This window comes from Schistocerca americana, chromosome 3 (assembly GCF_021461395.2).
Source record: "Schistocerca americana isolate TAMUIC-IGC-003095 chromosome 3, iqSchAmer2.1, whole genome shotgun sequence".
Taxonomy (NCBI): Eukaryota; Metazoa; Arthropoda; class Insecta; order Orthoptera; family Acrididae; genus Schistocerca; species Schistocerca americana.
The window spans coordinates 786541686-786830043 of NC_060121.1; positions in this window are offsets into that span (position 1 = coordinate 786541686).

Here is a 288358-nt window from a genome sequence, read left to right on the forward strand (position 1 = left end):
CTCAGTTACTTCCCCGGGTGGCCTGTGCGAGGTGAGCACCGGAGGACGCGGCACACTGCGTTTTCGGTGGGGGACTGCACTTCCGCGATTACTGAGAGTGTCGTACATCAGTGGGCTTGAGCGACGGACGGGACGACTAACCGCAGTCGAGTTTAGCCTGTTGCAGGCAGGGTGAAATGACATGCGAACCGTCTGAGTGTCGCTGCAGTTTATATGTTTACCGTTCCGGCGCATCTGGACTGAAGACTCCTGGCGCCGACTGACTGCATTGTCCTCATGATTCTGAGAGTACTTGTGGACTGTGCCCTGCTGGACGCGACTGTCTGGCGCCGGATTGCCGGTGGTCTAGGCATGTTGTTTTCGTAGCCGGTCAAATGGCAAGTTCAGTGACCTCAGCTGAATATCAGAGGCATGATTGGTCAACTTAAACTGAGACCAGTTGCCGTCATAAAGCCCTGCTCGAAACTGCAGGCAACGGTCGCTATTGACACGAATAATGTTCTGAGATAGTGTGGGGGAATTTTGGAATCAGCACTGAATACTGATTCGCAGTTTTCGAGGACAGTGGGGAGTTGAGTAACGTTGGCTTCGCTCTTGCATTGCATGGGCGCAAGACATTCGGGATCTGATCTTCATAGGAGTCAGACTGTCTTGCGACTTAGTAGCACTTTTTCGGCAGAACTTAGAATTCTCGGACAGCCTTCGAAGCCAGGGGTTGAAACAGAGCTGCTGCACAGCAGATGTCGGCGCCTACATCATAAGGACGCTGCCTACCGACGACGTGCTGCAGGTTTCAGGACTGGTAAAATATTTTGCGGCTCCGGCATTGTAGGACCTATCGTTTTTATACTGAATTGCTCAGTAGCACATGCGCTCGCTTTGATACAAGTCCACCTTGCTTGTTTCTCCATGTGATCCCATTTGAGCTCTCACTACTAATCGCAATAATGCGATAGTATTATTTGATTCATTAGAACCTCCAGTCATTCCGTCAGTCTATTGCATCACAGAGAGTAGGAGCCCCTTATTCTCGAGCCAAATCTTATTCTAATAGAAGTTCAGTACTCGTATAACCTACCTTTAGCCTACTGTTCGTACTGACAATCAAGTACTGTTGTGTTCTGATTTCTAGTAAATCACATTCTAATGTTTAATCCGCATATCATTTCATTTGTAGATGCAGAATCCCATTTCCTGTCGTTTATTATGAGAAATTAACTTTTTCTTTACTGAGTAGATAATGATTTTTATTAAATTATTGTGAGTGTGCACTCCTTATTTTACCAACTAGCAGGGTCAACCATCAATTCCATTCGTTACCGTTGTGCACACAATCAATTAGGTGTTAGGTAAGGAGGGGGCCGAGTGCATGTCCAGTTCTCATGCAGAATTCGCCAGAATTAAAGAGGTACAAACTCTTCGCCAACCCGGTACCTTGCAAAATAACTTAAAGAAATGTTTGATACAGCACTGAATGCAGTATACGTTAAAGTTTTATTTACAAATGTTCGATGTGGCTAGTTTTTGTAACAGACCAAATGTCCCATCCGCAATCAGTTCCTGCCAAATCCTTGATGATGTAAGGTGGCAGTATCCATTGTGTAATCCACTGTCACAACTCGCCGACGTTTACCGGACGCGGAGTAACAAACACTCCATCTTTAATGTAACCGCATACATAGAAGTCCATTGGGGTAAAATTACGTGATCGTAGTGGCCAGGATATTGTTGCATTACGCCGCTCCAAGTCGGCACATTCCTACAGAGATAAATGACAACTTCACTATGACAGTTTGTCGACGCGCCGTCTTGCAGGAAAATTAATTATGTATCCATATCCTGCCGTAGCTGAAGCATTACATAATCCTGATTTACCTGGACCATAAGTGTAAGACTGCCGAACTTGTTCGATTGCTGCATCAGAGGCTGCTGGTCGATCTTCACCTAGCGTCCCATGTGACACAGAGCCAGTTTCGGTGAAATGATGGTATAAAATTATAACAACTTGCCTTTGAGTGGCTGCTTGCAATATTTAGTCTTGCATTATGACTGAACTGCACCCATGGTCTAGAGGTAGCATCTTTAACCAGTAATCAAATCGTCCTCGGTCCCGGGTTCGAACACCGCCACCGTTCAAATTTTGAATAAAAATCATCACCAACAGCGGCCGAATACTTCAAGCGAAAGAAGTCACTCTCACTCAGCCAACGACCCAGTCAAAGAGGGAGGAGGAACGGACAGAGGTTCAGGGCACTGTCTTGCCTTTGGGGTGGGAAACTACCCCTAAATGCGGAAGAATCAGCAATGATCAACGGCGTGAGGATGGAGAAGGCAATGGAAACAACTGCATTAAAGACACATAATGTGTATCTACAGAACATGGGACATGTAACTCAATAGGTGTCATGATGATCTCTCCATTGGCAAAAGATTCCTAATTAGTTCCTAGTCCCCCGTTCATATTTCCAGGAGGGTACTGCCAACGGAGAGGTGCAAATGAGAAAAAGGTTGAATAACAAACGAAAGGATAGCGTTCTACGAGTAGGTACGTGGAGTGCTAAATGTTTGAACGTGATAGGAAAGCTAGGAAATTTGAAAATGGAAATGCTAAGGCTCAGTCTAGATGTAGTGGGGATCAGTGAAGTGAAATGAAAAGAAGACAAGAAATTCTGGTCAGATGAGAAGTGAGTAATGTCAATAGCAACAGAAAATGGTTTAATGGGAGTAGGATTCGTTATGAATAGCAAGGTAGGGCAGACAGTGAGTCACTGTGAACAGTTCAGTGATAGCTTTGTTCTTATCAGAATCGACGGCAAACCAAAACTGACAACGATAGTTCAGACGTAAATGTCGACGTCGAAAGCTAAATATGAAGAGATAGAGAAAGTATATGAGGATATTGGAAGGGTAATACAGCATGTAAAGGGAAATGGAAATCTAATAGTCATATAGTCATGGGGCACTGAGATGCAGTTGTAGGGGAAGGAGTAGAAATAAAAGGTTATAGGAGAATGTGGGCTTGGGAGAAGGAATGAGAGGAGAAATACTGAGTTCTGCAATAAATTTCAGCTGGTAATAGCGAATACTCTGTTCAGGAACCACAAAACAAGGACTTATACTTGCAAAGGGCAGGGAGATATAGTAAGATTTTAATTAGATTATGTCATGGTCAGAGATTCCGATTGGATTGTAAGGCGTAGCCAGCAGCAGATACAGACTCAGGTCACAACTTAGTAGTGATGATGCATACGCTGACGTTCAAGAGACTTGTCAGGAAAAAATAATGCGCACATAAATGGAATTCGGCAGTATTAAGGAATGAAGAGATACGCTTGAAGTTCTCTCACTCTATAGATACTGCAATAATGAATAGCTCAGTTGGCAGTTCAATTGAAGAGGAAGATAACTCTAAAAAGGGCAGTCACAGAAGTTGGAAAGAAAATCATAGGTGCAAAGAAAGTAACAGCGAAGAAACCATGGGTAACAGAAGAAATAATTCTGTTGATTGATGAAAGAAGGAAGTACAAAAGTATTCAGGGAAATCCAGAAACATGGAAATATAAGTCACTTAAGAATGAAATAAATAAGACGTGCAGGGAAACGAGGCCATGTAGAAAAATCAAAACAACCTTTGGTGAAATTAAGTGCAAAGGTGGAAACATTAAGAGTGCAATAGGAATTCCACTGTTAAATACAGACAAGAGAGCGGGTAGCTGGAAAGAGTACATTTAATGCCTCTATGAGGAAGTGACAGAAGAAGAAACAGATTCGATAGAGTATCCAGTATTGGAACCAGAATCTGAAAGACTCAAGATCGAATAAGGCAGAAGGGATAGATAACGCCCTATCAGAATTTGTAAAATCATTGGGGGAAGTGGCAACAAAACGACTATTCACGTTGGTGTGTAGAAAATATTAGTCTGGCAAAATACCGTCTGACTTTCGGAATAACATCTTCCACACAATTCCGAAGATTCTTAGAGCCGGCAAGTGTAAGAATTACCGCACAATCAGCTTAACAGCTCATGCAATTAAGTTAAGAAAAAACATACAGAAGATTGAAAAACAAAATGGGGGAGGCGTTCGATGACGATCAGTTTAGCTTTAGGAAAGTTAAGTTCTGACGCTGCGGTTGATAATGGAAGCAAGACTTAAAAAAATCAAGATACGTTCACAGGATTTGTCGACCTAGAAAAAACGTCCGGCAGTGTAAAATGGTGAAAGATGTTCGAAATTCTAAGAAAAACAGAGGTCAGCTATAGGGAAAGACGGGTAATGTACAATAGGTATACGAGCCAAGAGGGAACAATAGGAATGGAAAACGGAGAACGAAGTGCTCGGATTAAGAAGGGTGTAAGGCACCCCTAATGTTCAATCTATACATTGAAAAAGCAATAACCGAAATAAAAGAAAGGTTGAAGAATGGAATTAAAATTAAAGGTGCAAGAACATCAGCGATAATATTCACTGATGACATTGCTACCCTCAGCGAAAGTGAAGCAAAATTATTGGATATGTTGAATGGAATGAACAGTCTAATGAACACAGAATATGAATTGAGAGTAAAGCTAAAAAAGACGAAAGTACTGAGAAGTGGTGGAAATGAGAGCAGTGACAAACTTAACATCAGGATTGATGGGCAAGAAGTAGATGAAGTTAAGGAATTCTACATCTACATCTACATCTACATTGATACTCCGCAAGCCACCCAACGGTGTGTGGCGGAGGGCACTTTACGTGCCACTGTCATTACCTCCCTTTCCTGTTCCAGTCGCGTATGGTTCGCGGGAAGAACGACTGTCTGAAAGCCTCCGTGCGCGCTCTAATCTCTCTAATTTTACATTCGTGATCTCCTCGGGAAGTATAAGTAGGGGGAAGCAATATATTCGATACCTCATCCAGAAACGCACCCTCTCGAAACCTGGCGAGCAAGCTACACCGCGATGCAGAGCGCCTCTCTTGCAGAGTCTGCCACTTGAGTTTATTAAACATCTCCGTAACGCTATCACGGTTACCAAATAACCCAGTGACGAAACGCGCCGCTCTTCTTTGGATCTTCTCTATCTCCTCCGTCAACCCAACCTGGTACGGATCCCACACTGATGAGCAATACTCAAGTATAGGTCGAACGAGTGTTTTGTAAGCCACCTCCTTTGTTGATGGACTACATTTTCTAAGCACTCTCCCAATGAATCTCAACCTGGTACCCGCCTTACCAACAATTAGTTTTATATGATCATTCCACTTCAAATCGTTCCGTACGCATACTCCCAGATATTTTACAGAAGTAACTGCTACCAGTGTTTGTTCCGCTATCATATAATCATACAATAAAGGATCCTTCTTTCTATGTATTCGCAATACATTACATTTGTCTATGTTAAGGGTCAGTTGCCACTCCCTGCACCAAGTGCCTATCCGCTGCAGATCTTCCTGTATTTCGCTACAATTTTCTAATGCAGCAACTTCTCTGTATACTACAGCATCATCCGCGAAAAGCCGCATGGAACTTCCGACACTATCTACTAAGTCATTTATATATATTGTGAAAAGCAATGGTCCCATAACACTCCCCTGTGGCACGCCAGAGGTTACTTTAACGTCTGTAGACGTCTCTCCATTGATAACAACATGCTGTGTTCTGTTTGCTAAAAACTCTTCAATCCAGCCACACAGCTGGTCTGATATTCCGTAGGCTCTTACTTTGTTTATCAGGCGACAGTGCGGAACTGTATCGAACGCCTTCCGGAAGTCAAGAAAAATAGCATCTACCTGGGAGCCTGTATCTAATATTTTCTGGGTCTCATGAACAAATAAGGCGAGTTGGGTCTCACACGATCGCTGTTTCCGGAATCCATGTTGATTCCTACATAGTAGATTCTGGGTTTCCAGAAATGACATGAAACGCGAGCAAAAAACATGTTCTAAAATTCTACAAGAGATCGACGTAAGAGATATAGGTCTATAGTTTTGCGCATCTGCTCGACGACCCTTCTTGAAGACTGGGACTATCTGTGCTCTTTTCCAATCATTTGGAACCGTCCGTTCCTCTAGAGACTTGCGGTACACGGCTGTTAGAAGGGGGGCAAGTTCTTTCGCGTACTCTGTGTAGAATCGAATTGGTATCCCGTCAGGTCCAGTGGACTTTCCTCTATTGAGTGATTCCAGTTGCTTTTCTATTCCTTGGACACTTATTTCGATGTCAGCCATTTTTTCGTTTGTGCGAGGATTTAGAGAAGGAACTGCAGTGCGGTCTTCCTCTGTGAAACAGCTTTGGAAAAAGGTGTTTAGTATTTCAGCTTTACGCGTGTCATCCTCTGTTTCAATGCCATCATCATCCCGTAGTGTCTGGATATGCTGTTTCGAGCCACTTACTGATTTAACGTAAGACCAGAACTTCCTAGGATTTTCTGTCAAGTCGGTACATAGAATTTTACTTTCGAATTCAATGAACGCTTCACGCATAGCCCTCCTTACGCTAACTTTGACATCGTTTAGCTTCAGTTTGTCTGAGAGGTTTTGGCTGCGTTTAAACTTGGAGTGGAGCTCTCTTTGCTTTCGCAGTAGTTTCCTAACTTTGTTGTTGTACCACGGTGGGTTTTTCCCGTCCCTCACAGTTTTACTCGGCACGTACCTGTCTAAAACGCATTTTACGATTGCCTTGAACTTTTTCCATAAACACTCAACATTGTCAGTGTCGGAACAGAAATTTTCGTTTTGATCTGTTAGGTAGTCTGAAATCTGCCTTCTATTACTCTTGCTAAACAGATAAACCTTCCTCCCTTTTTTTATATTCCTATTAACTTCCATATTCAGGGATGCTGCAACGGCCTTATGATCACTGATTCCCTGTTCTGTACATACAGATTCGAAAAGTTCGGGTCTGTTTGTTATCAGTAGGTCCAAGATGTTATCTCCACGAGTCGGTTCTCTGTTTAATTGCTCGAGGTAATTTTCGGATAGTGCACTCAGTATAATGTCACTCGATGCTCTGTCCCTACCACCCGTCCTAAACATCTGAGTGTCCCAGTCTATATCTGGTAAATTGAAATCTCCACCTAAGACTATAACATGCTGAGAAAATTTATGTGAAATGTATTCCAAATTTTCTCTCAGTTGTTCTGCCACTAATGCTGCTGAGTCGGGAGGTCGGTAAAAGGAGCCAATTATTAACCTAGTTCGGTTGTTTAGTGTAACCTCCACCCATAATAATTCACAGGAACTATCCACTTCTACTTCACTACAGGATAAACTACTACTAACAGCGATGAACACTCCACCACCGGTTGCATGCAATCTATCCTTTCTAAACACCGTGTGGACCTTTGTAAAAATTTCGGCAGAATTTATCTCTGGCTTAAGCCAGCTTTCTGTACCTATAACGATTTCAGCTTCGGTGCTTTCTATCAGCGCTTGAAGTTCCGGTACTTTACCAACGCAGCTTCGACAGTTGACAATTACAATACCGATTGCTGCTTGGTCCCCGCATGTCCTGACTTTGCCCCGCACCCGTTGAGGCTGTTGCCCTTTCTGTACTTGCCCAAGGCCATCTAACCTAGGCAGCAAGATAGAGCATGAAGGACATAAAAAGCAGCCTAGCACTGGCAAAAAGGGCATTCCTGGCCAAGAGATATCTAATAATATCAAACATAGGCCCTACATTGAGGAACAATTTTCTGAGAATGTACGTTTGGACCACAGCATTGTATGGTAGTGAAACATGGACTGTGGGGAAACAGGAACAGGAGAGAATCGAAACATTTGAGATGTGGTGCTACAGAAGAATGTTGAAAATTAGGTGAGCTAATAAGATAAGGAATGCTGAGGCTCTCCTCTGAATCAGAGAGGAAATGAATATATGGAAATCACTGGCAAGAAGAAGGGACAGGACGATAGGTCATCTGTTAATACATCAGGGAATAACTTCCGTGGTACTAGAGGGAACTGTAGATGGTAAAATCTGTAGAGTAAGACAGAGATTGGAATACATCCAGAAAAGGCTGCAAGTGATACTCTGAGATGGAGAAGTCGACACAGGAGAGGAATTCGCGGCGGGTTGCATCAGACCGGTCGGAAGAAAAAAAAAAATTCTGAACTGTAGTCACAGGTTTGAATTCATGAAACAACAACGCGCCCCCTCTGCACCATTATACGACTCCATGATGAATGTTGGATTACCTCGTACTGAGAATGTCGAAATTAACAGTGTTAGGCGGGAATTAAACGTGAAGATATGCTGATTCAGTGCTGTATCAAACATTTCTGTAACTTATTTACCCTTTTGACAATTAAATGTTGCTATGGTATACCTAATTTATAAGCACCCTGTATTATTACATACACATATAATATAAAAGAAGTTTTTCATCACCCCAGTACCCAGAACTTCTGAAGAGAGACGTTGACTGTGGATATTGTATCACAGACAAAGTCCCTTTGACTGTTCAGAGATGTCAGTAAACCCGCCCAAAGATATAAACAACCATGGATGAGCAGCGCCTATTAAACGAAGGGGATCAGACAGTCATTTCACCAGGAAGGAGGTACACGGCTGGTGTTATCTGTGGTTCAATCGTGCCTGGACGGTCAATACTGCGGTTCGATCGCGTCCGCATTGTTACTTTGTGCCAGGAACGGCTGTCAACAAGGGAAGTGTCCAGGCGTCTCGGAGTGAACCAAAGCGACGTTTTCCGGACGTGGAGGAGACACGGAGAGACAGTAACTATCGGTGACATGGTCGCTCAGGGCAACCAAGAGCTACTACTGCAGTGGATGACCGCTACCTACGGATTGTGGCTCGGAAGAACCCTAACAGCAACGCCACCATGTTGAATAACGCTTTTCGTGCAGCCACAGGACGTCGTGTTACGACCTAAACTGTGCGCAGTAGACTGCATGATGCGCAGCTTCACTCCTGACGTCCATGCCGAGGTCCATCACTACAACCACGACACCACGCAAAGTGGTACAGATGGGCCCAATAACATGCCGAATGGACCTCTCAGGATTGGCATCACATGCTCTTCACCGATGAGTGTCGCATATGCCTTCAAGCAATCGTCAGAGACGTGTTTGGAGGCAACCCGGTCAGGCTGAACGCCTTAAGCCCGTCTCACACGGAGCAAGATTCGCTGTAAGTTTCCTTGCTGGCTCGCGCGGCGGCTACCTTGCGGGCTCCGTCGTCTGCTAGCGGGCTACCTTGCTGGGGAACCTTGTAAGATTTCCAGGATAGGTCCAGTGCTATTTTTCTTGCAAGGTTCCCTGCGTGCTACCTGCGTTGGCCAATCATGGGGCGTTTCGTTTGTGACGGAAAGCTTGGGCGGGAAGCCTTTGTTGATAGTTGCTTTTCTGCTGTTGTGAGGTGCGGTAGGAAGTTCTTATAATTATTAAATAATGGCACCGCAGTGGTCCAAGGAAGCGATTGAAACATTGATATGTACTTATAGGGAAGAACAGTGTCTGTACGTCGTGAAAAGCGCAAACTATTATAATAAACACTTGCGTGTAGAGACACTCGATAGAGTTGCAAATACTAATACATCCATTCGTATGAAATTTGCAAAGGATGTACGATCTTCTGTCCTATAAAATAAAGTCGTATATAACAGTCATTATTGGTATATTTATAAAATCAAGCAGTAATGAAATGGTGATACTTTTCAAACAAAAGTAGGTGTTATGCGAATTAACCTCAACTCTTCATGAAGCATGAAGAGCACACCTTTTTCCAGCGTTTCTCCTCTTAATACAGTTTTTCGTCCATTCTTTCTTTCTTCTTCTCTCATTAGCATGCATTTCTCCAACGTTTAGCACCAAAACAGCTAATAACGCCAGTTTGCTCTGAACATCTGTACCTGAAGCAGCCATCTTCGTTCGATACAACATGCAGCCGATCACAACACAGCTAGCTGCCGATCTTGCACCGTGGGAGAGCTTCGGCATGGAAGATAGCCGGCTCCTTCCCTGCAAGCCGGCAGGCATGCATGCCATCTCGCCAACTTGCGGCGAACCTTGCTCCGTGTGAGACGGGCTTTAGGCACACCGAACAGCGAGTGCAGCAAGGTGGAGGTTCTCTGCTGTTCTGGGGTGGCATTATGTGAGGCCGACGTACGCCGTTGGTGGTCATAGAAGGCGCCGTAACGACTACGATACGTGAATTCCATCATCCGACCGGTAGTGGAACCATATCGGCAGTATATTGGCGAAGCATTCGTCTTCATGGACGACATTTCGCTCCCCCATCGTGCACAACTTGTGAATGACTTCCTCCAGGACAACGAAATCGCTCGACTAGAGTGGCCAGCATGTTCTCCAGACATCAACCCTATCAAACATGTCAGGGATAGATTGAAAAGGGCTGTTTATGGACGACGTGACCCGCCAACCACTGTGAGGGACCTACGCTGAATCGCCGTTGGGGAGTGGGACGATCTGGACCAACAATGCCTTGATGAACTTGTGGATAGTATTCCACGATGAATACAGGCACGTATCATTGCAAGAGGACGTGCTACTGGTTATTAGAGGTACCGGTTTGTACAGCAATCTGGACCAGTACCTCTGAAGGTCTCGCTGTATGGTGGTACAAAATGCAATGTGTGGTTTTTATGCACAATAGAAAGGGCGGAAAGATGTTTATGTTGATCTCTACTCCAATTTTCAGTACAGGTTCCGGAACTCTCGGAACTGAGGTGATGAAAACTTTTTATGATGTGTGTACCTAGAAAATCACCAACACACTAATGTTTCTCCCACGGAACCCAAATGAAAGATTCCTAAAGGATTTGCAGTAACAGATTTTACGAGCATGTCACAAAAAAATCTTACATGAATTGTGTGAAATGCCCTCTTAGTTACATTTGGTAACATTTTAATTTTAGATTGGCGCCAAGAAAAAGATACGCAGCACTTGAGTGATACATCAGTGCTTCCGGGACTGAAGATAGCAGCGTACTGCTGTTTGTATCAGTGGTTACGGTGAGAATTTTCAGTATCTCATGTAAAAAAGGTTTCATTTGGTATTCTGGTGTTTACTAAATGGGCTACTCGGAAAGTAAGGTCCGATCGGTAACGAAATGGAAACGACAGTGAAAATCCGATGAGGCTTTTCAGAGATGTGTTGAGCAGTGTCTCTTGTACGCATTTCGATAGCGTCACGTCCCTCTTTTCGGTTCTCTAGAACGATAGCGTCTCCCACCAAGTATGGATGCCCGTTGAGAGGTTTCGCATGTTTTCATGCAGTCTCACATAACACATCTGTCATGCATCTAGATCTTAATGACAAATCTCGGCCGCACACTGCACTAGCAATGAGGACGCCCCTGCTCCGTTTTAGATGGGAAGTGTTTGATCACCAACCATGCGGTCCACCTCTGATGTTCATCTCTGCTTACATGAACAGCTGGTTATGAAGACAAGATTCTGGATCAGGCAACGAACTGCAGATCAGCCGAAAGTATAAGCGGTTGCCTACTATGACGAGGGTATTGAAAAGTTGGTGCAACGCTACGACAAATGTATAAGTCGGAGCCGCGACGACGTAGAGAAGGAGCTGGAAGATGTAGCAAACAGGTGCTAATAATACATTTATGCTTTTCATTGTGGTTACCACTTCGAGATTGATCGGATACTGTTTTCCGCACTGTCCTCAGTCAGCGTAGAGAAGTTCCTCATTATTAGTGTAGAGCAGGGGTTCCCAACAAAATTTTTTCGAGGACCCCCTCATCGAGCATGATTGGTACCTTGTCATAACACAGTATCAAGTACCTAAAAAGCCACATTAAGAGTCTTTTTATACGTTTTCTATTTTTGATACTTAGAAAAAACATTGACATACTCATTATTGAAAAATCAGCTGCAAAGAGGCAGCGCGCACAGTCTAATGGCATACAGCAGAACTATTTGCCTCTATCTAATTCTAGTTTTGCGCTAGAGTGTGCTAGTGTCAGGTAGCTCTAGGAAGACACTAGACGCAGAAGTTAGCGTTCGCTAGAGCTCTGCTCATGCAGGAAGCGGCCAAAACAAAAAAGTTGTTGTCATACGAAATATATTTAAAATACTTTTTTATTCTAATAACATCTTGCGGACCCCTCTGGCATAGCTCGCGGACCCCTGGAGGCCCACGGACCAGCTGTTGAGAACCACTGGTGTAGAGAGTATGTTCATGACCGACGATCAAAACTTGGGGACAACTTTAACTTACACATCGAAACTATCGATTTACCTGAGCGCCCTGGTGCAACTCGACAACAAAAGAGGTTTTGCTGTTTTGTTTTCAACAGATGAGCCAACGGCCTTGACACAGAGGCTACACCGGTTCCCATCAGATCACCACAAGCGCTGTCGGGCTTGGCTGGCACTTGGATGGGTGATCGTCCTGTTCTAACGAGTGCCGTTGGCAAGTGGGGTGCACTCAGTCGATATGAGGCGACTTGAGGAGCTACTTGGTTGAGGAGCAGCAGCCCTGATCACGAAAACTGACAACAGCCGGGAGAGCAGTGCGATGCCCACAGCCCCTCCATGTCCACATTCACTGAGAATGACACGGTGCTCGGTCGGTACCGTTGGGCCTTGGATTTTCAATTTAAGTTTCGAAATTCAACAGGTGCAGCTCATTTACAACTCGCGGCGTGATTTTCGTCGAGAATACGGCACTGTAGGTCCTACAGCCTTAGGAAAGTACAGCTCTCACTCTGCATTGTATCCGAGGACTCCTGATCTAACAGTATGAGTCCGTTTTTTCGAGGGTTTTTGGAGGAAAACTCAGTCTACGCGCCTGCTCTTCCAAAAACTTTGGGTAAATTGTAATGCTGCGTAGAAACAACAGCGGATGCAATCATTCTAAAAGGAGAGTGCGGCACGAGTTTGGCCGTTGTTTAAAAGGTACTTGTGCTTCCGGTGGAAAGCACAAAGAATGACTGTGAAGAGTGCATGAAGTCTTATTTTACTTTTGAGAATAAAATCTTTGTACAATGATAATTATATCATTCCAGCGACATATTCAAGATTCAGAAATCTGTGATGTGCATATGCAGACTGAAGTGACTAATGAATATTTGTACGAAGGCCAGGGCCAGGGTAGAGTAGCGGTTAGAGCTTCTGCCTAGTCATCAGGAAATCCGGATTCGAATCCCAGCCTTGGTATAAATTTTCATTCACTGCTTCGGTCCGCATGTGTACGTTATACATGTTTGAGTCTTGAAATGGCCTCTGGTGCCATACAGTTACATCTGATTAAATCACCTATGCCTGAGTTTGAGGCAGGATCTCCTATTTCGTTGGATGCTGAGGTGCTATTCCGATACCGTTGGAGGGTCTCTGCACTGCTGTTCGAGTTTAGGGGAATTCCAAGTGGGTTGAGGCTTGAATGGCAATTTGGACTGATGAGGGAGACGTGCTACGGTAGTCCTTGCAGTTGTGCAAATCCACTGTGCCAGAGGGCTTAGTGATTAGCGCATCTGCGTAGTGAGCAGGAGAGCCGTCTTGTAATACCGGCCTCGGTACAAATTTTCATTTGTCGCTTCAGTTTGCATGTGTACAACATAAAAGCCTTGTAGTCTTACGCGAAAGTTGAAATTAACCCCAAGTTTCTACTTTCTCTCGGCTACAAGATATTGTGTGATCAAAAGTATACGTGCACCTCTATTTAATACGTTTAATACGAAATCGACCGCAAAATATCACCCGAGGCAAAATTCATGTATAAAAGGAGGCGGGGAGCATTATGTAATCAGCAGAGAGGCAATAACAGCACATGGGATCAGTAAAGAGAGATCAGTGACTTCGTACATAGTCACTGGATGTCACCTGAGTAACAAGTCCATCAGGAACATTTCAACCCTTCTGTAGAAGCCCAAGTCGACTGTTTTTGGTGCCATGATTGTGAAATGGAAACGCGAAGGAACAACAACAGCTAAACCGCAACCCAGCAGACCTCATGTACTGATGGACAGATATCGTCGAGCTCTGCGGAGGGTGGTTGTAAGAAATCGCTTGAGGTCACCGGAAGGAATCACTCGTGAGTTACAAAGCGGTAACAGGAGCACAGCTAACATAATGACTGTGCCTGAGAAGTTAAAAAGAATGGGCTACAGGGGGCAGCTGTTGCTCATAATCCACACTTTGTTAGTAGTTACTGCAAAACATAGCTTGAGGTGGTGTAAAGAGCGAAGTCACTGTGCAATGAACGGCAGGAACCGAGTGATCTGGAGTGATGAATCGCGCTATGGCCTCTGGAAATCCCATGGAAGCGATGCCTGGAGAGCTCACGTGTAGTACCTCCACTGACATACGGAGGAGGTGAGAGGTCTTTCTCGTGGTCAGAGTGTGGTCCTCTTACTGCAACAAAACATTAAATGCGAAAGAGTATGAGTATCATGCACTGCCTATGGTAGAGGGACAGTTCGGATATGATGACTATATTAGCAAGGCAATGGGGCTGTCATAAAGCAGCGATGGCTTGTAAACAATTTTTTTGGGGGAGGGGTGTCATGACGTCCACTAACTGGTTTAATGAGGTCCGCCACGAATTCTTCTCCTGTGCCAACCTCTTCATTTCAGAGTAGCACTTGCAACCTAAGTCCTCAGTTATTTGCTGGATGTATTCCAATGTGTGTCTTTCTCTATAGTTTTTTCCCTCTACAGTCCCTCTAGTACCATGGAAGTCATTCCCTCATGCCTTAACAGATATCCTGTCTCTTCTCCTTATCAGTGTGAACAACAACACTCCTAAAATGGACTGGCCTTGTAAGGTCGCAACTATTTGCACCACTTCAAAGGTTTGCAGTTTTATTCCGTTAGGTCAAGCTGTATTGGAGGCTGGCAATGAAGCCTCCAGCCCCGGCCGTCTTGTAGTCGGCTGCTGGCGTCATAATGCGCAGTGTGCAGACCGTGAGAACTGCTCTGTGTGGAGCGTACTAGGATCACTTATTCATCTCACCTAAGAAACTAGATAACTATGATAAATATGATCTGTTTTTTTTTTCAAATTTGGTATAGGGACTTTTATGATTTAGAAGAACAATGTGTAAAATTTTCATGCAGATAACTTTAATAGTTTTGAAAATATAAAAAAACTGTTAAAAAAGCACTTAACCGACACTTAGTAAAGTAAATTCAGATAGGAATGACGACAGTTTAAGTTTCTTTGTCATTTGAAAATACTAACAGCACTCTCAGTGCGCATAAGTTCTTTTTAAAGCATTTTAATTCTAAACTTTTAATTATTTCGCTTTCCTAAGGAAAATAATAGTTTAAAAGTTGATATTTATATTTTGTGTTAGGGTGGGAGCAGACGAGAGTGAATGTGGGTGTGTATGTGGGCACATACGTCAAATTTCAATTTTATAAAGTATTACACCATCCGTAACTAGCAAGTGTTACATAACCAGGATGTCCTGAAAATGGTGAATCCTCCTAACTGGTGGATGGCGTATGTCTAGGAGCGCTTACTTTTGTAATAAGGCAGCCAGAAAGATAGTAAGAGGATACTTAGTTCTAAAGTATATTTCAAGCATAGTTTTCTTTTGATTTTCGATTCGTTTAGTTTTGTGGAACATTTTTTGAAATTTTGCAATATGAAATGACGTAGCTGCATGTGCGAATGCTGATTAGAGTAAAGCGGTTTGCGCACGAAATTGATCGTGAAAGGTTAATCTGACTGGATGATCGTTTTGATCGACCAATGGGGAAAAGTCTTTCCAGAGTAATTAAATGAGTTATATGCCCTGTGAGCGACGGCATTCAGGCAGTCGTGGACTCGCTGTCAGACGAGGTCATGTTAAATGTGTCCGAAAAATTATCTATAAGATGAAGAAATGACGGTTAAATCGCGCTCGGTTCAAATGGCTCTGAGCACTATGGGACTTAACTTCTGAGGTCATCAGTCCCCTAGAACTTAGAACTACTTAAACCTAACGAACCTAAGGACATCACACATATCCATGCCCGAGGCAGGATTCGAACCTGCGACCGTAGCGGTCGCGCGGCTCGAGACTGTAGCGCCTAGAACCACTCGGACACACCGGCTGGCCACGCTCGGTTTTTATCACCGTGCTAGAAGATGCAATTACGGACATTTCGGTAAAGTTTTGAGAGGTTTTGGAATGTTGGTTGCAGAATAAACTGCGTGTGAAACTATCAGCCTTTGAGAATATTCTGCGTGGCGTGTTCCGTACGCAGGTACAGAACATTTTGGCGAGCATCTTCTTTTAAATAATCCACTGAAAAGGACCGAATGTGAACTCGTTTTGTAACAGTGTATTGCCTGTGTGAATCTCGTAATATTTCGGGTTGGACTTAGCACATTTCTGGCTGTCTTATGTGTAATACAAGCTGCACGAACTAGTAGTAGATGTACTACCAACGTAAATGTGGGTTTGGTGACACCATAAACGAAAAGGACCGTAATAAAATATCAGTATCTACAAACAAACATTTTCAATGAAGGGAGGAAGCACCCACTTGGCCCGTTATTAATAGAGATTTACAGGTTTATCTTGTTACTGGAGTTACGCGGACTTTTTAATCGTAAGTATGGACGGTGGTTTTCTTCAACGCTGCTTTTTCTTATCGTCTACATAGTACCTACGAATTCAGGGCAACAGGTGGTGAATGGACACTATACTGAAGTAGGTGGACATTAAATAAATCGCAAAACGAGACCCGCAACGCAGCGCACCAACCCGCCCCGCAGCAGCCTGCTCAGAGTCCCAATGCGAACTCAACACATCTGAGTTACTTAGTACGTCGAATTCGCTCCAGATGCCAGCATCCAACATAACTGCCTCTGGGGTTTTGACTCTTGAGTGTAATATGCGGGCATTCCTCTATAGACTCAGATACCTCATTGTTAATGTCCCAGCATATGTCAAGCCGTAATAAAGGTGAAGTGTGGTCACAACCTATATTGTTGTTGTTGTGGTCTTCAGTCCAGAGACTGGTTTGATGCACCTCTCCATGCTACCCTATCCTGTGCAAGCTTCTTCATCTCCCAGTACCTACTGCAAGCTACAGCCTTCTGAATCTGTTTAGTGTATTCATCTCTTGGTCTCCCTCTACGATTTTTACCCTCCACGCTAACCTCCAATACTAAACTGGTGATCCCTTGATGCCTCTTCTCTTCTCCCCAATCCTATTCAATACCTCCTCATTAGTTATGTGATCTACCCACCTAATCTTCAACATTCTTCTGTAGCACCACATTTCGAAAGCTTCTATTCTCTTCTTGCCCAAGCTATTTATCGTCCACGTTTCACTTCCATACATGGCTACACGCCATACAAATACTTTCAGAAACGACTTCCTGACACTTAAATCATTACTCGATGTTAAAAAATTCCTTTTCTTCAGCAACGCTTTCCTTGCCGTTGCCAGTCTACCTTTTATATCCTCTCTACTTCGACCATCATCAGTTATTTTGCTTCCCAAATAGCGAAGCTCCTTTACTACTTTAAGTGTCTCATTTCCTAATCTAATTCCCTCAGCATCACCCGACTTAATTCGACTACATTCCATTATCCTCGTATTGCTTTTGTTGTTGTTCATCTTATATCATCCTCTCAAGACATTGTCCACTCCGTTCAGCTGCTCTCCCAGGTCCTTTGCTGTCTCTGAAAGAAGTACAATGTCATCGGCGAACCTTAAAGTTTTTATTTCTTCTCCATGGATTTTAAATCCTACCCGGAATTTTTCTTTCGTTTCCTTTACTGCTTGCTCAATATACAGATTGAATAAGATCGGGGAGAGGCTACAACCCTGTCTCACTCTCTTCCCAACCACTGCTTCCCATTCATGTCCCTCAACTCTTATAACTGCCATCTGGTTTCTGTACAAATTGTAAATAGCCTTTCACTCCCTGTAGTTTACCCCTGCCACCTACAGAATCTGAAAGATAGTATTCCACTCAACATTGTCAAAAGCTTTCTCTAAGTTTACAAATACTAGAAACGTAGGTTTGCTTTTCCTTAATCAATTTTCTACGATAAGTCTTAGGGTCAGTATTCCCTCACTTGTTCCAACATTTCTACGGAATCCAAACTGATCTTGCCGATGTCGGCTTCTACCAGTATTTCCATTCGTCTATAAAGAATTCGTGTTATTGTTTAGCAGCTGTGGTTTATTAAACTGATAGTTCGGTAATTTTCACATCCGTCAACACGTGCTTTCATTGGGATTGGAATTATTATATTCTTCTTGAAGTCTGAGGGTATTTCACCTGTCTCATACATCTTGCTCACCAGATGGTACAGTTTTGTCAAGACTGGCTCTCCCAAGGCTGTCAGTAGTTTTAATGGAATGTTGGCTACTCCCGGGGCCATGTTTCGACTTAGGTCTTTGAGTGATCTGTCAAACTCTTCACGCAGTATCACATCTCCCATTTCATCTGCATCTACATCCTCTTCCATTTCCATAATATTGTCCTCAAGAACATCGCCCTTGTATAGACCCTCTATATACTCCTTCCACCTTTCTGCTTTCCCTTCTTTGCATAGAACTGGGTTTCCATCTGAGCTCTTGATATTCATGCAAGTGGTTCTCTTTTCTCCAAAGGTCTCTTTAATTTTCCTGTAGGCAGTATCTATCTTACCCCTAGTGTTATACGCCTCTACATCGTTACATTTGTCCTCTAGCCATCCCTGCTTAGCCATTTTTCACCTCCTGTCGATCTCATTTTTGAGACGCTTGTATTCATTTTGCCTGCTTCATTTACTGCATTTTTGTATTTTGTTCTTTCATCAATTAACTTCAGTATCTGTTCTGTTATCCTCGTCTTTTTACCTACTTGATCCTCTGCTGCCTTCACTATTTCATCTCTCAAAACTACCCATTCTTCTTCTACTGTATTTCTTTCCCCCATTCCTGTCAAATGTTCCCTTATGCTCTCCCTGAAACTCTGTACAACATCTGGTTCTGTCAGTTTATCCAGGTCCCATCTCCTTAAATTCCCACCTTTTTGCAGTTTATTTAGTTTTAATCTACAGTTCATAACCAATAGATTGTGGTCAGAGTCCACATCTGCCCCCGGAAATATCTTACAATTTAAAACCTGGTTCCTAAATCTCTGTCTTACCATTATATAATCTATCTGAAACCTGTCAGTATCTCCAGGCTTCTTCCATGTGTACAATCTTCTTAATTCTGTAAATGAAAACGTAGTATATTCTAGTAAGTTCAGCAGACGTGCACCGCTTAACTTGGCACGGAGAGGCATGAATGAAAGAGTGAGCAGGTGCGAGGCCAGCTGCTGGTTTTTAATATTGGGACGAGAGTAGGCGCGACGCCGTCTGGGCGGATACAGAGCTGGGTATTCCCAGCGTCGGTATGACGCGCGTCTCTCGCAAAACGTGCCAGCTGTATTCTCGGAGCGGCCGAAATACAACTGGCAAGCGGTGGCCCGCCACGACAGACGAGCTGGCGATGAACCCCGGGCCAAGGCTGGGCCGCTGATGCGCAGTTTCCTTCCCGAAGGTCCTGAGTTCTCGCTTTCTGCGTCCACACGCGTCACACTCGTGAGCCGTAGAACTATGACCAGCTGCAGTGCCGGACGGAGGCAGCGTTCCTGCGCATGTGGCGAATGGAATAAGAGTGGCACGGGACTGGGATGTCGTGAGGCATGCACAGCCTTCAGCGTGGCTACCAGACACAGGATGGGAAGACTGGATCAGTGTATTTGATTGCGGCCAGATGGTGGGTGTCCGCCGCCCGCTGAGTCGGAGAACGATGATTGTCAGATTTACCATCCAAACTGGGCAGTATTTCAAAATTGTAGTAAGTGAAATGGTCACGTGCCCTTGTAGTTCAAGAGTATAAAGAAAGAATTAATACCATTCTGAATGAGCATTCTGAGACGGCCGGAGCTCCACGCACCTTTGACGTCTAAGGTGGCGGATAAGGGCTAACGAACTAGCTACAAGTCGCCTACACAATTTAGTATTCAAATAAACTAGAGAACAGTGAAACTCATATCTACTCCACATTCTAGCAGAATCATGTTATGTACGGACCTCTGAAGCTCACAGATGGTGTTCATTTTATCGACAGTTCAAGAACGACCAGCAATGGCTTGATTGGTAATTGGAGATGAGCCGCCATCTCTGAAGGGTCCTCTTTTCTTGAGTCACTGTCTGGTGAGAAATGAGAGGAGAAATGTAAACATTGGTAAAAGAATGCAATGTAGGGAAAGTGTGAGCAAGAATAGAATGTTGGGAACATTTTCGTGGCATTGTCCATTAATCTGGGTACTTCCCTGTTGTGTCCCCTTACGAGGATGGGACATATAAATAGGACAATGTGCCACCCCCCCCCCCCCCCCCCCCGCACGGACAAAAATGCCTGCAATTATGTGGAGTCATGAACAACACCTCAGAGTATTTCCAGATCACTGGAATCTTCTTAAAGCTTAAAGAAACCATCACACTTCACGATACGGACTCCAAACATCGCTGGGAGCCTTTATGATCTATGAAGGTTCGATCACTGCCTCAACTTAGTGAGGCTGTTTGTGGGAACCAGATCTAAGTCATGGTTCGTGTATTTATTATAACTTGTTATGTGTTAGTTTCTGCCAAAACCGTCACGTAACCTATTGCTGTAATTAAGATCCCAGGGGACAGTATAGTCAACTCCTTAACGCTGCATGAAAACTGCAGACAATATTTGCGCTGCCAATAATTGCACTTCTTCATCTGTTTTCCTCTTTATACAGTAAGGGAGACCTGTTATTTCCGCAGCCGTTGCACCTTTGTTTAGCTGGCTCGTAACAGGGAAGTTAAATTAGGAGGATCGGAGTTGTTTGGTGCTGAAAGCCTTCTTCAAACAGGCATACAACTAGGAAATGACAGTCTCTCTTGCCCGCACGGCAGGAGTGTGGGAGGGACAGGACTGCATTCAATAAAAGCTGTATTGCGCAAGATACTAAAAGGAATCCTTTTAGCTAGATAAGTTCTGAAGACCAGGTGAAAACAAAGAGCTTCAGATCCTGGGACCAGACATTAGATGCTGCCATGCCACGCGGGAATGTTTGTTCGAATCCTAGCAAAGGGTTCTGTGATTGGCTCAAAGTAATATTTCAGTAGAAGGGGCGATTTCCCACAGGTGCATATGTGCAAGGCTTTTGGTTGGTCCTGGCTGGGAATTAGTCATATAGCAGGAGAGATTTTCTACCTTCCTTCCCGTGCCATGCCTTTTGGCAAAAGTACAAAATTGTTCTAGTTGTGTACAAAATTATTATTGCTCAAATCTCACAAGATTTACTCTGTGAGACTCCGACGCTCCCAGAACCAGTTAAGTTTCACGTCAGAAGGCATTTGCTTCAAGGAGATCGAAGAGTAGACTTGCGGTACAGAGATCGGAGAGGAGACTTGCTTCAAAGACGCCATCGAGAACGTATTACACCCTAGGCAGTCTTAGAAGATATTGACAGACAGACTGGACAGTACTGCGGCCCAGCTGACTCAGAATTTACAGCCACTGCTGCGCTCGTCTTCCACACTCGCACTCTTTAAATATGCTAAGCATGTGCTGTCGAGGCAGTCACTGAGGCGAGGAGGTTGTGAAGCAAGTTAACTGCGTCAGCATTTCATTGCACAGATCTAACGTTCACAGCCAGCTAGTTGGATCCATCATGTGCTTTAGCGAAAGTATTGGTTTTCATTCTTGCTTTTCCAGAGATCATTCTTTAAATCACTAACCCTTTTCGCAGTCACTGGCCATACCCGCGATATAGTTTCGTATTATGCCTTCATATCTCCTTACATTTGTGCCAATGCTGTGGTTGGTGTTCTCAGTCTCTTGTCACCTTATTACATGTTTGTATCCTCGACTTCTTCTTCTTTCAACGTGGTCTATGGCATAGAACTGTCTCATCATCTAAGCAATCCAGACATCTTTTTCTTGGTCTCTCTACCGATCTTTTACCAAAAGGTTTAAATTTTAAGGCTTGATTTCGTAGTCTTGAATCTGGCATTCTTTGTACAAGTTCTAGCCAGCTTTGTCGATTAATCTTCTCATTTACAGAATATATCCCAAGCTCTGCTCTTATGTCTTCATTTCCTGGTCTATCTAATCCTGTACAGCCCATTACTCATCTTAGAAATTTCATTTCTGCCCCTTGGATTCTACTTTCTTGCTTTTTAGTATTTGTCCATCTTTCAGTTCCAAATAGCAATTTGGGAGTGCTCATTACTTTATAAAACCTGACTTTTGTGTCTTTTCCCACTTTCTTCTTCAATGTTCTATTGAATGTTCCACATCTCACTTGATATTTCTACAGTTCGTAATCAATGTCGGGTATCCGCTGGTAGCTTATAATTTCCCAAGGTAAATGAAATGACTAACTTGTTCAATGGTTTTGTTCCTTATTACGTTCTTAGTTCTCAGCTGTTTTACCCCTTTGAAAGCCATCACTTTTGCTTTTGGAATCGATATTTTCATATTATATTTCTTAGAAATTTGGTTCGATCTATAGACGGATCTCTGTAGCGAAGTCTCGCTATCCTGTACAATTGCAAGCATCACATTAAAAGATACGTTATGTGATAATCTCAAGCCCAGAACGGTCTGTTGTTTCTGTGTTCCAATAATATCGTCAATGTATATATTACAAAGTATATAAAAAGAAAGGAAGTTCAATAGGGTAACACATTCGCATTTATAGACTTAGAGAAAACCTTCGAACTCTTCCAACATGTACACAGGAAAATTTTATAGAGCTTATTACGCAGGAATAGGTAACTTCAGTAAATAATACACATGGTAGAAAGCCTGAATAAAGATGCAAAAATAAGAATAGAGACTAACGATTCAATATCAGAGGATACACCGATAAACCAAGGGGATCTACATGGACATGACTGTAGCTTATCACTTGCACTTTTTGCTTTATTCAGTAAATCAGATTTTGTAAGGTCTAGGGGCAATATATCAAATTGTTATAGCGATTGATCGTTTCCATTCATAATTTGATGCATCCCTTCATTAATATATCCGCATGAGGTGTAGTACTTATACTTTCATGCTTAATAGAGCCAGCCCTAGTAGTTCTCATTTAATAAGACTTATCCATTGAGTGCATTTTTCTCTTAAATTTGCATCATCTTATGGGAAGTTTCCTCTTCCTGTAGGTCGCCGGGCATCGGATCTATAGCTTCTTGAGGGTATGCTAAACCGTTCAACTAACACCTCTCAGTGATCAAAATGAAGATCCTGAGCACTGATTCGTGCTATAAAGCGATTCCAGGCAGTCAACACTGCACGTTGAATTTTGTCTACACTTTTAGGAAGGAAAATGTTTTTCCATTACTCCTTCACCTTCTCTTCGTGTTGTCTTTTCTTCTGTGCACGTTGTTCCCGATTTCTTATTTCTCTTGATAGCGTTCTAAATTTAGAAATTTAGTGTTTTATTCTTTAAAAAAATCTGTCTGTTATTTCTGACTCTTTGATGTTATTTCTTTTAGATCTTCCCTTATTTCTGTAATCTACGCTACCATCGATTTCTTCTTCCAGAAATACAGGAATATTTCTTTCGTGAGCTGGTTCCTATTCATTCTTTAGAGGAGTCGAAAAAGATTAATCTTCTTTTAGCCATTAATCTGGTATTTTCTATTTATTTTTCTAGAGCTTCTCATTATCTCACATTTTCCAGTCATCTGTAGTTTGTATTGCACTCATTATTTTTCTAATTATCCATCTTTCACGTACCGCTGTTCTGTCCAGCTAACATTCACACCCACATAAAGAATATGGTCGTACAACTGTGGAGAACTGCTTCACTTTTACTTTTCTAGATATGCATTTCTTGCTGTTAAAATTCTTTGTCAAATCATATCCCTTTCCCATTTTATTGACTCCTGCATCTGCTGCACGTTTTTCAAGTCCATTCTGTTGTATGGTTTCTCCAGGATATTTGAATTTATTTACTCACTCTGACTTTTTATGTTTGTCATAATTTTTTTCGTCTGAAATTTTAAGACTACTTCTAGTTGCTATTTTTCCAGCAGATTTATTTGAATAACAGCATCTGACAATTTTTCTAAAAGTATTTCAAAATGATCTGCAAAAGGTAAGCAGTTCACCTTAATTCCATTTGTTTTTCTTCCGAGAATTATCAGTTCAATTTTGTGATTCCTTGCCTCCAAATTTCATAACCTTACAGTTTTTACTAGAATGCAGTTAAACAGAGAAGGTGATAAACCATCCCCTTGTCTAGCACCAGATTTCATTTCAATTGGCTGAGATAGTTCTCCCATAAATTTAACTTCGGATATCGTCTTGGGTAGAGTTTCGTGAATTACATTTGCTTATTTTGCTTTAACACCAAATTCTCTAGCGATTTTACCTGTTGTTTCACTATTTACCAAATCAAATCATTTTTTTGAAATCAATAAATGATACTATTGTTAGGTTGTTGGTTAATACTCCGTGGCGAATTACTGATTTTAAGTGAAAGGTGTGTTCTGCGCGCTATCTGTCCTTTCGAAAACCTCGCTGATGTTATTCCAATTGTCTGTCTAAATTTTCTACAACACTGCCCAGGAGAATATTTCATAACATTTTGTATGCTACTGGTAGACATCACACTCCTATAATTACTGACATTTTGTTTGTTTCCTTTTTTATGTAGATGGATTAACGCTATTTTCCACCCTTTTGGAATCTTTTAACTTTTCCAAATGTTCTCAAAAAGCAGTTGTAGATTATTTATAATCTTTGGTTCTGACTATTTTAGTAATTCTGCTGTAATGGAGTCTCAACCACTTATTTCGTTGTTTTTGAGTGATTTGATGGCTTCATGGGTTTGTTAGTCTGTTGTTGGGAAATCTTCCTGCAGATTTTGTAATATTCTTGAAAATTGCGGTTTAACTATTGGAACTGGATAGTTTAAGAGCCTGTCAAAAATGTTGCTAGTATTTCGCAATTTTCTTTGTTATTTAACCCTATTTTGCCAGTTTCATCTTTGAAACAAATGATTTGCGCTTGATACCATTTAAGTACATGTCTAAAAGTTGGTAAAATTTTCTTGTATTTCCATAAGCTCTTTATTTTTCAAAGCTATTTTGATTTTTGGGCTTGTTTTTGATGTTTCTTTACTTAGTTGTCTGAATTATTCTAAATGTTGCCCTTGTTTTTGAACATCTAATTTCTACAGTTTTGAGCTCTTTGTTCTAATGCTTCTTTACAGTCTTCGTTTCACCATGTCTTCTTTGTATCCTTGGACAGTCGTAAAGTATTCTCTGCTGCTTTAATAATTTGTATCTGAAGTTCAGGCCAATTCCCCTTGTTTCGTTTTCTCAGTTTCCTCTCTAAATTTTTCTACGTTTTCTATTGTAATATTAGCTGTAGTGGAGTTGTCTCTGACTACTTTCTTGCTTGTATTTATAGCTTTAGATAGGATAAATCGTATTTTAATCTAAGAGAGATAATGATCTGAATCAAATTCCCCACTTCTGATTACTTTAACACTCATAATTTCCATGATATTCCTTTTAGGTGAAGCTATGTGATCGTGCTTCTGGTTTTGGATTTGGAGTCATCCAACTTTTGGCTTTTCTTGGTAGTTTGCGAAAATGTGTGGACATCAGTTTTAACTAGAACATTTTATATATATTGATCAGTCTTTCACCATTTCTGTTTCTTCCTAAGTGGGCTGGATATGCGCCTACAATATTCTTAATTTTTTCTTCCTTCCTATCCCGCGCATTGCAATCGCCGAGAAGTATTTTATCGTTGTTATTAGATATATTAGAGATTTTAGATTCTAATAGATCTGAACACTGAGTTACTTTTGGCAGATCTCTTCTGTTATCATTGTTTATAGATGTATGACAATTTATAAGAGTATAGATTTTATTCTTGCACTTTATTGTTAATGTGCACGTTTCTGATTTCGACGTAAATTCTGTTATACTGTCTACGACTTTTTTACTTCCATAAAATGCTGTTCCAAATATTAGCAGTTTACCATTATTCTGTAATGTTGTGTGTCAACTATATTCTAATCTAAGAGTCTAGTTTCCTGCACTGCTGAAATTTGGATATGGTTCTTCTGTAAAAATGATTCCAGTTCTTTCTGTTTTCCAATTTTCAGAAGAGAGTTTACATTTAACTCTCCAAAGCAGTACTTCCTCCTGAACTAAAACTCTGAAGGATTTTTAATATAGTCCATCGCTTCATCATCGCAAAAGCTGGAACTTACCAGCGCCCTCGGTCCAGTTTCATTAGAAGATGTAATAGTGAATTCCTTATCAGATCTACCACCTGGGGTAGTTTGCCCATTATGTGAGCTTTCCATTTTGCGATTTGCAGCTGTATGTTGTAGAGAAATCTAGAATCATTCTTTAATTCCCAAAATAGACCGAGTTGTTAGCCTGGAATATTATTGATTCAGCAGCCGCTAACGTGTGGAACAGATGATGTCGGGGTACCACCACTAACATGTGGAACTGTCGTGCCCTCTGTCCATTTGAGCCTTGGACAAGAGGCTGCCTCTTTGGCCATCTCCATCACACGAAGTCCATCGTCGCTACCGTTGTAGGCTTCACCGTAATCCCGGGAATGGGTTCTTACATAATACTATCAGCAGGGCCAGTTGAAAAAACTTTTTTTTTAGGTATTAATTCTCCATCATTTATCCTTTATTCTGCTTGTGACAGGTAACCTTAGAACCTTTAGGACGCCGGTTGGCGGAGGTCTTCTGACTGTTATTACATTCCTTTTTCTCACGATTGTGATTTCGTGTTAAAATGCCACTTTCACTATAAAGTGCGTCAATGCAAAGCTCTTTTGAAGAGGAAGTGTTCTTATCTCACCAGTGTACAAATATTCCATGCGTATAATAAGGCAGAACTCGTCATTTATATGAAAGAACTTTTACAGGCCTACTCTTGGAATATTTAAACATGAATGGCACAAGAACATCGTCCTTTTAAAAAAGAACGACGCGTTAACGTATAGCTTGGTGGTGCTATAAACCGAAATCGTGATCGTGGCGAATGAATATTTATAAAGTTTGGGAGGAAAATGTTGTCCTTTCTGAGAAAACGCATGACTGTGGACGCAAGTAAAAAGAAAATAATAATTCGTCTAGAACCCCTGCAGCACAGGCCCGTACTCTATGGCCTTTCCTGTCGTCGGAGTAGTCGTTATCCTTTATAGACCTCTTGTTTTAGTTTTTGCTAAAGGTAAAAGTACAGATATGTTAAGCCTGTTTGCAAACTACTAATTCAACGAAGTCTAAATGTTCCATTAATAACGTTATAATTATGTTTGCGGATTGGGAAAGATATTCACCGGCGTATACATCTGCATACACATTCCGCAACCTACCATGTTTCTGTTCCACTCACAAATGGAGCCAGGAAGAAACAGCTGTCTATATGCCTTACGCAAAATATAATCGTTCTGTTGTAAGCTACAAATGCCGGTTTCGTAAATTTTCTCAGTAGTGTATCGCGAAAATTTGTGTTCATGATTCATCTTCATAATGGTCACGTGTTGATCAAATCTATCAGTAACAAATCTAGCAATAGGCTTCTGAATTGTTTCGATGTCCCTCTTTAATCCGACTTCGTGGGGATCCCAAACGCTCGAGCAGTGCTCAAGAACGTGTCGCGCGATCTACCTTATAGATGGGCTACACTTTTTCACAATTATTCCAATAAACCGATCTCGATGTCGACAGGATGTTACACCCAACCTTCCTCCCTTTCTCCCAATAAGCCGAAGTCGGCCATTCGCCTTCGCTACTACCATCCCTACGTCCTCCCTCCATTTCATATCGCTTTGCAACATTACGCCGAGATACTTAACCGACATGACAGCACAGCACAGCACCAATTCGAACACCACAGGATTGCTTTTTCTGCTCATCTGCATTAACTAACGTTTTTCAACATTTAGAACAAGATGCCGTTCATGATACGAAAAAAAATTCTATCTGAGTCGGTTTGTATCCTCCCACAATCACTCAACAACACAACATTCTCGTATACTTCGGCGTCATCAGCGAACAGTTGCAGACTGTTGTTCTTCCCTATCCGTCGGGTAATTTACGTAGAGAGAACAAGAGTAGTCCTATCGCACTTCCATGCGGCAGCCCTGGCTGTACCCTTGTCTCTGATGAACACTCGCCGTCGAGTTCAACGTATTGGGTTCTATTACTTAAGAAGTCTTCCAGCTCCTCACATTTCCGGGAACCCTATCCGTACACTCGGACATTCGTTAACAGTCTGCTGTGGGGAATCGTCTCAAACACTTTTCTGGAAATTATGAATATGGAATCTTCTAGTTTCTGATCATACATGAGAAAAGGTCTGTGTGAGTAACGCTCGAGCGCTGATTTTAAAATCCGTGTTGATCTGTGGACAGAAGCTTTTCTATCTCAAACGAATTTATTGTATTCGAATTTTGAATATGTTCAAAAATTGTGCAGCATACCGTTTTTACGATACTGGCATTTAATTTTGCGAGTTCGTTCTTTTTGTCTTCTTGTATACATGAATGACTTGCAATTTTTCCCAGTCACTAGGGACTTGGCGCTGGGCGAGAGATTCGCGATATATGCAAGCTAAGTCAATGCCTGTACTGTCTGTAGAACCAAATTGGGATCTCATCGAGACCTGGTGAGTTATTTGTTTTCATTTCTTTGAGCTGCTTCTCAACGCCAAAGATACGCAGATGTCCACACATCACGTCGGTTCCGAGAGTTCCGAAACCCGTACAGAACATTGGAACAGAGATCAACATAAGCATCATTTCCGCCCTTTTTATTGCTCATGAAAACTACACATTGCATGTTTTAACACGAAACAGCGAGACCTTCAGAGGTGCTGGTCCAGGCTGCTGTACACAGCCGGCCGCTGTGGCCCAGCGCTTCTTGGCGTTTCAGTGCGGAACCGCGCTGCTGTTGTGGTCGCAGGTTCGAATCCTGCCTCCGTCATGGATGTGTGTGATGTCCTTAGGTTAGTTAGGTTTAAGGAATTCTAAGTCTAGGGGACTGATGACTTCCGATGTTAAGTTCCATTGTGCTTAGAGCAATTTGAACCTTTTTTTTTTATTTTGCTGTACACACCGGTACCTCTAATACCCAGTAGAACGTCCTTTTGCATTGATGCATGCCTGTATTCGTCGTGGCATATTATCCACAAGTTCATCAAAACACTGTTGGTCCAGATCGTCCCACTCCTCAACGGCGATTCGGCGTAGATCCCTCAGAATGGTTGGTGGGTCACATTGTCCATAAATACCCCTTCACAATCTATCTCAGGCATGTTCGATAGGGTTCATGTCTGGAGAATATGCTGGCCACTCTAGTCGAGCGATGTCGTTATCCTGGAGGAAGTCATTCACAAGTTGTGCACGATGAGGAAGCGAATTGTCGTCCATTAAGACGAATGCCTCGACAATGCATTGCCGATATGGTTGCACTATCTGTCGGAGGATGGCATTCACGTATCGTACAGCCGTTACGGCGCCTTCCATGACCACCAGCGGCGTACGTGGGCCCCACATAATGCCACCCCAAAACATCATGGAACCTCCACCTTGCTGCACTCGCTGTACTGTGTGTCTAAGACGTTCAGCCTGACCGGGTTGCCTCCAAACACGTCTCTGACGATTGTCTGGTTGAAGGCATATGCGACACTCATGGGTGAAGAGAACGTGATGCCAATCCTGAGCGGTCCATTCGACATGTTGTTGGGCCCATTTATACCACGTTGCATGGTGTCGTGGTAGCAGTGACGTAACTCGCCATGGACGTCGGGAGTGAAGTTCCGCTTCATGCATCCTACTGCTCACAGTTTGAGTCGTAATACGACGTCATGAGGCATTGTTCAACATGGTGGCGTTGATGTCAGGGTTTCCTCGAGTCATAATCCGTAGGCAGCGGTCATCCACTGCAGTAGTAGTCCATGAGCGGCCTTAGCGAGGTATGTGATCGACAATTCCTGTCTCTCTGTGTCTCCTCCATGTCCAAACAACATCGCTTTGGTTCACTCCGAGACGCATAAACACTTCCCTAGTTGAGAGCCCTTCCTGGCACAAAGTAACAACGCGGAAGCGATGGAACCGGGATAATGACCGTCTAGGTTGAGTTGAACTACAGACAATACGAGCCGTGTACCTCCTTCCTAGTGGAATGACGAACAGATTGGCTGTCGGACCCCTCCGTCTAATAGGCGCTACTCATACATGGTTGTTTACATCTTTGGGGGGGGGGGGGGGGGTTTGGTGACATCTCTGAACAGTCAAATGGACTGTGTCTGTGATACAATATCCACAGTTAATGTCTGTCTTTAGGAGTTCTGGAACCGGGGTGATGAAAAACTTATTTAAATGTGTTTATATCCGAGATATGTAAGTCTGTGCGACGGTCAAACGATGGTACGCTTGCACTATGATTTTCTCAAACGCAAAATTTAAAACTCCTCTCTCGTTTCCTTTTGCTGTCTTCTATTGCCACAACAGACTGGTCAAGCAGTTGGTTTGTAAATGATGGTTGTTCCGCAAAACAGTACCCTGCTTAAAACTTCGCACCACAATTCAGATTTCGTAGAGACCGTTCGGAGAACTGATTCTGTCTAGATACAAGCCTTTTATCTGCTTAGTGATTTTACGTATGATCAAAATTTTCCGGACAAGATCTTCCACTTAGGTGGGACGCTGGAAGTGGTTGTATGCATCGCTCATCGATCTTTACATAACGGACGAACTTCGACTAACTTTTGCCTGTCGTCTTGTTAGTATCACATGGATTGTCTTACGTCCAATGGGATGTCTTCGATTAGCTGCGACAATATATCAAGAGTTGTAGATACTTGTGGCTGTTGTAGAATACCATAAATAAAACACCGAACAGTGATGCTATTCTCGAAAAGCACCTCATATTCACCAAAGTCTTTGTTTATCGGCTGCTCCCATTCAGCTGGTTTTTTCAACTGAACTGTAGTGTATATTGCGATTACTGATGTGCCCGTGGTTTGTAAATGATATTTGTTCTGAAAAGCCGTACCATGCATAAAACTTCGCATCAGAATGTAGATTTCGTAGAGAGCATTCGGAGAATTGTAACTGATTCTGAAAGTTAAAAGTGGGTAATTAGTTTTTTTACCTGGTAATGTACAGTTATATTTACTGATATTTGTCTGTGTGGTATTGTGAAATTGAACTTGCGATTGCAGAAACAGTTAAGCTCGTATTTTAGTTCTAAAGTGACCTCGTAATTCTTGAAAAGTGACCAGCAGTCCAAAAGCTAATCATAAATGCAACATTAAACTGTCTACTGCAAACACGTGCCGAGAGAAGTCTGTTCTGTTATATTAAAGGAAAACTGTCCTGTTAGCGATAATACAAGCAATCTGACTGCGAGAAAAATATGAAATATAAATAACTACCATAACTGCCCAGCCTGAAAAGTATGTCACTGTTGGACGTTAATTGTATCACATGTAAATTATAAATGGCCTACCTGTTTGTATAATGAATGAATGCTGTGCTGCCGCTACCTCCAAACTGCTCCGGCTGCTGCTGTTAGGCCGGTGAAAAAATAAAAATTCAAACTACTTGCAACGCGGTGTACAATGCATGCTTTAAACTATAAAGACATACACAAAACTTCTGTGCCGATAAATCTCATTCCTGCAATGATCATTGTCAATTAAGGTTCTATTACTGAAAAACTCGGAAAATCAAAATTACATATGTGAAACTGGAAGTAAAGAGCCGAATTCTGATTGACAGAAAAACAATAAAGTAACTGTATTAACAAAAGTGTACATCACTAAGACATAATATTGTAACACTTGAAATATTGAAATTCAGGTTACATTAATAGTGGAAAAAGCTGAACAAATTTTCTTTATTTTCTCGCAAACACATATGCTATCCATCTTAGAAGAAAAATCAGTAGATCACACATTGTTACGTTGTCATAAAAATGTCCAATTCTACATCCGAGACCAAATTAACTAATACGCTTGGACGTCTCGCAAATGCGCCTTCACAGTACGTTATGAAGTCTTCTGAATTAATTTACAAAATATCTCTCCATAAGGGCAACACGATGAAAGAAAATTATTGCCGGCTCACAGCACAGGCCACACACATTTTACTACATCACAAGGTACAGCTCGACTCCTCTTCCCTCTCTCCAAGACTGCACTCCACTCACAAACAAAGGTTCTACTAGCAGTGTCGCACAGAGCAACCTTTTTTGCCGAGATGTTGCCCGCTATAACTCAGATGCTATTGGAACTTTGCTTTTCCACTCGACATCCAAAATATTACCAAAATTACAATTTTCTGTATAAAACAAAACCCTTACAAAGGCATTTCAGTGAAGGAGTAGATGAAGGTGAATTAGGAAAGGATGGAATACGACGTAATTTGGTATTCGCAAAACACATTCAAGCTAGCTCGTAGTGACACGCAGTTTTGCTGCTGCTAAAATATCGGTTTCATTTCTTCCGTCATTTCCTGTTTCTGCTTGGCGCACATTTAGGTTCTTGAGTTTTTTATAATGTTTGGAAAGACGGAAAGGGTACCTTTTAGTGTACATCCGCACGACTGGCCTGCGGTGACATTCACCATAAACAAACACTGTGTCCTCATTTTTGACTGTCGTATACAAATGGTTCAAATGGCTCTGAGCACTATGGGACTTAACATCTGTGGTCATCAGTCCCCTAGAAATTAGAACTACTTAAACCTAACTAACCTAAGGACATCACACACATCCATGCCCGAGGCCGGATTCTAACCTGCGACCGTAGCGGTCGCGCGGCTCCAGACCGAAGCGCCTAGAACTGCTCGGCCACTTCGGCCGGCCCCACCTGGCTAGCCGCGCTGTCTAAGACGCTGCTTCCCGAGCGGGAAGGCGTGCCGGTACCCGGCAAGTATCCGCCCGGAGGATTAGTGTCGAGGTCCGGTGGACCGGTCAACCTGTGGATAGTTTTTAAGGCGGTTTTCCATCTGCCTCGGCGAATGCGGGCTGGCTCCCCTTATTCCGCCTCGGTTACACCATTTCGGCGATTACTGCGCAAACATTGTCTCCACCTACGCGTACACCATAATTACCAGGCAAACATTTGGGGTGACACGCGTCTGGTATGAGACGTTCCTGGGCGGTCCACTGAGGGCCGAACCCTGGGTTCGGTGTGGGGCTGCGGTGGGGTTCGTCGACTGCTGTGGCCTATTGCCGGGTCCTGAACCACTGAGGGCTACGGCGGAACAAAGCCTCTCCGTCGTTTCTAGGTCTCCGGTTCAGTACACAATATCGGTCTGCTTAGCTTTGGCACAGTAAGCCAGACGTTTGTGGGGCCTTTTCTCTTGACGACGACAGAGTGGTTAGCGGTGCTGTTATGTATTACTGTTTCTCGAAGTTTTACACATGCTATGTCGCTGATATGCTCTTCGAATGATCTTTACAACGCCCTAAAAAAAGAAATTAATGTAAGTTTTTACAATATCGTTGTCTGATTCGCTAGCTATGAAAGTTGAAAAAAGTTCGCCACACTGTCCTCTGCAACGTACTGAAAATCACACCTCGATACATTTACCCAATCTCAATTTCGTTTTCTCCCTCTCTGAGGCCGGCCGGTGTGGCCGTGCGGTTCTAAGCGCTTCAGTCTGGAATCTCGTGACCGCTACGGTGGCAGGTTCGAATCCTGCCTTGGGCATGGATGTGTGTGATGTCCTTAGGTTAATTAGGTTCAAGTAGTTCTAAGTTCTAGGGGACTGATGTCCACATATGTTAAGTCCCATAGTGCTCCGAGCCATTTGAACCTCTCTGAGGAAGATGGGCTGCAGGAGGTCAGAACCCATATAAGTCAGTTGCTGTTGTGCTTTGGTGGCACTGTTCAATTTTAAATTAGCGTACTTTTTCAATTTTGATCACAATGATGCAAGTTGATCCACGCCGGTGGGAGGAACACGTTCATATTGCGTTGCTGAATCCCGGCATTTGCCTTACGGCTGAGAAAGATCTCCCTGCAGTAAAACCCTAAGCTGGGATTGTTAACATGATGTCCTGGCATTCTGTATCTTGTTATCTTCTTGTAGTTAGCAAGAGACGACTCTGTTGTCAAGAATCTCTGTAATAATAAGTTTACATCATATATGGTGGATCCTTCTCTATTGTGGTAGATGTAGTTTGTCGAAGAAGAATGTCATAGACTTACCTGTTACAGAGTGACTGGTTAAGCAATTTCGATGTGGCTTCCAGAATGATGTGAGAAGGGTAAATGCATCTGAAGGGTGGAAAGTCAAAAATCGTCGGTTCGGCGTGCATTACTTTACTGAGTCAAAATCTGGCGCATTGTCCTTTAATTCTGTCCAGTATTTTCCTTTTGTCGAGGTATTCACGTAGTCTATGGGGAAGGAAGCCATGGGAAAGATCACCAGCTATTCGCAACATTCCGCTGTCCGTAGACATGATCTTCCTGGATCGTCCTAAGTGACGTAACCCACACATACATTTCGTATTCAAGTATAGGGCTGATGAAAATTTCGTATATGAGCAGCGATACTGATGGGCTGGCGCCACGTATTCTGTTTCACTAATAGTAATAATTTAGTCTGTTTTCAGGTTTTCTTATTTTCTTCGTTTTTTGAAATTTTTCATTTGTCAGTTTAAAGGTTCGTCAAGCAAATTCTGATGTGCTTACCATGTGATTTTTTTGTCCCCACAGCCGAATTTTTAAGTCTGTGTGGATGTTGTGTTTGCAGCAAAGTGAAATACCTCTGTCAGAACAGTATCAACTGGATTTTGTGGGATTAGGTCGTATCTGCCTCTTGCAACCAGAACTCAAGTATATTTATGTAGCCATTGGCCTGTTTGTTGATTCTGTCACAAGTTGAGGTGGGACACCAATAGGGGCTGGAACACTTGCACAGAGTGACATTTGCATGAAGTGACACATGCATGGAGCCTGGGGCTCTTGCCGGGCTAACCGGCTTTTGACAGTGACAAGCGAGATAAGCAGTTCTTCACAGTTGCTCATGCGAGCTAACTCGCGCTCACACCGCAGCTTCAGGGTGGCTCATTAATGCGTTTTGTGGCAAATTTATTTTTAAGACCGTTGTATTAATGAGAACTGACAATGAAATTTAATGTTTCTTTGTAATATCTTGATAATGAACTGAACATGGGACCGCTAGGTAACGAACATGATATTTCTTACGAGTGTTCCAGCCTTATGACTGCCACTGTAGGACGACTTTTAAATTGACAAATTTGTATTTCGTTACAATTTTATTTAAACGTTAAACATAAAAACAATTTTTTTGGTAATTTGTCGTAAGTTCCTGTGGTATCAAACTGCTGAGGTCATCGGTCCCTAAAGGGTTACACATTACTTAATGTAACGTAAAATATCTTATGCTAAGAACAGCACACACACCCTTGCCCGAGGGAGGACTCGAACCTCCGACGGAGGGAACCGCGCGAACTGTGGCAAGGCGTAAAGACCGCGGGGCTATCCCGCGCGGCCATAAAAACACAGACTGCCAATGAATATTACTTACTTTGCTTTTCACTAAAGGATCAATCGCTCTTACCACTTTTCGAGTAATGCTAATTCGAAGACAAGCTCTTAAACTGATGCCTGCCGGTGAGCCCCTCTGGGTTGACTTCGTTCTCTTCATTGCGTAAAAAAGCAGTACGTACATGCAAGTCTAAACATCGGCATAATCGTAGCTACAGATTAGTAAAGTGGTAAAAATTTACTTTGGGTAAACAGAAGGCTATGAGACTAATGTTGTATTAAAATAATCACGCAAAGGTCATACGTATAAGTTCTAGCTACAGCAGAGTTTACACGCTGACAACCCGAAAATCAGCGATGGTAGCTTGAACTAATTGTAGACTCATATCTTGATAATGAACTGAACATGGGACCGCTAGGTAACGAACATGATATTTCTTACGAGTGTTCCAGCCTTATGACTGCCACTGTAGGACGACTTTTAAATTGACAAATTTGTATTTCGTTACAATTTTATTTAAACGTTAAACATAAAAACAATTTTTTTGGTAATTTGTCGTAAGTTCCTGTGGTATCAAACTGCTGAGGTCATCGGTCCCTAAAGGGTTACACATTACTTAATGTAACGTAAAATATCTTATGCTAAGAACAGCACACACACCCTTGCCCGAGGGAGGACTCGAACCTCCGACGGAGGGAACCGCGCGAACTGTGGCAAGGCGTAAAGACCGCGGGGCTATCCCGCGCGGCCATAAAAACACAGACTGCCAATGAATATTACTTACTTTGCTTTTCACTAAAGGATCAATCGCTCTTACCACTTTTCGAGTAATGCTAATTCGAAGACAAGCTCTTAAACTGATGCCTGCCGGTGAGCCCCTCTGGGTTGACTTCGTTCTCTTCATTGCGTAAAAAAGCAGTACGTACATGCAAGTCTAAACATCGGCATAATCGTAGCTACAGATTAGTAAAGTGGTAAAAATTTACTTTGGGTAAACAGAAGGCTATGAGACTAATGTTGTATTAAAATAATCACGCAAAGGTCATACGTATAAGTTCTAGCTACAGCAGAGTTTACACGCTGACAACCCGAAAATCAGCGATGGTAGCTTGAACTAATTGTAGACTCACGCGTTGAGTGTTACTTCTGAAAACAAAAATTTATTTTTGTAGTGAAAATGTTGGAAAAATTATTGAGACGTTTGTTCCGCTGCTCCTGTGTGATGAACACTTTCTTGAGTCATGCTGCTTAAAAGTTGAGGTTTTTTTCTGCACTTCGGCTTCTCGCTGTTCGCCTTCCAAATGTCTATCATCTCATGTTTGGAAATCTGTTGTAATGTTGCTGTAAACTGAATGTTTTCGCCGTGTTTAAGGTTTTGAAGCACGTTAATAGAACACTAGGCGTATCAAAACACCATCGCCTACAATAAACTTATAGACTAAGCATCCTGCACTGATATGTAGCTGTTGATGTGTCTCACCGCCCTGAAGTTCCCAACCCGCACATCATGCTACTTTTCATTCCATTAAAAACAGCTACTCTCGATTTTAAGGGAACACCGCTCTAAAACTTCAATTTATTAAAAAAAATTAAATGCTATTTCATATCTTAGGAGTGTTTACTCTTAGATCCGAAACCGGTTCGGCTGTATTCGATTTATATGTATGTCTAAGAAATACACTCCTGGAAATTGAAATAAGAACACCGTGAATTCATTGTCCCAGGAAGGGGAAACTTTATTGACACATTCCTGGGGTCAGATACATCACATGATCACACTGACAGAACCACAGGCACATAGACACAGGCAACAGAGCATGCACAATGTCGGCACTAGTACAGTGTATATCCACCTTTCGCAGCAATGCAGGCTGCTATTCTCCCATGGAGATGATCGTCGAGATGCTGGATGTAGTCCAGTGGTACGGCTTGCCATGCCATTTCCACCTGGCGCCTCAGTTGGACCAGCGTTCGTGCTGGACGTGCAGACCGCGTGAGACGACGCTTCATCCAGTCCCAAACATGCTCAATGGGGGACAGATCCCGAGATCTTGCTGGCCAGGGTAGTTGACTTACATCTTCTAGAGCACGTTGGGTGGCACGCGATACATGCGGACGTGCATTGTCCTGTTGGAACAGCAAGTTCCCATGCCGGTCTAGGATTGGTAGAACGATGGGTTCGATGACGGTTTGGATGTACCGTGCACTATTCAGGTCCCCTAGACGATCACCAGTGGTGTACGGCCAGTGTAGGAGATCGTTCCCCACACCATGATGCCGGGTGTTGGCCCTGTGTGCCTCGGTCGTATGCAGTCCTGATTGTGGCGCTCACCTGCACGGCGCCAAACACGCATACGACCATCATTGGCACCAAGGCAGAAGCGACTCTCATCGCTGAAGACGACACGTCTCCATTCGTCCCTCCATTAACGCCTGTCGCGACACCACTGGAGGCGGGCTGCACGATGTTGGGGCGTGAGCGGAAGACGGCCTAACGGTGTGCGGGACCGTAGCCCAGCTTCATGGAGACGGTTGCGAATGGTCCTCGCCGATACCCCAGGAGCAACAGTGTCCCTAATTTGCTGGGAAGTAGCGGTGCGGTCCCCTACGGCACTGCGTAGGATCCTACGGTCTTGGCGTGCATCCGTGCGTCGCTGCGGTCCGGTCAACTGCACATACGGTTCACGTCCACGCTGTCGCGGCATGCTACCAGTGTTAAAGACCGCCATGGAGCTCCGTATGCCACGGCAAACTGGCTGACACTGACGGCGGTGGTGCACAAATGCTGCGCAGCTAGCGCCATTCGACGGCCAACACCGCGGTTCCTGGTGTGTCCGCTGTGCCGTGCGTGTGATCATTGCTTGTACAGCCCTCTCGCAGTGTCCGGAGCAAGTATGGTGGGTCTGACACATCGGTGTCAATGTGTTCTTTTTTCCATTTCCAGGAGTGTATTTGAAATACTGACAGCGTAATGGGGTGCGACAGACCAAAAGACACCAACGATAATTTATGATTTCTATCATCATCAAACAGAATCATCTTTACTCCAACCTTGGCACAATGTCAAACTAGGAATAACAAGTAGCAAGATTTCCAGGAAAACGGAAGCGAAACAATTGGCAGCCAGTCGTTGGAAGTAGATTACTTTGCCTGTTGACTGTGTAAATGCAAATTTACGGAATACCACTGATGTGCTGTTCAGTAGCTGGGGTAATTTAAAGGACACGGTTGATTTTCTCTCCCAACAACAGCCTTTTCTATGTCTCTAATAGCTTTGCTGTCGTCGGTAAGTTAAAACAGAACTTTCCTTAGCTTGTTACAAGCATAGAGTGTGAGAAGAAAATGGATGATTTTGTTTTTGGAGCACAGTTTCAGGTGCTACGACAAATTTCTCAAAGGAGGGAATAACGTCGTCTCACATTTATGAATGCGTCGAGGAGTTTGCAACACGTGAATTTCTCATAGTCAGAGAACTGTAAACAGAACACAAAATACCGTGATTTATAGCTCACAGAGTTTCATTCGGTGGTTCTGTGGGTCAGTAACGAATTGCAAAGTTTCCGTATTCAGTACTCATTACGTTCTAGAATTTTAGTGCAGCATGTATCGCACCTTTCACCTGTCACAGTGATTTTTTAATATGAAAATTCAAAGTTGCATCAAAGTCCACGTTAGGTTCAAGAAGTAAATGTAACGGCCGCATTAAGACAAGCGAATACCATTTGCTGTACAATTACGCATAGAAAGGACTGCGATGATCAAACCAGCAAAAGGTTGTGGACAGCTTCCGTTTCTTCCGTGAAGGACTAGTTAGTTGGTTTGGTCACATAATTAATCTGAATCGCTTAGGACAGACACACAACTGTCTTTTATAGTCATGGTATAGTGGAGCATATTACAGCGCCATTAGACGCTGATTATTATTCGGTTGGGGCCGTTACCCTGATTGGTCAGTAACATAGAGCCTATTATTTATGCAGTCTGGCGTGGTTTTAAGAAGTTACATGTACAAATGCAGTTGATGTTACGATGAAACTTCAATTAACCAGTGTGGTCCTATTTTTCTTTGCGGGACAATAATTATGTGATCTTCCATATCGATGCAGCATTCAGAGCTTTTATTAAGACTTCTCTGAAGTAGTAACACAACACGTATTTTGTTGATTACTTCCAGAGAACGAAAATCGTTTCTCATCTTCTTCTCTGAAAACCTCTGGTGTCGAAAAACTTCGCATATGGGTGCAAATCGTTTCGTTGAAGTAGCGACTTCTAGTTGTGCGCCCTTGCTGGAAGCCCTAACCAGCATTATGAGAATTGATGAATACTTATAACTAAAAACTTCCAGACGGAAAAAGCCTCACTTTAACTTGTGGGATTCCCTGTGAGTGAAGGACGTGTCTTGCAACGTGTGCCACATCCAACTAAACGAGATATCTGCTCTGAACGGTTAGTCAGATTGGAACGCTGTAGGTAACGGAGCTTTCAAGGCACGAATGGGACTGAGTCTGCTGTATGCTTTACTGTCTATATTAACATATAATAGCAGCGAAATCTGAGGGTGACTGTGCAGTTTAAAAACAGTCCGTTTGGTACCCTGATGTCACCTGTTACCATTATGTTTCTTACTTGCAGGAATAATCTCACCAATCTTCGCATAAATTCAGCTTATTTTTGTACCAGTTTGTTGTTGTTGTTGTTGTGGTCTTCATCCTGAGACTGGTTTGATGCAGCTCTCCATGCTACTCTATCCTGTGCAAGCTGCTACATCTCCCAGTGCGTACTGCAGCCTACATCCTTCTGAACCTGCCTAGTGTATTCATCTCTTGGTCTCCCTCTACGATTTTTATCCTCCACGCTGCCCTCCAATACTAAATTGGTGACCCCTTGATGCCTCAGAAAATGTCCTACCAACCGATCCCTTCTTCTAGTCAAGTTGTGCCACAAACTCCTCCCCAATTCTATTCAGTACCTCCTCATTAGTTATGTAATCTAGCCATCTAATCTTCAGCATTCTTCTGTCGCACCACATTTCAAAAGATTCTATTCTCTTCTTGCCCAAACTATTTATCGTCCATATTTCACTTCCACACGTGAACCATAGACCTTACCGTTGGTGGGGAGGCTTGCGTGCCTCTGCGATACAGATAGCCGTACCGTAGGTGCTACCACAACGGAGGGGTATCTGTTGGGAGGCCAGACAAACGTATGGTTCCTGAAGAGGGGCAGCAGCCTTTTCAGTAGTTGCAGGGACCACAGTTTGGATGATTGACTGATCTGGCCTTGTAACACTAACCAAATCGGCCTTGCTGTGCTGGTAATGCGAACGGCTGAAAGCAAGGGGAAGCTTCGGCCGTAATTTTTCCCAAGGGCATGCAGCTTTACTGTATGGCATGGAGAGCTGCATCAAACCAGTCTCAGGACTGAAGACCACAACAACAGCTCCATACAAATACTTTCAGAAACGACTTCCTGACACTTAAGTCTATACTCGACGTTAACAAATTCCTCTTCTTCAGAAACGCTTTCCTTGCCATTGTCAGTCTACTTTTTATATCCTCTCTACTTCGACCATCATCAGTTATTTTGCTCCCCAAATAGCAAAACTCGTTTACTACTTCAAATGTCTCATTTCCTAATCTAATTCCCTCAACATCACCCGACTTAATTCGACTACATTCCATTATCCTCGTTTTGCTTCTGTTGATGTTCATCTTATAGCCTCCTTTCAAGACACTGTTCATTCCGTTCAACTGCTCTTCCAAGTCCTTTGCTGTCTCTGACAGAATTACAATGTCATCGGCGAACCTTAAAGTTTTTATATCTTCTCCATGGATTTTAATACCTACTCCGAATTTTCCTTTTGTTACCTTTACTGCTTGCTCAATATACAGATTGAATAACATCGGGGAGAGGCTACACGTCTGTTTCACTCCCTTCTCAACCACTGCTTCTCTTTCATACCCCTCGACTCTTATAACTGCCATCTGGTTTCTGTACAAATTGAAAATAGCCTTTCGCTCCCTGTATTTTACCCCTGCCACCTTCAGAATTTGAAAGAGTATTCCAGTCAACATTGTCAAAAGCTTTCTCTAAGTCTACAAATGCTAGAAACGTAGGTTTGCCTTTCCTTAATCTTTCTTCTAAGATAAGTCGTAAGGTCAGTATTGCCCCACGTGTTCCAACATTTCTACGGAATCCACCTGATCTACCCCGAGGTCGATTTCTACCAGTTTTTCCATTCGTCTGTAAATAATTCGTGTTAGTATTTTGCAGCCGTGGCTTATTAAACTGATAGTTCGGTAATTTTCACATCTGTCAACACCTGCATTCTTTGGGATTGGAATTATTATATTCTTCTTGAAGTCTGAGGGTATTTCGCCTGTTTCATATATTTTGCACACCAGGTGGTAGAGATTTGTCAGGACTGGCTCTCCCAAGGCTGTTAGTAGTTCTAATGGAATGTTATCTACACCCGGGGCCTTGTTTCGACTTGAGTCTTTCAGTGCTCTGCCAAACTCTTCACGCAGTATCATATTCATTTCATCTTCATCCACATCCTCTTCCATTTCCATAATATATCCCTCAAGTACATCGCCCTTGTATCCATCTGAGCTCTTGATATTCATACAAGTGGTTCTCTTTTCTCCGAAGGTCTCTTTAATTTTCCTGTAGGCAGTATCTATCTTACCCCTAGTGACATAAGCCTCTACATCCTTACATTTGTCCTCTAGCCATCCCTGCTTAGCCATTTTGCACTTTCCGTTGACCTCATTTTTGAGACGTTTGCATTCCTTTTTGCCTGCTTCATTTACTGCATTTTTATATTTTCTCCTTTCATCAATTAAATTCAATATTTCTTCTGTTACCCAAGGATTTCTACTAACCCTCGTCTTTTTACCTAATTGATCCTCTGCTGCCTCCACTACTTCATCCCTCAAAGCTACCCATTCTTCTTCTACTGTATTACTTTGCCCCTTTCTTATCAATTGTTCCCTTATGCTCTCCCTGAAACTCTGTACAATCTCTGGTTTAGTCAGTTTATCCAGTTCCCATCTCCTTAAATTCCCACCTTTTTGCAGTTTGTTCAGTTTTAATCTACAGTTCATAATCAATAGAGTGTGGTCAGAGTGCACATCTGCCCCTGGAAATGTCTTACAATTTAAAACCTGGTTCCTAAATCTCTGTCTTACCATTATATAATCTATCTGACACCTGTCGGTATCTCCAGGTTTCTTCCATGTATACAACCGTCTTTTGTGATTCTTGAACCAAATGTTAGCTGTGATTCTACTAGGCGGAATGCAAAATTCTACTAGGCGGATTCTTCTTTCATTTCTTACCCCCATTCCATATTCACCTACTACGTTTCCCTCTCTTCCTTTTCCTACTCTCGAATTCCAGTCACCCATGACTATTAAATTTTCGTCTCCCTTCACTATCTGAATAATTTCTTTTATCTCATCATACATTTCTTGAATCTCGTCATCTGCAGAGCTAGTTGGCATATAAACTTGTACTACTGTAGTAGGGGTGGGCTTCGTGTCTATCTTGGCCGCAATAAGGCGTTCACTAAGCTGTTTGTAATAGCTTACCCACACTCCTATTTTTTTATTCATTATTAAACCTACTCCTGCAATACCCCTATTTGATTTTGTATTTATAACCCTGTATTCACCTGACCAGAAGTCTTGTTCCTCCTGCCACCGATCTTCGCTAATTCCCACTATATCTAACTTCAACCTATCGATTTCCCTTTTTAAATTTTCTAGGCTACCTGCCCGATTAAGGGATCTGACATTCCACGCTCCGAACCGTAGAACGCCAGGTTTCTTTCTCCTGATAACGACGTCCTCTTGAGTAGTCCCCGGCCGGAGATCCAAATGGGGGACTATTTTCCCTCTGGAATATTTTACCCAAGAGGACGCCATCATCATTTAACCATACAGTAAAGCTGCATGCTCTCGGGAAAAATTACGGCCGTAGTTTCCCCTTGCTTTTAGCCTTCCGCAGTGCCAGCACAGCAAGCCCGTTTTGGTTAGTGTTACATGGCCAGATCAGTCAATCATCCAGACTGTTACCCCTGCAACTACTGAAAAGGCTGCTGCCCCTCTTCAGGAACCACACGTTTGTCTGGCCTCTCAACAGATACCCCTCCGTTATTGTTGCACCTACGGTACGGCTATCTGTATCGCTGAGGCACGCTAGCCTCCCCACCAACGGCAAGGTCTATGCTTCATGGGGGGGTACCAGATTATAAGATGATAATTTGCGAAATTATTTATTCCACAAACTTGGGGGAGCTCAGCTTGGATCATACTGACCCTACGGCTAACTAACAAGATGGATGAAGAAAAGAAAATGTACAATAATACCATATGTACATTTAAAGAAAACTTTTGACGATTTAAACTGGAACACACACTGTGACATTCTTAAGGTAACTGGGATAAAATACAGAATGCAAAAAGTTATTTACAGCTTGCACAGGAACCAAAAGAATAATCGAAGGACACGAAAGGGAAGCAGCAGTTGAGAATGGAAGAAGACAAGATTATGGCTTATCCCTAATATTCAATCTGTGCATTGAGCAAACAGTAAACGAAACCAAGGAGAAATTTTGAAACTGGTTTCAAGCTGAGGCAGAAGACATAAAAATATTGAGTCTGGCTTATGACATTGTAATTTTGTTAGGAACAGCATAGGACTTGGAAGGTCAGTTGAACGGAATGGATATGTTATGAGATGAAAACAAAAATAAAACATGGGTAATAAAATGTAATCGAATTAAATCGGATGATTCTGATAGAATGCTACTAGGAAGCTGGACATTGAAAGCTATCTTTGAGGTTTGGTATTTGTGCAGGGAAAAAAAAAAAAAAAAAAAAAAAAAAAAACAGACGATGGCCGAAGCGGAGAGCATATAAAACGAAAACTGGCATTAGTAAGAAAAACATCATGAAAAAGAGATATTTAGTATCGGATATAAATTTATGAAATCATTTCTGAAGACATTTATATGTTGTATAATCTTGTACGGAACTAAAACGTGGAGGATCAAAAGTTATGACAAGAAGGGAATAGAAGCTTTCGAAATATGGTGCAGAGAAATGTTGAAGATTAAGTGGATAGATCGAATAACTAATCAAGTGGCACTGAAACGAACTGGAGAAAACAGAAATGTATGGCACAACCTGACTAAAAGAAGGGATCAGTTGAAATGACATATTGGGCTCGTCAGTTTGGCAAAGTAAGAAAGTGTATATGTGTGATTATGAGTGTATGTGGAGAGAGAGAGCAGAATCGAATAAAAGTTATAGAGGGAGACCACAGTTGGGTGACTATAGGCTGACTAAAATGGACGCAGGTTCCAGCAGTTACGCATTGTTGAAGAGCCTTGCACAGAGGGGACTAGTGTGAAGAGCTGCATCAAACCAGTAACGGGCTCAAGAGAACAACAACAACAAAAACAAGAAAATGAAGGAATAGCGACATACTGACGTGATGGGCGCAAGTAACAACGCTTTGAATGAGTCTTGTTTCCGGTGTGCTTATTATCTAATTATTTGTATCAGTGACCCAATCAGTGTGTGACTAGTGAGACGTTATCATGGCATCGGAAGTGGTTACAACAACAAATTTAGTAAATTTTGTTGAAGAGTAGCTTCTCAACAATCAAGTCTACTGCGACTTATCTCAGGACCCAACAAATCTTAACCAACGTCATCACATCAGTTCTTTCAACAATACGATAAACTAACCAGTTATTGCAAATTTAGCAGAATTCAGCTACCTTATCACCAGATTACATTTTGAGGACACCATGGCTATAAGGTAAGTTGTGAAACGGCAACCAGGTTAAACTGATAACATATTTAAACTATGTTTTATATTCGTTTGCCTTTAATGATCCCGAACATAACTTCCGTCATCAGCTGACTCATAATTTGTTGCATGTTTTTGGATTCCATGGTGATCTACAGCAACAACAAAGGAATAAGTTTTATATAAGGGGTGATCTAAAAGTTTCTGTTAGCTGTGTCAATCAGATAAAATCGCTCTGAGCGTTGAGGTAGCCATCCCACCGACACACAACGTAGAAGATACCTGTTTGATAAAACACCATATCCTCGTGCATGCAGAAGTCCGTAACTGCCTGTTGCACAGCCTTGTCTGACAGGAACCGTCAATCTTTCAACACACTTTTTAAGAGAACGAAGGTGTGATAGTTGCGTACCGAGAGATCATGACTTTAGGGCGGCTGCTCGAGTATCTACCACTTGAGTTGGTGTATCTTCTGTGTTAAAATGTCTGGGATATGGAGACATGCGTTATCATGGAGCAGCAACAACCCCTTGGCCCACCATTTGACAACTGTGGTTTTCAGGTCTCACCCACACATCCCTCGATATCTGATGGATGTCTATTGGTGCTTGTCCTTCGACAGCCAAGAAAAGAGTAACAGCACGTTGATCCTGTTTGGACACATTTGGTAACAACGTCGCTATTGTGTGATTCTTCAGTTTCTCCCGGCGCATTTCTTGGTCAAACAGTCCAGGGCTGTACTGTCAGTCTATAGTGTCCAACGGGCACAAGATTTCGGCGATCAGACATATCATCATCGTCAGGTGCGCTGCGAGACGTCTAACAGGGGCAGGGGATTTAAAACGGCCGCCCGCCCTCAGGAGCTCAGTTCGTCAGCGGACCTGACGATGGCAACATGTCTGGTATTGTGCCCATTGGACACTATGGACTGGCTGTACACCCATGGACTGTTTAAGCAACGTCGCTATTATTCATGCCTTCACATTGACCACATGTATGTTGGAAAGACAAACTAATCTCTTGCCTACATGTCGGTGCTTGTACACTCACGTCAGAGTCGCACTACATTAATTCTACGCTGCAGTAGCTCCCACAAACAGGAACTTTTTGATCGTCTCTTATGTACTGGAAACAGGAATTGCTGTACCGAGGCTTAACGCCTGCGACCTCATCAGCCAAGGTCACATCAGTGCTTCGAATATGCCTAACATAAAGGGGACAATTTTTCACCGGAGAGACGGCCGTGCTCCGACCGTCCAGCAGGAGGCGACCCAAGCGCCGCTGGAGGCCGCGAGCCGTGCAGATCTACTGTCTTCTGCAAGACATATGTCCGAAAATAGGCCCAACTGTTTTCTAGCGCCGACTGGTACTTAGTGCAGCGTTCGGGCCAGGCGAGAGCAGATCAGTTCACCCCAAGTGAGTTTTCCTGGGCCGGATCCGCAAGGAGTCCATCAATGTATACCGCAGAGACAGACTGGACAGTGAAGGGGGAGGCATGTTTATAGCGATAAGAAGTGCAATAGTACCGAAGGAAATTGACGGAGATCCGAAACGTGAAATAATTTGGGTGAAGGTAACGGTTAAAGCAGGCTCAGACACGGTAATTGGATGTCTCTATAGGCCCCCTGGCTCAGCAGCTGTTGTGGCAGAGCACCTGAAGGAAAATTTGGAAAATATTTCGAGTAGATTTCCCGACCATGTTATAGTTCTGGGTGGAGATTTTAATTTGCCGGATATAGACTGGGAGACTCAAACGTTTATAACGGGTGGCAGGGACAAAGAATCCAGTGAAATTTTTTTAAGTGCATAATCTGAAAACTACCTTGAGCAGTTAAACTGAGAACCGACTCGTGGCGATAACATATTACACCTTCTAGTGACAAACAGACTCGAACTATTTGAAACAGTTAACGGAGAACAGGGAGTCAGGGATCATAAAGTGGTTACTGCATCGATGATTTTAGCCGTAAATAGAAATATTAAAAAAGGTAGGAAGATTTTTCTGTTTAACAAAAGTGACAAAAAGCAGATTTCAGAATACTTGACGGCTCAACACGAAAGTTTTGTCTCAAGTACAGATAGTGTTGAGGATCAGTGGCCAAAGTTCAAAACCATCGTACAATATGCATTAGATGAGTATGTGCCAAGGAAGATAGTAAGAGATGGAAAAGAGCCACCGTGGTACAACAACCGAGTTAGAAAACTGCTGCGGAAGCAAAGGGGACTTCACAGCAACCATAAACATAGCCAAAGCCTTGCAGACAAACAAAAATTACGCGAAGCGAAATGTAGTGTGAGGAGGGCTATGCGAGAGGCGTTCAATGAATTCGAAAGTAATGTTCTATGTACTGACTTGTCAGAAAATCCTAAGAAATTTTGGTCTTATGTCAAATCGGTAGGTGGGTCAAAACAAAATGTCCGGACACTCTGTGACCAAAATGGTACTGAAACAGAGGATGACAGACTAAAGGCCGAAATACTAAATGTCTTTTTCCAAAGCTGTTTCACAGAGGAAGACGGCACTGTAGTTCCCTCTCAAGATTGTCGCACAGATGACAAAATGGTAGATATCGAAATAAACGACAGAGGGATAGAGAAACAATTAAAATCGCTCAAAAGAGGAAAGGCCGCTGGACCTGATAGGATACCAGTTCGATTTTACACAGAGTAGGCGAAGGAATTTGCCCCCCTTCTTGCCGCGGTGTACCGTAAGTGTCTAGAAGAGCGTAACGTTCCAAAGGATTGGAAAAGGGCATATGCCATCCCCGTTTTCAAGAAGGGACGTCGAACAGATGTGCAGAACTATAGACCAATATCTCTAACGTCGACCAGTTGTAGAATTTTGGAACACGTATTATGTTCGAGTATAATGACTTTTCTGGAGACTAGAAATCTACTCTGCAGGAATCAGCATGGGTTTCGAAAAAGACGATGGTGTGAAACCCAGCTTGCGCTATTCGTCCATGAGACTCAGAGGGCCATAGGCGCGGGTTCCCAGGTAGACGCCGTGTTTCTTGATTTCCGCAAAGCATTCGATACAGTTCCCCACAGTCGGTTAATGAACAAAGTAAGAGCATATGGATTATCAGACCAATTGTGTGATTGGATAGAAGAGTTCCTAGATAACAGAACGCAGCATGTCATTCTCAATGGAGAGAAGTCTTCCGAAGTAAGAGTGATTTCACGTGTGCCGCAGGGGAGTGTCGTAGGACCGTTGCTATTCACAATATACTTAAATGACCTTGTGGATAGTATCGGAAGTTCACTGAGGCTTTTTGCAGATGATGCTGTGGTATATCGAGAGGTTGTAACAATGGAAAATTGTACTGAAATGCAGGACGATCTGCAACAAATTGCCGTGCGGTTAAAGGCGCTGCAGTCTGGAACCGCAAGACCGCTACGGTCGCAGGTTCGAATCCTGCCTCGGGCATGGATGTTTGTGATGTCCTTAGGTTAGTTAGGTTTAACTAGTTCTAAGTTCTAGGGGACTAATGACCTCAGCAGTTGAGTCCCATAGTGCTCAGAGCCATTTTTTTGCAACAAATTGACGCATGGTGCAGGGAATGGCAATTGAATCTCAATGAAGACAAGTGTTTTTGATCGTCGGTAAAGCGGTTGCCAGACTGAGATTCATTGGAAGAATCCTAAGGAAATGCAATCCGAAAACAAAGGAAGTAGGTTACAGTACACTTGTTCGCCCACTTCTTGGATATTGCTCACCAGTGTGGATATCCGTACCAGATAGGGTTGATAGAAAAGATAGAGAAGATCCATCGGAGAGCAGCGCGCTTCGTTACAGGATCATTTAGTAATCGCGAAAGGGTTACGGAGATGATAGATAAACTCCAGTGGAAGACTCTACAGGAGAGACGCTCAGTAGCTCGGTACGGGCTTTTGTTGATGTTTCGAGGACATACCTTCACCGAAGAGTCAAGTAGTATATTGCTCCCTCCTACGTATATCTCGCGAAGAGACCATGAGGAAAAAATCAGAGAGATTAGAGCCCACACAGAGGCATACCGACAATCTTTCTTTACACGAACAATACGAGACTGGAATAGAAGGGAGAACCGATAGAGGTACTCAAAGTACCCTCCGCCACACACCGTCAGGTGGCTTGCGGAGTATGGATGTAGATGTAAATGTAGAATCAGGATTTTCACTCGAGAGTCCCTCCATGCCGTCGCTGCCATTCACATCTGGCTTTGCGACCCTGGGAGCTGCAAGCTGTACTTAGAGGGTTCGTGGTCTGCTCGCCAAAGAAGACAGAGATCCTGTCCTCCTAACAGACCCGAAATCTTGTAAATTTATTACTGCTTAGCTTACAAATGGCTCCATGTCGTGCAGACAATTTTGCTCCCTATGGGAATGTCTTTCGTAAACTGTATTTTTAATGAAATTAGAACTCAGGGACAATATAACCGGCCTTCGGCCGACAGACGTAGTATTCTATTTCAAGAACCGACTTATTCTATGTTTCAATCCTCGTCAGCGTAGGTTTGCTATTAATTATTGCTAAGTAAGCTTATTCAGTTATTACTGTTGGATATTTTTTGTGCCTTTGTTGACGAACATATCAGGAATTAAGACAAAAGCTAAATTTAGAATAAAAACAAGAAGGTAGATGTGTGACTAGTCGGCTGTGCACATAATCCTGAGCGCGAGAAGCCACTTGTTACAGTAACTATAGCAAAATGCGCTACAGCTTGTTCCATGTGACCATTAATTCTTTAGAATTCGACAATCTGAAGTTGATGTACAAGAGACGACATTTCGGTTGCTCTGCGCTATTAGTTTTCCAATATCGAGTCTCTAGTTCACTTTCTTGGAGAAATTAATCATTTAATATACTTTGGGGTCTTCCCCACACCTTACGCGCTCATCTGGATTCATATCACATTTCTTTCTTTTTCAGTAATCGTAGCCATCCACTCTCTGCGTTATGTAGGTGTCTGAGAAACAGCCAGTACTAATCTCCATCTATTTATCGAAGAGCCTACTTCAGGCGTGAGATATGTGATCATTAGGCATTGTCAAACGGTATTCGTACGTCCATGGAAATAACCTGTTCTTTTAGGTAGGAACGCAGATACTGGAGTTCAGTATTCTTCAAACCACACCAAAATTATAACGATTTTATCTGTAGACATACCATTGTTTTAAGAAATCGTACGTAGTGATATCGATGTATCTTTACCGTGTCGGCGACTAGAAACAGTAAATTTCTCGTCGCGTGAAACTTGTAATCCAAAAAACGACAACCGCCCTTCAGAAATATATAATGTGGTGCCAGTTCGCTTTCCTCTCCTCACTCAGCCACACCATAGATAACCACAGTAGCAACTGCCAAAATAATAGATATCGAAGAATTACTCCGATAACTGATGTCGCAACATAAGAGTTCATCCACTTTTCAACAGTCTACCGCACAATGTGCACGGACGACAGCCGATTTGGACGTGTTCGTGCTTGATAGGAGCAGTATGAAACTCCTGCTGATGAAGTAAAGCGATGTTCAGCCCTTTAATGAGTTCCTTTCAGTAATTTGAATAATTAGAAGAAGCAGTGGCCTGAGAAGTGACATAATGTATTATAGAGACCAAGAAAAGCGGGCAAGGCGATAAATTGAGACCGCAAGTAGTAACGCGCGGCACGCCTGACAAAATTAGCGCAAGGACGCTTGGAACCTATTTTACGAGCCAATACGACTTCACCTGTGCAGGCAGCCGATTAGGTTCCCGGACGGAGGTAACTTTTAGCAGGGAAAATGGGTCGCCGTTCAGTTAGAGCAAGTAGGTCGTCAGACTAGCGTCACGCCCTAGTTGAAGCTGGGACTTTGGAGTAGGAATCCGATCAGGACACGCGTACCGTACTGAGACCGCACAAAATAAGTGGAACGCCTTGCCACTGCGCTAGTAGCTTTTTCCACTCGGCTAACGACAACTCATTAGGACAACACTGTCACGGTATTTTTTAAGTCATTACGGAATGAAAATAGATAGTTTCTGTGCAATATAAGGTCATGCAAAATGAGCTCTTAACAGACAACCGTAGGGGATAGACTTCTGAAATGCCTTTTTCATCTTGCATCAAAACTGATGAAGAATTTCCAATGGAAGGAAAGGAAGGAAAGAAAGCAAGATTAGCAGTAAAGTTCTGTCAGTGACGATGTCGCTAGAGACGCAGCACAAGGCCTGATTGGGTACAGATGGAGATGGAAATCGGCCGTGTACTTTTCAAACGAAATATCCCCGGGCTCTCCTCATTTAATTTAGTGTAACCAAGGAAAGCCTGAATCAGATGTCAGGACTCTCATTTGTATCTACACTATGCGATCAAAGGTATCCGGACACCCCCAAAACATACGTATTTCATAATAGGTGCATTGTGCTACCACCTACTGCCAGGTACTCCATATCAGCGACCTCTGTAGTCATTAGACACAGTGAGAGAGTAGAATGGGGCGCTCCGCGGAACTCACGGACTTCCAACGTGGTCAAGTGACTGGGTGTCACTTGTGTCATACGTTTCCACACTCCTAAAACATCCCTAGGTCCACGGTTTTCGATGTGATAGTGAAGTGGAAACGTGAAGGGACACGTACAGAGCAAAAGCGTACAGGCCGACCTGGTCTGTTGACTGACAGAGAACGCCGACAGTTGAAGACGGTCGTAATGTGTAATAGGCAGACATCTAAACCAGACCATCACACAGGAATTCCAAACTGTATCCGGATCCACTGCAAGTACTATGACAGTTAGGCGGGAAGTGATAAAACTTGGATTTCATGTTCGAGCGGCTGCTGATAAGTCACACATCACACCGCTAAATGCCAAACGATGCCTCGCTTGGGGTAAGGAGCGCACGATTGAACAAGTGAAAAACGTAGTGTGGAGTGACGGATCACGGTACAAAATGTAGCGATCCGATGGCAGGGTGTGGGTATGGCGAATGCCCGGTGAACGTCATCTCCCAGCGTATGTAGTGCCAACAGCAAAATTCGGAGGCGGTGGTGTTATGGTGTGGTCGTGTTTTCGTGGAGGGGGCTTGCACCCCTTGTTGTTCTGTGTGGCACTATCACAGCACAGGCCTGCATTGATGTTTTTAGCACCAGCTTGCTTCCCACTGTTGAAGAGAAATTCGGGGATAGCGATTGCATCTTTCAACACGATGGAGCACCTGTTCATAACACATGGGCTGTGGCGGAGTGGTTACACGATAATAACATCCCTGTAATGCACTGGCCTGCACGGAGTCCTTACCTGAATCCTATACCTTTGGGATGTTTTTGAACGCCGACTTCGTGCCAGGCCTCGCCGACCGACATCAATACGTCTCCTCAGTGCAGCACTCCGTGAAGAATGGGCTGTCATTCCCCAAGAAACCTTCCGGCACCTGATTAAACGTATGCATGCGAGAGTGGAAGCTGTCATCCAGGCTAAGGGTGGGCCAACACCGTTCTAAGTTCCAGCATTATCGTTGGAGGGCGCCACGAAATTGTAAGTCATTTTTAGCCGGGCGTCCGGATACTTTTTATCACATAGTGTGCTTCAGAGCAAATTTTGTATTACAGGCGAAAAACTGACGTAAGACTTGTAAGTGAACCGAGAGTAAAAGAATTTCTTGCAAAGAATCATCTTGCGAGAAAAAAATCAGATTAACATTTTCTTTTTGTTTATTGAGGCTGTGGTGCATACGGAACACAGAACGCAGATACTGTCTGCCAAAGATACGTAGTAATCACCAAAGTTTCAAAAAATGACGCATTACTGGAATATTCATAAAATTCTGACTGATGGAACTGAAACTTGGACAATCACTGAAGGGAAAAAATGTCAATAGCTGCAACGAGATTTCTAAAAAAAACAAAATTAAAAACATAGAATAATTTCAACGATCAACAAATACAGGAAGCAAAGACGACTTCGAAGGACAGCAAATAATTACCTTATAATAAATCACCAGCCGGCCGCTGTGGCCCAGCGGTTCTAGCCGCTTCAGTCCGGAACCGCGTGACCGCTACGGTCGCAGGTTCAAATCCTGCCTCGGGCATGGATGTGTGTGATGTCCTTAGGTTCTAGAGCCATTTGAGCCATTTAATAAATCACTAAAAAATACTTAATAGATATTAAAACTTGGATTGCGTAATGAACTGTTGTATTTTAGACCTCGAGGAACCGTGTAATTGGAAGATGACGGCTAAAATAGACACAATAGATGGTAGTGTCTGTGATAGTGGTAATAATGATAATAACGGTGGTGGCTGTGATGGTTACTTCGAAGATAACATTTCACTCTGTGTACTGAACCTTTAGACTTCGATGAGACATTTGCTTTCGCTTATGTTCGTAGGCTTTTGTTGCCAGTGTCATTTTCATAAAGTTCTTCTGATTTGTAGACGTCATCCCTACAATCTTTAACGCATACTGATGGCAAACTATTCATTATGGCAATTATTTATGGATTTTTCTCTTCATGTTGTCTTAAACATCGACACGTTCAGTACACAGAGTGGTCAGAAATAATCTGAAAAGCTTATAAAGATGTCGAACTGTAGGCTGTGCTGAGAAATAATTGTTAAGAAAAAAATCGGTAAGTTGTGCCTTTTGCCGAGTTAATTAGCACTGCAGTTATTCAATCAGACTGCTGCGAGCAAATTCAAGCGGCCCGCAAGATACCATTATTAGTGTCAGCTGTCCTCATAGCGTAGATGATAATTCATGAGACTGGTCAGCCTTTTGCTCTGGTTCGATCCTTACTACCGTCCCATGTTCAATTTTTGTATCGCTCTCTTGTTCGGTTTTAGTAAACCAAACAAAGAACACTTCTGCCGACAACGTCTCAGACGGGACATTTGAATTAGCGCGCGCAACCACCCAACGGTCTGACTGGCTAAATCGGGAAAGTCGCAACGTATCGATATCTTTTCGTAACTAGTATTTCTCAGCACAATCTGCTGTTTCTGATCAATCTTTACAGGGTGTTTCCGTAAGAGCGTGCAAAAATGTACAGGACATAGACAACACTCCAAATGGTTCAAATAGCTCTAATCACTTTGGGACTTAACATCTGAGGTCATCAGTCCCCTAGACTTAGAACTACTTAAACCTAACTAACCTAAGGACATAACACACATCCGTGCCCAAGGCAGGATTCGAACCTGCGACTGCAGCAGCAGCTCGGTTTCGAACTGACGCACCTAGAACCGCTCGGTCACAGCGGTCGGCGAGAAAACTCCATTGAACAATTTGAGGTAGGGAACCTGGGGTCGGAGGAGCCAGCTTAAAGGGATATGGAAGTAAAATTGGGTACCGTTTCGTCTAGCACGACTGTTTTCCAGCTTATTTACAACTAACATTCGCACAGTTTTACACGTACTGTGCTGTTTATTTACATGCACATTCCTTATTTCCTGCCAACCCCTGTGACCGAGCGGTTCTAGGCGCTTCAGTCCGGAACCGTGCTGCTGCTACGATCGCAGGTTCGAATCCTGCCTCGGGCATGGATGTGTGTGATGTCCTTAGGTTAGTTAGGTTTAAGAAGTTCTAAGTCTAGGGGACTGACGACCTCAGATGTTAAGTCCTATAGTGCTTAGAGCTATTTGAACCATTTGAACTTTATTTCCTGCATGATTACTAGGAAGTCACGATGCAGGTTTTGTTTACTTTACTTGTACTGTTGTATCGTATTTACATTGTCCCATTACAGACGTGCTATGAATCAACGACAGACTCATTCATTACTCAGTGCTATTCAGAGACATACAGTACAATACGTTGGAGCAGTACTGGTGCAGTTTCGTAGAACTAACTGACATGCATCTTGTGTATGGGGAAGTACGTTGCAATGCTTTCGCTGCTGAAAGGTTGTACAGGGAACCGTTTCCTAACAAGCAGCATTCGTCACGACTACGTGTTTACTACTCTCGATCGACGAATGCGGGAGACTGGTTCGCCGGCCGGAGTGGCCGTGCGGTTCTAGGCGCTACAGTCTGGAACCGAGCGACCGCTACGGTCGCAGGTTCGAATCCTGCCTCGGGCATGGATGTGTGTGGTGTCCTTAGGTTAGTTAGGTTTAATTAGTTCTAAGTTCTAGGCAACTGATGACCTCAGAAGTTAAGTCGCATAGTGCTCAGAGCCATTTGAACCATTTGAGACTGGTTCATTGGAAATAAGAAATGAGGGATCTGTCAGCATTAGGACCGTTCCCACATCCAATTTCGAAGAGGTGCTGGAGCGTGTTGCAGCAGACCCCACTATATGTAATCGTCATACTGTACGTGAACTGGGCGCTGCACATACTGGCGAGTACCGCGCGAACAACGGTTATACCAAAATCACCCACGACGAGTCCATGCAGTACTTGTGACTGACATTGCACCAAGGATCGCATTGTGTCAGTGGTTGCTCCAGCAATGGATTGATCGACCAGATTTCCTCTAGATCGAGTTATTTACTGACGAGGCCTCATTTGATCGTTTTGGTATTTCGAACGACAGGAATAGCCATGTGAGGGACGAGGAAAACCCTCACGTTGTAGTAGAGTCACCATCAAACACGTTTTGCTGTGAATCTCTGGGACGGCGTTGTAGCTGACAATCTCATTGGATCGTATCTTCCACCTGACCGTCTGAATGGCCACTTGTACTTCATGTTCGTTCAAAGAATTCTACCCGAGTTGTTGGAGAAAGTACCCTTGGCTGTTCAAATGGCTCTGAGCACTACGGGACTTATCATCTGAGGTCATCAGTCCCCTAGAGCTTAGAAATACTTAAACCTAACCAACCTAAGGACACCACACACATCTATGCCCGAAGCAGGATTCGAACCCGCAACTGTAGCAGCAGCGCGGTTCCGGACTGAAGCGCCTAGGATCGCTCGGTCACAGCGGCCGGCCCTTGTCTGGTCATGAGAGGTTGTGGATACAACATGACGGTGCACCACCGCACTTCAGTGTGGATGCCCGCAGCCATCTCAATGTTTTACTCTCTGGTCACTCGACTGGAAGGGGAGGTCCAATTCCATGGCCTCCGAGGCCACCTGATCTGAATCCCCTTGATTATTTCCTACGGAGATACGTAAAGTCACTTTTGTATCAGACTTCAGTGGATACTAAGAATTGTAGCTGCCTGTGATGTGATTCAAAATACAACAGGGATATTTTTCAGGGTGCGTCAGAGTCTTGTTCACCGAAAAATGGTTCAAATGGCTCTGACCACTTACGGACGAATGGTTCAAATGGCTCTGAGCACTATGGGACTTAACATCTATGGTCATCAGTCCCCTAGAACTTAGAACTACTTAAACCTAACTAACCTAAGGACAGCACACAACACCCAGCCATCACGAGGCAGAGAAAATCCCTGACCCCGCCGGGAATCGAACCCGGGAACCCGGGCGTGGGAAGCGAGAACGCTACCGCACGACCACGAGATGCGGGCTCCACTTAGGGACATAACTGCTGAGGTCATCAGTCCCCTAAAACCTAGAACTACTTAAACCTAACTATCCTAAGGACAACACACGCATCCATGGCCGAGGCAGGATTCGAACCTGCGACCGTAGCGGTCGAGCAGATCCAGATATTAGCGTCTAAAACCGCTCGTTCTCTCCGGCCGGCTACTTTCTACTGTGATTGTACTTATACCAATTTCCACCATTATGGATGTGGCTCAAACAATTTTTATGTGTTTGTGTCACACCCATAAACGCTAAAAGCAGAATAACAACAAGCAGAGTAGAAAGTAAGCACACCTAAACAATAACACATCGTAAATATACAAGTCGCGAAGTGTAGTAACTAAACAAGACTCAAATATGTAGAACGCTAACTAAAAATCGGTGAAGGCTCGAAGCCGGCCGCTGTGGCCGAACGGTTCTAGGCGCTTCAGTCCGGAACCGTGCTGCTGCTGCGGTCGTAAGTTCGATTCCTACCTCGGGCGTGGCTGTGTGTGATGTCCTTAGGTTAGTTAGGTTTGAGTGGTTCTAAGTCTAGGGGACTGATGACCTCTGATGTTAAGTCCCATAGTGCTTAGAGCCACTTGAACCATATGAAGGCTCGAAATTCGTATTAGCTTAAATAAAAATACATAAGAAAGTAACCCGTTGCTATATTTATAAAATGACCCTACTTGCAACTTTAATTTTCCGTATTGAAGGAGTTCTACGTTGATTCCCTCTGGCCCTTCAGCTTTCCAGTTTTCGTCTGTATGCTGAAGTAATGTCGGTGAAAACTTTTATGGTGAGCAGTGTGTGTGGTGGCAGGGGGAAACCCCCGTGTACCGGTGCCTTGCGGCCTGGACAGCCGTGTTGTCGTGCAAGCTCGTGGCAGTGCTAATAGCAGCGACGCCAGTGGCCAACCGCCGCCGCGGCTGTCATTTTGGGTCAGGCGCCGATAATTGCCCGCCACAAAGGCCGTCACGGCGGAAACAATGCGCGCGCCATACGTCTTGAGCCGCGTGCCCCACTGGCCTACAAGACGAGACAAGATGGGCAGCGCCCTCTGTGGCAGCGGGCGGACGGCGTTCGTGACCTGCGTACGGCGCACGCGCGCCACGGCTGACGGCTCGCGAAGCCGGCACTTTGTTCCGTTGCGCCAACCGTCGTAAATAACAGCCTCTGTGCAGCTCCCCACAGCTGTCCACGTCCGCGCAAAGTATATATTTACCGTTGCGGAGCTGCGTAATGTAGCGTTACGCCCTAGACAAAAACAAATGTTTGCGCAACGAGCATCAAAGAGACCTCTCCGTTTTGCAGTCGGAGCTTAGCGAAATGGAAAAAAAAAAAAATGATAAGGTGCAGAAACAGTAAATCAACTGCTAGCAAAGCAGCAGGGAGTTGTACGAACAACGCACATAAATGAGGATGTGTCTTGATGCCGACAAACGTATCACTCTACATCCCAACAACAGTGCCCGTCAGCAACTTCCTGCTGTATCTCATATCAATTCTGTTACCGATATCCTGGACACTGGACTCGCATTCGGTACGACGACGGTTCAATCCCGCGTCCGGCCATCCTGATTTAGGTTTTCCGTGATTTCCCTCAATCGCTCTAGGCAAATGCCGGGATGGTTCCTTTCAAAGGGCACGGCCGACTTCCTTCCCCGTCCTTCCCTAATCCGATGAGACCGATGACCTCGCTGTCTGGTCTCTTTCCCCCAAAACCAACCAACCAACCAACCGATATCCTGTCACCGCGCAGTTGTTTTTCCTGTCAGCACTCTAGTGAATGTCTTGATGCACCCTGTGTGAAGTGCCGGTTGAGATGTTTAACATATCCCTAAGATGCTAATCTCTGGTGGCCTACAGACAAAGGCAGCTCTCATAAGGTCACGCAAATTAAAGAAAAAAAACGTGTCGCGTAGACGCGTAGAGGAAACTTATTGAGCAGCAGCCGCGATGCGAGTGGTCAGGACAAAGTGCAGGACTTGTGAAGAGTTTAAAGAGGTGTTCCTGCGCGAAGTTTTGTATGAAAAAGAAGCAGGATCATGTCAGACTAGGCTCTCCGATGATTAAGCCTTATGCAGGGTTGTCGTATAGTAGTCCAACGCAGAATTTTCAAGAAATGGTCAAAAGAAACAGTTTATTCGACGTACCGTTTGAGCAGAAGAAAATAATATAACTCTGCCAAACAAAATTACCTAACAGAATTGGAAAAGATACTATGTTACCCAATCACGGTAAGAACAATGCAGGTGGATTTTAGAATTCACTTGACGAGAATGGCTATGATAGTGAAGCTGATATCAGAGAATCAGTCCACTTTGTACGAACTCACAACGGGTCGCCACAACATGGACCACCTAATGCGGACAGGCGAGTGAGGCACTCGTCCTGGAGAAACGGTGACAGCTGGAGTAGAAACACTCCTTTGGGTCTTAAACATGGATGCGATTCAGCAGCCGTATAAACTTGAAGAGGCTAAAAAAATCTGCCAACCAGTTGCAATGCCTTGGGCATGGATGTGTTTGATGTCCTTAGGTTAGATTGGTTTAAGTAGTTCTAAGTTCGAGGAGACTGATGACCTCAGATGTTTAGTCCCATAGTGCTCAGAGCCATTTGAACCATTTGAACCAACCAGTTGCAAACCAAAGATTTATTTATTCCTTGACCTAGGTTTCAGTATTTATAAAAATATTTTCTTCAGGCGGAGAGGAGTTCAGTTAATGTAATTTACCATCGTGTGATATAACAAGGTTCACTCGTTCTGAAGGATATATTTTATAACAATTTTTGTACACCTTTGGTTTGTGAGTGGTTGGATGATTTTTTTTCAGCCTCTTTAATCCTTTGGGTTCTTGGACACAGCCATATCAAGCAGAAGATGGGTAAGATTATTGAGGGCACAATAACCAGAGACAACAGAGTGTGGAAATTGTAGAAGCACGTGGCTCAGATCCGTGAAGGCATCCACAAGGATATGATGAAGAAAGAAACATGTGAAGAGAGTGAGACTAGCGGCCAAGACCCCGACTTCGCCATTCGATTTAATTATACTACCAGGAGCCTCTCTTGTCAATTACGTAGTGTAAAATAAGAAATTATCGGAAGAAACCACTCAGTTCGACAGTAGAACAGAAAAATTTGCATACCTAGTGCTTGATGTGAGGGAGGTGTAATTGTACCAAGCATTTTAGATTCAGGTAAGCAAGTCTCAGTAATTTATAAGCATGTGTACGGCGTGTATAATAAGAAGTGGCCAAATTCAGCATGTAAGGCATGTGTCTGCCATAATACATTAAAAATGAGCCGACTTAGTGCAAATGTTTTGATCATATGGAGTCTGACTGTAAATGCGATTCTTGGTCTTGAACTTCTCAAGGCCTATAAGGTGGCATTGTACTTGAAGCAGAGGTATGCACTAGTGTGTTCAACAGGAAAGAATCTTAACTAACTTTCGTGGACAATCAGGGCGATTCGAGGAACAAGAACAGGGAAATGCTGGTGAAGGGAGTACATTGCCATGAAGCAGAAGTGTTAAAATGACGGAAACAGACGAAAAATAATTAGGAAATTCTGTGGCTTCTTAGAGACTGGTACCGTCTTTGAATGATCTTTCTGATGAAAGGAGTCGACTTACAGATTAACACATTATAGAACGAGTATTTATAAACAGATTGGACAATAAATGGTGGTCAGTTTGTCATTATCGACATTTTAACTACTGTCTCGTAACTGATCCTGGTAAATATTATATATTGTCTACTATCTAAATCGTACATTTGAATTTTTGGACGAGTATTTTTAGTTCCTTCAGCAAAAACTCAATTGTATTCAAATTCCTGTTAAAAATAAATGAATATATTTGACTAGTAAAAGGTTTTTCAATTCGAAATAATTAAAGGAAAAGAACACAACAAATTTTACAAAATGACCTTGTTATTTTGTTGCTGTTTCTATTAAAATAATAAATTTGAAATGAGATTATGGCAACAGTAGTAAATTAAAAGCTTAACAATTCATTTATAGCTTATAACAAAAATGGAAAGTACCTAATCTCCTCCCTGTGAGTACATAATATACCATTATCTGCTTGTAGCCATTAGAACTGGGCAAATTAATTCAACTAACTGAGTTCTCCAAACTCAGTTTTCAACTGTTAGCATTGACGACTCGTAATAGCCAAATAGTGGTATGATCCTCTATCGTGACATTATTTTTGAGCAGATTTTCAAAAACTGGAATCAGTAGAAGAATGTTGATAATTTTTTGTAGTTTCAACAGTAGTGGGACAAATTGCATTTCAGGACAATTTGTTACTGTGGGTTGCCTACACTCAGTATCAAACCTATTGTCTCTTTTGATTGACAGGTCCTTAACCTATATTTCTAAGAGGAATATGACCCCCTGGGGATAACACATCCTTTTGATTGACAAGTCCTTAACCTATTGTTTGGTTAAGTGGTTTTTCATGTCACCCTTACTCGACCCACTCTCTCAGAACCCAAGTACCACTTCTGATATCAAATTAATTGACTAATTGATTAAATTGTTTGAGCAAAATTGGCAGTAAATAGCTCAACTACACCACTTTCAGTAGTCACGAGCTGCTTCAGGTTATTCAAATAGCCCCACATAATACCACTCCATCAATTTGATTGACTAATTAATTAATGAATCAAATTGATATCCCTCAGGTTTCCTAGTCTCTCTCTCTCTCTTCTGGAAATATTGATAGATCGATCGCAGTACATGGAATATTGTGTAAACAATTTAGACAGTGTGTGGAATATTGCTTATTTAAAAAAAATTAATGGGATACAAGGTCGTGCATGGAATTAGTTTATTTAAAGAATTTGCAGGAAATCGATTGCAGTGTGTAGAATATTTAAACCACTTCGGCGTTTTTTCATACCGATCGCGTAAGGAAACCGTTATTACACCGTCGCAGAACGCTTAAACATATCTGAAAAACTTTCCCTTGTCTCGGCACCCGTGCAGGATGCCCCGGCCACACACCCCGGGGCCCGCGGCGGCTGCCGGCGGCTCCACAGCTACGTGAAATACCGTGCTAAAGCCTGAACAAAAGCGTCAAGAGGCGCCACCACTTTGATACTGATACCTGAGAAACTCCCGTCGGCATCCCACCGCCATCTCAAGTCGTCTGTATGAATGAGCCAACCTGTTGGATACCGGTGCACACGGGAGATGCTTTCCATTCAAAGCAAATACCTGACAGAGAATCGACCCGGAAATACTGCTGAAGATTTAAATAATTAGTTGCTCGACACATGATAGTGATGCAGGGGATAGAAGGCAAATGTGGTAGCTATTTGACACACACAAATTCACTATGTCACAAAACTAGTAGCAGGCTGATTCTAAATACACTTAAAAAAAAAAAGAAAAAAAAAACGTCGTTGCATACAAAGAGAGAGAGAGAGAGAGAGAGACGCATGTGCTCTCACCTGCCCCAGCTTTCCTGGCGCACTTCATTGTGGCGCATTTTACGAACTGCTTCAGGAGTTAATAAATCTGGTGTGGAATATCACATTTTTCAGCTGTCAAAAATGTTGCATCAGAAGATGTGGCATGGCAAATATTAATTAAATCGTTAATATAGCGTCTAAACAGTTTGATTCACACAGTTTAAACGACTCTAAACTAATTATGACGAGAAATTTCATCAAATAATCTAAACATATTATTATTTGACGTCAAGAATGGAAAAACGGTGATGTATGAAATGATAGGTAGACTTTCAAATTTCGACATGAATTTATACCGTCATGGTTGCAGAGTTCCCAACCACTACAGGTCTGCTAAGTGTTTTTTCTCTTTTTTAAAGTGCTATAAAATTCCTAAGTTGACTGGTTCTCTTCGATACATTCTGAAGGAGGGAGAAAAGGGTCTACCAAGTGAAGGGATAGTAGCAGCAAAAACGGCAAATACCTGCGCAAGACAGAGTCCACTGCGGTGCACTGATAAGAACCAAACATGACACACATAAACCGCGATTGAATCCTTATTAGTAGAAGTAGTTGTTATCATGGCTAGATTTCAGATATCCCTATGAATTGGGAATTTGACTTGGTGACTGTGTTTATAAAGCACTATAGAATTCGTAAATTCGTTCTCTCTCCTACATTCGGAAGAGAGGAACGGGAACAACAGCAAGTACCACTGCAAGACGGAGTCCAATGCCTTGTACCGAGAAGCACTAAAAACGCCACATTTAAACCACGATCCAGTCCGTAGCCTTAGGTGACATGGCTAGATGTCGGAGATGGCTGATACACTCACAAATCCCGCGCGCTCCTGTCCCGATGCCCACATGAAGCGAACCCGTCCCCTTGTACACTGCCAGCGCCGACGTTTAGAGGTCGGCGAATACAACCGCCGCGACTGCAGCCGGAGTCGTGGGTGCGCTTGTATGCCAGAGTGCATCGGCCCCGGCCGTGGAGGGCGTCCGGAGATGATTGGAGTGCTAGGAATTCGGTTGTTATCAATATGTCAAGCGCAAACACCCACCATTTTGAATCTTCTCTCACACAACACACACACGTCCGCTACTGTCGCACTCATCCAGCATATCTGTCTCTTCACCAGCACTCGCTGCCGTGGGTAAATCGGAGAGTCCTGCGTGTTCTTTGTACCTGTCAAAGGCTGAGCTAAGCCGTTACTTTCGTATGTCGATTCTCGTGACCGCTGCTGCACCCAGACACAGTGCACTGCGAAATAAACCGCAGTAGCTTGGACATACACAGTGGTTCTAAATAACTCCACCACGACGTAGCGCCACCAGCTTAAAAAAATCTACTTTACCTCATCCGAAGCAGCGATGTTGTTGACCATATAGCCCGAATTTCACATGTGAAGTCTGTAAGTCCGCCTTTTATACGAGTTATTTTCGAAGACAGAAGAGATCGAGGTATACACGCTGTTTCACATAGCTGAAGTGTTGTTACTTGTTGTAAAAAAAAACTTGTAACAGTGTGGCATAGGCTACAATTCCTCGAAGTATTTCATCATCGGGTACGAAAAAATTACCGGCCGGGGTGGCCGAGAGCTTCTAGGCGCTACGGTCTCGAACAGCGCTACCGCTACGGTCGCAGATTCGAATCCTGCTTCGGGCATAGATGTGTGTGATGTCCTTAGGTTAGTTAGGTTCAAGTAGTTCTAAGTTCTAGGGGACTGATGATCTCAGAAGTTAAGTCCCATAGTGCTCAGAGCCATTTGAACCATTTGAACGAAGAAACCTTAGAGGCAGATGGCTCTCTTTTCCAGGTAAGCATCACAGCACTGGAATATTAAACTCATTTTTGGCTCATGACGTACTGCTAAGATCTACTTGTATCACAAGACGCCACCCCACTATCGAACTCTCTGTTAAGGTAACCAAATGTCTCGTAGAATCGAAGTCTCTTTAGGTAATACCACAGAGAAGTTGTAAATACAAGATTTGTACTACAAATTGCTTTATAAATTCGCTAATACGTCTGATTTTATTACGATCGTCGTCTCTCTCTGTGTAGGCGGGAGTTTGAAATATCGCTAAAAGATATCACCGAAACGAATAAAAACGCGCAATTACCGCTCCCACTCCCGAATCATTTCCGTGGAGCCCTAGTCATCGCCTCCACCCGCCAGGCGGCATGTTACTGATATCAAATTGATAGGCTAATTAATTAAACTGGTCATGAGAGTCCTTTGTATGGCGGGAAAGTTTCCTTTTTGAGTAGTCGGACTGCACTCACCAAGTAGCTCAAATGGTAATCCCTGGATGTCAGCCCGCATCTCGTGGTCGTGCGGTAGCGTTCTCGCTTCCCACGCCCGGGTTCCCGGGTTCGATTCCCGGCGGGGTCAGGGATTTTCTCTGCCTCGTGATGGCTGGGTGTTGTGTGCTGTCCTTAGGTTAGTTAGGTTTAAGTAGTTCTAAGTTCTAGGGGACTGATGACCATAGCTGTTAAGTCCCATAGTGCTCAGAGCCCTCTACCCCTGGATGTAAGACGATGTTCTTTTCGAGGAACACTAATGAGAACCGCCACTGAAGCTGACCAAACAAGGAATCTACCGCCAGCAACACACAGTTCGCGTAAGAACCGCGCTATTAAAACACGATCACAACGACCATGTTACTGTCACCCTGCGAAAAGTGGTCTTGGTTCTACAGGCACACGCGAGGGTACCTGATATCGTTACGCTTTCTGGTAGAAATGTTGTCTTTAATTAAGAATCAAGTCTCCCCATTCGACCACATACTTGCTCTGGATCCTATGGAGATGTCTTTTAATGATTACAACCACCGGTGAATCATGTTCGCGCCTCCCTCATATCTCGAAACGAGTCACCTTTTTCGAAAGTATCTGCAACAAAAAAATTCCATCGTCCGCGACACATACACAGACACAGACGCATGCATAGAACAGAGCAAACGCACTGCAACGGTAGAATACGTGGCATTCGAGTACAGTGCTATACTATGCAGTCCGACCAGAGAAATAGTGCATTTGCGGTAAGTGTGCGCAGCTGTGCTACATTTACAAGCAATTTTAGGATACGGAACGAGAAGTGATGTCATGTTCGCATGGGCAGATGTGACATGAAATCTATAAAATTACAAAAAAGACGGCAAATACGTATAAACTGAGGGAAAATACGTGAAATGCAGGGAAAATGAGGGCGTTCTTGCATGTCTTCTCTTGGCGCAGGACAATTATTCTTTGGAACAGCAAGAGGAATACGAGAAAACGTTGGCATTGAAGCATCAGGAGCTTCTTTGGCAGCGATGAGACTGTTGGAATAGAATGTTTAACTTGGTTGACCACCATATGTATTGTAGTAAGTTTATATATGTCGGATCACAAGCGTTATCGACAACCCCCTTATAGATTTTTATAAAGTGTCCTTAGCTAAACAGCTTTATATTACCCTCTGGAGTGACTGCAGTATACTACTAGAGAACGAATCATATGTTTGCCCTTTGTAGGACCGTTCAGGTGTTTTAAATCCTAAGAAACAGTATTGACAGTGTGCTTCTCTGTGCTCTCCACCAATCACAACCATGCGGTGTCAGCTAACAAACAGTTGCTGTTTGTTTGGAAACATTCTACTATATGTCTATTGAGGTAATAGTGATACATGCAAGCTGACTGTTGTCTTTGATATTTACCTGGAAAAGAGAGCCATCTGCCTCTTAACTTACACGGATCCACGTTAAAGGACGATAGGAAGCAGTGAAGTGATCGGTTGAGTGGGAGAGAGATGGATGTCACTGCAGGTCATTTAACAATTTTTTTCCGTTGTTTTCTCTAGGTGCACCAGCTGTATGGCATAACCTACGATCGACTCGTATCCCTACAAGTGGGTGTTCCGTGTGTGACTTAGAGCACTATCTACGTGCGATCGTTAACAGAAAACCTCTCAGTCATCATAGGACTTCCAACCCACGTGTGATGATGATGAAACTCGTCCACTGGTGGAAGTCCTATTCCCGTACCCTCCTCTAGACGAAGGAAGATGTATGTCAAGTAGTCCATTTCTCTGACCATCTTGGAAACGACTGTTGGTATATTTTCTATGTTTGTCCTATCCTAAACGCATGAAAGTGGATCATCGGGGAGAGGGCAACTCTTAGAATTTTTAGTAGGTTGGCGTGTAAGATGTGCAAGCATTCTGGTATAAAATTAAACAGCATGTGGGTATGTCAGTAATATGACCACATACATTTGGAAAACCGTGTAAAAATACGGAAAAGACATAAAACTGGTAAAATTCGAGGAAAACCCAGTATAATCAAGAAAAATAGATGTGAAGTACGTAAAAATTGGTAAATACTGTGAAATACGTAAAATCGCGGAAATCTAGTAAAATTACGGCAATTGACGAATACATAAGAATGGAGACAAATACCATGAAAACGGTACTGAGCAAAATCAATAAAATTGTTTGTTCTAGAGGAGGAGAGTAGACTGATGCTACATATGCAATGTGGGTCACTAACTATTGCCACCTAGAATAACTCCAAAAGTATGATAGTAGATGAAAAGTTTGTGGGACAAATGCTGCATGGGACAACGGGAGCCATAATATGACGTTGGTTCTTGGTGCTAGGTGGGGTCACTTCAGAGATATGAAGGTCAACTTCGTTTTTCTACATGAGATGCTATACTTTGGTACTTATTTTCTGATAGTGACTATCGGGACGAATCCAATGATGTATATCAGTAAGGTCTTTGAAGGTCAACGAAGGTAATAAAGGTGGCAATAACGTCCATTTACAGAAAAGTTCGAAGTGATGACCAGTGGTATCAATGCAGTGCTGCAATCTTTTTATCATGGACTGAGCGGTATTCCTTATCACCTCAGCACTTATCGAAGCACATGCTCTGACAATTCTCTCTCGTATATCGTGCAAATAGTAAATATTCGCCTAATATGGTGCATCCATCTAACGTGCCATTGTCATGTAAACACCATTAGACGGTTTCGCAATACAACACTGATAGGAACGGTAAGACTAGTATCGTTGAATCAAGCGAATGTGAATGATGTGTTCCTTTGAAGAACCGGTCGATATGCTTCTCACTTATGGAGAATGCCAACGAAATTCAGTGAGAGCTAGAGACTTCCCCGCTGAAAGATATCCTCAACGTACTCACCCTACACTTCATACATTTAAATATGTGTATGACAAATTGAGAACAACTGGATCTTTAACGCATCGGAAACATATCCGACAAAGGAAAGTTACTGTCGAGGAAACGGAAATCGGTACTCTTGCCACTGTGGTTCGAGATCCTTGTGTTAGTTCGCGTCAAATATCAAGGGAATCTGGCATGAGCCAGAGTAGTGTTGTTCGTGTTCTGCATCGCCACAAATATCATCCTTACCACATCAGTCTCCACCAAAAATTGACTGGTACGGAATTTATGCGTCGCATTGAATTCTGCCGAGGGGTTCAATTTCAGCTTCAGAGGGATGACACTTTTATTAATTTGATTTTATTTACTGACGAAGCTACATTCGCGAACCTTGTAAATGTTAATCTGCATAACATTCATTATAGGGCAACTGAAAATCCGTGTTGGCTGCGGCAAGTGGCACACCAAAAACCGTGGTCCGTCAATGTATGGTGTGGGGTTCTGGAGGGCAGAATTACAGGCCTCTATTTTATCGAAGGAAATCTCAATGGTAAGAAGTACACCACATTCCTGCAAGAAACATTAGGTCTGTTATTTGAAGAAATGCCTTTAGGAACAAGGAACACAAAGAGGTATCAACACGATGGGTGTTCGGCACATTTTTCGCTGATGGGTAGAAATTAGTTGCAGAGACAGTTCCCAAATCGTTCGATTAGACGCGGAGGAGATGTGTCGTGGTCGGCTAGTTCACCAGACTTGAAGCCTCTGGATTTTTTCTTGTGGGGGTTCGTAAAAGCCATTGTTTACAAAGACGTTCCAACTACACCTAAAGATTCGCGAGAGAGAACTGACAGAGCATGTGTCGATGTGATAAGGAATACCACTCAGTCCATGATAAGAAGATTGGAGTACCGCATTGATACCAATGCTCATCACTTCGAACACCATCTGTAAATGGGCGTTCATGCCACCTTTATGATAGGCGCTCAGTCCGGAACCGCGCGACTGCTACGGTCGCAGGTTCGAATCCTGCCTAGGGCATGGATGTGTGTGTTGTCTTTAGGTTAATTAGGTTTAAGTAGTTCTAAGTTCTAGGGGACTGATGACCTCAGATGTTAAGTCCCATAGTGCTCAGAGCCATTTGAACCACCTTTATGACCTTCGTTGACCTTCAAATACCTTACTGTTACACATCATTGGATTCGTCTCGATATATCAGAATATAAGTACCAAACTGTAGCATCCCATTTAAAAAAAAAGATAAATAAAAAGTTGACCTTCATATCTCTGAAGCGACACCACATAGCTATGCAACTTTTTATCCACAAACTTTTCAGCTCCTATCATACTTTTGGAGTTATTCTAGGTGGCAATAGTTAGTAACTCACCCTGTACACATTTTAATAGTGGAGAGACGAGGCATTCTAGACAGGTGATGTCAAGGCGAAACGGAAATACTATCATGCACACGAGCAACACAGCCTAACCTCGGATCGTGACTTCTGTGTGCAAGAGGAAGTTTACCAGGGGCGACGGTAAACTGCGGTAAGACTTTTACATCTCCTCTGGCTACTGGTGATAGTGTTTATTTCCTTGTAAGGTGTCACTGTTTGTGGTATTTGATGTTTAGTAGGCCTTCCTCCTTCCGAATGTAGTGGAGAGAACAATGTGGGGATTCTACACTGCTTTAAAAACCCAACCGCTAGGTTGAATCCACGACTGCCAGCGATCTCTGACATCTAGCCATGACAACTATTGCTACTATGGATTGGATCACAATTTAAGTAAGTCGTGTGTAGTGCTTAGCAGTGGACTTCGTGTTCCATAAGTATTTGTTGTCGTTGTTGCTACTATCCCTTTTCTTCCTCTTTCAGAATGTAACTGAGAGAACCAGTCAACTCAGGAATTCTATAGCACTTAAAAAAAAAAAATTTAGCAGACTTGTAGTGGGGGTAAATCCTATAACCGTGAGCTATAAATTCACGTCGAAATTTGAAAATCCAACTGTCATTTCATACATCACCGCTTACAATCGAGACATCAAATAATAATAAGTTTGGATCATTCAACGAAATTTCTCGTCATAAACATAACACCGTTGTTTATGCACCCAAACTACTGTGCGATGTCGATCTTTCTTTTATTTCAAGTCGTTTTGAAATGTGTGAAGCAAATTCTTTCAACTCTATATTAACAATTTAATTACTATTTCTCATGGCACATTTTCTGAAGCAACATTTGGGACATCTTCAAGATGTGATATTCCGCACCAGATTTAATAACTCCTAAAGCAGTTTGTGAAATGCACCACAAGGAAGTGCGCCAAGAATGCTGGAGCAGTTTAGAGCCCATGGCGGAATGAAATATCCTAAGATAGTTCCCATGTCATCTGCGAAGCAAACTACGCCTCTCTCTCTCTTCGTATGCAACGATCTTTTTTGAAAGTGTATTTAGAATCAGCCTGCCACTAGTTTTGTGACATCGTCAATTTGTGTGTGTGAAATAGCTACCGGATTTCCCTTATATCCCCTACATCATGATCATGTGACTGTTAATTAATTGTTTAAGAACTCCAGCAGTATTTCTGGGTCAATTCCCGCGTCAGGTATTTGTTTTTGAACGAAGGCTTCTCAAACATGTGCTGGTAAGTGACAGGTTGGTTCATGTCTACAGACTACTTGAGGTGGCAGGGAGACAGTGGCAGGAATTTCTCTTCTATCAATATCAAAGGGGAGTCACTATTTGACGCTTTTGTTCAGGTATTAGCGCTATACTTCACGTAGCTGTGGAGCCGCTGACAGCAGTCGCGAGCTCTGGGGTGCGCGGCCAGGGGAGGTTGCATGGGTGGTGAGACGTGAGAAAGTTTTTCAGATATGTTTAAGTGGTCTCTCACAGTGTAAATATGTATTTCCTTACTTAACCGGAATGAAAAAGCGCCGTAATTGTTGAAACATTCCACACAGTGCAGTCGATTCCCTGGCAAATTCTTTAAATAAACAGTATTCAATATACTGCTTCATATCGCATAAATGGTTTAAATAATCTGTATTGCACACGATCCTAAATTGTTTAAATAGTATTCCATACACTGCAATTTATTTCCCACCAAATCCTTTAAGTAAATAAATAAACTATACTGTTTTAATTGTTTAAGCGTTATTCCATACACTGCAATCGAGTTTCTTTCAAATAGCCCAATCAATGGCGACTTTTTCCCGCAAATTTCTCATCGGGGGAGGGAAGAGGGAGTTATGGGGGTTTCCCAGAGTATGGGTTAATTGGTTGATCGATTTAATTAATTAGTCAATCAAACCGATATCAAAAGGGTGCTTGTAAGGTGAGGGGAGGTCCCAGAGGGATTGGGGAGGAGGAGCGGTAGGGGTAGGAGGAGGTTTAGGGGGAGAAGGGGGAGGGGGATGTGTGGAGGAACAGTAGGTTAAGGTGATGTCAGTTTAAAGGATGGTTTGTCTTATTTTTGTGTAAAAATCTCGTGAAAACAGGTCAGATTGTGGTTTTAAAAGGTGTGGAGAATGGTGTATACAGAAAGATGCACAATAGGACAAAAACGTAAGTCAGGGCGTACACAACCACTGTGCATGATACGTATTTTCAAAAACAAGCTAATTGTTTATGACTATACTTTGCAGATAACATCCTGTCAAAGTATGGAAGACATAAAAAGAAGCCGGCCTTTAGCAATCCGTTTTCGTAAGTTACATAGTTTCTGGCGAGCAATCGATGCAAATTAAATGAAATGAACATTTTATACTTTGCAGATCAAAAAAAAAGAAAAACAACCTTGAACGTTCTGTGATATGTCACAGGAATAAATAGAGACCGGAAGAAAATGACACATAGGTGTCCCTGACTACATTTTGTTTTCTTTAAGGTAGATTTTAAAATCATAAAGGCAGCATGAATGCTATTCATCCGAAAAACTCAAGCAGTTCCAGGCAGTAATTCAGTCATTTCAGGCAACTGACCAGTAACTCGACATAGCATGTGTTTTGATAAAAGCATGTAAGCTGTCTGACAGAAAATGTGTAATATTTCAACAAAGTAACGAAAACGAACTTGTGGCTGGTTGTTGCTGTACGTTATAAATATTCTGCATCCTGATATTTACTGATAAAATCTTTCATTTTGATTGCACCGTCATTGTGATAATTCAGTTCGTCCCGAAAAAATGTGATGAAACAGAAATTTATGTACACGACTATACGCATTATTTCACAATTTTCAGCAAAATGTTCATACAACTTTTCAGCTGCAAATCAAAACTAATTCGTTTTGCTAATTCCGCCTACAAAGCCTGCTTCATTTACCTATCAAACAGCTGCTTGCTGTCCACACTCTTTGAATGATAACCTCACATGCACCAGAATCGATTTTACTCGTCAGGTGCAAGAACTAACTGTCTGCTACTGGAACACGCATTTCGACTGCCAAGGTCTCTTACAACTTAAGGAACCAGTTTCCGTAATTATGCTGGCGTCAAGGTCAAATTCATTGTTAGTTTTGGAATGTTAAATATCGTGTCATTCGAAAAGAATTTTTATGGTGCAACTCACGCAACACGCAGTCTTCTGTTGCATATTTCACTGATTGGCGAAAGCCGAAGACATAACCAGAAATTAAGGAGTAACATACACTGTGCCAACTTCATTGGCAAAGTGCATGCTCGCGTAAATAAAATTTGTCAACTGTTGGGGATTCGTAATACCGACTACCGGAAAAGCTACAACTTTGTTGGCGCTAAGATGAGCAGCTTTCTTATCAAGTGAAACTAGTAATACTTTCGAAACGAACAATGTTAGTGCGTACTATTCTGTAACTGCTGTCTGTTGAACAGTTTCCTACTATACAGCAGTTTACTTCGTTTATGTCTAACTTAGTGTTTTATTTTTGTTGATAGTTATGGGGAAATTTATTAAAGCAGAACGACGTTTTGAGTATTGCTTAACACTACAGAGAATAGTAGTTGTAAATATTCTACGAACTTAGTTTTGGAACGTATAATTTCATCCCGCAGTGTAAAGTGGATTGCGACTAATTTTCGTGTCTTCGGAACACATGCGGAGAATATACCATGTGAAGTTTGCGCCACCAACATTACTATGTGGCAATTTACTCTACACAAAGAAAATGACCTGCACTTCACGATGAAGTCTAATAATTAGCGCCGATTCAGTATCATGTTACCTTCCTTTCTAGGCGTTTAAAAGTTAACATAGGCTCCCAGGTGCGCTTACAAACTGGCAACACGTTAGGTAGGTATCCTAATGGAAAACTACTGTGACTCTCAACCACAGTAAGCAATTCAAATATCAAGACTTGTTTTTAGTATAACGACAGATCTCTTAAGTACCATCAATGAAGACAGTGAACGAGGATAAACTGCTCAACAAAGTAATTTACATCCTGAGAAGCCTATGCCTAACCCATTTTCAGATGTTTCTGGCCAATGTGTCCTCCTAGAAGGATATTATAAAATAAGCATGGTGAAATACTCTAGACCCTGCACGAATATGTACACAAACTAAAATTGTGAGAGAGCTAGGAGGTGGCCATACGTCATTATAGTATCTTATAGCAAGATTTCTAAAGTTTTCTCAAGAGCAGCGGTGACAGCTGTACAAAATTTTTTACTTTTAGGTTCGTTAACGAAACAGACACTGAAGAGATCTAAATACTGAATTTTCACCTTGGAATTTCCTAAATATTGAACTCGAAAACGTAATGAAATAAATAAAGTTCAACAAACGAAAAAATTCTCCTATCGGAGCATAAAAAAGCGATAGTCTTCCGCTTTAAAGCACTCTGACAGAAAAGTTGGGAACCAGCAGCCTCAGTCCTCACTAGGCTTTCCTTACCAAAAATTTTGGCATGCGAACATATTCGCGCTCTTTTAAGACAGAACATCCTAAGTTGTTTCACCCACTCTGTCCCTGTAGTAAAGCCTCCATACTCAGCATTTCCCTCTACCTACCAGTGTCTATATATATTTACAGTATAACCCACTACCATTGTCTCCTCTCTCAATTACCCTGCCTGTTTTTGTCTTCCTTTCCTACTGTCTGCGCCGTACCTTGGCGGCTCAAGACTCCTGGTGGGATCCACCTTACATTTTCCCCTATCACCACGTGTTTAAAATTTCGGTCCAAAACGCGCCCTCCCCTATACCCACGTGTCAGAGTTTGCCGGTCTGGAAGGTCTCAGACCTCCTCACCCTCCCAAACAAATTCATGGTCTCTCCACTGTTTTGCTCCCCTGCTTTTGTCTCCATCCATCTTTCTTTCTCTTTTACTGCCATTGTCTTCTTTCTCTTAAGCTAGCACTGCTATTGTTTTCAACTATCTCTTTCCCTCTTTCAATGCCACTTTCTCTCTCCCACCAACACTGCGTCTTCTCCCTCCCTCCCTCTCTCTCTCTATCTATGAATCTATCTCTCTCCCACCGGCACTGTCTCCTGTCTTTTTCACCGACATCGTCTCTCTGCTACACTGTTTCAGAACAAAGAAGCACGAATATGTTCGCATGCCCGAATTTATCGTGAGGAAGGCGAGATGAGGATTAAAACCGCTAGTTCCCCACTTTTCTGTCAGAGTCCTTTAAAGCGGAACATTTTTTGATGTCTTCGATCTTTCCCTGCTACAGCGGGGTTGTAAGTAGAGTTTTGACACGTTACTTATAAACTTATACACTCAGATTCAAACGTATAAACAATGAATAAGTACGCATAATGTAAAGTTAACACAAAATCATTTGCCTTACATTTTTCTGGATGCTTTGAAAAGTTCAATGGAAACGTCAGGTTTATGAATTATGACGAAAGAGTAAAGCTGTTATTAGAAATATTTTCCTGAATTCACATTCTTTCCAGTTTTACATAATTTTGGAAGTAATTTTAAGTTCTGTTCAGGCCAGCTAAGAACAGTATCAGCCAATTTTTTGTTACTCAAGTAGTACTTTGGGCATATTTCTATACGCGTGAAATGTATAGATACAGCGTGCCATAAAGGTTTACTGGCGAAAAAAATGCTGACTAATAGTTTCGTGACCTCAGAATCCTTGCAGTGACCCTAGAACGCTTGCCATGCGTTCACTATGTCGTTTAGACCTACATTTATCTCTCAGCCATGCACATTTCACCTGCATTGGTACCTCTGGTTGACGGTAACGGACTACGACATCGAAAATAGTTTCAAAGTTCCCCGAGAAAGTTCCCCTAGAATATCGTCTTAAGAAAATATGGTAAAATATCAACGATCTATTACAGAAGTGATCATCCCCAAAGTTGGTAATTTTCGTACCATAAAACCATAGTTTTCGTTGTATTCTCGGGGACCAAGAATGAACAGATGGTGCTTTCATAAGCCACCTGAAGTCCAGCCTCTATCGCAAACTTATGAAAAAAATTAAATAAGTAAATAAAAACATTTGCTCAATTTGCCCGTGCCGGAGGAAGCGTTTAATTTTAAATTTTGAACCTGTACTGTTGATTAGTTACAGTGTGAGCGTTCCTCCGATAGATATACAAGTGGTCGCTAGGCCAAGGGCTATTCAACACACTTGACCCATTATGTCTGCGATCAATAGAACCCGCATTTTCGCGTGTGGCTTTTTGGAACGTGATGGTACAGTGGATCGTTGTGCACAACCTAAACTTATAGATTCGGAAGAACTCACTTTACGCCCCCGGTAGCTGAATGGTCAGCGCGACAGACTGTCAATCCTAAGGGCCCGGGTTCGATTCCCTGGGTCGGAGAATTTCTCCGTTCAGGGACTGGGTGTTGTGTTGTCCAAATCATCATCATTTCATCCTCATCGACGCGCAAGTCGCCGAAGTGGCGTCAAATCGAAAGACTTGCACCAGGTGAGCGGTCTACCCGACGGGAGGCCCTCGTCACACGACATTATTATTATTATTTTATTACTACCCATGTTATTGTAAAGATAACTATAAAATTTGCTAAACGAGACTCCAAAAGAACGTAAATTACAAAAACCAGGTAACACTTCTAAAAATAAAGGAAAACCAATTTTAATATCGCTCAACGGTATCTAGAACACCAAGTAAACTCAATCATGGCTTTGAGAATGCTGCAGTATGACGAGTTTCAGAGCGTAAACAGTAATCGTACAGTTGTCAAATTAAAAATTCCCACTGTATTTTTTTACCTTGCACCAGTGAGGAATAACCTACTTCACCGGCCGCTGTGGCCGAGCGGTTCTAGGCGCTTCAGCCCGGAACCGCGCTGCTGCTACGGTCGCAGGTTCGAATCCTGCCTCGGGCTTGGATGTGTGTGATGTCATTAGGTTAGTTAGGTTTAAGTAGTTCTAAGTCTAGGGGACTGATGACCTCAGATGTTAAGTCCCGTAGTGCTTAGAGCCATTTGAACCATTTTGAATAACCTACTTTATTGAGACTGGCCGCAGCACGGAAACAAACGGCGGCCGCCACAGAAAATCATTTCACCAAATATAACATTGAAATTCGTAAAATTACCTGACCTAATCGCTGTACACTAACACGTGCCGAAGCACTGCCCCAAAAGATAAGTATACATACAACAGCAAACAAAAACAAAAAAAGAGAGTGGGAGTTGGCAAAATATAGTAATAAAGAGATGATAATACGATGAGCAAAGAGAACATGTAAATTTGAATCCACTCACTACAACAAACTGCATTAACTCAAAGAGGGACAAGTAGAGTAAATGAAATTACATTTAAAATGGTTGGAACTGTTTTGAGAGAGAGAGCTTGTGCGTGGGAGGTGAAGCGCTACGTCGATCAGCAGCTGGGTGGTGGTGGCGGCGAAATCATAGTACGAGGGTCATTCAAGAAATATTGCAACATATTTTTTCCTGGAAGCAGGTTGACTTTATTCGGGATTACTGTATATCGTATTATTCCCCACCCTTTTGGGTACAAAGCCCTATTTTTCAAGTTAATCTCCGCTTGATGCGACGGCCTTGTGTCACCTTACTGGGAGGCCCTGTATGCCGGCATGGTACCACTCTACCGGTCGAAGTTGGAGTCATAGTCTTACTGCAGTGATAACCTCCTTATCATCCACGTACAGCTTCTCGCAAAGCGCATCATTAGTTGGATCAGACAGATGTAAGCCGGAAGGAGCAAGATCCGGGCTGTAGGGTGGATGAGGAAGAACAGTCCAATCAAGTTTTGTGAACTCCTCTAGGGTGCGAAGACTTGTGTGAGGCCTTGCGTTATCATGAAGAAGGAGACGTTTGTTTGCATCTTTGTGGCAACGAACACTCTGAAGTCGTTTCTTCAGTCTCCTGAGGGCACCATAACACATTTTAGAGTTGGTAAAGGGAGGACATCAAACAGAATAACCCAGAAGACGGTCGCCATGACTTTACGGCTGAGGGTGTGGGTTTGAACTTTTTCTTCGCAGGAGAGATGCTGTTGTGCCACTACATTGATTGCAATTTTGTTTGCGGTTCGAAGTGATGAACACAAAAATTGTCGCAATCAGTCTCGTAACGCGTAAGCAATTTTGGGCAGATGGTCTTTTGTTGTTCTCTTAGGGGGCGAGGAATGAAGCTCACTGTACCTTTGAGAACCTTAACTGGGGGACGAGAGTGTCAACAATACAAACAGAGGAGCCCAGCAGAGCGGCGAGGTGCTCGACACCTCGAATGAAAGTGTCCGTACGTTTCAACATTGCCAGAGTCACAGCTGTGTGCGGCCAGCCGGCCAGCAAGAGATCGAACATGTTGCGATGGTAACAAGGCCTCGCCCAACGACTCACATTGCTTTGGTCCAGTGTCAGGCATTCTGCAAGCGCTGGTTCCCCGTAAGAAAACAAGCTCTCTGCTTGGAACACACCTCCGTTACAGACGTCATTTTGAAGGCTTCGTATTGATTGCCACCGATGGGAACTTCATGAAACTGTAGGTGCTGAAGCGAGAATATACCACGATGTCCCACAACAAATCCCACACTTTTTCAACCCTCATTGGTACAGAAAGAAAATGTATTGCATTATTGTTGTTGATAATTCTTCCGGGTTATATGGCCGTGGTCCATGGAATTCTTCTATTCCTAACGTTTCGTCCAATACTACGTTGGACATCTTCAGAGGTATGGCTGGTCCTGCTGAGTCCTGCCATACCTCTGAAGATGTCCAACGTAGTATTGGACGAAACGTTAGGAATAGAAGAATTCCATGGACCACGGCCATATAACCCGGAAGAATTATCAACAATAGTACCATCCGGTCGTGAAAGCCTTCAAAAATGGTTCAATTGGCTCTGAGCACTATGGGACTTAACTTCTGAGGTCATCAGTCCCCTAAAACTTAGAACTACTTAAACCTAACCAACCTAAGAACATCACACACATCCATGCCCGGGGCAGGATTCGAACCTGCGACCGTAGCGGCCGCACGGTTCCAGACTGTAGCGTCTATAACCGCTCCGCCACTCCGGCCGGCGTGAAAGCCTTCATTGTATGTTGCATTATTTATTGCGTACCGCTTGTAGATCCGTCAAAGGTAAACTACAATATTCTTACATCTTCTTGTATACTGCGTGACCCACTTAGCGGTCATATCATTCCTCCTTTGGCTTTAGGCTGGTCGGAAACAACCGGTGCTACATACATTGCACAACACAATTATAGGATCACGTAAATCCTACCGACTGTGAAGCATAAGTTTGAAATTTGGTAGAAAGGTGCTTACAACCTTTCACTCTAAAGCTGCAAACGCGTAGCGCACTGTGGCGTCACTCTCGGGTTCGACGGCGCTTCAGACAGCAAGGTGTCGACACATGAGAAAAAAAAAGGCCACGGCTCAGAAGCTGATGTAAGTGCATTAGCACCGAACTTCTCCAAGATTCTGTCCAGCACCACGGTGGACGTGTCACATGATGAGGTCGTTACAGCCCGTCTCGCCCACATTTCACCCCTGCTTTCGACACCTCAGCGATGGAGATCAGAAAAGCGCTGCCCAGAGTTGAAATCATGTCGTTTTATTGTGAGTGCCTGACGAAAACATTCCAGACACACCACCGCTCAGGATCTGTACGAAAAGTTCTCAGAGGTTGACATATAGGGTGTCAATGAGACCATCCGTTCCCCTAGACATTAATTCCCAGACATGTCGCAGTCGAAAAACCCAGTTCGCAGTGTGATGAGTAACAGAGAGACGTTCTTGACAACTTTTGGCACTTCTGATATCCCCTATGTTTAATCCTTTCTCTAAGGACATCATAGGGCTAAATCCCCATGAAACGTGACCTTACCCCTTTGGAGAGCAGTGCGACCGCAGTCTGCGCTCTCATGTACATGTTGGAACCACTAGGGACGTTCAAAACCATTCGGTGAAATTTAAACGTGATCCGTGGCAGTACTGGGTACTTATGCAGTTTCATCCCTCCTTTTTCGTGCCCTCCTATGGTGTCATCTCGGGGGTTGCAACATTAAGATGTGTGTGAATAAAACGGCAACACCATGGGTACCTCCCACGCACCTGAGCTGCGCACGCTACAAATGTCTGAAACTTCGACTCACCTTAACCCTCGTGGGCGCACAAGTACCTGAGGGTTAGGCAACCCCTTCGGCACACATCAGGTGGTGTTTTCCTGACTTCAGGCGCCACTAGGCAGACTGTGTATCAATGTTCCTGACAATTTGGTCACGTGCTCAGCTAAGGTGCTTTTGGTCATCACATGACTTTACAGAACGCATAGTTACACTTTATGCTGATATCTGAACCTCCAAATGTATATATAAAGCATAAAGAAGAGAAAATAATACTACTCGAAATTAGAAATATCTTCACAGTACACATAATTTAGAATAATGTGTAAAAAGTCGTATATGTGGGCCACTTAAGCTCTGTGTCCCTCAAATCATCAAAGAAACGTTAACACATAAACATGATTCATCGTGTACAGCAGGTCAGTACCTAATTATACAGTACATTGGTACATAATAATAATAACGTCCCGGCGCTATCTATACATTGTATATTTTGAGTATGGGTTCCGGAAAAAAACGTGAATTTCGAAATGACATGAGCTGCTAGTAAACGGTACAGACTGCGAGACGAGAAATGTTCAAGAGGATTAATAATGTGCTATGTAAGCGATGAAACATCAGAGACGGATATACATACGGAAGCTTTCATCAACTGATACATCAAGTCAAGAAAATCATATTTTGCTAAAAAAGAAGTACTTGCAACCAATAATGAATGCTGTTACAGAAGCGAGAGTAACATCAATGAGTCACAAGAAGGCCCCACAAAAGCATATCAAATGATAAACTATTTGAATGAATTAGAGTATACAGGAAGTTGATATTGAAAACTCGGCTGTGAAATGGACGAGTAGGCCTAATGAAAATACAGATGAACTGAGAGTTTGTATTAGTAGTAACATTGGTAACATTGACTCAATTTGGAAAGAACTAAAATGAGCCAATGGATAAAACAAGGCCATCAAGTACTGACAGTATGGGTGTTCGGGTTACAAAGATTAACACAGACATTTCTCAATTCCATGTGCACCTGTCCAAAAGAAGAATATATATGAGAAGAATGATATTCAGTATACCTATTCAAGAAAATATTAAATCATAGGCCAACATATCTTCTTAACCCCTTTCAAAATTAAACTGACTTGATCAGTACAAGATGAGTTGCAAATTAATGTATTCTTTCTTGGTCACTAATGTTTCTTTTTGTTTTCCACTGCTTATGACGATTTACGGTATCGTTAGATCTGTGACACAAAAAAAATTAACATAAGAATAGACGGAAACAATTTTCCATACAATGACGCAACATGCAGAATGTAACAATATAGTCGGTGCCTGTAGATGACACAGTGAGGTGTTACATATATTAATGGATTTATAGTATCTAGGCACCACTGACTATTCTTCCTTAACATCAATGGCCAAGCTATCTCATGCCAGACGGCGTGTTAAAGTGTAAACCTCCTAGGCCCCGAAGCAGCGTTACGGGCAATATCAAATATTGGGTTACAAACCTCTGTAATATGAATTCTTAATTTTAAATAATTTGTAAACCTTCTTACGTATTCTAGTCATTTCAGACACAATATTAATAACATTTTTTTGCTAATGTGCATAGTTATATACGTATGAACTTATACAGTCGTGTAACTAATATTGGCCACAAAATTTAAAGATACAGTGCTTTCTCATGACACTAAAAAAGTCAGGAGTACCTGTTTTAGTACGTGAAGGAAAGGAACCGCTATCGCGACAACCAGCATTTATAACAATATTGGAAGGGACGTTGCTATCCTCAGTGAATGGGAAGAAGAATTACAGGATCTGTTGAATAGAATGGTCTAATGAGCACAGAACATCGATTGAGAGTAAATCGAAGAAAGATGAAAGTAATGAGAAGTAGCAGAAATATCACGAAGTAGATGAAATTAAGGTAATCTGCTACATATGAAGCAAAACAACCCATGATGGACGTAGGAAGGACTCAAAAAGGAGACTAACACTGGCAACTGAGATCTGGTACTACAGGAGAATGTTGAAAGTTAGGTGGACTGATAAGATAAGGAATGAGAAGGTTCTCCGCAAAAACAGCGAGGAAAGGAATCTATGAAAAATACTGACAAGAAGACGGGACAGTGTGACAAGATATCTGTTAAGAAATGAAGGAATAACCTCCAATGTACTAGAGGGGGCTGTGGAGGGTAAGAACTATAGAGGAAAGAGAGTTTGGAATTCATCCAGCAAATAATTGAGGAAGTAGGCTGCAGCTGATACTGTGAGATGAAAAGGTTGGCACAGGAGAGTAATTTGGGACGTGCTGCACCAAACCAGTCCAAAGATAGATGACTCAAAAACAAAACAAAAAAAATATCCTTTATTGCATCATCCAGCAGCTTGATGTTGGTAAACTAATGGAGGAGACAGGACAACTGGAGATCGTGAGTATCAGCATGTGTAACATGTGTAACGGATGCTGTTCAAAAATTAATGCGACACAAAATATGTCATACGGTATTATCATCCCGTTTTATCAACCATTGAAAATGCGATCGTGATCAAGACTTACTTGGTTTCCTCTAAAAAATTAATCAGAACTTTAGTACTTGGGAAACCTGGTCACGATAATGCAAAATTGTTAGGTAGGAAAAGCTTCCGATAGCCAGATTGGGATGAGATGTACAGGGAACCTGATGCTAATTTAAAATTTAACCTATTTTATGATAGCTTAGCAAGAATATTTGAAAATATTTTCCTATGAAAACAGTGAAACATAATTGTAGTAAGCTACCATTTGAAAAACCGTAGGTTACTGAAGGCATAAAAATATATTGTAAACAGAAAATAAAAACGTATCTTACAGCTAGAAGGAGTAATGATCCAGAAACAGGCAAACATTATAGAAATTGTTGCACTGGATTAAGAAAAGTTATTAAAAAGTCCATAAGTATGTTTATGTCTGAGATTATTACCTCTGATAACAAAGTTAAAACAATTTGGAATATTCTTAAAGAAGAAACAGGGCAACTGAGAGCACAGGAAGACTGTATTTCTATCAAAACAAAATGTTATGAGTAGAAAATATTTTAACAATGATCTTTTAAGTGTGGTAGAGAATATAGCATCCAGTTGTTCATTAGAAAGTGAAAGGCTGTAAATAGAAGAGGCAATGCCTATGCAATTTGATGAAACTGAAATTCAACCCCCCTGTCCTACTGAAATTAGGAAAATAATAAATTCAGTCAAAAGCAAAAGCTCGCACGGAATTGATGGCATTCCAACAGAGAACTAAAAGCATTTTGTCAACAGATAAGTAGGAGTCTCAGCCACTGGAATGGGGCATTTTTCCAGATAGACTGAAATAAGCTATTGCCAAACCATTGTATAAAAAGGGAGATAAGTCTGATGCTAAAAACTACCATCAAATCACGCTTCTAACAGCTTTATCTGAAATTCTTGAAAAAGTAATGTATTCAAGAGTATTTTCACGTATTTGTAAAAATGAAGTACTAGGAAAATGTCAGTTTGGTTTTCAGAAGAACTTTTTAACAGAAAATGCTATATATGCTTATACTAATCAAATATTAACTCTCTGAATAACTGTGTAAATGACGAAATTCTTCTAGATGCGCTTAGTATTGTGGTATACGTGGAGCAGTGCACAATTGGTTTAATTCATATTTAAATGAAAGAATGCAGAAGGCTTAAATTAACAGCACAGATTGTCTGCAGGAATCAACAGATTTCTCTAAATGAGGAGGAACCAAGAAAGGTGTCTCACAGGGTTCACTCTTGGGTCCCTTATTGTCCTCCATATATATTAATGACTTGCCACCCTATATTCATGAAGATGCGAAGCTAGTTCTTTTTGCCGATGATACAAGCATATTAATCACGCCCAACAAACAAGAATTAGCTGATGAAATTGTATGTAATGTCTTTTAGAAAATTATTTAGCGCTTCTCTGCAAATGGACTCTCACTAAATTTTGAGAAAACACAGAACACGGTTCTTTACAGTATATCGCATAACACCATTGATAAATATAGACTCTGAACAGAAGTCTGTTGCTAAGGTAGAATATTCAAAAGTTCTGGGTGTGAGCATTGATGAGAAATTGAACTGGAAGAAACATATTGATGATCTCCGAAAATGTTTGAGGTCATCTACTTACGTTTTTAGGGTTATTGCAAACTTGCGTGATAAACACAAGTGAGTAAATTATCATAATATGCCTATTTTAATTCACTGTTTTCATATGTCATCATATTGTTGGGTAATTCATAATTAAGAGAAAAAGTATTCATTGCACAAAAGCGCGTAACAATAACAGTAGCTGGAGGCCACCCAAGATCACCTTGGAGATATTTATTTAAGGAACTTGGGATATTTGTAGTACTTTCACAATACGTATACTCACTTATGAAATTTGTTATTAACAACCTGTCCCAATTAAAAAATAATAGCAAAGTGCGTAGCTGCAACACTAGAAGAAAAGATAATCATTATCCTGGATTAAATCTGACTTTGGCACAGAAAGAGGTACATTATGCTGCCAAAAACTCTTTGATCATTTAACAAATAGCATTAAAAATCTAACAGATAGCAGACCAGCATTCAAAATCAAACTAACACAATTTCTGAATGGTAATTCCTTCTACTCAACAGATGCATTTTTAGATGTGAAGTAGTAACTGTAAAAATAAAAATAAATAAATAAATTAAGAAACGTTATACTAAACTGATACGGTCCACTTCACTACGAAATGTCGTATTCATGACCTGTGGAACAAGTATTAATGTAATGTAACATAAGAAAATCTCATTCTGGAAACATAAGAAAAGTTGGTGCGCAGCCTGCACTGCAGCCCTTGGCTCAAGGGCCAACTCTGACAAATTTTCCTGTAACTACATTACAAATAAATTCTAGTTATTAACTTCAGAATGTCTCGTATGTATCCTATAATTGCGGCGGACCTGTAATCGACCCGTGTACGACACTTCACGTTACCAACACATCCCAGAAAGTCGTAAGGAAAACACAATTTTTCAGGGATCATAATCCGTGTTTCATTGCTGAGAGAGATAAGGGGCTAAGTTTTTTGCATAACTCTTGGCCCGGAGACAATATGCGTACCTATTGGAAGAACGGCCATACTGTAGTTATTCTGCCGGCCGGGGTGGCCGAGCAGTTCTAGGCGCTACAGTCTGAAACCGCGCGACCACTCCGGTCGCAGGTTCGAATCCTGCCTCGGGCATGGATGTGTGTGATGTCCTTAGGTTAGTTAGGTTTAAGTAGTTCTAAGTTCTGGGGGACTGATGACCTCAGCAGTTAAGTCCCATAGTGCTCAGAGCCATTTTTTTTGTAGCTATTCTACAGTACAGAGTCAAGATTTAAAATTACGCACTTCCTCCAGCCCAGAAAAATTAAGCAAATCGGTCGGTTCCTTCGCATTAGGCGTATAAAAGCACCATTTCTTCGTGGACAGTTCCTGAGAAAACATCGAAAAATCTTGATTTTTGGTTATGAAAACTACCACTTGTGGAACTGAACACTTCTACAATTTATATTCATAGCAGATCGTCGAAATTTTTACCACACGTTCTTAAGATGATATTCTCGAGGAATTTCAACACTTTTTTCGATATCATTTTCCGTTACCAATATCTAGAGGTTCGAAGTTACCGTTCTTATGCACGTAACATCCGTTTTGAGGCGTAAATGTAGTTTCAACTGACGTAGTGAACATATGGCAAGAGTTCTCTGGTCATCGCAAGGATAATGGGCGTCACCAAACCATGTTTTAGTCAGCATTTTTCACCAATAAAACGTTATGAAGTGATGCCCTGTAAAATGGGCAATTCACGTCTACACAAATATGCCCGAAGTGGTACTGAAGCGACAAAGATATCTCCAAAAAAGCATCTTGAGACGCATGGAATGAACATAAAATGAATGAGGAAATTATGTTAAGCTGGAAAGACTGCAAATTCAGTAAATTATTTCTAGTAACATTTTTACTCTTTGAAGATACAAATCATTCATTTCGTTGAACTGTGATAGATGAGCAGAGCATCCAGGAAAACTGTAAAGCAAACGATTTTGTGTTGACTTTATGTGATGCGTACTTGTTTGTTGTTTATATGTGTCAAATTATATAAACATGTCGAAGTATATAAATAAACTGTCAAATCTTTACTTACCTTTAGAATTCGTTTCGCTAAAACAGAACACTGTGCTGTAACAAGGAACAGAAGGGAACCAGCGGGAAAATGCTCCTGTCGGAGCGCAAAAAAGGCGAAATGTTCATCTTTAAAAAGATTGTCAGAAAAGTGAGGAACCAGCTGGCTCAGTCCTCACTGCGCCTTCCACTCCTAAACTGTTGGCATGTGAACATATTGGCTTTTTGTGCTGAAAGAGTGTAGCAGAGAGACAGTGATGGCGGAAGAGAGAGGAGGCAGAGACAAGAGAGAGGAAACAATGATGATGACGAGAAAAGTGGCAGTGAAAGAGAGACATGAATGAAGGCAAAAGCAGTGGGAGCCAAAGAGAGAGGAGATACTGATGGTCAGTCGGAAACAGTGGTAGCAGAAGAGAAGATAGAAGCAGTGGAGGCAAAAGGGAGAGGAGACTGGGAAAATAAAAAAATACAGAGTAGTGGAGACCATACAAAGGTTTGGTAGAGATGGTATGGGATGTTTCACACTAGTGAATTCTAACACTCAGGTGTAGGGGAGCGAGCATTTGGACCGAACTTTTAAACATGTGGGTATAGGGGAAAAAGTAAGTTAAACCCCACCCTGAATTTTTGAGGTGCCTAGCTGCAGTGGAAGCAGTGGCAGTGGGAAAGAAATGTTTCTCCACTTTCCTGTCAGTGTTTTTTAAAGGGGATCACATTTGCCTTTTCTCCGACAGGAGAATCTATACGATGGCTAATCGTAAACGAATGTGTGACCGGGAGTCAATGATAGGAGCTGGGAGACCGGCACTTCCTGGCTCCCGTGCTAGCCGGCACTTCTTGTGACCAGCAGCCAAAAAGAGATGACTGGCGAAATGCGTGCCGGTTAGTTGGCCGCAACTCTTTCTGCGGACGCCTTCCTGGCTGACAATGCAATTCCTTTGTGAGGTAGCCGAACGCAACGGCAGATACTCGCGAGCAGCGAAATTCGAGTAGCAAAGGGAGGATCCATTCCGTAAGACTCTTGTCTGTCAACCTCTTGTGCGCTCACAGCTCAGCATAATTAAACTGGTACACCTGCCTAATATCGTGTAGGACCCCCGCGAGCATGCAGAAGTGCCGCAACACAACGTGGCATTGACTCTACCAACGTCTGAAGTAATACTGGAGGGAATTGACACCACGAATCCTGCAGGGCTGTCCATAAATCTGTAAGAGTACGAGGTGGTGGGGATTTCCTCTCAACAGCACGTTGCAAGGCAGCACAAATATGTTCAATAATGCTCATGTCTGGGGAGTTCGGTGGCCAACGGAAGTGTTTAAACTCAGAAGAGTGTTCTTGGAGCCATTCTGTAGTAATTTTGGACGTGTGGTGTGTCACATTCTCCTGCTAGAATTGTCCAAGTCCGTTGGAATGCACGATGGATACGAATGGATGCAGGTGATCAGACAGGATGCTTACGTTCGTGTCATCTGTCAGTGTCTTATCTAGACGTATCAGGGGTCACATATCACTCCAGCTGCACACGTCCCACAACATTACAGAGCCTCCACCAACTTGAACAGTCCCCTGCTGACATGCAGCGTCTATGGATTCATGAGGTTGTCTCCATACCCGTACACGTCCATCCGCTCGATACAATTTGAAACGAGACTCGTTCGACAGGCAACGTGTTTCCAGTCATCAACAGTCCAATGCCGGTGTTGACAGGCCCAGGCGAGGCGTAAAGCTTAAAAATGTTCAAATGTCTGTGAAATCTTATGGGACTTAACTGCTAAGGTCATCAGTTCCTAAGCTTACACACTACTTAACCTAAATTATCCTAAGGACAAACACAGCACCCATGCCAGAGGGAGGACTCGAACCTCCGCCGGGACCAGCCGTACAGTCCATGACTGCAGCGCCCTAGACCGCTCGGCGTGAAGCTTAGTGTCGTGCAGTCATCAAAGGTTCACGAGTGGGCCTTCAGCTCCGAAGCCCATATCGATGATGTTTCGTTGAATGGTTCGCACGCTCACACTTGTTGACGGCCCAGCACTGAAATCTCCAGCAGTTTGAGGAAGGCCTGCGCTTCTGTCAGGTTGAATGATTCTCTTCAGTCGTTGTTGGTCTCATTATTTCAGGATGTCTAAGATTTGATGTTTTGCCGGATTCTTGATATTCACGATACTTTCGTGAAGTGGTCGTATGGGGAAATCCCCACTTCATCGCTACCTCGGAGATGCCATGTCTCTTCGCTCGTGCGCCGAGTTCAAACCTACTTAAATCTTGATAACCTGCCATTGTAGCAGCAGTAACCGATCTAACAACTGCACCAGACACTTGTTTTATGTAGACGTTGCTGACCGCAGTGCCTTATTATGCCTGTTCACATATCTCTGTATTTGAATACGCATGCCTATAACAGTTTCTTTGGAGATTCAGTGTATATGTCCTCAGCAAGGAACAGAGCAGTAACTGTCGCGATTAAAACACCTATCTGATACAAAATACGAGTATGATTCCAATGAAAACCTTTATTATTGATTGTTATATAAATTAAATAATAAAGATAAATTGCAATGTATCATTTTTTGACGTGGTCCCGAAGAGTTTCCACCACTTCTTAAGTGCATGGATACGTCATGAGGAGAATTCTTTCGGCTGTGACTGTAGCCTACATGTTTTGGGTGACGGGGAAGACGATGAACACCGTGACATTGGCTGTCGCTTGGTCTCTGGATCGTGTTGGTATCACCTGGTCTCATCTCCCGTAATACTGCGCATCGCGTGACAGCGGTACATCTGGTGATTCCACAAAAAGCGTTTGCTGATATTTTGCAACAGCTTTAATGCCGTTGTCAGAATACAGGCGTTGACTACTCTGAAGGCCAGTTAAGGTATTTTGTTTGTAACCCTTGTTGACGGTTCTTCACTTATGTAAACGGAACAATGTTCATGACAAGGCACCTCATCTCTGGTCGTAACTAGCGTGAAAACCTAAAGAGACCCTTAGTGGGGAAACTATGTACCAGTGACATTTTTGTCACGTTAAGTATTTAGGATCCCGTACCTAAATCTGTAGAAATGGAGTTCTTAAAGGATCACTTCGTTGGCTACCTGTTGAGACCCCTTTTTCTTAGAAACGTGTAGAGATATCAAGTTGAAATTTATGTGGAATAATAGGATGTAAGGTCCCATGCCTCTACGTCAATACCTCCGGAACTTACAGATACTCGCAAACACAGTCATCAAAACGTGTAGGGGGACTCCCGTTTATGTAGAATCATAAAATTTGTCAAGAAGCAAGTTTTATAGTAAAAGTGAAAAAAATCTGAAAATTGTTAGTTTGTAATTATATCAAGTGAATTTTTTTTATTTTTGTTTTATTTTATTTTTTTGCCATTTGTTGTCCGGTTGTCTGTCTGTGGGTCTGCTGCGATCCCTATTTCTCAGGAAGGGATGGGTGTATCAAACAGAGATTTGCATAAAATATTAAGCTTTTTATCGCTTGGCTGTGTAAAGAATTTAAGCTTCGAACTCTATGCAATCATAGCAAACTCACTCTTCAAGACCAGTAGATGAACTATTTATACAAGGTGAGTAGGAGGAAAGGTGCATGTTTTAAGAGGTGATAGTATCGGTGATTTGAACAAAGAACTTTAAATGAACATATGGCCTTTTCTTGACCGTATCCACCAAACAGCTGTTTGAAAATCACGGGCGTCAGTTGCATGTCCTTCACCAGAACGCACATGCGAATGCAACCAAAGCAACATTAGGTTACATAGTGTTGTGTTTACTGACCACGTGTGGTGTGGTATTATTGATGACCAACTTATCCGTCAAGTTATTTTAAATTACAAAAAAATGGTTCAAATGGCTCTGAGCACTATGGGACTCAACTGCTGTGGTCATAAGTCCCCTAGAACTACTTAAACCTAACTAACCTAAGGACAGCACACAACACCCAGCCATCACGAGGCAGAGAAAATCCCTGACCCCGCCGGGAATCGAGAACGCTACCGCACGACCACGAGATGCGGGCTTTTAAATTACACTCTTCAAGGAATACGGTATACTGACTTCTCCCAAAATGTGTTACAAGGATACCTGAAGGATATTCCTTTGGCAACACGACTTCGTATGTACTTTCAGTATGGTGGAGCTCCTACACATTCCGTACGGCTAGTGGCACACTGCGTGACAGAAACCTATCTTCGGCGTTCGGCGTCACCTGATATTAGTCCATTAGATTACTGTTTGCGGGGTTGGCTTAAGAGCGCAGTCTAGAGGCTCAGGGTGGACACAGAAGAGGAATTTGTCGCTCATATTTTACATGCATGTGCTCGAGTAAAGCACCGTACGAATGACCTCAGATCAGCAACACAGTAGCTGTCTACAAACTGTTAAGAAAAAAACACGTGTTCATATGCCTTTTTTTGTTTAGAATCACGAAAACCGTCATCCCTCAAACCATGCAGCTTTCTTCCTGACTCACCCTGTATATGTGGTTAAGTCTGTACGGGACCCCAAGAGAGCTAGTCCTATTCACATAATGGGCCACTATTTTCTCCTGAAATATTCTGCTTCGTCAGTAGCTCGTCAATCACGTCTAGCTGAGACACAGGCAAAGCATTCTGAAGCACGTGCTACAAGCCTCCTACGAGACATCTAATCTGACTATTTATGTCATACAAACGAATTTACTTTGTTGAACTAGGGTGCCGTACAAAATCGAAAGTTTGGTAAGTCACCAGCTCATTAACCGGTCAGCTTTAGCTCTTCAACGGCGCTTGGAAATAATCGTGTAAGGAATACGAGCTGTGTTTTGCATCATTAGAGTCATTTTGCTCGTGCAGTGGTTAAGGCAGCGGACCCGAATAACGGCGTCCAGCCATTCCGACTTAGACTGTCCGATGCTTGTCTAAGTAACTCTAGGCAAATGCTGGAACAGTTTTTAACCACTCTTTCTGGTATTTTCCATCTTTCTGCTACTAGAAAAGTTCTCCGTCTATAACGGTCGAGAAGTAGACGAGGTTGTAAAGACACCCTCAACTGGAGGTTTGGTTTGGATACCATAGTTATTGGTTCTATTTGAAGTGGTATGCCCATGTCTGCCTCCAACTTTTCAACTTCTTCCCCGACTCCCAAAAAAAGTCGACTAACAAATCCAAGATTAAGACAATGTTCGTCTTTTTCCACATCAACTGCTTGATCCACTACGAATCTCTTCCGAAGAGAGGCGACAAAGACGATGAACATAATGCTACTGACTGCGTCTGAGGTTCGTATTCGTAGCACCAGGTCTCGTATCCTGCAACGATGTGTGACGACGGTGTTTTGAAAGATTCCGCAAAAATCGTTTCCAATAACTTTACAACCGATGGCAGAAGTGTGTTCTGGATACATATTCCTAGATATTTTACGCTAGACACTGATTTCAGCAGTTTTTCATCAATCATGTAGTTGCACAGTAGTGGATTTTTTTCCCTGTGATGTGTACATTTATTTACGTTCAGAGTCAACTGCCAGAGCCTACATCATTCATCAGTCCTCTGCAGGTCATTCTGCAAATCGAAACTTTCTTTTGGCGTTGCGACTTTGTTATAGACTACAGCATCACCTGCGAACACTATTAAAGAGCATCTGACGCTTTCTGTTAGATCATTTACGTACATTGTCTCAGCCCTTGTGAGGCAAACTGAGGACCTACTTGATTGGGAAGTAGCGGCTCCGGTCTCGTAAACTGGCATACGGCGAGGAGAGCAGTGTGCTGATTGTCACCCACCTACATAGGGAGAAATGATCATCACGATAAAATAAGACAAATCTGGGCTCGCACAGAAAAAATTTAAATGCTCGTTTTTACCGCGTGCAGTTCGAGAGGGGAACGGTAGCGAGACAGCTTGAAGGTGGATCATTGGACCCTCTGCCAGGCACTTTATTGTGAATAGCAAAGTAATCACGTAGATGTAGATGCCCCTTCATCTCTGCATCCAGTGACGCCTGTGGGCTGAGGACGACACGGTGGTCGGTCGGTACCGTTGGGCCTTTCAAGGCCTGTTCGGACGGAGAGAGTTTATTTACGTACATTATAAACAGTAAAGGTTCTATCACATTTCCTTGGGGTACTTCGAAAATCACCTTTACATCTGTCGATTCTGTTCGTTTAAGAGCGACGTTTTGAGTTCCGCCTGTAAGAAAATCTGGTATCCAGTCGCAAATCTGGTCGGATACTCGGTAAGCTGTTTCTTTATTATTATTATTCTACTGACCGGCAGTAAGGAACACAGCATTAACCTCAGAGCTCTATGGATCTCATGGAGCCGGCCAGAGTGGCCGAGCGGTTCTAGGCGCTGCAGTCTGGAACCGCGAGACCGCTACGGTCGCAGGTTAGAAACCTGCCTCGGGCATGGATGTGTGTGATGTCCTTAGGTTAGTTAGGTTTAACTAGTTCTAAGTTCTAGGGGACTAATGACCTCAGAAGTTGAGTCCCATAGTGCTCAGAGCCATTTGAACCATTTTGATCTCATGGAGGAACATAACGAGCTGAATTTTGCGACTTCTCTATGTGGAATACATGTTGATTTGTCGTTCTATAAAAAACTTCATAATACGTGAACGCAAAACATGTTCAATAATTCTACAACAGATTGACTTCAACGATACAGGCCTATAATTATGTGCATCTGTCCTACCACTCATCTTGAAAACGGGAATTATCTGCTCTAATATCAACAGTTTTGACGATGCACCTATTTAAAACTAACAGGACGGAAACAAAACAAGTGACTATATTAACACATCATTACTTTTTGCACTGTATTGCCTGTTTGTGTTTACAATTGCCAACTACAACGCATTTTGCGGCCTTTGTAAGCAAATGCTGTGTTACTAATTGGCGTCGGAGATTACGTTGAAGAAGGTTGTAGACACCAGCTCTGTTCCGGGCATTACTATTCTGGACACAGGACAGCGAGTACCAGAGCTTCCTCGTTCTCTGGACCGTATTTCAGCGCGGCAGACGGCATCGTTTGCCTCCACGGTGCCCATACATGTTCTGGGCTCAGAAGTCAGCGACAGCGGAGTAAATCTGCGAAGGCAGCCCTGTTGCACTCTCTGACTCACCCGCATGCCGCGCGCGCCAGCCGTCTGCTCATTATCCTGTCTCCCTGAAGCTCAGCTTCCCATTGGCGCGGCGGTGTTTCAGTTGCTACCTGCTCGCTACTTGGAAGGGGAATGGAGACGACTAATTGCCTTTCACACTCACTACAGCTTGCGACACGACTGGCCGTGAAGAGAATCTTGCCGTGCCTCTGGGGCATCTAGAGAAGGGTTCGCATCTCCTTCTCTTCGTATAGCCATAGCACAAATGTACGAAAAAAAAACAAAAGAACAAAAAACAATTAGATGTCTGATGGCATCTACTGAGTGAGGCTGTACGTTGGTTCAGTCACTGAAATTACCACAGGGAGGAGCAGTGTTCAAATACAATACTACCACCAAAATTTAGGTTTTCCGTAGTTTCATGAAAAAACTGAACTCCGCCCGAACAGTCTTTGAAGGCCCAACGGTACCGACCGGCCGCCGTGTCAGCTTCAGCCCACAGGTGTCACAGGGTGCGAATACAGGGTGCATGTGGTCAGCACACTGTTCTCCCGACCGTATGTCATCTTACGAGGACGAGTTTCATGTAAAAGCTTAAATAAATTACCGAAACCTTGTACTGAAGGGGAGAGGCCAGCTTAGTTCCCCGTCCACATCCCATCCGAGATCGTCCTTTGTCAGTAACCTCGTCGACGGGACGTACTCCACTAACCCGTCATTGCTCCAGTAACAAGGAAAATATGGGTAACATTAAGTCTGAGTACCTGCGCATGGTAATAGTCGTGACAATAACGTTGTTCACAGACACATTTCATAAGAAAGTAAATATCATTTGTCTCAAAATAAATAAGGCGGTTTTTAAAGCTGTGTAGTATTCAGATTAATAATTACAAATAATAAATAAAATACCAAGTCAAAGAGCAATTCAGCCCGTTTTGTTTGAGTGCCCTATAGTTTGTAATTGTTACAAACTCTAAAGCTAGCATCCCTCGGTTTATGAGCCAACTTTTCAAACGAAATGTTGGCGCACGACGATGAAATTTTCTGCATCGTGACGTCTTCGGTGATGAATCGACATGTCACCCAAGCGGAAATGTGAACCCATATAAGCCGGCCGGTGTGGCCGAGCAGTTCTAGGCGCTTCAGTCTGGAACCGCGCGATCGCTACGCTCGCAGGTTCGAATCCTGCTTTGGGCATGGATGTGTGTGATGTTCTTAGATTAGTTAGGATTAAGTAGTTCTAAGTACTAGGGGACTGATGACCTCAGATATTAAGTCCCATAGTGCTCAAAGCCATTTGAACCATTTTTGAACCCCTATAATGTGTGCATTGTGTCACCAAATCCCCAAGAGACGGTACACTTCAACGAGATTTCACTAAACTGAATGTTTTTTGTGCCATGTCCTGGAAGAAGGTTTATGGGTATTTGTTTCTCGGTGAATCAACATCTTGATGTACTAGAACTACGGCTCATTCGTCAATATCTGGAAGCTGAATCGCAGAACTTTTATTTGCAGCGAGATGATTTGTCGCCTCTCTGGCATAACTCAGTACGCGCCTTCTTAAACGACACTCTACCTGACCGCTGGACTGGCCACAAAGGGCCGGATGACAGAGCTTGGTTCGCGTGGCCTCCACGTTCACGAGTGCAGTGCGATTTTTACCTTTGAGGGTTCATAAAAGATCATGTGCATATGCTTCCGCTACCAACTGATCTATCCAGCTTAAGAAACAGGACTGAAGAAATTGTAGCCACAGGTACTCCAGACACGCGGGACAGTGTTTAGGAAGAACTCGCCCATTGACTCCATATGTGATGTGTGATGACTCATGCTCGCATTCAGCACGGGTAAGAAAAACTTGCTGTTTCATTTGATGTATTATTTGCAACTGCAAGGTGAATGTAATAAATGTTTAAAGCCTTAAAAGTCCGATATTAATTTTGAAACTCATGGTTTAGTGGGGTATCTAAGTTACTACAAAGAAGTAACACAAAACAGGCCATAAATACATACTTGTACCTAACGATAAATACCTTTCAGGTGTGCAGCCAAAATTAACAACTTTCTTTAAATGTTCAGAAATGTAAAACTGTGCACTAAACATGCCATAAAAGTATATACATTGAAGCGCCAAAGAAACTTGTATCGGCATGTGTATTCAAATACAGAGATACGTAAACAGGCAGAATACGGCGCTGCGGTCGGCAACGCCTATGTAAGACAACAAGTGTTTGACGCAGTTATTAGATCGGCTACTGCTGCTACAATGGCAAGTTATCAAGATTTAAGCGAGTTTGAACGTGGTGTTATAGTCGGCGCATGATCGATGGCATAGCATCTCCGAGATAGCTGTGAAGTGGGGATTTTCCCGTAACACCATTTCACAAATGGACAGTGAATTTCAGGAATCCGGTAAAACATCAAATCTCTGACATTGCTGCGGCCGGAAAAAGATCCTGCAAGAACGGGATCAACAACGACTGAAGAGAATCATTCAACGTGACAGAAGTGGAATCCTTCCGCAAATTGCTGGAGATTTCAATGCTGGGCCACGAGCAAGTGTCAGCGTGCGAACCATTCAACGAAACATCATCGATATTGCCTTTCAGAGCCGAAGGCCCACTCTTGTACCCTTGATGACTGCACGACGCAAAGTTTTACACCTCGCCTAGGCCCGTCAACACAGACATTGGACTGTTGATGACTGGAAACATGTTGCCTGATCGGACGAGTCTCGTTTCAAATGGTATCGAGCGGTTGGGCGTGTAGGGGTATGGAGACAACCTCATGATTCCATGGACCCTGCATGTCGACAGGGGATTGTTCAAGTTGGTGGAGGCTCTGTAATGTTGTGGGGCGTGTCCAGTTGGAGTGATGAGACACCCCAGATACGTCTAGATACGACTCGTACGTAAGTACCCTGTCTAATCACCTGCATCCATACAGTCCACTGGGCATTTCGACAGACTTGGGCAATTCCAGTGGGGCAGTGCGACACCCCACACGTCCAGAATTGCTACAGAGCGACTCCAGGAACACTCTTCTGAGTTTAAACACTTCCTCCGGCCGCCAAACTCTCCAGACATCGACATTATTGAGCATATCTGTGATGCCTTTTAATGTGCTCCAGCCTCTTGTACTCTTACGGATTTATGGACAGCTCTGCAAGATTCATGGTGTCAATTTCGTCCAACACTACTTCATACAAAAGTCGAGACCATGCCACGTCGTGTTGCGGCACCTCTGGGTGCTCGCGTTGGTCCTACACGATATTAGGCAGGTGTGCCAGTTTATTTGGTTCTTCAGTGTAGTATCCTATGAATATAATGCCATTGACTCACAACTGGAATAGGTAAACTCGCTCAAATACCTGGGTTTAACACTTACAAGGAACATGAAATGAAACGATCATTGTGTCGCAGAGAGGTTGAAAGAAATAAAGTGATAGACTCTTGAAAGTAGACGGAAAATATCCCGAGTAAGTCTACTGATAATATTTCAGGAATCGGCTTTAAATAACTAGTATATACTCCCTCCTCCTACATGTCGCTCCCATACGGATCTTGAGGATAAGATTAAGTTAATTACAAAAATCAAAGATGCATTTAAAGAATCATTCTCCGCGCGCTCCTTATGTAAATGGAACGAGAGAAAGCCCTAATAACCAGTACAGTGGAACGTATCCTCTTCTACGCGCTTCACAGTGGTTCACAGAGAATAGATACAGCTGCAGGAGATAATATCACGTCAAATTTTACCCTTATAATGTCCCACGAGTCAGTCTACCAGATTATAGTGGAGGAACACATTTTTCGAATGTTAACGACTTCTTGTTCTACGTTGTTCCCATTTGGAGTGAGGGACAAAAAGGTTGTCAATATTGCTCGGTTCATGCTTTAATCCACTTTAATCGTGTTCTCATTATTTATATGTGATGCAGGACAACGGCTGTTGGAAAGCCTTTGGGTGCGATCATTTCTTTATCGTTTTACCTTGGCGGTATTTTCGCGAGACATACGTTGTGGAACATAACCATTTTCCAATCAATGATCGCTTCAGTTGGACCAGAGGGCAAGTCCATTCCACGGAAATGCACCCGAGGCCGTTATGGAGCCACCACCAGGTTGAAAAATGCCCCGTTGACAACTTGGATCACCTGGTTTGTGGGGTCTGCTACCATCGGCTCTTAACAACTGAGATCGGAATTCATTCAGACTAGGCCACGGTTCTACAGTCGTCTAGGGTCCAACCCATATGGTGCGAGCCCAAGAGAAATGCTGCAGGCGATGTCGTGCTGTTACCAAAGGTAACAACTGAGATCGGAATTCATTCAGACTAGGCCACGGTTTTACAGTCGTCTAGGGTCCAACCCATATGGTGCGAGCCCAAGAGAAATGCTGCAGGCGATGTCGTGCTGTTACCAAAGGTAACAACTGAGATCGGAATTCATTCAGACTAGGCCACGGTTTTACAGTCGTCTAGGGCCCAACCCATATGGTGCGAGCCCAAGAGAAATGCTGCAGGCGATGTCGTGCTGTTACCAAAGGTAACAACTGAGATCGGAATTCATTCAGACTAGGCCACGGTTTTACAGTCGTCTAGGGTCCAACCCATATGGTGCGAGCCCAAGATAAATGCTGCAGGCGATGTCGTGCTGTTACCAAAGGTGCTCGCTTTGGTCGTCTGTTGCCTTAGCCTATTAACCACAAATTTCGCCGCAATGCCCTAACGGGTACGTTCCTCGTAAGTCCCACATTCATTTCTGCGGTTATTTTATGCAATGCTGCTTTTCTGCAAGCAATGAAAACACTATTCGAACGCCGCTGCTCTCGGTTTACATTGTCCATTATGAGTGGTACTGTCGCAAATTTGGTATTCTCGGTACACTCTTGGCACTGTGGATCTGCGAATACTGAATTCCCCAACTACCAGTTCGTGTTCAAAGATGTTAAATCGCGTCGTGCGACCGTAATCATATCACATGAATCACCTGAGACAAATGACAGCTCCGCCAATGCACTGTCCTTTTATACCTCGTGTAGGCGGTAGTACCGTCAATTGTACATGTACATACCGCTATCCCATGACTTTTGTCTCCTCAGTGTACGTACTTCGCGAATGAACTTCGCATCGTGAGAATTCTTCTTCTTTTTCTTGTGCCTTTGTCATATAGTTTCGCAGGGACGCCATGGTTAAGGTCGGATTTGGTATGGTTAATTTTAAGGGGTGGCCGGATGCCCTTCCTGTCGCCACCACACGACGTGAATGATGATGATGATGACGAAATGATGAGGGCAACAGAGGCACCCAGTCCCCGGGCAGAGAAACTCCCAAACCCGGACGGGAATCGAACCCTGGACCCTGTGATGGTTCAAATGGCTCTGAGCACTATGGGACTTAGCATCTGAGATTATCAGTCCCCTAGAACTTAGAACTACTTAAACGTAACTAACCTAAGGACATCACGCACATCCACGCCCGAGGCAGGACTCGAACCTGGGACCGTAGCGGACACGCGGTTCCAGACTGAAGCGCCCAGAACAGCTCGGCCACACTGGCCGGCAGACCCCGTGATCCAGAGGCAACAATGCTAACCACTAGATCACCAGCTCGCATCGGGCGAATTCTTCCAATGAAATTTACTCTGGCATCTGGCCTTTCTATGATTAGATTTACAGGGTGTTTCAAAAATGACCGGTATATTTGAAACGGCAATAAAAACTAAACGAGCAGCGATAGAAATACACCGTTTGTTGCAATATGCTTGGGACAACAGTACATTTTCAGGCAGACAAACTTTCCAAATTACAGTAGTTACAATTTTCAACAACAGATGGCGCTGCGGTCTGGGAAACTCTATAGTACGATATTTTCCACATATCCACCATGCGTAGCAATAATATGGCGTAGTCTCTGAATGAAATTACCCGAAACCTTTGACAACGTGTCTGGCGGAATGGCTTCACATGCAGATGAGATGTACTGCTTCAGCTGTTCAATTGTTTCTGGATTCTGGCGGTACACCTGGTCTTTCAAGTGTCCCCACAGAAAGAAGTCACAGGGGTTCATGTGTGGCGAATAGGGAGGCCAATCCACGCCGCCTCCTGTATGTTTCGGATAGCCCAAAGCAATCACACGATCATCGAAATATTCATTCAGGAAATTAAAGACGTCGGCCGTGCGATGTGGCCGGGCACCATCTTGCATAAACCACGAGGTGTTCGCAGTGTCGTCTAAGGCAGTTTGTACCGCCACAAATTCACGAAGAATGTCCAGATAGCGTGATGCAGTAACCGTTTCGGATCTGAAAAGTGAGCCAATGATTCCTTTGGAAGAAATGGCGGCCCAGACCAGTACTTTTTGAGGATGCAGGGACGATGGGACTGCAACATGGGGCTTTTCGGTTCCCCATATGCGCCAGTTCTGTTTATTGACGAAGCCGTCCAGGTAAAAATAAACTTCGTCAGTAAACCAAATGCTGCCCACATGCATATCGCCGTCATCAATCCTGTGCGCTATATCGTTAGCGAATGTCTCTCGTGCAGCAATGGTAGCGGCGCTGAGGGGTTGCCGCGTTTGAATTTTGTATGGATAGAGGTGTAAACTCTGGCGCATGAGACGATACGTGGACGTTGGTGTCATTTGGACCGCAGCTGCAAGACGGCGAACGGAAACCCGAGGCCGCTGTTGGATCACCTGCTGCACTAGCTGCGCGTTGCCATCTGTGGTTGCCGTACGCGGTAGCCCTACCTTTCCAGCACGTTCATCCGTCACGTTCCCAGTCCGTTGAAATTTTTAAAACAGATCCTTTATTGTATCGCTTTTCGGTCCTTTGGTTACATTAAACCTCCGTTGAAAACTTCGTCTTGTTGCAACAACACTGTGTTCTAGGCGGTGGAATTCCAACACCAGAAAAATCCTCTGTTCTAAGGAATAAACCATGTTGTCTACAGCACACTTGCACGTTGTGAACAGCACACGCTTACAGCAGAAAGACGACGTACAGAATGGCGCACCCACAGACTGCGTTGTCTTCTACATCTTTCACATCACTTGCAGCGCCATCTGTTGTTGAAAATTGTAACTACTGTAATTTAGAAAGTTTGTCCGCCTGAAAATGTACTGTTGTCCCAAGCATATTGCAACAACCGGTGTATTTCTATCGCTGCTCGTTTAGTTTTTATTGCCGTTTCGAATATACCGGTCATTTTTGAAACACCCTGTATGTAGTCGATGCAATTTAAATCGCTCGTTACGAGTACTCCCACGTGATCCCGTAGATTTTCCTGGCGTCTTATATGTTTATGCTCTTCGCGGGTATGTTGCCGGATATGACTGTTTTCACGGAACTTCAGCTCCGGCTTGAATGTGTACTCAGCGGTTCTAGGCGCCACAGTCTGGAACCGCGCGACCGTTACGGTCGCAGGTTCGAATACTGCCTCGGGCATGGATGTGTGTGACGTCCTTAGGTTAGTTAGGTTTAAGTAGTTCTAAGTTCTAGCGGACTGATGACCTCAGAAGTTAAGTCCCATAGTGCTCAGATCCATTTTTTGTACTCAGCGATCGCACCTGAAGATGGCGACCAAGTGGATCGCCGAAATATCGTGTTGAGAAGACGATCATATCCGGCAGCACATCCGTGAAGAGCATAAACAACACTTCCACGTGTTTAATGCATATGTTTCTCCCAGTGATGTCGAGTAGGTCCTTACAGAGTAATACTGTATTCCTGTCTTACTTGGTTTGTTACCCTGGAAACCTTTGTTGTGTGATAATACCTTCGCAGTAGTGAAAAAAAACCTGTGGTAAACCAAAACGTCTGTGTCTGTACACAGTAACGCAACACCACTCAGAAAAAGCACGCGAGTTTTATCGCAATTGTTCTATCAGTGTACAATACCTAACAAATGCAGAACTATTAATAATTTGAATACAACGTATTATTGTTCCACAATAACATTTATTAGTTTGGTGTCCGCAGCTCCCGGTCGTGCGGTAGCGTTCTCTCTTCCCGCGCCCGGGTTCCCGGGTTCGATTCCCGGCGGGGTCAGGGATTTTCTCTGCCTCGTGATGACTGGGTGTTGTGTGAAGTCCTTAGGTTAGTTAGGTTTAAGTAGTTCTAAGTTCTAGGGGACTGATGACCATAGCTGTTAAGTCCCATAGTGCTCAGAGCCATTAGTTTGGTATGAACCGGCTTTCGGATTCGCCTAAGAAGCCGAAAGCCGGTTCATAACGAACCAATAAATATTACTGTGGAACATTAATATGTTGTACTCAAGTTATTAATTAATATGTCTTTGTTCTCCAAGAACCGAAGGAATATTCCATAATATTGCAGAACTCGTCCCTTGCAGGCATTATTCAAAATCTCTACCACCATGATGACAGCCGAGTGTGCAGCGACTGTTATAAGTACAATTAACACTCGCGAAAGCAGGTATTTAGTCGAGCAGTGCTGAATGTCAGCCTGGAAGTTAAGAGTCAAGTGGCCACTACTGTTGTCAACAACAGCTACCATAAGTGAATTGAAGAAGTTTGTTTCCAAGCAACACACACAGTGCATATCGGCTACATTTTCACTGTCACTCTGACGTCTTCAGTGCAACACAGGTACGAAGATAAATGGAAATAAGGTATCGTTGTATTAACTAAACGTTCAGTTAGTAAAATACACTATGTTTCACCAAAACTGAATGAGTTAAAATGGTATAGGTATCATATCAAGATAATGAGCGTGAGTGAAGTGTAGCTGAGAGTATAGAAGTAAGAGAACATAAATAAGATTCAAGAATCAATCACAATAAAAATGACATTGATATACAAGGAGGAACTAGAGTTGAAAAGTTCAATTCTAAAGCCTTTGGACATTAAATCTACTAAGCCAAACCTGTTGCTAGAGATTTGGAAATATCCAACAGAAGCTACCGAATTAAATTAATACCGTGAACTGTACAATTTGCGAATGATTAAAGGTGTCCATCTGTTCTCAAAAGTAGAATGTTTCCTTGTTCTATCAAAAGGTTGGCCTTATCAAACATTCTTCCCTGCAAGTAAGGAACTACAATAAAAGCTCCATCAAGACTTTCTGATTAGTATTGTTACAAATTCTCTCCAGTAGTAAGACCGCTTATGGCAATAAGTGATTTTCATTTGAAATTACACAACTTGAAAGGACGTTGGAAAATGTCACATAAAACTGTTTTTTGAGAACGAGTCTGATGTTGCTAAGCAAAGTTATAACTAGATCGGTATTCTACTTCACTTTATTTTGCTTCCTTACTTGTGCTTTTCACTGTGTATCTTTACTGCGATGGCAAATATTTTTCACAACACTCACGCAAAATTTATGCACAGAACAACAAAATCTGTAAAATCGTGAATATTTTCAAACAGTAGCCACCAGTAGAATTTTTATGTTGCTGGTAGTAAACGAGTTAGTATTGACTATGAAAGGTTTATCATTAACTCACAGCCAGCTTCTAAGGTATTAACAGCTTCTGTGAACCATTGCTTCTCACATTATAAACACAGCACCTTTTTTTCGACTTTTCAGTCTCTAATTCAAGGAATAGAGAGCGCTTTTTGCTCACAGACACTGGTTTTTTTTTTTATTGTACGGCATCACGATATTATATCCTAAATCAGTTACTTTTAAATGTTTCAACTCGAACTCCGACAGTCTCCGCTGACTTCCTACCATATTCCACGCCGATAATTAATTAGTAATTCCTTTAACTATAACTTCTTGTCTCTCTTGCACTTCCTTTCATCAACTATGCCAGAAAATGCTATTTCTCTCCTTCTGCTTCCTGTCCATCAACTGTTTCCGTTCCCTCTTCCTCGGCTTTTGTTTTAATGTTAATTCCTTCGGACATGCAACAACACCCAGTCGCTGCCTGACACATGCAAAAGTTCCCATTATGCAGGCGTCTTGCTTTAGAATCCGAAGCAAGGAAGTTTGAGAAATATGATCAAATTCTTAAAATAACACTGAGAAATTTAAAGAGTATTATGGTAAGAACCATGGGAAACCTAACCTTCAGAAAACGCAGGTTTGTGCTTTCCACTTTCGGGACAGAAAGGAAAATATAAAACTAAAAGTTTATTGGCAGGGCACTGGGTTGGGACACTGCTTTACATCCACATAACTGGACCTCACCCTAGACGGGTCTTTAACATACCGCAAACGCCATCGCAACACCCAGCTAGAAGTGTCAGCCTGAAACAGCATCATTCCGAAACTTACTGAGAGTAACTGGAAAACCCAACCTCAAGTCATCAGGACGTCCACAGTGGCAGTCTCTTTCTCCGGAAGGTCGTCTGCGTGCCCTGTGTAGTACAGTCCCTTCGCAAAGCAAGCGGAAGTTGTACTGAGTGAAATTGCGCCACTCATCACTGGATGTTTGAAATCGACATCTAAAGACAAGATCAGCAGACACTGCACCGCCTGATATTCGTATCAAAGTAGCTGCACACGTTGAAAGGAAAAAGGCTGATCTAAATCATAAACGGTCACTCCATGACAACCAAGTACCAAGATCTAGATTGAAATCCAAAAGAAGTTTCCTCGGACAGCACGACGTCTCGACGTGACACCAGAGAACAACTATGGGCAGCGCGATGTTACAAAATGTGGTTGAGACCTGCTGAGTGTCTACCACCTGGAGGTAATTCCGATTGGTTCAGATGGATATCTCTAAACAAGTTAAGATCAGATGTTGGTAAATCTGGAAACAATTTTGTCAAATGGAGATATTCTAAAATACTGACACAGTGTGACAGAGAAAGAAAATTGGAAATTTGTGGTAAGATCTTATGGGACCAAACTGCTTAGGTCATCGGTCCCTAAGCTTACACACTACTTAATTTAACTTAAACTAACTTACGATATGGACAACACACACACACACACCCATGCCCGAGGGAGGACCCAAACCTCCGACGGGAGTAGCCACGCAGACCGTGACAAAGCGCCCAAGACCACGTGGCTACCCCGCGCGGCTGACAGAGAAGGAAAACGGACAATGGATCACGTGTGCCACTGTCTATGCTGCCCTGAGTCATGCAGTGATGAAGAGTTGATAAGGGTTGAAGGCGGTACACTTACTTTTGCCCAATTCAGGGCGAAGACCATTTACTTGTTTTGTAAATAAAACTGCCTTTTCCTGCTGCTAGTTACTTTATTTGTCCCATACGCGTTTCGCCTTCTCCTGTTCTAAGGCATCATCAGCGGGATCTATAACGATACAGTTTTGTTAGTTTTAGATTATTAAGCAGATCACTTCGCGAATTTTTTGTAAAAAAAAGTAATTACTTACGATCTGCTGATTTGCGTTTCCTCACATCTTGCCTGGAGGTCGCACTACCACTTTCATCACAGCCATATAATCACATATTTGTGTCCTCGCCTTCCACACACTGTTCACCACGTTTCGCACTCTTTTTTGTGGTGGAGTATTGATCTTTTGTCACTCGATAGAACTATTTCGTCGTACACTGTTTTTCACAACGTAAATATTGCGACTCCATTACGTGTTTCATCTTCTTTGGTACGTTTACCTATCTGCTGCCAACCTAACGAAGTACATGTCCGAGACAAAGTTTTATTTATGATGTTTATACCGTGTTTGTGTATGAGTGAGAGAGAGGGGGGGGGGAAGAGCCGACAAGGGTTTTTTTTTGGGGGGGGGGGGGGGAGGGGGCGGATGTACTAGTTGTTAGCGAGTGGTTGAAAGGTTTGGTGACAGCTGATTTGACTTTTCGTTTCAATATTCTGTGGAGGGGTTCATGGATGAGTGAGTGTAGAGATGTTGGGTTCTATTATTATTATATTGGACGGTATTATTATATTAATACTTTTTGCGAACGTTATTCTATTATTTTATCTATTAGTGTAAATAATGAATTGTTTGACATGTGTACTTCGTCATTCAACGGGATTTTCCCCCCTGCATTGGTTTTCTGTATGTGGTAATTTTCTTGCATGTTTAGGAGGTGTTTTTGTTGTTGATTCTAATTATTTTCATGTCATCTTCTCTAGTGGTCGGTTTGTGGTCATTTTCTCTTTTTTTCTCCTGTTTTCTTCAATTATGTAAACTATGTAAATTGTTGCTTTAGCAGTATCCCAAAATACAATGGAACTGCATCTGAATCGAGTGAATGAGCGGCTTCCAAATCTCCTCCCGACCATTCATACATTCGTACTGTTTCTTAGAAATTCTTTCATTAACATCAGGAAAATAGTGAGATACTGTTTTCAGCAAAACGAAGAGCGGCTTCCTTTCTGATCTGAGAGATTGCTCCATTTCTAATAATTGAAACGACGTTGGAACGTTAAATCGCAACCCCACTTTTTTCCCCGAGGAAGTGCATCATCTTCTTGGAAGTACAGAAAGTCACCTGTATAGCGGAGAAAGACTGGGACGCATGAAACTTTGTCCTCGAACAGGTGACGTGTATCACTTCCTCCAGCTCCGGTTACCGTACCAATATAAGGAGAAAACAAAATTAATTTGTCTTTCATATCATGAACAAACCCGGTTTCTGAATCGAGGTCCAACTGACGAAATTAGGTCGTACATGTTTCATGAGGTTTTTGAGCGTCCTTTGAAGGTGGTTGATTACAGTAAAAAGAGAAGACGGTGTCAGTTAATTCACTAGTTTTCAAGCGTATCGGAAAAACTGTTGTTCTTTGAGAAGTTAACGGTAAGACACTGTGATGCTTCGATTATTTGAAGAACTTAGTAATGAAGCATTAGAAGACAACACGAATCGGAACGCAACAAATGCGTAAGTTTATAAAATATACGGTCGTCCTTTAAACGCAATGAAACTTAAGCAATAAATAGTGAATTATAAACTATTCTCTCTTCCTATCCTGTCGTTTATCCTCTCGTACGAGGACTGCTTTCTGATCTAATTACGATCATTAGGCGCTCTCTGATATCGGACCAGGATTTCACACATACAATATCTTTTTTACATCATAGTCACCTGAAGAATAACATTTTAAATATGAAAATCAGTATTAAAATTATTTGAGTGTCTAGAGAGACAGTGTGAGTAAATAATACTGACGGTGAACTGAAAAAGTTAATACTGACAGTACTTCCACTGCTGCTGCCGCTGCCACTAATAACGATAATAGTAACAATAATAAAAATAATAGCAATAATAACGACAATAATGACAATAACGCTAGTGGCAGATATAAGAAGAATTTATAGATGTACAAAATAGATGTTTTCTGACATAGTGAGTTCAGGGAAAAGGAAATTTAAGGAGACCGCATCGGCTAAGAATACTGGATAGTGTTAGTTATTATTGTTGCTTCAGAAGACATATTGTTAAGTTGTTTAATATAATGTCGGATGTTGTACCAGAGCCGGGTTGCTGCTACTGACAAGGACTTCGAGAAACTAGCTGAACAATAGAGTGGGACAGAAAGGACTTTGATCTGTCGGGATCGGGTGTTTCTGCGATGTTGTTCAGATAAGAGCGTTAAGGTCGAAGGGAGATATGAGGGGTTGTGTACACTGATAAGACAGTAGAGAAAACAGAGGGTATGAAAACCTCTACGCTTATCTGCACGCAGATAGTTGTGCATACGATGGCGAAATAGCATTCAAAGTCAGTTCCAGGCGCCGTAAGCTTTGCTGAGAAAGATTTTGCAAGATACCATCTGTGTAATCAATAACTGAAGTGTGTTTTTGTACAAGTTTCTTTTTCGGGTCAAGAGGGGAGAGCTTTTTATGTTTCGTAGGGCACATAGATCTGCTGATGCCTTCTTGCACATTGCAGTTATGTGCTCAGTCCAAATTAGAATTCCATATGTTATTAAACCTCGAATCCTTGCTTAGGGAGAGAAGTTGACACATGTCCCATTTAGGACTGAAAATGGCAGAGATTGCCGTTATTTCGGGCTAATTAGCCTGGAGTGAACAAGCAGTACCGTTTGGGTTTCGGATCGGTTAGCTTTAGCCCTACGTTCTGTGCCCATTTTGAGAGTGCATACAGGTTTGTACTGAAATTCTCGACAGTTGTCTTGAGCTTTATTACTTCTGGATTTAGATACAACTGAAGGTCATAGCATACATGTGGTATTTGCAGAAGGACAAAACTGATGTATCGTTGAAATGCAATGAAAAGAGTATAGGACATGGTACAGAACCTTGGGGGACGCCTGATACTGTCTGCCTCCATTGTGACTTTATGGTGCCAGACACTACGCATTGCTGGCGAGGCATCAGGTATGTGCGAAACGTGGCCATAGGTGAAGTCGCACATGATTGGATGATCGGCTCCAACGCCGTGTTTTGTCCACGGAAGCTGTCGATTCGTATATCCCAGTATTGTAACACTATTTTCAAGATTTTTGAAAACGACTGCAATTCTTTTGAGCTACTTTCAGACTTTTCATACACTCTACATGTATTTGCACACTGATCAGACAGCAGGTCTCCTATTTTTTTACATCGATTTTCTTCATGCTTACGGGATTTGAAAATCTGTGCCCAGACATCAGTTTCCCAAAGCAGTGCGCCTTTATAAGATTTCCATGTTCTCTGAAGTACAAAATTTGTACATATTTATTTAGATGTCCGTAGCTGAATGCATTGCGCCGAAATTTGAGAGTCTCTGGTTCGAACCTCGGTAGTAGCAACTTATTTATTTTCATTTTATCTCTATATTTATTGTCAAATGGAGATGACAGTAAATAAATATCGACTCATAATATTCTAATGAAAATAACATGTCCCTCCTATAAATCATTTAAGCAATTATTTGATCGAAATGATGTGGGATGAGTCAGTTTACGATATTTATCCATGAGTAGTGTTAATATTAACGTAAACATGATTTGTTTAGTCCTACTCATGCAACTACACTTAAAAACATGTTTATGGGATAGAAGGAGTTGGCCAGGAGAAACGATTTTAGGTTAGATTCGTTACATGTCAGTCATTTATGTTGCTGGGAAAATGTCAAAGATTTTTGTTGTTGCATATACATCAATAACACAGATGTATTTCGTATGTTCAGTTTTCCAGCGGAAACATGAAATTAGTGGGACTTTGCAGTAAACAGAGGAGATATAAAATCCCCACGAAAAAATGATTCTGAAGTTGACTAGACCTTGCTGTAGGTACTGTCCAGTTTTCTGAACCTCTTTCATAGAGAAGAATCTGTTCTAAGACACCTGTGAGCGATGCCTTTCAAATGATTGCTCCTTCATATTACTCACAGTGACTCTCAAAGTGAAGGTGAGTGTTTTAGTTTGTGCCTGGAAACGTCATTCGCTCCAGAAAATATTCGAATGTATTTGTTTTTTGATGCTCTACAGTTCTTCAAAATTTAGTGCATACAACTAGCAAGTTCTATGAAGTATCTGCCAGACTTTGCTGGTAACGTAAAGTTTTAATCTGTGTTTTATTGCGATCGCGAACATCAGGCTTTGTTTCTTTTTCGGTACTACCGCTGACTGTTGGCGGGGATAAATTACGAGCACTTTCATCGCGCATTTAGAGTTGATTGCTGTAGCACTCTTTACCACTGATAAACGTCGAACGGAAAATGTGCTGCTGAACAAATTCCCGCGACAATATTTTATGGGCTCACCATACACGTAGATTTACTCTCCAACTTAAGATAGACACAATTCTCTTGTTATACTTGTTCTTTCACTTTCTTATAGCAGTACAGTCCAGTATGGAATCTCTGAGGTGGTTGTTATTTGTAAAGCTGTCATGACAGACACTCAGCCCGAATCCGTGAATTATTCAGCAAAAATGTCGTATTATTAATTTTTGTTACGCCTTTAAACACTTTTTGACCGTAAGTGAATGGTGATTGCTGACGATTTTATCTTATTTAGTGCAATGCACGTATCACTTCTAATTTCTTGCATTCGACATGGAAAACAATTCTTACAACACCTACATATGTAATGTATGTTGTTGCCAGTTAGTGGTTTGTCACCTGCACATACTTCAAAACAGTTATTTTTTTCTGTAATCATATTTCAACTTCTCGCGTCGGTTGGGCTGTAAGCGGCACAGGCAACCCGCTCTTCGACCAACAGACAATAAAAAAGTAAGTTAGGTGAAAAAATAAGGAACAGATAGCAGAAATATCTACACCGAATTTAAAACTTTTCAAAGGCTGAAAATAGAAGGGAAGTTTTGAGATAGATGAAGATCACATTTTGCACTAATAGCTAAGAACAGTAATAATAATTTCTAACATGAAGGACAATATGTGCACCTATACAACATTTAAAATCCGTTGTCGAAACACTGAAATTTGAAAGAAGCACTTTACTATCTCTAGAAATTGGAAGGACCTGCCATGGAATGGGGAGCGAGTTTATGAAGGGGAAGAGATTGGCCGGTGAAGAGCGTAGGAATGTGGTGGTATAAGGATGGAGTTCGGGTCCACCCTTTACATGAGTGAAACAACGTCACAAGGCAGTAGTGTTGCTTCCATCTTTAATTTTTGCTATCTATTTCGGAACAACCTCTCTTTCATCAGATAGTAAAATCATTCTCTTTGTGATGGACCTTCTCACGTAATTTCATCAATTAACGTTTACACTGTAATGACTTGGTAATGCCACGGGATGATGGAGATCTCTCTCCAAAATCCATTGCGGACGTGAAATCAACGACTAGGTATATTGTTCTATGTGTAACAAGGTGGTCAGAAACAGTTTGAAAATCTTCCAAAAGTGTTGCAGTGTAGGTTTTGCTGAGAAATAATGCCTAAGAAAAATTTCCGATACGCTGCGCCGCAAATTAAAGAGGTCCGCCAGCGACTCTGTCGCTAAACGTGTCTTTGTTTGGTTTTATAAAACCGAACAAGAGAGAGATACAAAAATTGGACATGGATCGAACCCGAGTCTACGCTATGAGGAAAACTGACACCAGTTCTATCTGGCGGGCTGCTTGAATTACCGCGCGACGGCTTGACTGGTTAACTACAACGCCAACTGACTCGGAAACGTCACAACGTATGGAATTTTTCTCTTAACAATTATTTCTCATCACAGCTACCGTGCACCACTCCTACAAGTTTCTCAGACTGTTTCTGATCACCCTGTATTGATTCGTTGATTCAGATTTTCAAAATAGCAGGGATGTAACACAGGGAGCGAAAAGTTATGTAGAAATTGTACAGAAACCATATCGCAATTTTAAGAGATAAAATACATGGAAGAGAAGTAATAGTTGAAGAGGGAGTGGACTAGGGTTGTAGTGTAACTTTATCTTTGCAAGAAGCAAGTTCGTAGCAGTTTAGAAAGTAAATTACAGTTCGAGGAACAGAAATAAAAGCCTTGACATATGCCGACGACAGTGCATTTGTGTCAGACACCAAAGGTCTTAGAAGAGCAGCTGAATGGAATGGACGGTGGCTTGAAGGCAGATTGTAAGAGGAACGTCAACAAAAGTAAGACAAGGGAAATGTAATGTGTTCGATTTAACTCAAGCGATCCTGAAGGCGTCAGTTTAGGAAATGAGACTCTAAAAGATGTAGATCAATTCTGTTATTTAGGCAGTCAAGTAAGTGACGATAACCGATGTGCAGAGGATACAAATTTCAATCAGGCAACAGAAATGATGTCGAATATAAATTTCAGTGTGATGAAGCCTATTCTGAAGTAACTACCTGGAATGTAGCCTTACATTGGAGTAAATAGCTCAGACAATAATGTAACAGAAGATTCTGAAGTGTGCTACTATTGAATGCTGAAGATTAGATAAATTAATCGGATAACTAAAGAAGAGACACTGAACCTAGTTTGAGGAAAAAAAGAAACTTATGGCGCAGCTTGACAAATGGAAGGGGCCGCAGAATCGTCAGTTGGGAAGTGAGATGGATGGAGGGAGGGGGGTTGAAAATTATAGAGAGAGAACAAGGCTTGAGAACAGACGTAAGGGAATCAGGTAGGAGTAGTTATTCGGAGATGAGGAGGTTTGCACAGGGTAGACTGGCGTGGAGAGCAGCATCAAACCAGTCTTTGGATTGAAGATCCTAACAACATACGATGTTAAAATACACTTTTTGAAGTCATCAGACTTCTGACAGATTTAATGTGGCCGGCCACGAATTCCTCTCCTGTGCCGACCTCTTCATCTTAGAGTAGCACTTGCAACCTACGCCCTCAAATATTTGCTGGAAGTTTTCCAATCTCTGTCATCCTCTACAGTATTTTTACCCTCTTCTTCTGCCTCTGCTACCATGGGAGTAATTCCCTGATATCGTAACACATGTCCTACCATCCTCTCCCTTCTTCTTGTATTTTACATATATTCCTTTCCTGATCGATTCTCTGGAGAACCTCCTCGTTCCTTACCTCATCAATCCACCTGATATTCAACATTCCTCTGTTGCACAATACGTCGAATTCTATGACTGTCTTCTGTTCCGGTTTCTCACTGTCCTTGTTTCACTACCACACAATGCTGTGCTCCAAACATACATTCTCACAAATTTGTTCCTAAAATTATGTCCTGTGTTTGATACTAGTAGACTCCTCATGGCCAGGAATGCCATTTTTGCCAGAGCTAGTCTGCTTTTGATGTCCTCCTTGCTCCGTCCATCATCTCAGAATTCCTCGACTCTTTTACCTCGTGATCACCAACTATGATGTTAAGTTTTTCGCTGTTGTCATTTCTACTGCTTCTCATTACTTTCGTCTTCCTTCGATTTACTCCCAATGCATATTCTGAACTCATTAGACTGTTCATTCCGTTCAGCAGATCCTGCAGTTCTTCTTCACTTTCACTGAGGATAGCAATGACATCAGCGAATCTTATTCGTACCCTTTCATCTTAAGTTTTAGTTCCATTCTTCAGCCTTTCTTTTATTTTCGTCATGGTTTCGTCGATGTATAGATTGAACAGTAGAGGTGAAAGACTACCTCCTGTCTTATACCATTCTTAATGCGAGCACTCCGAACCTGGTCTTTCACTCTTACTGATTCCTCTTGGCTCTTTCATAAATTGCGTATTACCCGTCATTTCCTATAGCTTACCCCTATTTTTGTTGGAATTTCGAACATCTTGCACCATTTTACATTTCTGGGCGCTTTTCCAGGTCGACAAATCCTTTAAACTTGTCTTGATCTTTCTTTATTCTCGCTTCCATTATCAATCGCAACGTCAGAATTAGCTCTCTGTTGTTTTTACCTTTACTAAAGAGAAACTGATCGTCATCTAACATATCCTCAATTTTCTTTTCCACTCTTCTGTATATTATTGTTCTCAGTAACTTGGACGCATGAGTTGTTAAGTCGACTACACATTGCATGTTTTAACACGATACAGCGAGCCCTTCAGAGCTGGTGGTCCAGACTGCTGTACACAACCGGCCTGTACATCCGTGCGGTTCTAGGCGCTTCAGTCTGGAACCGCGTGACCGCTACGGCCGCAGGTTCGAATCCTGCCTCGAGCATGGATGTGTGTGATGTCCTTAGGTTAGTTAGGTTTAAGTAGTTCTAAGTTCTAGGGGACTGCTGATCACAGATGTTAAGTCCCATAGTGCTCAGAGCCATTTGAACCATTTTGTTAAGCTGATTGTATGACAATTCTCGCACTTGTCGGCTCTTGTTATCTTCGGAAATGTGTGTATGATGGTATTTCGAAAGTCAGGTGGTATATTGACAGACTCATACTTTCTACACACGAATGTGATTAGTCGTTTTGTTGCAACATCCCCCAAATGATTTTAGAAATTCTAATGGAATGTTATCTATTCCTACTGCCTTATTTGATTTTAAATGTTCCAAATTTCTTTCAAATTCCGATTCCAATACTGGATCCCCTATCTTTTCTCTATCCTCTCCTATTCCTTTTTTTATCACTTCATCAGATAAATCTTCCCCCTCACAAAGGACTTCAGCGCACTCTTTCCACCTATCCGCCCTCTCCTCTGCATTTAACAGTGGAATTCTCATTGCACTCTTAATGTTACCGCCCCTGCTTTTAATTTCACCGAAAGTTATTTTCAGTTTCCTGTAAGCTGAGTCCGTACTTCTGACAATCGTTTCTTTTTCGATTTATTAGCCTTTTTCAAGTACCCATTTCGCCTTAGCTTCCCTGAACTTCCTGTTTTGTTTAATTCCTAAGCGATATGACTTTCTGTATTAATGAATTTCCCTGTTTTATACTTCCTTCTTTCACTGCTCAGCTGAAGTAATTTTATGTTATCCATGGTGTCTTTGTATTTACCTTCTTTGTATCTACGTTTTCCTTTCCCATTTCTGTGATTGCCCTTTTTAGAGATTTCTGTTCCTCTTCAACTGAACTGACTAATGAGCTCTTTCTCATCGCGGCATCCATAGCCTCAGAAAACCTCAAGCGTATGTCTTCATTCCTTACTAGTTTGGAATCCCATAACTATGCGTGGGGTTATCCTCCTAGATATAGTTGCATGCTTGTAGAATGCGCAGTAATTTACTTTTAAGAAGTTATCATTTATGTTTGATGGGTCCCCCTAATCAGAAGACGAAGCTACGGTGTGATGAAACTGGAGGTGAAAGCGGGCGCTACACACTTGCAGTATCGGGGCTATTAGCGGGCCCTGCGGTGGCCTAGTACAGTTACTTGTGACATTCCTATCTAGTGGTGCATCTGTGCAAACAGACCTGAGTTGCTATATCTATCAGTGGAAAGTCTCGGTATTATCTTCGCACGGAAATGACATGATTCCACACTTATTCCACCGTGACTACGTCTGAATGTGAAGCTCTGTGGAGTTACAACAAGCAGATCAATATTTCGTAACGGTACTCTTAGTTTTAAAAGTCTGACGTGCAGGTGGTACGAAAATACGTTGTCTTAAACACAGAAAGTACATTACGATTCATTTGGAGCAAAGCGCTGTACGAAGTCAGAACTGACGAGTATTTGCTATGCGGAAGGGGAAAGTATGTTGGAATATGTAGTGGAGGCAGAAATAAAGCTTGAGGAGAAAGAATAATTCAAAAGTATAGTAAAAGAAAAAAAAATATAGAAAAATAAGGATCACAAACAAAAATTAAGGAACAAATGCTACAGGGCCATTGATTTATTGTTTCAGATGAATTGTGAACAGACCATAAACAGAATAAAAATATGGTAACATGACTAAAAGAAGAGAAACAGTATCCGTCTTGAATTAGCAAATGATGTAATCGTTCCTGCAGAAAGTAAGGAAGACTTACTAGCCAACAGTCAGCAAAGAATAACGGTCTAATGATTACGTACGGAGTTTGACTAAATGTAATAAGCACGAAAATTATTTAAAATAGTATGAAAGTAAAAAAAGAAATGCAAATGTCGTGTGACATAGTTGACAGAGATATTCCACAGAGTCGATTCAGCCTCCTACATCTACGTCTATATGACTACTCTGCCGTTCACAATTAAGTGCCTGGCAGAGGGTTCACTGAACCACCTGAAAACTATCTCTTTACCCTTTCACTCTCGAACAACCCACTGGGAAAGGGAATATTTAAATCTTTCCGTTCGAGCTCTGATTTCTATTTTATTATAATGATCATTTCTCGCTGTGTAGGTGGGCGCCACCAAATTAATTTAGTATTTGGTGGAGAAAGTTGGTGATTGAAATTTCATGAGAAGTGTGATATAGGCAGTCTCTGTAGTAAACCTGCTGCGTCTTCTACATGTTTTGCTAATAAAACGCTGTCTTTGGCCTGTCCTCCCCTCTACATTATCTATGTGTTCGTACCAGTTTAATTTATTTGTAGTCCTAATCCCTAAGTATGTAGTTAAATTCACAGTCTTTACATTTGTGTTATTTGTCATGTAACCGATATCTAGCGGGTCCCTTTTAGTAGTCATGTGGTTAACTTCACACTTTTCATTATTTGTAGTCAACTGCCGCTTTTCGCAACAATACAGACATCTTGTCTAAATCAGTTTGTAATTGGTTTTGATCATCTGAGGACGTTACGAGACGTCATCTGCAAACGTTCTAAGAGAATTGCTGAGATTGTCTCCTAGATCGTTTAGAAAGATAAGGAACAGCAGAGGGTCTGTAACACTCCGCTGGGGAACGCCAGATATTCCTTCTGTTTTACTCGACGACTTCCCGTTCCTTCTTACGAATCCAGTCGCACAACTGAGACAATACTTCATAAGCACGAAATCTGTTTAGAAGTCGCTTGTGAGGAAAGATATCAAAGCCTTCTGGAAATGTAAAAATGTGGAAGCAACATTTGATATCCTTTGTTGATAGCAATAACTGCTTCATGTGAATAAAGAGCTAGTTATGTTTGAAAAACACGATATTTTCTGAACCCAAGTTAACTATTTGTAAATAAACCGTTATCTTCTTGGTAATTAACAATGTTTGAACACAGTATATCTTCCAAAATCCTCCTGCAAATAGACGTTAGTAACATGGGTCTGTAATTCAGCGGATTATTCATATTTCCTTTCTTGAATACTCGTGTGAGCTGTGCGACTTTCCAGTCTTTAGGTGCGGATCTTTGCCCGAGCGAGCGGTTATACGCCGTTGCTAAATGTGGAGCTATAGTATCAACATACTGTGAAAAGAACTCAGCTGGTATACAACCTGGACCGGAGGTCTTGCCTTTATTAAGTGATTTTAACTGCTTTCCCACACCTAGGACGTCTACCTCTGCGTTACTCATGTTCTTAGTCGTTCTGTTTCAAGTTTTGGAACATTATTTCGTCTTATTTGGTGAAGCAAAGGGTGTTATACTGCACGTACGTTGGCCCCTTTCCTTGCTGATATGTGAGAGTCTACATCTACAGCTACACGGATACTCTGCAAATCACATTTAAGTGCCTAGCAGAGGGTTCATCGAACCACCATAACAATTCTCTATTATTCCAGTCTCGTATAGCACGCGGAAGAAAGGAACACCTATATCTTTCCGTACGAGCGCTGATTTCCCTTATTTTATAGTGGTGATCGTTCCTCCCTATGTAGGTCGGTATCAACAAAATATTTTCGCATTCGGAGGAGAAAGTTGGTGATTGGAATTTCATGAGAAGAATCCGTCTCAATGAACAACGCCTTTCTTCTAATGGTGTCCAGCCCAAATCCTGTATCATTTCTGTGACACTCTCTCCCATATTTCGCGATAACACAAAACGTGCTGCCTTTCTTTGAACTTTTTCGATGTACTCCGTCAGTCCTATCTGGCAACGATCCCACACCGCGCAGCAGTATTCTAAAAGAGAACGGACAAGCGGAGTGTAGACAGTCTCCTTAGTACGTCTGTTACATTTTCTAAGTGTACTGCCAATAAAATGCAGTCTTTGTTTAGCCTTCTCCACAACACTTTCTATGTGTTCCTTCCAATTTAAGTTGTTCGTGATTGTAACACCTACGTATTTAATTGAATTTACGGCTTTTAGATTAGACTGATTTATCGTGTAACCGAAGATTGAGTTCCTTTTAGTAGTCATGTGGATGACCTTACACTTTTCGTTATTTTGGGTCAATTACCAATTTTCGCATCATATAGATATCTTTTCTAAATCTTTTGCAGCTTGTTTTGATCTTCTGATGACTTTCTTAGATGATAAACGACAGCGAACATCTGCAAACAACCGAATACGGCTGCTCAGATTGTCTGCCAAATCGTTTATATAGATAAGGAACAGCAAAGGGCCTATAACACTACATGGGGGAACACCTGAAATCACGTCTGTTTTACTCGATGACTTTTCGTCAATTACTACGAATTGTGAACCCTCTGACAGGAAATCACAAATCCAGTCACATAACTGAGACGATATTCCATAAGCACGCAGTTTAACTACGAGCCGCTTGTGTGATGCAGTGTCAAAAGCCTTCCCGAAATCCAGAAATACGGAATCGATCTGAAATCCCTTGTCAATAGCACTCAACACTTCATGTGGATAAGGAGCTAGTTGTGTTTCACAGGAACGATGTTTTCTGAACCCATGTTGACTGTGCGTCAATAGACCGTCTTCTTCGAGGTCGTATCGTATGTATATTTTTAGAGTGTAGGTGAGTGTAAATGTGTATGCATAGCGTAGTTTTATGTTTTTGTTGTATGATGATGATGGTGATGATGAGAGACGGAAGACAGTGGAAGCTGGTGCGGGCACACAGCCTGCTACTCTCGAATAAAGACAATCGTGACGCTGATCCTAACATCCTCCTCAGACGGGTGGATCGCTGTCAGAAGTGCCACATGCACATGAGATACCGCAGGGAGGTTTGAATTTTATCCAGGACACTGGCGCAAAGACTGGCGATCGGGAACTTTACACGCCACCAATTCTCTCGCCCTTGCTAGACAAACACTGGTAGTGAAAATTTTATGCACCACCAGTATTCTAAGCGGCTTACCTCCCGAGTCGGGAGACACAGCAAAGACGATTGTTAGCGACCTCGGCTACGGCGGCGGGAAATATGAAAATGATAATAATAACCGGGATAGTAATTTAAAATATAGAAAGGCGGGACTATGGCTTCGCGTCAGATCTGTACCCAGCTGATTACAGACAATGCTGCTGCTCTGTTGGTCGGGCTTACCAAAATCAGTGACTCTGCTTATCCGTTAGTTGAGGTCACGAGTTCATTCAATACCTCTCCGCAAAGTAGGCGTATATAAGTCTTATGTACTGGACCATATGGGAAGAATGTGTGCGCGTCTTTAGTTGTCTTGCTGAAATTCCAGAGAGGTTGTTCTATTACGTGGTAGAGCTACTTCTGTGTCCAGGACTAAAGCCAGCAACATATGACTTTCTGCAGACACTGAACGTTTTGTTAAACCTGTTAAGACCATTAAATGAAGCAGTATTCTTCCCAACTTTACTTACTTCTTCTTCAGTCGTTTTGGCATTACAAAGAAATGCTGTATAGTACCGATTTCAGCAGTGTTCCACTGTACGATTACGAAGCTGTTCAGTGTCTTTCGGAAAACCAAAGCATGATTGTTCAAGATGATCACTGATACTGACGTCTCGTAAACTGAGTGCAGTTGTTCACTTACAATAAGTCACGTGTATTCTGTTGCTTTGTGGGCTGAACTGAGAGCCAAGGCAGTAAATATTGCAAATATGTATTTACATACACATTCATTGATTAAATATTCTTTTGTAAGATGTGCAGTAACTGAAGAATAAACGCAGTATTTCTTATCAGCTACCTTCCGCGAGGAGGAGGGCGCGGAGGGTGGGAGGAGAGGGGTGGAAAGAGAGAATAAAATACGTTTTAAATTAAAGATCACAGAGAAATGATCCATGAAATTTATGTTGGTGATCTAATTTATTCTGTGTGTGTTTAATCATCCATACTGATGTCGCCTCTTCACTAACTTATGTAGGTAACCAGGAACATGACTGCAATTATAAATAAAAATCCATAACGATAACTGTGAACATATAATATGAAAACATACTATCAAAGGTCTGTAATAGCCGTGTTTCCCTCAACGGCTTTTAGCTCACTGAAAATTGGAAAGATAGTAATTAGGAGCCCAACTTGAAGTATACGTAAACTTACTTGTAAGGTTTTGGATATTTTATATAATTTGTACACAATTCTTGTTTTGTCTTCACAAGAATATGTGAAAACCAATAATAAATCATTGTGCTTTTGAATGCATAAAATGTTTTAATATTCTAGGTTAGTGGTACTGTCCTTCTGTCTGCAGTTCAAGAACTTAATTTCAACGAGCAAATAAAATGAGAGATGAAGCATCGTTAAAACGAAATAGCAGAAACAAAATTCTCGAGGAATTCCTTACTTGAACAACGTCGTAATATCGTCCCCTATTACCATGTCATTGGACAATATTTCGATCCTCTTCCTAAAGCCGTCGGCACACGGACCGTGCTGTGGAACGTTAACACTGAGCGTGCCAAGTTCAACGTGCTGATGAACACTCAAAAATGATGCGACTTGTGCACACGGTGCGTGGGCCCCAACGTGGTATTCGCGATCACAACGCACTCCAGCGGCAGTTGCGGGACGTTCTAGTTCGTAAATCACACTGTTTACTAACCGGGCGCGCGCAAAATTCCCACGTTACCTCTATTAAAACGCACATTTTCTCCATCGTCCACTAAAAGGAAAGTACCATGTCCAATCAATAAGGACACAAGCTTATAAAAGTTCTATTACAAACAGTGTGGTAGAAATTTGGAATACTTCTCCGCATAAGATAAACATTATTTCATCATTCCCACATTTCAGTAAAACTCCAAGGTCAGTCTTACTTGATCACTGTTCCTACCCAGTAGCAGAATCTTTGCAACATGTGAATTGCGAAGCGTGAAACAAAAAGGAGCAAAACATCTTTATACAAGTAGCGCAAGCCGTCCTGTAGATTAAGCCAATCGAACAAAGTCACCCCTCAAAAACAAGTGAACTTATATTTACGTAACATCAAATATTATAGTATATACTTATATTAAACTAATAACAAAATATCAGAACCTAATAAAAAGGCGAATGTTAGGAAAAAATCTCGGAAGTGTCGAGACGCGAAACACCGCCCTAACAAGCAACCACGATACGGATCGGTGACGCTACTTTTTTTTCAGTTTGTTCGTTGATGATCGTTGTGTTTGGTCGTTGCGGACGTCACATGAGATCCGCTAAATTTCTTTGTTGATCCTTTCACTCAGTTTTTTTTATTACAGAGGCCAACCAGCTCTCCGACCGAAAACGCTGAGCTACCATGCCGGCGTATTCGTTACACTAAACCAACAACACGGCACGTGCGTCCAATCCTAGTATTTTACCACTTTCTGAAAACCTTAATCGTAGATATGTTACTAATTGAAATCTAATTATATCAAATTGTACCAAGAACAATGTGTTTTGGGTGGATTTTCAGTGTGTCGCTGCCTTCAAATAGCATACTCTCATAATACGCAAGTTACAATATTTCTTTTGTCACGACTATGATGTTTCTCATTATTTTATTGGAACGAATCAGACAATTAACAACGGATGTTCCAGTGATTCTCAGTTTGCTGGTGCTCAGAAACGGCATATATACGTATAGGCTTGAAATGAATGCCAATATGGCACAACTCTGTACTGAAGGGAGACTTAGTGGCGTTGTACCATCTCATTGGTCGACGCTCAGACGCACGCTCAGAATATCTGGCATGCTACATATTGCTCTGCACGTTCGGAAAGACTCCCGAACGTGCTATTCCACGCTATGACGTCAGAAACTAGGCACGCTCAACGCTCAACGTTCGGATGCACGGTCCGTCTGCCGACGGCTTAAGGTGCGGGCTGTGTAGGGAGTGAGTTCACCAACTGCGCTGGTAGGATCCTGTACTCCAAGGTGCTCGAAAGGTTGTCAGGGTCGAAGGTAACACATAAGTCGTCAAATACGGAACGAAGACTACGTTTAATGTGTCGGTTCCACAAAGCTTAATTCTTTGAATGACCACATGCCACTACAATACAGACAGCCTTACACGTAAAGTATAAACCATATCACTCAAGAAACGCTCTGGACCAATGCGACCTGGTAGACACGCGTCTACACAGAGACTAGCTCTCACACACACAGAGTATTGCCAACTTCCCAAAACCAAATAAGCTAAGTAGATCTACAACAAAATTACAGATAAAGCTGAAATAAAACAAAGTACACTACTGCGCAATTTTGTTTTTGCAACAGCTTTATTTATACGAAAGTCATATAAAACATCACCCTATTAAGTAAGGGATATTTTGACGTAAAAGCCTTTAAATAAACATCTGCACGTGAATCTCTTTCGCAATTTCCTTTTTCTCACAAGAAAAATATAAACTATGTGCCTGCTAGGTACTTACAGATCAGACTGCATAATATTTACACTGTAATAGTACATTATTTCTTACACTACATTGTTACGTTATTTCTTACACTGAGCAAACTACTGCACTCATAGAAGTTCACTGTTCTCCTCTTTGTTCAGTCGTGTGAATGTTGTCTATTGCAACAGTGAAGTTTTTGATTTCTGATTCATCCTGCATAAACCAAAGTCTGTTTTGCTTAGAACAGACTCCTTGATTATTGTGAAGTTGTGATACTATGCTGATGTTAGCTATGCTGTTACAGCTTTTCCAGTAACGCTTTCAACTGTTTATATTTCGTAGTTACTTTTATGGTCTTGTTTTTTGTGCATGCTGGTAACCCCAGAATGCACACCAACAAGGCTTTTGTTTACTTTTTCATGCTTTTTAATTCATCTAACAAGACATTTTCATGGGAAATCAAAGCGTGTTTTAAAATCTTAGTTCATTGCAAATAACTTTCCTTTAATGAACACGGATTTAATGCTTTCCTAGTCAAGAAATAAGGCCAGAAAAGAAGCCAAATTATTGTGAAAAAGCCATATTTCAGGAATCCAGCAAAAGCAGTCATTTGCCAGCTAAACGATAATAAGAAGAAGTCAGAATCAGCTCTAAAAATCTGATTTGGAGACAGTGCACATACGCCACTGCACAACAGTCGCAGCCCGGTGGCACACACCAATCTAGGCCCATTGTTGGGACCAGAAACAAACAACAATGCACTCCCACTTTCATACAACATATAATTTGGAAAACAAACGCAGGTACATCATTCAATAAACAGACAAAAAACTGTAACAAGTTGAACTGTCTTATTCAAATGGTTCAAATGGCTCTGAGCACTATGGGACTCAACTGCTGTGGTTATCAGTCCCCTAGAACTTAGAACCACTGAAACCTAACTAACCTAAGGACATCACACACATCCATGCCCGAGGCAGGATTCGAACCTGCGACCGTAGCAGTCGCACGGTTCCGGACTGCGCGCCTAGAACCGCGAGACCACCGCGGCCGGCTCTTATTCCAACAAATGAGGACGCTGCAGAGGATAGAAAACGGCCGAATGTCTTACACTGGAAAATGCAATAAAATTTGTTTGAGTAAATGGAACGTAGTATGTCATCATCAGACTTTAAAGGCAGCGTCTTGATGATGTAGCCATCCGTTCACGTCTGAAGCCGTCTTTAGCGTCTGAAGCCATCTTTACAATTTGGGTACAGATACGGCAATTCATTTCACTTATAACGCTTTATAATACAGATGTTATGAGCCTACCCCTTAACTTCTTCCTCAGAATATGTCGTTGTAAGGTGTTTTTTTATGAAGCTATTCAGTTGTTATGTCGGACTAGGTGTCCAGTTAATTTAGTTGTTCTTCTTAGTACAAGTTAAAATGTTTTCTCTTCCTTTGCCCAGACTGTGCTTCACATCCAAAGCTTAAAATGCTCAAAGTAAATGTCCTCATGAATTGTTTTCTTGTTTATAGATTAAAGTACCGATGGTAGTTCATTAACAAAATCACTCTCATTTCTGAATGTTTCTATAGTTATTGTAGTTCTGTTAATATCCACTATACCCCCGTTGTCATCTATTATTGTGCTTTACAAGTAGCTGAATTCACTTACTTATGATTATACTATATTTCCTATCTTAATGTTAGCTGCAACTTCTAGATTGGATTTATCCATCGCCTTAATTTTAGTTCTGTTTCCGTCTATTTTCAGTTTCTTGTTGTCCCAGGCAACAGAAATAATTTTACAAATAGTTCATGTCCTTTTGACACTCTACTAATAGTACTCCTATTACCAGCAAATGTAAAACAATGAATTATTTACACTAATTTTGATCTCTCTGACGTCGATTTTCTCTGTTTGTATTCTATGTCTATAAACATATTAAATAAATAAGGAGAGATTGACAGTGACAGCCTGCTCAGACCTCTTCTTATTCTAACCTCTTTGTTGTTAAAGTCGTTATATGTATTTCTGGACCCTGATTTTATTGTGTAGATTAAGTATCATTCTGTTATATCTCCCGTCTATATCAGTTATCATTCAGTTTCCCCAAAAGGATCAGCCGGCCGTGTGGCCGAGCGGTTTTAGACGCTTCAGTCCGAAACCGCGCGACCGCTACGGACGCAGGTTCGAATCCTGCCTCGGGCATGGTTGTGTGTGATGTCCTTAGGTGAGTTAGGTTAAATAGTTCTACGTTCTAGGGGACTGATGACCTCAGAAGTTAAGTCCCATACTGCTCAGAGCCATTTGAACCGTTTTTGAACCCAAAAGGATCATCCAGTCCATTCTGTCAACAGCCTTATGTAGACCAATGAATGCGGCATACGGTTCGCTGTTCATGTTCGTTCTTCTTTCTAAAATCTCCTTATTTTCACTATCGCTTTGTGATTCCTTTTCCTGTCTTAAATCCAAACTGCCAAAAAAAAGGAAGGTAATTAACTCTATATTGGAAGCTGTGACTTTATTTGCATCAGTATCTTTAGGAAAACTGTGTCTGTGAACTAGAAGCTATCCTGCAATTCGCAGTCTGCTGAAGTTTCTTGTCTTAAAAGTTGTTGCAGTGGGATGACTTGTGAGACATTGGCATGAGGTTTTGGAAATGGAACTGCACATCGGAGTTTTGAGCAAATTAACGCTAATAACAGGGAATAAAGTAGTTTACGAACATCATTTAAGAAAAAAAGGATTACAAATCTCCGATCCCCTACAAGAATATAAAGGTCTATTGACTGGTTCTCCCGGAATGAATAGCTTTACAAAGTAAGTTTAGTTAGCAATCAGTGGCGCCAAGTGCTCCTATTAGCGTTTAAAGAACAACAAGAACACCGCAAGAACTGGGCCTCTGTGTGTTGCACAATGCATTGAGCAATGGCGTGCGCCTACACCTGTCTGGATTAAGTGGCCACTCAGCGGATAAGCTGAGCCTTAGTGAGGGATAAGCGCGAAGCGAAAACAATCACATCGAAATGTGTTGTCAACAGATTAGCAAACACTTTGCCAACGTCGTGGCCGCATTTTTCACGGTGATAAAAATCCCAAAAAATACCCGACGCGAAGTGCAAACGTCGCTCATATGATGTCAGGGTGTCGTTTCTGATGGTGGCTCAGCAAAGCAACAGCTGGCTTTTGTTTGCGAAATGAGATCATTAAGAGTGAGGCAACATTTTCTAGAAGCACAATGTTGCGCTATTTCTAACATACTAAGCTGAAAGGTGTAACGCTTCTAGTATGCGTTGTGTAAGAAATGCACAGTGGTCTGTTATTTGGAAAAATGCCGTAAAAGTTCTACAATGCACATATATGTTTTCCTTAATATTTTATAAGCATATCATAAGTAACAGCCGATATATTTTAATTATCTTGTCCAGACATTATAATGCTGTCCCCTATAATATTTGAGCAGTTTTTAATAATTCTGTGAAAATGCATTGAAATTTGGTGTTTGAATGGCATTTAAATCATTTGATATGGTTTCTACATTTAAAAAAATCTAAAGAGGTCGTGACAGTACATATGGCAAAGACCAATCTCTTAGTGTTACAAAAATTATCGTGCAAACTGTGCGTCTTGCTCAGAGAGCATGTGGTGATTCCCTTAGAATTAAATTGATAAATTTATCAAGATTGTTCCTCTTAGTACGTTGTGCATTCGACCTTATCCCTCTTCTGAAAAAGCCGTCTCCTATTCTACTGATGGAAAACAAGCTGGTTTCAATGGCAGATGGAACTTCGCACTGTCAGTGCGCCGACAGATTGATTTTGGTCCTTTCTGTATATTGGATTGCAAACATCTCCCTTTTTATATGACTTTAAAGTTCATATAATTCAATTTTACGTTTGTTTGTCATAGTAATAAAAGCGTCAACAGATCTTCTGCATTTAAAAATTAATCCTTCACGAATTCTGCTTATATGAAATGTAACTCTATCACGTTTAACGCAAAGATAAAAGTGACAAATAGCCTGAAGTAGTATAACGTTTAACGCAAAGGCAAAATTGTCAAATAACATATCATAAGGTTATTACTACTGGTGAAACCATAATCAACATTAATAAAAACTGCGATGGAAATGATTTAAGGTATGTAGAGTCAGACTATATGTTGTGATATCTGTAGATATGAAAAAATGGTGGAATAAGCTGGCAAGACGGAAGGGTAAAATTATAGTTATGGAAGAAAGAAAAATAATAAAATGAGATGACAGAATGGAAAGGAAGAAGATGGAGCACGAAGCATCTAGGAAAAAATTAAGAGGAATTGAATTGCGAAAAAATTCATTTTTGCCCCTATAGCAAAGAAAGCTGACGATATCAGAAAGTACTTAGCTGTTTCTTTGGTGTAGTATGATCCTTCAATGTACTTAAATTACAAGTAAAGGACTGTGCGCTTACACAAGGAAATTAGTTCCCGGTGCGGTTATCAGCGGAATGTCACTATACTGATGGCGTAACACTAACTTCATCCAACTCAAGTGGTGAAAGAACGGAGTACAATTTTCCTAAGGGAAAAATCACGGAACACGTTTGGCGTAGAATGCGAAACCACAGAAAAACTGACGCGGCTGTGGATACTGAGACGCAGTTTCTTGGCTGCCGAGTGCACGTGGTATGAATTTTCTGTGTACCAGTTCGATCAGTTTCTGAGAAGTGTATTCCAACTCTCGTTCCTTATAACCCAAGACAAATAACTGTAATATCATTTACCGTCGGAACTGAAGCTGTGGACGACCTACTGTTCACTCTGGAATCATGCATTTATTTAAATCGATTAGAGCAAGGGTTATCAAACATTTCCGCTGACGGGACACTTTAAGACTCTTGGTACTACGTTGAAACACCCTGTTATTTTGAAGGTTAATAAAAAAATCATAACTAACAACAAAAAAATCATAATAAACCAAAGAAATCATAACAAACCAAAGAAATCATAATACAAATTTACTGTCGTTAAAATGTCGAGAAAACCCCACATTATTAATCATTTTCGCGGAGCACTTATTCACTTCCCGCGGAACAACAGTGTTCTACGAAACACAGTTTGGGAATCCCTGGATTAGAGCGCCAGATATGTTACGCGAAATCATCCAAACAGATGCGTTCATTGAAGTCCGGGTGAGCTCATGTTAAGTATTATCCAAAGCGTGACACCAAGTGAGAGCATTCAGAGGGGGAAAGTACTTAATTATTTACAACTTCATCGTCTCACAGACGATCTGCAGCACGGTATCCAGAACATGAGCTTGAAAGAGGACAGGCACCGCGGCTTTCGAAGTGGGAAAAAATGTAAGCGTTTGCCACCAGCCATTTGTTTACGAAGCGCGTTTAATTGTTTAAATTCGAAAGTGGTTGTAGCGTCACGCGTTTTTTTCTTTAATCAGCTGAATTCCGTCGGGATGGACAAGAAAGTGTAGCAACATTTTATTCTATGAGCACTGGTCTACTCACTAAATTAAGTTAGATGTGCTGTGCTACTGGCGTTGACGCCGAACCTTTAATTATTCGGGAAGTGCGACACTACATCCCAAGTAGAATGTAAAACAGATTGTAAAATAAGATAACACTCCCAATCATTCGCAGTAGTTTAGTATAAAAGGATAGAAATAGGACAAAAACCATTAGGAAACTATTTGATGTAAAAATGATATGACCGTGTAGCAACCAGTTAGTGTTGTTGATACGTTCAAGGCTAACGTCAGAATATGTAATTTATTATGTAAAATAAACAATCAGTCCTGAACTAAAATTATGGTATAGTCTTTGTCCCTCTCGATTAGACCTATCTAAAAAGAAAAATGCACACCGTTACGGCCACTTTTGAATTTAAATAATAAAACACATTTTATAAACAAATCGTAGGTGAGAAACACCTATGATTTATGAAGATACACTATGTTCTATTCTTCTACAGTGCTCCTCTTTTTCACACTTCGAAAGCTGTGATCCTGCTCGGAGACTCTCCAGAGTTTGACGTTTCCTTCTGTAAAAAACGAAGGAGATAGAGGACATGTAAAGTGGAAATCAGATACACTGTTGTGGAAGCTTACGGGAAACAATCTTAAAGAGTTTTCTGTGTCCTGCCGTGCGTGTTTAGCGTATGGAAGCAGTCATATTAATTCACGTGAGACATTTCAAAGAAAAAGTAGAGCTAGTCGCGAGAGGAAAAGAAAGGCAAATTTCTCCCTTCGTAGACGTCTCAGAGTCTGTAGGAATAGTACACTTGGCAGTCACTATGGACACATACTAAGCGATTTGATTTTACTGACACAGTTAGCCATCATGAAAAACTGTAACTTCTTCTTAAGCACGAAATAAGTAGAAAATTTGCTTTCGTCGCCGTTATGGAGGAGAACAGCTACAGCACATCCGCCTTTTGAAGCCGCATCTCATTGGTTGATAGATGCGCGAAATGGGCCAATAAGATACTTTACGATGCCGAATTTCCTTTTCTCTTCATACAGTTCTGCAGAGACCTAAAACAGTTTATTTTACAAGATAAACATATGAAAATGAACATGAATAAATAAGATAGGTTTATGTGGAAGAATATTTCGTTCTCGAAAATATTAGAGATACGATTCATCATGGAGGCTATTTTAAATTTTTACGATTCCATACTTCCGTGAAAATATAAACTTTTTAAGAAGGAGCATCTGGAAGACCAAGTAATACACTACAGGAATCCAATTTTTCCATAATTGCTATTTTTTTCATCGTATTCCGGCTGCAAATTGACAAAAATTCACCTTACTCGTTTTGCATCATTGGCAAAGCATTCTCAGCTGTGATAACGTTTTGCTGTTGCTTCTCTCATGTTATTGTGGCAACTGGCTGTTCCCTTCGCTGTCAACACAAGTTAAACTAGAAAATTAGTGTGACATACTATCTGTCCACTTTTACAGGTTCTTAGATTTATATTTTTTCTTTAACTGTGCTTTATTTGTTTGTATAGTTAAATTTTAATTAAAACACTTTGTGTTACGGATTACTACACGTACTGTTCCATACAGCTTAGTTTTCGTCCAGCTATTTTGTAGAAAAACGACATTTTGAGACCGTTGCTATGTACAAAATATAGGTTGATTCTTTCAGTGAAGAATTTTCGTTACTGTCGAGGTAATCCGACATGGAGTTTGCCCATTGTAAGTTACCATCTTGATTAAGATGGTCTAACTCATGTTACTAAAGTGGAGCGTTACCCATTGAAATTTTTGTCCTCAGTGCAAGAAACTAGTTAAGAAATCATTATTTTAATACGTTTTCCATTATTTCGCCTCTCAGTCTAAATCATGGCCGCCTTGAGCATCTGGAAGAAAACTCCGAGGTGTTCCTTCTGTCAGTTGAATGCTATATGATTGTTTTTGATCCACATATTTGTCGAATGTTGAGCATTAGTACGACGGAATCTTAAGAAAAGCAACGAAATATTTTTTCAGAGAGAAAGATTTTACTGTTCACTGAGACAGAGGCTATTTTAAATCTATCTAACATGTTCTATTATTTTGAATTAAAACAACAACAAAATAATTCCTGACAAAAGTTATAGGTATTTTAAAAGGGGGATTGTTTCCGCATAACACCGACCAGAGAGTGCTCACTGGGAATATACACTGCGTCTTGCACTCGGCCGGTTCTTTAACTTCACCCCTGCCTTTACTTCATGTTACAGTGAATATCAGTTCCTCAGATGCACAGCACTCACAGAAAAAGCGTACTTAGAAGCAGACAGGTTGTGTAAGGTGTCAGACAAATAGCACACCCTCCATTGAATTTCTGAAACAATTCTGGCTAAATCGATGTGTCACATGACGTAGTTACGCGAAAATGTATGAATTTCGTTGAAAAGCAAATCGAACAAACAAGCCGACACCTTGCGAATGTAAACCACTAACACCCACACTGGGAGTTGTACGCAAGTGATTTCCAAAACCCGAGCTACGAGACGCAGTTTATAGGAAAGGAGAATTTTATGACTGCAACACCTGTCGCATGTTCGGCCGAAACTTTCACAGCGGGAGATTCAGAGGATACAATGCAAAGCCACAGCCACTGTGCAGGCCTCCGGCAGAAACCGCTCTTGTCCCTGGAAGACACCCAATAAATATAGCTTTTAACGACGACCCTTTGGAACGCCTTTCTGCAGGAACACGGCTGGAGGTGGCAGAAACCCAATTCAAAACATTGGTGACTCATTTTAGCCACCTGCGTTAAAACCCACGTGGAAAAGAGCTGTTTAGCTCAGTATTACGTAGCAGAAGTTAAACTCTGCCCTACGAAAGAAACGACACGTTTGATAAGCTACAGAAACTCTAGTCGGTGGAGTTATAACAAGTACAAACACTGTGACTGACGAGAAATAAAAAGCTTAGCCAGCTTTGATATAGGGAAAAAAAACAGACAGAAAAATTCTCTCTTCTCATGCAGCAAATCGTCGAGTGTTTGAGCAAGGCGACTCACGCCACGCTGAGACTATTGCGAGAGTAATTATGTAAACACTTGTTCACAGGCTCATCTTAACTCGTAAGAAGTTAAACTGCAAAGTCCCCCAGTATGGAGAATTGCGCCGAGCGCTGAAAGTTAACGCTTGCAAGCTGTTTGAGGGCAACGACGTAGGCAGTATTCCAGCCAAATAGTGAGTACCACGCCAGGTAGCTACGGAACAACTAGGAGAGTCGGCTTCACTGAAGATGCAGGAACAGTGTCAGACTGACATTTAACAGTCGAGAAAGACTCAGAACAGATTCTCAGGTCCACAGCATGCCGATGGCAGCTACTGCAGCTGCCAACCAAAGGTAAATACGCGCGCCACGCCAGAAAGTGATATTCAGTTTCCACTGTGAACTGCGGTAGTCCCGTCTCTCCTATCTTTCCCGTACATTCAACCATGCCCTGTAGTTAAACATATTCATGACTGTCAGGCTTAATTGAAGCAGAAACGCGAGATATCAGATTTAACGAAAAGAACTGATCAGCCACTGTCGAGTACTTTATACTCTGAACTTATTGAATTGTTTTAATTCTGTACTTCTTTTTGATTGCTCTTTACCGACTCCATCCATTATATGGTTATTTTAATTGTGCCATTTATTTCAATTGATGTTTCTGGCCGCAACTGTATTTAATTTGTTTGTATTCCACCGGTCCCCAGGTATGGTTATCGCATTCGGGAGGACGACGGTTCAATCCCGTCTCCCGCCATCCTGATTTAGGCTTTCCGTGATTTCCCTAAATCGTTTCAGGCAAATGCCGGGATGGTTCCTTTGAAAGGGCACGGCCGATTTCCTTCCCAATCCTTCCCTAACCCGAGCTTGCGCTCCGTCTCTAATGACCTCGTTGTCGACGGGACGTTAAACACTAACCACCACCACCACCCAGGTATGGTTAACGACCAGCGTACCATTAAAGGATTTTGGATTTATGAGTTGATATTAACAGTTTGGCAATACCTAGCATGCAAATGTTTTACCTTTCTGTATGCATTATAATTATGAATGCTGTTGTTGTTGTGGTCTTCAGTCCTGAGACTGGTTTGATGCAGCTCTCCATGCTACTCTATCCTGTGCAAGCTTTTTCATCTCCCAGTACCTACTGCAACCTACATCCTTCTGAATCTGCTTAGTGTATTCATCTCTTGGTCTCCCTCTACGATTTTTACCCTCCACGCTGCCCTCCAATACTAAATTGGTGATCCCTTGATGCCTCAGAACATGTCCTACCAACCGATCCCTTCTTCTGGTCAAGTTGTGCCACAAACTTCTCTTCTCCCCAATCCTATTCAATACTTCCTCATTAGTTATGTGATCTACCCATCTAATCTTCAGCATTCTTCTGTAGCACCACATTTCGAAAGCTTCTATTCTCTTCTTGTCCAAACTATTTATCGTCCATGTTTCACTTCCATACATGGCTACACTCCATACGAATACTTTCAGAAATGACTTCCTGACACTTAAATCAATACTGGATGTTAACAAATTTCTCTTCTTCAGAAACGCTTTCCTTGCCATTGCCAGCCTACATTTTATATCCTCTCTACTTCGACCATCATCAGTTATTTTGCTCCCCAAATAGCAAAACTCCTTTACTACTTTAAGTGTTTCATTTCCTAATCTAATTCCCTCAGCATCACCCGACTTAATTAGACTACATTCCATTATCCTTGTTTTGCTTTTGTTGATGTTCATCTTATATCCTCCTTTCAAGACACTGTCCATTCCATTCAACTGCTCTTCCAAGTTCTTTGCTGTCTCTGACAGAATTACAATGTCATCGGCGAACCTCAAAGTTTTTATTTCTTCTCCATGAATTTTAATACCTACTCCGAATTTTTCTTTTGTTTCCTTTACTGCTTGCTCAATATACAGATTGAATAACATCGGGGAGAGGCTACAACCCTGTCTTACTCCCTTCCCAACCACTGCTTCCCTTTCATGTCCCTCGACTCTTATAACTGCCATCTGGTTTCTGTACAAATTGTAAATAGCCTTTCGCTCCCTGTATTTTACCCCTGCCACCTTTAGAATTTGAAAGAGAGTATTCCAGTCAACATTGTCAAAAGCTTTCTCTAAGTCTACAAATGCTAGAAACGTAGGTTTGCCTTTCCTTAATCTTTCTTCTAAGATAAGTCGTAAGGTCAGTATTGCCTCACGTGTTCCAGTGTTTCTACGGAATCCAAACTGATCTTCCCCGAGGTTGGCTTCTACTAGTTTTTCCATTCGTCTGTAAAGAATTCGTGTTAGTATTTTGCAGCTGTGGCTTATTAAGCTGATAGTTCGGTAATTTTCACATCTGTCAACACCTGCTTTCTTTGGGATTGGAATTATTATATTCTTCTTGAAGTCTGAGGGTATTTCACCTGTTTCATGCATCTTGCTCACCAGATGGTAGAGTTTTGTCAGGACTGGCTCTCCCACGGCCGTCAGTAGTTCCAATGGAATATTGTCTACTCCGCGGGCCTTGTTTCGACTCAGGTCTTTCAGTGCTCTGTCAAACTCTTCACGCAGTATCATATCTCCCATTTCATCTTCATCTACATCCTCTTCCATTTCCATAATATTGTCCTCAAGTACATCGCCCTTGTATAGACCCTCTATATACTCCTTCCACCTTTCTGCTTTCCCTTCTTTGCTTAGAACTGGGTTTCCATCTGAGCTCTTGATATTCATACAAGTCGTTCTCTTATCTCCAAAGGTCTCTTTAATTTTCCTGTAGGCGGTATCTATCTTACCTCTAGTGAGATAGGCCTCTACATCCTTACATTTGTCCTCTAGCCATCCCTGCTTAGCCATTTTGCACTTCCTGTCGATCTCATTTTTGAGACGTTTGTATTCCTTTTTGCCTATTTCACTTACTGCATTTTTATATTTTCTCCTTTCATCAATTAAATTCAATATTTCTTCTGTTACCCAAGGATTTCTACTAGCCCTAGTCTTCTTACCTACTTGATACTCTGCTGCCTTCACTACTTCATCCCTCAAAGCTACCCATTCTTCTTCTACTGTATTTATTTCCCCCATTCCTGTCAATTGCTCCCTTATGCTCTCCCTGAATCTCTGTACAACCTCTGGTTCTTTTAGTTTATCCAGGTCTCATCTCCATAAATTCCCACCTTTTTGCAGTTTCTTCAGTTTTAATCTACAGGTCATAACCAATAGATTGTGGTCAGAGTCCACATCTGCCCCTGGAAATGTCTTACAATTTAAAACCTGGTTCCTAAATCTCTGTCTTACCATTATATAATCTATCTGATACCTTTTAGTATCTCCAGGGTTCTTCCATGTATACAACCTTCTTTCATGATTCTTAAACCAAGTGTTAGTTATGATTATGTTGTGCTCTGTGCAAAATTCGACCAGGCGGCTTCCTCTTTCATTTCTGTCCCCCAATCCATATTCACCTACTACGTTTCCTTCTCTCCCTTTTCCTACACTCGAATTCCAGTCACCCATGACTATTAAATTTTCGTATCCCTTCACAATCTCAATAATTTCTTTTATTTCATCATACATTTCTTCAATTTCTTCGTCATCTGCAGAGCTAGTTGGCAAATAAACTTGTACTACTGTAGTAGGCGTGGGCTTTGTATCTATCTTGGCCACAATAATGCGTTCACTATGCTGTTTGTAGTAGCTTACCCGCATTCCTATTTTCCTATTCATTATTAAACCTACTCCTGCATTACCCCTATTTGATTTTGTGTTTATAACCCTGTAGTCACCTGACCAGAAGTCTTGTTCCTCCTGCCACCGAACTTCACTAATTCCCACTATATCTAACTTCAACCTATCCATTTCCCTTTTTAAATTTTCTAACCTACCTGCCCGATTAAGGGATCTGACATTCCACGCTCCGATCCGTAGAACGCCAGTTTTCTTTCTCCTGATAACGACATCCTCTTGAGTAGTCCCCGCCCGGAGATCCGAATGGGGGACTATTTTACCTCGGGAATATTTTACCCAAGAGGACGCCATCATCATGTAATCATACAGTAAAGCTGCATGCCCTCGGGAAAAATTACGGCTGTAGTTTCCCCTTGCTTTCAGCCGTTCGCAGTACCAGCACAGCAAGGCCGTTTTGGTTATTGTTACAAGGCCAGATCAGTCAATCATCCAGACTGTTGCCCTTGCAACTACTGAAAACGCTGCTGCCCCTCTTCAGGAACCACACGTTTGTCTGGCCTCTCAACAGATACCCCTCCGTTGTGGTTGCACCTACGGTACGGCTATCTGTATCGCTGAGGCACGCAAGCCTCCCCACCAACGGCAAGGTCCATGGTTCATGGGGGGGGGGGGGGGGGGGGGGGGGGGGGGGTTATGAATGCTATGTCATGAAATTGTGCTTAGAGTAAAAACAAACCTTAATAACGAAAATCTAAGATTTTAATTTTTGCTTACATAAAGTTACGCTTGAACCTATACACTAATCTCTGTTAGCGATAACGTTTCCTTTACACGGAGTGTAGTGGAACCGATATTGTGATCATTGTCTGATTACATCATTGTCCATACTTCTGCACTCGTCTGATCTCTGCATGGTGAGCTGGTGTCTCCCTGCAGGGTGCAGGTCCAACACCAAATTCCTAAAACACTCACTGAGCGTCCTTGCGTAACTGTGGTAGGAAGATAGGTCAGAACCAGTCTCATACATGTTAGAGCTGTTTGCTTACTAAATGTAGAGCGATGGATCGCAACGGTTCAGCCACGGGCCATGCAACTGAGAGCAGTTAAAGGAACTGAATCCAGACACTCGTCCAGCCATTCTGATTTAGGTTTCCTGTACTTTTCTTAAAACTGTTCAAGCGAATGCCAGTTGACACCTTCAAAAAAGACTAGTGCTTCTTCCAATTTTCTCTAATGAGATGGTCCTCAAAGAGATGTTAAGCCCCATCTGTAAACCTGTAAAACAATTATTTTATTATTCCCTGTATCGAGTGTTATTAGCTTGAATACAATGATGATAGAATAAAGGCTTTCACGACCAGACGACACTGCTGCTGGTAAACCTTTTGGAGTACAAGGTCACGGCCCACGAAACTCTTCTGTTCCTAACGTTTCGTCCAGAGCTGCGCTGGACATCTTGAGAGGCGTTGCTCCTTCGCTGAGTCTGAGAGTGACATATACACTATAGAGAAGATGGCCGGAGTTACACGTGATAAGCATAGATGATCCCTGTCAAAGATAAAAATTAGCTATCGATTGTCCTCTTGTCAAAGAAAACTGTTCAGCAGTTCTGCAGAGCTACTTCCCATATGTCGTTCAGTTTCTGAGCTCTTCTTTCATATTAAGATTATCGATATGTTTATATATTTCAATGGTTTCTCTAGATAGCCATGGATTCCAGTTCGTCGTCGTAGATAAAATTTTTCTTTCAGGAAACTTCACTTTGTGACTTCCTGACAAGAGCATGCTCTGCTACAGCCGATTTGTCTATTTTCGCTAGTCCACAAAGACCTTTGTATTCCTTTAGCCGTGTATTCGCGCTCCTCTTGGTTGTTCCAATATAAAGTACCGTCAGCCGGCAAGTCTCAACGGAGGAGCAACGCCTCGGTAGATGTCCAGACCAGTTCTGGACGAAACCTTAGGAACAGAAGAGTTTCGTGGACCACGACTTTATATCCAGAAACGTTTACCAGCTGCATGGGATACAGTGATTGTTGAACTTGTCTCTGTGTTTAGAAATGGAGAATATAATATGAGTAATAATTTTATTTCTTAGGTGTGATAATGTGTGAAGTCATTTTATCATTCCTATTTACAATTTTTTTTAATTTATTTGTTATACAACTGTGTATTGCACCCTCTTGGTTTCAATGACGGATTGTAATATTACATGGATTCATATATTCTGTTCTAACGCTGCATAACATTGTTCCAAATGCGGAACAATTAGCATGAATTTGGCATAGCCTAGCAAGAAATAAATTAAAAAATACATTATTAACATAAAGAATAGAAGACTCTGACCATGCGAAATATAGCACAACAAAAGAGAAAATTTGTTGAGAACTTTTGTACGTGCAATTGATACATAAAAAGTAGTTATTTAGAATATATATTAATCCTGTGTTGGTTAAGAAGGTAACCTAGAAATAACACTCCAGTCGCTTGTTATTTGATTTATGTGTCTACAGTTCCAACGCTTCCCCGCCCCCCCCCCCCCCCCCTTACATCTATTCACGTACAGCTTTGGTAAAATTTGAGTGGACCAGCTTTCGACTCCATACTGTTTACTATAATAATAATAGATATCAACTAATTTTTGAAGTCATAATTAAGTTATTACTCAAAGACTATGCCAATGATTACTTCAGTCCAAAATATGGATAATGCTTGAGTAATCACTCAGTGATTAATATAAGTCTTGTTTACGGGCATGGGGGTGTGTGTGATGTCCTTAGGTTAGTTTAGTTTAAGTCGTTCTAAGTTTTAGGGGACTGATGACCTCAGAAGTAAAGTCCCATAGTGCTCAGAGCCATTTTTTTGAGTCTTTTTTACATCCTTAGACACTAAAAATCATGTTCCTATTAAATGTAAAAATCAACAATTTTAGGAAACTGCCCAGCTGCCCAGAGGGGGAGACAGGAATTTGTCTTATGGATAACGCCAGGTGTTGTAATGTGGTTCCTTTGATGTCTGTTCTTCACAGTGAAGTGACACATCCAAGCTGAGAGCCGACGCGGTAGGAGAACTAGACGTATCATCGCGGTTGGGACTCAAAACTGTTCTTCTCAAAGGAATACCGTTAGTATTCCATTTTCCTCGTACGATGCATTGACACTTAATCCTTGTGTTAAAATGTGCTATCTTCTCACTGTCTGATATCTATTCGTGTGGATGAGAGATGAGGCGCACTGGTTATAAGACACTGATTCCGATTCGGAAGGATGGCGCACCAAACCCCGTCCGGTCATCCACACCGAGATTTTCCGTAGTTTCTTCAAATTGCTAAAAGCTATACTGTGTTGCTAACTACAGTGAGGAGACTATGTTCCGTCTCGAAGGACTGGGCTGTCGACAGGCAGTTGAATCCGTCTTCCTTCCAGTGGTAGGTGGCCTACAGAATTCGTTCACTGCAAAGGATATTTTGAGGCCATCGGCAACTGAGAAAGTGGGGCCGGATACCAAGTTATCAACAACGACAGATTTTGTCTCTTAATGCATAGACGATAACGGTCGCCACCGGTGTCCTAACTAGATTCGACGAAATGAATTTTATGAAATAAATGGTTGGAAACGAATCTTAATGGTTTTAGGCTGTTGGAGAAGAGTGCTGACACTTGCTATTTCTTATCGGTGCTGTCTCAATCCCACTAAAGTTTTTGCCTTTCAACTCTTCAGCTGCATTTCCGGTTCTCGATGTAGTGGTATTTGTAGGCCTCCTTTGTTCTCGTTTCCTTTACCTGTATACGTAACTCAAATGCACGACAAACTAGTTGTATTCCGTACTCAAACGCCCTTGTGACAGCAGCCCAGTATAACGAAAGATGTTTCCACTACGGGTGGTTCCTAACGCACTAGTAACCTGCCGGAAAACTTTCTCTGTGCGCTACAGATATCCCTGCATAGCGTGACGAAGAGGCTGTTCACACATTCTCTAGCTTCTAAGATTTTAATAATAATAATAATAAACTTGGTATTTTGGAATGCCTTTCCTCTGGTGGCGGTCATCCACATTAGGGAGTGCCCGCCCAGGTAATTCTGAGCATGAGTTTGCCGTTGTCGCTGCTACCGTGGTTAATGTTCGAAGTACTCTTGTACACTAATTAGAAAAATTCCTAAATTATCTGCAAGCAAAGGGCGTACCCCAAGTTTCGGTTAAGTGACAGGTTACCCTGCAGTACAATATAAGTGGCTTTATGGGCATGGTGAGTAGTTTATTAATCTCCTAAAATCACCATGTGAGTATAGGCCGACCAGCATATTACTTGCAGTATCTAAAACGTTGGAGTACATTGCTCGTTATCGGCTGACGGAGGACATTAAAAGTTATCACATCCACCATAAATACCAGACTCCCTAAACACCGTAGCATAACAACTGCATTAATCAAAGTCTCTGACGACATCGGACATTCCGCGGACAGACTTGAAGCGACCATTTTAACACTTATTTTGTAAGTCTTTTGATATTGTTGATGAAAAGGTTGAATTTCTCATACAGTACGGCATTATGGTACGACATTATCTCAAACCACATGTCAGCGAGTCGTCGGTGGGTCAGAGAAGTCATCATGGAAGTAAGTGCTCTCTGGAGTCCCTCCACGGATCATTCCTTGGTCCATTGCTCTTCTCCGTGTATATCAATGATCTGCGATACATTCTTATAATTACCACTTATCGGTAGAGGACATCCAGTTGTATCTAAGCCCCAGCCCTAAAAATATTTAGCTGCCCTATCGGGTATGAATGACGATCTATGTTCACTATCACGATGGACAAAAAAAGCTGAATGTTAAAATAAATCTGCAGGTAGTTAGTTAGTTAGGTACATATTTTACAGATCATTTAATGACTGTTTTATAGAAATTATATGTATATACAAACAAACAACAACGGTAGCCAACAAGACAGTCAGCGATGTTATACAATACACAGCTATAAAGTGCTTAGGATAATGATGTACGATGTCGCCGATCTTCTATATCCACCCCACGTTGGTCGACTTCCAGAGCGACGGCCCACTGGACTGGCCTGGTGACATCTTTTCCATTCATGGTAACTACGACGACAGTTCAAGGTAGTCTGTCGCGGCCTGTTCGTAGTTCTTTCGCTCTTGCTGTCTTCCATATGTAGCGGTGACCTTCAGTGGTTTTCCAGTGTTCTTAATTTGATGGAAGGTCCAGAGGAGCAGTAAATACTCTTTGCTCCAGCGCTTCTAGAAATAGTCGGACGTGTTCTGCAACAGCTTAAACTGCCGTACCAAATCTGTTGGTTTTGGTGATAACTGCTCCTCCCACGAGAAAATGAGGTGGGGCAAATTGTGTGACGGATCTTGAACAGAGAGCAGCTTCTACTTTCACAAGTATAGTTTGTACACACCCTTCGTCCACGCTGCAGCGACCCAGTACATTGAGAGGCTTCATCTAGTTGTCCCAACCATCGGCTCCCATCCTCCTCACCAAGCCATTCAAGTGCTAAAAACTTCCTTGTGATATCCTGTTAAGCGAAGAAACTGGCGTGTTTTGTCACTAGAGACAGCGGTCCACATTTCTGTTAGCTCTAGGTTAGCTGCATGGGAAGTTTGTGGGCGTTGTCATTGCACACAGTGTACGGAATACCACGCTACCTACATAAAACTTATGAAGGCTAATAGGAAGCGGCCCGATGTCGAGTTGGTTGTTCCTTCCTAGTGTAATGCTCTAGCAACAGCAAAGCTGACTACTAGGCTGTAACACCTGTTTACAGAGATCCGTGCCTTAGAATCTGGGGATCCAGCGAAATCAATTCCGAAAACTTCAAACGGCTTGTGAGGTTTCACTCTGTCAGCTGGTAGTGGCGAGTCTATCTGCTGGCCAGCGGTGTTACGTGAAATTTTATAGAGAAGTCAAGTACGTAGGACCGTTTTGAACACAGGAGTGTAGTATCCAGAAGGGTTCTCTTAGTTGTGAGAGAACCAGTCGCATTGTGAGAGAACCACTCGCACTCCAAGATGGTGTAGAGTGATGTGCGTCTGCCGACCGCGGTGGTCTAGTGGTTCTAGGCGCGCAGTCCGGAACCGCGGGACTGCTACGGTCGCAGGTTCGAATCCTGCCTCGGGCATGGATGTGTGGGATGTCCTTAGGTTAGTTAGGTTTAAATAGTTCTAAGTTCTAGGGGACTGATGACCACAGAAGTTAAGTCCCATAGTGCTCAGAGCCATTTTTTGATGTGCGTCTACACGATCAGAAGTTTCGTGAAGTGGTGGTATCCTTATAGAATAACGGGATTCGTCAGACGTCTCGGCGTGCTGCATGTGACCTCCTAATAATAAATCACCACCTAAATATGGGTTATCTTGGACTTGCTAGGGCATGGTAGACCTTTGCTTTAGAGCGATGATTTTCGAGGAGAAACGTTCTTGCTGCACAGTTTTTATCCAGTAAAGACGAGCTTCTGATATCTCTTCTGCAGTGCATTCTTCGCACATCTCTATTTAAGAAAGAGTTTTCTTTTGAAGCGAAGGGCGTAAGCTGCGGTTCGTAACAGTTCCTAGTGCAAGCTGAATCTGTTTACGCATGTAAGCCTGAATGATTAAAATGTGAGGAGATTTATCTAACTTCCTAGCTTGCAATAAAATTTCAGGCATAGTTGATGAGTACTGATTTTTCGGCTATGAATTATGATGATAGCCAGCATGACAATGGGACACATCACACGTCCAGAATTGCTACAGAGTGGCTCCAGGGACACTGAGTTTAAACACTTCCACTGGCCATCAAACTCCCCAGCCACGAACATTATTGAGCATATGTGGGATGACTTGCAACGTGCTGTTCAGACGAGATCTCCAACCCCTCTTACTCTTATGTATTTATGGACAGCCCCACAGGATTCATGGTTTCAGTTCCCTTCAGCACTACTTCAGACATCAGTCGAGTCCGTGCTACGTCGTGTTGCGGCAATTCTGCGTGCTCGCGGGGGCCCTACACGATATTAGGCAGGCGTACCAGTTTATTTGGCTGTTCAGTGTATAAGACGGCACCACATGCGTCTCAGATGCGTCACAGGAAACGTGAATATAGGAGCTATTGTTCTCTGACAATTGGATCCACGCAGGAACTGTAGTACTGTATGACTCAGACAGGTTTGACATCCAAGTGCGCCATCTAAATGAAAGGCTGTGAGGCAAGAGTTCAAAAATGGCTCTCACCACTATGGGACTTAACATCTTAGGTCATCAGTCCCCTAGAACTTAGAACTACTTAAACCTAACTAACCTAAGGACATCACACACATCCATGCCCAAGGCAGGATTCGAACCTGCGACCGTAGCAGTCCCGCGGTTCCGGACTGCAGCGCCTAGAACCACACGGTCACCACGGCCGGTGGCAAGAGTTCGTTCCAACCAATTCCAAGCCGCCAAGAGCCTTGAAACAGAATTTTCCTATGATGAGTTCTAGAGTTATTAATCCCAGAGGATCATAAAAACTTGCTCGTTGCAAATTTCTTTTAGTTCCAGTTGTTTCTTAACATTTTTCGGTGACCTGTCGCAGACTCGTTGAGAATGTGTCTTCTTCGGAGATCCACGTCGTCCCTAGAACCGTGACTTTTGTTTGTATCTCTCTTCCTTCTACTTTTCAAACTGCGGAAAACTGTTGCGAATTAGTCGAGCTCTTCGACAGAGGAAAGTTTATATTCTTCATTAGCGAAGATAACTCGTAATACAACGAGATAAGGCTGCTTCCCGACTCAGTTCCTGCAGAAAAGTCATCCATGTACATGTTCTGATGCAGTAAGACAGAGCTGCTGCAGGAAACTGGGACTTAAAAGTATCTGCTAGTTCACGAACAGCTGCTGTATGCGAGGCCGAAAGGAAGACGTTAAAATCGACAAATTTTCCTTTGTCTTGCAGTAATGTGACCTTCTTCCTTGTTATTGCGGGTATTGTACCAGAAGACTAGTAAGAACTCTATCGTTAGGATGTAGAGAGAGCCGCAGAAAAGCTTGAACAGAGTCGGCAATGACTACAGAGCGTTGCAGAACGAATCTCAGAAGGACCTCAATCACATCAGGCAACACATTAGGCCCGATCTCTAATCTGCCATTAAGAGAGGGTGCGCCTTTTTCATGATAGGAACCATCAAAGAAAATTTGGCATTTTGTGCTCCCCTGTCTCTCTCCTGACCAGGTGATGAAGCAAATAAAACGAATTTGTAGATTGTTCTTAGGAGTCAACTCTAAGTGGTTGTTTCTAATACAATCCAACATTAAGTTGTCGTGAACGTGTCTTAGATCATCATTTCTCCAGGGTCTGTTCTATAAGGCAGCAAAACTCTTCTTAGCCCTGTGAAAGTTGTCGTGTAGAACCACAGCTAATTTTCAAGGGAGGCGAAGTTTATTTTTTTTGTCACTACAGCTACTCTTTGTAATAACCCGCCATCTTTGTACATAAGACGGGTCCTTTCTAGCCTATGGGCTGGTCTCTTAGCCGACACACAGAGCGATGCGACCATACTCTGTGTGTCGTTGCCTGTATCCCACAACGTGGAGGTGGACCACTATGCCCTCTTTCTGAGTATTGATTTGCAGTCATAAATACTTATTGAAGAATGAATATACAAAGATCAGACAAAAATTATGACTATAGAGCTAAAAATTCATTTTAAAGTTGAGATATTTCGTAAAGTTAACTAATGATTTGATATTTGTGTCTTAGCATTCAAGAGTGCACTGATAAAAATTTTCATTTGAGTTGACTATTGCTTGCACGTAAAGTTAATTTATCATGAGTGCAGATTTTAAAATTAGACAGATTTATTTCGTGCTCACATTGATTTGTTACTTTGATTATGACCATTGAAACCTTACCAATGTACGATGTTATAGGTATAAAATTTAACATTAACAGGTACCATATGTATATGGTTGTTCACTTCTTACTTGCACTATACGCTTTAAAACCTTACCTTTCTAGGATGTGATAGCATAACACTTGAGATTGACTTAAACATTGACAATGACATTGACAATGTTATTCAGTCAGGAACTTAAAATATTCATACTCAAGTTTAAGGCTTAACATATTACTACTGCTTCAATTCATAAACCTTTAGAGTTAGTCACTTCATAAAACTTACAATTAGTACATCATAGCTGTAATACCTGTGTATGCCGTCAGAACATTACAACTTTACAGTTATTAATATAACACATCATATTAGCTCTCGTCGATGCTATCTCCCTCTGTTTCCTCTCTGTCACTGTCGTCCTAGAGTGTCAGTCGTTGCTGTGGCCGGAACTGCGCAGCTTGGCGTTGCCTCTCTCTCCTGTACTCCTCCTTAAGGGCCCTTGAGATTCTGTCTGCTGTGCCACTGATTAGCTTCCATTTATCAGGGTCCCGGGGCGCTCGCTTCAGATCGTCCTGTAGCAGTTGTACTTGGTTCGTGGCTGTTGCAGTGGAGAACAACATGCTCTGGTGTGCCCAGGTTTCCACATGTGTAATTGGCGACTCTGTCCTGTTGTATACGGTTAAAGTATGTTGGACACCGTCCGTGAACCGTAAGGAAATGCATCAGGCCTGTGCCTTGGTCAGCATGTCTCAATTTTTAGGTGTTCTTCAATATTAGGAAAGAACTCATGTACGCGCCTGTCCTTTTCACTGATGTCCCGCTGCCTATGTCACTCCACCAATCTCGATCGTTTGAAATCGTGTCTGGTCGGGATATCCTCATGAGTTATCTCCTAAACTTTGTGATGCTGGCCCCATCTCAGCCAACACGCTGCCGCTCTCTTTCTGATTGTTATATTTATAGGATACGTGCCTAACATTACGCACAGGGCTTCAGTAGATGTCGTTCCGAAGGCACCAGATAGCCGCTGGAGTACATTCCTCTGACCATTTCTGGCGGCTGTCACATATATCGATAGACGTAATCTGTGTGCCCATGTACTAGAGGCAAAACTCACTATCGACTCGCATGTTGCACAGTAATATGTCTTGATCATCCTATGTCTTGATCATTCTATACTCTGCCGTATTTATTCTGGCGAGTTTATATAGAATAGCTACTGCCTTGTTGTTGTTAGCTTTATATGCTGCATAAATGATAGTTTTTCGTCCAGCTGGACTCCAAGGTATCTGGTTACCTTCTTCCTGGTAATATTGTTGGTACCTAATCGTATCATTGAATTCCTATGTAGGTTCCCCTTCATCAGCATTTATAATGTCTTTGCTGGGGCTACTGTCAACTTATGTTTCTGACAGCAGTTGTTCATTTCAAGCAGTGTGTTATTTGCCTTTCTTTCCATTTCGGCTCTTGAGTTCGCCGTCACTACAAGCAACAAGATGTTCAGCATAGCCCACGATCCCTTCTGTGTTGACGCTTTCTTCCATGAGGCTGAGAAGTGGCTCAATTGTAATATCCCAGAATAGGGGCCCTAGGGTAGAACCTTGTGGACATCCTTTTTTTTTTTTTTACTTTCTTGACCAACTTTCTTTGCCTTCTTTCTATTGGGCGACCCTATCTCGACAGTAGTCTTACAAGCTGCGGTATAGGGAGCCCGGGACCTGCAGCTCTCTTAGCCATAAGAATAATCCAGGCCACCACATGTTATCAAATGTTCCTTGTATATCTATTAGTATTACTAGTGCATATTTTCTGTCAGTATCATTAACAATTCGAAGCACTTGATTTATGGCGTCGTCGATTGAGGTATTCTTGCGAAAACCATATTGATGTTCTCTTAAGTCCCTGTAGCTCTCTGTAGGCTTGCAGACAGTCGCATAATAGCCTTTCTTGAACTTCTGCCAATGTGTTTAATAGATATATGGGTCTGTATGACCTTGGATTTGTAGGGTCTTTATCTGCTGCCTTTTTTGTTATCACTAAGTTTGCTGTTTTCCATGCAGCCGGTACTTGCCCTTCCGATAGTGCATTGTTTAGAACATTTGTCGAGAAATGCGTTATCTGTGCGGCTACTTGTTGTAACGTTTCGGGATGTACACTGTACGAACCTGGTGCATTCTGGCTTATCATTCTGAAAATTTTTCTTTGTACTACTTCCTTTTCGAAAGGGGGAGTTATTGCTTCTATCAAGTAGACATCATTAAAACGTCGTCGCATATTTACGTGGTCTGGGTTATCTGACGTCGGGTCATAGTCTGGTAAAAGTTAAAAAAAAAAAAAAAACAGATATTCCGCATGGCTCCTCCATCGTCTCATCATGTTCTCATTTTCTTGTTTCAGTGTAGACAGTATGATGGGCGATTTAACTTTCTCTGTCAAAAGCTTATATGGTGTGCCACAGATGTTTTCAACTAGTTGCGTTTTGACGTAGTTGTCCCATTGCTGTTTCCATATGACCATTAATTTTTCTTTATATTTTGCTTTCGCATTACGCCAGTCAGCCAATGTTATTTATTTGTCTTGTATGGTTATCGACTTCTGATAAAATTTGCGTTTCTTCCTGTTATCTTTTCGGGATAGGGATGATTCTTTAGTCCATGGCGTTCGTGTTTTGGGCCTGTAGTTGAGCTTTGGAATGCTTTCTTCCTGTCCCTTACTCATAGCTGCGTGAGGAAATCGATCCCATAGACTACACTGCCAGGTTGTGAGCCAAGGTCAGCTGACTCAGTTTAGGCCAGTTTGCTCTCTTTAGGTTGAACTGCTTTCCTTCGCAATTATTAGTCTCTAGAGTCCCATGTAACTCTATCAATATCCCGCACTTCTCACGTGTGACAGTGTGGTAAGGCTGTATCATTTACTATAATTATATCTATCTTACTCTGTGACCTGCCATTGTCGAACGTTGGTAGCTGTCCCTCTTTGTTTAGAACGTACAGATTGTGCTCAGCGAGGATTTCATTGATGATTCTTCATCTGTAGTGTTTGCGTGCCAGTGTTGAGTCTACGTTAATATCAGCTGCAATGAGCAATTTTTCTTCTCTTCAATAGTCCGCCACTATTTTAATCCAGTCCGCGTATGGTTCTATGTCATGGCAGTACTGGGCGTACAAGGATGCTATTATCCACGTATTGTTTCCTCTATTCAGTTCTACTGTTGTTGCATGAGTATTACTTAACATAGTAATTTTAGTTATAGTTATATGTGCTGGTTTTACTATCATTGCTGTCATCGGTGATGTATCTCCTGTTATCACTCTACTGTTGCTTGGGATACATATCAGTTTGCTGTTCCTTGAATATAGTTCCTGCAAACATACTATATCAATTCGTGTCTCCTGCATTGCCCTAGGAAGCTCGTTGCTCACCATGATGTTATTCTTCTTATTTAACTGTAATATCCTCAGTTTATTTACGTTTTCTTCTTTATTCATATTGAATTTTAGCAATTAGTCTGTCGTGCAGCATCTTATGTGCTGGGCACTCTGAGCTTCCTCATGTGTTACAAACTTTGTTTCTTCTTTTACATGTAATGCATCCTACTGGGGGTTCCCTTGATAGGAGAACTACTCGCCACTGGTCTGCATGCTTGGGTAGTGGGACGAAGGCAGGAGCACCCCATGTTGCATTTTTACCCAGTTTATTCAAGATGGCGGATCCAAGATGGTGGACATAGGTGTGGCAACATCACAGTGACATCATGGCGGGAAGTTCAAATTTTGGTGGGAAAATAGGTCAACTGGGCTACCTCCACTAAGCTAATCTCTCACCTAACCCCTTCCCTCTACCATCTCCTCCCCTCCCCTCCACTCAACAATCTGCAGACTGGTGGGAGAAGGGCTCAGTCTGTGCTGGTCTGCCAGATAGGATGGATGTAACTCTTTATTTTGCACGTATTGTTCCCCTCCCCCATCTGGAAATTGGTGGGTAAAGGACTCTGAGCTGGACTGGCGAATAGGTCTTTATTTTGTACAAATTGTTTATTTAAACACTCTGAATTGTCACAGACAGTAGCTCCATCCAGTGTGTTCACCATAAGGTCTGGAGTCCAACCGACCTAGTTCACAACACCGCCACCAGAGGACGCTGTTTGCCCTCCCCCTCTCCTCACCCATGACATAATCCAAGATGGCGGACTGGGAGGGGGGAAAATAGTGGGAAAAGGACTCAGTCTGTGTCTAGCTGCTGACTGGTACGATGGATGTAGCTGGTTACTGTGTTCAGTAGACGACATGTCTGTGCGTGTATATTAACTGCAACCATGCAGCTGAGGACTGTGCCGATAGCAATGATATTTGGTGAAGACGAGTATGCTTTACCAAATAATGAAGTTGCAACAGAGTAGGGATAAGATACATTTCGCAATTTATGCTGATAAATGTGTGTGCTGTACCTGTAGGTCATTCGGTAAAAGTCCAGACAGTCTTCCAAAGTACAAGAAGCAAGATGTTCACTCCAGTGCGCCCACTCTTCTGGAAGAGAGGCCATGGCACGCCACACGGTAGCCGCAGGGGCAGTTGCACACTTCCTGTCGCATTGGAAAGATTAGATTAGATTAATTATTCATTCCATAGACCAATGAAAGAGGGAATCCTCCTGGATGTGGGACACGTCAGATAAACACATTACAAAAATGTAATTAGAAAAACTTGAGTTTCATTAATTTTAATGATCCTCAGTCAATAAACAGTAAAATTATGTACATGAATTAAATTTAAACTTGCAATATTTACAGGTTTAAATACTTACATCTGCTTTCATTAAACCCATCATTCAGACATTTTCTAGTTTCTTGGCTATTACAACCAAGTATTGTCAAAAATTAAAGTAAATTATTCATTTCAGTGATTCTCAGTTAAGAACAGTCAGATTATGCACAAGATTTAAAATTAAACTTCCGCTATTTAGAGACTTAAGACTTACATCTGCTTTCCATACATCCATGATTCACACAGTAGGTAGTTACTTGCCCGTTACAACCAAGTATTGTCAAAAATTAAAGTATAATAAAATTTCATTAAAATGGTCTAATGCACTTGTTGAGAAACTCATGGATGGAACAGAAGGAGTTGGCCACCAAAAATTCTTTTAAATCATGTTTAAATTGTGCATTGTCTGAAACTAAGCTCTTAACGGTTGCTGGTAACTTATTGAAAATATGCGTTGCTGAATATTGGACTCCTTTCTGGGCAAGAGCAAGTGATTTTAAATCTTTATGTATATTGTTCTTATTCCTAGTATTGATACTGTGTACTAAGCAGTTAGCTGGACCCCCCAGGGGCTCAGCATTCATTTCCTGAGTACTGGCTTGGCGACCCCGGGGTCCTGAGCTGGGGACTGGTCAGCGCCGCCAGTCTCCTGTCACCGTAAACCCCGGACATGCTTCAGCGACCACCGCATGGCGCAGCGGTGGAATGTTGTGTGCTGCGGGGAATGGTAATCTTGGCTTGACCGCCTGGATTGCGAGGAAGGTAAACCTCTATAAAAGCCCCTCAATCTTACGGTGTGCTGCGCGCATATAAGATGCATGGCTGTTGGGGTGGAACAGTCGCAAGCGGGCAACCTCTGGGGCACCTGCCGCACCCCAGTTGTATAAGGCTTACTCAGGCACGCGGGACTCTGTCTGAGCGGACCTTTAGTTCCCTAGCTGCTCGTGGGACCACAATGGACCCTTCGACCTCTACGTTTCCCCCTACCAGTGGATTGGGTGGGCCACTGGTAGGAAAACACACCCAATCGAAAAAGCGACTTCGTGCTGGGAGTCCTCCAGCGCCTGGTGTTACTAGAGATTTATCAGACTGTCGTGACAGAGCACATGCTGATATCCAGAATGTGTTTTTGATTGTCAAACGTAAGGAAGGTAGCTTAGAGAGAGTTTCTCCCTTTTACATCCACAAGGGTCTTGAGGGAATTGCAGGAACACTGAAATCTGTGAATCATCTGTGCAATGGGACTCTGTTAGTTGAAACTTCTAGTTCCCGTCAAGTCACTTCTCTTAGGAAAGCAACCTGTCTCGGAGAGTACGCTATCGAGACCGAGCTCCACTCCACTTTGAACTATAGTAAGGGTGTTGTGACATGTAGGGACTTGGTGGATATCCCCAAGTACGAGTTGAAATCTGAGTGGGCTGACGAAGGTACTGTCGACGTGCAGCATTTTATGAAACGAGTCGATGGGGACCTAGTCGAATCCGGCTCGTTTATTCTCACGTTCAATTACCCGAGACTCCCAGAGCATGTTAAAGCGGGTTTCTTACGTTTGCCAGTACGGACATATTTCCCCAACCCAATGCGCTGTTTTAAATGTCAGCGCTTTGGGCATACTACGTTGGGGTGCAATGGGATAGCCACTTGTGGTAAATGTCGTCAGCCTGCCCATGAAGGAGCCGATTGTTCATCGCCTGTGAAGTGCGTGAATTGCTCTGGGAGTCACCCTGTCTGGAGCCGGGTCTGCCCCATCTATCTCGAGGAACGGAAGATACAGGAGATCAAAACATCTAAGCGCATCCCCTATGGTGAGGCCAAGAAGCTCTTTAAGGCCATGCAGCCTCCTGTGTTTACAACTTCTTTCGCTTCCACTCCGCAGAAACCGGTACAGTTGGCCACTGTTGCTACACAAACGGAGGTTGCTAGTGTCAGCACTAATACCTGCATTTGCCAGTGCACTTCTGCTGCTGCGGTTGTTTTGCAACCTGCAGCTCTCCCCACAACGTCGGACAAGGCCGTGGTTGCTGACATTGGGGTACTTCCTGCACGTTCCCATATGGCACCTTCTGCCCAGGGAAGTAAAGCTCCAACTGTTGACAAGGTTCTGCATTCTAAGCCCCCCAAGATGAAGACGCCGAAGGTGAAGGTTATGCCACCTGAGGAGACTAGTCAGGGTCAGTCCGATGACGATGCCATCGTACTATCTGACATCTCCCTTGGGTCGCCATTGGAGCTGATGGACATTAACGTCGACCGGGGGCGATCTTCTCGCCCCAGGAATATATCTCCGGCCAGTATGGGCTCTCCTCCATAGCACAGGGGCAGGGCGAAAATTCAGCCACCCTGATCACTGGCTCCCATATTACAGTGGAACCTGAATGGGTTCAGGAAGCATGTGGCCGAATTACAACTCCTTGTACGAGAGCGCCCCTTGTGCTTATGTCTCCAAGAGACACATTTCCAGGCCACTGATGCTCCTTCTTTACGGGGCTATAACGTGTATCGAAAAGATGATCTGATGGGGGAAAGGGCAAAGGGTGGTGTTGCGGTTTTTGTCCATGACATGCACCACTCTCGTTACGGACTTGCAAGCAGTTGCAGTTGACCTTCTTGTGGGGCGGAGGCTCACAATTTGTTCCGTTTACTTACCGCCTCAGGATGCAATAGACTCTGAGGCTCTCACAGACCTTATTACCCAACTCCCCCGCCCATTTCTCCTTCTGGGGGACTTCAATGCTCATAATGTCTTATGGGGCTCTACGACTACTTGCCCCAGGGGTCGCATTCTGGAAAGCCTCATGCATCCGAAGAACTGTGCATCCTCAATTCTGGTGCTCCCATTCATTTCTGTACTGCTTCTGGGTCGTCGTCAGCTATTGACCTTTCCTTTTGCTCTCCAGCACTCGCGGATTCTGCTCTGTGGGAGGTTGCCGCTGACCTCCATTCTAGTGACCACTTCCCCCTTTGGATTCGCCTCCTGGATGAGACTGTGGCATTACCAGTGCCGCCCAGGTGGCACCTCTGCAGAGCTGTCTGGACACATTTCAGCGATTTAGCTGTTTTGGAACACCGTGCCAGCGTCCACGAATGGGTCGACCATGTTACAGCCGTGATCTCCCATGCTGCTGAATTGTCGATCCCACGGTCCTCAAGTCATCCCAAGAGGCGCCCTGTCCCTTGGTGGACCACTGAGTGCCGCTCAGCCATCCGAGCCCGCCGTGCAGCTCTGCGCCGCTTCAAGTGCCGTCCCTCAGCTGACAATCTTGCGGCCTTTCGGGTGGCAAGGGCCAAGGCGCGGCGAGTGATTAAAGAGAGCAAACGACGGTCATGGCAATCGTTCCTGAACTCCATCTCCCGCTCCACTAGTTCTACAAAAGTATGGGAAGCCATCAGGAGGATTTACGGGAAACGCAGCCAATTACCTGTCACGGCATTGCTGCATCAGGGTTGTCTACTCACGGCGCCGAGAGACATTGCCCAGACACTGGCCATGTATTTTGCCGAATCTACTGCCACTATTAACTGTGATCCAGATTTCTGCCGCTGCCGCACTGCCATCGAGAGGGATCACTTGGACTTCCGGTCTCCAAATTCTGAACCCTACAACTGCCCCTTCACATTGTGGGAACTGGATTCGGCGCTGTCTGTGGCTCATGATACTGCGCCAGGTGATGATCAAATCCTGTACAGCATGCTGCAGCACTTGTTCCTGCCATCCAAGGAAGTACTCCTGAATTGTTTTAATATGATATGGTCATCTGGCACGTTCCCTGACTCGTGGAGGGAGGCGATTTTGGTTCCCCTCCTCAAACCGGGAAAGGACCGAATGCATCCCAGTAGTTATCGGAGTATTGCTTTGCCGAGCTGTGTCGGGAAGACATTGGAACGCATGGTCAACCGTCGCCTGGTTTGGCTGCTCGAGACCAGGCAGCAACTTAGCCACTCTCAGTGTGGCTTTCGGAGATGTCGTTCAACTATAGACTACTTGACCCTGCTTGAGGCGGCCATCCAGCAGGCCTTCCTACGTAACCAGCATTGTCTAGGTGTATTCTTTGACATTAATAAGGCGTATGACACTGCTTGGCGCCGCCTTATCCTCAATCAACTCCATCAGTGGGTCTTTCGTGGCCATCTCCCCATCTTCATTCGGTCCTTTCTTTCCCGCCGCCTCTTTCGATATCGGGTTGGTAATGTGCTATCTGATTTGTACGTGCAGGAGAATGGTGTTCCTCAGGGAAGCGTTTTAAGTGTCACCCTCTTTGCCGTCGCCATTAACAGTATCACGTCCACTATCCGGAGTCCTGCCCAGTGCTCCTTGTTTGTGGACGATTTTGCTGTTTTCTGTTCTTCCTCCAATCTTGTCACTGCTAGTCGGCAGCTGCAGCTTACGATAAAGCGAATAAAGGGATGGACTACGAAGACGGGTTTTACCTTTTCTGCAGACAAATGTGTGTGTGTTCATTTTAATCGTTCTCGACGTGCTTTTACCTCCCCTGAATTGCGCCTGAGGGACACCATTCTTCCTTTTAGAGACACTGTGAGGTTCCTGGGCCTCACTTTTGATTCCAAGTTGTCTTGGTTGCCGCACCTTAAAGACCTCAAGCTGCGGGCCCTGAAGGCGCTGATATTTTGGTCTGAGCCATCGGTCCTGGGGAGCAGATCGGGCACGTCTGCTGCAGTTTTATAGGGCTTTCGTCCGGTCGCGTCTTGACTATGGATGCACTGTGTATGGGTCAGCGAGGCCTTCGTATCTGAAGATTCTTGATGCAGTACACCATGAGGGTATCAGGCTGGCTACTGGTGCCTTCCGTACCAGTCCCATCCCCAGCCTGTGTGCTGAGGCAGGGGAACCGCCGGTCGCCATCCGGCGGAAACTCCTCATGGTGCGACGGGTGTGTCAATTCCTTGCCTGTCCTACCTTCCCTGCATACCCTACTGTTGCCCGACCGCCTATGGAACATCTCTTTTCCAGTCGTCCAAGGGCAACGAGACCATTTGGGATTCGTGCCAAGCATTTGCTTGAGTCCCTTGGTGTGGAGCGTGTGGCACCCCAACTCCAGGGTTTTACCCGCCTGCCTCCCTGGTTGCTCCAGAGGCCCAGCGTCCTTTTAGACTTGTCAGAGAACCAGAGGAGCTGCACTCCTGCGTTTGTTTTTACCTCCTTAGTTTACGATATTTTAAACCAGCATGCCGACCATGTACCAGTATTTACGGATGGCTCTAAACAGGGGGACTCTGTTGGTTGTGCTGTTGTTTTCCCTGATCGAGTCGTCAAGTTACGGCTTCCTGCAGCGTTTACCATCTTTGATGCCGAATTGTTTGCGATCTTGCGGGCATTGGAGCAGATGAGATGTGTTCCCAGTCTTAAGTTTCTCATCTGTTCTGACTCCCTGAGTGACCTTCAGACCATGCAACACTTGTACCCAGCGGATACGGTCGTCCAGAACATCCATGATGCCCTACTCCACCTGCAACGGCAGGGGAAGGAGGTTTCTTTCTGCTGGGTGCCGGGGCACGTGGGTATTAGGGGAAACGAACTGGCGGATGTGGCTGCCAAAGATGCATGTTCCCTCCCTCACGTTGTTGAATGTGCCGTCCCCCTCCATGCTGTTACCTCCCTTTTGCGTTTTCGTGTTGTTCGTCAATGGAAAGAGGAGTGGCTGGCAGTCGGTGAAAATAAGCTGCGTCTGGTCAAGGCCACCACGCGGCCATGGTGTACGTCCTACCAGTCATGTAGGCGAGATGAGGTTCTCCTCACTCGCCTCCGCATTGGGCACAGTCCCTTAACGCACGGTTTTTTACTCCGGCGGGAGGACCCCCCAATCTGCAGTGCTAGTGGCGTCCAGATAACTGTCCGCCACATTTTACTTGACTGTCCTTTATTCTCTGACCAGAGGGCGGTGGTTTCCTTGCCACCGGATTTGCCCTCTATTTTGCAAGACGACGCAACGACTGTGGTTAAGGTCTTACGGTTTTGTGTCCTGTCCAATTTGTTGCCTCGGATTATAGGGAGAGGATTTTAATGTGCAGCTGGGTGACTGGCTGACGCAGGCTTTAGGTAAGAGGTCCGCCAGTCACGATTACCTACTTGTTTCACTTCGATTTCTGTTCTCTTTTCCTTGTGTTTCCTTTCCTTTTTTAGTGCGTTTCTTCTCCTCTTGTTTTGCTTCTGTATGTGAGGATTTGTAACTGCGTCAGGTCTGTGTCTTTTAGCCGTTCTCCTTGTTCGCTGTCCGTCTTCGTCCCTTCACCGCATATGTTCCTGTTTCTATGCGTTTGGGCGCTGATGACCACGCTGTTTAGCGCCCGAAAACCTCAAACCACACACACACACAGTTAGCTGGAAAAAGAGATGTATTATTTACAACAAACTTCATTAAAGAATAAATGTCTGCGGCCTTCCTCCTCCCCATCCCAGGTGCATGGATACCCTTTGTCGTTGAACATGAATTGCTTCAGGAGTTATTACATCTAGTATTTAAGCAATGTGCAGAATATTGTCACATACAAACTCGAAGATGTCGCAGGAGTTAAATGTACCACTGCACAAAGAGAGGAAGAGAGAAGGGGGCGGGGGGACGGGGGGGCGGGGGGTGAGGAGTGCTTTGCAGATGATACGAGAATATTTAAACAATTACACGTTTTATTCCGACGAATAACACCACCGTCACACTTGAACATCGACTCTAAGAAGAAAAAACTATTGACACACACTTGCGAAACCACCCCTGATACACTTTGCGCGCTTTTGTGGGAAATATCCTTGTCTTTGAGTACTAGCTGCTTCATAACTTACTAAATCCATATCGGATATGTCTCTAAATACACTTTTAAAAGATCTCTACATGGCAGTATGCCTCAATTTTGCAATGTATGCTGGCACACTTGAGCACAGCTTCTAAAAAGATCGCGGCACACTACTCAAGCCTCTCAGTCTTCCTCCGCTACTCAGGAATATTTACGTGCATAAATAAATTAGGTAAAGTGTTTAACGCCTCAGTACATTTGCAAATGTTGATTTAAACAATTTGTTTCAAAAACAATCACACACAAAACACTGCACTGTCTTCCCAGGTGCGCACGGAATGGAAACACATTACGACAAAATACTCGCAAAAATACATCGTTAAAATAAATGAGCACAAATACACGGCGTCGAAACTCCGAAGACGATTCTGCATCATATAAAAAACTATTGTTAAATAAACTATCTCAGTAGTTTGCTACGCGAGGCACAGTCGCAACCGGGGTCCCGCAAAGCGGCGGCGCCTGTTTAAGTGGCCGCAGCTTGCCAAAGAGTGAAGTGCCGACCGGAAGCAGAGGTTTTCCGGATTGGTCTGCGAGAGCGCGAAAGTCATGGCCGGCCAGACCAGCACCATCTGGTCCTTTGTGCTCGGATCTGCATTCATCTGCAAGTGGGGTAGAGTGCCGAACTCCTATTGGTTCCCTGGTTGGTTGGTTGATTTGTGGGAGGGGACCAAACAGCGAGGTCATCGGTCCCATCGGTTCAGGGAAGCGTGGGGAAGGAAATCAGCCGTGCCCTTTCAAAGAAACCATCCAGGCATTTGCCTGAAGCGATTTAGGGAAATCGCGGAAAACCTAAATCAGGATGCCTGGCCGCAGGTTTGAACCGTCGTCCTCCCAAATCCAAGTCCAGTGTGCGCCACCTCCCTCTGTATATTGGATCCCTGAGTAGAATGGCGACTGGAGGGGGTGAAGGTTTTATAAACCCTCGTCGTGGTGGTGTTGCTTCCATTCTGTCTTCGTCAATTCACCTTGTAACGTGCGCTTGGGGCACACAATACTCGTTAAAGCCTGTACTATGGTAAGTGAGCGGGGTTCACCTTATGAGAAAGGATTTTCGTATAGATATCGACCGCGTGTACCTAAATGGTGGCAAATCAGACTTACACCCACTCTGTAATAACAATGATCCGTCAAGCAAGTTCCAAATGCGATTACACGTGAGTATGGACCAAAAGCAACACTGAAGATGCTACCAATTTGATAATAAAACGGTCGCCAGCCTAATTAGGCATTAACTGAGTTTCTTCCCAGTACAAGTTGGTAGATATTCATGCAAAACTACAAGTAGTAACACTGCATACTATAATAGAATTTTAGAACCAGAAAATCTATTGAACTGATAGTTTCACGTTCTGTACTGGTATGGAAAAACCATGAATGTATAACACTACACTATAATGTATACTACAAAACTTAATACTGTCTATTAATCTGGTTAAAATCGGGCATAGGTTACCCTAGCAATAGCACTTTCGTGACACACACAAAATATCAATTTTGATAAAGATAAAATACTGATAAATTTTGACTTTTATACTGACTTTAACTTCTGCTGGTCAAACCAATTTAGAACACTTCAGAATTCAAATGAATAAAAAGGGGGGAGGGGAACTCTGAAACAGTATAAAAAAAATTGATTACTGAAATTATTATGCGTTCAAGATTTCCAGTATATGAGTTACTACTCTTTTTTTCTTATTTACTGTTCATTTAAATACCTTTATATCTGTCTCGAAATAATTAAACTTCATTACTATATCAATGTTAAAGTTATCTTTCAACTTCGTTAGACCTTCGTTATTCATTTACTGGTTCATTCACAAAACAGTTCTTCAAACACCATTCTAACATAGCTAGGTCTGCAAGTAATTATTATTAACACAAAATTTAATTTTTCATTTCGGGACACTCGGATTGCACAACATTTGGAAAGGACCCTGTCTAGGTTAGTTGTGAGGATAATTAAATGATGGGAAACTTCTGGTAAAATTTAGGTTATTATTGAACAGTTCACTCTCTGATCCACACGAATACAGTACTAAAAGTTTCAACCTGCTTGTATCGATGCGGCGGCTGGAGGGCGGCGAGATGGCGAGGCACAGAGCACACATACAACCACAGCTATGGCTCTTGACGTATCGGCACTTTAATTCTTCTTAGTGTCGCAATACTTTTCCATTTAGTGCCTATGGAATTTTTCCATGCTGTGTGGGATTTGGAACGGCATACCCGAGGCTCAGTGAAACTACGTCTTCCAGGAGAGCCTCCTCGCTCCAGAAGGTGTTGCTCAAACCAGTGCCAGACTCCAACTACTACTGCTGAGCCCGTTGTGCCGTGCAGTGCCCGCGTGCGTTTTCCCGCGCTCGCCTGCCATCCACCTTTTACCGCTCCCTGACAGGCCGGGTATTCACCCGAGGTTTTGCATTCTACATATCCTAACACATTGCCTACGTATGGACCAGACGCACAATTAAAATTTTAAACCTTACAACAGTTCCAAAATTTGTTACATTTGAATTCTATCACAATATTGCTTGACATTTGACATAAACATTAATCTTCACATTGAAACTTGTTTACAGTTTTCTTAACACAATGGCATGAAGCAAAAAAACAAATGAAATCAGAACATCAATTACACAAGTTTAACGAAAAATCAGATGGAAAAAAATATTATTTATATGTACAATAGTACAGCGTCGTTGTTGTTACAACCTGTGTGGTTGACTGTGTGCTTATCAGCTTTCCCAGTTTTTCTTTGTTCACTTGTGTGCTACCCATTTACATTACAAGATTATATGTTCAGCCAGCGACAGCATGACCAGCGGTAGCAGCAAACGCCTTCAACAGGACGGTCTACCATATAAGCTAATTGTTCTAATCATTTATTGTACCTGTGTATGTTATGTAATTTTAGGACCTATCACAGCACTTGTTTAGGTCGTAGTCGGTAGAGGCAAACCTCCATACTATCAAGCTTTTGAAAGCCTCATTGCTGTAATTTTAGCGTGTGACAAATTTTTGTTCCGCAGCTGATATTAAGCCCTTCTTTTTTTTTCTTGTCGTTGCAGCCTTCTTCCCTGGGATGGTGGCTGATGTCGCTCGGCAGCTGCAGGCTGAAAGACTATTGCAGCAACAGCCGCCAGCAATATTAACCAAGTCAGCGCAGCATTAATATAAGTGCAGTTATTGTTATTTAAAAAATGGTTCAAATGGCTCTGAACACTATGGGACTTAACTTCTGAAGTCATCAGTCCCCTAGAACTTAGAACTGCTTAAACCTAACTAACCTAAGGACATCACACACATCCATGCCAGGGGCAGGATTCGAACCTGCGACAGTAGCTGTCGCGCGGTTCCAGACTGTAGCGCCTAGAACCACTCGGCCATTCCGGCCTCCTATTTTTTTAACATGTGGCTGTTAGAGAATTTTTTTTTTTTTTTTTTTTTTGTTCACGTAGTGTATTGTGGTTCTAATGATGAGGGCTGGGGAATGTATATACATCTATTTTTCGTAATGTGATGCATACAGTTGTCTGAGACATATTCTTTGCTTTTCTAGGTGTTTGCCCGCATCTCGTGGTCGTGCGGTAGCGTTATCGCTTCCCACGCCCGGGTTCCCGGGTTCGATTCCCGGCGGGGTCAGGGATTTTCTCTGCCTCGTGATGGCTGGGTGTTGTGTGCTGTCCTTAAGTTAGTTAGGTTTAAGTAGTTCTAAGTTCTAGGGGACTTATGACCACAGCAGTTGAGTCCCATAGTGCTCAGAGCCATTTGAACCATTTTTTTTCTAGGTGTTTCTGTCAATGTGGAAGGAGACATAGGGGTATGTGTCGTGATGGAGAGCGAGGAATGATAGATTTAGTCTTATAAGTAGCGTAGTACGATTCTCAAATTCACTGTGTTTCATATATAAGTAATTTTAGTAAACTAGAGAAAACTACTTTCTGTTTGTATTTCAAAGAGTTAACGAAAACGATTTTCAGTACCATTTTCTGTGTGCGTTTGTCTCTAACATTTTCAAGAAATAATTACGTCCAATATCTTATTGTTGCAAGTAGCATCAGTGAGGAGTGTCAGTTACGCCAATGTGAGGTTGAAATACCTGAGTTGGAACGTGAGGCGGCGTCTTCTGCAGCGGAAGCTGAAAGGCAGCGCCATCTTACCCTTTCGGGGGAGGATGACGAAATGCTGAGTTGAGTGGGAGAGCTACTGGGAAATCCGACTGAACTGCTCAATCCTTGGACCCAGAGTGAAAACGGTGATTATAATGTAACCATCGTCGTTACAGCACATAATTATTATTTATATACTTATATGGATATGGTGCCTGTTCTTTCGGACATGTCTGGAAGAACAGACACCATATCCATACAAGTCTATAGTTCTGGTAATAACGGCCATGCACCTCCTTTTTCTGTACGGATGCAAACATATTACCCGAACTCTTACGGGACTTTTAACAATGTCTTCCTCGAGTAAAGAATGTGTTGGGTAGGGACACTACAAATGTAGTGTGTGGAGATATAAGGAGAGAATGCGGGTCTCGTGGGAGTCGTGCGCGAGATAGTCCCTGCAGTCGCACTATCCTCTGCTCCCTCGGTGGCTTAGATGGGTAGAACGTCTGCCATGTAAGCAGGAGATCCCAGATTCGAGTCCCGTTCACCTGTCCCCGTTGATATATATCAACGCACGTCAGCAGCTGAAGGTATTAATATATAATTCTAATTCCATAATTATTATTGTTCTGAAATGCTGTTATTTGTTTACAGAATATAAAAAAGTCTTGAGCGTTGTACTGAACATTTGTTCCGTTGTTTGTATGTTACAGAGGCACCACAGTTCCCACCAACACCACAATAGCTAGGTGTGGCGCGTGTGCCTTGAGCGGTGGTTGCGGGGTCAGTAGTGAAACACACGCCAGAGCGGCGAGCACCGACGTACAAAGCTGTACTGACGGCGGCACCTGAGGCGCCTGCACCAGCTGCAGCGTCTGTGCGCGCACCGTCGCATACCTCCTGGCCAGACGCCAGGTCCAGATTCAGTCGGAAGAAGAAGAAAAACAGCGGAAACGATCTCCCAACCCCAAGGCTGGTGGTGGTGGTGGAGGCCCCTGCGTACAGCAGCAGCAGTGTCGCCAGACACCGTCGCCACTACCAGGGTGTTCCCACTGGCCCTCGCTGCTGCCGCCACATCCCACTCCAGCGCTGAGTGGTCGCCCTCGCCGGCAACGGAAGGTACGTGTGCCTCGGCACATACCCCTGTGCACCTCGCCGACGCCATCGTCGACAGCATGGACATTATCACCCTGCAGTGGCAGCAGTAGCAGCAGCAGTAGTAGTAGTAGTAGTAATGGTGGTACTAGTAGCAACAGAAAAAATCCTGTGGCTGGTGGCAGTTCCCTCTCATGTCCTTTTACTGAAGGAGATCAGGTCATTGACACGATTCCACAGTTGGAATACTTGGTAATTGCAGACGCCTTTGAGTAGGGAATCTCGTTCACAAGGATCGAAAATCCGGCAGGAGGGTTCCGCGACCCTATTGGGTTTCTAAGGCCTTTCTGTCGTGGAAACAGAGTTCCACAAAGTATCCAATATTCCGCCATTAAATGCACTGCGGTGCTTTGCGTCGAACTATCGAACTTTGCACTCCCCCCCCCCCCCCTGAGCCGTGCTCTCTCCCCTCCCAACTACTCCCAACTATGCGATTTCGTGAACTTCGCTGTCTATCTGCGTCTGGTTTCCCGCCGTTGTCGCGGTTACGTCGTGGTTCTCCTTCCTTCTACGTGTGGCAGAAGTGATGTGTATAGATATTTGCGCCATGTACCATCTTTGGTTTGGTGCATATATCTTCCGGCAATGAGGTCTGGAGTCAGTCGGTCGCTTGTTGCGGACGAGGGACCCGACTCAGGACGTGAAAGTTGAGTAGTGGTTTCAACTACCCAAGCCACGTCTATTCATGTTGTCGTGGCCCACTTCAGTGGTTTGCCATTGGGGAGGTTCTCCAGTGAGCAACACCAATTGTCCCAGTTGAACTCAGAAATAGGCTCTTTAACACCCATCGATGCATTTTAAATTTATATTCTCACGTGCAAGCCCCAGTCATGATGTGCTTCTATACCCATGTTTGCATATTTAGTTCCACTACGAGTTAAATTGTGTGTAGAACAGAAAAGCATGGGTACACTTGATACCTTCTTATCCACAGCATTTGCACTCTGTGAGTGCACTAGCACAGGGATGTTCTGCTGGGATGGGTCATAGTCAATGACCAGTACTGTCCTCCATCTTGCTGTTGTTTAAGACCACAAGCAATATTCGAAGTGTTGGGAGCAGACCACCTGTCCCAGTCACACAAATCGATGAGTGTCGCAGACAGCAACAGCTCTGTTTCCAGCTCCAGCAAGTGGGTTATGTGCGGACCAGGATCCCGTGTGGTTGCTAGAGGTTCAAACATACTGGAGGTTGTTGCTGCCGCAGGTCCAGAGGTCGGTGCAGGTCTCGGCAAGATGGTGGCTGAGTTTGCTGCAGGTCCAGACATGTAGGCACTCACCCCTGCTGGTTTGGGCGTATCAAAGGCTACTGCTGAAAAAAGAGGAGGAAGCATTATGTACAGGTCAGGACACAACAACAACCAACAATAATAATAATGACATAAACAGACAAAGATAAGATATGGGATACTTACTTTTCCACTCCCCCCGTGTCGGAGGTTTGATTCCTCCCTCGGGCATGGGTGTGTGTGTTGTCCATAGCATAAGTTACTTTAAGTTAGATTAAGTAGTGTGTAATCTTAGGGACCGATGACCTAAGCGGTTTGGTCCTCTGGATCTTACCACAATCAATCCATTTTTCCCTGTTCTGCATTGCTGTGTTGTATTGCGACTGCTGTCAATGCTTCATGGTTCTTCTTCTTCTGCTGCTGGTTGACTGAATGAGACTGAGGTCGCGGAAATGCTGAGCCTGCCCTATGTCCCTCTGACGACATCATGAGACACTGCCATCTTATTGGCTGAAGCCTATCACGCGACCAAATTCAGGGTCCCTACTGATTCCAGCCCTTTTTTCCTGGACCACCATCTTGGACTACTTTACAGGAGGGGAGTGGTGGAGGGCTTACATTGTACTCTAGAGGTGGTGTTGTGAACTGGGAGAGTTGGTCTCCAAACCTCAAAGTGTACACCTATGGTTCATTGTGATACAGGGAGAAGATGATGTGGTGCGTTAGGCAATTTCAAAAAAGGCAGGCATTTTGGGCACAAGAATCTGTCTGCTTGAGTAAGGAAATACATTTTCACACCATCCTGCTGCAATGCCATTATTTGTCAAAATGTACTCGTCACATGCTCATCCATTATCTTTTCTTTCCACTCACTGTGTAGGAGGCTATGGATACAGTCCTCAGCTGTGTGCTCATATGTAGTACACTTATGAAATTAATCCCTGCTCATCACCAGCATTTTCTCAGTTGTACACTGGATGCTTACACCAGAGTGGGTGGGCATCTTGCCTCTTGAAATTTGGAAGACTGACTGGACTTTTATCAAATGATGTACAGTTACAGCACACGTATTTATCAGCATAAATTGCGAAGGATAGCTTAGCCCCATTGAACTGCATCTTTATAATTTGATGAAGCGTATTCATCTTTACCAAACATCGTTACCATCGACATAGTCCTCAGCTGCACGGTTACAGCTAATATACCCATTAAACTCCTCATTCTCCAGCACAGACATTGAACACAGTAAACAATTATGTCCATCCTACCAGTTCAACAGCTAGACACAGACTGAGTCCTTTTCCTTCCATTTTTCGCCAGGCTGCCATCTTGGATTAAATCATGGGATGGGAAAGGAGATGGGCCAACAGCGGCCTCTGGTGGCAGTGTTGTGAACTATGAGGGTGGTTTGAAAAGTTCTCAGAACCACCACGAGAGGTAAATGTTAGCGCAACGAGTTGTTCACGTGACATTCATTCAGCTGTTGCCTGTAAACAAGTGCCACATCAGTGCTCTAGGAAGAGATCTATGGTGGTGACGTGGTTCTGTTGTTATTCCTGATTTGATAAGATGGAAAAAATCGAGAGTCGAGCAGTGATTAAATACTTCATACAGAAAGGTATGAAAGCAAAGGACATTCATGCTGATTTCCAGAATACACTGGCGGACTCTGCTCCTTCATATTCAACTGTTGCCAAGTGGACAAATGAATTTAAATTCGGTTGGGAGATCTTAGATGATGATCCGCGCAGTGGTCGAGCAACATGTATCACTATTCCAGAAATCATTGCAAAAGTGCAAAAAATGGTCATGGAGGATAGCCGATTGAAAGTGCATGAAATTGCTCACGCTTTCCAGATGTCATCTGAAATGGTATATCACATTTAAACTGAAGAATTAGAAATGAAAAAATTATCTGCAAGATGGGTGCCGCAACTCTTGACGCTGGATCAAAAACGCGTGAGAATGGACATATCGGAATAATGTTTGGCCCGTTTTAGGAGAAACGAACAAGATTTTTTGCGCCGGTTTGTGACCACAGGTGTAACTTGGGTGCGCTAGTATACCCCAGAGACAAAACAATAGTCAAAGGAGTGGAAACATGCTGATTCGCCGTCACTAAAGAAAGAAAAGATAATTGCTTTGGCAGGAAATGTTTGGCATCAGTGTTCTGGGATGCGAAACGGATTCTGTTTGTAGATTATCTCCCCTGGGCAAACAGTTACTTGAGGATACTATGTTAACCTTCTGGACGAACTGTAACAAAAGATACGCGAAAAAAGGCCAGGTTTAGCAAGGAAGAACGTCATGTTCCATCTAGACAGTGTGCTCCCGCACACATGTGCCGTCGCCGTGTCAAAATTACACGAACTAAGGTATGAATTGTTGCCACAACCGCCTTATTCACCTTATATGTCTTCGTCAGATTTCCATCTCTTCTAAAAACTGAAAATTTTTCTTGGTGATCGAAGATACAGTTCCAACGAAGAACTGATAGAGTTGACAACTATTTTGCAGACCTGAAGGAAACTCATTTTCGAGATGGGATCAAGGCACTGGAACATCGCTGGACCAAGTGAATTAATATACACTACATTGAAAAACAGAAGAAGTTTCAGTGATGTAAGTGTTTTTTTTCTATTCCATTCCGAGAACTTCTCCAACCACCCTTCTAGGTCAGTTGGACTCCAGATCACGCGTTGAACACAATGGATGGAGGATAATAATGCTAGAGACGGAGCGTTGGCGATGCGTCGTCCATTATTTCCTAGTAGTTATCCGCTCCGATAAGCAATTCTACAGGGATACCACCTCCTTCTTCAGTGGGGTCCGCCAACTGTAAATACTCAATGTTTTGGTTTACCTCGACATCCTTGGGCACAGTCGGATGCTTCGTGAAACTATATAAACTTTCTAAAGCATTGTGCCAGAGACTTGATGTAGCACCCAAATTACAGAAACCCTAATAAACAACCCTTTGTTGTAAAGGAAGTAGGAAAATTAGTCATCCTGACAGTGACGGCAGCTACTGACGACAAAATTTACACTTGTGATAATTTGATCAACAGGAACGTCTTGTGAATAATAATATTTATCATGAAATAGAGACTGAATGAAAGAAAGTGATAGGATACGCAAAAAAAACATCAAGGAAAGAATTGCAAAACAGTTAATAACGAAGGTTAAGGCCCAGATGGTAAATTGGCCAAAGATAACATTTACCATAGAAGAGAGTTGTAGCCGCATAGAAAAGGGACTTCGATGTGACTACAATGTAACTCGGAAATGGAAATGTTAGATTCAGTTGCTATCCAGTCGCACTCTAGTACTACTGCGATAGTAGCATGCATGTAAGCGCTAGTAGATTGTTTTAAGCTAATTGGAAGTTTGAAGGTTTTGCGATATAGACTGAAGTATTATTCAGAAGTCATACTAAAGCAAAGTCATCTTTACAGTTAGCAAGATAACGGGATACGGAAATTCGCGACGAAATTAATTCGTGTGAGATTTGTGATGGGACGTAGCCTTCGTGACACTAAGTAAGCACGAACATTCAAGGACACTGAAAAGGAAAGATCGCCGACAGAAAAACAATTATTAGTCTCGAGTAGGTAACACACAAACGCAAACACGAAGAACGTACAATTGCGCCGAGTTGTCAGAAGGTGTCATCAACGACAGGATTACTGATGCAAACGGAAGCAAAACCCTGAGTGAGAAATCGGTGTGCGTGCTCAGCGTAGGGACAATTAATTACAAGGAACAATAAAACTGGATTCAAATTTTAATTCTTCGTGTCACCTACGTAATTGAAAAGACATTATCATGTGTATTAGTGAAAATTAATTGACTATTAGAATATTATAAAGTGAAAAGTGAATTCATGATTATTTAACAGTGAACAATCATCGATTTCAAAAAATGGTTGAAATGGCTCTGACCACTATGGGACTTAACTGCTGAGGTCATCAGTCCCCTATAACTTAGACCTACTTAAACCTAACTAACCTAAGGACATCACACACATCCATGCCCCAGGCAAGATTCGAACCTGCGACCGCAGCGGTCGCATGGTTCCAGACTGTAGCGTCTAGAACCACTCGGCCACTCCGGCCGGCAATCATCGATCAATCGTAAGATTACCATCCATTCTGAACATTGCTTAAGTATATGTTATCTCTTGAATTACATCGTGTGGTTATTGGACACGCGAAGTAGCGATGTCTTGACGACGGAATAACAATTTATTAACCTAACATCCTCCCAGTTCCATAATGTGGCCACGACTTGGGTGATGGATTGAAGATTCAAGACTTTATGTTATTAATATTCAATATCCATTACCTAACCGGGCATAATAAAAAGAAGAACTACAGGTAGCCAGTAAGAGCAAGCTGGAAAGTCTGTCGTGGACTCACAACAAAAGAAAACCACGTGAGGAGTTTGTGTTTTCCAACTAGTCACAGGGTGGCGTTGTCGTGAGCGACGGACGCCGTTCCACGTCATACAGACTGGGACAACCATCATCACCGAGTTCTGTCAACTTTAAGGAAAAGCAAACGCCACAATGAGAATTCTTCCATGGGCTGCTAGCTTGAAACGCACAAATCTGCGAGGCACAGGCGTCAAAGGAGATTCGAAAGTATCTGTTGACATAGGCCGAGAACCGATATTAAGATTGTATTATCAATGACATTTCGGCAAATAAACGCGGACTGGCTGCATGCATCCAGAGTATGAGTCGGTTTTCACCTGTTGGCCCTGTAACAAACACGCATGCCGTCTGAAGCTGCGTGAAACTTGGGCATCCCGTGACGGCATTGCCCACTGAACTATTAACTGGGATGATGACATTGCCCACTGAACTATTAACGAGGACGCTATAAGAATAAGATTGTTTGCGGGATGGCTTAGGTCGTTTCGAATCTTCATACATTAATTGCAGTGAGAGCAAGCGTAGGCCTATCGTCCTTTCTTCGAACAGTCTTTGAGAGTGTGACCTTACTTGAGAAAAAGAAATTTCTCGACCTTGAGGCGTTCTGGAATATCTTTCACCGTCTTGCAGTCTTTGCCCAGTAATCGCAAAAAAACTTTGTAAGGCTTCACAGTGCGCGTGCTCTTGTGCTTCGAACGGTCTTGTTTGGAGTTATCGTTGAGAGTGGTTGCAATTGGAATTAATGTGCCCAAGAACCAGATGTACTCGTGAGTGGCCCGTCTTTACGTATCTTTAGCGCGGTGTGTGCACCATCGACTTCTACCCCTTCAAACTGCATTAAAAGTAGTACGTCTTCTTCGCATAGTTTTTCCCTCACGACGGGAATTATCCAACACCGACAAATTTCTGCGTAGAAAATGCGCAAAATTTTTGCCGTGAGAACCTTGTCACAGGCATTTACGTTCTCAGCCAAGGAGTTCATAGCGTGGATGCGTTTATTTCATTCTATAAATGTCGTGTTAAGAGTATCAGGCAATTCAACTCGAACGGGTTGCAGTTCTTCTAAGAAATCTAAGTGCTCCTGTACTACACGATTGTGGCCCTCATATCTTGCCTAATGATTTCGTTTAGTGTCTTCGTAAGTATAAGCAATCAATGGTTCCATGGTGCCATCGACCAGCTGTTTGGGCTCACGTGCGAGGTATCCACTTATGAACAAAGTTTATCAATAGTAGACACACAAGCATTCCTATCGATACTGCTTTTAAAGTGTTCACAAAATCTCAGCCAAGTCTCAATGTCTCTAGAGGATTATTCGAGCTTGATAGACGGCAGGTCAATTGACGTAGGGATTTGAATCACAGACGAGACTGGATCACTAGCACACGATGTCAGGGTGAAAGTAAATAGTTTTTTGTAGATACTCTTTTGGGCTTTGAAAACTGCGCGTTTCGCTTTGTCAAGATACTCGTCGCAAAGAAGCAAGTCCGTGTTATTCTACGTGGCCAAAGACGATCGTGTAAGGGGTCGTCAAGCTGTGAAGAAGTGACTACTCTTGTCCCAAGCGTTCTTTGCTGTATTTAAAATCCTCTAGCGGTGTGTCATCTGACAATTCTTCAATTGCGGATGCTGTACGCATGATAAAACTTCTCTGACGAGATCGTTTTCATTTCAAACTTTGTAGTTCAAGAGGCATTGATGTTCTTAGCTTTCAATTAACACGCTACGCGCTCTGTCGTATATTCCACTGTTTCAAGTGAGCAACGCTTGACTACGTGACGTAGTTCGTGGCTGCCCAGAGATGCTACTGAGTATCGCGGGCGACAATTGACGAGAGACTTTAAATTTATACCGCCATATGATGCTTTTTCGGCTAGAGAAGATCCTTCCCAGGGTTTTCCTAACAGGAACAGCAGGCTTCGCACGTCCTAAGGAACTTTTCATCGTAATGAGAATAACACAGTCACTGCAATATCGTATTTATCTGTAGATACCGGACAAGGGACTTTCAAATATAATATCTGACCTGTACGGGAATACGTATAATGTATGTACGAGTACAGGTCGTAGACTCATTGTTGACAACATATGGAATTTTGGTCAGGCCGTGAGTCGTGCACGGATGGCCAACAGTTCCGCTTTGAACGCCGAGGGGGAAGGTTCTTGTTTATTTCACTTGCCGCAGGGTCGCTTGTGTGAAGTTTTCCTCTTTAGTGTTGTTCGGTCTGCCGAGTGAGTCGTACCGCCTCCGCTCCGCCTTACTGTCTGTTTGTGTTCGTCTACTTGTAGCGGCGTCGGCCGCTCCGCTACGGCTACCATGGTTTCCACGTGTTCCACGAAAAGGTACTGTGAGTTTCAGTTTCGATAAAACAACGCGACATGTGCAGCCTGGATCTGTAGAAATTCACGATTGGCTTGTCGATACAATTCATGTGAACTCCGATCAGGTGCACATCGCTTATTTTGACGCAGACAAGTACGTGTTTTACGTGAAATTTATGAATCCCATTCACGTTGAAAGATTAATGTCGCGACATGGTTCTCAAGTCTCGTTCAAGCATCGCGATAATTCCGTTAGTATGTTGTCACTCGCAGATGCTGAAACTGACTATACCAATCCTCCCGCCGGAGGTTGATGACAACTTTCTAAAGGACATATTGACTCCATATGATAACGTGAAAACCATCCGTCGTGAGCATTGGTCTACTCAACACAGATTACAGTGTTATAGTGGAATTAGTTCCGTGGAAATGTATGTCAAACGCAATATTCCATCGCATTTACTAGTGTTCGGTTATCGCGTTCGTGTCGCGTATAATAGTCAAGAGGGAACCTGTTTCCTCTGAAATGAAAGTGGAAACGTTCGGCCTAACTGCCCGCGGAGGGTTTTTGTATTAAAGCCGTCATTAATGCAGCGTCGCAAATTGAAGGTTGCTGATCTTGTTCCGTCCACTCCCGACGTCGGACATACTTCTGATTCAGATCATAATGAACAAATAGTCAGTTCTGATTACCGCGTAACTCAATTTCCGCCTTTACCTCCGCGACAGGTTCAGAATCCCATTGCCACCAGGAAAGAACCAGTAACAAACGAGCGACATTGCACTTCGGCCCCAACATCTTCCGAATCGATTGTGTCCCCTGCTCCTCTCGATGCTACGATGCCTCCCAACCGTGGTACGGTCCGTGGCGAAGAAGTTATCTCCAGCATACATCCTGCTCGCGAAGTGTCTCCTCCTGAGCTGCCTGTTTGTGGAGGGGGAGCGGAGCCCCCCCCCCCCCCTCCCCTTCGTCTCCGTTACAGTATGAGACAACGCAATATCCTCCTGCTCCTTGCCGCCCACAACAACTCTTTAAGAGAATAAAATTAGCGACTAAGTATCACCTGTTGTATTGGTAGTTCCACAGAATGCTTCCGCCTTAGTGACTGGACCTGCAGTACGTACGTGACCCTTGTTCTGCGGGGCAGGAGGCTGTGCCTATCACCCCTCCCACACCTCTTTCTCCAGAGGCCGCCATGCCACGTAACCGACAGAAGCAGCACATACAACCTGACCGTGCGGAGCCACATAAAAAATCCAAGAAAAAAAGGTCGTGATGACGGGGGTTCTGGTCCCCCCATGTCTGATTCATCTGTGGACTCCGCAATGGACCTTGACGCTCAGCTGTCTACCTAATTCTGCTCAATACGGTCCTACATCCATGTATAGCTGTGATAAGTGATCCAAGCCTAATCGTTACTTTCCTTACATGTTAATCGTGTGGAATCAGAATTGCGGTTGGCTTCGCTGCGTCAGTTCATTTATGATTCATGTGCGGACATAGTCTTCTTACAGGAAGTGTTATTTAGTGACTTCTCCTTACCTGGTTTTCGTATGATCTTTAATGTAGCACCCGAGTATTCGACCGAGACCGCCTTATTCTTTCGCGAAGGCGTTCCTATTGCTGAGGTGTAAATGTTGGATTCTGGCAGGGGCATAGGTTGTCAACTTTTTAATCTTGCCTTGGTTCTTTTATATGCCCACTGGTCGCGCAGTGGATCGTTCTCGTTTCATAAAGAGGAAATTGTTTATCTGTTGCGTAAGAGTCCTCCGGGTATTCTGTTGAGTGGTGATTTTAACTGTGTATTGCGTCCTGCGGATCAATCTCCAAATTTTAATTTCTCTCGTGAATTGGAGGAATTGGTCCGCTCCTTACGCCTAAAGGACGTCTGGATTTGTAAATACCCGACGTTAGTTAAATTTACTGACTTTACTGCCACTTCTAGTAGCAGCTTAGATAGGTTTTACTTATCAGACTGCCTGAGCGATAGTATTCTTACTGTTGAAGTCATCCAGCGTCCTTTACGGATCACTGTGCGGTGGCCACAACTCTCAATCTTGAACGGCAATCAATCAAATTGTTTCGCCCTCCGTGGACGCTAAACATAGCTCACCTACTTGACCTCTCTCTCGATGACGTGATGAGAGTCGTGTGGGAGCGTACTATACGGTCCACTGGGAGATACTGTTTCACCCTTGACTGGTAGACACCTAGCAAAGCCGAGGCTCACGCAAACTTTGATACTTTTCTGTCTTGCTAAAGCGCGGGCTTTGGGAGAACTTAGGCGGCCAAGGTGGCCGAGCGGTTCTAGGCGCTACGGTCTGGAACCGCGCGACCGCTACGGTCGCAGGGTCGAATCCTGCCTCGGGCATGGATGTGTGTGATGTCCTTAGGTTAGTTAGGTTTAAGTAGTTCTAAGTTCTAGGGGACTGATGACCTCAGATGGTAAGTCCCATAGTGCTCAGATCCATTTGAACCATTTTTGGGAGAACTTATGGGTATTACTATTCCATTCTGCGTGAACTTATGCTGCTTCAGATCACGCCCCCTCTGCGAATTGCGAATGTTAGGCGTGTAAAGGCAAAATTGTTAACCTTGAAGGGAATACAAACGGTAGGTTTGAAAATCCGATCGAAGACGCGTTCATTGGTGACGGAAGAACTTACTTCCTAAGATCATTTGCTTCGCCATCAGATCCGTCGCCGACGCGCTTGCATTCAATTTCTCACCACAAATGATGGACGTATCGTAATGGCGCAAGCTGATATAGTGCGTATCTTACACTAGTACTATGTAGACATCTACGACATCGATGAGTCCAATGAAACCTTTTACGACCCACTTTGTCAGCATCTTGGATACGAAAATTACACCTGAACATAATGTGACGCTCTTAGCTGTCTTCCGGCCTGAGGAAGTTTACAAACTTATTGTGGGATCGCCTTCTCCAAAGTCCCCGGGTCTAGATGGCTTTCCAAAGGAATTAAACGTGCGATTTGTCCGTTGTTGGGTGCTACCTTTACCTCCCTTTTAAATGAAGTTGGAAAAATTGTTTTAATCCCGAAACGCACTGGACCGGCTGACTCTGACAGCTTTCGCCCATTTACTTTGTTGAACTTTGATTATAATCCTGTGGTGAGGGTAGTTATTAGTAGAATGGTGGCCCTGATGCAGACGATTGTTGCAAAACATCAAAGCTGCGTACCTGGTCGTACAATTCTAGCCCCTATAGTCGAGTGTCGTGACGTGGTTTCGGCTGTTGTCACGTCGGTCCCTTGTGCCCCTGCTTTTCTAGACTTCGATACAGCATTTGATCGTGTTAGTCACGACTTTTTGCTTCGGATTCTGGAGGCAGTTGGTTTCACTGTTGACACACGGCGAGTGCTCTCAAATCTGTTTACGGGCACTTCGGCTTCGATGGTTGTTAATGACCAACTGACGCCCCTAATAAATATCCGCAGGGGAGTGCCTCATGGAAGCCCACTGTCAATGACTTTGTTTGTGTTGTCTCTGGAGCCCCTACTTCGGATGCTAGCATCCCAGCTGACAGGTTGGACGCTTTCCGGCGAGACCATAGCTGTTCATGCATACGCGGATGACGTGACGGTTCTACTTCGCGGTCTTGCTGAGATACTTAGACTGAAGGCTGTAGTCGATGATTTTTGTCGGATTTCAGGTGCAAAACTTAATGAAGGTAAATGCAAGCGTCTTCCCTTGCGAGTTTTGATGACGTGGTTGTTCCATGGGCGGTGGATCGACATACGTCTCTCGGTATCCTCATTGATCGTTGTCCACTCAAAATCGCGGCGCTCAAATGGAAGTCTGTTACGGAAAAAAATCTGCGAGCGATACTAGAGCATGGAGGGCGGTCTCTTACTGTGCCGTAGAAAGTCCGAATACTGGATACATATGTCTTATGCAAAGCTTATTACGTGGCTCAAGTTTATCCACTTCCCTCGATAACGACTAAGAAATTACAACAATTGTCTGATCGTTTCTTATGGAAAAGACATATTTCGCTTACGGTATGAGGTGATCACGGAGGCTCGCTCCTTTCGGGGAGGCTGGACCTGACTGTTCTACGAAGGAAGACGCTGATGCTATATGTGCGTCGTACTATTTTGACGATGACTGGAGAAACTCACGCATTCACGTCTCATTTATTTCTCTGTGTCATCCTGTTAGTCGTGAACCCCTTATTGATGTTGGTCGCATAAATTATAAGTTAAAACACATTCGTGACTTCTATCTTGCGGTGAGCTCTTCAGGGGCTGACATCTTATGGAGACCTGTCCTCACCATGTAATTCCTAAAGTCTCGTTGGGAAGCAGTTCATTGCCCGAAACACGTTGAAAGAGAATGACCGTCAACAACCTGGACGACATTTTAGTTCAATATCAGTCTTCCGATTTTGCCGATGCGCGTAGCGTCCTCGTGGTATAAGGTAGTAAATAACTTGATTCCAACGAACGAGCGACTTTTCCGTATTGGGCTTAGTAACACGGATTTATGTAGTTGTTGCACGTCTCCCGATACGATAAGACATCCTTCGCTTGTGGAGGTCATACGGCAAACTAGTCTTGGATCAGGACGTAATTGGCCTTCCTTATTCGATCTTCTGAGACTGCACACACTACGGACATTCAATTGCGCCCATATTCTTCCTTCTTTCCACGGTTGGAAACACATACCGTTGTGTGGTTGCTGTGCCATTTCGCTCATTACGTTGTAGAAGGCGAGGGGGACGATCACATGAAGTTCATGCAGTACATGATCACTGCCTACTGTACGTGTTTGCGAATGCCTCGATATCGTGACCTCTTCGCCAATATGTTGAATCTTGTTTTCCGTCGGCAACGTGTTGGTTAATTTAATTTTCCTGATAAGTGTTTTTCTTTGTTATGTACGTCACCATCTGATTTGCTTCGGCTTGTCCTCTCCTGGTTTCCCTGTCCGTTTTCTTTTGTGTTTTGACTCAACATCGCTCCAGTTCTATTATAAATGTCTATAGGTGAAGTATAGATACACATGAGCGTATACATTCGTTCCTATCATCGTGGGATTTTTCTTGTTTCGCTATTTCGAATGTAATCTTGTTCCATTTTCGTTCTATTTTTAGATTCTATTACAAACTATAAAAAGATATAAAAACCACAGAATTAAAAAAATACAAAAATTATTAAAAACCATATAAAAGTAATTATTGATACATATCATGTGACCTTGGTGGTGGTTCGTCGTCTACGTTATCAGTTTTTTTCCTTTATCCTTTTATTTATTATTCTGTTATTACAATTAATTTTTCTCCCATTTGCAGCATATATTACATGATAATTTGTGTATGGTCTACTGAAGTGTCATGTTAGTACCAAATCATTCTGATAATAAAAAAAAGGGCAAGGCGACCGCTCGTGATGATCGGGAAATCCGGGTTCGAGTCAATCCGGCGCAGGTTTTCACTATCGTCATTCCATTCTACAGATGATGGTAGTCGTTGTTCGCAACTGCGAATTCATTTGCTGCGCTAATAGTCTTCCTGTAGCGCCTCCTCTGCTGCATTTAATTACGCGTCATACCTTCTGTGATGCTGCAGTAGCTCCGTCTTCCGTTGGTGGCAAGAAGGCGGCAGTGTGTCATCCAATAGCAGCCCACAAGCTCCCAGTCCCTGTTTTCGACATCTTAAATGTTATCGTTGATTTTATGAAAGTAAAGAAGTGCAAGCCAATCAGTTTTACAGAGTATTTACTCACGTAACTATAATAACAAACTAACAGCGATTTTCACGATTTTCAACAAGACAGTCACCTATCTTATACGACATAAAGTGGTCAGGATAACGCTGTACGATGTCACCTATCTTCTACACCACATATTTCTTACAGATCGCTCTCGTGCATTCGAGGGCTGAGATACCCCAAACAGTTATTCAATAAGTGGAAATATGTCAAATATGTCACGAGGAGGCTGATTCGTTTGTTTCCAAGACGAACAACTACTGGCCTACTAAGGGCGAAAGTAGTTGAACTTAATAGTTTAAAAAGCTCGGTAATATGTTTCTTCGACTTCCGCTTTTGATCAGTGTTTCTGTTGTTGTTGTTGTTGTTGTTGTCTCCATTCCAGAGACTGGTTTGATGCAGCTCTCCATGCTACTCAATCCTGTGCAAGCTTCTTCATTTCCCAATACCTACTACAACCTACATCCTTCAGAATCTGCTTAGTGTACTCATTTCTTGGTCTTCCTCTGCAATTTTTACCCTCCACACTGCCCTCCAGTACTAAATTGGTGATCCCTTGATTGCTCAGAATATGTCTTACCAACCGATCCCTTCTTTTAGTCAAGTTGTACCTCAAATTTCTCTTCTCCCCAATTCTATTCAATACCTCCTCATTAGTTATATAATTTACCCATCTAATCTTCAGCATTCTTCTGTAGCATCACATTTCTATTCTCTTCTTGTCTAAACTATTTATCGTCCATGTTTCACTTCCATACATGGCCACACTCCATACAAATACTTTCAGAAACGTCTTCCTGACGCTTCAATCTATACTCGATGTTAACAATCAGAAACACTTTCCTTGCCATTGCCATTCTACATTTTATATCCTCTCTACTTTGACCATCATCAGTTATTTTGCTCCCCAATTAGCAAAACTCCTTTACTACTTTAAGCGTCTCATTTCCTAATCTAATTCCCTCAGTATCACCTGAATTAATTCGACTACATTCCATTATCTTCGTTTTGCTTTTGTTGATGTTCATCTTATATCCTCCTTTCAAGACACTGTCCATTCCGTTCAACAGCTCTTCCAAGTCCTTTGCTGTCTCTGACAGAATTTCAATGTCATCGGCGAACCTCAAAGTTTTTATTTCTTCTCCATGGATTTTAATTCCTATTCCGAATTTTTCTTTTGTTTCCTTTACTGCTTGCTCAATATACAGGTTGAGTAACATCGGGGAGAGGCTACAGCCCTGTCTCACTCCCTTCCCAACCACTGCTTCCCTTTCATGCCCCTCGACTCTTATAACTGCCATCTGGTTTCTGTACAAATTGTAAATAACCTTTCGCTTACTGTATTTTACCCCTGCCACCTTCAGAATTTGAAAGAGAGTATTCCAGTCAACATTGTTTCTCTAAGTCTGCAAATGCTAGAAACGTAGGTTTGCCTTTGCTTAATCTATTTTCTAAGATGAGTCGTATGGTCAGTATTGCCTCACGTGTTCCAACATTTCTACGGAATCCAAACTGATCTTCCCCGAGGTCGGCTTATACCAGTTTTTCCATTCGTCTGTAAAGAATTCGTGTTAGTGTTTTGCAGCCGTTGCTTAGTAAACTGATAATTCGGTAATTTTCACATATGTCAACACTTGCTTTCTTTGGGATTGGATTTATTATATTCTTCTTGAAGTCTGAGGGTATTTCGCCTGTGTTGATCACTGTATACATCCAAAAATTTTCAGGGTTGTACATTGTTTCCTGACTCCGTTCATGCACTACGTCAGCTGTCGGTATGTCTCTATATACTGTACAGTACTGAATACAGTGTGGATTCTCAGAATTCAAGGAGAATCCAGTTTCAAACAACAGCTGAATAATTCTCTGAAAAATATAATTAACAATCTCTTCTGTGGCTTTCTCTTTGATGGGATTTAATATAACACTGGCATCGTCCGCAAAAAAATAACGTACTTCTTGTTGAATGTAAAGTGTCAGGTCATTCCCAAGGAATGGAAGTGGACGCAAAATTGGCCCCTGTAGGACCCTCTTTGTGATTTCTTCCCAGTCTCTTAAACTTTTCCACCCTTCCAGCAGCACTGTGTGAACTGACTTTGCATTAAACTTCCTGGCAGTTTAAAACTGTGTGCCGGATCGAGACTCGAGCTCGGGACCTTTGCTTTTCGCCGGCAAGTGCTGGCAGAAGTGAAGCTGTGAGGACGGGGCGTGAGTCGTGCTTGAGTAGCTTAGATGATAGAGCACTTTCACGCGAAAGGCAAAGGTCTCGTGTTCGAGTCTCGTTCCGGCACACAGTTTTAATCTGCCAGGAAGTTTCATATCAGCGCACTCTCCGCTGCAAAGGGAAAATCTCTTTCTGGTGACTTTTCATGCTTTCCCGACGGATCTGTTGCAATTATGCTTCTCGGGTTTGCCGCGGGAATGTATTGTAGCAGCTACCACCACCTGATGATTTGGAGCAGCTGCATCGATGAAATATTATGCGAGTTACACAATACGATCCGGCTGCAAACTGGAGAAGCGTATTTGCACTGTTTGAATTATTCGGCACAACACGACTAAGAAGTCACCGACGAGCGAGATCTGCTGCTAGGGTGATAACGTGCTGCAACAGCTGGCCAAAGCGTCGGCGGGTCCCAGACCAATGGCAACGGCAAGGAGTGGAGAGGCGAGGAGAGGGCCGATCGGATGGCCGGCGGCCACGCCAAGCCACGGCCGGCCGCCGCTCGGCGCCACGCGGGGTTGCGCTGTTCGGGGTTCGGGTCGATGGCCGGCCGGCCGGCCAGGCTCTCGCTGCTCGCAGATATCGCCGCGAAGCAGCGCGCTGCGAGCTTCCTCATTCTGTCTGCCGGCGCCGCTGGGGACGCGGCTTGTCCGCCGAAGTACACTACTGGCCAATAAAATGGCTACACCAAGAAGAAATCCAGACGATCAACGGGTATTCATTGGACAAATATATTATACTAGAACTGACATGTGATTACATTTTCACGCAATTTGAGTGCATGGATCCTGAGAAATCAGTACCCAGAACAACCACCTCTGGCCGTAATAACGGCCTTGATACGCCTGGGCATTGAGTCAAACAGAGCTTGGATGGCGTGTACAGGTACAGCTGCCCATGCAGCTTCAACACGATACCACAGTTCATCAAGAGTAGTGACTGGCGTATTGTGACGGGCCAGTTGCTCGGCCACCATTGATCAGACGTTTTCAATTGGTGAGAGATCTGGGGAATGTGCTGGCCAGGGCAGCAGTAGAATATTTTCTGCATCCAGAAAGGCCCGTACAGGACCTGCAACATGCGGGCGTGCATTATCCTGCTGAAGTGTAGGGTTTCGCAGGGATCGAATGAAGGGTACAGCCACGGGTCGTAATACATCTCAAATCTAACGTCCACTGTTGAAAGTGCCGTCAATGCGAACAAGGGGTGACCGACACGTCTAACCAATGGCACCCCATACCATCACGCCGGATGATACGCCAGTATGGCGATGACGAATACACGCTTCCAATGGGCGTTCACCGCGATGTCGCCAAAGACGGATGCCACCATCCTGATGCTGTAAACAGAATTTGGAATCATCTGAAAAAATGACGTTTCGCCATTCGTGCACTCAGTTTCGTGGTTGAGTACACCATCGCAGGCACTCCTGTCTGTGATGCAGTGTCAAGGATAACCGCAGCCGCGGTCTCCGAGCTGATAGTCCATGCTGCTGCAAACGTCGTCGAACTGTTCGTGCAGATGATTGTTGTCTTGCAAACGTCCCCATCTGTTGACTCAGGAATAGAGATGTGGCTGCACGATCTGTTACAGCCATGCGGATAAGATGACTGTCATCTCGACTGCTAGCAATACTAGGCCGTTGGGATCCAGCACAGCGTTTCGTATTACCCTCCTGAACCCACCGATTCCATATTCTGCTAACAGTCATTGGATCTCGACCAACGCGAGCAGCAATCTCGCGACACGATAAACCGCAATCGCGATAGGCTAGAATCCGACCTTTATCAAAGTCGGAAACGTGATGGTACGCATTTCTCCTCCTTACACGAGGCATCACAACAACGTTTCACCAGGCAACGCCGGTCAACCGCTATTTGTGTATGAGAAATATGTTGGCTAATGGTTCAAATGGCTCTGACCACTATGGGACTTACCATCTGAGGTCATCAGTCCCCTAGAACTTAGAACTACTTAAACGTAACTAACCTAAGGACATCACACACATCCATGCCCGAGGCAGGATTCGAACCTGCGACCGTAGCGGTCACGCGGTTCCAGACCGAAGTGCCTAGAACCGCTCGGCCACCAGCTCCCTGCAAATCGGTTGGAGACTTTCCTCATGTCAGCAAGTTGTAGGTGGCGCCACCGGCACCAACCTTGTGTGAATGCTCTGAAGAGCTAATCATTTGCATTTCACAGCATCTTCTTCCTGTCGGTTAAATTCGCGTCTGTAGCACGTCATCTTCTTGGTGTAGCAATTTTAATGGCCAGCAGTGTACACAACTATTCACTTGGCGGTAGCTTAGCATAAATGCTAGATGTACCGCTGAGCGTTAAAGACGATATTAAGCAAGCCGTTCCAGTTGTCCTTTGTCCTTCTCCATTACTTTATCAACATGATGCATCTGGACGATTGATTTGTGGTTTCTTCAGTCATCTGTCTTTTGAATGGTTTGGTGGGGTTTGTCACAAATTCCTCCCCTGCGCCAGACTCTTCATTTCGGCGTTGCACTTACGACCAAATTCCTTAATCACACTGAAACGCCAAAGAAACTAGAATAGGCATGCGTTCTCCATATACACAGATATGTAAACAGGCACAAGACGGCACTGCGGTCGGCAACGTCTATATAAGACAGCAAGTGTCTGGCGCAATTGTTAGTTCGGATACCGCTGCTACATGGGCAGGTTATCAAGATTAAGTGAGTCTGAACGTGGTGTTACACTCTGCGCACGAGCGATGCGACACAGCATCTCCGAGATAGCGACGAAGTGGGGATTTTCCCGCGCGCCACCATTTCACGAGTGTACTGTGAATATCAGGAATTCGTTAAAAGATCGAATCTCCGACATCCTGAGGCCGGAAAAAGATTCTGCAAGAACGTGACAGAAGTGCAGCCCTTCCGCAAATTTCAGTGGTGGGCCATCAATAAGTATCAGCGTGCGAACCATTCAACGAAACATCATCGATATGGGCTTTCGAAGCCGAAGGACCACTCGTGTACTCGTACATTTGATGACAGCGCGACACAAAGCTTTACGTCTCGTCTGGGCCCGTCAACACCGACGTTGGACTGTTGATGGCTGGAAATATGTTTCTTGGTCAGACGACTCTCGTTTCAAATATCTCATGACTGTATAGACACTGCATGTCAGCAGGGGACTGTTCAAGCTGGTGGAGGCTCTGTAATGGTGTGGGGCGTGTGCAGTTGAAGTGATATGGGAATCGTGATACATCTAGATAAGACTCTGACAGGTGACAATCCTTTCTGATCACATGCATCGATTCATGTCCATTGTGCATTCCGACGGACTTGGGCAATGCCAGTAGGACAATGCGACACCCAACCCGTCTAGAATTGTTACAGAGTGCCTCCAGAAACAGTGAGTTTAAACACTTCCGCTGGCCACCAAACTCCCCAGAAGCGAACATTATTGAGCATATCTGGGTTGGCTTGCAACGTGCTGCTCAGAAGATATCTCCACCCCCTCGTACTTTTATGGATTTATGGTTAGTCCTGCAGGATTCATGGTGTCGGTTCCCTCCAGCACTACTTCAGCTATTAGTCGAGTCCATGCCATGTCAAGTTGCGGTATTTCTGCGTGCTCGTGGGGGTGCTACACGATATTAGATCGGCGTACTAGTTCCTTTGCCTCTTCGTTGTAGTTGGTGGATGTATTTCAATCTCCGTCTTACCCTACAGTTTTTACCCTCTACAGTTTCCTCTAGGGCAACAGTTCCCAACCTTTCTGAGACCATTATCCCTGACTTCAATCAGATATTAACTCGTACGCCTTCCCCTTTAGAATGAAAAAGAATTTTCTGTGAAGGTAGTTATTTTTAAAATGATTAAAGGTAAATGATATTTATTACACCACAAGCTAAAGAGTTAATAAGGTAACTGGTATATTTTATTGTAACAATATTTGTAACGCAATGATGAAGCAATTCCCAGAGCATTACGAGTGCTACCAAGAGAAACTTTCAGAAAAGAAAGTTAGCTACCTCAATTGAGAGAAGGCACTTGTTACAAAACGTGGTTTGTCTGCACCATTACTCTCCCTAGAGACACTTTCTTCACCATACCCTGCACCCTCATTTGAAATCAACCAAGTTAAAATTTGTGCGCTATACTTACTGTTTGTAAATGATGTGATTGCTGGTATCCTTACTTCTGGACACACAGAAGATAGAAGACTTCAGACTGACAATGCTTTCTATCTGACCAATGCCACAACGTACGCATGCGACAGCATGCATACCTAATATGTTCCAAAACGCCGCGCACAAAAACGGAATTTGCGGTGCTCATATCTCGGGTTATACGGGTGATAAAAAGGCAGGGTCAAGTGTTATGGATAGCCCTTGGGCTAGGCGCCATTTGTATACACAACAGAAGGATAGTCTTAGTATTACTGTCCTAAAATATAGGGTCAAAGTACGAATATTACACAGTTCCTCCTGCTTAGGCAAATGGAACAAATCGATTGGTTCCTTTTGTTTTTCATGTGATCTACGGTGGGCTTCATAGGTGGTTCCTCGGAAAACCCCGCAGAAAAGTTTTTTGTATTATATCTTCGCCGTCACCAGCGGACCAAAACCCAGCAGTGGATTCCAAGACGGTTATGCGCAGCAAACGGCTGAAATTTTTATAATATATTCTGAAGTTTCCAATATCGAACAACTCTGAAAATTTCCTTGTTATCTTTATCCGTTTCCTAGATTCAGAGTTTCGCGTGTAACCTACTTCTCCACGTAAAATCCAGTATGAGGCTAAATTTAAATAATAAACAATCGCGTAAAATTGCTCAAACTTTAACGATAAATGGCTCTAAGCACTATGGTACTTGACACCTGAGGTCATCATTCCCCTAGACTTAGAACTACTTAAACCTAACTAACCTAAGGACATCACACACAACCATGCCTGAGGCAGGATTCGAACCTGCGACCGTAGCACCAGCGCTGTTCCGGACTGAAGCGCCTAGAACCGAACGGCCACAGTGGCCGGCCTTTAACGATATATTCTCTATGCATTTTTCTAGAAGATTCACCTTCCCATTTCCAAAATTCTTGGTTCTTTGTCGGGAAACATTCCAAAAACTTCTTCTTTGGTACCAAAACTCATCCGCGTTTTCCGAGATGGCTATGAACAGCAAGTGGTTATAATTTTTGCAAGGTATTTCTAAGACCTTGATCTTGAACAGTTTTCATATCTTAAGCCGTTTCCGAGATACTGAGGTTCAAAGTTACCCCACTTGTACACTCAAAATACGCATGTAAAATCTGCTGTGAGGCGAAATCGTAGTTTATAAAGCGACGTAGCACGGATAAATATGCTGTAAAGTGTCCGCGTTATCGTCTGGGAACCCGGCATTGTAGCACTGAAACACATGCAAAAGTTTTTTTACACGTAAAATCGGGTATGAGGTTTAAAATTTGTTTTGCTTTATTTCAGTTTTACACAAGGTAACTATTTAAAGCCGGTCGGTGTGGCCGTGCGGTTCTAGGCGCTTCAGTCTGGAATCGCGTGACCGCTACGGTCGCAGGTTCGAATCCTGCTTCGGGCATGGATGTGTGTGATGTCCTTAGGTTAGTTAGGTCTAAGTAGTTCTAAGTTCTAGGGGACTGATGACCACAGATGTTAAGTCCCATAGTGCTCAGAGCCATTTGAACCATTTTTTAAACTATTTAAATTTTACTGGCCAATATACTTCTTTTCATATGAGTTAAATGCCCTGCTGAATGAGAAAGGATGGAACCAGCGGAAAAATGCTCCTTCGTAGTATTTAAAAGACACTGAATGAAAAGTAGGGTAACAGTGGCCTCATTTTACCTCCCTCAGCACCTTTAAAAATTTTTGCAGTAATTTTGGCGGCAAAGATATTCGCACTTTTTTTGTATTGAGAGAGGAGACAGTGGCAGTGGCAAAAAGATGGAAAAGTAATAAATACAGCAAAATAGTAGAATGGTTCAAATGGGTCTGAGCACTATGGGACTTAGCTTCTGAGGTCATCAGTCCCACACAACTTAGAACTACTTAAACCTAACTAACCTAAGACAGCACACACATCCATGCCCGAGGCAGGATTCGAACCTACGATCGTAGCGGTCGCGCGGTTCCAGACTGAAGCGCCAAGAACCGCTCGGCCACAGCGGCCAGCGAAGATAGTAGACAGTGATTGTGTTACAGGATGAGTGAATGAGACAACGGCAATGTGACATAAAGAGCCCTCTCTGGCGAAGAAGTATAGTGACAGTGACAGAAAAGTTCTTGGAAAAGAATGAAGGGTTGTAATGTTGTTACTTTAATTTTCTTTGAAAGCGGTACTGATAGCCAATAAAAGCGGGTTAAAAGCTGTGAGCTGTCTGGGGAAGTTAACCTTGCATTACTGAGCAACTGTTTCACCAGGCATCCAGTCTAGCTTACCGAATTACCAACCAGACTAACATTAATTATAATCTTTTAATAGTCATACGACAACCGGTGATATATATATATATATATATATATATATAAAAGAGAATTTAAATAAAAAGAAATAAATCAGTTTATATTTGGAAATTTATTTTACCATTGATCATTGAAATTTCAGCATATTAAACGTGACTCCTAACTAAGCTGGTGCCTTATTTAGGATTGTGAAAATGTGAGTTTGTAATCTTACGGAACACATCAAATAGGGAGCCAAGATTGGGAGACTACATACAACACTGCATTCATAAAATAACACACAAAGAACGTTGAAACATATGCAAGAGGAAATTAACCACAACCAACCGGTACAATTTTCACCCAAAGAAGTTACGTTCGTAGCACAATCCTGTCCGTCATGTAATTACCACACACTGGTATACTACATTCATACTAACTCTGTGTGAAATCTTCCCGAAAAGAATAGCTGAGGGCTACTTTGATGAATACACCACATGCTTCACGTGGGCAACTTGGTTTACACAAAGAGTGTAACTCCACAATAATTTTGATAATTAAAATAAATTAGATCGAAAAGCAATTTACAAAAGAAAAACCTCTAACTGGTTACTATCGTCTTACTATTAACCTGATGGGTCTAACAATTGTATAAGCACGTGGTACTGGTTTCACAAAGTACACCCCACGTGGGTTGAACATAAAGAAAACTTGCTATATTGAAAAATATTGTCAAGACGAGACGTTATAATCTCACGCACATTCGCATTTAAGATTGATGAACTTAGTTAGAGTTACTGATCAACACGTGGTTCCACTTTACTCACAAAGTAGTGACAAAGCAACTACCGGAATATATTCTGAACTTCACTCGAATCACACCGCGTTGCAATTTAAGATAACATTAGATATTTTAGAGCTAAACCTGAAATAAAGGTGATTAAATTTTCAGTTAGCCTGAACTTAAGAAATCCATTGTCCTACGGACTTAGCAGACACGGGCTTAGCCGGAGATCTTACCACTTCAGACGCTCGCCACGGACAGACTGGCTGGTCCCTCCCTGAGGGGTGGCTCACAAATACAAACGGAAGTGGCCAGAGGGGCAGCTTCCTATAGCAACATGACAACGGACTGACAGGACCATACTAAGGATAGAAACCTCTTTGCTTTTAGAAAGCGTAGCTACCTGTTCCGACGTTCGTCCTACTGTTCTCTAGCAGACAGGCTTGTCTGCTACCCTCAAGCATGCAACTAGAAATACATTTGCTCATTCATCCTCTCACACAGAAGGGAAGGGGGATGACAGTATCTTATCATATACAATATATAAAAGAAAGAGGATGTAGGTTCCGTATGAGACTGTGTGACATGAATTACATATAAACTGTGTTTTAAAGTGTAGTAGTGTGACAGATCGTTCTTGTTTATGTGTAAAAGTAACGCGTTCCACTACTCAGTCTCCTCCCAGATAGTCAGAAACGCCACAGTAAATTTAGAAGAGGAATTAATGCCGTAAATGACAACAGATTTAAGAAATTAAACATGAAAGGAATCCAACAGAGACCTTTCAGGGTGCAGTGCTTGGTTTGGGGAAGGGGGGGGGGGATAAAGAGAAAGAGAGAGTAGAAGTGGGCAAGAGCCCGTGAGAGACAGAATGTATGATAATGATGAAGAGGAAGAGAGACATAGTGACAGTGAGAAGAGACACAAGCAGTAGGAAGGTAGGAATGAGATACGAGCAGAAAGCGAGAGCAAGACGGAAACTGGGGCAGCAGGAGGAGACTCTAGTAGGAAGACAGAACGGAGGGAACCGTACCTGTGATGCAGGAGAGAGACACAAAGAGATAATGACAATGAGTTGGGCTGAATGAGTGGGTCAAAATGACATCTGTGAGTGGATGAATATGAGCGGCTTACAGCCATTCATCGGCGTTGAAGATTGGAATTTGCACGTCTGTACCGCAACTGGACGTCCACGGAGTCACTAGAGGTGTCTGTTTCCGTTGAAAGACGTTTTATGCTCCACTGGAGAGAGAGTCGTTGGCGCGTATGGCATGAAACGTCTGGAAGCAAACATCCTGCAATCAGGAGAAGCCGTTTGGTCATGGGAATGTTTTCGTGGCATTCGCTGGGTGGTCTCGTCATTCTGGAAGGCACAGTGGATCAACAAAAAAGTATGTATCCACCATTGTCAACCCTGTACAGTCCTACATGCAGTTTGTTTTTCCACGAGGCGATGGCTTCCACCAACAGGAGAATGCAACGTGTCAAAAAGCTCGCAGAGTACGTGCGTGGTTCGAGGATCACCAGGATGAATTTACTGTACTCGACTGGCTACCAGACTCCTCGGACTTAAACCTAATAGAGAATCTGTAGAACCACCTCGATCGGGTTACTTGCATCATGGATCCTTGCCACGGTACTGTAGTCGGCATTGTTTCAAGTCCCAGTAGGTACCATCCAGAACCTCAGTGACTCTCTTCTTGCATGTCTCACAATGGGCCGCACTGCAAAAGGTGGTTGTTCAGGCTTTTGACAGGTGATCACATTAATGTATCTGGACATGACAGCAGTCATTACATAGTTACTACTGTGTTGTCAATTGCAAAATAAAGAGCGAATCATTTTCTGGTTCATTGAGGGAATTACCTACAACTTGGAGAAGGCATTTTCTTGAGATATTTATGTATAAGTGATACACATGTCTCAATTTTACTCTCATAGATGTGTCGTATGAAATACAGTGTGTGTGTGTGTGTGTGTGTGTGTGTGTGTGTGTGTGTGTGTGTGTAATGGATGGATTATGTGAGGAAGACTTGTTGATACATATATTCCACAACCTGTAACCTCAACCATATTGTATCACGTGTGATTATAGTCTCCTGAAATAGTGATAATTGTACTGGTCTTTTAAAAATAATTTAGCTTCGTGACCCGAATACACCCGAACCCCTTTATTTTTATCCCTCAAGAAATTTAATCTTTACGGTTACAGGGGTTGGGAACCACTGCTCTAGTACCATTGAGGTTAATCCATGATGCCTTTACACATATCCTGTCATCTTGTCCCTTCTTCTTGTCAGTGTTTTCCATGTTTTCCTTTTTGTCCCTTGTTTGCGGAGAACCTTCTCATTCCTCACCAGTCCACCTGTTTTTCCTTTCCAGAACCGCTCTGTGAACGTCCTCATCGTTAGGAAATCTCTTTCCATCCCAAATTTTCTTCCAGCTTGTATGGTGCAAGATCATATTTCGCGATCCACGTCTGTGCAGCTTTGATCAAATTGTTGCCATCATTTCATTAGGTTGTGGGGACACGCAATAGCGTATCGCGAGGTAACTCCATTACGAAACTGTTTAAACGCTGGAATATCTGTAGATGATGAATTCTAATCAGTACTTGGAGCAAAGACTAGAATTTAGCTCTCAGCATAATCTAAAATAAGATAATGTGAAGAAACAGAAAAAAAGATCCAAAATTTGTTAACTGTACCACCGCCGATGAATTAACATAAATCAGTGACAACCGTCAGGTATTTAGTACACTCTTTCTACCAGAAAAACTTATATCTGTACACCCTACCCTCGTAGTGGAGTATACTGTATATCGTATATCAGTATAATTTTTCTCCTTCATTGTTCCAGTCGCGAACATCGACAAACTTCTAGGTGAACCCCAACTTCTCTATCTCACCAACACCACCCGCCAATGTTTCTTAATTTCAATCGTTGTCCATATCTTCGCTTCATACTTCTTGCACAATGGTAATTCTTTTCAAGGCATGGAACGGTAGTAAATATATTTATAGACCAACACATAAGATAAAATTTTGGGCGATCAGAATTAAAACTAGCAATAATGCTTTGAAAAGCACACTTCGAAAAAATGTAATGGTAGTGGTAGTAGTATTGCTCGTCCATGAATGACTTTTACAAAGGTATTATAGTGATTAATACTGATGCTGCGAAAAATGGATGATGGGCAGCAGACACATTCCATATTCCTACACTTCGGAAAGCGTTTGACGCGATGCCCCACAGCACACTGTTGACGAAGGTCCGACCATACAGATTAGGTTCCGAGATACATGAGTGGCACTAAGACTTATTAAGTAATTGAAGTCAGTATGTTATCCTCGACAGTGAGTGTTCATAAGGAACAACGGTATTGTCAGGAGTGCTCCAGGACTGTGCCACAGCGCCGTTCTTACGGTGTGATCAAAAAGTAATTGGAATTTTTTAAATTCCGAGGGCTTCATTCGTCCGATTTTAAAATTTTGAGTTGTTGGTACGCATGTTCCTGATGTACGTTCGCATTTTCAGCTGTTTTGAATACTTAGTTTATTGTTGACAGTCGAAAAGGTCATACGTGTTTTCGAGTGCTCGGCAAATTTTTACCTTCGCAAAGGACGGATCAAAAAATTTGCATTAAATTTTGCCTAAAAATGAAAAAAAAAGAGCAGCACCAAATTCGACATGTTGACTGTGGCTCTTGGTGAATCTGCTGTAACGTCCCCTTGGAAAAAATTTACAAATGACAGTGCTGGAAAACCTCTACGTTATTTGATTTTCAAACAGCTGAGCAAAAGTGAACGTACTAAGACATTTCTCTCTTTACTTATTCTGATCAACACTAGACTGACACACAATATTTTTAGCGCAACACTATTTGACTTTTAATAATCCCTACAAAAGAATGGCCCTGACTAACAATCACCTATACCTTTCATGAATCTCTTACCTCACAATAATCTTCGTTACTCGAACTACTGCAATACAGCAAGCGCCAATACTGCCAGCTGAATAAAAGATTCTAACTACTGAAAGCACTAACTACTGATAGGCATAGTTAGAAAATAAAAGATTTTGATGGAGAACAAACAATGTATTTACCTTAATAGTGATCAAAAGTCACTTACAAATTTCCTTTTTCTGACGGATACACGTCCAGATCGCCCGCTCTCAAAACTCTGCTCTCTCTCTCTCCCCACAACCACCACTGCTGGCGGCTCACCTCCAACTGCGCAACGCTAAGCACTGTTCACATCCAACTGCCCAACACTACAATAGTGAATATTTCAACAATGCAAACCATCCACAGACTGCACACAGCACAGTCAGTGATTTTCATACATAGCGCTACGTGGCGTTACCAACATAAAAACCTAAACAGCCTGCTTACAATGCTATGAGCGAGGCAAGAGTGTATGAATTGTATAAAAATAGTAGTGTGGTTCTGTAAACAAGTTGTGCAGCTAAGCGACCAATGGCATACTTTTCGCATAGCATAACGAGGAAGATACTCTTCAGATACCGTTAAGATTTGCGAGGCGACAAAAATAGTGAGAAATAGACTAGACACTCTCAAACTTAAAAAAAAAACGTAATGTAGGGTATAATGCCATTTCATATGAGTAAACGAAAGTAAGAGGCGAAGGTTGATAAAATTGCGGTTATCTTCGACGCCATGCAGAAAACTGGTGAAGTCAGTAGAGATTTTTCGAACAAAAGATTTTAGGACTTCAGTCATGCCTTAAGTATCGTATGAAGCAATATACAAGACGGAATACTTTTTCCATTGTACCAATAGCGATATTACAAAAACACACAATGTTTGCAGTAATGACAATTTTTTTATTATATTACCACGCCAGATAACAGGAGATCACTTTTACCACTGACATTGAAGGCTTTTAAGAAAATGAAGGTATATTTCATGCAGCAATAACAAGTGTAAATGATTCTATTAGTGACGTTATTTTAAGAAATTTTAATATGCACTATGTAACATTTTGTATTAAGATTTATGAAAGGGCAATTACGCATGCAAATGCTGAGCCCATACGATTGCGGGTATGCATCAGTTCTGTGTATAATGTCACAGTATAAACATTTTCTCTGAGTGTTGCTCATTTCCGCGTTTTTATAACGACTGTTTTTACATATGCGAAAGAGAAAGGACAAGTCGTGCAGTTAAATACCTTAAGCAAGGACTCTGAAATCATTTATCAACAGTATTTTAGTTGTATTACGTACTACAGTATGCGTTCCTGTACGCATTATATGATGTTGAAGATATATGGAGATTTCCACATACAGTTAACCAATTCTGTAGATGAGCACTGTGGAGGTTCCAGGTTGGTGAACTAAATCCTGGCCTGCGTAGATATGCTGGAGGCGGGATTGTAAATGCAGACGAAATATGGGAGACGTCGATAAACATGTGCGGAAGCACTTATAACACTCCCCGTCTGCTAACTACTGTACCATAACCTCAATGCCAGAAGCAGGTTGTAACATAAAACAATTTTGTAAAAGTAACTATGGCACAAAGCAACAGAGCAGTGTTACCCTCTGAGAGGAATTTTGTTAAGTTGACCGTATTGTTCCTAATGGAAGTGGCTTATCGGAAATGAAAGTCAGAATTACGTTAATATTGGAATAGTGACAAACAAAATTTTGCCTAGCTATACTGTTTATAGAATAAGGGAAACGGTCGCCAGCCTAATTAGGCAAGAGAAAGATTAACATTCTCGTTTATGAAAGTAGGTATAAGTAACTATAATGGACAACACAACAGACACAACCTAGATTTAGCAACACGCGAGTGCAATGAACTCTAACACACGTATGTTTTAAGATTGAAGCTAACAGTTAGAGCAGCAGGAACTATTTTCAAAATTATAACAGGTACAGAAAAACACTATCACTTTCAGGGTTTACACAAACTGAGTGGTCTTTATACTGTTAATATGCACACAAGAGAGACAAACACTTGGCATACATGAGAATGTAACGTTTCACAACTGCAGCTTTCTCACTTTTACTACAACGAAATACAATGTTGACAAAACTGCAAGGAACTGACTCTCCTTTTTAGAATTTACTACAGACAACAACGTGATCATTTACTTTATAAGACTCAGCCTAAAGTTTGAAGTTGGTAACAGCACTTTAAATAACAGCTTCAATAGGAAAATTATTATTGGACAAATAACCTTTGCTTTAACTCACTCTGTTACCACATTAGCTTTAACTATCTTTCAAATAAGTTCAAGAGGCATTATTTAACATAGCTCTAGGCTTCAACGTACTTTGAGTAAGGACACTCGGTAATCACTTTACTTCAAACGGAGAGGACCCTGAGAGGTGTTATGATGAGGAGTAAAATCAAGGTAGGTAAATAAATTCCGATATGAATTACCTTATATTTCAGCACACTAACACATCCATTAGGCTGATCCTTCACTGTACATCAATATAGTATTACGTTACAGTGATTGCGCAATGTGGTGGCAACTGCATGTTGGTAGGTGGAATTACAGGTAGAATTGCCGGACTTTATCGTATCTTCATGGCGATGATTCATACAAATTCCAGAATAGATCCAGCTATTTATCCACCCATCCGAGGCATTGGAAAGAAGCAGTAAAAGCCTCTCTCTGAATCAGCATGATATGCACCTTTACATTGACAATGCACAGACTGGTAGCTCCTTTCCGACTGGTGGCTCGTCTCCGACTGACTGCTCGTCTCCGACTGACTATCAGTTCCAACTTTTCCACCTAGGCCAACCACAATTTGCGCGCGCTACACAGTTCCGTTCCCGAGGGGAACCACTACACCATTTACATACAAACTAACTAAGAACCCTAAGTGAGGATCAGCAATTTACATAACAGCAAACAAATACATTAAATAAAACAGAACATTTTCACATATTGACACTTCTACAAAAAATTATTCACACAAAATTACAATTACATACAATAAGTTCTGTTCCCTCCAAATGGGACAAAGAATACAAATTGCAGATACACAACTTTGCATAGAATCAAATCACGACATCAAAGGTTTGACAAAGAAAAGAATACACAATTTTATGCTATCGATTTGAACACATTCACAGGCGATCAACAATGTAACATTAAATAAAGCAAAATGAATCCATACAGCATAAGAGCTGTGGTGTTACACACTCTTCGGAATTCTGAAAGGGCAAACTTATGGCTATTAAATGAAAGAAGGGTTACAAAGACGTTGATTTTTACAATAAAAATCATTAGTAAACAAGTGGCAGTCTTTGGCAACACACCCTTTTTTCCTTGCGGTCAGCCAGCCACTTCCATCTGCTACATTGTTTTAGCTCCCTGCTTCATCCCACGCTTCGGTGTGGGTGAGCACATATTTTTCAGTGATTGTTCCCCGTGTTTTATGTTCAGTTTTATGTAAATGTTCCGAGTTTTTTTTCTTGACACCCGTCTCACTATGATACTGAACGGGCGCTGAAGACCTTGCTGTCGTGCGCCCCCAAAACCCCTCTACTACTACTACTACTTGGCAACACATCATGATAAAACCAAAGGTACATCTTGTCTCGTGGTTGCAGCACAATCTCACATTGTAGATGCTGCCTGAGGTGGGTGCAGAATCGATCACTGGTGGAACCAATGACCCTCACCTGTAGCCAAGTCCACATTAGTCCGCTTGGTGACTTATGAAGTCCCCAATGTATCAGCTCAGGCTGCTCTGCAGCTGCTCTCAGCAACAAGGTCCAGAGATGGACGCTCAACTCGTGAGCTCTATCTGACTTTTAGTCGTACGTCAATTAAAAGGAAACCTCGCATTGCCGCGTTGTTCGTCTCTCTCTGTATTCAGAACGGCTCGGCTCCGGACCTTCCGAGGGCCGACTAATCAGACTGCTGCTTACGAAGCACTTGTCTCCTTTCCCTGACTGGTTAACCAGTGACTTACATCCTACCGTCCTCTATCAAAAAAGTCACGTCATTCTCCCCCCCCCCCCCTCTCTCTCTCTCTCTCTCTCTCTCTCTCTCTCTCTCTCTCTTTCTCTGGCCAATGACAATGAGGTGCTCTGCCTCGCCACCATACGGTCTCTCTCTCTGACTTAGAATTTATTTACATTAGCCAATACTGACAGGTTTCACATCAAGTAAACATTGTTTTTTTGCAAAGTCAGAGCATTCGGCCCTTAACCGAACATCTCCCATCCACCATTCAGATGCTTATCTTCAGTTTTTTATGCTTTTCTCGGGAAGCGACCAGCTTTCTACATATCGAGTACAAAGATGTCTGCCCGCTAAGAATGAGTGTCTCCTCTCTCCATTTTCTGGTCGTCAAATGTTTTAAACAGGCGTTTTTCCTACTGGAGATACTGCCTGTGTTTATATAAAGTGGCCTGATGTCCTGCTACAGTTCTGCAGAGTAAAAGCTACAGGCCGCTGGCCACTGACCCTCGCCCCCCCCCCCCCTCCCCCTCTGCAACCTTCCCAGCATCTGGCAGTGAGGGTGGATCTCTTTTACGGCTTCTAGTGGATCCACGTCCCTTCTCATCACCCAGGATGCTTTCAACATTTTCCCACAGCAACAATGTATGCAAATATGAATTAAAACTAAGAGAATAACAAGGCTGCGTAAGTTATTTACCGACAATTGCCAATACTCTGACATATAGTTTTTCTCGATGTAAATTAAGTATTCCTGTCAATAGAAGATCCCTGTATCTTGCAAGACTGATTCCGGATAAACTGTCTTGTAACAATGCAACTGTAATGATATTCAAAAATATTTGATGAATAAAATGTCTGTGTTTATAGAGTATTTCTATTCTTACATTACAATGTCCTGCAGAAATTAGTGGTGGTTAAGGCAACCCCTGGCCTTAAGTGGGCAATCTGAGTCCCAGTCCCAGCCAAGAACAAATTTTCATGTGCTCAATCTGTTGACATCAATATGTATCAACAAATTGCGAAACCTTTCCATAATACTTACAAGACGTATAATAGTCAACAACTGTGTCTGTTCCTTCAGACATGTATGCATATCTAAAGGATGCTGAAATGTAAAGATCTAGAGACTACACAAACACAGACATGGTAATCGTCAGTGATAAACAAGTGGCTCAATGGGCTAAATTGACGGTAATAAAATATTTGTCTCTACCTATGAGGGAACCATGGAAATGTGTGAGCATAATGGTTCTAAACAAATGTGGGAAATAGAGATTTCGGTGGGCGCGGAGGTGTGCACAGGGAGCCGAAGTTGCAACTGCCTTCGGCCGTGTAGAGTCCTCGTGACTACGGTTCCACTGCGTGCTTGTAGAATTGGCTCCATAAATGTCAACACGACTGAGACGCAGGTCCATTTGCTCCGCAAAATGTTGTGGGCGTATACAGTGCGCCTTGACAGTTTTTCTGGCTTATTATGGCTTCAGTATCCATGTACCCGATAGGCGGTAGTGGGATGACGATACTCCTCCACAAGATGTGATCGGCCAGGGGACTCTCAGGGAGCTTCCATGGTGTTTAGATCATTAATGTCTATTATTTGTGGGCCAATATGACCATTTTATCCTTGGTGGAGACTTCAGCTGTGTGATATACCAGAAGGGTCAATTTACTCGTTATACAGGGTGTTACAAAAAGGTAAGGCCAAACTTTCAGGAAACATTCCTCACACACAAAGAAAGAAAATATGTTATGTGAACATGTGTCCGGAAACGCTTACTTTCCATGTTAGAGCTCATTTTATTACTTCTCTTCAAACCACATTAATCATGGAATGGAAACACACAGCAACAGAACGTACCAGCGTGACTTCAAACACTTTGTTACAGGAAATGTTCAAAATGTCCTCCGATAGCGAGGATACATGCATCCACCCTCCGTCGCATGGAATCCCGGATGCGCTGATGCAGCCCTGGAGAATGGCGTATTGTATCACAGCCGTCCACAATACTGGCACGAAGTGTCTCTACATTTGGCACCGGGGTTGCGTAGACAAGAGCTTTCAAATGCCCCCATAAATGAAAGTCAAGAGGGTTGAGGTCAGGAGAGCGTGGACGCCATGGAATTGGTCCGCCCCTACCAACACATCGGTCACCGAATCTGTTGTTGAGAAGCGTACGAACACTTCGACTGAAATGTGCAGGAGCTCCATCGTGCATGAACGACATGTTGTGTCGTACTTGTAAAGGCACATGTTCTAGCAGCACAGGTACAGTAACCCATATGAAATCATGATAACGTGCTCCATTGAGCGTAGGTGGAAGAACATGGGGCCCAATCAAGACATCACCAACAATGCCTGCCCAAACGTTCACAGAAAATCTGTGTTGATGACGTGATTGCACAATTGCGTGCGGATTCTCGTCAGCCCACCAGTTTGATCACGTGAAGCCTCATCCGTAAAGAGAACATTTGCACTGAAATGAGGATTGACACATTGTTGGATGAAGCATTCGCAGAAGTGTACCCGTGGAGGGCAATCAGCTGCTGTTAGTGCCTGCACACGCTGTACATGGTACGGAAACAACTGGTTCTCCCGTAGCACTCTCCATACAGTGACGTGGTCAACGTTACCTTGTACAGCAGCAACTTCTCTGAATCTGACATTAGGGTTATCGTCAACTGCACAAAGAATTGCCTCGTCCATTGCAGGTGTCCTCGTCGTTCTAGATCTTCCAGAGTTGCGAGTCATAGGCTGGAATGTTCCGTGCTCCCTAAGACGCCGATCAATTGCTTCGAACGTCTTCCTGTCGGGACACCTTCGTTCTGGAAATCTGTCTCGATACAAACGTACCGCGCCACGGCTATTGCCCCGCGCTAATCCATACATCAAATGGGCATCTGCCAACTCCGCATTTGTAAACATTGCACTGACTGCAAACCACGTTCGTGATGAACCCTAACCTGTTGATGCTACGTACTGATGTGCTTGATGCTAGTACTGTAGAGCAATGAGTCGCATGTCAACACAAGCACCGAAGTCAACACTACCTTCCTTCAATTGGGACAACTGGCGGTGAATCGAGGAAGTACAGTACATACTGACGAAACTAAAATGAGCTCTAACATGGAAATTAAGCGTTTCCGGACACATGTCCATATAACATCTTTTCTTTATTTGTGTGTGAGGAATGTTTCCTGAAAGTTTGGCCGTACCTTTTTGTAACACCCTGTATATGTGCTGAACTACAACTGCTGGTACATGATTTGAATCTCACTGACACAAGGAAATGAGTGTATGGTGACCATAGTGGATATACATACGTTACGAGCCCCTACCACAGCAGTAAGTTTGGCATGGTCGAGGTGCATGGAATTTGAATGTCGCACATCTGAGGATCCAGAGTGCAGGCAATTGAAGGAGGGGGCAGTCACCACCTAGGCAGTCACACAGTGATAAAATATGGCCGCGATAAAATGCGTTGGCGTCGAAATACGTTGGAATATTACTTCGCCGCGCAGAGTGGCGGTGCGGTTTGAGGCGCCATGTCACGGACTGCGCGGTCCCTCCCGCCGGGGGTTCGAGTCCTCCCTGGGGCGTGGGTGTATATGCTGTTCTTAACGTAAGTTAGTTTAAGTAGTGTGTAAGTCTAGGGACCGATGACCTCAGCAGTTTGGTGCCTTAGGAATTCACACACACACACACACACACACACACACACACACACACACACACACACACACACACACATTACTTCACATTACCCCGAGACCTCTCTGGCAAAGCACCATCCCTTGACCAACAGGTTGAAATTCAGAGGATAAATGTGCATCACTGCCGTGAGGAAGCAATGGTTCGTAAGATAGGGTCCGCGTGGAACCCTCATCAGTGCACCACCTTGTTAGAGGGAAGCAGCGGTGCCGAAAATGACTGGTGCATGTCCCTGACGCTGCCGGAGATTGCTGCCTGACGTCCCAGAAAGATACAGCGAGCGCCTTTGTGGACCACTATCAGCAGTACTACACGGAAGTGGATATGAATGAAATCCTCCAGTCTTTCCCTGCCATTCTTGTTGGATGGCTGTGGAGATCCTTACGGCTGCAGTTACAGCAGATGTCGTCGATGACACTCTCTCTGGGGGTGCCCTCAACGTGTCCCAGATCGCAGTGATTTCCCGCTGGAGATTTATCTCGCATTTCACAATGTTATGGTCCTTTTTTGGATTGCTGTGTACCGAGAACAGATGTCCCCTGACTTTTCATTCCCTCCTTGCTTTGTGGAGGGCCTGATCATTCTTGTCCCAAAGCCGTCTGAGGATGAGCGGGTTGAACGTCACCCTTCGTTGATCACACTTTATTGTGATTTTAAGATTCTCATCTGGCTCCTCGTAGCCCATCTCAGGCACTTCCTACCTTACATTATATCCCTGCATCAAACGTGTCTTGTCTTGTTGGGGTCAATGACATATAGACTGTGCTCAGTGGCTATCATGATGTTATTAGCAGCGACCTGCTGCTTTCGAGGTGCCTTGGTGTCGATGACTTTGACCACGCCTTTGAGAGGGCGAAGCATGGCTACCTTACGGAAGCGAACAGGCAGATGGCCTTCTCCTGTGACAGTATACATATTATCATTAACTTCTTTGCGGTGTCCTGTTGCAGCTGCTAATCACGTTGTTATTTCGTGATCTGTACGGCAGGAATTACATTGTCGATAATCCTTTTCGCCATTGCTCTTGAGTCACTATTACACAGATTGCTGAGCCGGTTAACTGCTCATGACGGGGAACATAAATTTACCTGTTGGGGGTAATAGAAGATCTGATCTTTTTGGCTCATTCTAGGAATGAGGTTCATGTGGCGCTGGACTGGGTCACTCCAAATGGAAATTATGTAGAAAGTCGAATGGGTTTGACGAAGTCAGCTGCTTTGAACACTGGCAGGGGTCTTCAGATGTTTAGGAATCACTTTCACACAACATACAGAGAGAAGTCGCAGCTAACCATTAATGCCCCCTTCAACTGATCTGCACGAGGCTCTGTAGGAATCAGCTCCAAGATTTGGACGTGGTGAAGTAGGAAGGTTTTTTCAACACTGATCTGGCGTCTACGATGCCGGATTTGGCCCACATCTTACCAGTACCGAAGGCGATAGCGAATTGTTTGCGGACAGCGTTTGGATATTTCGTGGGCCCGGGTCTCACGAGTACATTCACCGTTCCCTGTGACACACTTAGTCTTTCCCCTCGGGAAGGAGGCCTTTGTCTGGTCAACATCCATGTTAGAGCGGCTGCCCTCTATCCCCACAATGATTAAGTTGTCGACCCGCCTTCACACTGGTTTGTCCGTAGCCCTGACTGGTGAACTTGCTCCTCCATCCAGAGTGATACTTGTTACAATAGTGGGTATTTCTACTTCCCCCTCGCAACTCAAGAACTTTTTCGTCGAATACAGTTATGTCCATGCAGACATGCTTCGCACCAGGACTCCTACGACATGGGACGTTCACCTAACACTAAGGTGTCAAACACGGAACTTGGTGCACCATGTCCTCCTCGCCGTTGAGGCTCATGTGTCATGGTATTTGGTTATCAATGAGAAACACATGACCAACTTCGGCTACATGCCACGAATATGGCAGATTCTCCACTTTCAGTGTCAAACACTTGACACGGATGAGCACTGACTCATGTGTAGACCTTCTGCAGAGATGTGGCTGCTGATACAGAAATACTTGCTTTACTTCTTCCTGGTGCTCTACACGCAGTTGTTCTGCCGTCACTCCTGTTCCCTTTTGAGACCTTTTTGCCATACATCAAGACAAACGCAGTGAATTGGATCGAAGGAATGTCAGTTCATTATCTGTTTCAATATGGCAGCAAGGGCGTCCTTGAATTTTTGATGTTTCTGCAAGGTGGTCCTACTGCTCCAATTCTGTATTCGATATATCATCAATATTATGCCAAATTTTTGAGTAGGGTTTTCATGAATCTTCCCCGCAGATGAGGAGACCGATTTTGAGAAGATTTATTCTTGTTTGGTATTTATTCCGGAACTTGACTTCTGTGACAGGATTATGGAATATTTTCCGAGAAGACGCACCTTTTTCACGAGAGCTGGGGATCAACGTGAACTTATTCTTCTCTTGTTGGATGCAGTCGCTGTTTTGTTTGGTTTCGCCTGGAAGGCTATATTATGTTTATTTTTATTTTTTTGTTATTTTGATGATGTTGAATGTTAAAAAAACAAAACGTGGTTGAAGCGACCGCTCGCGTTAGCGGGAAATACTGGTTCACGTACCGAAACGGAATAGAAATTTTAATTCGTCACAGACACCTCACGTCAGTCTCAAACTGAGAATCCATTTCGTGATATTTAAAAAGTTTTACTTTCTATTAGTTTGTTGCTATCTGGTATTGCAGGCATTGGAGAATACTACAAGCTGAAATTGCCCAGTAATGGAAAACAAAATGCAATAAAAGTCATCAGTATAAAAAATTCTGATAGCCTATGACGAACACAAAAAATGATTTTATCATTCAGATATTTTATTTTGCACCATAATGTGGCATTACACCGAGAAGTTTTTAATCCACGTAAATTTAACACTAATTACAGTTAACAGTGGGAGTTTTAGGTAGGAGTTTAGATAAGGGCTAGTGGTGTACCTACGTGGTTCGTCCAGCAATGTTCCCAGCGCTGAATTTTAATGGGAAGGAAAGAGGGTGCGTCAGTCGATGGGTCTACGCAACCAATGAGAGTGCAGCGGACAGACGTGTTTTGCAGGAATATTGTCACATTCTCACGTCAGTATATCACAGTCTCCGAAATCGTAACACATTCGAAGAAACAGGCAAAGATCATGACTTGGCTCTGAGCACTATGGGACTCAACTGCTGTGGTTATAAGTCCCCTAGAACTTAGAACTACTTAAACCTAACTAACCTAAGGACATCACACACATCCATGCCCGAGGCAGGATTCGAACCTGCGACCGTAGCGGTCGTGCGGTTCCAGACTGTAGCGCCTTTAACCGCTCGGCCACTCCGGCCGGCGCAAAGATCATGACTAATAAGATTATTAATGTAATGTAAGCTGTGCTATTAGGTCTTAACCTAACCACATCTTCGTAGTTCGTGACATATTCGAAAAAATAAACAAATTTATGTGACAACACAGATTATCAGATTTGATTTTTGCGAGAAAAACTGTCGCCCTCCTACCTAATCTAGGCCTCGTGCTAAGAGACATGTATGTCTTTCATCACAACGAGGTTCTTTAACTTTCACATTCGAAACTTCCTGGCAGATTAAAACTGTGTGCCCGACCGAGACTCGAACTCGGGACCTTTGCCTTTCGCGGGCAAGTGCTCTACCATCTGAGCTACCGAAGCACGACTCACGCCCGGTCCTCACAGTTTTACTTCTGCCAGTATCTCGTCTCCTACCTTCCAAACCTTACAGAAGCTCGCAGGAGAGAGAAGTAAAGCTGTGAGGACCGGGCGTGAGTCGTGCTTCGGTAGCTCAGATGGTAGAGCACTTGCCCGCGAAAGGCAAAGGTCCAAAGTTCGCGTCTCGGTCGGGCACACAGTTTTAATCTGCCAGGAAGTTTCATATCAGCGCACACTCCGCTGCAGAGTGAAATTCTCATTCTGGAAACTTTCACACTCGTTGGCTTCGATAACCAACAACCAAACTGACGCATCCCAGCCTAACCATCATCTCGTAATTCGTAACATACTCGGAAAAAACAGACAAATATTTGTAGAAACAGCGAAGAAGAGAATTTTTCTATTGCAGCGCTAGAGATTCTTTTATCTTCTTCACTGGTTACGTGAAAGTATCATCCCACTGGCTACGCGAAACTGGCGCGTGTCCAAACAAAGAGCAGTAGATAAACGCCATCGTGCCCACTGTTGTCTCTGATCTAGACTTTAGAGTATTAAGTATTTCGCCTCCGTGCTAACCAATGTCAATACCATTTCGTAACGGAAAAGAAATGAAAGATCTCCAGAATTGCTGTGTGCATGAGGGGTTAAAGCAACAATATTTCGAGTGTAGTCAGTTTAATTTGGAATCTGGACGGCAATGCAACTTTCCTACATATTTTATTCAAGAGGCAATACTTTGCCGAAATGTCAATCGCATTTATTATGTGACGGAACGTGAGTGACAGTGTGACACTAGTAACCAGCCATCTAGAGCTGAAACAGCCGTACGTCGCCCGCAGAGTGGACCAGTAGTTCGTGCAGGGCGCCACTCACGCAGAGTAATCCGCATTTGCATCACGTGTGCCATGCGGCCGTTGCGTCGAAGCGTGCACTGCGTAGCCACGACCTCATCAAATAAAATAAATCGGCCAGGCACAGGCTGTCGCATGAGAATAGATCGGGCGGATTTGCACCTTCTTACAACCACTATGTCGCGTACAAGTTTGTTGGGGTACAGCTGTGAGAGCTGCTACTTAGGATGAAACTTGGTTTGTGTTAATGACATACACTTCGTGAAATATGCAAGAAACGAGGCTTTTTTTCTATTGGGATTCTTCTGCTGGTCTTTGGGCCGCCAGTTGCTTTATAATTTTGTTGAGGATTCGCCAACTCACGTGGCACTGTCGATGATTCGCCCTCAGCCACTTCAGGTGAGCCGATTTTCTTCAATAATAGCCACTCATGCTGAAGATAATCTGGGGGAAAGAACGAAACTATTACAGACGATCCCGTCAGAAACGCCCAACAGCAGCACATCAGAAAGAACTCACGGAAGCCTTCATAATTTTATACAAGCGGAAATTTCATGAATGTGACTTCTCTCTGTTGGCAAAGACACTCCTTCAGTAGCTGCCAAATAGTGACGTTACTGATGTGTACTAGTTCTTTGTGAGTCTCGGGAATTTTCATTGAAGCAGTTATTTGTATCCTGCCAAGTCCTTCATAATTTTGTACATATTTAAGCTGCATGGATAACTGTTTCCTTCATAATGGACAGCGGTATAAAAAACATTCTACGCCAAGTCAATTACTCATTTTTCAAATGCACATTTAAAGCTGGCTCACACCAACATCCTTAGGCGGTAAATTATACAGTTGCATTTTATTTGTGATTAGTGAGGAGTATAAACGACTTTTTACAGCGAAAAGCCTATGGAAGGACTGAATTCAGTAATAAGCCGAATGAAAACATGTTATGTGGCGTTATGGACTGATAACCAAAAATTTTCTACAGAAGTGCAGTGGAATAATGACAAAGTGAAGTTAAACCTGAATGAGTTTCTGTTTCAGAGAGAGAGAGAGAGAGTGCGGTACGTCTAACTAGGATCTTGGAGTAATACAAATTGGGATGCCACATTATCTGTACAGGAATAAATCACAATGGACACTTCGCAGTGTTCGATCATGTGTCGAACACTACTCTTACTCTGTGTTAATGATGGCCCATTTTACTTGAATCAAGAAGTAGAGTTATTTCTTGTTGATGACATCGCCAATCTGAGCTAATATTTTTTTGTTTGAGCTACAAGCACTAATTGGTTTTAAGCAACTGACTAGCCTTATATTAACTTTGAGTTCACCCACTTTTGTACTTTCAGAAATAAAGTACCTCCTACTTATGTACTCTGTCAAACAAAAACAACAAACAGCATAGAATGACAAGTTGCTGGGTATGCATGTTGACGGAAACTTAAAATGGAAAGCTATAGACCAGCTAAAACGTTTAGGAGACATCTATTTTTGTCGTAAGAATAACTGCCAGCTTTGGGGACATGGAAATCAGTTAGTTAATTTAGTTTTATTGACTGTTGTAACGGGGAGCTATATTGGGGGTTTATCCTCACATAGGCAAAAAGTATATGTTGCACAAAAGAAAGTAGTGAAAATTTTGTGTGCAGTGTTCACACACGTACATCGTCTGTTTAATCACTGAGGACCGTTAATTACAAATACATTGCACAGTGAAGTAGATTTGTTCTCTCCAGCGGCAGTTGTCGGTTATATGTGGGGCGAAAATCACAGAGACTGATTAAGAAAAAACTCACGTGTAAAATATTTGTGTTAGTTAAGTTTTCGTCGAAAATGAGTGGAGAATATCAAGAAGGAGACTGCGGCTTTTCCGATGGACTGAACAACGATTAGTTACGCATATTTGAAAACTTACATTGGCAATTCGTTGGAGTCATCAATCCGGCCTGACGCGTTTTAGTTCTACAAATGCGCAGGAAAGTGCCTCGGCTCGGCAATGTTAATTGTGGTAATTGCTACTTTTGAACTTACACAAATTTCGCTCCTCTTTCGATGCGCCTATTAAAACGCCATTTCCTCCCTTGCTCACGTGCTAGTCATGTTATTCTGCCTGTGCAAGGGATAAGCCAGTGACGCGGATCTTACAGTCATTGGTTCATGCTTCCCGGAGCCTCCACAAACTCGAACAAACACTCCTCGAAGAAGGGCGCTCTTATTTATACATAACTCCGAATATTTTAGAATATTAAATTAATAAAGAAGTTACAGAATTATTTTAGAGAACGTAAGAGAGAATAAATTTTTTGCAGAAAGCAAGACACATACCAGCAACATTTCAGTTCACATTTAGCGCTTCAACTCACCAGACTGCAGCGAATAGCTGTGGCTTTGATCCTACTTTCTCCTAAAAGCTTTAACAGCCAATGTGTCGTACCAATTCGCACCAAAAACAAGGCGTCCTTTTCAGAAATTTTCAGTACGCTGGTTCCTTTAGACGACATAGTTCCATAACATGCAAATACGAAAAGCTCCGAGTACAAAAACCTTTACCTCCAATATATCACTTCCCGTCATTTTATTACAACCGTTCACGAGATATATTTCGAGATATTCTAATTGTGCCGGAACTTTGACGCAGTATATCTTCGTAGCATGTAAGATATAATGTAAAAACCACCAAATAAGTGCCTCAGCTGTAAAAAACGTAATGCAACATGGCGTCTCTCAATTGAAATGAAATCATCGTGTGGCATTTTTTGGCCGGGATATCCCCTTCGGCGTTCGGCCACCGTATAGCAAGTCTTTTTAGTTGACGCAACTTCGGTGACTTGCGTGTCAATGATGATGAAAATCATGATGAGGACACACAAATTCCAGTCCCCTGCCGGGAATCGAAACCGGGCCACCTTGCGTGGTAGGCTGTAACGCTACCGCTACGCTACGGAGGCTGACGCGTCTCTCAAACATTACCTGTAACCCAGTATATGATCCTGCTTCTGAATGGCAACGTTACTGACCACGAAGCAAAAATTTGACATGTTTACTTCTGCCTTACATACTTCGAATGCTCTGCAACTTGAATTTCGACGCTGTCTCAGAACTCCAGCAGCTCCGCGCTGACGTCCTGTGTTAGGACGACTGAAACCCCACTGTGCCTTCCTTCCTTGACTTGCTGCGCTGTGTGCATCAGTGTGACGTCAGTGGAAGGAGAGAGAGTGCCTGACCAGCCTGGAGTCCGGTGAAGCACGAGGCGCGGTCGCAGTGCCGGCCTGCTTCTTTGTGATTTCCGGAGGTTTTTCCTGGAGCGCAAAGCACAATACAGCACTGGGCGTTTCTTTGCTCCGCTCCCCGGCGGCCAGCACGCTGTGTAGGCACGCTCAGAGTCATCGATCCCTGTAGCACCTTCCCGGCTAGTCCTAGGTCGCGGCAGCGCGCCTCTACCGCTCAGCGCCTCGTAGCGCTATGGAAACTTACATAAGCATCGCGGGCTTCCCCCATAAAGATTTCCTCCAACCTTAAGAAAGAGAATTACAAAGTATGATCAGAGAAAACTAGAGAATTGTCGAGACATTTTAATGGAGAAAATTATCCGAACATACTACTACTTCAGCAGCAGAGAAACAATATCTCATGTCGTTGGATAGCGGGGCAAGTGGAAATATGGTGAAAGGAACAAGTAGGAGGGCTGCGGAGAACACAACGTGACGCAACGTGCCATACTCCTGCGGGCTGTCGTCTCGCTGTTGAGTGATATACATACAGGGAGTATCATAATTAATGGCGTAAACGCATGCAGTTGAAAGTACACGATACTAGAAGCAAAAAAGTCTCAGTAAACATAGGGTCGAAAATGCATACCTTAAGAGATATGAATAATTTTTCATCTTCGATACTGTGAATCAAATCTCTTCTACTGCAAATTCTTTGCTTTCCATATTTTGGGAAGTGGTAGTATGGACCAAAATAAGAAAAAAAATGTCCAGAAAACATGTGCTCTAAAACGCATACCTTAAAAGTTACGGGCACTTCATCATTAGAAGAGTTGTGTTTCAAAGTAGCAAAGATGAACAGGTGCTCATAGCTCTTAAGGAAGGCATTTTAGAGCACATGTTTACAGGACTTTTATTCTTGTTTTGGTTTATACTACCAGTCCCCAAAATACTTGCAGTTAAGAGATTTATTTTCAATTGTATGCGTTTACGTCATTAATTATGATACACCCTGCATACACCACAAAAAGCTCAAATAGAGGGAAATTCCCCACATTACTTCCTTTCTTGTCTCTCGTCGAAGTAAGTGGTTTTGTACGCCAGAGGAATCGCAGACTGGGGATCTGCTGCCGGAATATGAAGCCGTCTATTAATTTGAAAAATGTACTCGGAAATTGTGTGACTCTTGGTCCTGGATCCCCTAAGTATGTGGTGTTCATACACTAGAAAATACAAACCCTCATGACAAAACACAGTTGTCAATAAGGAATCCTGATAGAGTTACGGTGCCAAATACTATATACCTAGGAATGCATAAACAGTTTCATAGTAGATATAAGAGAAAGAAACATATATGAGTAATGTTAACACAGTACTTTGTGTAACTGTAATTGAGCTTACTTTAAATGATAGTAATAGGGTAGTTTGACTAGAAGAAGGGATCGGTTGGCAGGACACGTCCTGAGGCATCAAGGGATCACAAATTTAGTATTGGAGGGAAGCGTGGAGGGTAAAAGCCGTAGAGGGAGACCAATAGATGAATACGATAAGCAGATTCAGAAGGATGTAGGTTGCAGTACTTATTGGGAACTGAAGAAGCTTGCACAGGATAGAGTAGCATGGAGAGCTGCATCAAACCAGTCTCAGGACTGAAGACCACAACAACAACAATAGGGTATTATGTTCAACATGAAAGAACTATCATGACTTGTTGATCAGCCTACTCACTCAATAATTCGGCAGTTCATTATAACTACAATAGCAAATGTTAAATTGTTATGTTACTCCGTAAAAATTGCTATTTTTATTGTTGCGGTGTTAGAGTCAAGGATTTAAGTATTACATAGACAAATTTAAATGTATTTCAAGACCTTCTCTGTTGCTCGCATTTTTGTTTTGAAGACAAGCGTCTGTACGTCTAACACGCCAATCAGTCTGGTCCCGGCTCTATCTGATACATACCCACAGAGCGAGAGATGGTTCAAATGACTCCAAGCACTATGGGACTTAACATCTGTGGTCATCAGTCCCCAAGAACTTAGAACTACTTAAACCTAACTAACCTAAGGACATCTCACACAGCCATGCCCGAGACAGGATTCGAACCTGCGACCGTAGCAGCAGCGCGGTTCCGGTCTGAAGCGCCTAGAACCGCTCGGCCACAGTGGCCGGCTACAGAGCGACAAGTTAAGTGTTTACCTCGCAGAGTAATTCTTTAATTTCGTGAGTGTTTTTCTGTGTATCAAGTTTAATCTCACATTTTGTAAGTGTAAATACATTCAGCCTGTAGCCCAGTTATCATTTCTTCTAAACAGCCAGCTATATAAATCATTAAAGCACACGCCTCCATTGGTGACACGTCAAAAAAATGGCTCTGAGCACTATGGTACTTAACATCTATGGTCATCAGTCCCCTAGAACTTAGAACTACTTAAACCTAACTAACCTAAGGACAGCACACAACACCCAGCCATCACGAGGCAGAGAAAATCCCTGACCCCACCGGGAATCGAACCCGGGAACCCGGGCGTGGGAAGCGAGAACGCTACCGCACGACCACGAGATGCGGGCTGACACGTCAGGAGGGTAGCAAGTTGCATACCTACGATTCTGTTTATTTTACGGTTTACTTCTTCATTTAGACATGCTACGATGGGCGAGATGTTTGCCTGTTGTGTGCGGATGCAGGAGGAGCTGGCTGCAGTTCGTGAACAGCTGAATGCGCTTTTGGCTACAATTTACCGCCTTCACGCTGCTGGTTCAAATGGTTCAAATGGCTCTGAGCACTATGGGACTTAACATCTATGGTCATCAGTCCCCTAGAACTTAGAACTACTTAAACCTAACTAACCTAAGGACATCAGACAACACCCAGTCATCACGAGGCAAAGAAAATCCCTGACCCCGCCGGGAATCGAACCCGGGAACCCGGGCGTGGAAAGCGAGAACGCTACCGCACGACCACGAGCTGCGGACTTCACGATGCTGTCTCGAGGTGTAGCGGTGGCGGAGAATCCGGTGCGTCGCATGGGATACCCCAGGTGTGGCTTGGTTCTCCTACGGGCTTTGCTGCCGAGGCACCTCCTGTTATACCCGAAGAGGTGGATCCGCTCTCACCGCAGGTTAAGTGGCGAGTGCAAACGCGTTGGCGTCGCTCGAGGCTGAGGGTCACTGTGGAAACAGGCCTCTGTCCTCGCCCATTCTCCCTCTAAGGGAACAGGTGGTCATTCGAAACTTCCTGGCAGATTAAAACTGTGCGCCCGACCGAGACTCGAACTCGGGACCTTTGCCTTTCGCGGGCAAGTGCTCTACCATCTGAGCTACCGAAGCACGACTCACGCCCGGTACTCACAGCTTTACTTCTGCCAGTACCTCGTCTCCTACCTTCCAAACTTTACAGAAGCTCTCCTGCACACTCCGCTGCAGAGTGAAAATCTCATTCAGATGGTCATTCGTTCAACATGGTCAGAGCAGGTACATGTGGACAGGGGTTTGCTAGTTACCGGGAACTCCAACATTATATGAGTTATGGAGTCTCTTAGGAAGATAGCCTCTATGGTAGGAAAAAAGGCAATGTGTAGTCGGTATGTCTACCGAGGGACCTCTTCCGAGATGTGGGGGTGGCCTTGCCTGCGACTATCGAGCGTGCAGGGTGCAGTCGTCTGCAAGTTGTGGGTCACGTCGGCACCAACGACGCCTGTCGCATGGGTACTGAAGTCAAACTCTCTTCATACATGCGACTGGCGGATATGGTAAAGACTGTTGGCCTCGTGCTTAGGATGCAATCAGAATGAAATCAGAACTCGCAAACTACAGCATTATTTCAGAGTTAATCGCGTTACTTTTGTTTGGAGCCGAGTGGAAGGTCTCAATCGAAAATTTCGTGGACGCTGGGACAGTTTTAGTTGCAGTTTTCTGGATCTGCGTTATCAGGGGGATATTTATAGGACACCACTTAATAGTTCAGGGGTGTACTACACAACTGAAACAGCTACTTGAGCAACAGAGTACTTGTCGAGTGCACATTTTTTTTACGGTATTCTGATGAACACTCCATCAGTTGACACGCAGACAGCGATGACAGAATGAGTTCTGAATAAAGAGACTTCGACTGTAAAATTTTTAAAAGCAAACCGTCGACGTAATCGTAACAAAGATACTGAATTTACTGCCCTCCAGGAAAGTTCTCGCACTCATTCTTTGGACCGAGAGCTAGCTGAAACCCGAAGTAGAAAGCTTATTATTATTATTATTATTATTATTATTATTCAGAAACATACAGGTACATGTACATACATCTTACACAGTTATGATTAAATTACTTTTGGCTAAAACTTGGCCACTTCCAGTGCATTCTATATTGTTTGTTGATGTTAATCTTCTGTACAGGAGACTGGGCACAATCGGCACCGAAGCATGTGCCGAACTGTCTATTCCTCTCCACAGTCACCCTGAATATAATTTGGATCAATGTATCCCCATCTTGCCAAGCTAACTTTTGGTTTTCCAACTCCGGATCTGTCTATTCAGGGTCTTCCAAGTTGTCCATTTCACGTCATGGCCTTGAGGTAAAGCTTCAACAACACTTTTTCCAAGAAGGGGGAAGGTAGGTCGCAGCCCTCCATAGTTGCAATCTGGCTTTTTCAGCAGTGGTTGCAAGTTCCTCTGATGTCCCAAGGAAACTCTTCCTTGACTTCACTCGTTGCGCATGCGGTTCATGCCCATACAGAGGATGGGTAATTTCCTGTTCCACTGCCTTTCTTTCCTTGTACGCAGCTATCTCTCTTCGAACAAGTGGTGGTGCTATTCCTGCGAGATGGTAAAGCCATTCGACTGGAGTGGATTTCAAGCAGCCTGTTATAATTCTGCAGATTTCGTTGAGAGCTACATCCACCTGTTTGGCATGAGTTGAATTACACCAAACAGGACAGACATACTCTGCTGCAGAGTAGCATAGTGCCACTGCAGATCTGATTGTTTCAGGTTGACTACACCACTGTGATCCGGCCAATTTCCGTAGGAGATTGATCCTGGTGGAAACTTTCGACTTGAATTTCACACCAGATACATATATCGAACGTATATCGGAAAGCCAGATTGTCTCTTGTGCGACAGTGAAGTTATCTGCTCGCGTATAACAGGTCTAGGAGAAACCAAGTCAATTGTTGGATGTTTTTACCGGCCAACCTATTCTGCTGTGACAGCTCTAGAGTTATTCAAAGAAAGTCTGAGGTCAGCAGCCTGTAAATACCTAGATCACGCAATACTAGAATGAGATTTTCACTCTGCAGCGGAGTGTGCGATGATACGAAACTTCTTGACACATTGAAACTGTGTGGCGGACTGAGACTCGAACTCGGGGCCTTTGCCTTTCACGGTCAAGTGCTGTTCCAACTGAGCTACCCAAGCACGACTCACGACCCGTCCTCACAGCTTCAATTCTACCAGTACCTCGTCTCATACCTTCCAAACTTCACAGAAGCTCTTCTGCGAACCTTGCAGAACCACCACTCCTGGAAGAAAGGATATTGCGGAGACATGGCTTAGCCACAGCCTCGGGGATGTTTCCAGAATGAGATATTCACTATGCAGCGGAGTGTGCGCTGATAGTGAACTTCCTGACACATTAAAACTGTGTGCCGGACCGAGACTCGGGACCTTTGCCTTTCTGCAAGGTTTGCAGAAGAGCTTCTGTGAAGTTTGGAAGGTAGGGGACGAGATACTGGCAGAACTGAAGCTGTGCTCGGTTCTTCTCGGAAGTATATGGAAAAGCGTGACATTTCATTTAGCATTGTGGTATGCCATTTTGCGGTCGTCTCAACTGAGTTCAGCAGGATGGTGGTGTCAGCACTGTTCACCCTTCAGTGTTTGTTTGCGGTATGAAGGACGTTCACAGGTCCAGTGGCTGTTTGCACAAAAAAGACAATCTTATGATCTATTGTCACAATCATTTAAAATGAATGGGAATGATAGAAGAGAGGGATGAGAATTCTCAGTTGGCATTAGCGACGGGTCTGTTCATTTCCTAAGGAATGGCGTTACAGTACCATGCAGAAAGAATTTAAACTTGTAGATGACAATGAAAGAGCAAAAAATTACAACGATGGACAAACGGGATTCATTGTTTTATACATCAAGAAGTGCTTCGTAAATTTGGAGGCATGGAATGCTGAAGCAATTGGTGAAATGGTGGTATGAATAGCAAAATTTCTAAAGCCACACCTATTACTCCATGTTTTCTATTTTAATTGGCAACAGTTTTCAATAAAATGAACGAAGAGCTTGAAGACTTCACCTATTGCTCAAAAGTGCGTTGGTTAAGTCAAGCGGCATGCCTGGAAGCATTTTTCGATTTAAATCTAGCTGCTGGTCAATTTCTGAAAATTCGAAGTTTGTTGTAAGGTCTTATGGGACCAAACTGCTTAGGTCATCGGTCCCTAAACTTACGCACTATTTAATCTAGCTTAACCTAACTTACGCTAAAGACAACATACACACACATGCCCAAGGGAGGACTCGAACCTCCGACGGGGGGAGACATTCGGACCGTGACAAGGCTCCAAAGACAATGGGGCTACCCCGAGCAGCTCAATTTCTGAGGGGAATTAGAATATCCAGAATAGATTACAGACTTCGCGTTTTAAGTGGACTTGGCTGCACACTGTCCACAGTACACAGTCTGAAATTTGGCATCTGCCTGTTGTCCATCCGTACTTCGCAGTATTTGGTGCGAGAAAGGGACCAGCTAAGTTTGACACGAGTGATACTTTCTAAAACTTATTTCTGGTTTGTTGGGGGATGCGTTTAGAAATAAAATCGCGTTGTAGAAGGGGCACATTCTGACAAAGAAAGTCCAGTTCCGTAAGCTCACTGGCCTTAAAGAATGTGTGAGGTTTGAAGAATTTGTTATGGCCGGGCAAGAATTACAAAGATAGTTCTATAAAGCTTTAGAGGACACGATCAGTCTTACATCTGTTTTCAAAACCGTTTGCCGTTTCAGTTGAAAGTGTCCCTGCGCATGTGCAGGGGTAGTTACAGATACAATTACAAATCTTTTAAGTTAAAAGTGCCCAGGACGTCTTTATTGCTTTCCTTAGGTAGATTTTCCAAGTCTGCATAATGAGATTGCAAAAGTACTACAATATTTCGATCGACATATTCGTGTGGAAGACCTGTTCTCGATTATTTAACTAAACAAGTCACGATTACGTGTCATCTTGAGTGTGAAACTCGGTGAAAATGTCTCCGTTTGTCCGTATACTGACAGTCTCTACAACATAAAAATTATATTATGCCTTCAGCACGCCAAAAATACTGATACGACTCGCCTCTTCGCCCTCGGACAGCGTGGCTTGGCGGTGGGGGAAATGTGAAGCAAGGCTGAGTGATTTGGCATTCGGGCAGCGACATGGCTCACGAGCCAAAATCGTGGCCACCCCTCGTCAAAGGCTTTCATCCAGTCACTCGTTCACCAGTCTCATTTGGCAGTTGAAGATAGCAAATTTCGCTTTTAAGAAATCGTTCACGCAGGAGAATCGTGTAAACTTAGCGTCGTTTGACCATCCAACAGACTTCCGTATGGATGACATAGTAATAAACATCCCGGGCACAGAGAAACAACTGAAAGAATTGAAAACAAATAAGTCGCCAGGTCCGGTGCAGTGCCAATTCAGTTTCACAAAGACACACGCCATTGGCCCCTCACTTAGCTTGCATTTATCGAAAATCTCTCGCCCAGCGCAAAGTCCCAAGCAAATGGAAAAAAGCGCACATGGCTTCTTTATATAAGAGGGGTAAAAGAACGGACCCACACAATTGCAACCCAAATCTTTAACATCGTTTTGGTGCCGAATTCTCGAACGTATTCTCAGTTCGGATATAGTAAGCTTCTTTGAGACCGTGATACTTATGTCCCCGAAATAGCAAGGTTTTAGAAAGCATCACTTGTGTGTAACTCAGCTGGCCCTTTTCTCACATCAGATACTGCGAACGACGAATGGGCAGCAAGAAGGTGCAGTATTTCAGACTGCATACTTATTGGATACAGGTTCCTCCTTTTTTGCAAAACACTGTTTTTTCTTGTCATCCAAACACGTTTCAGTACCTCTATGGCATCATCAGTGGGTTTTGTTTATTGGGAAACTGTGAAAGTGAACATATTTTAAGTTGTAAGTTATCTAACAAAATAAGGCCTAAAAAAGTTTTCGTTCGTTTCTATTCTTACCATGATTTTACATTATACGGTTTTGCAGGACCGTCTGCAAGGTATCCTACACTGACAGCTTTTCATCTGCAATCCAAAAGATGTAAATGTGAATTTTATCAGCGAGTTAACCTATCCCTTGATTTCTTAAAAACGTGATTTTGGTGTGGCAATGTTCATTGCGTACATATTTGTTATTGCTTACCTTTTGTTGTGACTGATCCTTCTTTCTTGTTCCAAGGGCACTGCACACACGTATTAAATTCCCCAGCAAGCTCTACAATAAATACAGGAACACTTTAATAAAAATTTCTTAAGAGAACCCTCAACATACAGCTTAATAAAAATTGTCTAACTCGTAATTACAGACAATATAAAAAATTCTGTGAATAGCATGTCATCTACACAAAGTAAAGTGAAAAGGAAAGCAGAGATTATGTGGCTAAAACACGAAATTCGGGAACTATATGCTAAAAAACAGTTGCTGTATAATGAACTCTACAAAAGACATTTAGAATTGGCTAATAAATTCGCAGTGTCAGCCCAGTCTGAGGAAATAACAGAGAGAGAAAAGACACACATACAGCAAATAATGCAAGAAAAACAGGACAAAAAATGAACAGTCAGAAACAGCTCAAGCACACCCACTACAAACTGTCATCATAATCGAAAACATCAATGCCATAACAGAATCATCAACCCGACTGATATTAATCTCAAAAAGCAAGAAAAAATCCTACTGGAAAAAGGACCTAAACACAACATTAATAGAAACATACCACACAAAACAATAGAAGAACTCATAAAAGAATCTGAACACATCACAGAACAACAAGAAAGACGGAGTACACCAAATGTTGATGTAAACTGAACAAGAAAACTAGTTGCTGCGGAAATGACACAGATAATCAGAAAATCCACCATAATCTCTAATGGAAAACACCAGAGGAAACCACAGTCAACAAGCGAAAACAAAAATTAAAACGAAACAAAGCCATACTAACAAGGGCAGACAAAGGAAACATTATTGTGATTATGAATGAAAAGGAATATATAGATGAGACATTAGAGCTTCTGATGGACAACAACTTCACCAAACTGATCAGTGACAAAACAGCAAGGTATCATAGAAAGATTCAGTAAACACTGAAAACATCAAAAATACATCTCAAAAGGCCAGATAATAAAATGACACAATAAAGTCCGAAGAGACCCACTCGTAGACCCCCACCAAAGATACATAAAGATAATACTCCTTTAAGACCACTGACTAGCGTCAGAAATGCTCCATCATCCCAATCATACCATCTAGACCAGCATACAGACAAGTCACGAAAGAAAATATACACTTCTGTAAACAATAGGAATCTAGAAAACTCAATGGAACTAGTAGAAAGAATCAAGAACATAGACATACCAGACACAGCAAGCCACATATCATTTGACGTCACATCAATGTACACTTGCAGTGCAATAAATGAAACAATCAGCATCATCATACACAGACTAAAAGAATAAGGAAGCACACCAGACTCATGAGTTAATGAAACAGCAACCACACTTTGTTCCCAACATCAAGGACTGCCGATGGAATCATCAATTAGAGGCCTCCTGGCTAATATATTCATGAACAACTTAGAGAACAAGAGCTTCACACACTTAATAAAACCAAAAAAGTACGAAGTTATTTACTGGTACCATTATTTTGATGACATAGTATGCCTGATTAATAAACCACACACACACACACACACACACACACACACACACACACAAATTCACTTCACATTAGAAACAGGAAGCACAGTAATTTTCTGGTTCTCACCATATGAAAAACAAACAACATCCATGATTTCATGATGTTCAGGAAACTGCCAACTACGAGCACCACCATTCGCAATCTGTCGAACTACGCTATGGCATACAAACAAGAAAGCTTCCGGTTCATGCTCCACAGATTGGACAGAGCATCCATAAGTAAACAGAATTACACATAGGAGCTAGACAATAAAAGAAAGAGCAGAGGAAAATGGTTACAAACCCCATATGATAGAGAAATTAAAACAACAAATTTGTAAACAGAAAAAGAATTAATGCACCACACCCACACACACACACACACACACACACACACACACACACACACACACAAAACCATACAAAACACACAAATAATGACCACATACAAGACACAGTAGGGCAACAAATAACACAGAAAACCAAATGGCACATACTCACCTACAATAACAAAATTCACAGGAGACACCCATATATAAATTCAACAGATCAGGAATATGTCAGCCGGCCGGTGTGGCCGTGCGGTTCTAGGCGTTTCAGTCTGGAACTGCGTGACCGCTACGGTCGCAGGTTCGAATCCTGCCTCGGGCATGGATGTGTGTGATGTCCTTAGGTTAGTTAGGTTTAAGTAGTTCTAAGTTCTCGGGGACTGATGACCACAGATATTGAGTCCCATAGTGCTCAGAGCCATTTGAACCAAGCCAGGAATATGTCAACTCACATGCGACACTTGCTAATCAGTATACGCAAGACAAACATAGAGGAACTTTAAAACAAAATACCCAGAACAGCTCAGAGCCCTAAAAAGTAGCAACACCCACAGAACATTTGTTGACCACCTACTAGCCGATAATCACAATCCCACTCAATGGGAACAGACTTAAAAATGCTGAAATCGAGCCGCAGCCTGTACCACAAACTAATAATAGAAGAAAACTTTCACAAACAGAAGGCAATAGCAGAAGGTAAACAAGTTTTGAATGAATTCACTACGCTCTGTAAAAGCACATTATTTAAAACATTAAAGGAACTGTACATAAAGGGCAACACTAACAATAAACAAAATTCAGATTCCTCACCAAACCCACTCGAGAACAAATGAACACGGACTGGGTTAGGACACACAACAACATCGTCTACATCGAGTTTTGGTAAATAAAAAAGCGACTGCAAAACTGAAAATACGCAAAGCACATTTAAGATGTATGTGCAGTGCCATCGGAACGAGAAAGAAACACCAGTCACAACAAAACGTGAACAATAACAAATATGTACACAAAAATGTTGCCACATGAAACTCACTTTTTAAAAGAATCAAGGGATATGTTAATTCACTGATAAAATTCACATTTACGTCGTTTGGTTGCAGACGACAAGCTGTCAGTCCAGAACACCATACAGGTAGTCCTGCAAAACCGTATAACGTAAAATAAAGGTAAGAAGAGAAACAAACAATTACATAAGATGCAACCAAAAATATGTTCACTTTTGGCGTTGTGCAATAAACAAAGCCCACTGGTGATGGCACAGAGGTGCTGAAACATGTATGGGTAACAAGAAAAAACAATGTTTTGCAAAAAATAATTTTAAATGCAAACATGGCGGAAATACAAGGTCTGAAAAATCCCAAAGATGATGACTGCATACTGTTAACTAACATATGGAATAAGTTCCCAGATATGTAAGTGCCTCGAAGACTTCTGAAGTAATGGAACCCAGTGTGTTATCTCCTACGGCGAGTATTCATCAGAGACAAACGTGTCGTCAGCAATGCCTCAGGAACGTGTGATAGAACCGCTATTATTTTCTGTATACATATATGATTTAGTGGAGAGCGTGGGTGTACGGTAAGGTGTCGAAGTTAAGCGACTGTAGAAGACTTGTACAATTTATAGCTGGTGCGTGAATGGCAGCTAGCTCTAAACGTAAGTTAATGCGGATGAATAGGAAAAACAAATCCGTAATATTCGGATACAGCATTAGTAGTGTCGTCTTTGACAAAGTCACGTCGTTTAAGTATCTGTGTGTAACGCTGCAGAGCGATGTGAAATGGAACGAGCATTTGAGGATTGAGGTACGGAATGCGAAGTGGAAGCAGATTAGGAAAGTGTGAATCATTTATAAGGGGGAAGCTAGTGTGACCTGTTCTTGAATATTGCTCCAGTGTTTGGGATCCACAGGGAGGTCGGTTTAAAGGGAGACATCGAAGAAGTTCACAGACAGGCTGTTAGTTTTGTTGCCGGTAGGTTTGAACAACACTCTAGCATTACGAAGGTACTTCGGGAACTCAAATGGAAATTTCTAGAGGGAAGGCGATGTTCTTTTCAGGGTGCACTACTGATAAAATTTAAAGAACCGGTATTTGAAGCTGACTGCAGATTTTACTGTCGCCAAAATAGATTTCGCATAAGGACCACGAAGATTAGATTCGTGGAAATAGAGCTCCTACGAAGGCATGCATACAGTCGCTGTTTCCTTGCCCTGTTTGGAAGTGGAACAGGAAAGGAACTGACCAGTAATGGTTCAGGGTACTCCCCGCCAAACACCGTACGGTGATTTAGTAGACTTTCCCGGCGTAATAACTTCTGATATTCTTCACGGGTTTGCAGCCGGATCATGTCGTCGTCCAGACACAATATTTCGGCGGACCAGCTGGCCGCCATCTTCAGGTGATTTAATGCTAGTGCACTGCCTCGCCGGAGCTGAATTCCAGCCACAACGACGGAAACCTTTACACACCATGCACGAAGCACCGCGCGTGCGTGAGATGATGGGCAGCGCCTCCTTGCGGCAAGTAGACATGCAACGCGCCGGTGGGAGAAGACGGCAGAAACGATAAATCGCAACAGCACTAGTTGGAAGAATCCAGTGATCGAAAAGAAGACCGTTGTTGTTTAATGTCGGACAAATTCGGATTCCATATCTTACTTAGAGGAAAACCTTTATCCCTGTTAATAATATTACTGGATAATCTAATTTCAATGGATTCTTTAAGAACACATTCCAAATAGCGAGAAGCAGGAGAGATCAATTGTGACTTGTCATACATCATCCTGTGTCCTTCGTTAAGGCGATGTTCCGCCACTGCCGACTTCTCAGGCTGCAACAACCGAGTGTGCCGGTGATGTTCCACGCGCCGGTCCTGAATAACTCGAATAGTTTGACCAATATGCTTCTTTCCACAGTGACACTGAATTCCATAAACCCCGGGCCTCCTGAAGCCCAAATTATCTTTAACTGAGCCAAGAAGGGCTCTAGTATTGACCACCGGCGTAAATACACCGTACGGTGGCTTGTGGAATATGTCTGCAGATGCAGATTTAGAAATAGATAATGACTTATAAAATATAACTTAACGATACATATAAATAAGAGTCATAAATGATTGGAAAGAATATTAAATGAAAATAAGTGAGGAAAAAATTGTGTAAAGTTGCTTCTAATGTAGATTTCTCTTGATGTCCTTCGATTTGCGGCTACCTCACTATGGCTTCGAGTTTTGCCTGCATCTTGTGGGAGAGAACCTGCATCTAACGCCAACTGTGAATTTTCTGGAAATGTTATCCCTGTTTAGACTATTTCTGCTCTATAGTATGAGTAACCTTCCAGATAGCCAGCACAACTCTGTACGGATTTCATACATAATGTACTTGGTTCCAGTTACCATACATTTCAATTTCAGTATCTTAACTATAATGAACCGTCCCGTTTCTGAGTGATTCCGCAAATCAACGAGTTATCATAAATTTACAATAAACTAAATTACAATTATATTAACATCTCTAGCAAGTGTGTTTCTTTCGCTAACATCTACTTAAATTGGCGTATTCATTCCTAGATACATGGTGTGTAACAGTGTTCAGTGGCTTAAATGTATCAGCAATCATAATAGCTTCTGTTTGACCTCAGGACGTTCATATTTTCTAGTATTTGAATACCACATGCTCTGACGATCCGAAACCATCAGTCACACAATTTCCGAAAACGACACTTTTAAAATTAGTGTCTTTATACTTTGGCTGGAGATCGACAGACTATGATTCCTGTGGAGTGGAAATCACTTTTTTTGATCAGAGAGAAGAAACAGACTTAAATGGGGAACTGCCCTCTATTTGACTTTTTTTGTGGTCTTCCTCTCCTGCGCCAACCTCTTCATCTCACACTAATACTTCCAACCTACGTCCTCAATTATTCGTTGGAGGTATTCCAGTCTCTGTCTTCCCTGTAGATTTTATCCTCTGCATCGTTCATGGAAGTTACTCCTTGATGTCTTAACAGATGACCGACCATCTTGTTCTTCCTTCATGTCAGTGTTATCCATATGTTAACCAATTCTGTGGAGAATCTCCTCTTTCATTTGTGTATTACTCCATCTAACTTTCAGCATCCTTCTATAGCACCACAACAGCTTGGGCCCTCCTCTTTTCTGGTTTTCCCACAGTCTCTGATTCACCATCTTACAATGCTGTATTTCACACGTACTTTTCTGAAATTTTCTCCTTAGTTTAAAGAAGACTTCTTTTAGCTAGGGGTGCATTCTTCATCGGTGTTAATCTGCTTCTTAGGTCATCCTTGGTTCGTTCGTCAAGTGTTATTTTCCTTACAAAGTAGCAGAATTCTTTCATTTCGTCTACTTTGTGCTCCCTAGTTTTGATCGTAAGTTTCTCTTACTCTTCGTTTCCTCTCAATCTATATTTTTCACTGTTAGTTGTCCGCCCTGGTAGCTGAGTGGTCAGCGTGGCAGACTGTCAATCCTAAGGGCCCGGGTTCGATTCCCGGCTGGGTCGGAAATTTCCTCCGCTCAGGGACTGGGTGTTGTGTTGTCCTAATCATCATCATTTCATCCCCATCGACGCGCAGGTCGCCGAAGTGGCGTCAAATCGAAAGACCTGCACCAGGCGAACGGTCTACCCGACGGGAGGCCCTAGCCACACGACATTTCCATTTATACTGTTAGTTTCATTCAACACATCCTGCAATTCTTCTTAAATTTCACTTAGGATAGCAATGATGTCAAAAAACCTTTTGACTGATATCCTTTCGCACTGATTTTAATCCCACTCCTCAACCTTTCTTTTATTTCCATCATTGCTTCTTCGAGGTGTGGTAAAACATCGAACAGCCTCTGGAATCCAGCCTGTGATTTTAATGTGTAGCTGTGTGCCTACTTCATCATTTTTTGGCCAGTCATTAGCCAGTCTCATTTATGTTTTATTATTTGCGTCTTTCTCTGAATGTTCCTTTTTCGTAAAAAATAATAGAATTGACGGTTAACATGATTTTACGAGGGCGTACTGTAGAGTAATGTCTATAAATTTTTTATGTGAAAACTATTAAAGCCTTTTAAATAAAACAAACGTCATTAACACTCTACATCTTTATTCTTCATGTCTAAGTATTTGCAACCGTCCGCCGCTGGAAAGTTTCGAAATGGAGTGTATAACATGGCCGTGTGTAACGTAAATATATCGGTGTGTGACGACGCAGAGTGCTATAATCGAGTTGCGAATTCGAAGAGTTGGGTTCATCCACCCATGAAACGCACTGTACTTCACCATGAAAATGCCAGACTGTACACGAGACAAAGCCCCTCAATCGTGTGAGTGGTGTACTGTGAACAGCGGGTAAATTGAACAGCCATTCGGCGGCCATTGTGGTGGTAAACTCAAACGTTAACTTTGAATGTATTTACGTCACCTTTGGTTATAACACATCTTGCTTTGAGTTAGTTCAGAAACGTAATGTCTTATTTAAGTACGTTACTGAAATATGGCTTTTTAATTTATGAACAAACAGCAGTGACTCGCTGTTTAAAAAATGCTCATAAATTAAGGATAATTGCAGAATGTGGTGCCACACAACGTGGCACTACACAAAACTGGCGCTAATAGCATAGGCACATAGGAAACACACACGACACCGATTTGTAAGTCTACAGTATTGGTGATAACTTGAGAAAACCGTCCCGAAACACATGTGCTACAAAGAGCCACTGTTTCCTGCGCATGTACCACGACATCAATATGGAATATGATAACCATGCACACGTAAACAGGCCGCACAGTGGGTTGGCATACTCTGGATCAGGTGGTCGAGGAGCTGCTGGGGTATAGCCTCCCATTCTTGCGTCAGTGCCTGTGGGAGCTCCTGAAGTGTCCAAGGGGTTTAAAGACGTGCCGCGATACGTCGACCAATAGCACGTGCTCGATGGGGTTAGGTCTGGAGAATAGACACTCCATTCGCCTGATAACTTCTGTTTCAAGGTACTCCTCTACGATGGCAGCTCGGTGGGGCCGTGCGTTATCATCCATCAGGAGGAAGGTGGGACCCACTGCACCCCTTAAAAGGTGGACAAACTGACGCCCCGATACACCTGACCTGTTACAGTTCCTCTGTCAAAGACATGCAGGGTTGTACGTGCAGCAATCATAATCCCACCCCACACCATCAAACCACGATCTCCATACAGATCCCTTTCAAGGGCATTAAGGGGTTGGTATGTGGTTCCTGGTTTACGCCAGATGAAAACCCGAAGAGAATCACTGTCCAGACCATACCTGGACTCGTCCGTGAACATAACCTGGGACCACTGTTCCAGTGACCATGTACTGTGTTCTTGACACCAGGCTTTACGGGCTCTCCTGTGACCAGGGGTCAATGGAATGCACCTTCCAGGTCTCCGGGCGAATAAACCATGTTTGTTCAGTCGTCTGCAGACTGTGTGTCTGGAGACAACTGTTGCAATGGCTGCGGTAAAGTATCGAGCAAGGCTAACTGCAGTACTCCGTGGCCGTCTGTGGACGCAGATGGTGAGATATCGGTCTTCTTGTGGTGTTGTACTCTGTGGACATCCCGTACTGTAGCACCTGGACACGTTTCCTGTCTGCTGGACGCGCCGCCATAATCTTGAGATCACACTTTGTGGCACACGAGGGACAACACAGTCACCATTAGCACGTCTGAAAATGTCAGCACACTTACTCGCTGCACCGTACTCTGCCATGCAACACACATCTGCGTATGTGGACGGCTGCGAGCGCCACCATGCGACGACCGCAGGTCAAATGCACCGCATGGTCATACCCCGAGGTGATTTCAACCCGCAAAGCGCCCACCAGGGCGTTGTTTCACCATGTATCAGCATTATCCTTAATTTATGAGCATGAGTGTATAAGAGGATACGGAACAAAAAAGGTGGCTTCCATGTTAGAGACCATTTATTCAATTATAATTTGTTACACATACGCACTGTATAAACGCAGCCTCAGCTACGGTATGCATGGCAGGGTCGATTGAGGAAGCAGGAAATCATGAAGGTCGTACGCGAAATATTTGGACACCAGACTTGAAGGAAAAAGTGATTAACACTGTGGAAGACGAGCGCCGTGTCAGTGCCAGGCAGTTGGCGCCAGTACAGGGTAAGCCAGACGGCCGTCTGGGACATTCTCCATGACAATTGTTACTACTCTTACCTCTTACAGCGCTCGCAGGGCTAACTAGCGACAGACTTTCCACATCGGGAGCAGTTTTGTTACTGGTTTCTTCAGCAGGTAACAACGATTCCGGAATTTGTGTCATCCCTGCTATTCACAGATGAGGCCACCTTTATGCTGAGTGGTACCTTCAACTTGCATAATAGTCATCTGTGGCACAGTATACAGGACCCCCATTGTATGGTGACAGCGAATTATCAGCATCGGTGCAGCCGGAATGTGTGAACCGGGATAATTGGCGACCATATTGTGGGCCCAGTCTTCCTCCCACCTCACCTAACAGGTCGGAACTATCGGCGTTCCTTGCTGGTGTCCTTGCCATTAATGATTCGAAGGGCTATGTGGCTGCTACATGACGGTGCTCCAGCCCACTTCGCCGTTAACATCCAGACGCTTCTCAATCGTGTTTTGTCCGGTCAATGGATCGGATGAGGAGCTGCAGTTGCATGGCCTGCTCGTTCACCGGATCTCAACCAGTGTGATTTCTGGTTGCGGGGCATCTCAAAAGTATCGTCTATTCCGAGCCGTTCTAGTTGTTGAGACACAGGAGCAGCTTATTCATGCCGCCTTTGACACTGCTCGGATGAAGTCTGGCCGATGTGAACGTGTGAGACAGAACACGCTTGCGTTGAGGTACATGAAAAGCATTTTCAGCACACACTTCAACTGGGGTTGCGTGGTACAGTACATATCATACCGCATGCTTTGAGGCACATGAAAACCATTTTCAACACATATAGTTACTCTGCCTGCATGGTACAGCGCATATTATTCCGCAGCCTCTGTAACAATGTATGACTGAATAAATGGTCTGTAGCATGGAAACGGTTCATTTCCGGACATAATTTAATTACACCGTTTTTTTTCCGTATCCTTTCATCGATCAATCCCTAGTGTTTGTACACAGTGGAGAAAAGGCATTTGAATTTTAAACTACATTATTACGGATTAAAAAACAACACCGATTTATTAAGATGCTGCATGAGCATTTCAGTATGACGTGTAAAATTGTATGTACCTGCTGCATGATGCAATCTAATCTTCAAGTAGGATGAAACTGTAGCCCGTACTAGTAACACAATGTGGTTTTCTACAAGTAAATTGTCTGGAACATGGGCATCTATTTCCTGAAATAGATTTAGGTGCTGTAATTTCCCCAGTACTTTAACCAGCACTACAAGTTGAACATTGCGTTTCGGTGCCTTTCCCCCATTTACAGCTTGTAGCTCCCTAGAGATAACTTCACACTGAGAACACACTGTTATAACACTTCGTGAAGGCTCTGTCAAAACTCCATTATCTCTTCTTCTCATAAACTTACATTTATTATAAATTAAATTATCATAATTTCCTAGAAGGGAAGAAATATATGTTGGACACATCACATCATCATCCACATATTTCACAATATAACCAGCTATGAACACTATAATATTTTCTGAGTGTTCTGTCAGAGTTGACAATGAATGTATACAGTCATGGTCTGATGCTGTATGTTTAGGTTTTCATTCAAATCAGGCACTATATTTTGCTTATTTTTTTCATAGTTCCACACAACTTCTTCCTGTTTTCTCCATTGATCTGTGTTCAGTTTTTCAAGGCCTATCCACTGTGCCAACTTATAACTAAATCTGAGGGGGGTGCCATGGGGAGGTTCCCTTGTTAGACTCGAGTTTACTGAAGAACTAAGCACTTGGACAGCTAATTTCACTTTCATTTTTTATCTCTGATATGAGACATGATATATTTTCAATCCTTTACCCAAAACTATGCCCTCCTCACACTGTAATTTTCTAGTAAAGCTATATGCTTTCACCTGACGACATTTCCATCAACATCTATCATCACCTTCATACCAGAATATAAATTTCTCGCTAATTTTGAAGTATGACATGCATAAAGCAATATAAAGCCTTGTTTTGAAGTGGTTTTGAGGCAAGTGTCAAGCTAGCGTTAAGACCATCAAATGTGAGGCCCACACACTTCAAATTATCTTCACACAAGAATCTGAGGGCATTCTGCTCCACACCAAACATTTCATCAGAGAACATACTGCTAACTAAAAGAATGTATTGGTATCTTTCAGTTAGTATTTATGTGCGCAAAAAGAAGAATTAATGCTTTCTTGGCTTCCTGTTACTCTTCATTTTGTACTCTAAAACCTCTATCAATATAACCAACAAACTGTTTCCCATCCCAGTATAATCATTTTTAATTGTCATTTTATAAAATGTTAAACACACATAAACATCACCATTTACATGTTTTGATCTTTCTGAAATTGCTGAAAATGCTTCAGCTGTGAATCCTAGCGTTCCATCTACAGAGCTGTACCGGCGTCTCTAAGTACTCGGGTGTGGCAAAGCTAAATATAAGAAATTAAGCACATATTCCTAAGCACATGGGAAATAAAAATACAGTGTCAATGAAAATAATTTCAGTTTATCAGAGTATCTACTATTCTTGCCAAAAAAAATTTCTCCTAACTACTCCCTACAGACACATCTGAAAAAGTCTCCTCAATGAGGAGACATTTCCTCAATGATTAAGTTTTTGGTTTGTAAATCAATCACAAGTTCTTTTAAGCACTTTATTTTCTCTTCTTGTATTTCACATTTCACTTTCTTTGCATACAATTGTTTTCGTAAGCTCCTAATCACACAGTTCCTCTTTTCTGTTATTTCACTGCACTGTCTTTTGTATGTCCTTGTACTTTTTTGCACTGAGTATGTGTGATCATTGTGAACAATGGCAGAACTTGTGGGTTTTGCTACCATTCCTTTTTCAGCCGTAGTAGCTGTAGTAGTGGAACTAGCTGATCTGCTTGACATATTTAAGGTTAGAAATGTATTTCTCCAAAACAGAAATATTTTCCAATTTAAATAGGAAAGTGAGAAACAAAATATTCTTATGCTAATTAGATAGTTGTCGGTTTCATGATTTATGAAAACAATACACATTACGACAAGCAATGCACAATGCACACATGTAAATAAAACTTCTTTGTAATAGAGTGAATGTTTACATACAAGATTATAGCACATTTTAAAACACACACACACACACACACACACACACACACACACACACACACACACACACACACACACACAATTTTTTTTCAGAACAGTTATGTAGAAACTTAATTAGCTTTAACTTATTATGTTTGCGTTTTAAGCACATTATTTCACTTTCGAGGCTGTGAATAATTTTATACTCGAGTATTTTGGAGCTTTCTGCGACACTGAGGTGGACTTTATAACGATAAAAAGCCTGATAACGCAGCTCTCCTATTACTTGCATCTCAGTCTCTTTAAAAGTTCGTGAATCGTGATCTATTTTCAAAGAATATTCTTAAGAATTCATATTATTTACTAGCGATTCATCAAGAACATTAACACATTTAATCACACTATGTAAGCATGGAAGTAGTTGCCAGGGAGTAACTGATGAAATCATGACCAAATTCCTTTTAACACATGGGAATTTTATTCACTTTAATAGCGTCTAAAGCATTTTTTAAAAGAAACTGATTTAAAATAATAATCAGAAAGCACCCTCTAAATATAAAAGTTACAATTTATTCAGAAGCAGAAAGAAACAAGTTTTGACTGTATGACCTTTTGGGAAGAGAACCTTGCCACTCCCTTTTGACACGGCCGTAGTTATGACCGCTCACAACAGCCTCTGAAAGACTACACTGGTACAAATCTGCAACACACCAGATAACTTTAAACTAAGAATTTTAACAATTTACACAAGCACACAAACTATGCTCCCCCCATAGGAGGGATGGAAATGGTACAAAATACTAACAATTAAAATATTAACCTTGCTACCGAAGGTGCAACTTGATTTTAACTTCTAAGAAAAGTCTTACGGTGAAAGGGTGGCAAGTTTATATACTAAAATGATCATTTAAATAAAAGCCCATGAAATGCAATCTTATATAAAATTTTACAAGGTTAGCCAAACAAGTTAAAATGCTCTACAGGACACACATACCGCCTATCAAGACCATAGGCAATAGTATCAAAGTTTCCAAAGATCAAAACATATTTCAGGTATTAGGCCGTTACACTTCAAGCAATAACTTCGTTAACACACCAAATCCGACAAACATGACAGGGGCAGATTCCCGAACAACCCGAACCGCAGGTTGTTCTAACGCGCCCCTACTCCACAAGGGAAAAACGGACCACCCAATTTATAAACAACCACCTTCCCGCGGGTGGGCAAACGGAGACGAATGGTGGGACGACCCCAAAGCAAAACGGCTGGGGACCTCACCAAGAAAACAAGTAGCATTTAACAAGAGTAAATCAAACAACATATCACCAATCACTTAACTTCTAATAAACTGCGATTTCTCGAGAAGACCTGGCGCAGCACTCCCAAATCGCTCTCCCGAACCGTCCGCTGCTAGCCGCTTCAACGGACGCAGGAAGGCGCGCCGATCTCCCGTCTCACGGCGTCGCAGCTGTCGTGGGTTGACTCCTATTGCTCTCGTGTCGGCCGCGAAGTCACTACCCCTCGCTATACGGCGCGGCCCACTGGACTCGCGTGGCGACCTCACATGCGCCGACGCTCAAGACGGACAAGTCATCTCGTGTCTCAGAGCGCGACCGACCAATCGATCGATCCAACCGCCAATGACCATTGCCTGAGCAAACTCGAGCAGACTGGCGGCCTAACGTGCAGACTCAGATGCAGGAACTAAGCTCCAACCGGGCGTCCACTCGCTGAGTTCTCTTACTGGCGGAGTGGAAAGACTCTCATTTTGCCGGCTTTAAAGGTTGATCCGAACGACAGACATACTAGCACTCCGAACGACAGACAGACACTGCCTAACAAATGCGGACGAGAGACAGACTAGCAAGCTGGGGACGAGAGACTGACCCAGACTCCCTGAATGGCGACCTCATAGCGCCCTTTAAATGCAAGTGAACAGGCAACCTTTCCCCTTTCGCACCAGTGGGAGACACCAAAGCTGCGATTGCCACAGCGGCGCCACCGTCAGAAACTGAGGGCGACTGCTTCACACTACGCGCTGCGGCGCGTTCTTCAAAACGGCAATTTTTACCACGGCTCAGTTCCATAGTTAAAACAAAACATCGATCACAAAAATTATTTATCTTCTGCTGAATGTGACTCAGAAAGATTGATGGAGCAGCATCATCTTTCAGACTTCTTCAACTTACATAATTCGCAAGGAAACAACTTGGTTTTCTGTCAGTTGGAAATCTTGCCTTCTGGCAGCGTGTAACCATTTTCGTAACAGCAGTGGTTTTGAAACCGGATATTATGTTAATATCATGTTGTAGGCACATTTATCAGGCAAGTGCGTTCACATACACATACCTGTGAAAGGTAACATTGGTCCTTTCTCTAGTTTAATTGTGCAGCTAAAAGCCGTGCAACTCTTAACCATTTTTCTTCTTGAATCTGGAATATATAGAGAGTACAAATACGAGTAACAAATGCAGTACGTATGTCCCAATGAATATATAGTGTTTGATCCGTGTATGTATGATCACAACTCTACTCACCAGACTCTTATCACCACCATGGTGTCCAGTCGAAGGTTCATAATATCCCGCGACTTCAGCGCCCTCGGGGAGTCTAGTTATCGTTAGAAGGACTTGGACCAGAGCGCTACGGCATCTACAACAATCCGACGGCTTGTGTTCACTGCCATCGATCGTCTTACATACAGTTCACACTTGATCCCATCAGATTTTGATTTAACAGAACACTTTCGAGGACTTCACTTCGACAGTGATAAAGCGGTGCAAGTAAAGACGAGGTTGTGGCTCCGTCAACAAACATTCTACAGTACCGGTACCTAGAAACTGATTTCTCGTTGGGAGAAATGTGCACGTCAGCAAGATGACTGAGAATAAATACGTAGACACGAGGGACCTGGCAGTCGTGCGTCCTAATCATCATTTTTGCTACGGGGAGGGGAATGGGAGAGGACGGCTGCGGACAACAGAGTTCTGACTGATTTGATGCGACCCGTCAAGACCTCTCCTCATGTGCCAATAATCTCTTCATCTTATGGTAGCACTTACGCTCGAAGTCCTCAATTACTTGTCTGGGTATATTCCAGTCTCTGTCTTCCGCTACAGTTTTTTACCCTCTACCGCTCCGTCTAGAACCATAGAAATTATTCCCACGTGCCTTAATACATGTCCTACGGTCATGTTACTTCTCCTTGTCAGTGTTTTTAATATTTTCCTTTCTTCGTCGAATTTCTGAAGAATTTCCTCATTTCTTAACTTACAAGTTCACCGATTTTCATCTTCCTTGTACAGCACCACATCTCAGGCGCTTCGATTCTCCTCTTCTCCGATTTTCCCACAATCCATGGTTCATTTCCATACAATTCGGTGCTCCAAACGCACATTCTCAGATTCTTGCTTGCACAGAAGTTAAGGTCATCATCGTCGAAACTTCTATTGAATATGTACGGAACGCTACAGGCAGAAGGTATGTTGTCTTAACACTATCATGTCCACCCCGGTAGCTGAGTGGTCAGCGCGAAAGAACTAAGGGCCTGGGTTCGACTCCCGGCTGGGTCGGAGATTTTCTCCGCTCAGGGACTGGGTGTTGCACTGTCTTAATCATCATCATTTCATCCCCATTGACTCGCAAGTTGCCGAAGTGGCGTCAAATCGAAAGACTTGGAGCTGGCGAATGGTCTACCCTACGGGAGGCCCTAGTCACACGACATTTACATTTTAACACTATCATGATGAACTATCGCTGATGTAGAAAAGAAAGGCGTTACCAAAAGACATAATAGACCTCTAAATCTGCAGAACTGAGAGCTATTGCTTATAATGCATTATCGCGAGACAACATCAAACACCGTATTAAAATTCTGTGTATCACTGGCGGACGGACGCCATATGTGGTAGATACCGTCCACTGCGCATTGTTGTTTTTTTAGGTCTACTTTATATCCGCTTAACTCTATCTGTCGCAATGTGACCAAGACACTTTGGAAATCGCACATCAACATTATTTACGTATTTCATGTTCTGTTGAGGGGTTTGGATGATTTCTTAAGTAACGGACCTGTAGACATTAGCAGGACATTTCTTTGTCTGTCAATAACACTCCATTGCCCGGGACTAAAAACGATGTTAGCGGATATATTTGTCCTTTCATTAAGAGAGAACAGCGCATTGTATTCGGACGTTTCTTCAAAAGTGCCCCTTTACGACGTCTGTTGTATGCTGGAGTCTCAGTGTTACGGGAGTGCCGAAAACGATGAACATTACCGTGGTGTGTTTTCAAAATAAATATCAAGATAATCTTTGTTGCACGACTCACCACCCACATCCACAGCTTCATCCACCAGTACTTCACTCTTACTTTCCAAACTTCACTGTTCTCCTGCATACTTTGCGGAACTAGTACTCTTGGAAGAAAGAAGTTTGGAAAATAAGAAGGAGGAAGTGGCGGAAGTAAAGAGCAGGGAGGGAGGGAGGGAGTGCGTCGTGCCAGCGTAGCTAAAGGCAAGGGTTCCGGATTCGACACGCCGACTGTCAAACATTTTAAGCTGCCAGGAAATTTTCGAATGCGTACAGTATGCTGCAGAGTGAAAATTGTTGATATAAGGATAAAGCTTTCAATGGTCCGTGTAAAGTGGAAATCCAGTATGAAACACAATATGGAAAGCGAACTGACAAAAAAGGAATATAAATGGTTTCGAGATTCGGTGTTGACATGGATACCCACTTTAATGACCGTTACCAGTGTAATATTATAACGAAAAAGAATCAGTGTTAGTTTTGAATAGCGAATGGTTGATTTTCTGTTAACATTAACGCCACTTAATGTCGGGAGGATTACCTTGGAAGTCCGCCAGTTCGCAAGAGCTGCGCGATTAGTATTTCTGACACATAGCTTTTCGCACTAGCATATAATTAGTGAACTTTTATGTTTATACCGCTATTAATCGTACTTGATATCACAATCACACCGCTGCAGAGATGTCAGGAACAGTGAAAGTAGTGGAGTCATTTGCCACAATGAAAAATGACCAAGAGCACAGGGCGTAGGATTAGCAATTTGCTTTTTTTTTTTTGATGAATCACATGAAATAAGACATACGAACTAGCGCAACAGAAGCAGCTAGTATTTTTCTGCGAAGGGTTTAATCTCACGTTTTCCACAACCTATGATGACCATGATGATGACGAAGATAACGGCCAGGATGACAATGTTAATATTCAGGTTTACGGCGCTTGACATCGTGGCTGTCAGTAACTTACTAGAATGCTGAGAAATGATCATGATTAGAAGGGTTAAATTGCACAAGATGAACTGAAGTCGCTGTTGATAGCACAGTATGTTTCTGGAAAATAAGTATAAATAAATAAATGAGTGGCTTCCAGTGAGGTGGAAGTCATTCGATCTGACCCCACCCTGGAGGGCTGAATGTCAGCTTCGCTGCTTATTAATTCACGTAGGTAGCGAGAGCTAGTTGGAGTGGTGTCCTACGAGACAGACACACTCCGGAAAAATGTGAGATGGAAACCGGAAAATCGAGCGTAATACCTACCAGTTAGTAGACAACTGACTACCTTGTGAGAAAAAGTGCCCACTATTTATTATGTAAAATATTTTATTGCACTATGCAACAAATTTTAACTTTACGTTTGTCCTTGTGCTCGATTTCCTGATTGTTTCTGCCCCAAAAGTATGAAAAATGCCCATTACGTTCAATAAATTTTGGTTTTGTGATGTACAGTTTGATTATATCTAATTTGATTTTTCTTTAAAATTGTAGGTAAGTGACTGCTTCTTGTGGTGAAAGTGTTGGTTCAAACCCGTATAGTGTTTTGTATAATCCATTCAGAATTTGTAGAGATAATAATAGACGTCCCAGAGATGGCATCGAGATCTTGCAAACATCTGGCAGACGCCTTTTGTTGCTTCTGCGTCCAGCCTGGAGAAAAAACGCACTCTGTACAAGCATCATCTAAAATGTGTGAGGCCAAAAATCGTATTTCGGCATTCCTGTTGGGGATCAAGGCAAACCCTGAACACCTCATTTCGCCTGTATAAGTTGTGAACTTTGGAAGATAAGGACGCAGTTAGTTTGAAACATGTGGACTGAGACGAACACAATGAATTCCACCTTTAACTTAACATTCTGTCCTGTTCCTTTGGAGGAAGGTACAGAGGCTGAAAAAGATGTGTAATGTTTGGTATACCAAGGATATGGAGACAATCTACTTATCATTCAAGCAATTTTTACTTCTGTACTGTGGACCCTTCAAAACGTAGAGCTGGCTAGAACGCTCCTGGTACCGTTTATCCAGGTCTTCTATCATCCATGGCCTCTCAGTATCACATAGTACAGACTTCCTGTACCCATTTGGTCTCAGAGGAAATAGCAGAGTTTTGATTCAGAAGAGAGTGAGAGGGAAAGGAAACAGCGGAGTTCTGATTCAGAAGAGAGTGGGCAGTCAGATCATGCAAACTTTGCAAAAAATGGCTCTGAGCACTATGGGACTCAACATCTTAGGTCATAAGTCCCCTAGAACTTAGAACTACTTAAACCTAACTAACCTAAGCACATCACACACACCCATGCTCGAGGCAGGATTCGAACCTACGACCGTAGCAGTCCCGCAGTTCCGGACTGCAGCGCCAGAACCGCTAGACCACCGCGGCCGGCCAAACTTTGCAGATTTTGACTTTGAACTGAAGAGGAATCCAAAATAACGTAAATGATTTGGTCATAGATCTTCGTCTGACCACGTCAAATGCTGATACTAAGGTTGAAGCAATGGGATCTATTGGATGCAAGTGTGAAAATTACAGTTCAGAGGAAGAGTCGTGAAATTTGCTCGGCTTTTTTTTATGTCAAAACGGTTTCTGTTTCTGTCATGATATTAATGGTTTGTTTGATGAAATTGGAAACATCTTGAAACCAGCTGAATGGCACCTCTTGATGGAGAGCTCAAAGAGCCTCAAAGCTCTGCTGTACGTAATGGGAATAAGTATCCCTCTCTTCGTAATGCATCTCAAAGAGAATTACAGCAGTATGAAGATATTGCTGCAAACATGAAGTATGAAGAGTACGGATTGTTATCGAGACTTCAAGATAGTGGAGTTGCAAATGGGTCCCCAAGGTTGATTTGCAGAGGCACAAAGGCACACTCCACCAAGCGACTCTGGCCTGCCGATTTATCTCTCTGAGGGGATACATTAAGTCATTTGGGATCCGGTTGTGGAAAGTAAGGAGGTGTTTATGCTGGAATTGAAGAATCAATTTGCAGGAGACCTAGATAAAAAGTTCTACAGGTTTCAAATACCCTGTAACTTTCTTCTCTAAGTTGTCTGCGGCAGAGGCCAAAGCATGGGACCACAAATAAAGATCCTTCAATGCAATAAATTTCCACGGTTGCATGATAAGAAGAGAAAAGCTGATAGGATCAACTTTATTGTAGATTTCAAGGTTTTCTAGGTAATAACAAGGCTGAAAACTATGAGCAACTCGTCCGGAAATTAGTGAAGAACTACAGTGCTATGGGCTGCAGAATGTCTCTAAGGGTCCGTATGCTTGGTGCTCAACTTGATACTTACAGTGAGAACGGTATATGCTGCAATATGAACACCGCTGCCGGGGACAGTATAGTGAGGATATGATGGAAGACGATGTTTGCGGGGTAATTCGTGAATGTGATTGCAAGAATAGAACTAAATCTCTAAAAACAACATACTTCTAAATATACGCTGGTATTTATTAGTACAACGTCTTTGCTACGTTCGATGCATTTCCAACCTTTTAATTGCGTACAACATAATCTTTTTTTTCTTGCTACTTGTAAGTGAATGAAATGGCAGATTGGACACTGTTCTAAATAAAAAGAAGCTAATGTTGTAAACACCAAAATCCTGGTCACAAAAATAAAGTTCGTGGTGAAATATTATATTTTTCCAGATTTTCAGACGTAAGGGGTGGGGGACATTGAAAACATTGACAAGAAGAAAGGGCAGTATGATAGGACATACTTAAGACGTCAAGTCATAATATCCGTGGTATCTAGGGACTGAGGACACTGGGTGCATTTAATGCTCTGATATGAAGAGGTTGACACTGAAGAGGAATTATTGGCCGGTCACATCAAACCAACCATGAGACTCATGACAAAAACAGAAATAAAATTGCAAAGATCTCTCTAAAATGTAACTTGTAAAATTGTTATGTTGTGAATGTTTTGTAACAATTTGTTAATAATTTGTATGGCAATTTAAGTATGTATTTATAACATCCTTGCCAAGGACAAATTTGGCGATTCTCTGAAACAAGTGACTGACAAGTGACCTATCTGGCTTCCACATTTAGTAATGCAACTTTCGAACAGCGACAAAGTGAATGCATTTTACATTCGAATAATGTACAACGTTGATGAAATGTATGTTGTATCGTGAAGGAAACGAGCTGGAATTCTATGTCTGCGTGGAGTGGAAAAATGAAACGAAATGAAATGATGGTACAGCATCTATTGGTCGGGTTGTCCCCTTCGGGGTTCGGACGCCGTATTGCAAGTCTTTTTAGATGACGCCTATTCGGCTACTTGCGTGTCATTGATGATGAAGGACACGCAACACCCAGTACCTTGCCGGGAATCGAACCCGGGCCCCCTAGCGTAGTGGGAGGTAACGCTACCGCTGAACTACGGAGGCGGACTGCATGCAGTGGAAATACCAGTAGATGGTTTCTCTCGTACAGCCGAACGGAGACAAGAAATTATACTGAATTTGTCACCGATAAACGGTGGGAAAATTCGTAATAGGAACGCAATACACTCATAAATGCATGGCTAATATTTCTGGTTGTTTAGTGCTGAACTAACTTCCGCAGCAATAAAACCAGTACTAAGAAATTTCCAGAATTGTGTATTACGTGATTGAATCATTTACGCTCTTACTGTTACATAATAGTGAAGATATATATTGTCGTAGCCTTTTTTGTGTTTTAGAGCTGTGAACAATGTTAGCTACAAGCCTCGTAGAGACGCAGAATTTATTTTAGAAGAATTTATTGAGCACAGAGGTATCAAGAATCGCCATCGTGCAGAGCAACGGTAACATTTAATGCTGGGATAAAGCAGAGACTTATTTTACGACGTCAGCATCCAGCCTCGCCAGAGAGGTGGCATTCTTTTGCTATTATTATTATTATTATTATTATTCTGTCGACGTTTCAGCACTATACAGTCATGGCATTACACAGTAAGAATTTACACTACACAAGCCATTGACATTAGTTTTGTCGGTGCATGCTCGGGTGACTTTCACATCAACTGATCGATTATCAAATATTTACGATACAAGATTCAAATCGTCATATGAAAAGTATTCAAAAGAAGGTTTCGACTGGAGTATTTTTATGTACAACCATCAGTCATAAAGTTGTTAAAACGTGGCATTCGCCATTTTAAAATCATAAAATCTGCCACATGCTGACATAACGTTCAAATAAATTACAGAATAATAAATGTTTAGCTGCTTGTAGTAGTTACACATAAAAATTTCTTTTGTATATCTGTTAAGCATAGTTTAAAGTAGGTTCATAACAAAGTTTTGTAAAAGTTTGACATAAATTCTGAATTCAGATTTTCAGACTACTAAATGAAACAACTATCACAAACATTTATGTTTTTTTTAAATATTTCGAGGAAAGGGTGTTTTCAGATTTTTTAATGTTTAAGTACACATCTTTCCTGGCTTTTAGACGTCTCCTGCATTTAAAATGCAAGTAGTTCACTGTCACAAATATCAATTTGACTTATATTCAAACGGCGGAGGTATAGTAGGAAAATGACGGGATTAAATCTCATACAAATACATCATGTGATGGTTTGTCGATTCACTGCTGAGTTGTAATACAAGAGGAATAGGTTATCTGTATTTACTTGTCGTCTTTATTTCTTTCCTTACATCTATTTTTGATGTTTGTTCTTGCGCCTAGCGAAAGATCCGTAAAAAAAGGTTGTAGTATGCGTCTGACATCAGATCATATCAAGATTGTTTCATCTGTTGGTATACAAGCGTAATACATTTCCTTGCCTTCCATACGGCCGTAGATTCCGCCATATAGTATGAAATTCCTGGAGTAGGTTTGAAGTTTTCCATTCACCCTGTTATAGATCAGTGGAATGCACAGTTAACGGTATCCTCTGTTCTGCAGGTGGAATCATCGGTATAAATACGTACTGTGTCCCACAAATGATTCCGAATATGCGGTCGCTGCTGTTACAGTTACTACGTGACGTCTCACTGTGATCGAAATAAATATTGCAGGAGCAGACACGCGAGCGTGAACGGCGTTTTCAGCTCCATTGCTATAACGATTATTCTTACCGTAACAGAAAGCTGTCAAAGTAATCTGAGTTTTTTTGATTCCGCTGGTAACACGCGGTGTGTCTCTCACCACCTTCCACCTCACGGTGAATGAGTGATTTTTATGTTTATTTTCCCCGTTATTTACTTACTTGCCAACTTGTCCATCGGAAGAGGTATTTTTCTTGCTTCTAGCAAACCGTTTGTTTGAATCAAGGCAAGTTCGTCGACAATTGTACTCTAACTTGTTCTGTTTATAGGATATTTTACTCGTATATTCACTTTGCAATGCAAAATGAATTCGCATACATGTCATCTTTCTTTTCGAGGCACTACATGGTGTCAAAATGACTTTGATATAAGCTCCCTACCATACCCTAATTAATGGACAAATACCATTAATGGCGAAATGTGCAGAATTTAGCTACGGCAAGCATCGAGCCACAATTCCAGAAACTTCGTGGATATTTTGACTGGAACGTATATTCTCCTAACTTAATGTTACAAGTTACTGCTCGCCTTGAGAATACGTTACGTGAAGACATTTTTACGATGAAATGCGAAGCCCATTTTCGGACACCCATTCTTCAACTTGTTCGACTGATTCCGATAAACATTACCTGCCAGTTCAACCGTGCTACCAAATGAGTGTAAGTAAACAACATTAGCACACTAAAGATGCTGCAGTTCAACTGAATGGCATCTTCTAAATTCTACATATACAATGACTCCTTGTGAAAGACCACTTCCGAAATTGCATGTTTTCGAGCGGGAAATGAATCTGAACATTGTCGTATAGCTGTTGCTGTTGTGGTTCCCAAGTATGTGGGTGGCTCGAAGACTTCTCAAGTAATAGAACCCAGTACGTTGATGGTGAGTGTTCATCGGAGGTGAGGGTATCATCTGGAGTGCCCCAGGGAAGTGTGGTAGGTCCGTTGTTGTTTTCTATCTACATAAATGGTCTTTTGGATAGGGTGAATAGCAATGTGTGGCTGTTTGCTGATGATGCTGTGATGTACGGGAAGGTGTCGTCGTTGAGTGACTGTAGGAGGATACAAGATGACTTGGACAGGATTTGTGATTGGTGTAAAGAATGGCAGCTAACTCTAAATATAGATAAATGTAAATTAATGCAGATGAATAGGAAAAAGAATCCTGTAATGTTTGAATACTCCATTCGTAGTGTAGCGCTTGACACAGTCACGTCGATTAAATATTTGGGCGTAACATTGCAGAGCGATATGAAGTGGGGCAAGCATGTAATGGCAGTTGTGGGGAAGGCGGATAGTCATCTTCGGTTCATTGGTAGAATTTTGGGAAGATGTGGTTCATCTGTAAAGGCGACCGCTTATCAAACACTAATACGACCTATTCTTGAGTTCTGCTCGAACGTTTGGGATCCCTATCAGGTCGGATTGAGGGAGGCCATAGAAGCAATTCAGAAGCGGGCTGCTAGATTTGTTACTGGTAGGTTTGATCATCACGCGAGTGTTTTGCGGAAATGCTTCAGGAACTCGGGTGGGAGTCTCTAGGGGAAAGGAGGCGTTCTTTTCGTGAATCGCTACTGAGGAAATTTAGAGAATCAGCATTTGAGGCTGACTGCAATACAATTTTCAAAAAATGGTTCAAATGGCTCTGAGCACTATGGGACTCAACATCTGAGGTCATCAGTCCCCTAGAACTTAGAACCACTTAAAACTAACATCACACACATCCATGCCCGAGGCAGAATTCGAACCTGCGACCGTAGCAGTCACGCGGTTCTGGGCTGAAGAGCCTAGAACCGCACGGTCACCGCGGCCGGGCGTACAATTTTACTGCCGCCAACTTACATTTCGCGGAAAGACCACAAAGATAAGATAAGAGAGATTAGGACTCGTACAGAGGCATATAGGCAGTCATTTTTCCCTCGTTCTGTTTGGGCATGGAATAGGGAGAGAACATGCTAATTGTGGTACGAGGTACCCTCCGCCACGCACCGTATGTTGATATAACTAGATTAAGAAATGAGATACTAAAAATAGTAGATGAGCCTTACTGCTTGGGTAGCAAAATAACTGTTGATGGACGAAGTAGAGAGGATATAAGATGCCGAAATGCAATAGCGAATTAATCGTTCAGAAAAATAACGGTTTGTTAACACCGAATACAAATTAAACGTTACTGAGTATTATCTGAAGGAATTTGTACCGAGAGTAGCCTTGTATGGAAGTGAACCGTGGATGATAAACAGTTCAGAGGAGAAAAGAATAGAAGCTTTTGAAATGTGGTGCTCCAGAAGAATGGTGAAGATTAGGTGGGTAGAACGACTGAAGAGAAACTGAAAACCGAACTGGGGAAACAATTTTGGTACATCATGACTAGAAGAAGGGATCTATTGATTGGACACGTCTTGAGGCACCAAGGGATCATCATTTTGGTAAAAAGGGAAGTGTGGCAGGTATGTATGCAGATGTAGAAGTAGATGTAGATGGTTTTCAGTCCGAAGACGTGTTGGATGCAGTTCCTCATGCTAGTCTATTCTGTGCAACCCTCTTCATTTTGGCATATTTAACACACTCTACAGCTAAGAGGGGCGTGCAATTAGTAATGCAATACATTTTTTCCTCGGTCAATTTCAGTTGAAAAAATGCGAAACTTGTTGTGGGACATCGCTGAACATTCCTGCTTGAACTTCTATAGTTTCATTGATTGGCGACTCCATGTTGTCTTGTGCACTACGCCCAGGTAACAGGTATACTTGAAAAAAGAGAGAGCATTGGTCGTATATTTTTTACTATTGCAAAATCGATTTTCTGTCACTGAGTGACCATCTTCAGTGCTATATTGTATAACTTAAATTGGGATGCACTGTTGTCACTAAGCTTACGGCAATCACATAGACTATAGTTTCACTAAGTCCCGACAGGAGGGCACCATATGCAGCGTTCAAAATGATGTCGGTTCCAAGTAGAATGAGTTTCTTTTGGAGCAAAATCAGAGCAACTTAATTATTCATAGGCCTCTACAGAGTTTCTGCGGAGACGTGGCAGAGAACAAAAGCACGTTAAGTCGTTGGGTGAGGCTTCTCTCATCCTCTCATCGTCCACTTGCCAACCGCCCTCGCACAGCAGTAACTCCTGCAGTGTTGGAACGTGCGGACACTCTCATTCGAGGTGATCGACGGATCACAATCAAACACCGCGCTGGTCATCTGGACGTCTCAGTTAGATGGTGGGGAGGTTAATCGATGCAACATGACGTTGTCTCCAACCGTGACCTGTGGGCCCTTCCAGCAATGTGGCGTAAGACCGTCGCACTGAATGGAGATTGTGTTTAAAAATACGGTTTTCTGAATAAAACAAACCTGCTTTCAGTAAAAATATATGTTGAATTACTTCTTGAACGCCCTTCGTATGTGAACTTGCTTTCTGTACTCTATATTTTTTTTTTTTTTTGCCTGCCACACTTCCCTTTTTACCAAAATGAAGATCCCTTGGTGCCTCAAGATGTGTCCAATCAATCGATCCCTTCTTTTAGTCATGATGTACCAAAATTGTTTCCCCAGTTCGGTTTTCAGTTTCTCTTCAGTCGTTCTACCCACCTAATCTTCACCATTCTTCTGGAGCACCACATTTCAAAAGCTTCTATTCTTTTCTCCTCTGAACTGTTTATCATCCACGATTCACTGCCATACAAGGCTACTCTCGGTACAAATACCTTCAGATAATACTCAGTAACGTTTAATTTGTATTCGGTGTTAACAAACCGTTATTTTTCTGAGCGATTAATTCGCTATTGCACTTCGGCATCTTATATCATCTCTACTTCGTCCATCAACAGTTATTTTGCTACCCAAGCAGTAAGGCTCATCTACTATTTTTAGTATCTCATTTCTTAATCTAGTTAAATCAACATCACCTGGTCTAATTCGACTACCATCCATTACCCTTATTTACTTTTGTTTATGTTCCTCTTGCAACCTGTTCTGAAGAGGTCATTTAGTCCATTTTTTGTCGCCTCTTACAGTATTACAATGTCATCGACGATGGTCATGGATTTTATTTCTTCCCTCTTAACTCCACGTTGTAAATTTTTCCTTAGTGTAGAAATTAACTAACATCGGAGATACGCTAAAATTCTACCTCACTCTCTGTTCGATTACTATCTCCATTCACCAACTGCTTTCTTTTCGTGCCTTTCCACTCAAATAACTGCGGTCTCGTATTTGTACATGAGGTAGACTACCCTTCGTTCCCTTTTTTTGATCCCTGCTGCCTTCAGAATTTCAAAGAGTATAATGCAGTTGACATTATGAAAAGTTTTCTCTTAAATTTATAAATGCCATAATTGTACGTTTTCCTTTCTCTAACCTATTTTCTAAGATACGTCGCAGGACCAGTATTGCCTCACGTGTTCCTACATTTCTCTGAAACCGAAACTGATCTCTCTCGAGGTCGACTTCTACCAGCTTTTACATTCTTCTGTGAATAATTCGTGCAAGTATTTTGCAGTCATGACTTCAATTTTTGGTATCATGCACAACTTTCAGCGGATACCTTCTTTTCGAAATTAGAATTACTGCATTCTTCTTGAAGTTTGAGGGTATTTCAACCGTGTTATAGATCTTTCATACCATGTGGAATAATTTTGTCTAGGATGCTCCGCCCAAGAATCTCAATAATTCTGAAGAAATGTTATCTACACCACGGCTATGTTTCGACTAAAGTCATTCGTCAAATTCTTGTCGCAATATCATATATCCTATCTCATCTTTTTCAAATGGTTCAAATGGCTCTGAGCACTATGGGACTTAACTTCTAATGTCATCAGTACCCTAGAGCTTAGAACTACTTAAACCTAACTAACCTAAGGACATCACACACATCCATGCCCGAGGCAGGATTCGAACCTGCGACCGTAGCGGTCGCGCAGTTCCAGACTGTAGCGCCTAGAACCGCTCGACCACCCCACCGGCTCATCTTTTTCACGTATCATATTGCCTTCAAGTTTGTTTTCCTTCTACAGACTTCCTACATTGACTACTCCTTCCCCATTACAGCATTGCCTTCTTTGTTTAGTAAGGGCTTGCCATCTGACCACTTAATATTTATGCAGCTGCTTCCATTTTCTCCAAACAGCTCTTCGATTTTCTTTTCCGTTTGTCACGCATGCTTCGTAGTCTTGCATTTATCTTACAACATAATACAAAAAACAGTACGACAATCAGCGCGGAAATCCCTAAAATAGCACAAGACTTGCAGGCAGACACCCTTTGCTTACAAGAACCTTATAATAGAAATGGGCCACTGATATGTCTAGCAAAACATGCTACCACAATAACAGGCAGCAATGACTGTAAGGCTGCAGTAGTAATTCTAAACAGAACTTATAACATAATTAAGATAACACAGCTATCCAATCAACGCTTGGTTACCATAGAGATAATTAACGGGAACGTCACATGGGTTATTGCATCCATGTACGCCCAATACAGCCATCAAATACAGCCGTACGCAGACTACATCAGAGACCTAGTAATGTATACCAGAGGCAAAAAATTAGTGATAAGTGCTGACATTAATTCCAGATCGACCCTCTGGAACTCAAACAGAACAGATGACAGAGGACGCATAATCACCGATCTAATACAAGAAACACAGTTACATGTAATGAATACGGAAGGACCTATACCAACATATGCAGGGTTCGATGGTACGAGCAGTAATATCGACTTAACGCTAGCAAATTATGCAGTAATGGCATACGTAACAAACTGGACTGTACACGACAACATAACCAGTAGTGATCATAATGTCATAACATACACACTAACTCACACTCAGAACACAATGACCAAATCACACACAAGACACTTGCTGTTGCACAAAGCAGACTGGACTAAATTAACGGAAATTATCCAACGGCACGATCTAGAAAACATCAATGGAAGTATCGATTATAGAGCACACAAGTTAACACAGGTAATACAACATGCACAAAATACCAATACCGACAGCAAAGAACACAAATTGCTCACCAGTACCATGGACCAACAAACTCACGAGACTCAAACAGGACGCACGACGCAAACGAAAATTATTTCAAAGGGCGATAGCAGATAGGGACAGACGAATAAGTCTTGAAGCATATAGGCATGGACAAGACTTATATAGACAGACCCCATACAACACGCGTAGACAACAATGGGAGCTATTTGTAACAGCACAAACAGAGCATAATATATGGGGGGAACAATGCAAAATACTAACAGAGAAGATAAAAACCCCACTAGTTCTGGGAACGCTAAGGCAGGATGATGGCACGATGACGAGGGGATGGAGGTATACAGCGGAGTTTCTGCTGTATAATCTGCTCCCTGACGACGCTATCGATACAGACACACAATATCATGCAACACTAAGAGGAAACCTACACACACCATACAACACTGCAACTGTCACCTGTCCTTTTGCGCAAGAAGAGGTTGCGCTAGCAATCTCAGAGCTCAAAAACAAAAAAGCATCTGGACCAAATGGTATCCACTCGGAAACACTGAAAAAACTAGCACCGCAGATCATCCCGTTCCTAACAACGTTACTGAACGATGCCTTACGGCTGGACAGGGTACCTACAGTATGGAAAACCTCCACAGCAGTCATTATTAAGAAATCAGAGGACAGGGATCCTTCAGATCCAAAGATTTACAGGTCAATATGCCTAATAAACACCCTAGCAAAGATTTAGGAGAAGCTACTGTGTAAGCGCCTGCAAACACACAGAGCCCTCAGGGGTATGAGCCAACACCAGTTCGGCTTCAGAACTGGCAGATCAATAGATGATGCCATCAACCAGGCCCTGCACATAGTTAACACCACAAAACAGATATACGTCATGGCAATAATGATTGACATTGCCGGAGCATTTTATAATCTGTGGTGGCCCGCACTGTTTCAGAGGCTAAGACATCTGGCGGTACCGCAGTCACTGTACAACAGTTTTCTAGACTACTGTAAAGACCGGGTAGTCGAATGGCAGATGGACAGCCGGAAAGTAATTAAAAGAATTACCAAAGGCTGTCCTCAAGGATCGATCTGCGGCCCCATCTTCTGGGACATAACAATCGAACCCCTCCTACAACTTCTGGATGGGGATGATAGGTCGCCGGCCGCGGTGGTCTAGCGGTTCTAGGCGAGCAGTCCGGAACCGCGCGACTGCTACGGTCGCAGGTTCGAATCCTGCCTCGGGCATGGATGTGTGTGATGTTCTTAGGTTAGTTAGGTTTAAGTAGTTCTAAGTTCTAGGGGACTGATGACCACAGATGTTAAGTCCCATAGTGCTCAGAGCCATTTGAACCATTTTTGATGATAGGTCAGACGGAATTTTCGCCTACGCAGATGACCTTTTAGTTGTAGTCACTGCAAACAACAGAGCCCAGTTAGAAGAGAAAGCCAGTGGAATACTAGAAACAATTACTCAGTGGTGTCACAACAACAAACTCAGGATAGCCGAAAACAAAACAACATACACTTTACTGAGAGGATCACTCCACAGGAATCCTTCGGTTAAAATTCGGGACACAAACATCAAACGAGCACACGTTACGCACTATCTTGGGGTACACATAGATGAAAAATTGAATGTCCACGAACACATAAGGCTTACAACTGACAAAGCAAAAAAAAAAAAAAAAAAAAAAAAAAAAAAAAAAAAAAAAGAAAACTGGTGAGGCTAAATTAAAAAAAGTACAGACTACCTCTACCAGTCATACGTACATACCACTGTGGGCTCTTCGAATCAGTACTCAGCTTCACAGCTAGCACGTCGGCACATAGACTGAACGTGGTCACCAACAAAGCATCGGTCAGACGAGGGCAGAGAAGTGTCCTACTTAGGCTATCTGGAGCCTTCGGTACCACCTCAGTGGATGCACTGTGTGTGGTGCTCGGAATATGCACCATAGATATCACGATCAAATACAGAGCTGCAAGGTACTGGTTAAAGGTGGGGAGACTAGATACGGTACACACAATAACCGGGGTGCCGATAGAGACGATACGTTTCCCTAACAGTTGGCGTTTGGATACATGGCAAGGTGAGTGGGATTTAAGTGATAAGGGACGTAGACTGCACGACTTCCTCCCTGACATAAAGGAGCGGTTGAGAATGAGACATATCGATCCCATCCACGGTATGGTACATTTCTCAACCGGACACGGCCCTTATCCCACGCACTTAAACCGCGTGAGTCTGAGGCAGACACCTTGAAAGGTGGCTACACTGAGCCACAGCGCCAGAGATTGCGCCAAAGGGTTTTATTCCGTCGCCTCCACTGGCAGTGCTTGTCGAGATGTGGCAGTAGTCAGTGCTTATCGAGATGTGGTAGTAGTGAGTCGGTGTTGAGATGTTGTAGTAGGGAGTGCTTGTTCCATGTTTTATGCAGTTTTGATGGGCTAGACAGCAAATGTTGTTCGAATGGAGATATTGTAATGATCAGAGTGCTTTTCGTCAATATATATGAAGGTAAAAAAAATTCCCTTTTCTTTTTATTATTTCAATGTCTTAAATAATGCGTCATTACAGGTTCAGTCAACAAAGCATCTGGCTTGTGTTCTTGTATTAGAGTGTAATTCCGGTTTCCTTACGCAATTGTAGTATTTCTATTTTTTTTAATTACTTCAGTATAAATGGTGTTTAAAATTTCTTGTCTTATTGAAGAAGAACCGTGCCAGATGTGTACGTTGAATCACACTTCCACACACAGAACAATTACACTTGTGTTTTGGTTTCGTAGGTTTTATAGTTGCTGGGGACTTGATTAATTAATTGTGTTAACGGAAATTTTCTTTCATTCTTTGTTGTTATTCTATGCAGTCAGATTGCGTACTAAAACTAGTCAGGGCCAACCGTTTACGAGACTTCGTAATCGGACTTACAGCTACGAAAAATTAAAATTTTTTGCATTCCTTATATAATGAAGCCCCCATGCACGTGGCGACCGCTGCTTCGGATCGTCCCTTGGAATTCTTCTGATTGTATAAATAGCAGACAGTAGTATTGTTGTAGTAATTCGTAGTTTAGTAATTGTAGTCTATATTGCATGTGTAGATTTGGTAATTGTCATTCTTCTAATGGTATTTTTTTTTGCAGAATTTAATTTTTGTTGTCTTGTCTACGGGTTTGACAATTTAGTGCAATTATTTCAATTGTTCGTTAATCGTGTTTGAGGGAAACATTTCGTGTGAATGGTATTGTTGGAGATAATGAGTCATTGTGTGTAATTTTCGTACAGTGACGAATTTTGTATGTTTTGTGAATGATTACGCGATCAATGAAAAAGGCAAAAATGATGAATAGTGAGAATGACGAAATTGTTAACATGGCGAACTCGCCAACACAGGAGAACAGTATGATGAATGATGAAGTTGAAAACAATTTAATAAGTCGGGAAAATAGTCCGGAACCATTTCAAAATTTTCACAATCAAAAAATTTTCAGAATACGAGATTAATGACAGAAGATTCTGGAATAGTATTGAACACAGAACACAGATAGCTTTACAGCTATGACGAAGGAAACTGGATTTGCGGGAAATGTTAGGGGCGAAAAGAATTTCGAACAAGTTAACATGGAGCAGTTGATGAGTGCAATATTAAATTTGGGATCACGGTTAGAAACGGATATGGGAACAATGGAAACACGGTTAGACTCACTAGGATCACAAATAGGAACAATTAAAACAGAGATGGGAACTTTGGCAACACGTTTAGAAACTGATATGGGAACAATGGAAACACGGTTAGACTCACTGGGATCACAGTTGGGATCACAAATAGAAACAATTAAAACAGAGATGGAAACAATGGTAACACGGTTAAGCTCACGAATAGGGACATGTTTCAAAAACATGAAAGATGAATCAAAGAAAGAAATTAGAGAAGAAGTACAACCGATTTTGAATGCTCACAATAATAGTTTAATTTCAATAGAAATTAGACAAGAGGAACAGTACAGAGAACAGGAAGAAAAAGATCGCGTGATAGTACAAAAATTGTCAGAGTTAAATTTACAACGTCCACACGATAAAGAAGAAATATTTGAGAGAATCGAGGAATCCGTACCAAATGACAGAATAAATAACCTAACACAACAATGTGAACAGTTAACTACTAAATGTGTCAATACTGAATCCCGAGTCGCGACACTTACGGAAGACGTAAATAAACAGAAAGAAAAAAAAAATAGGTGGACTTATCGGAAAGAGTTGAGGAGATTTCAGATAAATTGACAAGTCTTAGTTTCAATGGGGATAGAGATTCAGATGATACAGCTCCATTACCATTTGCAGAAACCGAAGAGTACCAGAACGTAAATAAGCATGTTGAAAATCAGGGAAAATTTAATGAACGCGTTAAAAGGGAATTTGAGGCATTACGAAAGCAGGTCAAACAAATTGAAGGCGAAATCGTAGGAAAAGACAGCAGAAGAAATTTAGAATCACAGATAGCAGAGGGGTTTGAAGAAAGTAATTTATTTCATTTACGAGATGCAACAAGAGAGCGCCAGGCGCGCGAACTTGACAATAATCGACATTGGGACTGGGACAGACGCGGTAGGTCTTTTGTCGCTACGAGGCGAAAACTTTGACTATAAACACTTCGTGACTGTTCGGGAATTTAAGATCTTTCGCAATTCTAAGAATGACATACATCCGTGTGCATGGTTAGATCAATTTACGTACGCACTTCCGCCAAATTTGCCACTAAGTCACAAACTGGAATTTATGTGCGGCTGTTAAAGTCCTCAGGGGATTCACTACACTAAGTGAATATGTGCCGTAGCGTGCATAGGGCCCCGAGCTGTAGTGGTGCTATTTCCCTTTTAGTTTTCTGCACCGCTGCCTACTCTTTTACTATTCTTTGCATCTGTCAAAACAACTCTTCGACAATCAATCTATCTAGAGAGTCGGTAAAAAATAACCGGATATGACTATTTTACCTAAAAGTGATTTCGGAAATTACCATTTGGACTTACAGTATCTTCATCAGCATTCATTCGTAGTTTAAACGAAATTTTACCTGTTTATCTTCGTGACAATATTACTTCATATGTTGACGATATTCTTGTTGCTAAACGTTGGAGTGAGCAATAACAAAATTTTGGATTCATTATTGCGTATTTTTGCAAGAGTTGGCATTACAGTGAACTTGGAAAAATCTGAATTAGGTCGTTCTCAGGTGAAATTTCTCGGTCACATTATTTCGACAGAAGGTATTCTTCCTGATCCAGAGAAATTAGACGCTATTCGTAATTATGCTGTTCCTACCACAAAACGTGATGTTCGTAGTTTCCTTGGTGTCTGTAATTTTCTTAGACGCTTTGTTAGATTGGAAAATTTGGCCACACCTCGTTTATGTGAACTACCTGGAAAGAATTCTAATTGATGTTGGGATGAGGAAGCTCAATCAGAATTTGAACAACTTCGTGATGCTTTAGTTGCTGCTCCACTTCTTTCACATCCGGATTTATCTAAAGATTTTTGTTTGGCGACGGACTCATCATACAAAGGCCTAGGTGCACACTTACTTCAAGAGATAGAAGAAAACGGCGTTGTAGTACAGAAAACTATTGCATTTGGAAGTCGTGTTCTCTCTAAATCAGAAAAGAATTATTCGATTACGGAACTTGAAGCTTTGGCTGTTGTTTGGGCTTTCACAAAATTTCGGACATTTTTGTTTAGCAGACATACTAAGGTTTACACCGATCATCGAGCTCTGGAATTTCTTATGTCAACAAAATTAACACATGGAAGATTGTCACGATGGGCGCTGTACGTACAGGAATTTGATTTTAGTATTGTTTACATACAGGGTTCTTCAAATATTATTGCTGATGCTTTATCACGTGCACCTGTGGGTTTGAAACAAAGTGCTGAGGAGGACTGCAAAGAAAACAATTATTGTTTGATGTATATTCAAGGTGTTGCGTTCGAGAATTTTATTTCGTCTTCGCTCCAGGACATCGCTAAGGAGCAAAATAAGGATCCAATCTGGAAGGACATTAAGGAGAAGTGGAGGAAAAAGGAAAGCGTAGCGATTAGACAGTATTATTTAGTTCGCAATGATATTCTTTTTAAACGAAAATCGGTCGACAACTCTGTTTGGTTAGTTTGTATTCCTGATGAGTGGGTTAATAAATTGATTTGGTACACACATTTCAGTTATGCACACTTTGGTCCCAGAAAATGCTTTCATAAATTACGAGAAAATTGCTACTTCAGTAATATGGAAAAACGTATTCGATCTGTTCTTGCCAAATGCAAATTATGTCAAAAGGCTAAGCCGCCAACTATTTCTCACAGAGCACCGTTGTTTCCTATCATTCCAGCGAAATTCAAGGAGATGGCTGCAGTCGATTTGTTCGGTCCAGTGGTTCGTTCTACTAATGGTTTTGCGTACATTTTCGTAGCAGTGGAACTGACATCAAAATATGTGTGTTTTACACCTTTACGCAAAGCAACAGCTCGTTCAGTATCTAACGCTTTCATCAAACATTTTCTTAAAGAAGTGGGTCATGTTGATAAGGGTATATCAGATAATGGATCACAGTTTCGCTCTAAAATTTGGCTTCGTACCCTACGGCGTCATAAGATTAAACCAATTTTCATTTCACTTTTTCACCCTCAATCTAACACTTCAGAGAGATGGATGAAGGAAATCAATAAATTGTGTCGACTTTATTGTCATCAGAATCACAGAACGTGGGATCAGTATCTTCATGTTTTTCAAAACATTCTGAATGAGCTCCCTAATGATTCAACTTCTTTACCGCCTATATTGATATTAAAAAATAAAGCAACGACAAATCGCATTTCTGAAATCGTTCCTTTTCCGCCTACACGGAAACTGCGGCATTCTGAAGTTGTCAACCTGGCTCTACAAAATATTGCGTCTGCGGCTGCTAGAAGAGAGAAATCAGCTAAACGTCCTGGTCGTTTAAAAACTTTGTCAGTTGGTCAAAAGGTATTAATTAAGTCTCATCGTTTGTCTCACAAAGGAAAGGGCTTGTGTCGCAAATTTTTTCTGATTTATGACGGTCCATATAGAATTCGCAAAATTATTCATGATAACACTGTCGAAGTAGAAACTCTTAAATCTCGACGCTCTAAGGGAATACATCATATATCAAACGTTAAAATTTTTGTGGAGTGACATACTTTTGAGACATCAACAGTTATACGTAAAGACACGGAGAATGCAAGGATACCGCGCCGTGTTCCGGCGGCGGCACATACTCAAAGCAACAGTCAAGTCTGCGCGCCGCGCAAGGCAGTCGTTGACCGCAAACAATTACTTCTTACGTCACGCGCCTACAGCTGATCGAGCGCTCAGTGCGAATGCACTGACAGCCGTAAACAAATACACAATGTAACTCCTCCGCATAAATTCAGTGTAAAGCTATAGTGACTTGATAAATTATGTTATTAACGTTCAGTATTTTTCAGGATACGATTGTATAAAATATTTAAGAACTTCAGGTTAATTCTGTGCGTGTCCGACGTTAAGACGACTTGCTACGGAGAAAATTTCAGGAAGAATGTAATATCGAAGAAAAAAGTAATAAACTAAAAAGGGTAACTGTTAATTGAGTTTATTTTTCAGGTAACATATTTCCACTTAGGTACGTACTTTAGACGTAATTTGCTGCTCGCGATTACGTGATTCATACTTTGTGCTAAATTTCATGTTCTATGAATTCAATTGTGAAACGGCATGCTTGCGTACATTAACTGATTTTGACAATGATTGATTAATGAACAGGGTTGTTACTTGTGTATATTATACATCGCTTGGCTGCACTGCTTTTTCACTGATGTCATATTTTTTCTATTATGTGCCTGCTGTGCTTATTTATTTAAATTATAATTGTCACTTGATTAATTGTGCTGATGTGGTTATGTATGTAGGTTATACTTTGTGATTTATCTGCTTGCGCCTTCATGTTTACTTATTAAGATTACATATGAACATTTATTTGCTAATGCTGATATGATGCTAATGACCTGTTTATTGTGTAAGATATATATTTGCTGCTTTGTGTATGGATTGCATATTTATACATTTCTGTTTGTTGTCATAACTACTCTTTAATTTGGTATATAGAAATGCTCACATACTGTGTACGAACATAGAGTTTAGGTCACACTATGGTATTAATTATAGATTGTTTGCTTGGCAGAGCCTCGTGGTAGGAATTGTGCTGCATCCACTTGTTGACATTATGTTCTCCACTAGTATATTTACTCGCTATTGCATGTTTTGCTTACGCTCAGTGCCTTATATTTTTAAGATAAGGCCGGCTGGAGTGGCCGTGCGGTTCTAGGCGCTACAGTTTGGAACCGCGTGACCACTACGGTCGCAGGTTCGAATCCTGCCTCGGGCATGGATGTGTGTGATGTCCTTAGGTTAGTTAGGTTTAAGTAGTTCTAAGTTCTAGGGGACTGATGACCACAGCAGTTAAGTCCCATAGTGATCAGAACCATTTTTTTATTAAGATAAGAAAATGAACTGCTATAATTCGACGAACGACATTAGTACAAGAAACTTTATAGAAGTCACATGAGCTGGAGGTTTTATGAAAGCTGTATAAATTTATGCTAATAGGAAGGAAGCTAACGACATGACATACCAATACTAGGTTTAGACCATTAACAATTATTACACGGCATTCTTCGTGAACAATTGAAATAGCAAATGACACTTGACACAAAAAATACTCCACATGTTTGCTTCTGCCATGATTCTTGAAGTGGTGTACACACTGTGAAATATTATGATCATTCACACTCCGTAATCGTACTTAATTACTGAGAGTTATTCGAACTAAAGTCTGTTAGAGGTCATGTATGCATTTCTTTTGTTTAATGATGGACAAGGTAACCAAAATGTATTTTATAATTCATAATAAGAAGAAGATTCGGGTCAGATGGATTACACAGAGGTTGTGTGTGGACACTGTGTCTTCGGATTGCATGGGATGATGAATTGAAGTTTGCACTAGGATTTTATCTGTACTTGTTCGAGGAGACTGACTAGAGGAAAGAGTTGTTATGGAAGTGAAATGATATTGGTAATAAGGTTTATATGTATCGACGTATTGAAGAGGTGTTATTGAGGTATTAAGATTATGTGATACTGATGATTATTGGAGTTTTGGTGGACAAGAGGTAAGGTAAATGATATTGATGATAAGATTTATATGTATCGACGTAAGAGGTATTATTGAAGTATTGAGATTATGTGATGCTGATGATTATTGGAGTTTTGGTGGATAAGAGGTAAAGTAAGTGAGGAGCATATATATATTTTTTTTGTTGGTTTATATGGAACAAGGAGGATGAAGATGGCAGACTAGAACACTCAAGTAGAAGGAGGATTGTCTACACACACACTTTGTTAAATCACTAAGCAGTATATACTTTTTTTTTGAGAGAGGAAGTATTTGCATATCTTGGTACACTGACAGTTGTTCAGCATTCGTACATTTTGATTTGGCTTGGCAAACATTGGTCTTGACATGATGACTATGACGTTGACTAACTATTATTGACTGTTATACATTGCTGCCACTACTACTTGATACACAAGTTGAACATCAAATTTTGACAGAATTGCATTTACACAGTTAACACTATTCAACTACACAGTAGCACTTAATGTGGATGAAAGATGAGTGAGTGTGTTTTGTGTGTTTTCCCTTCCTAATCCCAAATAATTGATGCCGACCTACCTCCTAAATATTATTTTACTTGTTTGTTGTGGCTTGCACTGACACCCATAAATATTATAGGTTTACTGTTATTTGTGTATTGTAATAGTTAATATGAGAATTATCTGATATCATTTGTGTGTTTGTTATAACTTGTTTGTTTAGTGTAAGAGCATTGACAATAATTTTGTAAAAGCAATTGTGTGTGCATTCAAACTGTTGTTCACGCCTGCACCTGTTCAACATTGATGTGTGACACTTAGAAATGTTTAATTTCTGCTGATGAACTGTGTGATTAGTGATAGTGAATATTATGGACTGTTACTTGCACTTTTTCTACATGATTGGTGCCACTAGGACATGTTTAATTTCTGCTGATAAACTCTGATGAACAGTGTGATTAGTGATAGTGAATTTTATGGACTGCTGTCTGCACCTGTTCAACATTACTGGGTGTCACTAGTGGAACTGCTTATATTGAAATGATGTCACTTGTTGCTGTTTGCACCTGCTCAACATTGCTGGGTGCCACTGATGGACTGCTTCTACTGAGATAATGTCACTTGTTGGTGTCTGCACCTGTTCAACAATGCTGGGTGCCACTAATGGAACTGTTTCTGCTGAATGATGTCACTTGTTGCTGTCTGCACTTGTTCAACATTGCTGGGTGCCACTGATGGAACTGATTCTACTGAAATAAAGTCACTTATTGGTGTCTGCACCTGCTCAACATTGCTGGGTGCCACTGGTGGAACTGCTTCTACTGAAATGAAGTCACTTGTGGTGTCTGCACCTGTTCAACATTGCTGGGTGCCACTAATGGAACTGCTTCTACTGAAATGTCATTTGTTGGTGTCTGCACCTGTCAACATTGCTGGGTACCACTAATGGAACTACTTATACTGATATGTCACTTGTTGGTCTCTGCACTTGTTCAACAAGGCTGGGTGCCACTGATGGAACTGTTTCTACTGAAATAATGTCACTTGTTGGTGTTGTAACGCCGGAAATGCATATCCTCCTATTTCCATCTATTGTACTATTATTTTTTCCTTGTTTTGTTACCTCAAGATATGACATTTCTGTCTCTTTATATATTGTAATTGCTTTACTGTTTGGATACATATATATTTATGCACTTACGTCGATGTATAATTGGTTTGTTTCGTAAATATTATTTGTATTTTTACGCTGGGTCTTGCCTAGGGAAAACTGCTATCGAACGATTACGTCGATAGGTCGTGTGAAGAATCAAAGTGTGTAGGATCTTTGGTAGTGTTAACTCTGCCGCATGGAGCGCGGGCAGAGCAAGTGAGAGTCTGGCTGGAGTAGCGAGTGGAGCAGGTGTGTTGTGTGACGCTCCCGCGAGTTGCCGCGCTTTCGGGGTTTGGCAGCATGTAATTGCGCTCGACTCGCGATGATAGTTTCTGACATGGTGTCGCGGACGGGAAGCATTAGCTGGCGCACATCAAGAGCCCGTTTCGCCTGGTGACCGTGTCGAGAAGAAGGCGCGCCAACATCCAGCTTCTGCAACAGCGACGGCCGACAATGAGTGACTGTCGCCACCTCCTCGATCGACGGCTTCAAACCTTCAATCAACCAACAAGGAAGACTAAAAGCACGTAAAGTTTCAGAACTGTATGGCAGACCTCAGCTTTTCAAATTGTTCCATTTGCCTCGCAAAATTACAGCAACTTAGCATGAACCTCTGTTGCTCATTGTCCCAGTTGCATTGCCAAGCAGGGTCCCTTCCTTTTCCGAAATGAACCCGAGTGTCGTTGAAATTCAAACGCCAGCATAATTCCATTTCACTGCTTTAATTTCAAAGTTTAATTCAAGCATTAGCTGGCTACAATAGTTAGATTACACAAGCACAAATTAAGAGTGCGAGTTTTGTTACCGTATTTTAGCTTACCTGTGACTGCAGCTCAGCTTGGTACGTACTAAATTTTACTATTGTTAATTGTTCAGAATCGTTTAATTCAAGTTCAAAGTTAAATCTCTTATTTCTAAATTGCGTAGATTCAAGTAGTTTTTGAAATGATTGTTGAGGTAGTCCAAGACTAACCGTATTTTACTGAATTTCGATGTGCTTCAGAAAGAAAGCTCACTATTAACTTCAGTCACTAAATTAACTTTCGATTTTCCGGTTATTAATTCTTTTGCTAAATTAAGTCAGGGTGTAGCGAAATTTATTACTTCTGACAAACTTTCAGTTTTCACACTACACGTGTCAACCTTCAGTTGCCACGCTTCTAGTGTTAATTATATGTGTAATAACCTTTCTTTTTCAGTTACTATAGTAATTGTCCTTAGGACTGGCGACCGTGATTTCCCCCAAATCTCAAATATCTAATTACCGCTAGTTAATTGTTAACGTAACGGCCGCACATTTACTTTCTTTATTAACTTTACCCCTTTTCAAAATTAATTTCCACCAGTTTCATTTGCATTTTTCCTTTCATTAAGATGTAACCCTTTCCTCCCTCTTTACCGACAGGTTAACTTCGGTGACGATTGCTTTTTCAAAACTCCCATTAGGTACACGCGGTTTCATTTTTCACTGTCATTAAGGTCGGTAAGTGAGGGGGAGGTTACACGTGGCGACCTGGTGACACGACAATCTTCAGATTTGAGGTTGTTCTGGACACGAATTTTGCATTGTGCAAATCTCGTAACAAAGTACTGGTTACGAAATGGTCGATACGTCAGCGAGAATATTCGTGTGAGGAATCCTAATTAGAGTTGAGATTTTGCATTTATATTGAAAACTATTAAAATGAGTGAAGGCAACAATTACCAAAATTTGGTAGACTTGGATACGGAACAATCCGTCGAACAGTGGGAAACGCGCACGGCGGTTCCCATTGTTCAGGGGCAGGCGGCTAGCATGAAAGACGCGACCGCCGAAACGCAACAAAGAGCAGAAATGGAATTCCAAACTTTAGAAAATGTTTCGGAATCGGAAGCGAAAATCAAATCTGTACCCCTTGATGATGAATACGGGGGAACATACATAGAGGAACCAGCTACGGAAGTAAAACCGGTAGTCTCCGGGAATTTAACTGATTTATTGAATGTTTTGATTAATGAAATCAAGAGTCAATCGGCAGAAATTATAGCTCTGTCTGCCAAGCAAGAAGCTCAGTCTGAAAAGATTGAACGAAAGCTAGACAATCAGAACAAAGCTATTAATGTTGTTAACAACAATGTTGGAGTTGTTAATACAAAAGTTGATAAAATCAAAGAAGATATTTTTGTAATTAATACCGAAATCGGTAATCTTAAACAGGAAATGATAGGCGTTCAGGCGGAAATTGCGAGCATAAATACTCGCTTTGATTCCGAAATTAGCAGAATCGAGAAAAGTGTAGGAGAAGCAGTTGCTCCGATCATCGAGAATAAGGTGACGGAACAAATTCAATTAGTGAAAAAAGAGGATCAACAGAAGGTGGAAACTTTAAAGGCTTTAGTGTCCGAAGTAGACACTAAAGTGAGGGAGCAGGCTAATACCTGTGAAGAGAAAAAGAGGGAAGTGGAAACGCTTGCGACAACCACTTGCCAAGTAATTATGAGAGTGTCGGAATTAGAAAAGAAACTTGACGAAAAACAGAGCTATGTGCCAATCTGTACACATAGTTCGGAATTGTTGACGAAAGAGGAGCGGTTCGACCCCTTGAAAAAAGGCGGTATACACGCGACGGATTTCATTAAAAATTGTGAAAGAGTTTTACCCAGATCATGGACTAATGAGAGAAAAATTAATGCGGTTATTGATGTGCTGGCTGGTGATGCCAAGCGTTGGGGCTTAAACCTCGACATTACGAACCTGACTTTTGACGAGTTTAAAAATTTGTTTCTGGCTGAATACTGGTCAGAGCAAAAACAGCAAAGTGTCTGGCGCGAATTTGTCGTATCGAGGCCTTTCGATGCGAATTCGCGCGGTTCGATGAGGGAGTTTTGTGATGGCTGGATCCGCAAGTTGGAATATTTGCGTGATCGCCGCACGGAATCCGAAATAGTCTGGGAACTCTACAAGAAGCTTCCAGATGATACAAAACGCTACGTAGGAAGCAATTACAGGACAATCAATGATTTCCTGGAAAGAGTTGAGGACGAGGACAATTGGCGCAATAATCGCGACAGTGGTGGAGGCCGTGGTAACAACAACAGGAACCACAACAACGATAACTATGGGAATAATGCATACCGCAATCTTGGCAGCAATAACAAAAATGGTTCGGACCGTAATAACAATCGGTACAATGCAAATAATAACCGGAATGACGGAAACCAGTATCATACTAGCGTGATACGGGCTGCGCAGAATAGTAATAACGCCAGAGGGTGTGATCAGCCGCCTCAGCAGCATCCGGGGAGCGTATCTGCTGGGACGAGACAGGGAAACCATTAGCCGCGCCGGTGAGGGGCCGACCAGGCGTGGAGAAATTTTGGCGGCCCAATAACAGGAGAAAACCCAGGTGTCGTCGTTCTGAAAATTCCGTATGGAATAATCAACGGCGGGAGAGTGTGCCAGTGTTAGGAGAAAGGAGTGCGCCCACAAGTAGTAAATCAGCTGTATACATGGCAGCAGAAAATACATTCACTGTCAGTGAGAACAATTTAAGTAGTGTTCCGGAAATCGATTATAAAGTGGCAGCTGTAATACCCACAGCGGAACTGGAGATTGAGTTTAAGAATGATTCGCAATTGTTGAGAGAAGATCAGATGTCGGATAACACGTCCGTCATTGAGCGAGGGGATGCAGAGAGGGATGAGGTCTGGTTACGGCAGTTCGGTCGCTTATACGACGAACTAAGAGATTATAGGGGCCTGTACGGGAGAAGTGTTTATAGGGAGCGCGGGCAGGATTTGCCGCGTCTCGTCCCACAGGAGGATAGTAGTTGTGAAGTGATAGAAAGTTCTGGCCCTAACCGGCAGACTTTACTAGAAATAGTTGATGTTAATGGGGAGCACGAGCAAGATGCGTCGTGTTTCGTCCCGCAGGAATTGAATGTTGAAGTAGTAACGGAAAGTTCTGGCCCTAACCGGCAGACTTTACCGAAAGTTGTAGTGGTAGAAGTAGCCGACCCATCCGACGCAAACCTCCAGTTTAAATATTGCGAGAGTATTAAGGAGAAAGATTACGAAAATTTTAGTGATAGCCGGACACGATTGGTAGAAAAGCACGTAGATTACAGCGTGTACGAGGTTAGAGCTGACGTTATACGGTCAGACGGTAGCAGTGTGGATTGCGCAGATCCTGAGGAAGTAATTGCAGATACTACTCGGCACGTTTCTCCAGGTAGATTGGCAGATGAGATTAATCTGACCAAAGTGGAATCAACGCAGGTGACGATTAATGAATTGATAGCAAAGCAACACTCACTAGTTGACGAGTTACAGGAAAAGGTTTCGGTATTGGAGGCGAAGCTACAGACTAAGCCTCAGGACAGACGTGTTGAAATTAAAACTGTATGTGAACAGAGGCTGAAAAAGCCGCCAGATAAACCGGATTTGGGATCAAAGCCGGATGGTTTTTTCTGGAATGACCTGGATATAGACGAGGATTTACTGTGGGAAAATAAAGAAACAGTCGAGGACAAGTGTAGACAGATAGTAGTGTCTGTTAATATGCACGACCTACAACTAAACGTGTTGATTGACACCGGTGCAGAATTGAGTGCTGTATCTGGGAAAATATTTGAGTTACTGAAAGACAGACCTGGCATCGTAGTTATGCCAGTAACAGGAGTGAAAATTATCGGTGCTACTGGGAAGGCCAGTAAACCGGTCACAAAACAGATTTTTGTCAACTTCGAGATATGTGGGGCACGATTTGAACAAGAGTTTGTCGTCGTGCCAGACTTAACTACGGAAGTAATTATCGGGTTAGATTGGCTATTAAAGTACCGTGCAGTGATTAATTGCGAAAGCAAAACTTTGACATGTACGTCCCAAGATAAAACAATAGTAGTTAGTTTTGACGAGGCAGGAGACGGTGTGCATAGGCAATACCAGCCTATACACATTGTTAACTGGCCGGATGGTATTGATGTAGGTATGAATTTGAACTGCCGTAAAGTGAGGAATCTCGGCATTGACAAAAGTGTAGAAAGTTTAGTGGAAGAGATAATCAAATTCCCTCCACGGATTAACATTAGTATTGGTGTGAAAAAAGATCGTTTGCGAGAAGTAATGAAGTTAAAAGCCGATGCTCGCATACGTCGTCATGACGCTAAAGCGCGTTTTGCTAAGTTTGCGATCGGAGACTTAGTACTTGTAAAAGCTCATGAGAAATCGAGCGAGATAGACAATGAAATCTCTAAATTTAAGTTTGTTTATAATGGACCATATAAAGTCATTGGTATACCTCACACAAATGCTTATTGCTTAGAGTATCCAAGCTCTGGAAAGCTATTAGGTATACGAAATATAGTAGATTTGAAATTGTACCAACCTAGGATCGATTAATACCACACAATGGGTAATTTGTACAATATGTAAAATAGAGTGTAAGATTTAACGATTTGCTAGATTGCCATGCTTTTGACTGACCAAGGTCATTAAAGAAGTTGTAATTAATAAGTAATTAATTTTGATTAATCAATTTAATTTTAATCAATTTAATCATGATCTAATCAACTGAAAAATCCAAGCTGCTAGTTTAAGTTTTCAGCTGAGTCACAGTAGATTAAGGAATGTAAATATGATTTTGTAAATAGCTGTAAGATTTCATGAATATGTGTTTTACTAGTCATTGCCGATGTACTTAGACGCTGTTTTAAGTTTCAGGCTTGTACATGTGTGATGATGGACAGTGTTGAGTTATCCACTGTGATAGTGTTTATGGACTCCTTGAGATTACTCGGGAGTGAGTTTTTCCGAAAGAATTCAGTGAAACGGACGTTCTGGAAACGCCGTCACAAGGGCGAGTGAGATCAAGCGTGCCGCACACGCGGGCGCAACAATACTGGCGAGGCGAGCCGCTGTCGGCTCTTGTGCCGCTGTTGGCTCTTGGGCCGCTGTCGGCATTCTTTGTACTTGCGAGTACGGAAGGCGGAATTGTTTTTCTTCCTGGACAGCTGAAAGAATTCTATTGTCAATATTTATGTTTTTTTCGATCTGATGTGTGTTATTTTCTTGTTTAGCGTTTAATGGACTCCCATGACGAGAATATTAATTATGAAAGGGTTATGTAAAAATGTGTATTCTATGTAATTAATTATTAATTTGCGTATTTTGATCTACCTGTTTTTATGACCATGTAGTCTAATTAATTTTGCAAATAGTATTCCATTTCTTGATAGTGTTGCGAATTTTGACGATTTTGGAATAGCTAAACCATTTTCTATATCTTCTATGAATTTTGATATGTTGTCAACCTGTTTTATTTTGTGCGAGATGACAGAGTGGAATAAGATTAGGAGTGTCTCCACTCAATTATTATTGTCTACAAATTGGTTTATGGTTAATTAGACGAATGCTAAATTTTTTTGATGTTTTGAGCATATGCATTTCCGCTGTTTCTTTTTTGGGACATTTTCTGAGTCTGTTTACGTTACACGAACATCCTCAGACAATGTGGGGCACGTGTAACGCCGGAAATGCATATCCTCCTATTTCCATCTATTGTACTATTATTTTTTCCTTGTTTTGTTACCTCAAGATATGACATTTCTGTCTCTTTATATATTGTAATTGCTTTACTGTTTGGATACATATATATTTATGCACTTATGTCGATGTATAATTGGTTTGTTTCGTAAATATTATTTGTATTTTTACGCTGGGTCTTGCCTAGGGAAAACTGCTATCGAACGATTACGTCGATAGGTCGTGTGAAGAATCAAAGTGTGTAGGATCTTTGGTAGTGTTAACTCTGCCGCATGGAGCGCGGGCAGAGCAAGTGAGAGTCTGGCTGGAGTAGCGAGTGGAGCAGGTGTGTTGTGTGACGCTCCCGCGAGTTGCCGCGCTTTCGGGGTTTGGCAGCATGTAATTGCGCTCGACTCGCGATGATAGTTTCTGACATGGTGTCGCGGACGGGAAGCATTAGCTGGCGCACATCAAGAGCCCGTTTCGCCTGGTGACCGTGTCGAGAAGAAGGCGCGCCAACATCCAGCTTCTGCAACAGCGACGGCCGACAATGAGTGACTGTCGCCACCTCCTCGATCGACGGCTTCAAACCTTCAATCAACCAACAAGGAAGACTAAAAGCACGTAAAGTTTCAGAACTGTATGGCAGACCTCAGCTTTTCAAATTGTTCCATTTGCCTCGCAAAATTACAGCAACTTAGCATGAACCTCTGTTGCTCATTGTCCCAGTTGCATTGCCAAGCAGGGTCCCTTCCTTTTCCGAAATGAACCCGAGTGTCGTTGAAATTCAAACGCCAGCATAATTCCATTTCACTGCTTTAATTTCAAAGTTTAATTCAAGCATTAGCTGGCTACAATAGTTAGATTACACAAGCACAAATTAAGAGTGCGAGTTTTGTTACCGTATTTTAGCTTACCTGTGATTGCAGCTCAGCTTGGTACGTACTAAATTTTACTATTGTTAATTGTTCAGAATCGTTTAATTCAAGTTCAAAGTTAAATCTCTTATTTCTAAATTGCGTAGATTCAAGTAGTTTTTGAAATGATTGTTGAGGTAGTCCAAGACTAACCGTATTTTACTGAATTTCGATGTGCTTCAGAAAGAAAGCTCACTATTAACTTCAGTCACTAAATTAACTTTCGATTTTCCGGTTATTAATTCTTTTGCTAAATTAAGTCAGGGTGTAGCGAAATTTATTACTTCTGACAAACTTTCAGTTTTCACACTACACGTGTCAACCTTCAGTTGCCACGCTTCTAGTGTTAATTATATGTGTAATAACCTTTCTTTTTCAGTTACTATAGTAATTGTCCTTAGGACTGGCGACCGTGATTTCCCCCAAATCTCAAATATCTAATTACCGCTAGTTAATTGTTAACGTAACGGCCGCACATTTACTTTCTTTATTAACTTTACCCCTTTTCAAAATTAATTTCCACCAGTTTCATTTGCATTTTTCCTTTCATTTAGATGTAACCCTTTCCTCCCTCTTTACCGACAGGTTAACTTCGGTGACGATTGCTTTTCCAAAATTACCATTAGGTACACGCGGTTTAATTTTTCACTGTCATTAAGGTCGATAAGTGAGGGGGAGGTTACAGTGTCTGCACCTGTTCAACATTGCTGGGTGCCACTGATGGAACTGTTTCTACTGAAATGATGTCACTTGTTGGTGTCTGCACCTGTTCAACATTGGTGGGTGCCACTAATGGAACTGCTTCTGCTGAAAGATGTCACTTGTTGGTGTCTGCACCTGTTCAACATTGCTGGGTGGCACTAATGGAACTGCTTCTGCTGAATGAGTCACTTGTTGGTGTCTGCACCTGCTCAACATTGCTGGGTGCCACTAATGGAACTGCTTCTGCTGAAAGATGTCACTTGTTGGTGTCTGCACCTGTTCAACATTGCTGGGTGCTACTGCTGGAACTATCAACGACTTGTTTTTTGAATCATTGAAAGCATTTTATGTGAACATTTGTATAAACTGATTTTTTGTGTATTGTGTAAACTATTATGTAAAGTCACATGTATGAAAGAATTTGTATTGCTTACTGTATTTTATATATTAGGTTACTGAAAGGTCAGTGCAAAGCCAAAATATTATCTAATTATGTGATATTTACGTATTAATATTATCTTTTATTTTTGTCTGTATTATTGTGGACGAATTTGGTGATATTTTCACCACCAATGCTGGCAAAAAAACCATCAAATTCTGGCCCGTGGAGGAAGGGCATATGAAAGGTGGCTACACTGAGCCACAGCGCCAGAGATTGCGCCAAAGAGTTTCATTCCGCCGCCTCCACTGGCAGTGCTTGTCGAGATGTGGCAGTAGTCAGTGCTTATCGAGATGTGGCAGTAGTGAGTCGGTGTTGAGATGTTGTAGTAGGGAGTGCTTGTTCCATGTTTTATGCAGTTTTGATGGGCTAGACAGCAAATGTTGTTCGAATGGAGATATTGTAATGATCAGAGTGCTTTTCGTCAATATATATGAAGGTAAAAAAAATTCCCTTTTCTTTTTATTATTTCAATGTCTTAAATAATGCGTCATTACAGGTTCAGTCAACAAAGCATCTGGCTTGTGTTCTTGTATTAGAGTGTAATTCCGGTTTCCTTACGCAATTGTAGTATTTCTATTTTTTTTAATTACTTCAGTATAAATGGTATTTAAAATTTCTTGTCTTATTGAAGAAGAACCGTGCCAGATGTGTACGTTGAATCACACTTCCACACACAGAACAATTACACTTGTGTTTTGGTTTCGTAGGTTTTATAGTTGCTGGGGACTTGATTAATTAATTGTGTTAACGGAAATTTTCTTTCATTCTTTGTTGTTATTCTATGCAGTCAGATTGCGTACTAAAACTAGTCAGGGCCAACCGTTTACGAGACTTCGTAATCGGACTTACAGCTACGAAAAATAAAAATTATTTGCATTCCTTATATAATTAAGCCCCCATGCAACCTACATGCACATTCGGGGAAGAAGGTTCCCCAGAACACACTGTCTTTTCCTGCGGGCAATACGCGAACAATAGACATACACTACACTTAGACTACACAGATACAGACATAGATATATACACAGTAATAAGAGACGAAGAACAATGGGCACAATTAAACGCACTGACAAACAGTATTTCAAAAACAACATGTGAAGAGTACATGCGGACATGACATTACAGACATGCCTATGTGCAGCGTAACAACACTCTCCAGAGGGTGGACAGCGATACCCACAGTTACAGCGAAAATAGTCACAATGAGGAGGAAGAGGAGGAGGAAGCTGAGATGTGACAGTAAATAAGCAAAAGTGCTGGCGTTCTAGACAAGAAAACACCAAATGCTGTACATGGATGGTCACCTAAAGTAGTTAATACATAGAATTAGTAACAAATAGGATAGGTGTGTGTGTGTGTGTGTGTGTGTGTGTGTGTGTGTGTGTGTGTGTGTGTGAGTGACTGACTGACTGACTGGCGGTCAACGGCTCGAAAAAACCATTCCGAGGTATTCACCGTCAGTCACATTCGGTGATGGCACTAACAAATCTCTCCTTTATCCTATCTTCTTTTTATGTTCTTCTTAAAAAACAACAAAATTTTATTTATACTTCAACTTCAAATTATTGTTATTTTGAAAAGTATCATTCTTTGTAAATGTTGTAGATAAAAAAAGAAAAGAAAACTGTGAAAAGATGAAAAACGAAAATTGTAAGATGTACGACCTGTTTTAAACATCAGGTAACAGGTCTATAATTTGGCAATAGATAAATAAATAAATAAATTTCTCGTGTGGCCATTTCTCCTTTTTTACTTTGCATTTCGTGTCAATGATATTGTTTCTGCGCCTGTAATTTTTTTGGCCTGTTTAATTTTTGCATTTTTTTTCCCGTTAGTCAATTGTCTGCGGATTTCCGTTTGGTCTTGTCTCTTTTGGCTACTTAATCGTCTGTTGCCTACAATTTATCTAAGTCCTATCCCCAACCTTTTACTGTGTTTCTGCAATTTCTTCAGTTTTTATCTGCATTCATAAGCAATAAATTGTGGTGAGAGTCGACATCTGCTTCTGGAAACTGTTTGCACTTAAAATCTGGTTTCAGAATTTATGTGTTTCTATCGCGTGCGCCTTGTCCCGCGGTTATGCAGGACATGTTAATTGTAAGGGGTGGCTGGATGCCCTTCCTGCCGCCACCCCGTTTCCCCCAGGACGGAATCAGTGTACCCCAGCTGCCTGTGTCTAGTGTAAATCATGAAATAGTGTGAATGTGTTTCAAATGTCTGTGAGTCGTGTAACTGGGGCGCGACCAGCCCGGTATTCACCTAGGAGGATGTGGAAAACCGCCTAAAAACCACATCCAGGCTAGCCGACACACCGGCCGTCGTCGTTAATCCACCGGGCGGATTCGATCCGGGGCCGGCGCGCATAGCCGAGTCCAGGAAGCAGCGCGTTAGCGCTCTCGGCTATCCTGGCGGGTTTTCAGAATCAATGTGTGCCCAGTACATAATATATTTTTACAACTTCCACTGTCTGCAACGACCTTCCATGTATATATCCTTCTTTCATGAATCTTAAACCAAGTGTTAGTAATGATTAAATTATGATTTTTACAAAATTCTTCCTTGTGAATTCCCCTTTCATTTCTCTTCCCACTCATATTCCATTTTTCCTTTTCGTCCTTTTCGTACTACCGAAATCCAATCCCTAATTACAACTAAATTTTCCTGCAGAGGTTATCAATGAATAAACGTGCTTCTGATCCAGTCTGTGAAGGCCCAAGGGGTGCCACCCGGCCGCCGTGACGCCCGCTGTCGCGCTGTGTCAAGCGGGTGAGGTTAAGCAGGGGGGTGTGGTCAACACACCGCTCTTCCGACCGTTTGGACGACTTTCCATACAACGAAGCAGCTTCTACTCGATCAAGCAGTGCATCCCGTACCAGTCTCACGCAGAAAAAAATCCTTGGCAGTATCGGGAATCGAACCTAGTTCCGCCGCATCGCAGCCATTTACGCTGACTACTTTTTCTTCACTCACGTTCGGAGGAGGACATTATCTGTCACTGCTCACACATATTGTTTACTAGCTATTGCTCGCGGCTGCGCTCGCCTATAACTAAATTGAAATGAAATGTATGGCTTTATTGACCGGTACACACACACACACACACACACACACACACACACACACACAGGCGCTAGCGGAAAAATTCGACGCGTTCAAGAATCAAACCCATCATCGCGCAGACGGAGGACAAAAACGCTAACCACAAGACCACCAACAGTGGCCGCAGGTACTACACGCCTTAGGAACTATAAGGATGTGTGACTCTCAGCGGCTAAAATACAATGGATTTGTGATTGATATTAGAGTGGAAGTATGGATTAAACACGTAGAGGATTGTATAAACATTGTATTCATTACGTTATATCGTGTTATATAGACCATAGCAAACAATAAACCTATTTTCAAAAATACAAACAAGTTCAAGAGTCGAACAGGTTCAAATGGCTCTGAGCACTATGGGACTTAACTTCTAAGGTCATCAGTCCCCTAGGACTTAGAACTACTTAAACCTAACTAACCTAAGGGCATCACACACATCCATGCCCGAGGCAGGATTCGAACCTGCGACCGTAGCGGTCGCGCGGTTCCAGACTGTAGCGCCTAGAACCGCTCGACCACCCCGCCGGCTAGTCAAACAGTGTATAGCTTTTTCTAAGAGTTATTATTTTTTTCATATTTCGCGTTTGATTCTTAAAATCAATAAATGTGTTCTACTACCTGCTTTCTACAGTAGCCTAGGTTCTTCCTCACCGATCAAGCTGTCGCCGGACCAAATTTCATCAAAATCGATTCTGCATATAGGTCGTGAAAGCATAGCAAAGAGAGTTCTTTTCGCCTAATGTCAGTATGTATTGACTAACCTTGTTGCTACACTGCAGTCATTGTCAGTAGTCTTCACTGCTTCTCAGCTGATCGTCAGGATGTAATAGGGGAGAGCATCTTCAAGGCATCTGCTATGCTCTGACGCAGTCGTCAGCTAAGAAATAATGCGTACTATTAGAAATGAGTGCAGCGTCGAAACAGGTTTAACCAATACATAATATAATTCCTGCAGGAAAATTTTGTGAGCTCACTGATTCTCTACGTGACTCTGTGGAATAATACAAATAAGTAAATTGAATGGTCGTCTCTTTTAATTGTCTGTATAATTTCTTTTTCTGATCATACTTTCTTTCAATCCCTTCATCGTCCGCAGAGCTAGTGGCGTATAAACTTGTACTACTGTACGGGTGTTGGCTTTGTGTCTGTCTTGGCTACGGTAATACGTTTACTACCCTGCTCATAGTAGCTTACCAACATTCTTGTTTTCTTATTCGTTATTGGACCTACTCGTACTCCTGCGTTACAGCTATTTGATTTTGTGGTGATAACTCTCTACTGATTGGACCACGAGTCCTGCTCCGCCTGCTACCCCGCTTCTCTATTTTCGCTATATCTAACTTCGCTCCATCCATGCCTCATTTTAAATTCTCTAATCCACCTGCCCAGTTAAGGGATCTAATATTCCACTCTCCGATTGGTAAAACGCCTAATGTTCTCTTGATGACAACATTCTGAGTAGTTCGCGCGCCGGGATCGTAATGTCGGACTATTTTACCTCCGCAATTTTAAGCCACACAGTGCAGCTGCGTGTCCTCAGCAAATATAAGGGCTGTAGTTTTTCCTTGCTTTCACCCTTTCGCAGTTCCGAATTAGCGATTTTATAACGCCATATCAATTAATCGTCCAGACTGTTGCCACAAAACTGCTACTCCTTTTCACGAACCATATATTTGTCTGTTCTCTCCACGGATACTCCTTCGAAATGGATTCATCCACGGTATATCTATCCGAACATAGACGCACACAGGCTACATCACCTCGGCAAAGTCTGTGGTTCATGGATGGTGGGTTCGCTTCCCAATGTAACCCAAACAAAAGAAGACAATTACATTTCTTCTACTTAAGTTCGAAAAATATATCAGAGTTAAGAACAGTTAATTGCCTACTGCTGTTCATTCGAATTACAGGAGGATATTGGTTTTAGTTAATGTTTCAAGAGTTATCTTCAGGTGAAGACAAATGAGAACCTTTTGAGTCGAAACAGTTCAATATCATTCAACTCAATACTCCATTCCCACGTAGTTTGACATTATTAGTTCTCGCAGTTAATTTATAATATTTGAGTTTCTTATTCAATGGTTAAGAGTCTGTTTGTTATATTGAGTTTCTTTTCCAGTGTACTGCTTAGGGCGAATGATAGGATGTTATAAGTCACTTAATGAGGAAGTTTAGTAGTAATCGAAGCTGGCATATACAGGGTGATTCAAAAAGAATACCACAACTTTAGGAATTTAAAACTCTGCAACGACAAAAGGCAGAGCTAAGCGCTATCTGTCGGCGAATTAAGAGAGCTATAAAGTTTCATTTAGTTGTACATTTGTTCGCTTGAGGCGCTGTTGACTAGGCGTCAGCGTCAGTTGATGCTAAGATGGCGACCGCTCAACAGAAAGCTTTTTGTGTTATTGAGTACGGCAGAAGTGAATCGACGACAGTTGTTCAGCGTGCATTTCGAACGAAGTATGGTGTTAAACCTCCTGATAGGTGGTGTATTAAACGTTGGTATAAACAGTTTACAGAGAATGGGTGTTTATGCAAAGGGAAAAGTTGTGGACGGCCGAGAACGAGTGATGAAAATGTAGCACGCATCCAGCAAGCATTTGTTCGCTCAGCTCGAACAAGAAGCACAACAATTCATATTTCAGCAGGATGGAGCGCCACCACATTGGCACTTATCTGTCCGTAACTACCTGAACGTCTACTACCCGAGGCGATGGATCGGCCGCCAGGCAGCCCGTGACAAACCACTTCATCACTGGCCTCCAAGAAGCCCTGATCTTACCCCCTGCGATTTTTTCTTATGGGGGTATGTTAAGGATATGGTGTTTCGGCCACCTCTCCCAGCCACCATTGATGATTTCAAACGAGAAATAACAGCAGCTATCCAAACTGTTACGCCTGATATGCTACAGAGAGTGTGGAACGAGTTGGAGTATCGGGTTGATATTGCTCGAGTGTCTGGAGGGGGCCATATTGAACATCTCTGAACTTGTTTTTGAGTGAAAAAAAACCTTTTTAAATACTCTTTGTAATGATGTATAACAGAAGGTTATATTATGTTTCTTTCATTAAATACACATTTTTAAAGTTGTGGTATTCTTTTTGAACCACCCTGTGTTGTACTCAACTGAAAATAGTTGAGTCCGCTGTGTCCTGGTAACTAGAGATGGGCAAACTGAAATACGTAACTGTTTCGAAACAAATGAAACAGTACAATGTAATGTTTCGATACGCTATTTCGAAACAGTGAAACAGTTTGTGTTTTATAATTTAATAAACCTACACATTTTATCATTTTGAATGTCTACTGTATAAGTGTGTCCATATAAACACAAATGAGGCGCGAGAGCGCTAATCATATCGCAGAAAGTATGAAACTATCACTTAGGCGTTTTGGCAGTTCCGTATTTCATGCAGCAAATGCGCTGCTTTCGTGTCGTGTCACTTCCATACTTTGCAATTGGCTGAGGACAGCCATAGCTGAAGACAGAAGAACCACCACGAACGGAACTGGAGGTGGGAGCAAACTGCAGAAACAACGGATATGCTACTGGGATTCCCACATTCCGTTAGTATGGGTAATATACCCATCCTGCTAATTTCCATGCACACAAAGGGAATCATTGTGGATAATAGGCACAGTGACTATAGACTCACAAATGGTTCAAATGGCTCTGAGCACTATGGGACTCAACTGCTGAGGTCATTAGTCCCCTAGAACTTAGAACTAGTTAAACCTAACTAACCTAAGGACATCACAAACATCCATGCCCGAGGCAGGATTCGAACCTGCGACCGTAGCGGTCTCGCGGTTCCAGACTGCAGCGCCTTTAACCGCACGGCCACTTCGGCCGGCCAGACTCACAAATAATTCGAATAAATAACAAAATATAACAGAAAAAAATTTTGTCTTTCAAGGTGTTTCAAACCGTTACTATAAATGCACCATGCTTCCCATCCCTTCCCGTTCACCATTACACTATCAGTGATATGTCAAACAGATTGCTTGCAATTATACCTACATCAAATTTGTATATATGTCTAATAACTGTCACTCTGCGCCTTTTTTTGTTCAAAATGTTGTAGGCTTACTTGCGTTTCTTAATATGATTACTGTACACGAACAGAGAAGCGTATGTTATAAAAAAAGTGTAATTTAACTGAATGATTTTCACATATTTATTATTTTGAATGTGAATAGTATGCGTTGTTTTATTGTTTGGTTAGTGTTTATAAAGCAGATGTTACGTCATTTCGGAATAGGACAGTCAGCTAGAAACGAAGCTTTATTTTCGGATATCTTAAGCTTCATGCTATTGGTTGTCAAAAAGATTTCGACACTCTTGGAAGTGTTTCACGAACTGGTATGTTGTGTTTCAGTACCTGTGCCGAGCCCGAATCTCGTCCGACACAGAGTGGAATGAAACATCACTGTTTCGATACAATTAGTGCGTTCTAAGCACAGGTGGACTGAAACAGCTTTATTTTGAAACAACGATACAGTTTCCGTGTCTGGCTCGAGATCGAATCTGGTCCGGTTATCCGAAACAGGGGCGGAATGGAACACTACTGTTTCGAAACAGTGAACCACAGCCGTTCCGAAACACTGAAACAGTTCCACGTATCGATACACTGTATCGAAACATAGAAACAGTGGCCAAGTCTACCGGTGACTATGAAGACAGATTGCAGTATGTAAATTAATTGTCAGTTAATAACTGTTTTAAACCCACAATTTGCCTAGAAGGTCTTTGGAAAATAAAATATGTAAAGAGTCAATGTATTTTGGTGTGCTTCTTTTTTTCCAAATGTATCGAGGGAAAAAATTAATACTACAATTCCTTCTACAAACATTGCAATATTTCTAGAATGCAAATACTAACAAATGGTAACATGACATGGCATGCGCTAATATGAAAAACCATATGCAAAACTTTACTAATTGACTAGAATACTGCAGCTATAAAACGTTGAAGGCACTACTAGAAGTGGTGTTTTGACCATAGTGAATATCTGAGTTGGTCTGGTTCTTGAGCTCCATGCACGGTGTATTGACCGAGATGTTGACTTTCACTCCTTACATTTGGTGGAGGTGGTGGCATTAGAGCAGAGAAATTTTAAAGTACATAAAACAGTGGTGATGTTAGGTGCAGGAGACACGCGTAGATACTGCTGTTGGGTCAGGCCAGAAAGTGATTAGTTCGACACTAACGAATGCAACTATATGACGTAGCTGCTGGTAAACCTTTCGCGATGTGAGGTCATGGTCAAAGAAACTCTTCTGTTCCTGACGTTTCATCCAGGACTGCGTTGGACTTCCTCAGAGGCGCTTCTCTGCTGAGTCTTGCCGACTGACCGACCATCCGGACGTCCGGGAGCGACATAAATAATGTAGGAAAGGGGGCGTGGTTAAAGTAACACGTGATGAGCAGACATATTCCTTGCCAGAGATAAAACTTAACAATCGTAGTTTTCTGAAAGAGAAATTTTTCTACAACGTCAAATTATTATCCACGACTATGTAGAGAAGCCATTGAAATTTGTAAGTAGCAGGATAATTTTAATAGGAAAGAGGAGGCAATGAAACTTAGCAAAATATAGTCTGTGGCTCTGCAGAATCGCTAGACAGTTTTATCTTTGACAGGATGACAATCGATAGTTAAGTTTCCCCCTTTCCTACAGTATTTATGTCGCTCTCGGACTTCTGACCGGTGAGTCGGCAAGACAGCGGAGGAGCACTTCTGAGGATGTCCAGTGCAGTCCTGGACGATACGTCAGGAACAGAAGAGTTTCGAGAACCACGACCTCACATCCCTCATCCGGTCGTGAAACCCTTCATTCTATGAATTACATGACGATTATTGTTTCTATCCTGTTGAGTTCTTTCTCATAAAAAATATTATTATTGTTAATAACATGAGACTTATTATCATCATTATTAATTTAATTACTGACAAGGCTACTCACTCAGCCAACCAGTTGTGAAGAACCTATACAATTTCGACAGTTGATGTTAAAATGCAAAATAACCTTAGTCCGAATCTCTGGATTATCCGAACATCTTGGAGAGTACGCAGTTTCTCAGTTCCCGAAGACCTTTTACTTACGCCTGTTCAACGTTCGGATGAGTGTCTCTCTTATTCACATCACATCTCTGCAAAATTTTCTCTTCCAGGTCTGATGTTAGAATCAGGCCTAACAAATTGTTGACTTTTTCTGTGGCTTTCTTGAGGGTTCCTCCGGTGCCGCAGAAATGGATCTTCGTAATTTGTTTGAAATGCGCACTCCAGAGACAAGACAATCACCTTAATACGGTTAACATCCTCAAAATAACACAGAAGTGAATAAAATTCTGAAAAATAATTAGTATCGTCAAAATATCGAAAAAATTTACTCCTCGCGGAACGCCAGTGTTCCGCGGGACACGGGTTGGGAAACCCTGGATTAGGCCGCCAGCACGCGATGCGACTGAAAAGAAACGCAATGGGCAGGCGATCTAAATCGGCAACTGGTGGCCGACTGGCTGACAACGCACTTGTGCACGCGGAGCAACTCGGAAATGACAAACTGCTATGGAGGTGGGAGAGCACCTTTTTGGTTACACTCGGCATGACGATTACAGATTCAAGCTCAGAGGAAAGTGTGGTTGTCCAGTTATTATATACGAACGGGAAAACAAAGAAAATTCTGATTACGTTCGTATTCTTTAGCTCTTTTCCTATGCTTGTAAAGAAGTAATGATTGACAAGAATATAATAATTGTTTACTTTTATCTAAACGTACTTATACACAGTTGGGGTATCATCAACAAAGATTTCTTGTATTATATTTTGTAATTACTGTTACTACGTATCGATTTTAGCCACAAATAGAAGTAAGGAAAAGTACAGTGCAATAAACAGTGAAATTCACGTCATCCAACTAAAGCCACGACGTATAAGGAAAGCTCAAAGCAGTATATATGAAAAGCAGCAACACCCTTTTCTTTAAAAATATGTAACTGTTCGTCTATCCTGCATAGCTATTAACAATAGACTCATTGCAGCAACAATGACATGCTGGTCTTTACTGTTTGTTCACGATAAGTTGACGATCGGCGCGGTGGCTGTTGGGAACGGCTTTGCCCTCGCATTACGGCTCGGAGGGGAGAGGATCGCTGTAGACTTCTACCAACAGTGCTGGCACCACTAACTGCGTTTTGTGCTTAAGATCAAATCGCTGGCGACAGCCGCAGAAATATTGCCCCCGTGACACTTCCATCGGATCAGAAATCACCTAATTTGTTGACATATTAATGTTGGAGAGTTTTACCTACAACTTACATATTATTTATTTATGGAAAATGATAGTAGATGAATGTACAACTTGACTCTATGAATCGAAATTAAAAACTGATTTTTGGATCTGTTTGCAAATTGCATTTATTTAACACAGCACAACAGTAATGTCTCCACAATTGTAATTAGCTGTGCCTGAAAAAACTGTGACATTTATATTCAGTAAACATCGCTGTCATTTGTGTTTGTTTCAAGATTATCATCATCGTCATTGCTTGAAGGCATGGTACTGATGATAACTTCATCGATGGCCATTTCCATTATTCCGTCTCGTGTCCAGTACTCTTGCTCCACCTGCTGCACTTTCCTGCAATAATCTTGCCAGTCCTGTGCACTAACTAAAGGCAAATCACCATTAACAAGACTCTGCAATCTTTCCTCGTGTAGTTCGAAGCGCTTCAGTCTGGAACCGCGTGACCGCTACGGTCACAGCTTCGAGTCCTACCTCGGGTATGGATGTGTGTGATGTCCTTACGTTAGTTAGGTTTAAATAGTTCTAAGTTCTAGGGGACTGATGACCACAGATGTCAAGTCCCATAGTGCTCAGAGCCATTTTTTTTCCTCGTGTCACTAGTGGCATTGTCCTCCCTGAAATTTTGTTTTATTTTGGCCCACGGCAGTGCTATCGAGGGCGATAAAAGGACTACCTTCTGGCTTCCGCTCTAAGCAAGTCTATCTACGACATACACTTTCACGGCTGGTTTGTTTTCCTTTATTTTAGATAACAGTTCACTCATCCTTGCTGTGCCGTTGCAGTTTATTTGCCTGTCTCGCAACAACTCATCGTAATCCGGTAATTATATTTATTAGAAGCTGCGCCGCGCGGGATTAGCCGAGCGGTCTCAGGCGCTGCGGTCATGGACTGTGCGGCTGGTCCCGGCGGAGGTTCGAGTCCTCCCTCGGGCATAGGTGTGTGTGTTTGCCCTTAGGATAATTTAGGTTAAGTAGTGTGTAAGCTTAGGGACTAATGACCTTAGCAGTTAAGTCCCATAAGATTTCACACACGTTTTGAACATTTATTAGACACTGAACAGAACTTCCTGCTGTGGTTTGGCGCTTTATCCACAACTCACCGAATTGGGTGGAGTGCACCATATTTGCACTCGCCCCCCCCCCCCCCCTCCCATCGACGTCCGATAGTTTCGTCAACTTCAAGAGATTCGAAAATTAGTGGAAGCACTTTCTTGCATGAAACTACCTGACAAATTAAAAATGTGTGGCAGACAAGGTTCCCAGTTTCGAGTTTCGTTGCGGTTCATAGCTTTAATTTGTCAGGATGTTTCAAATCAACGCACACTTCGCTGCAGGGTGAAAATTCGTTCTGAGAGGTGGCGCACTGGTTAGCACACTGGACTCGCATTCGGGAGGATGACGGTTCAAACCCTCGTCTGGCCATCCTGATTTAGGTTTTCCGTGATTTCCCAAAATCTCTTCAGGCAAATGCTGGGATGGTTCCTTTGAAAAGGCACGGCCGACTTTCTTCCCTAATCCGATGGGACCAATGAGCTCGCTGTTTGGGCCCGTCCCCCAAAATCAACCAACCCTTCTAGTTTCTTGCATCTTCGTGCAAGTACTTGCCGAAATTATCATTTCATGGAATTTTTCTCAAACTTACAGAAGTTGTTCGTGTTCAGTACCGGTGCGAAAATATAGGTGTAGAAAAGGAGAATGGCATAAAGAGAGATGGACCGAAACAACTGTACCGTTGGAACCCCCGAACACAAGTAATTGGCGACTGCAGTTACGGAATTGTGTAAGGAGTTTACCAATCAATTTGTTTCACTGAAAGGAAAGTAGAATGGCAGTACAGACGTCTTCAAATTTTAACTGATTTTTTAATGTACCGTAAATATAACTGCGTTACATTTCTGATAAAAATAGTAAATAGCGCTTGTAAAAATCTAAAAGTAATTAAAACGCTGTCTTTTGGTGAGATACCGCGCCGCATTTTGTTACCTGTTACCGAAAATTTGATTATACAACAAAAGGAGATGTTCGAAATTTGCATTGACATCCTCAAAGCCTTTAATCTAAGTGAAGTCTTCTGATCTTAGTTAACTCCATAGTGTTTCTTGGTAACGTTATCATGTACTCTTCTAACAATTTTTTCTATCTTTTATTTTACCCGTTTACGTAATATCGTATTTTTTTTTATTTTCCCATGGATTGTATCGATAAATGTATCGATAAATGTAAAAATTAAAGTTCATAAGTCAGTCACTTTATCTCCAAGCTATGCCATTGTTCCCAAAATATTGTATTGGTGCATGAAGGCGTGCTATATTAAGCTTTCGAAGAGTAAATATTAATGTGCTTCGAGTAAATGAAAAAAATGAACCATAAGTAGAACCTTTTACATTCCACATTATTCATCTATACGAAGAAAATATCCAAATTAATAAGGGACAAGGGCCCTTTGTCAGTACCATAAGCTTCATTCATCACATTGTATTACAATCACTATGGTAGAATTACTATCAAGGAATACGATTTAGTTACGATGAGAGGACAAAAAAATGCAATTTCGTATGACCATGGACGTACTGCATTTCTTTGCGCGGCGTGGTGGAAGCGATAGCCGCTGCGTGGCAGCCCGCAGTATTACAGCACGAACTTCGCTCGTCGGCCGCCCAGCGGCGTCTGCGGGCCGGGTAGTTGGCGGGCCGGCCGCCGGGGCGCGGGCTGCTCGCCCACGTGGCCTACTTCTGTCCGTCAGCGCGGCCACGCCCACCACGTGCCGGGTGCTGCCAACCACCGCCCGCCGCTCCCCTCCACGGCGCGTACCCCAACAGCTGATCGGTGCGCACGTGACCTGCCCGCGTTACGCAACTCGCAGGCAGCGGGCGCGCTGTTTACAGCGCCGCGCACGGCCGCTGTGTCTCTCACAATTGATACCACCGCCCTCCGCTCAGAGTCGTCACGTTTCCTGCTTCGCTTCGTCAGCTTTTACGTTAGCAGACGATTCAACAAAATGCATTTTGCTGTCAGATCTGGAGTACGCAATCGGAGTTCAGATTTCGCGTGCATACGCTTCTTTAGAAAGTCCGTACTGACTCGCAGCTCTAGTCACACAAGCATTGACATCACATTTACGTTAATTATGAAAGATTTCCGGAATGAAACACTGTGACAGATGTTAACATTTTTGTTTATTTTCTGATACAATAAAATTTCAGAGTATCAAACAGTCGTCTTCAGATTAATTTGCAGCTTTCTAGGCTCAGCTTCATCACGGCCCATACAATGTCAGTAATTCAATCGTGATTGCATTCCACGTATTTTCTGGAGGAAAGTTGGCTGTCGAATGAGTAGACAAACCAAAGTCTTAACCCAGTCTACTGGGGTCTCCACACATCTATTCGTTCTTCTCAAAGCCATTCATTAATATTGTTGACACATGAATTCTATAAGAAAGAAACGATTCAGTACGAGTTAACCATAGCGAAGATTTGTACTATCAAGAAATTTAATACATGCTGAGACATACTGGGTTCGATTAAACATTCCTGACAAGTAACAAATTTTGTCAAATCAGAACAGAAATTCCATTTCTAGAATATGTTTATTCATTGCTTTAGAGAGAATGAATATAACAGATGTAATGATTATAAAATTGGGATTTCTTTTGATTCTTGAAATTTCATTCTATCTTTGGTACACAGCTAAGTTCGTGGGAGAGACGTATGGCTGTTCTTTGATAGGTAATTTTTTTTCTGTTGGGGTCTTTTCCATCAAAAGGCGCTATCAACGTTCGGACATGTCTCTGTTGCATTGTGAACAGCAGAGAAGAAATTCGTGAATATATTGAACTGTTCAACATTAACCCGTCAAACGAATTCCATGCAGACTAACTGTGCACATACGACGACAATAAATCGTTACTGAATGATCAGAAAAGAACGTGTTGTGAATTTCATTGTGCACTGGTGGAAATTTCCAAACTAAAATAGAGATGTTATAATGTAGTTATATAGACCTGTTAAAAAGCAGTGACAAAAAATTATAAAGTACTATTATGAGAAGAAGGACGTGAATTTCAAAACAACTGACACTGTTGTTGCTGTTCACACTTTATTTCATTACATTTGGTACTGACACATTGACAGCATTTCACTTTCATAATATTATAATGAAATGTCATCAAAATGTCTTACCCATCAGTATAATTAGCCTTCGGACTTTTGCTTTTCTAAGTACCAAGCCTATCAAACCTCGTAGTCATTTTTTGTGTGCTGCTAATTACGGTCGTCTCCTCTATGGTTCCAATGTCAAATTTTTTACTTTTTTGTTATCAGAGTGGCAGACAAAACTGCTCAGATAAGTTGCTCAGTCTCTCCTCATTGTAACCATTGTCAAAGCGCAAGTCTCATAAATAAATAGTTTTTTTTTTCAAAAAGTACACGCTGTTCATCTGTGTGTCAGTTATTTAAAGCACCAACGCTGGCGAAAACAATTCCACGGGTGTCCCCGAGATTACGTTATAGTTTCATTCCGTAGGGGATGTCCTTCCGTTCGTGTTCGTCATTTAGCAGAGGATGTTAAAAATTACCAATCTGCGTGAAGGTAATTACCGTTGCTTTCAAAGACAACAGCTTACATATTCTATCGCACGATCGCACGTAAGAATATTCAGTTCGGTGATGAAACTCCGGAAGTTTGTACCAGGCTGTTAAAAAAAAAAAAAACTGCGAGAAGGATGGTAGGCCATAGACAATGACTACCATCTAAAGGAATGGCACTATTTCTTTCTTAAAAATTAGTGTTCATATAAACTACAGACAGTTCACTGCAATATCGACGCCCGGTTTTCAGAATGTCACTAGAAAGATTTTTAACACCCTTAGTGATTGATGTATCACAAATTTAAGGCAGCCGTCCTCTTCCCTACAAGTCACAAGAGTTAGAAAGCTCTTTAGGAAAAAGAAAACTTGACAATGGATGAAAGAGGCGTTTCTTTTGGAAAAAATGCTGACTGACTTGAAAATCAGTCGTGAGGCAACATATATTGGGTACTCCAAGTTCATGTTGATCTCAGCGTAATACATTTGCGTAACAGTTGACCTTCCTAACGAAGATTTCATTTGGTAACAGACTCTTTCTAACACTGTATGTATTTTCTAGTGGCACAGGTCAAAGCCACAGACATTCTCTTTTCGCGAGAACGGGCAAGCAGCCTGACCATTTCAGTACTTAATACAGATTTGTTCGTTGATGTTATGCAGATATCTACGTCAGTGTATTACACCAATTTTGTTCAGTTACACAGGGAATAATGTTTTAGGGAACGGGAGATTTATTATTGAGTAGCATTTGCATGGAGTATAAGGATGAAATATTTGGTAAGGAAGAAAAGATAATTACACACAATAGGAGCATACAGTTATTTATTATTTGCAACTCTCTCCCCATAACGTCAATCATTTCATTTTATTATCTGCAACACTCTCCCCATAACGTCAGTCATTTCTGGAGGGTTAGCCACTGTACGAATTGCTATGGCAGAGAATATGAGATTTGCTGCTGATTGTAGAAGTTTAATGGCACAGATGAAGTCGTTAAATCGATTTAGTGAGTCAGAACAGTACGCCCAGAGAGAAGGAAGACGGAGTGGGTTATCCCGAGTTACTGAACGCGTGGTCCCAGCGCACGTTAATACGAAGGTCACATTGTCACGGCGGTGGGATTGTTCGCTGTAACGATCTCCGGCGAGCAATCGTGACCTCTGAAAATGTTACTTACTCACTGTTCCGCTTTTATGCGAGGGAGAATAAAGCGCAAGGATACTCTACATCCGAGACCTTGAATCGTGTGAGACTGCAAGACAAGTGCGAGCAGAGAGAAATGATCGGTAGCAAACGACTTCAGCGTTCGAGATTGGAAGGTTAGCCAGTACATTGGAAGTGGAAAACTTGGAAATCCGGACATTCACGCTGTAGCGTGCATTCGTACCGTTTCTTCGAGACAGGTGCGTTGCAGTTGACAATAGATTCCACCCGAAGGAGCAATCATTACATTCGGGTTCGTATGCTTCTGGCACAGGTTCACGTGTACTGATATCTCGAAATTGCGGGTGAGTGCTGTATTTTCGGCAATCTAGTCTCAATACGTACTGTACCTGATAAGTGATAAGTCAAGGAATTTCTGAAGAGAGTTTTAAGCACGCAGTCTTAACATAGTAGAGAGGAGAGTAAGTCATCCCGGGACATTTTACAGGAATGTCTGCCATGTAGCCGACTACCTGAGGCCAGTACATGTAAATCAGCTCCTTATATGCACTCATTACTGGATTATCTTGTGCGATAAATAAGGATCTGACCTAGCAAAAGGAAGACAAAATTTGTTACTGAGATAGATGAGTCTTGGTCACAGTAATTACGTTTTGTGATCGTGCAGTCTACTGACTGGCCACTTACAGATCCATTCGGACTCCGACATCTGTAACGAATCAAAGGAATCGTCTTACTGGGATCGTCATGCTTCTGTGCAGCAGTGCATTACAATAATGCCAGTTAGATGCGGACTGACGTGTGTGCAGTAGGAAAATAATATGCAGATGGCTCATTGTCAGCAGAAATCCTTATAAGTAATGTTGTCTTTCTCTTATCAATGTAACGTCAGCCTGTAAGCAGTATTGACTATACAGCTCGATAAAATACATTTGGCGCAAACTTTTCCGATTTCGAACATAAATTTCATAAACACTTATTCCATGTGGTTGGCAGACTACAATGCTTTGATACATAGTTTCGATCTTTGATGATCATGTCATTGATACCCATGTGCGCATTTTAAGTGCGTTACATTTGATATACAATGACGGTCAGTTCGTATTTGCAACGCTAAACATTGTACGTGATGTGGTCTCTTAAACAAATTAAAACATTGTAATATTTATTGGTAAGTATCACTGTGGTATCTTGTTTGTCTCATGTTAAGTGAACAATGTAATTCACCAGCAACGCAACAGTGTTCACAGTTTTGTAAAACTGTTTAAAAGGTGTAATTGTCGCCTTTGATTGCTAAAATACTTCATTAATAATTTCCACAAACGCAGTTTAGCTTTTGGCCATTTTCAAGCAAGATGTATTTTACGTTGTCTGATGCCCCTTTAATTTTTGACATTTGTTGAAGTACGAAATTGTTCTCCTTGAAAACTGCCGAGGACTGATGGAATTGTGCAGCTTGTGAATAAAGTAACTTTAACTGTGTTATTTAAAGACAAAGAAAACAATCGGAACTGATAAGGCACCACGTGGAAAAGTGTAGTATTGTAGGAATTAAGGAAATGTGGCTCGAATGATATGGTCTGTCACATTTCTGAATACTATCTCCGTCACTGATCTGTGGTGGGAGTTAAAGAATATCGGCGCTCGACGGTGCTAAAGAAGTGCTGTGCAATGGGATTTGCCCTGCCGTGAGACATGCGGACTTCACCGCTGCGCGAGGCGCCTATTCGCGCAGCAGCTAGCCGGAAACTCGCCACTGCGGGGACGCACTGTCAGTCGTGTGTTCCGCCAGCCACACGGAACTCCAGCGAAAAAGCCAGCTGAATGCACGAGCAACACACACTGACATAAGCGCCCGTCTCGCTGTACGAGGGAAGGCGAGGCTCGGAAAAGCCCGTCATAGCGGGGCAGCACACGCCCTTTCTAAAAATACCGCGCCGGCGCGTGGGACGGCGAGCGTGCAACTACGTTCCGTGGAAGCGGCTAGCGCACTGGCGGCTCGCGGCACGGAGCATTCTGTTGGCCGAGGCTCGGCGGCTTCCGGTCCGCAGCGCCCCTCCCCACCACCGGCGGCCCACCCCTCTGCCGCCCCTTCCCCCCACTACCGGCTACCGGCTCCCCACCACGCGACCCGGCGAACCATATCAGGCGCGCCGACAGCGGGGTGGGAGAGGGATTGAAACCCGCGCAGAGCAGCTCCGAGACGCAGAGTCGCGCTCAGGTCACTGCGCAGTACGCACCGCTCTCCGTCGCTGGCGCATAGCTGTCGCTCGCTTGTCCGCCAGCCCGTTCCTCTGTCGGTCTGTCAGTCTTTTTTTCTGTGCCGTCACGACGACTCTGTCTGCAACCATGGGCCCCAAGACTCTGGACCCCACCGGTCTGTACTGAGCAGCCTTTTCGCCGGCCGCATATCGCCCGCTGCCTGCTCACCTGCGAGGCGCCCCACGCGCTGCAGCCCGCTGCCCGGAGAACACGCCGCATACGCCACCAGCCCTCTTCGTCGTCCGCCGTCGAGACTCAGCACGCACAGAGCAGCCATGGACAGCCCGAAGCAGCTGGACCCCACCGGTCTCTACTGAAAGGTCTGTGCCAGACCTGAGGCGTGACATCCCAGCAGGAATGTCAGCCCGCCCCGAGATGGTCGCTGTGGCGAAGCCCAGGAGGAGCCGAAGACGGAAGAGGCGAACAGCTGACACACACTGCGGCCGACCGCCGAGCTGGGTCGACGCACCCCACTGTATTTATTGACAAGTAAGTCGGCTGATTGACGAAGTCAACGACAGAGAATTATTTTTGTACATGTAAAAAAGAATTTTGGGTTATATTTTGTACATATGGACAGGTTCGTTACAACAGTTGTTAAATCCAATTGGGTGCCCTGATCAGTTGGTTAAGTTTGTATTCATTGGCGGAAACCCCGTTCTAAAAGATAAGAAAAGAAAACTGCCTCATAAAGTACTTAACAATGCTGTTTGCAGTTGTCTATTAGAACGTAGCCGGTTGACTGTTCTGACACGACTCACATGGATCTGTTCGACATCTAATTGTTCTCTCGTAGTAATTTGTCTATTGTGTATATGTGTGTGTGTAAATATTTTTTTTCCTTTTTTGTGTGGAGCAGCTTTCGTTTTTTTTTTTTATTTAAAGGGGAAGCGATGCTCTGTTCAGATCCTCGCATTATAGTCGGAATTTTTCATGTCAGTCGTGGAGGAACGCACAGAGGCGGTTGGCCCACGCTCGCGAGAGTAGCGATTTAAAGGGTGGCACGCGGTCGCGCCGGTGATGTTTTGGCGAGGTGGTCGCGCTGCCGGTGTGTGCGGCAGGTCAATGAACAGCTGGCCAGCCACCAGCTAGCACACGAACCTCAGCGGCGCGGGGCGTGTTCCCTCTGGCAGTAGCCTGGGCCAGCCGCCTCCACGTCTGCACGCACCAGAAGCGTGGGCGCAGCTCTCTTGCCTCTCAGTACTGTCCGGTAACTTGACTACGGTCTCTAATTGTACCCGCACTTTGCTACAGGCTGCCCTGTAACAACTAGCAAATAATGTCTCACGCTCAGATTAAAAGCAAATAATATATGAACTAGCAATAACTGGAAACGCCACTGTCACAGTACTAATGCAACTGCCGCTACCAAACCAGGCAGTCACCGACTGTTAAACAACAAAATTTCCTACAGATACTAAATGTGTATGTGAACAGCTGAGCATATTTCTAGAAATGTAGCTAGTCTCGAAATTTATTTTTACCTTTATAAGGCATGTCCTGTTTGTATAAAAATGTTTCAAAAACAAATTATATGTTTTTTTAAAAAAAAGAAGTTACTATGAGACGCGGTATTGAAATGTTGATCGAGACTCGATCACTTACTTTCAAACAATTTTTGTTACCAGGATTTTATATATTATATATATTTTAGCTATAGAATGACTACTTACTGAGTAAGGTCATATGTTTCCTTAAGTGGCCTATTTACCATTTGTAATTTAAACGCAAACAATTATGTGTCCTGATCATTTTAGCACCTAAGCTAATTACTGGGGTCGCAATGAACACCATAAAACTTTTGTCCCATACCACAGCAGAGAACTATTTATGGGCTAAAGTAGTAGCTTTTTTTCCTTTGGTTTTATCGTAGAAAATTCATGGTTAAATTCACATTTCGTTAATGGAGTAAACATTGATTAGAACATAGCAGTTTTTTTTCTGACTATAGGGGCTATTCCTTTTTAATTGCTCGTATGATACTGTTTAAATTACATTAAAAGTTAGTTTTAAGGGTATTGTTTGAAAGAGAGTAAGCCTTTTATATATATGTTTTTTTTTCTGGGGTAAACCTAAAAGCGGGGAAGGCGCGTGAAGCCCTGCCGAGGCGTACGCCTAGCGCCAGTGTTACCATGCGAGCCGCGGCAGGGACACGCGCCACGCGTTATTTGCTCAAGGAGAGGCTAGTGTGTCGTGGGGTCACGTGGGGAGAGCGAGCGAGCTAGCAGCTAGCAGGCCGCTGGCGGCGAGGCGCAGCGCAGCGCGCGGTCACTGACCTCCAGGGCAGCCGGCACGGCGCAGGCCGCGCGGCCGCACCGACAACCTCCGCTCACCGGCTCCCACCGTTTTCGGGAGCTCTGCCGTGACGTAGGAGGGAGGAGGGGGAGGAGGAGGCAGAGAGGGACAGGGAGACGGACAGCGCAACGCACGCGCGGCTCAGCTGTGCCAAAAGCGCGCAGTGCCCTGCAGGTGCGCAGGATCGGGGTCGCCCCCCACCCCCGGCCGTCCCTAGCTACAGACGTACCACCTGGTCCACTGGGACGCGCTGCCCTCGATACGGAAGTGCCCGGCGCAATCCGAGCTGCGCACGGAAATTTTTTTTACGGGGAGCATGACAGTTTTTTTTAAAAAAAATGTTCAACATAGCTCATGAGCTTGTCAGTATCGCAGCGGATCCTATCTCTATAACTGACGAGCTAATGTATAATCTTTAGAAAAAAAAGCGTTAAACCTGCCTGTGTAACATTACAAAATACCCTGAAAATCACTCAAGCAGGTTTACTGATGAAGTTCTACTAATTATCCAGGGGAGTATCACACGATGTCACAATTTCCTTAAATATTCGTGTACAAGGTGCACGGTAAGTGTCTAAAGAACTCATCTGAACTCCCCGATACGAACTGTAAAAATCGTAGCCATGTCAATCCCGATTCCTTGCAAAACTGTCGTCAGGCTGGAAGTACGGGAACTGAAAAATTCATCTTTCGCATTTCCGTGTTGTATTTTACTTCCAGTAGCTGCTCTCCCACAATGACGTGACCCCACTAAAGAAAAAAAAAAATAGGCTTCGTCTTTTTTTAAGATTCGGTTTTTATAATCACTGCCACAGTATACGTATAATTATTTTTATTTTATTCTGGCCCTGACTCGCAGAGCAATACTGCTTATATTTTTGACTGCCCATGGGAATTGTGTTACCTATTACCACACAGCCTTTGTCCTTTGATAAACACGTTTATATATTGTTTCCTTCTCTCTTGTTTTCTCTCTGCCACGCGCGAGCGTACTGATATTTGTAGCAGAGAGAGAAGTGTTGTTAACCAAGGAGCGGGGGAAAACGAACTCCCCAGTGCTATTGTCTCAGTTAACCATTAACCCCGCTCCGTTGCTGTATCTGTTTACACGAGTTTGTGAAATGTAATCAAAATTAGGTACTTAAAGTAATAAAAAAAATGTTGGAAGGCACCGCAATGTATATTTCACTGTATTTTGATAGGTGTCCTGTTACGGTGATGTTAACTCTCAAAAGTCTGGTTTTTGTTGTAAAGAAATTGGAACGAAGATATTGATACAGTTTTATTCGTAGTAGTCCTAGTCACTTATTATACTCCATTGTACGCCATACGATAAGTGGAAAGTTGGCTCTGAGCTCGGAGGTGCGATGTTCGCGAGGCGATAGCAGCAGCGGCTTACCTGTCGAGTTGTGTTTGCTAGAAAGTACTGCCTAGCCGCTGTTGCGCAACCGCCTCTCTCAAGGTGAACCGTATTTAATGTCACACTACATCGATTTATATCAGCGGAATATCGCGCCTCCGGTTCTGCGTAATTTAACTGCCATAAATATTGCTTACAATTAATATTATTTTTATTTGTCCATTGCGTGTTTTATGTAAAGAGACAAAGGTTATTTCTATGAAATAATCAAGAATGTATGTTTTTTTTATTTGTAAGTGGAAATAAATTTTTTACGATTACGTGTGAAATTCATCTTTTTTCTTTCTGAGTTTTCACTGTGTTCCAATCTATGTGGACTAAGCATCAAAATAGTTGGGAGTGAACTTACATAATTGGCTAACAGTAGCTACTTCTGAAGCTATGAACAGTTTTGCTCAAGACATATATATAGTGTGGTCTTCACTCATTGTAAGGTATTTTGTAGCATGTCAAACACTGATGACCACAGAGATTTGCTGAGGAGAGTATTTACGTATTCCTACCTACTCCTGTTTATTCCACCTTGCAATGCAAAATATTCCAAAAGATATGAGAACATTTTTCTGGCAATACTTGATACTTATTTTTCTTTCATGTATAAGAAACCTTCGAAAAAATTATCATTTGTTCAACATATTTAAGAAAACATTTCCAAGATTTTTAAACACGGTGTTTCGTTCATTAACGCTTTATGAACAGTCATAGCACACCTTACTATAGACCAGAAAAAAATTAAAGGTGATTTCTTTGTGGTGCAATGTAACATTAGATTTTTTCAGTCACACTACAACACAATATGGTGAATTCCAACACTGTGAGATGCAGTTTGATTTTTGTGCAATGTTAATGTAACGTAAACACAAAGATACTTCAAAGATTACACAGGCTGCAGAAATTCATGACCATATGTAGGTATGAGAGGTGCCGACAGCACGACAAGGGCGAAAGTTCGCATCAGCTGCCTCTAGTGACGTCTACATCTCGCCTTTCCACTTGCTCAAGGAGTTTCCTTGAAATTACTCTCTGTGCGGTTTTGCACGCGGAGGCTGTTATGTAGGCTCTCCTTGTGCTGAAGGACACAGAAAATTACAAATCGTTAGCAAGACGATTGATAAATTTCTTATGCAGAACTCTTTAACAGCACACTGATGCAACAACACTTGCTATTACCGTAAATTTACAAGGCACAGTATTGAGATCCTACTAGGAACATTCTGAGACACATACATGTATACATAATCACTTAAGCTCAGGATAATTGCATAACTAATACTTCTGAAATGGACTTCTCCTTAGAAAGTTTCTTCCGCTATAGTATAACGAGGAGAGTTGTTCAGTAACTTAAAGGCAAACTGGCTTCCGGTATACATACAGTAGCTACACTACTTCAAAAACACTACATTCACTTGCAGCTGTCACCTTTAGCCAAGTCTGAAGGAACTTCAACGCCACCGAGATGTAACCTACAGACGCAGACTTCCAAAATATCATGGTAAGTTGGTGAAAGAAAGTAAGAAAGAAAACATTTAAAAAAGATGAAATCTCTTGACCTCTAAAGCTGTTGAAGTAAATGTTACATTTGGTCCAGTTACTCCCCATATTTCTCTTTGTTATTACGGCTACAAACTACAGCCATCGAAATTATGAAGATAAACTTTATTAATTACTGAGAACACTGCAATAAGGCACATTTCTTTTTAGTTAAAACTGAAAAATCGAAACAGCTTCCGTTTACAATTCCTCGAAAACATTTGCTCAGGTTTATCATCATTGCTAAAAGATAAGAGAGGCACACCATGGGAGTGATCTATAGATCTATAGAAAAAAGTACACTTACAACTATATGGCAGGTATTGTATTGTGTATAAACAGCTACAATCTTTGCTAATCAAAGGCATTCAGGTACTGAATGTAAAACAGAAAAGCTGATAGCAACTCTCTCAGTTATTAAGGTGATGATTCGCAAGTTTGCTGCTATCGTGTTGTATCATAGCTATATTTGAGATAAATTTCCGAACAATGGAGAGGTAAAAGTCTTTCTACGTACCAAACGTTTTAATTTCGAGGTTCTGTTACGAGAATGTAACTAGTCAATTATGGAAACTAATCATTGTTTTCAAGTAGCTTCTGTAACGATACGAGGCGCCGTGTCCGCGTTATGTACAGACTACGTACAGATTGTACTATTTAATACAGCATGTCCATGTGCATTGGTACATAAAGAACGTTCCGGAGCCGCAAACCTCGCTATTGCTCCCCCCTCCCCCCCCTTACACACACACAATAAAGGAACTAGTTGCTAAGATACACACATGTATTTGTTCACTTTCGTGTCATATAAAAACAATACGTAGTAAATGGAGACAAACTGTTATGCGTGAAGCTGATTGCACTGTGTATTCTGCCAATGCAGCCAGCGGGAAGTTCGCATTGATGCCGCCACTGAAGTTTGAAGGTCAGCGTCCGTAGCAGCATATGACATGGTTTGGGGTGAGACAGGACCAACTACAGGATTTGGTTTTGCATCTGAGGAACATTTACACATTAGTATCAGACAGGTCGTTGAGACGTACTAATGACAGCTTTCCGGTCGGCGTAAAGCTTTAACATGGTCGCAGATATCTTCATTCCATTAAGTGAGTGGTGCACTGTACTTTGTGGTGACTTCTCTTTGTTGCCACCTGTTATGCATCTATGTTTTAAAGAAGAACGTCACCCACTTGTTTGTGTGATTGACTTGCAAAATATAAGGAAGGGGCAGGACGAACAACCGGAGGCCTTCTAACAGCACATGTTTTACGCACTTCTAGAACAGCTTCAGCACGACGTATAATTGTGTAGACCGCGACCTAAAAAGTACCAGCCTGGTAGTATGGATGTAGAAAAGAAAAAAAAACGTATGACTCTTCTGTAGTCTTTACCAAGTGATAACTGTTACGTTTCCTGGCAAGTTTTGTCAGCTAGTGCATCTTAACGTATCAATGAAAAGATCCCTAATTGCGTTGCACTTCGATAACTTGAAATACATTCCGTTTACTTACAGTGCAAATACAAGTTGTTCTACAAAAGTAAATTTATTGTCAGTTACTGCGAAAAAACTTTAGGTTTGTAGTTACCGCATTTTTTTAGTGTAACCTGCTTGAATCGTATACTGTTTTGCGATGAAGTTAATTTAAATGAACAGATCAATAACAAAGAGGAAGAAACTTTGCGCGATTCGTTGTACTCGGTGAAGTTCCTAACAATGGAACGGGCTCAGTTATAAGAAGAGCAACATAATAATTTCGACGAAACTGGTATCCAAACAGTGGCGAATGGATTGACACAAGAAATCCCTTCACATTCGTAAAGATTGTAGTTTTGATTACGGTGTGTTTTTGTTTTAACTCTTGGTCATGAAATCAGTATACAGCCTTTACGAAAAAGATTTATTCAAGGGAATGATGAACAATTTTTTTAAACAGCGACACGTTTATTTATTGGCCTCAGTCAATAAAGCTGTACAGCCAACTTGCAACAATTGTTGTTTCAGCAAACATAGCTGATAATACGATATACTTGAAAACAATACACTTATGTACAATAATAAAGAGATGTCGAAGAGTTTAGAGATACGTCGAAGTATCAGCAAAGACAATCAGTGGAGATCCTTTACATTGGTCTTCACACGGGCTGATATCTGAATAGTTAAAGATCAGTTATTGATCGTCCGCCCCCGGTAGATGAGTGGTCAGCGCGACATAATGTCAATCCTGAGGGCCCTGTTCCATTCCCGGCTCGGTCAGAGGTTTTCTCCGCTCAGGGACTGGGTGTTGTGTTGTCCTAATCATCAAAATTTCATCCCCATCGACGTACAAGTCGCCATAGTGGCGTCAAATCGAAAGACTTGCACCCGGCGAACGGTCTACCCGACGGGAGGCCCTAGCCACACGACAAGTATTTTAATTATTGATTACAAAACAACATTTGCCTGAGACAAGTAGGAAACTAATGTTTTGTAAATGGTATTATTACGAGTATCTGCATGCAATAAATCAGATACTGAAGAGATGAATGCGCTCCTTGTTTCCCAGCTGTCTTACGGAAGTCATCTTGCCCTTTCCTGCACTTTTTACATGCCAGGAAGATGTGACTGATTTAGGCTATCTGAAAAGTTTCCTTCGGACAATTGAGATGGCTGTCCTAGGTACATTCCAATGATGGGTCAGGTACGTCTTTTACCGATGTTCACTTTATTTTAACAATGGTTCCCGCGAATAACAGATTGGATTTTTAAATAAAACATCCTCTATCCGTCCCTGTAGTGATCTAGTAGGTAGCCCGATTCCATCTGAGCATGTTTCTTGATTAAACGACTGAAATCGTTATGATGTTAACTGATTCTTCCGCCGGTTCTTGACAGAACAACATAACACAAGAAAAGCTCTAGGTTGTTTACAAACATTGCAACTTACTTGGCGACGATAATTAGTTAAAGTTTAGTTATGGCCTTGTCAGTCGAAACCCGGCTAACCTGAATAAATTAATACTGTGGGCTAGTAAGCAATGCAGTGCTTTTCGTTTATTAAAATCAGTATGAGGTAGAGCAATACTTTTAACTTGATGGACGATCTGCACAGTCCCATACATATAAATATATAGGCAGATCAAGATATAAAATTGTAAACAATAGCAGTATCGACCACTAGAACCAAACTGATAGCTGAAAATAGGAAAATTTTACAGAAAAAGATGATCCCTGTTTAAGGCAGTGAGCTACACAAAATGGAGAAAGTAAAAAAAAGTATAAAAGACAGGTATATGGCAACTTCGCTCAGCAAAGGTCAAGAGATCGACGAAATGAAAGATTTATCTTCGACAAAAGAACAATCATAAAACGAATTCTTTGGTAATTAGGTTAAAAGACGACTTTGGATGAAGTGTTTTTTAATCTACGTAGCTTTTAGTAGGTAAACAGCAATACGTATTATTTATTGTTTATTTCGTATCTGTACGGTCATCTTTAAGGACAGCGTCAGCAGAGGCCGTTGCACTGTTTACCAGCTAGCTAAACAAGCAAAAATCATCGAAATATTTTCAAAAAACGTTAAGAATGGAACCTCTATACGAAGAACTCTCACTTCGCATAGCGGAACAAACATTTTTCTGAATGTCACAGATTTCTAAAAACCTAATGCTTCGCTTTCGAAATAGTTTACGATGAACGTTAGACTGAATTTGAGATGTTGAAGACTTTTGTTCTGGCTTATTCCTGATCAAAACGCTTTGCCTACTTTCCACCTGCGTGATGTACTTGTCTTAGAGAAACCATATGAAGGCCGAAACGATTGTTGCAACTACCTCTCCACGCTTCATCCGTGGATCACTTGACATAAGTAAAATGAAAAGATCAACGATGAATACGAACTGAATACATTACTAAATTATGAAGGAAGCGGAGGAACACGAAGTACCACTACAGAGGTAAGTCTCGAAAGGTACGTGAAACACACCAGAGAGAGGAATCCACTGCACAGACTAGCAAAAGCGCAAAAGTCGTAAAGCTGGAATAGGCAAGGAGTAATCACATTAAAATGCTATGCTTCAATGACAGCAGATGTCAGTGAGATTTCTGATAAAAACTTTTTTATAATACTTTCTGCTGTCCATGTCTTCCTCATTTATTTTATTTTGCAAAATGATGACTCCAGATTAGACAATTCTATACCTTGTTCTTCTCAAATACTCCAGTCTACGATGATAATTATGTTGTCATTCTTATACTTTCTGTCGTTCATTTTTTCGTTGCAAATAAGCCCATGTAACTTTCGTTTAGATCATCCTCAGGACCTATCAGTAGTACCAGCGTCATATCTACTTTTAATGTCTGCTTTCCATAATATGAAACATAGTTTAGTTGACGCCCTACTGTAGTTCTTGTGTCAGTTTTACTAGAGAGCGTGTAAAAGAAAAAGATTATGGTTTTCCCCTACTTTTTTAACTACTTGTTCGATAATGATGTGATAAGCATATGAAGACACATCCATGTAATTAATTGCAGTTTAGAATACAATAATGTACTAGCCACAGACCTCCCATGAACCACGGATGGACCTTGGCCTTGGCGGGGAGGCTTGCGTGCCTCAGTAATACAGATAGCCGTACCGCCGGTGCAACCACAACGAAGGGGTATCTCTTGAGAGGCCTGACAAACGTGTGGTTCCTGAAGAGAGGCAGTAGCCTTTTCAGTAGGTGGATGACTGACTGATCTGGCCTTGTAACATTAACCAAAACGGCCTTGTTGTGCTGGTATTGTGAACGGCTGAAACCAAGGGGAAACTACAGCCGTAATTCTTCCCGAGGGCATGCAGCTTTACTGTATGATTAAACGATGATGGCGTCCTCTTTGGTAAAATATTCCGGAGGAACTCAGAAGGACGTCGTTATCAGGAGAAAAAAACTGGCATTCTGCGGATCGGAGCGTGGAATGTCAGATTATTTAATCGGGCAGGTAGGTTGGAAAATTTAAAAAGGGAAATGGATAGGTTAAAGTTAGATATAGTGGGAATTAGTGAAGTTCGGTGGCAGGAGGAACAAGACTTCTGATCAGGTGAATACAGGGCTATAAATACAAAATCAAATAGCCGTAATGCAGGAATAAGTTTAATAATGAATAAAAAAATAGGAGCGTGGGTACCATACTATGAACAGCACAGTGAACGCATTATTGTAGCCAAGATAGACACGAGGCCCACACCTAAAACAGTAGTACAAGTATTTATGCACACTACCTCCGCAGATAACGAAGAGATTGAAGAAATGTGTGATGAGATAAAAGAAATTATTTGGATAGGGAAGGGAGACAAAAATTTAATAGTCATGGGGGACTGGAATTCGATAAGAGGAAAAGTAAGAGAAGAAAAAGTAGTAGGTGTATATGGAATGAGTGTAAGGAACGAAAGAGAAAGCAGCCTGGTGGAATTTTGTACAGAGCATAACTTAATCATAGCTAACACTTGGTTTAAGAATCATGAAAGACGGCTGTACACGTGGAAGAGGGCTGGAGACACTAGAAGGTTTCAGATAGATTATATAATGGTAAGACAGATATTTAGAAACCAGGTTGTAAATTGTAAGGCATTTCTAGAGGCGGATCTGGACTCTGACCACGATCTATTGGTTATGAACTGTAGATTAAAGCAGAAGAAACTGCAAAAAAGGACGGAATTTAAGAAGATAGCACCTGGATAAACCGAAAGAACCAGAGTTTATAGAGGAATTCAGAGTGAGCATTAGGGAACGACTGACAAGAACGGGGGAAAGAAATACAGTAGAAGAATAATGGGTAGCTTTGAGAGATGAAATACGGAAGGCAGCAAATGATCAAGTAGGTAAAAAGATGAGGGCTAGTAGAAATGCTTGGACAACAGAAGAGATACTCAATTTAATTGAAGAAATTGTTGCCAAATTTATTCAAGATGGCGGATCCAAGATGGTAGCGATAGTTGTGGCAAAGTGGTAATGACGTCATGGAGGGAACAAATTTTGGCGGCAAAAACAAGTCAATTGGGCTACCTCTCCCAACCTAACCCCCTCTGTCCCCTAACCAAGGAAATGGCGGGAAATTTAAATGTTGGCAGGAAAAATGTCACTGGGGCTACCTCCACTAACCTAACCCCCCTCCCCCATCCCCTCCTACACTAACCTGAGCCATCCAACCACCACTGTTCTTAGGAATTGGCGGCAAAAGGATTCAGTCTGCATCCAGGTGCTAGGGAGGAAGCGGTGTACTTTATTTGTTTTTAGTGGGAAGTTGGAACAGTTTATCTAGGGATGGATTTAACGTAGTTTATTTATTCCACTGATACTAAACACTCGCCCTGAAATGCTTCTGGTCACAGTACATAGCCTACAGACCTACAAACTGCTCATAAATTACCGAAGTAATGGAGTACATTCATGTACAGTCACACAAACAACTCGTAAATTGTCAAAATAGCGCACGTAAAACGCTATACAAACACGCTAACTAATTATAAAATGTCGAAATAATGCATTGCGCAGCCTGCAGACGTGTTCACAAAATAATTCAGTACAGTGATGCACAGATATGTTCACTATGTATAAAATTGTCAATAAATAATGCATGTATAAGGATCTGAAAAAACACACACACAACGCTTAAACAGCCGAAAATAATGCAGTGCACAAACACCCCGTTTCGAACTGTCGCTAAGAAATTCGACCGCAACGTATCGTAAGGCTTAGAAAAGGGGGTCACTAGGCTTTCAACTACCTAGTTTCAATTACTTTTCACGGTCATCCATCCATCCACTTCCATATCCGAAATACATGCACATAGATCGTTGTATATAGGAAATGTCTTAGACGTTTTGGTAGGTTAGCGAATAAGACAGGTAAATATTCTCGTACAAATTATTTATTAAGTTTTACATATACATTTACACAAAGAAAACAACGCTTTCCTAATTTTTGTTAGGTGTAGGTTGAATAATGTCCAAATTAATTGTTAACTTCTGACTTAAATCCACATCTGAATCGTCTATTTCTTCTCCAACCAGCAATTAGACAGGTACAGAGAAGGTATATTCTAGAATCTAATACATATCTAAAATTTTTCATGGCTTTAACTATTAAATCAGTTCCTTCCTGCAGTTCTTCTAGGCGAGAGCAGTCGCGGATTTAAATTTTTCCTCGTATCTCCGCCGTGACGCTATTGTTAAAGCGTTCCACGTCTTCCTGTGTGTATGTCGGTAACTCTTCTTCTCCACATTCTTGCGCAGTTTCTGTATAGAACCTTAAGTTTACAACTTTTCAAACGAGTGCCCATTAAGTGTATTTATTCCATCAGTTTTCAACTCAGCAAATGGCTGTTCTGTTGCTAGGTGGACAACATCCAGCTCGCCACACTTAGATAGAACACAACCGTCTTTTTTAAGCCGACTCAAATGGGAATAGAGCTTGATAACCACATTTTTCGTGTATTCGGAAATATAGTAAATGTTCTCGATTCCCTTGATTTCGATCTGTACTCCAACACGTGACCAGTTCCCATTGCTGTTTACTGTAAATGGCAATATTTTGTATTCCCCTTCGTAGTCAGATATTTCCATACAGTGTGTTTAAATCCGTATACAAACCTGGCCCGCACATCCGCAATAGCATCTTCTTTTCCAATTGCAGCTTATATTCTTCCTTTAGGACAGTTGTCTTCTCCATATACTCCAGTTCCCTTTTCTTAACTTCGAGGACCTCCATTTTCAGTTTTCTTTTCCGTACAGTTAATACGTTAACTGCACTTAAAGCAGTAATTTCTTAATGGGAAATAGTTTAAGTCTGATATATTGGTCCTTTTTCTTAAGACTAGGGGAATACCATTATTTGTAGGAACCAGTCCCATTTCGACCATAACTATATCGGACGGTATTGTGCAGAACAGTGTTCTAGACTGCTTTAACGTATCACTTCTGCGTAATACTTATACTGTCGTTCTTTGAGTCAGAGTTAAGAACCTCCACATAGTTTACAGGTAGGGAATTAAAATTGTATGCAGACAGAACATAACTTGT